Source organism: Gopherus flavomarginatus, chromosome 1 (genome assembly GCF_025201925.1).
Source record: "Gopherus flavomarginatus isolate rGopFla2 chromosome 1, rGopFla2.mat.asm, whole genome shotgun sequence".
Taxonomy (NCBI): domain Eukaryota; kingdom Metazoa; phylum Chordata; order Testudines; family Testudinidae; genus Gopherus; species Gopherus flavomarginatus.
Window position 1 is genome coordinate 320,503,556 of NC_066617.1, and position 243,793 is coordinate 320,747,348.

Sequence of the window (243,793 nt, forward strand, 5' to 3'; positions counted from 1 at the left end):
TTATGGCCAGTAGGCCAAGGTAAAATTTAGGGCTAAATACTCCCCATAATCCACAGCACAGCTCCCAGTGATGTGAATGGGAGATTTGCACAAAGGCAAAGAGAAGAGTATGGTTTGGGACAGGAGTAATTAAACTTTTCATTACCATAATTAACTATTTGTTCTCTACCTTATCACTGTATTTAGCATCACACTGGGAGAAAATTAACTCCTTTTGGGACCATCACTATTTCCCACCCCCTTTGTTTCTCTTTCCCCTTCATCCTCCTGCCTCCCTCTTTCTTGTCTTTGTGTCACTTCTCCTTTCTGCATTTTCTTCCTGCAGCAATGGACAATTCTCCATCCCACCTAAATAACTAATGAGAGTCAATACTGACAGTATCATTAAGTTAACTTTACAACAAGATTAATGGTTGGTGGGGAAGCCTACTCATCTCAGAATCATTGTTTCAGGGTCTCTGCAGGCTCATGCAGACAATACTGCTGCAGTTATGTTTGGTTTAGATTTGGAAGGTTCTCTTTGCAACCATGAACACTAGAAATTTACTCTTCTTATATGAAAGCTTAGATTCTGCAGAATCCGAATATGCCATTTGAGTCACAAATAGATCATGCAGGCCAGATCCAGCACAAGGGCTGTTTGTTTGACACTTCTGGTGTAGAGGGGAAAAAAGGAGGGCACCAAGGATTAAGTCCTAGGGAACATTGATAGAGACAGAGGAAACAGCCGCATTACATATGTTTACATTTTGCTCAGCACATACCTCTAGAAAACTTATTTGTCACATAGTTGCTGCAGGCATCACTGATGATCTATAGTATTGCTCCACTGTTCTGTACTTGCTCTTTATAAAATGTAGCTTCAGTTAATTCCCTTTGCTTTTTATTTCCTCTGAGGGCCACCGTTTGCCACAAATTACCCTTTTCCCTGGTGCTTACAAGGCCAAAAAATCACTTCTGTTTATAGGACTGAACCTGCAATCTCATGACAGTAACAGGGACTACAAATTAGCCACCTAGCTCAAAGATAGTCTTCATAGGAATGTTTTCTTTTATTAAAGTGTCTGAATAAGAAATATAATAGGCCTAGATAACCATGTGCTTTGTCATAATTAACTAATAATAACTGCAAAACTTAAACTTGTTGCATTTGCCTGGAAGCACTGAGTCATTAGATAAGAATTCAACTAAAGGGTAAGCACTGAGTCTAAATTTAATAAAGAGGTGATGCTGTGGGCTTTGCTACTTCACATTTCCTGGGAATACAGATAAGAACATGCCCTTCATCTGTTAAAAAGAAATTAAAATTCAAGATATGTTCCCTGTGAACTTTAACAGAAAACAATCTCATCACTGACTACTGCAGTAAAGGTCGAAGAATTCTAAAGGAGCCTGTTATAGAAATTATTTGCACAATGTCCTCTATCCTGATTGATGGAAGAGGCTTAGGCTAGAGAATGTAGACTTAGTTGTATTATTTTACATAAAAGTCCCAAGACAGTCCTCTCTAATTAACCTCTTTCAAACTTCAAAATGAATAAAAGCAGAAATTAAGATACGAGTCTATATTTTAAAATCTGTAGAGCTTTTGCAGCAAGTTCTGCCTGGATGGGAATTATTGTCCTGTAACTGTCTCCTCAGGAAAACTTCAGAATTTAAAACAAAAGGAGAAGGAAAGGGAAGAAATATTTATCTAGGTGCCTTTTTTTGTCATGGGAGAAATAGAATTTTAGTCCTTCCGATTTGAAAAGGGATGTGATGAAGGCTTTAACGTGCCTTGTGTGGTTGTGGCGCAGGGCTAGGAGAGCTCTCCCAGCATTAAAAAAAAAACAGCCTTCAACAAGGGGCATAGTTCCCAGCACTGGGAGTGCAGCTCTCAGTGCTGGGGCATAGTTTACACTGGCACTTTATAGTGCTGCAACTCGCTACGCTTGGGGGGGGGGGGGTGTTTTTTCCCCATCCTGAGAGAGAGAAAGTTGCAGCGCTGTTAATTGCTAGTGTAGACAAGCCCTAAGTAACACCATTGACCTAGCTCTAAAGCTTTTATATCACCTGATGGTTAAAGCCACAGACTCCAAATCTGTGCACTAAACAAAAAAGACCCACACAAACAAAATAATCCATCCATCACTTCAATTACCAAGAAACTCAACTTGAGAGGCACACAAAGTGCTGTTTTGAGCTTTGCAGCAAGTGTTCACTATCAAGCACCTTTTTCAGAGGTGTGTTGACATCATTAAATTATTCTATTGCAGCAACTGATTTAAAGTGTGTTTAAGAGAAAGTGGAGTTTATTTCAAAGCAAAAAATAAAATTAGTGTTTGACAAAATGGAAAAAGACAAGTCAGGGATGGGGAAAAAATATTTTCTAAGAGGATATTCCACTAAAAGAGACAGTAAGGGGATTTTTAAAACAAGCTTGACTGCATCCTTTCAGAAAAGGTAATGTAGATAGGTAGTGAAATTATATATGGAAGTGAGTTTGTAGCTATCAGAACGTATACTGCTCAGATCAAATTCACTGGCACATTTTTCTCAGCTTCTGCAGCCCTTGATAATAATAGAACTAAGATGTAGCTATTTTGGGATGGAAGAACTTCAAAGTTTTGGAGGTTTACTTCCATAAGGCCCTGAAAAGGTTGTATTCAGAGGCATATTCAGCTCTTGGAGCTTAAGGAGACAACACCCCCTGTGTGGCCTATGTAAGGGCAGTTAATATTGCAGCCTCTGCAGTTTAGAGGGTACCAGGGCTGCTATCAAGAGGCTCCCCTCAGGAGTAAGGAGGAGTAGCAGAGCCAAGTTACCTCCCTAGTTCAGATAGTGGAGCTGTCTGGACACATGGAGGTATATGCTACACCTCTTTAAGGAGGAGCACATTCCAGTGGAGGGAGAGCAATCAGGGAATTCTGGGAGAAATGCTCTGCCTCTGAGGCAGAATGTTTTATAACGTTTGTCCTGGAGCCAGGAAGTCTTGCACTGCCCCTACTATTGGCTGTGGCTAAATGCCACAATCTAGTCTTAGGAGGAAAGTGAGGGAGAGAAACCTCATTTTCTTCCAAATCCATCCTTCTCCCTACACCCGCCATCCTCTTGTATTGTCTGCCAACAGGATCCACTAGCCCTCCATCTCCTGTTTTCTCCCTTACCCACAGAGATGTCCTGGGACTCATAGCATTTGGAAAGAGCAGGCACGCCTGCAGACAGAGACTGAGCTTTGCTGACACTAAAGGGTAAAATATTGAAAGAGGCCTGTTAGAGATGACATTTAGTTTCAGCGCTGAGCTGAAATTTGAGCCTTTTCTTTTTAATGCTCTATCATGGGAGTGATTGAACTACGAATGGTTTATTCAACACATGTAGCCCTTTACCCGTTCACCACTTGTCTAATAGCAGATCATGATTTCAACAGTGTGTCTGTCACTTGTGCCTGACGAATGTCTTTAGGAATATATTGGAGCAACAGCTCATTTGTAGGGTGTTTAGAGGGCATTCAGATGATTTGGTAATAATCTGAATTCACTACCTGAGCCATGTGACTGGCCACCTCAGATCCGCTTTGGTGTTTCTGTTTTCTGATTGAATTTCCTAACCTTTGTGAACTAGTTTGTAGAAATAGGCTAGGAGCAGGGCATTGGCCATCTGGCCTTTGGATAATTCATGGAGCATCCTTCTAGTGATGGCCCTCAGGGCAGCCAGCACTGAGTGTGCGTGTGAACAAGAGACAGCCATAAATTAAGAGAAGTTTTGTGGCCTGTGTTATACATGAGGTCAACATCTAGATTTCATTTGATTTGAATTGAAAAGAAAATACTTCCTTTTGAATGAGTTTGAAACAAAACTCCCCCTTGTATAAAGTTCAGCAGCCATTATTTTCCCTGCGGACTAACAAAGGAGACACGCATGGAGCCCACTTTCAGATTTTACTTGTGCTGCCTTATTATTCTCCTTAAGCTAAATAAAAATCAGCTAGACTCCAAATATATTTGGCCTTTGTGAATAGAAATATAACACTGTTGTCAAAACAAAATCTGCCAGAAAATGAAGACATGCTGACTAATGTTGTCCAAATGCTGAGGATCTGTTTTCAGTGAACAAATTCAATTACTAAACATGATTTACCTGGCTTGGAAATTCTCAGTGCAATAGTGATACAAGACAATTCTTAGGGGTATGCAGGAAAAACATCTTAGAACACTATGAACTACTGCAGAAAATGGACATTGATCCACAGCCAGATTCACAGAGGATTTCCAGATAACTTTACTGATCAAAGGATTGTGTTGTTTTATGCCTCTTTATTTGAATCATGTTTGGTATGTGTATGTTCCCATTTTTATAATCACTCAAATAATTAACATTCATAATGTCAAGGTTTGTAATGAAAATGCCTGTCCCTTCTTTGAAAGAAGAGCTAAATAATAAGCATTCCACTTACATATGCATTAAATTCACCTTTGCATCAAGCATTCATTGAACTCTGACATGGAATTCACTGTAATTTCTATCCATCTCACTAAGAGTGGTTCGTGAGTGGCTTACATGAATAAGTTGGAAGAGAGAATAACTGCTACAGGGCTCAGTCCCATTCATGCTGAAGTGGGGGCCACACAACGTTAGTTGGAAATCATATTTGCTCAAAGCAAGTTGTGTGTGAACAGCTGTGTCTGGCCCTCTAAGCAGAATGCTTGGGGCCCAGAGTTGCTATTTTTCCTCATGTACAGTGGAAGTGTAACCCACATACCTCCTGGGTGTGGTTCTGTCCCACCTAGTGGCACCGAGACCATAGAGAGAGAGGGGTAAAATGAGTCTGCTCTACAGCCTTAGCTAAGAACCAGTTGGCTTTCAGCTCATACCGAAGAAGCTAATACAGTAAAGGCTTATCCACTAAGCTGCGGAGGTCCCCAGTTTGATCCTGCCTGCTGACTACCACAGTCTAGCGGTGTTACAAGTTGAGGCTTGTCCAGGATTTCAACTGGGAAGTCTCTGAAGCTCGGGACGTACTTCCTCAGCTAGGGGAAGTATGTGACCCCCCACACCTCCTGGGTGTGGTGTTCTGTCTTGTCTAGTGGCACCAAGACCATTTAGAGAGAGGAAAAAATGAGGTCAAGTATCAGGGGTAGCTGTGTTAGTCTGGATCTGTAAAAAGCAACAGTTCTGTGGCACCTTATAGACTAACAGACGTGTTAGAGCATAAGCTTTTGTGGGTGAATACTCACTTGTCAAATGAGTGTAGTGGAAATTTCCAGAGGCTGGTATAAATATGCAGGCAAGTATCAGTCTAGAGATAACCAGGTTAGTTCAAGCAGGGAGGATGAGGCCCTCTTCTAGCAGTTGAGGTGAGAACATCACGGGAGGAGAAACTGCTTTTGTAGTTGGTTAGACATTCAGTCTTTGTTCAATCCTGAGCTGCTGGTGTCAAATTTGCAAATGAACTGAAGCTCAGTTTCTCTTTGAAGCATGGTCCTGCAGTTTTTTTGCTGCAGGATGGCCACCTTTAAATCTGCTATTGTGTGTCTAGGGAGATTGAAATGTTTTTGTATACTGCTATTCCTAATATCTGACTTGTGTATTTATTTGTAAGGATAAATGGACACAAGTCAGGTATTAGGAATGGCAATATACAAAAACAAGTCCACATTCCCAGAGGTCCCCAGTTCAATCCTGCCTGCCAATGACCGGGGTCTGTTGTCATTACACGACCATGGAGGAAATAAGTCCCGGCAAGACTCCCAGCCCTGATGGCCCACCGATAGAATTCTATCAAAGTTTCTAAGAAATTCTGGCCCCTGAGCTGTTATACACTTGCAAAAGATGCCTTAAAGAAAGGTACCTTGTCTCCTACTATGAGGGAATTACTATACTACTTAAACCAGGTAAGGATTCACAAGCGTGTAATAACTATACACTCATCTCTTCAGTCAATACTGATATAAAAATGTTGGCCAAGAAGCTTGAAAAAGTAATGAGGTGGGATTTATTTAACAAAGCATGATTCAGAGAACACGTCACGTGATTAGTGTTATGGCATTCCATCAACATTCTAGAAATTCCCATGCAATCACTTCACTCTGTGCAGAGAGCCTTCCACAGAGTAAACTGGCAATATTTGTTTCTTACCCTGGATAAATTTGGGTTGGAGGAATCCTTTATTTCATGGATAAAGCTTATTCTCACCCCAGCCCTTGTATCCTAGAAAATAGCACCATATCCAGAGCCGGCTCTACAGTTTTCACCACCCCAAGCAGTGCACCGAATTGCCGCCGCGGACAGCTAAACATAGAAGCTGCTGCCAAATTGTCGCCCCCGCAGAAACGCGCCTGCTGCCCTAAAGGAGCACGAACTGCTCCCCCCTCTGCCTACGGCGGCAATTCGGCACGCTGCTTGGGGGCAAAACAACAACAGGGACTGCCGCCCCTTGCAAATTGCCGCTCCAGGCACCAGCTTGAAATGCTGGTGCCTGGAGCCGGCCCTGACCATATCCTCCTCCTTTGATCTGTTTCAAGGAATTAGGAATACCCATTCTCCCCACTCCTGTTCAGTCTGGCATTAGAACTACTTGCAGTACTTATTAGGAGCAACCAAGGGATTCATGGGATCAAATCAGGGACCCAAGAAAGAGATTTTTTTTTTCATATGCAAATAGCATCATCCTATTTATTAAAAATCCAGCTCAATCTATTCCAAATATCCTGCAGACAGACAACTTTGGTAAATTCTTTGACTAAATGATAAATTGGGATAAGTCAGAAGCAATGCAGATCTCATTGGATTAAGTTGGAAGTGGCTTTCCTATAGGGACGTTTAGCTGGCAAAAGACAAACCTGAGATATCTTGGCATCCATTTCCCTAAGGAAATTAAAAACATAGTCAAGGTTAACCTAGCCCCATTAATCATGCAGTTAGCAAATGATCTAATGAGATGGCAGGCACTACCTCTCTCCCTTTAGGGAAAAACGAACAATTAAAATGAATGCTCTTCCCAGGATCCTTTTTATTTGAATCCCTTCCTATTCATATTCCTTACTTTTATTTTACCACAATCAACATGTTCAGGTCTTTCTTGTGGAGTGTTGGTAACAAACCCAGAATCTTCCGACAAAGACTACCGCTTCCTATCTAGAAAGGTGCCTTTACATTTCCAAATTTTAAACTTTACCATCAGGCAGTAGTTCTCAACCACAGCTCATTCCCTCATGCTGTAGAGCCTGCAGATTGGCGTCAGCGAGATGCAGATGTGGTTTCTTCTTTACTCCTTTCCAATGCACTGTATTTGGATTACTACCAATTCCCTAAATAATAATTACCAATTATTGTGGCAGCCAGAAGTACTTGGCATACGATGTGTACCTCTTCTGCATATCAAGGCTTCTGTCTGGGGTGACTCAAAACTCTGTATAGCAGGCAACCCCACTATTTGGCCACATTGGATTAGGAAAGGGATTTTGATCACCACTCAATTTACTGAAACCAATAATGTGATGGCTTGGATCACAGAACCCCCCTTGGGACCTGCCACACGATGTGCCAAGACTACTACCCGTGCCAGCTCAGCCAGACACTCCCATCTGCTCCAAAGACCCAGGGTCTGAATTACTTGCCCCAAAAGCTGCAGGTTTACCTGAAAGCAGCTAACAAGTGTTTTTGTCTTTAACACCCAGATGTCCAACTCCCAACGGGGTCTAAACCCAAATAAATCCATTTTATCCTGTATAAAGCTTATGCAGGGTAAACACATTAATTGTTCACCCTCTAACAGTGGTCTCCAAACTTTTTTGATAGCACACCCCATCAGTAAAAATTTTGGCCATGCACCCCCTGCTCCCAGCCAAACTGTTGAAGCAAACAAACAAACAAACAAAGCTGGTCGGACTCCCGGCTGAACTGCCAAGGGAGGAGAAGGAGAAAAAAAAAAGCGGCACTGCTCCAGCAGCACTCCTCCTGCCGCGCACCCTGAAGGATCCTCGCGCACCCCACTTTGGAGACCACTGCTCTGTAACATTGACAGATGTGCACGTCTGTTTGCTCCCCCAGATATTAATACATACTCTGGGTCAATTAATAAGTAAGAAGTGATTTTATTAAATACAGAAAGTAGGATTTAATAGTTCCAAGTAGTAACAGACAGAACAAAGTAAGCTATCAAGCAAAATAAAATAAAATGCACAAATCTATGTCTAATCAATCTGAATACAGATAATCTCACCCTCAGTCGCTTCAGTAAGTTTTTTCCTCAGACTGGACGCCTTCCAGGCCTGGGCACAATTCTTTCCCCGATACAGCTCTTGTTCCAGCTCAGCTGGTAGCTAGGGGATTCTTCATGATAGCTCCTCTCCTTGTTCTATTCCAGGCATTATATATCTTTTGCATAAGGCAGGAATCCTTCGTACCTCTCTGGGTTCCCACCCCCTCCTTTTCAATGGAAAGACACCAGGTTAAAGATGGATTCCAGTTCAGGTGACATGATCACATGTCACTGCAAGACTTCATTTCCCACTTGCCAGCACACAGGTATACACAAGATGATTTACAGGTAAAACACACCCATCTGCAGACAACTGTCCTGGTTAATGGGAGTCATCAAGATTCCAAACCACCATTAATGGCCCACACTTTGCATAATTACAATAGGCCCTCAGAGTTATTTTTATATTTCTAGTTTCAGATACAAGAGTGGTACATTTATACAAATAGGATGATCACACTCAGATTATAAACTTTGTAATGATATCTTACAAGAGACCTTTTGCATAAAGCATATTTCAGTTACATTATATTCACTCATTAGCATTTGTTATAAAACCATATAGACAGCAACATCGCAAATACTTTCCTCCTCCTTACAATATTAAAAGATTGAACCAAGGAAGAATGACAATATAGCCATCTTAAACACGCTATCTCCCATCTGTTTGTCCCCCGTGCCTTTGCTACCTTCGACCCACCTGAACTGCTTTCATTTCTCCAAATATTACTCAGATTGCCAAGATTTATGGCAACACTATTTGAACTACATTTGAAGCAAATATCCTAACAGAGAAATAGGAGAAGGAACTAAGCCAATTATTTTCTGCTAACCAATAGAAACAAATTTTAGCCAGTTCTCTGAACAGCTCATTGGTCCTCTGTTTAAGAAGAATCCAGCAGAAAAATCGTATGAGGGATGCATTGGATCCCTCACCAACTGTTCTGCTAAGTACCACTAAGTCAGACAAATGTTGGTGCTATGATGCATTAAGTGCTAATTTAACCCATATGCTGTGGGAATGCTCCTATACCCATAGGTTTGGGGCAGAACTGAATTGCAAAGTTAATTTTATTCGACTGGAAAAAATTTCAACTGGAATTTTTTATTCCAGTCGAATAAAAGCCAACTATGTAATTTTAATCCTAATGAATGTTAATTGGAAGCTGAATAAATCTGAAAAACTTTGGCTAAGCAGAGTACTAATAATTGCTTAAAGATTAGTACTACAAAACATGGAACTCTAAAAACTGACCAAGAATGGAAGACTGGAGCATAGACATCACAAGTTTGGCCAGCATGGGAAGAATTGTATACCGCAACAGAAATACCCAAGAGAAAAAAAATCTCAGAAGTATGGGACACTTTCCTGGAAGTATCTGAATGATCCTATTAAATACCTGCCTCCTACACCTCTCCCCCTCTTTGATACCCTCTCCTCTGCATTTTGCTTTTTTTTTTTCTTATTTTAAATTTTTCTTTAACTAGTTGGATTTTTATAAGCAAAATTTGAGTCTAAATTATGTTATACAAATAATTGATTTATATTTTAACCATTAATAGGATATACCTTAAACATCTAATTATATAGCTAAAGTTAGGTAGCAATTGGTTACTAGATTATGAGAAGTTTAGCTATATTTTAAAAAGTTAATACAACATTAATAGAAAAAATGGAATTTTCAGAAATGCTCAGTGCAGGCCTAACTCTGCTACTCCTGAGGTCAGTGCTCAAACTCCCATCAGCCTCAACGGAAGCAGAGTAAGGCCCTGTCTACACTACAAAACTATGTTGACCTAAGTTACATTAGCATACAACCGCCAGAGTTATGACATCACTGGTGCATGTCTACACTATGCTCCTGGTGTCAGCAGTGTGCATCCTCACCAGGCGTACTTGTATCGATGCAGAGTGCAGTGTATAGTGAATAGCTATCCCACTGGGAAACTCATCACCATCCACTGCAAGGTGTTTTGGGAAGTTTTTGCAATCCCTTATGGGGCTGAAATGAATCGAGCAGGAATGACTGGGAGCAAGGGTTCAATTTCCCCATCATGCAGCATTCTCCATCCCATAATTTCATCTGCATTCCATAATATTTTCTCTTTTCAAAATCCCTGCAAACGCACATGCCTCTCCTCGCTGTCTACCATCTCTGAAAGAAGCCTGGAACCTTCCCAGCTCTGCAGTATTGTCACAAGCCTTGTGAGCATGGGGCACCTGATCCTTCAGTATTTGCAGAACTGCAAGAGGAGCAGCGAGGAACATTACAATTCCCTGGAGATTAGCTTACTCTGGGACATAGAAACAAATAATTCAAGTTTGTTGGTGGCATTCACAGAGCAGCTGCAGATGGTGGAACCCCAGTTCCAGGACAGAGAAACAAGGACCGACTCATAGTTTTAGGATGATAACCAGTGGTAGCAGAACTTTCAGATGCACAAGTCCACATTCCCAGATTTGTGCAAAGTCATCCCAACCTCCCAGAGCAGGAACACCAAAATAAGAAGTGTGCTGACAGTTGAGAAATGAGTAGTGATTGCACTGTGGAAACTTGCCAGATTGATTCCTGACTGACCGGTAGCAATTTGGAGTCAGGAAATGAACCACAGGGGTAGTTGTCATGCAAGTGTACAGGGCTACCAGAGGCAGCCTTATGAGTGGGTGACGCCAGGGCACTGTGGTCTGGAGAGGGTGCTGTGGTCAAGAGGCAAGGAGGAGGGTAGCCCTGGGGTATGAGGCCACAGAAGGGAGCTTTGGGCAATAGGAGGATGGGGAGCCTTGGGCAGTAGTGGTGGGGCCAGAGGTGATGAGGTGGCATCAGGGGTCAGAGGCAATGGAGTGGGGTGGGGGGTCGGTGGGATGTCCAGGGAGGTAGTGAAGGCCAGGGGAGGAGAAGGCAGTAGAGACTGCAGTGCTAAAATACAAGTTCACCCAGAGCAGCATTTTCCATAAGTTTGGCCCCAAGGGCCACCAATTGCTCCTGCTATGCAGAACTGTGACTCTGGACAACATGCAGGACATAGTGGATGGTTTTGAAGCAATAGGCTTCCCCAACCGCAGTGGGGCAATAGAGGGCATGCATATCCCTATTTTAGCACTTGACCACCTTGCCACAGAGTACATCAACAGACAAGGCTACTTTACTATAGTAATGCAAGTGCTGGTGGATCACTGGGGATGCTTTACTGACATCCGTTTGTGCTAGTCAGAGAAGGCATATGATGTGTGCATCTTTAAGAACACAGGACTGTACAGAAAGCTGCAAGCAGCGTCTTTTGCCAGACTGGCAGATTACTAAATAGGAATGTTGAAATGCCAACAGTGATCTTGGGAGACTCAGCCTATCCCTTGCTCCCATGGTTCATGAAGCCCTCAGCTACAGGCTCAGCAGGTGTAGAAGAACAGTTGAATGTGCCTTTGGTTGTTTGGAGGGTTGCTGGCATTGTCAATTTACTAGATTGAACTGCAGGTGTGTGTGTGGGGAGGGGTTTCCATCAGGGTAGAAAAGGAGCAGCCTTGTATCTAGCTACCAAAGTCACGGCCATAAAAAACACATCACAGACCCTTGAAATTAGGTCCCCTAACCCCATGAAATCTGGTCTTTTGCATGCTTTTACCATATACTATACAGATTTCAAGGGAGAGGCCAGAGTTTGTCAAATAGGGGTCCTGACCCAAAAGGAAGTTGTGAGGGAGGTGGTAGCACTGCCACCCTTACTTCTGCACTGCCTTCAAAGCTGGGTGGCTAGAGTGTGGCAGCAATTGGACAGCCAGCCAGCTCTGAAGAGAGAGCTGCCACCAGCAGCAGCACAGAAGTAAGGGTGGTGATACCATACCATCCTGTGGTGCTGGTGGCAACTCTCCCTTCAGAGCTGAGCTCCCTGCCACCAGCAGCCTCTGCTCTCCAGCCACCCAGCTCTGAAAGTAGTTCTGCCCCCTGCAGCAGTGCAGAAGTAAGGGTAGCAGTACCGCAACCCCCACCTTACACTAACCTTGCGCCCACCCTTCCCCCACAACTCCTTTTTGGATCAGAGCCCCTACAATTACAACACTGAACTTTCAGATTTAACTAGCTGAAATAATGAAAATTTATGATTTTTAAAAGCCTATGACTGAAATGGACCAAAATAGACTGTGAATGTGGGAGCTCTGTGGCTCAACGATGCTTTGAAAGATAATGTTAAAGGCCAGTGTAGTTTGAGTTGCTGCAGTGAACCCTAGCTGGTCTTGCTGTGTTGCCTCTCACAATGAATCTTGTAGTGAGTGCTGTGTGTGTAGGAAAATAATAGCTGCATTGGCAATGTTAATATTGTCTGAGAGGGATGTTATGGGTTGTGATAAAATAAAACAGGAAATTGGTGGTGGTCAGTCCTGCTCAGCACCAGCCAGCATATGCTGTGAACAAATAAAGATGAATTAAGTTCCAAAAAGAAAAAAAAATTGTAACATGAACCAGGCAAACATTTAGAGCTTAATAAAGGGGAAAGAACAGTCATTTCCATTTCATCTACACATACACCACCTATGTCTCTTTCATAGGCCAGTGAATGTGGAACTGAGATTGTTTTTCATGTCCACTAGTGTGGAGTGGTAGGGGTAGCGCTGTGGCCCCTGATGCCATGTGGAATGTTGAGGGGTGGTGTAGGGAGGTCCCAACACTGAGTTGTCTACAGAGGCAGGCGAGCATGGGATTCTTGGAACTGTAGGTCCACCTGCATCCCATGCGTCTGATGAAGTGGGCATTCACCCACGAAACCTTATGCTCCAAGACATCTGTTAGTCTTTAAGGTGCCACAGGACTCTTACTTGCTTTTTAGAGATCCAGACTAACACGGCTACCCCTCCGATACTTAGACCTGCAGGTCTGCCAGCATCTGTTTGCTGCTTGAGAAACCCTGTTATATCCTGATGCATCCTCCTCCTTTTCCTGTTTGGACTCCTGGGCCTCTCCCTTCCACACTTTCTGCAGTGGTCATCCTCCAGGCCCTGGTTTATTCTCTGCAGCACAGGCTTGCAACATCTCCTTGAACACGTCATCTCCAATTCTCTTCTTTCTCCTCCTCATTTGGCTCAGCAGTACGGCTGGAGCCCCTCAAGGCCACAATGGCAGCAGCTGCAGCTACAACTCACAGAAGTACCATCATATTCACGACAGAAATTAAAAACTTAGGATACTGAACTTACTCCCCTTGATCCCCCAAAGTTGTAAGCACTATGTTCTCACTTCTCCTCGGGACCGATACAGCACAGCACCAGTCACAGAACCAGCTGTGGTGAGGTCTCGGGTGGCATGTTGGGGATAGCTCACCGGCATGGAGTATATCTGCCTAGGGTAATGGAACTGAATCCTGGCACTGTTTTCTACAGGCAGCAATTGATCGCACAGCTGCTGCTGGCATCCTGATGCTGCCCAGGCCCATATGCTGCTGGTCTCTGTGCTGCAGTGGCACCTGCTGAAATAATTGCCGAGTTATTTGGGGAGAAGTGTCCTACTGCACAGGAACAAAACAAGGCAGTCCACTCCAGAAACCTTCAGTGGAGGACTGCAGCATACCTCCATGAAAGTTTCATCATAATCTCTATGGAGGATTCAGGGGACATCCTGGTACATACAAACAAACTGCTCTGCGCGTCCCCCACTGCCTAACTCAAGAGGTGAATGAAAAGCAGATAACTACCTCTTGTGGTTGTTTCACTACATCCTATTACACGTGAGGGTGGCGGGGGGGGGGGGAGGGAAGTCAGGTTTTCTGCTACTGGATGCTTACCAGAGATTCCTTCCCCTGCATCTGGCTCATGTATGCTCAACTGTAGGGACAGGCTGCACTGTGGTGGAGTCAAGAACACGTCCTGGCTTGCTGTGTAGCTGAATCCCCCAGTTGTCCCTGCTCTGAACAGTGAGGAGGAGTATGGAGGAGAGGCATGTGACTCAGGTTCCACTGAGTATCCACCATGCTCCTGAGGGGTGGGTGTCTCCACTAAGGAGATTATACAGCTCTTGGTAAAAGTGGCAGGTTTATGGCTCCACGCCTCACCTTTTGGGACACCTGCTGCAGCTCCTTGGCTGTCACATGGCATTACCACCGGTCCATCTTGTAGCCCTTCTCCACACCCCAAGCAATCTGCTCGTAGATGTCAACAGCTATCCCTGCAGACCCTCTTCCCACAGAGGCTGTGTATTCCAGGCAGGAGTGAGTCTTCAGCATGGTCACCTGCCTCCAACAGGATTGCAAGGTATGGTCACTAAGCTGGGCAACCAGAAAAGGAATTTCAAAAATCTGCAGGGCTTTAAAGGGAAGGGGCAGCTTCCTGTCCACCTTGCCTCTGAGCAGTTGAATTCACCACAATGACCAGAGTGGTCAGTGTGGGGCAGTTCCTGGAGATCAGTAGCAATCAATGCAACACCCACCGTTTCTTCGCTGACCTTGTCAACCCAACTACATCAGCCTTGACTATGCCACTTAGGGAGGTAGCCAATGCCAGGTGCCTCAGAGGGCATGAGCAGAACAGGTAACAAGTGATCCATCCCCTATTGTGCAGTCTCAGCTTCTGGCAAGCAGAGGTTAGGAACACTTCAGAGCATGGTTTTGCATCCCAGCCCATCTTGGCTAATAGCCATGGATGGAGCTATTTACCATGAACTTATCTAGTTTTTTATTGAACCCTGTTATACTCTTGGCCTTCAGAACATCCTCTGGCAAAGAGTTCCACAGGCTGACTGGGCATTGTGAGGAGAAATACTTCCTTTTGTTTTAAACCTGCTGCCTATTAGTTTCATTTGGTGACCTCTCATGCTTGTGTTAAGGAAATATTTACACATATTTACTTTCTCTACACAGTCATTTTATAGACCTTCATCATATCCCCCATAGCCCTATGGGCTACTGCTGTCCATGTCCCCCTCTCCCATGTCCCATGCCTCCTCCTGTGGCCCCACAGGTAGGGTGCTGTGAGGAAGACAGCCTCTTCCCCTCCCTCTTTGTGGCTGGCTGTTTTGACCCATGAGCCAGCTGCCCTCTCTTCTGTGGGCACTTCAGCCCCTGGTGGGTAAATGTTGTAATTGCAGTGCTTCCCCAGCAGAATGTGTTTTTTGGGAGGGGGTGGGGGGAGTTGGGGGGCAGGGCAGCAGGACAGGACAAGTTCTGCACCCGCACAGAATTCCCCCAGGAGTAGATGCTGAAGGCAATATATTAATATGCAGACATATGCACCAAGACACAGAAGAATTACTGGGTCCTGGAGTGAAAGGAACAGAGTTCTCGTCAGGACACCACTTCACTGCTAGGAAAAAGCTGATTTCACAAGAACTACATACAGTCCTAAGTAAATGTGTTTATACAATCATTTCAAAACAAGACATTTTAGATTACCACCATAATCAAAATTATTATCATGACATTTAGTGAAGCAGTAGGTGTCCAAGAAAATTACAGTTAGATTTCACCATGGGAAGTGTTACCAATTGATTCCGACACTGCTCTGAAAATCCCATGACCTGCCTTGAAATGTTAGTGACTGATGTGCCACACCTAGGGTGATCAGACAGCAAATGTGAAAAAGTCAGGACAGGGTGTGGGGGGGAAGGGGGGGAGAGGAGGAAGTAATAGGAGCCTATATATGAAAGAGACCCAAATGTCAGGAGTATCCCTATATTAAAAAGCAAACAAACAAAACACAGACACACACAGGACATCTGTTCACCGTAGGCACACCCCAGCTTCCATTAGCAGATCATGTTTTAGTTTAAAAAATCTGAAGTCAAATTTCCCTGAACAGGGAACATTACCAAAAAGGATTTTAAAAAAAAGTAAGGCCCTGATTCAGTACAGCACTGAAGTACATGCTTCAGTCCCAGTGAAATCAATAGGAATTAAACACATTTAATTCTTTGCTGAATAGGGATGGATTTAAGAGTCATTCTATAGACACATTAAGTGTGCACTTAAGTTAAATACTCAAATGTGTATTTAGCTGAATTGGAGTCTAAGTTTAGATTGTGCCAGACCTGAGTAAGAAGCAGGATGTAGCCCGCTTCCCCAAGAACAGTCCACAGAGGCATGCGCAAGAGGATGAGTAAGGAGGAAAATTAGCTACAGCCCTTTTCACAATAAAAACTTATTCCAACCTTGGTGGCTAGCACTAGGAAATACAGAGACATGGCTTGCTCTTCTTCCTTCCCCCTTGCTTCTGGAAGGAAGCACCAAGAGTTAGGATCTGGGTAGCGCTAATGCAGTAACATGAAGTAAGAAGAGGTCGTGACCTGTTCTCTTGCATGGTCACATAAGGACTAGAGCCAACCTCACTATAGCTTAGCTGAATTCCAGACATTACCAATTCTTTGGACTCCTCCCCCTCATGCTTGTGTGCGTACTTTTGTTTTGTAATCTGACTCCATTAAACTTGATTAAGAAATATTTCTTAATCAGTAAATGCTTCACATCAAGATTATGCATAGTGTGTAAAATGTGCAAAGGCACTGTAGACATGTGGACTCACCCCTGTGGTGCCTCCTGCTGGTCTCTCAAGGAATTAGCTCATTCCAGCTCTGGAGTGCCCTCTGCAAGCTGGTGATCCTCCTGTCCTCTGCCCCCCATGTCCCTCCCTTGACCCAGGGCCCTTTTTCCAGGGGTGATGCCCCCAGTAGTAACCCCTCAGTCTTAGGGTCTCCCCTCCTCAGGGAACCCCCACCCACTATTCCCACTTCACCTCAGTATCAGGCTACTGCCAGTCATTGTCCAGCCCCCACACCCTGGGGAAGAGTGCAGTATCAGCCTACTCATCGCTGGCAAGAGTGGGTTTAGAGCTGCTGCCTTAGCCTACCCCTGGTCTGCCCTCTGCAACCCCCAGTACCTTTTGCCTTCTACTAGGCTACAGCCTGGAGCTCCCCAGCTTCTCTACCCTTTCCCAGTCCTGAGCCACCTCAGGTACCCTGTCTCTAGCTTCCTACAGCCAGGGGTATCTCCCTCTACAAACAGTCCCTCTCTGTTGTCTACCCCGACTTCTCTACCTTTATGGTGCCAGCTGAGTCTGTTGGGGCATGGCCCCAGCTGCAGCCACTTCCCTCAATCAGCCCAGCCTTTTAGAGCTGCTTGCTCCAGTCACAGTCCCCTCCCAGGGCTGCTTTAAGCCCTTTAGGGCAGGAGCAGGGTAACCACCCTGCTACAGGCCCCTATGTGATTTAAGAGGAAAATAGGGTAAGTAACCTAGATCACATAGGCACTTTTGATAAATATGCCCTGGAATGGTAAAGGAGTATGACCTGATTGGTAAAATAGAGCCTTGCAATCTGGTTCAACCTTAGCTCAGATTAAGAACTAAAATTTGGTACCTTCTACTAGCTGTTCAGTGTCCTTGTGAAGTGAGTTGATGACTTCAGTTCTATCTCTAATATAGAGGAGTCTTATTACCAAACCACCACCACAGCTGGCACCTTTACTGGCTATCTGGGATGTTACCCAGGGTACAAACTGGACTGATGGATAGCTGTGTCCCCTCAATTTGCCAATGTGGCAAGCCTTTTACCCTGCTTTGCTGTGAGAGCAAGTATGCCTGATCCTGCTCACACACAGCCTCCAGTAGGTAAGTTACTCCCAGCTATATTGTCTGAATGACTGGCCATAGCATTTTTGGATTACACTGCAGAGGACCACCAGCAAGTTCTCCATCCTAGACTTACTCCCCAGATATGAGCATCTTGTACAGCACAGCTCTCTTCTTCCAGACAATACAAGCTCATATAAAGTCATTTTATTAATAGAAAATGTGCACAAATCCTGGGATTGAAATATCTGGAGATAACACCACTCTGGTTTAGATAAATACAGAACAGGTGTAAGCGATGAGGCATAAAGTCAGAATTGGTTACAAGAAAATAAAAGTAAAGTGCAGCTAATACCTAACTTAACAAATGAAGTGGATTCAAAGCAAGAGTCTCTTGTGCCACATATCTTAGCAGTCTAACTGGCTGAACTTTTCAGTCAGTTAATCTCCCTCCCAATGCTGTTTCCTTTGTTCAAGTGTTACTGATGCTGTGAATAGAGAGGAAGGAGAAAGATAGGAGAGAAACACCCCACCCCCAAAAAAAAAACCAAACCCACTTATAGCATTTCTCTTGAGAATCATCTCCAACTGAGTTCAGGAGACAAAGTTGGTGTTGATAGAAATCCCCAGCTGTTCCTTTTGTTGTTCATGACCACCTCCTCTTTCCTCAGGAGGAAAGACCACTTAATCAAGTGATGGTCCATTTCATCTTGTTAACCCTGGCTGAGGCATTGGACTAGCCTTTTGTATCTGGGGATCTGGTCTGAGGCTGCTTTCCCAGACTTGGAACATGTCTTAAACCAACAATGTTGCCATACATTTTATTGTGATAATAACGATCAGTGAATGAGTTTTCAAATGATACTTCACAATGCATACTTTGTACAAAACTTATAATCCTGGAAAGGGATGAACATAGGGGTACGGACTGTCACGTCATCTCAGCAAAACAAAGTGCAGGACTGGAAGGGCATGGAGACAGTTCATGCCATTTCATTCCCTGGCATCACCAGGTCCAAGTTGAGGCCTACTGATGAACTGTGCAATGCCACTGTCTGTGCTGTACCTATCTTAAGAAAGGGGATGTCAATGACCAGACCTTTCAGAGTACACAAAGCTGTGCGCTTTTAAGTAAGCGAGAGAGAAAGGCATGCAGACTAAGTCTCTGAATACTAAAGCCAATGATAATTTTGTCATTGTTCAAAGGGTATTTGCTACTGAACTATGTCTTCTACTTTAGACATTGAAGCACCACATGCCTATGGCCAGAAAGAAAGTTAACATTAACTACAATAGAAGAAAGAGACCCCTATTGTTTCTTAAGCAAAGGGATATTTACATTCTTATCCCTGTGGTAAGTATTTAGTCAAATAAAAACTATTGCTAATGTCTTTGATGGCAAATAAATCAGTATTACACATTTGTCAGATTAGTAGGATGGTTGTGTGTTGACAGCAAAGGGGCAGGACCCAGGAAGTTTGATTGAAAGCTGGAGTGACTCAATACTGCAATGGGTAATGTGCTGCCAAAGAGCACTGGACACTCTTAGCTCCTATGAAAGGATAAGCAACTAAGTTACCCTCATTGTGCCTCCCTCAACTCACCTAGAGACCCAAAAAACCAAGAGCATGCTGGAAATGAGACTTCATTTGAGTCGCTGGGTAAATAACTGTTACAAAATTGACATTTTCAGATATTTAAACAGTGGTAAGAATCTGTGGTTCTCCTGAATGAATCAAGAGGATCCTCTTGTGTGCCACACTCCTGCATGATGCCACCTTCTTCCTTCAATTTAACACTTGATTAAAACAGGATTGAAGTGTAGGGCAAAAGGAAACTGCTAAGATTGAATGCAATGGAAATAGCATATTTTGCAATGTTGCTACTTAAAGAACTGCTTTATCCAAGCAGATGTCACTGAATTATAGGGCTGGAAGGGATCTTGAAAAGTCATTTAGTCCAGCACCCAGGCAGGACCAAGTAAACATAGACCATTCCTGACAGGTGGTGGTTGACTAATCTGTTCTTAAAACCTCCAGTGATATGATTCCACAGCCTCCAGTAGAAGCCCATTCCAGAGTTTAACAACCCTTTTAGTTAGAAACAGTTTGTTTCTTTTTTTAAATATCTAAACCTCAATCTCCCTTTGCTTCAGAATAAGTCTCCTTACCTGAACAATTGGTTATTTGCCTTCACTGGATTTAGAACTAAAAAGAATGCTAAATACATGACAACTGCCACTGAAATCTGAAATTTACAATTTTTTAACTGAATTAGACAGCAGCCTGAAATCAAGCCCCTAATCAATCCTGAAGTGTGAAGAAATGCATTGATGGACATAACATAGGACTTGTTTTAAAACCAGCATTGGACATCAGTACAAATGGTGGTATTTGATGAATTATAGTTACTGTAACATTATTATATTTGATCACTGCTTCTCAGTGGAGAAGCCATCCAGCCAAACTTTGCCAGAATAAGTGCACTGGTCACTTGCCAGAAGACAAGGGAACCATGCTTAACTTGTATACATGCTGATTCAGCTTTCATTAGAAGCCAGTTGGGGCAGGGACCATGTTTTCTGCACTTTTTATACTGTTCCAAAAACAGTGCCAGCATTTAACAAACAATATTTATTACTGCAAGGGTATGTCCCCCAGAGATTGTAGATCCAGCAGTGTAATATCTGTGGCCTAGGCTTTGATATATGGCATCAGTTAAACCATTACTGGAAGACTGCAGCCAGTTTAGGTGTCCACATTTTAACAAGGTTGCTGAAAAGTTGGAGAGGTTGCAAAGAAGTGTTAAATGTGATTTGAGAGCTGGAAAAAGATACCTTACAGCAAGTATGAGACTGAACATATGCAGTATAATCTAATAAAGTCCAGAAAGTAGATTTTTGCAAAACTAATGAAAAAGCACTTGCAACAGGACCATTGAAACATTTAATGATAGAAGACAGAATGAATACAAGTCATACTTCATGAGGTAAGCAAAGGGCTGTGTTTGTGCTCTGAATGAGAGAGACATGTCTGTTTGCTATGTATCCCCATGGGATCAGCCAGGCCACCTGTTCACTCAATTCTAGAGTTTACTGTTGTGCACATAAGAATTACAAGCCATCCACTTGGATCTCCTCTCAGTCATGTAACTTATTTAGCACTGAAAGCAAAAAAAGTTAAGGCGTGTAAGGAACAATACAATGTTAGCTTACAAACCAGCACATCTTTGTTGGACAGCCTTTCAGAAGCTGTGTGGTCCCTGGTCTTAGATACAGAAGCAAATCATAATTGACACCAGCATATCACCTTGTGTGTGTTCCCATATCCTTCTAGCCAAAAGTTGAAAAGTCATAACTCATATGGACACCAGATTAGCAGATTTATAAACATCCAGTGAATTCTTCAGTTACTGGATTAATTTTACTGAACCAAACACATATAACATTTATTGTTTCATGGAAAGCATTTACAATTAGCCTGGCAGCATCCTAACAAGAGCAGTTGGGACCAGGAATCAGAGCAGGATCAAAGTCTGGGAGCAGTGGAGGTGCTCATAGTCAGGTTTCAGACCAGGGTCAATATCAAGGGTCAGAGTCCAACTCAGGTTTCAGGGTCTGGGGCAGGAGGTGAAGTCCAAATCAAGCCAAGGTTGAAGCCAGAAGTTCAAGAGCAGAAATGGTCAGGGCAGCTACAGGAAATCCACACTGTTGCTTGGACACTTCCTGGAATGCCCTTCGGTTTATATAGGGTGGGAAGCCAATCAGGAGCCATGAGGCTGCTGCCTATCAGACCCCTTGAGGTGGGACATCTCATGGTTTGTGTCCCCAGCCCATCATGGGCATTGGAGCACAAGTTGGTTACAGTGCTGCTTGGTGACAACATTGGATGTTGGGTAGCTGGGAGCTCCGCAGACCCAGGTTTAGATCCATGGGGCCATATGTCGTCTTTCCCTTGTTTTCGAGGGGATGAACAAGGGTGGTTTAGTTTTATGGAAGGCGTCTTTCCACCAAAGGAGTGGGTGAAATCCTGGCCCAGTGAAGTAAGTGGGAGTTTTGCCATTAGCCTCAATGGGGTCAGGGTTCCACCTTGCATACACACTTGTCTTTCATTTAAAGGCACTCAAAAGTCAAGCTGCCCACACCACATGTGTAGGTGGTCAGACAGAAAGGTGAAATTAAATAAGCCCGGCAGAATCCTAGAATTTCTCAGCAAAGTCACTTAACATGAGGCTTAGAGGAAAACGATGGTGGTTATGTAGACTTCTTTAACAAGCTAAATAAATGGTCTTAAAATAGCATACTAAGAATTGAATTTTCCAAACTAATGTCACTGACAATTCCCATGCCTGAACCACTGCAGAGAAGAGGACATCTCCCGTATTACCTTTCACGACCTTACAATGGACACTGGCTCATTGGAGCAGACAAAGAACAAACCAGAACATTACAGGCCACTTACAAGCCAGGCCTGGATGCTTTTAGCATGCCAAGCAGCCAGGAAAAATATGTAGCTGCTTTCTGGGTATGCATTCATATATTATACATTAGGCAATTTTTAAGACACTATTGGTGATTCCATCCTCTTTATAATTGGATGAAGCAACTCCAAATTCCTTTCATATGAACTCCAGTTTTCCTTTCTAGGCAACTACCAAAAAGCTCTGGATATTTAATTTGGCAAGAGAAGAGGAATTTCCTAGTTTAAAGTCCACTTGGCATTAGCCATTTAAATCCTTTAAAAAAAGGGAATAAAATAACTGGCTAAACAAACATTGAGCAGGAGATAATTGTCAATTGCCTGCAAAGATTACTGTGTCACACTTTGGTGCAGTTATTTGCATATAATTAACAATACTCCATATTTATTCAAAGTTGGAAATAGCCCACATTGACTGAGGACACAAAAGGGGACATACACTTCACTACCTGTGTGCAGACAGTTCTCTGTTAATACTAATAGTTACATACACATTGAGAGAAGAATCTACTCCCATTAGCTAGCAGACCATACAATTCTGGGAAGAATAGATCAGTTAATACTGCAGAGCTCTGTCATCATGCAGAAATAAAGCTGTCAACAGGACATATTTGCACCCATTCAACCTGCACAGCTCTCCCTTTTGCATTGCAATATAAAATTACTCTCCAAAAAGACAAGACACATTATGACTTTATGAATCAGAGTTGGTACAGTGAAACTATTGAGATGAACAAATCTGTTCTCAGCAATAACATGTCAGTGTTGTATAATATTCTGAAAACCTTATTATGCAGAAGACTTACTGAACACTGGTTATGCTCCTGAGAGCAAACCATGCACTTGCTCTCTGCAGATATAGTCCATGGAGTCCTTCAGTTAGCCTATATCAACAACCCGGGAGTGAGTGGCCAGAGTCAGGAACAGGGATCCAAGCCAAGGGGAAGAGTCTGGAACCAGGGAAAGAGCAGGACAAGAACAAGACTAAGAGAGGCAGCAAGACAAAGCAGATACAGGAACAATAGCAAGTGTAAGGGTCCAGTAGCCAGCAATTAGCAGCTACCACGGCTGCTGAGCTTAAAAGCAAGTCTGCTAACTCCCCTCAGCCAATCAGGTGAGTGGGCCAATCAGGTGGTTCTGCTGTAGCTCAGCTGGGTTCATTAGTCATCCTGAAGACTGACCTAATTAGTCCTAGGCCCAGCTATAGACCCTAATTCCCGACAGCCTGTGTTTTTGCTGCACGTGACAATGTGTTCTCAAGTACTATCCTAATAAAATCTGTCGGTTCAGACATCTGCACATTGTCAAGTGTTTGTTAAAGCTTTCCTTGCCTCCTCCTTACTACAAGCTGTGATGCTGTGTATTAGAAAGATGATCCAATGACCCTTCTCAAATCCCTCTCTCTCACTCTGTGTTTACAGACTGGAGCAGACAGCAAATACATTTTTAAAGTAGTCACACACAGAGAGTGAAATATAGATTTGGGTGAGTGAGCAACTTGAAATATTCAGCAAAACTCAATTCAAGTTAGGAATAGATAAAATGAGGAAGTATGACAAAGGAAAATCACACCAGTAATTATGTGATAGCACTATGTAACCACTGTTCAACTGACTGGTTGTCTTGAAACAAGGCTTATCTCTGAAGTGTTCATTAACAGAGGAGCCATGCTCAGACTTCAGTGCTATCCTTAATGTTCCACTTCTTTCTCCTCCAAAGGAACCAACATCTTTCTAGAGACCCTCCTCCCACCCAAAGATTAACTATACCAGTTCCATAGCACAGCAAAGCACAGGAGTCTTTCCTTCCCCCTTGTAATGTAGCAAATTGCTCCTGCATCATAACAGCTTCAGCAAAACATTTTAACTTGCATATATAATACATTTTTATTAGTGCATTTCACAAGCTGATGAGTAGTGTTAAGATAAGTTCCTGTCTGCATCCTAAAAAAAAGACGGTTACTCACCTTTGTAACTGTTGTTCTTCGAGATGTGTTGCTCACATCCATTCCAGTTAGGTGTGCGCGCCGTGCGTGCACGTTCGTCGGAAACTTTTTACCCTAGCAACTCCAGTGGGCCGGCAGGTCGCCCCCTGGAGTGGCGCCGCCATGGCGCTCAATATATACCCCTGCCGGCCCACCCGCTCCTCAGTTCCTTCTTGCCGGCTACTCCGACAGTGGGGAAGGAGGGCGGGTGTGGAATGGATGTGAGCAACACATCTCGAAGAACAACAGTTACAAAGGTGAGTAACCGTCTTTTCTTCTTCGAGTGATTGCTCACATCCATTCCAGTTAGGTGAATCCCAAGCCATACCTAGGCGGTGGGGTCGGAGTGAGAAGTCGCGGCATGGAGCACTGCAGATCCGAAGGCCGCATCCTCTCTTGACTGCTGGACCAGGGCGTAGTGGGACGCGAAGGTGTGGACCGATGACCAGGTCGCTGCCCGACAGATTTCCTGGATGGGCACACGGGCAAGGAAAGCCAGCGATGACGCCTGCGCCCTGGTAGAATGCGCAGTCACACGGCCCGTAGGAACGTGGGCCAGCTCATAGCAGGTCCTGATACAGGACCTTACCCATGAGGATAATCTCTGCGAGGAGATAGGAAGCCCCTTCATGCGGTCCGCTACTGCCACGAAAAGTTGGGGGGATTTGCGGAACGGTTTGGTCCTCTCCACATAGAACGCGAGGGCCCTACGGACATCAAGCGAGTGGAGCTGTTGCTCCCTGCCTGAAGAGTGAGGCTTCGGGAAAAAAACCGGGAGGAATATCTCTTGGTTGATGTGGAAGGTCGAGACCACCTTGGGGAGAAAGGCAGGGTGTGGCCTCAGCTGCACCTTATCTTTGTGGAAGACTGTATACGGGGGGTCTACCACGAGAGCCCGGAGTTCCGACACCCGCCTAGCTGAGGTGATAGCTACTAGAAAGGCAGTCTTCCAAGAGAGATAGAGTAGGGAGCAAGTAGCTAACGGCTCAAAGGGGGGCCCCATGAGCCGAGACAACACCAGGTTAAGATCCCAGGTTGGAGCAGGGAGTCGGACGTTAGGGTACAAACGTTCCAGCCCTTTTAGGAATCTAGTCACCGTCGGGTGAGAAAAAACGGAGCGGCCATCCCCACCCGGGTGAAAGGTGGAGATAGCTGCCAGGTGGACCCGCAAAGACGATATCGCCAGGCCCTGTTGTTTGAGGGACCAAACATAGTCTAAGATATTGGCCACCGAAACTTCCATAGGGCGGAGACCTTTCTCCACGCACCAACAGGAGAAACGCTTCCACTTGGCCGAGTATGTCGCTCTAGTGGAAGGCTTCCTGCTGCCCAAAAGTACCTCCCGTACCGGGGTGGAGCAGCGCAGTTCAGAACCGGTCAGCCACGCAGGAACCACGCCGCTAGGTGCAGCGACTGCAGGTCCGGGTGACAGAGAGTCCCGTGTTCCTGGGTAATCAGGTCCGGGTGAAGGGGCAGGGGAACTGGGTCGGCTTTGGCCAGGTCCAGCAGCATGGGGTACCAATGTTGCCTGGGCCACGCCGGGGCTACCATGATCACGCGAGCCCTGTCCCTGCGCACCTTCAGAAGGACCCTGTGGACCAGTGGGAACGGGGGAAACGCGTAGTACAAGTGGGTCGTCCACGGAATAAGGAAGGCATCCGCTATAGACCCGGGCTCCCTGCCCTGAAAGGAGCAGAACGCCTGGCACTTCTTGTTCCCCCCGGACGCGAAGAGGTCCACACGGGGATAACCCCACCTCTGGAAGATTGAGAGGGCGACGTCCGGGCGAAGGGACCACTCGTGTGATAGGAAGGATCTGCTCAGGCGATCCGCCAGCGTGTTCCGTACTCCGGGGAGGAAGGAAGCCGTGAGGTGAATGGAGTGGGCTACACAAAAGTCCCAGAGTCGCATCGCCTCGTGACATGGGGAGAGGATCTGGTGCCGCCCTGCTTGTTGATATAGTACATGGTCGTCGTGTTGTCGGTAAACACCGCGACACAACGACCTCGAAGCTGGTGACAGAACGTTTGACAAGCAAGGCGGACCACTTTCAGCTCCCGCATGTTGATGTGCAGCTTCACCTCCTGCGGGGACCACAGGCCCTGTGTTCTCAGGGTTCCCAGGTGGGCCCCCCAGCCGAGATCTGAGGCATCCGTTGTTAGGGACACCGAAGGCTGAGGTGGGTGGAAAGGGAGCCCCGCACACACTATGGACTGGTCTAGCCACCAGCCGAGAGAATCTAACACCCCCTGGGGGATTGTGATCAGCATGTCTAGCGGTTGCCTTGCCGGCCGGTAATGTGCGATGAGCCACAGCTGGAGGGGCCTCATGCAGAGCCGAGCGTAACCGGTCACAAATGTGCATGCTGCCATGTGGCCTAACAGGGTTAGACATGTCCGTATTGATGTCAAGGGGGCTGCCCGCAATCGCTGAACGATCGCCGACAACGCCTGGAACCTTGGCAACGGCAGAAGGGCCCTGGCCACGGTGGAGTCCAGGACGGCCCCAATGAACTCCACCCTCTGCGTGGGGAGCAGGGTGGACTTGTCTATGTTGATCATGAGGCCCAAGGTAGCAAACAGGCCGGTGATCCTGCGGACGTGGCTGCAAACCTGTAGTTCCGACGTGCCCCGAATCAACCAATCGTCTAGGTAAGGGAACACGTGGATACGACTGCGCCGAAGATGTGCCACAACGACTGCCATGCATTTTGTAAATACCCTCGGGGCCGTAGAGAGGCCAAATGGGAGGACTGCAAATTGGTAGTGAAGGCGGCCCACCACGAATCGAAGGAAACGTCTGTGGTGTGGCCAAATGGCAATGTGAAAATAAGCGTCCTGCATGTCGAGGGCGGCGTACCAGTCTCCCGGATCCAGGGATGGGATAATGGTCCCCAGAGATACCATGCGGAACTTCAACTTGACTAGGTATTTGTTGAGCTCTCGCAGGTCGAGGATAGGCCTGAGGCCTCCCTTGGCCTTGGGGATCAGAAAGTAGCGGAAATAAAACCCCTTGCCTTTCTCGTTTTCCGGAACCGCCTCTATAGCTCCTTTGATGAGGAGCGTCTGTACCTCCTGTTGAAGGAATTGCTCGTGAGAGGGGTCCCTGAAGAGGGACGAGGAAGGGGGCGGGAAGGAGGAAATGATATAAACTGCAGGCGGTATCCCGTCTGCACCGTGCGTAAGACCCAGCGGTCCGATGTTATCTGGGCCCACGCCGGGAGGAAAAATGAAAGGCGGTTTGAAAACGGGGGGGAAGGATCCGTGGGGGAAACTGTTACTGCGCCCTCGGGTGCACCTTCAAAACGAAGGCTTGGGTCCAGGCGGGGGCTTAGAGGAGCTTTGATTCTGCCCCCCCTGGTTCCCCGAATGCCTACGCCTTCCATTCCTGCCACGGCGCCTATTGAGGTCCTGCCGTTGGCGGAACTGGGGGTATGGCCTGCGCTGCTGTTGCTGCTGTGGCCGGAAGGGTCTGCGCTGCGTTCCCGGCGTGTGCATCCCGAGGGAGCGCATAATGACCCAATTGTCTTTGAGACTCTTAAGTCTGGGGTCTGTCTTTTCCGAAAACAGGCCCTGGCCTTCGAACGGGAGGTCCTGGATGGTATATTGGAGCTCTGGTGGAAGGCCAGAGACCTGAAGCCAGGAGATACGGCGCATCGTTACCCCCGAGGCGAGGGTGCGGGCAGCCGAGTCTGCAGCGTCCAAAGAAGCTTGCAACGAGGTTCGTGCAACCTTCTTGCCCTCGTCCAGAATGGCTGCAAATTCTTGGCGGGCCTCCTGTGGCAGCAGCTCTTTGAATTTGTCCGCTGCCACCCATGAGTTAAAAGCGTATCTGCTGAGCAGGGCTTGTTGGTTTGAAACCCTGAGCTGAAGGGCCCCAGCTGAGTAGACCTTTCGGCCAAGGAGGTCCATACGTCTGGCCTCCTTGGATTTGGGGGCTGGAGCTTCCTGCCCATGACGCTCCCTCTCGTTCACCGACTGCACCACCAGGGAACACGGTGTCGGGTGGACGTGGAGGTACTCATAGCCCTTGGAGGGGGCCATGTACTTCCTCTTGATGCCCCTCACCGTAGGGGGGATGGAGGCCGGTGACTGCCAGATTGTATTGGCATTGGCCTGGATCGTCCTAATGAAGGGTAGGGCGACCCTGGTGGGAGCATCAGACGAGAGGATGGTGACGATAGGGTCCTCGATCTCAGAGACCTCCTCGGCTTGCAGGCTCAGATTCTGAGCTACTCGCCTAAGGAGGTCTTGGTGCGCCCTGAGATCCAGCGGAGGAGGGCTACTGGAGGAGGTGCCAGCCACCGCTTCATCAGGGGAGGAGGATGAGGAGACCCCCGGCAAGAAAGTGTCCAGTGGGGGGTCTCCCTCAGCCCTCGCCTCTGTCTCAGGAGCAAGAGCGGGGTCTTGCTGCTTGGATCCTTCCTCTCCATCCGGGGAGGGAGGGGGGCGAGACAATGAAGCCTCCGGCACCCTGTGCTCCGTCGTTGCAGGCCTAGCGGGAAGCTGTTGGGGGCCCTGGGCTTGATGGTATGCCCAGGGGGTCCAAAACCCCCACTGCTGCGGACCTTGGTCCTGTTGCGGAGGGTCTTGGAACAATGCCGCTTGCCTGTCGGTGCCCAGCGCATACACGCTGTCTGCTTGAGAAGACACCGACGGCTGCCTAGAAGGCCATGGCGGGGCCGACCCCGGCTGCTAAGGGTCTGCGCGGGTCGGCACCGAAGATCTTTTCGGTGCCGGGGATCGGTACCGGGAGTCATAGCGGCGCCGGGATCAGGACCGGGTTCTGTCTCGGTGCCGGGATCTGGACCGGTACCGGCCGCTGCTTCGGTGCCGGGATCGGGACCGGGACCTGCCACCGACGCGGTGCCGGGAGGTCGACCGGGACCGGGACCTGCCACCAGCTCGGTGCCGGGAGGTCGACCGGCGCGGCGAGTGACGGCGAGACCGGCTCCTCGAGTCACGGTGCCGGTATCGACGGCTGGAGTCAGACCGCGACCGTCTGGAGGTCGATCGGTGCCACGAGTGCGACCGGTACCGCCGAGGGGAGCGGTGCCGGGACTGCGAGCGGTGGCGGGATCTCGAGAGACCGAGGCGTCGGGACCTGGATCGCGAGCGCGAGTCCCGAGACGGTGCTGTCATCATGGGTTTGCCTCTAGATGCGACCCGCACCGGCGGTACCGGGGGTGGCAGCTGAGTAGACTCAGTTAGGGCAATAAGGTCCCGTGCCGAGGCGAAGGTCTCCAGTTTGGATGGGACCAATAGCTCAACCCCAGATCTTATGGAGGAGCTTGGCGGCACCGGACTCGACGGACCCACCGGGCCCGGAGTCGACGGTGCCGGTAGTGCCGCGGCCGATGTCGATGCCGGGCGCTCCATTCGGGTCTGCCTGGCTGGAGTAGCAGACGTTGACGGTCTCACCTCTGCACCCGGTGCCGGGGAAGGTCGGTGCCGGGGAGTCTTCCCGGTGCCGGTGCGATCCGGTGCCGGCGCCGAGATCACGGCCTGTGAAGCTGCAGGGTCAAGTGCCGCCTCCATGTGGAGAGTCCTGAGTCTCTGGTCTCTCTCCTTCTTAGTCCTGGGCTTAAAAGCCTTGCAGATGCGGCACTTGTCCGACCTGTGCGATTCCCCCAGGCACTTCAGACACGCGTCGTGGGGGTCGCTGGTTGGCATAGGCTTTTTACAGGCCGCACACTGCTTAAAGCCCGGCGAACCAGGCATGAGCCCGGTGCCGGGTGCCGGGAAGGGCTACAGCCCAGACCGGCGAACAACTATATACAATACTATTTACACCTAATTAATTAACTAACTATACTTAACGATCTACTAACAACTGTAACAATAACAGTAGTTAACAAGGAGAGCTAGGGACGTGGAGGACAGCTATGCCGCGCTCCACAGTTCCAACGACCGACACGGCGGTAAGAAGGAACTGAGGAGCGGGTGGGCCGGCAGGGGTATATATCGAGCGCCATGGCGGCGCCACTCCAGGGGGCGACCTGCCGGCCCACTGGAGTTGCTAGGGTAAAAAGTTTCCGACGAACGTGCACACGCAGCGCGCACACCTAACTGGAATGGATGTGAGCAATCACTCAAAGAAGAACTTGCCCATACCGGTATTGCTCTGGCCTCTTCTTTTGTCATTCAGTGTTAAACGCATTCTGAACTATATGTATTTCCTCACCTTTTGGGGGCGAAGCCAGACTTTCAGGCACCTGCTCCCCTACTTGGTGTAAACTTTGCTTGTACCAATCAGAAACGAACACACACAGTTTTTGGGCCCCGTCCCCTATGACACTTCTATGATGTCATAGTGGGTATTTTAGGCTGGTCTGCCATGTGCAGGCAGAAGAGGAGAAAGAAAAACAAATCCTGTGTACCTTGTGCACACCCGTAACCGAGCCTGATCACCTTGAAGCCTCTCTCAGCTCACATGTTTTAAGCAGAGTTTCTACGTTTGCCGGTCGTTATGAGTTGGTTTGTATTCGTAAGTATTGGTTATTACTAAATGCTGCATCCGTGTTTATAAATATTGTTTACTGCATCTTTGTTTATAAATATTGTTTGATAGTAAATACTTTAGCCATTGTATGTTTTAAGTTCCATTAACCCTATTAGCTAATCATACGCTGCTCCCCTACCCCTTGTAACTATCGCTAATAAAACTTTAAATTAATTAATTTTAGTTGTGTGCGTGCCTGCAGTTTGCATTGTGACCCATATCCTCCTTGCATCCCTTACCTATACAGTCTATTGCCACGTGCAGCCTGGTAAATAACAGGTCTGCATTTTTCTTTCGCCCCTAAAAGTACGTGGCAATCTACAAGTAGCAGCTTCCATCTTTCTTTCAAACCAATGCATGAGAAATTGAGAATCAACCACAGAGTACCTGGTTTGCACAGCTATGAAAAGTAACAAAGAAAGTTAAAAATATAGGTAAACTAGTGGAGTAATCTGAAAATTATTAAAATAATATAAAAACCCTGAATAGTTTAATTTACTTAAATAGGCCCTGAAGATTTGCCATTTAAAAGATTGGGAGATCCCAGAGGATGGCCTAACATTGTGTCTTAATTATCCCAGTTACAGTTGGAGAAATCTGCAAGAACAGTATCTTGGCTAAGGTATATTAACTGTACGTAGCTATCTGAACATTCAAAAATCATCTACTAATAGGATGGTCTTTGTGAGTTCTGATTCAGTGTCCCTTTGGGAAACTCTTGGATAAGTTTCCTTCCAAGCCCAGCATCTACAACAACAGGGCTGTATCCTGATTGTAGCCTCTAGGCTCTACCAAAATGTAAAGAGATAATAATATAGTTATTCTATTTATTATTATTATTATTACAAGGGACTGTGTTGTTTTGGTTACTGGTACAATGGATTTTAAAGAGTCCACATTTTCATTCTTGACTGACTAAACTTTATAAAGAACACAATTGATTTCTTGTTTATATGCGTCTTAGGTAAATAAAGCTGACAGAATGTAATTGTGTTTGCTGTTGGTTCATTATTTCCTTGGCGCTTGCTATGAAAATGGAATTTGGGGTTAGTCTTGTTTTGCCACATCAGCATCTTAATCTCATTATCAGCTTTCATTATGATATACAAGAGAGAGAATCTGTGCTCGGGTTGCTCATTTGTTTTCTCAGGATGTACATTTTTCTGTTGTGTCATCCATTTTGTTAATTGCAGGTACTTTGTATATCTATTTTCTTTCAAGAAAAGAACGTTGGGTCCGATTCACCAGGGTCTTACTCCAGTTTCCTTTGCTATCAGGCAGAGCGAGATAGGGTTTATTATATTTTATTGTACGTAGTTCATTGATTGGCATTAGGCTGTCAGAAACTGAGTTGCTAATGGCCAGGCCTAGTAAAAAGAGGCAGAATCAGGAGTCCAGAGCAGAGCTGAAACAAGGCTGGAGTGAGAGCAAGGCTGGAGCAGGCTAAGGCTAATGGAATCTGTTACCACTATCAGGCAAGGAAGATTTCCAAGCCATGACGTGACATTCAGCAGACTGAGTTGCAGTTTCTCCTGTGAGGCTTGTATACCTGCCCCGAGAGCCACCGGACCAGCTCCTGGCTTGTGAGTTAACTCAGTACAGGAATGACTCATCAACACGAGGTTTAATCAGGCTCTAGTTCTGTGATGAGTCATCACCTTACCTAGGCATCCAGCTGAGCCACGGATGTTCTATTTCATACAGCATTGAGTTCTGTAGCTCTCTTTCCCATTTCATGTCCATGAAAACAGCAAGAGGAGGTGGTGGAAGGAGAAAGACTCATCTCTTGCCAGAACTTGATATCTGATTTGCCATGGTATTACTCTCCTATTACACAGGTGTGATCCCATTGATTTCACATGAAACAGAACTGGAAAAAGTCTAAAATTCTTTAGAATATTTTTTTCTTCTTTAGAACTCCAAAACAAAGCCCTGAGGACTTATATTCTGCCCAATGACCAGGCATTCAATGCCATCAGCACCAAAGACAATAAAATGCCCTGGTGTGATGTTATTGATATAATCTGGGACCATATAGAACATGGTTGCAACCAAGGTCCGGTAGTGGCACCAAATCTTATGTAAAAGGGGTCATATAAGGTGTCTAAGACCAGGTTATGGGTTGCTGGTTATGATTATGCTGTCGATATGTATGTATCATTTTATAGTTGAAGTTATGAGTATTGGCTCTATACTGTCTGTATTTCAAATTTGTGCTGTGCTTCTGGGAGACATCCCAGACAAGCTGGTGTTAGTTCTGCTTAGCCTGCTTGATGGTCCATTAAGGATCATCAGCTACACAATTGACCCATGGAGAGAAGGCAGATATGCCTTGTAACTCTGCAAAGTATGCCGGGAATTGCCAATGTGACTCCAGACTCCATTTTGCTGTAATTTTCCACAGTAAGAACAAAGAGGTTGTTACACCTGGAAAAGCCTATATAAGGCTGATGCCTCATCTCCATTTTGTCTTCAATCTTGCTTCTTATTTCTGGAGGGACTTTGCTGCAAGCTCTGAACAAGGGACTGATTACCCATCCCAGCTGGGGATGTACTCCAGAGACTTGATTTGAACCTGTGGTTTACTCCATCATTGCTACAAGCCTGAACTAAGAACTTTGCCATTCCTGTATGTAATTGATTCCATTTAACCAATTCTAGCTCTTATCTCTATCTTTTTCCTTTTATTAATAAACCTTTAGATACTAAAGGATTGGCAACAGCATGATTTATGGGTAAGATCTGATTTGTATGTTGACCTGGGTATGGGGCTTGATTCTTTGGGATCGAGAGAACTGTTTTCTTTTATTGGGGTGTTGGTTTTTATAACCATTCATTCCCAGGACAAGTGGCATTGGTGGTGATTCTGGGAAACTGGAGTGTCTAAGGAAATTGTTTGCATGACTTGTGTTTAGCCAGTGGGTAAAACCAGAGTCCTCTTTCTCTGGCTGGTTTGGTTTGCCTTAGAGGTGGAAAAACCCCAGCCTTGGGCTGTAACTGCCTTATTTAAGCAACTAGTCCTGAATTAGCACTCTCAGATGGGTCCTGCCAGAACTGCATTGTCAGAGGGGAGAAGAGGGGGGCTAATGTCAGGGTGTCTCCCCTCTGCTCACTCCATCTTCTATAGAGCAGGGGAGCCACACAAAGGACAGAGGGAGCTTCTAGGCAGTAGCTGTGGGTCTCAGCAAGCTGATTTAATTAACAAGGCAGTATCCTTAAGCCTGGGGTCAGCTACTTAAAGGGGAAATGCACATTTTTTCTCTCACATACAGGGTGTCTGTCTGCCCTCCCTCCTTTCCTGCTGCCTTGTAGAGTATTGTGAGAGTTAACCCTTGAGGGCTCAGTCAATTGCTAGTTCATTTAGCAGTAAGGCAGTCCCTGGGAAATATCCCACCCTCTGACTCCTCCACCTCAACCAAGCTTCACAGTCATCATCACTGGATACCAGTATTTAATTGTTTAAAACTTATACTGCACGTGTGTGTATATATAGTCTCTTTTCTGGTGAAAAAAATTTCCCTGGAACCTAACCCCCTCATTTACATTAATTCTTCTGGGGAAATTGGACTGGCTTAACATCATTTCACTTAGAGTTGCATTTTTCAGGATCATAACTATGCTGTTAAGTGAGGAGTTACTGTCCATTGGAACCAGGGATAAAAGACAGATCTGATCTGTAAGAGAGGTGCCCAGAAACTGTTAAATAAAGGTTCTCTTAAATAACCAAGGTTGGTCTATTTCTGCACCTCACTTTAATATAATGAGTTAAGAAAAAGAAAGTCATACCCTCTCTAGGGAACCGCCGAAGACTGTGTTATGGCCTAGCTAGGGTAGTTCTGCTTTCTTGGCAGCCGGTCACTGTAGGACATGGCACGCCAGTTATAACTTGCTTTTAACTGGTTAGGACCAGTTTGCATGGCCCTTAGCCAGAGGGTGGACAGCTCCTGTGGAAAGTTCCTGGCCTTTGGCCAACTGGTGGACACATCCTGTGGAAAGCCCCTATTTGCTTATGTATGAGTTGTTTGTATTCTGTATATATAGCTGCATGGTCCCAGTCCCGGCCCTTGGATTCCATACCAGGCTGAGCTTTGGTGCGCTGGGTTCCCCACCTCCGTGACAGCAATGCCAGGAGTCCCTGTTGCGGGTGTGTCACTTTACCTTCATTAAAGCCAATAACTCAGTGTTCATGGGCCTTGTTCTTGCAGAGCACCCTGGGTAGGCCTGTAGCCTCCCAAGAACCTTACACCCTCCCATTAGACCATTTACTAGATCTAAATAACCCCATAAACTAGATTTCGTTTTTGCAAGTGCCAGTTTGATTAAGCTAGCACCATACATGTAATGTTTTATTTTAATAGAGTACTTGCTTGAGTGGCTCAATAAATTCTACTCTAAGTTTATCCACTCTGGATTGATACAGACGGAGGGTTCCCCCTGAGTCAACATGCCACTGAGGGCTGAAAACAAGGCCAATAGGTTTAGGTCCTGGGAGAGTGCAGGTCATCAGGGAGGTCTCCCTGCATTGCATTTTAGTCATCTCAAGAAGGGATTAGACAGGATGTTAATGACAACCTATAGCCACTAAATCAGATGCTGTTTTAGACACCATTAAGGACAAACAAGGGATCGAGACAGATGGCAGCAGATAGTGTCAGCTGTTCAAATGCACACTCAAACTTTTCCTTCTAAAGAAGCAGTGTGCAATAGGCATTAGAAGCAAGGGGAAAGTCTCTTAGGGAAGATATGTGAAACATCCTGTGGCAAAAAGAGGCAGAGAGAGACCAAAGCATCTTTTCAGATTAGATAAGGTAGTAGTCTAAGGCCTGATAGGACTGCAGCATTTACATTCAATCTGAGCACATTGTATCTGTTAACATAGTAACAGACTGAAAGGACTTTAGGCCAAGGGCGGGGGAAGTCAGATTTGTTTCAAGCTTTCTTTGAAAAGCCGCAGCTTGGGTAAGGGAAGATGACAAGGGCTCCTTCCCCAATGAGTCTTTTGTGGTGTTATGAACCCTAAGAAGCAGAGTTTAGATTACAAGGGTAAGATGGAAATGTTAAAAGTTGGATGAAATCAACTATGGAAAAATTTAAGGCTGTTTCCCTGACAGCCTAGTCTTAAGTGAAGGGTGGTGTGTGGCATATTGAGAGATCAGAGTACTAGAATGTGTGCAGTATTTAAGAATCCTACACTGGAATATAGAGATCCTCTAATTTCTATAGCATAAAAGTAGCCAAGACCGCAGTATGTAATGTCCTCTAACTTCATCCTGGATTCTTTCTGGTTGGTCTCCTGCAACCTCTGCTCTGCTTTCACCATGGGTTCTACTGCTTTAAGGTCCAATCTCAGGTACCCTGCACTGCCTGCCCCAAATTCATCCTCACTGCTGCTTTAATCTGCTCTCCACTGAAGTCCTATCCTTTAAGGCTGTCCTTGTCTGTTTCTTGAGAAAGACCACAAACCATTTCCCTGTTGTGTGTGCACAAAAGTTAATCCTCTGTCATCAGCTACTCAGATTCAAATATTTTTCCCACCAACCTCTCCACTCCTGACTTGGCTCAGTCTAGTCACACAGGCTGAAATAAACATCTCCACAGCACCTTAAGAGCTTAATATGGCCAAAACATCAACTCTTTTTGCTCAAGTTCTATCACTATTAACAAGCCATTCTTGTCACTCCCTCCCCAGCTGTGCATCTGAATGATGTCTTTGACTTCTCCCTCCCTTGTCATTTCCCCTAACTCCACAGTAGTGTCCAAACCCTGCTGCTCCTCCCAGAGGACAGTTAGACTTTTTCTGCACAGCTAGCACTCCTAGCCCTTATCTTGCATTTTAATGACTGTAGTGTCTACTTCTTTGGCCTCAAACATCTACATGTCCCTTAATTTTAGGGGCATCTAAGGGGCCCATGAATATCACATCTCTTCCTCTTCGATTCTCTGCATTGCCTCTCCTCCCCATGCCATAGCATAAAGTTTCATCTTTGCTTATGAAGTCTCCACAATTCTGCCCCTCACTACTCATCTGCTGTAGACTCAACCTCACCCTTACCCTTTCTTTCCTCTCCAATTAAGTATTCAAGGATTGCATGTTTGCCTCCCCAATATATGCCTATACATTCTACCTGGGAACACCAACCCTGAACTTAGCCATACGGCTTTCTCCAGTTCCCTTAAGACCACTTCTGCTGTGATCTCAACTAAAAAGCTAGCCACCTACTGATGGTTTGATGGTGCAGCACTTGAAAGGAACTATATTCAAGAGGATTTGTGCAATAGCCAACTTTCATAGTTAAGTGATCTCATGTGTTGCCTTTGCTATTCTTCCTGTTTGAAACAAGACTCAAATGACAGATTGAATGCAAGATCTGCAGGGCAGCTATTATATTAATTTATGGTAAGAGTCAATACAGTTTCTCCTCTTGATTCACAACCCATTTTGGGATCTAGATAAGATTTATAGGTTATAAGGCCACAAGGATTATGATCATCATCCAGTCTGACCTCCTGTTGAGGATAAGCCATTGGATTTCTGAGTTTTTCCCCCTAATATGCTCCAGTTCAAACTGGAACTCATCCAATATTGATTCAGAGAGGTGCCAAACATGGAGAATCCACCACAATTCTTAGTAAGTAACTTCACTTGTCTAAGCCTCAAGAGACATTCATAAGGCAAGATATTTATTAAAAGTGCTTGTAGTTTACATTAAAACTAGTCTAGAGTCCTTGTAAAAAAAATCATTTAAAAACATCACCTAAAACAATAAGCATCATGGTTACTGACACATGACCTGCAGTGCCCTATAAAAATGTAAGACCAACTCTGTTGATCAGGAGGCAAGTGCTTCGATTTTGTCAGTGTGTTGGTTCACTGGCATTTATTGCAGAGGAAGAACTGCTGGTAGCTCCATAAAGGATACATGCATGTACCTGCAATAGAAACCAGCAGCTAGTTAGTTACAAGTTATTTAACTGACATCTTGTTAGTAGGAAACCCTACTTGAGGTACAAGAATGATTAGGGTTTCAGCTGCTGAGTGCTTCAGCATCATGCAGGTCTGAAACGGAGTTATTGCTATGCCTAGATTATAAAAGATTGCTCTTATAAGAAGAACAGTTCTTACTATTAAGATCACCTGAACCTTCAAGAGGTGTGTAGTTAGCATCAGCCACTACCTTTTAGGGGAGCTACTAGATAGGACTACCAGTTATGCAGAAACTTTTGATTAAATAGCTTGCACATAGGACCTCCTATAGCATAGCTCCACTGATTAGAACAGCATGATTTGCATCAGTTGAGGAAATCTGGCCAATTTTAAGCCCTGCTGTTGTTTGGAGCCAAAAAACAGAAGGCATTTAGTGTCTTAAGAACTTACTTTGACAGCTTGTATTTCTCTCTAATTGCTTGCTGTGGTCGATGAGAAGCATCAAGGCATGCTTTATGTAGATCACTCAGACAAGGCACTATCTCGCTTAGCGAATACCCAGTGAATGCAGCAAGTGTTTCTGGCTGATCAGTAGAGAAAAGAATTACTGTACATTATTGCATTGGTTAGGTACTGTGTCTTCCAGACTTTGGTAGAGGCCCTCTGTCAAGAAGCAAGTCACATTTCTGCTGAATACTTAGGTGGACAGATGCATCTATTTTGCTGCTGAAATGAGATCCCATAGCAATCACCATAGAGGATGTGAGCCCTTCCAATATCCCAGATGCATCCTAGCATCAGTGTCCACTTTAGGTCTTTACTATAGCAGAGAAGGCTGACAAGAAGCTCCTTCTGATGCAGACAGAATATTTGCTGGTTTCTTTCACCAGTTCTGACCAGTGTCCTCTACCATTGCCACCAAATGAAATTATTCCTACAGCACATAGGCAAATACCAATAAGACTGGTATTTGGATAAAACCATGTGTGCTAAGATTCTTCTCCCCCCATAACACAAAGACAGTTGCATAGAGGCCAGTTTATCAGTTTTTTTTATAGGGTGGGGTCAATACATTGACAAGATGGTTAATTATATGAGTCTCATTAGGACTGTGTACCATAACAGGTTAGTCTCAGCCAGTGACCAAAGTATTGTTCCTGCCTGTGCAGAAGATCTAGATGGAAGAGAGGAGCAAGTCTTCAACTAGGTAGATCAGGCGTGAGCAAACTTTTTGGCCTGAGGGCCACATCAGGATGCGAAACTGTATGGAGGGCCAGATAGCGAAGACTGTGCCTCCCAAACAGCCTGGCCCTCACCCCCTATCCATTCCCTCCCACTTTCCACCCCGACTGCCCCCCTCAGAATACCCCCATCCAACCCCCCACTCCTTGTCCCCTGACCATGCCATCCTGGGACCTCTGCCCCTAGCTGCCCCCCAGGACTTGTCCCCTCACTGCTCCAACCCCTATCCACACCCCTGCTCCCTGACACACACCCCAGGACCCCACTCCCTATCCAATCCCCCCTGTTCCCTGCCCCATCCAACAGCCCCCTGCCCTATATCCAGCCCCTCAATCCCAGCCCCCTTACCATGCTGCTCAGAGCAGCATGTCTGAAGCCACGCCTCCCAGCTGGAGCCAAACACATTGCCAAGCTGCCTAGCATGAGCATGCAGCTCCACCCCCAGAGTGCTGCCCATGTGGTGGCATGGCTGCCGGGGAGGGGAAGGGGGAGCGGGAGGACAGCAGGGGATGGGATGGGGGCTAGCTGCCCAGCCAGGAGCTCAGGGGCCGGGCAGGAGGGTCCCGTGGGCTGGATGTGGCCTGCGAGCCATAGTTTGCCCACCTCTGAGATAGATATTAACTGTGTGCCAGTGGAAAAAAGCCTATTTAGTTGAACTAGAACCCTCCCAAGAGATCTGCTAGTTCATACTATCTGGAGTGGAGATTCTTTCCACTCAAGTCTGAACCTGTAGATGTAAGAAACCCCCTGTTCTACAGCACCTCAGAGAATTAAGAGCTTACCCACAAATGCCTGTTCACTGTGTAATTTGCTAGACAGTAAGCTGCTGCAGCAGTTTGCGAAGGAAGGTACTTCAGAAATGGATCAGCTTCCAGGAGACTCAACTCTGCTACATACTAGGCACAAGACGTTTGCAAAAGTTACTTTCAAATAGACCCCTGCATATACAGTGGGATCAATTCAGTGTGCTCTAAACAAGCATTGGTTATCTTCAACACCACAGTTTTGGAGAACAATGGATCATTATATACTCTGTTCAGAAAGTTAGGGTGATATCCTGCCCTCACTGGAGTCAACAGGAGTTCTACAATGATCTTCAATGGGGCCAGAAGTCACCTTTTAGACACAGATACCAGTTAGTTGAGTGATGGCTGGGCAGTCTTGTAGTCAAGGCACTGGACTGGTACTCAGGAGGCCTGGGTTTGTTTTAAGCTCTATCACAGGCTTCTTATATGGCCCAAGGCAAGTTAGTTTGTGTGCCTCAGCTCCCCATCTGAGCCAGTGGGAGTAAGACTTGCTCTCTTTTACCCTTTGTCCTTTAAACTGATAGCTCTACAGGACAAACTGTCACTATATTATATTGGTACAGTCAGAGGTTAGCATGGCAGGGTCCTGATCTTTGTTGGGGCCTCTGGGCTCTACCACTATGTATGTGGTATCAATACAGAGGGACAGCATAAAGCTGTAGGTTTTGGAAAGCAAGAAGTGCAACAGATTTTGCTATTAGGTTTAAGTTTAATTCCTGTGCTGTGTACTGTTACCAGGCCTGCACTTTATGCAATCTCCAGTTAGGATACTGGTTTAATCAGGGTGTTGGTCATGTTTGATAGGCAAGCACCCTCAGCATGTTCCCTATAGTAGGTGTTTTCCAATCAAGAAGATGTTCCTCAGAGTAAACCGAGTTTGAAAGTTCCCACACCTCCACCCCCTACATGTTCCTGCTTTAGCAATCGCTGCCCTCCCACAGCCCTTAAAGGAGTGTAACACATACCCTTGCAAAGTTCTCTGTCCTGACACAGACTCCGTGTCTCTGTAAATACTGAAGGAGAAACTGGTTGATAGTTGGTACTGTCAAGCCAAAAGCCAGTACTTTCAGGAGCAGGTGTTCCATTCTTAATAGCTGTCTCTTTGTGTAAGTATCATCTGTTATATACACAAACTCCTCTATCTCCGGAGGGTAGATCTCTTCATATTTCCTAAAAAGGAGTGCAAAGTCCATTAAGTCTATAAAGTTGGAAGTTTCAGTCAGAAAGAAAGGCTTGCAGGAGTCAGTGCTGGGATAAGCACTGGGATAAGCACTGAAGGTCCACCTTCATCCAAGGAGATTCACAGACTTCAACCCCCACCTAGGCATATTCTGTAACACACATGGTACCTTTTGACAAGCTTAATACATTCAACTCTTGCCTACAAGTCCTTTTTAGATTGACTATACAACAGGACAGCATTTACAGACATTAGACTGCCTCCTTAAGAACCAGATTATGCAAGATGCCATGTTGTACCATTTTTTAAACAGAATTCACATTGAAGTTAAGAAGCTTGAGCTTTAAGAGCCAAAAGTCCAAGTGATACGATATGCTCCAGACAAAATAAGTTTTGGTTTAGTCTATGTTCAAAGTCAGTAAGAGGAGTTTGTGAATTAAGTAGAATGATAGCATGTTAGTTTGAAAACAAATTCTTACCACAAGGTCTGTGTTCTCAGAACCAGCACAACTCTTCAGAACAGATTTTAGTTTCAACCTCTAAATGTGAAGAAGAGGTCTTTTCCCCACAAGAAGTTTGTCTGTCAAGACTTCTGTAGGCAACATAAAGAACACTTACGCAGCCAGAAGGATTGCTGCTGTTCCCACAAGCTGCAGCTTCCCTCTGAGGACAGACATACAGGAAAGAAACCTGTCCAGAAAGTTGACAGCTAGGTACAGTGTTTCAGTACGAAGTTTGTATTCTTGCCCAACTTCCACCAGCCAGTCCACCAAGATTGCACGCATCCCTGAGGTGATGTCTGGCTGCTTTCGCATATAATATGGTTTTGGCCTGTATCTTACCTGTTTGGAAAAATTGGAGGTTCAGTAATTAGGACATTATAAGAACAACCACCTTTGCCATATCAATGGTGTAAGCAATTATTCTCACTGATGGTCAATACATTAAGACCATTACGGATTCCCACTATCAGTGAGTGGAGAGCTGTACTGAATTCATGATTAACTTTTGTTGCTGAAGTTTGATAACTGTAATTGAGGAAGATCTAGCACAGTGTAAAAGCTAGTGTATAGGAGGCACTTTGGAGGTGAACACTACTCTGGTGTGGGTAGGAGCCATAGGTAACCACCACCTCCTCAGATTGCAAAAAAGGCTGTAGCATATTCTTACTCTCAACCTGATAAATAGGTTCTCAAGAGCTGTTGAAAGTCTCTTCACTCGGGCAAAGCTCAGTTACACATTCCATCTGAGAGAGGAGCGAGAGTCAAAGCAGTCATGCATTTTAGAAGAATCTTCTCTCACTACCTCCTGCTCGGACTTTGGCCAGCAACACAAGGAGCTTACTGAGAAAGCTTTGTTAAAGAGAATGCAGGCAGTAAAGAGATGCTAAATGACAACCTGAGAATCTGAAAGTTGTGTCATGCAGCAATACTTTAAGAGTGGCAATCTACATCTAAGAGGCAAGTGTTGCCAGTACAAGGAAACATTGACATTACAGGCTTGTGAAAGCCACTCACTTCAGCTTCTCTAAGGTACTGATGAATGTCTTCTACATAGTCTCCCACATTCATTACATCCACGATGTTATCCACATAAACTTCATGTTGTGACTGCAATGACGTATCCACCAACATAGGAGAACCTGCACAATCAGGATTCTTATTACATAAGGCATCCAACAAGACATTTAGATGGGACTTTTTTCCTTTCAATTTATCCTGCCAATTTTCTGGCAGTAAAAGATTCAACCACATTTATATGAACAAGTAATCTACAGATAATTTAGGCAAGTTTACTTTTATTAAAAAACCAGCCACTTCATGTATGAGATTAATGTTACAAGCAAGGTTTTGAGCACTGACAATTACCTGTACTCAAATCCAACAGCAGATGAATATTGGGCTTCATTGTGCTAGTATCCACTTCACACAGGCTGGATTCCACCTCTTCTACAACTGTGCAGCTGCATCTGTCTTTCTGCTCTGGTTCATCTACATATATAGCAAACCCTTGCTTGGATGTTATATTGACCATACAACTAGGCAATATATTCTTTCCAGATGGAGGGAAAGCATTTTCAGAGCCAGAGAAGCGTCTGACTATTGTGGTACCCTGAAATAAAGTACAGATTAAACCTGTAGGAAGAGATTTGGGTACAAACAGAAACAGTGCAATTCATATTTTTAAGAGGAAAACCACCCATTTTCCTTAGCACTGCAGACTGCAAGCGCTTGCATCAATAAACTGAACAGTAGTGGAAACAAAGCTTGCCATTATACTGGCATTTAGGAAATTCTGCTTACTGCCATCTTGCTGTAATGATGGACATCTGTACTACACGGAGAATTATCTATCTTCCAGTTTACTAAACCAGATTCAGTCTTGAATAATCTTATATTGTTAGTGTCAAACATTCATCTGCAAGATAGCCAGCCTGAGCAATTCTGTTGAAATGCCAACTGTAATTATAAGCTCTGAGCTACAGTTCAATTTATTCATGCTTAAAACTACCAACATTAAATCCAGCCCAACACTTGTTACCTTGTTTTCTTCAGCAAGTTAAGAAATGCATTAAGAGTTTAAAGCAGTCTTTTATAATTGGATATCAAGGTTGTTAAAATGGTTTATGCATATGTATACTAATGCAAAGCCCCATGTTGCAAGAGGTAATTTTAAGAGTATTGTTTTCAGAAAAAAAAACTGGGTTTTGTATTGAAAAAGCTAATAAAATCCTTTTATAAGGGTCATATCAATCTTCCCAGACCGCCAATAGTCAAGAGCAAGCCTGAGAAGCAGAAGTTTCTTACAGTTCTAGTGAGTATGTTAGTGAAGCGCACAAGTAGATTAGAGTTTAGTCCATGTCTATAGTGAAGGTTTTGAACTGGGCAAGTAGTTTGTCTGTTCATCCCATGAACATGAGGTAAGAGCTTGCAGCCCCCAATGAGCATACGCTGTATTAAGTGCATCATAAGTCATGTCTTTGAGAATACATTCGGCACTGAGGTTTGAAAAAACTTTGGCCAAAGTCAGGCTCTGAAATAAATAGGGCCAATTTTGAGAATGTTGAGCAATCACAAATCCCACCATGTCAACAGAAGCCGCAGTTGCAGTGACTCAAATACAAACTTTTCAGAGATGCTGAGCCCCTACAACCCCCATTTGACTTCAGTGGGATTTGTGGGTAGGCCAAACTTCTGTAGCCAGGTTCCTTTATTTAGGAGCCTGGCTTTATACACTCAGATTTGAAGACAGTAGGGGGAAAGGGGGCGGTGTCTGTTTTTATTGCACAATACCAGATGTACTCTAAGGATTACCACCTTTAAATATATACTTGCCCCTGGAAATTTCCACTACATGCATCTGACGAAGTGGGTATTCACCCACGAAAGCTCATGCTCCAAAACGTCTGTCTATAAGGTCCAAAGGATTCTTTGCTGCTTTTACAGATCAAGACTAACACGACTACCCCTCTGATACTTGACACCTTTAAATGGGAATCTTATTACACTAATCCCACTGGACTGCTTTCCTCAAAAGAGGTTTGCACAGGAGTAGCAACTACTATACTTGCAAGGACCTATTGTGTCAGACTGGAATGAGTACTAGAGAGTCATGCTAACCAGATTAAAATCTGTTTAGTGGCTCCGGTACCTAAATTTATTCTGAAGCATGAGGGAAACTGAGAAAAAAGGCTATCCCAAAAGTAATGCTTGCTCTCTGAATGATTGCCACCATATCAACACACTGCAGGAGCCATGTACCGAGCCACGGAACCTTTGAGCAGTAGTTGGCAGTTAAGGGGCACATACATTTCCACTGAGCCCTAACATTCCATAGGCTAGGGGTATAGAGAAGCCACTTTACAGTCCCTCCCCCTCCTGAAATATTACTTAAAGCTGGGCTCCAAGTTAGAGCAAAGGAGAAATGGTCAGTAGGGCCACACTGTAGAATACTAGCCAGCCATGACCTCCTCAAAAAGCTCTGCTAACTGAACAGGGATTGAAGCACTACCTTTTTAAATCCCATGTGTGAGCTGGATGAAATATTGAGAGAAAAGGAAATCATGTGATTTAGCCAAATTCCATATTGCAAACCTAGTACTGTCAGCCCCAAGCATTCAAAAAAGAATCATGACATAACCTTAAAAAAGTCAAGAGTTAATAAATGCTGGGTTCTTTTTATTTGCCTTCTAGTTTTGAGCCTTTAAGTTGCACTTGGGCCACATTTTCAAGCTTGTTTCTGCAACCCTGTGGGCTAGAAATTTATCTTTAAAAAAAGCAGAACTTAGATTCTCCAGTAATCACAGGATTTCAGGAGGTAGGGCTTCAAAAAAAGACACTAAAAAACATATTTGCAATAAAATTGCCAGAGTTGGTATTGTGTCCCTCCAGTGTAAGCTGAGCATCAGGTCATTTATCAGGCTTTTATCACTTTTGGCAAGGGGGGAATGAAGCCAGGTTAGGTATTTACATACTTAAATAGTCCTGATCAGTCAGACTTCTAGATACTTGTTTTGCACATATGTTTTAACTCAGGTTTATCAACATTCACAGCAATACCTTTGACAGTTTACATATAACAGTTCACAAAAGTAAGGTTTAAAAAAAGATGAACTAGGTTTAGAGAAACATTCAATTTAGGTAAGGAAAAAACTGTCATAGTTCCTCATTGTCTCTAGTTAAGATGCATAACAAGAAAAAACCCAGTGCTGGAATAAAAGGGGCCTTGACAAAATCTGTCTGGAGACAGGAAAAGCTTCCATGGCAACTGCACAAGCTATATCTGACTTAAGTAGTGTCATCCACACATGCACAAAAGGCACCTCAGGCATTTGCCAGCCACTTATCAGTGTAACCCCACAGTAAGCAATGGGGTTCACCCCAAAAAGTTACCTGGCCACATTCCCTCAAGCACTGCCCATTCTCAGTCAGCAGCCCAAGTACGGCCCTCTGTGGGGGATTTTGGTTGGAATAAGCCCCTGCTGCAACCCGGCGGATCTCCCAACTTCCAGCTTGAGAGATCCCACTCTTATCGTTGTGATGCATTGTTTCAAGGTCAGCAGCTGGCAGCTGAGAAGAGAAGAGAATGGCATGTTAGTCATCCCAGGCAAGTTTGCCCCAGTTTCTCTCTAGAAATGACAGTCCAGATTCCCCTTCCCCTGCCTAGAAGGAGTGCAGATCTTGCTCATGACCACTTCTCATTCTAAAGGCAGGATTCTAGGTCTCATCATTAACCACTGGAACAATTTACCAAGAGACATAGGGGATTCTCCATCACTGACAATGTTTAAATCAAGAGTGGATGTTTTTCTAAAAGACAGGCTCTAGGAATTATTTCGTGGAGGTCTCCGGCCTACATTATATTGGTCAGATAAGATGATTATAATGGTCCTTTCTTAGCTTAAAATCTGTGACTCTTAAGCAGTAAGTCTTTTTTCAAACTCACAGTGGACAGATTTGCCATCATTAATGCCCCCCCCCCCAAAATCTGCTTCCCCGTTGGAGCCCTGGAGAGGCAGTTCTAGAAAGACACTAACTCCCTACAAGCGCTGCGGCTCCGGAGAAGCGAGCAAGACACCAGCTCCAGAGGAATACTGCGGGGGCTGTCAGGGATGCAAGGGAAGAGGCTCCTGAAAGGAAGCGCCTACAGTAGCCCAGGCCAGAGGGCTCCCGCCGGGCTCTCCTTGCCTTTGCACACTGCTAGGGCAGAGCACGCCGAGCAGCGCCCAGAGCGGGAGGGTTACAGGCTAGCGAGCTCCCAGGGGATCCTGCACCCACAGCTCCGGCTGCAATGCCCGGGCCAAGCGCCCACTGAGCCCCCGCGGACGCTGGAGTCCGAGCGGGAGGAGCCGCCCCCGCTGCTGGGGTCCTGCGAGGAGCCCCCCGCGCACTAGTGCCCCGGGAGCCCCACCGCGCTCGGCATTACACGCCAGCCCCGCCGCCGGGGAGACCCCGCCGCCTCTGCCGCTGCCCCTTGCCCGACAGGCAGCGAGTGACCAGGGCGCCGAGCCGCGCCGCTGCGCCCGCCCCGCCTATGTAGCCGCGTCCCGGGGGCGGCGGCGGCGCAGCCCCTCCCGCGCGGGCGCTGATTACTTTCAACCCGCCCGCGGCTGTTGGTGCCGGCCCGTTGGAAGCGGAGACCGGCGGCGGCTCCCGTGGCAACCGCAGCGGCCGTGCCGGGGCCCTGGCTGGGGATCTCCATGGAGACCCGGCCCGTCGCGGGGGTCCGCCAGCCCGCCCCGCCCAGGAGTTGGCCCCTGGCGCCAAGGGGGGCAGGATGGGTCCCCTGCCTCGGGGCTGGCGGGAGTCCGGGACCCCCACGCAGGGCCGGGTCCCAGCAGGGCGCCCTGGGCCGGCCCCGAAGGCGGGTCACGCTCCCGCCGCCGAGTAGCCCCTGCTGGGACTCACCAGCAGCGAGAAGCTGCTCCCCCAGGTACCGTCACCCGCTGCCAGCTGGAGCCGTGCGAGCCATGGGACAGTGACCCCACAGTGCCGAAAGGCGCGTGGAAGAGCCGCAGGGACCCGCACACCCTCCGCGCCCTCCCATCAACCGCAGCACACGAGGCCCCACTCATTGCGCACCAGGGATTACAAGTGCTACTCCTTTTGCACAGTGCGTTTAAAAAACTCATCAGTGATGGGCCTTCGTTCATCCGGTGCAGGAGTACTGCAACAGAAACCAGAATCCAGCTGAAATTTGCAACTTTGGTCCTCAAATCCAAATGATACAATCTGAATAGGAAACCAATGTAAACGTCTTCCACATTAGTGATAAAATCTAGACCAGGGTAGTCAACCTTATGGTACCGTGTGCCAAAGGTGGCACGTGAGCGGATTTTCAGTGGCACTCACACTGCCCAGGTGCTGGCCAATGGTCTGGTGGGCTCTGAATTTTAATTTAATTTTAAATGAAGCTTCTTAACGATTTTAAAATAATGTATTTACTTTACATACAACAATAGTTTTAATTATATATTATAGACTTATAGAAAGAGACCACATAAAATGTTAAAATGTATTACTGGCACACGAAACCTTAAATTAGAGTGAATAAATGAACACTTGGGACACCACTTCTGAAAGGTTGCCAACCCCAGATCTAGACCGTGATGCCTATTGACCCAACAGAACTGGAAAACACATATCTGGTACCTGGATCCGGCTCATTTTCAACCTCAGCACCTACTTCCCTGCAAAAATTTAAACAGAATTGTCTAAATAGAAACATGTAGCATCAATAGTGAAATGTAGCAGTATAGTAAGTGTCCTGTGCATTGTACATCTGCATAGCCATAAGAACCCAGATCTGATATCATAAACTTTCTAGATGCATCCAAATGTCATAATATAATATTTAAATTTTGCAACTGGTCTAGTATCTGTATGACCACGTTATATGTGGTTTTAGCTTATCATAGCTTGGTGGAGATGTGCCCAGCTCGTTAAGACTCCTTTGTGTATCTTCCATCAACTTTAAACCACATTGTAATGTTAGATGTAAATCTAAAAATCCCCCAGATTGTTTTGAAAATTCCAATGCGTTGGATACAGATTTACCTGATGGAAAAGGATGGCTGCATGTGCTGTCTATCTAGAAGGTAGAAATTCGGGAATATAGGCGAAAAATGGGCTAAACCTCACTGGATCCAAATCCATATTTGGATTTTTCAACTTTTGTGTGCCAGGATGAATCAGAGATCAAATTTCTGTAGTGACCTTGCAGCAATTATACTTAGTCTCTGTTTCTCCAGTAAAACTAAATGATTTGTGCCCCCCAAAAAATGTTGAATCCAGATGCAAGATATGCATTTTTGCATTGCTTTTGCCCTGGGATGTGTCAGAGCCAGGCTGTTTCAGGTCAAAGAGGAGTAGCAACATGTCTATTTTGACTGTACAGTTTGGGGGTTTGTGGCATAATTCAGCAGTCTCCAGGTGCTGGATATTTGTCGGTGGGACTGCTGAGCAGAGATGAAGCAGGGTCTAGATTTTTGCAGTGGAAATGGAGCAGCTGCCCCTTTTTGTTTACTTGGTAGGATTTTCAGGTTTGGGATGCCAGATACATGTGTTTGTGGTGCTGCTGCATCACTTTGTAACAAGGTCTGGAATTGAGGATTCACTAGGAGCAGCTACATGTTTCTCTCTATTTTGACAGTAGTATGTTGTAGGGGGGGGGGGAGAAGGCAAGGGTTGAGTTTAAAATTTAGCAGGTTCCCTCAGGCTCCAGGTACTAGCTATAGGTGTTTCCAGTGATATTGGACCAGTATTGATAGGAGTCAGATTTTTCCAGTGAAGAAGGAGTTGCTCCACTTATTTTCTATTTGTATTGGACAATTTGAAGTTTGACACCAGAAATTGCCAAGATACAGCAGGATCCAGGCACTACATGTACCAGAATGCATCAAGCATTTATTTATTTATTTGGGGTGCAATCACAATAGCTACACTTATTCTCTGTTAATGTCATAGAATTTGGATAAGGGCCGAAACTTGGATGGATTTTATAGGATCCAACTTCTGCATCTGGATTTTTGGGGCACTCCTGCCCTGGAATGTGTCAAATTCCTGGAATTTTTAGTGCAGTAGGAGCAACTCGACTTTTTCTCTATGGTGGCATTAGAATTTAGGGGAGCGGGACCCAAATTTGGCTTATCCAGCAGGTTCCAGATGCTACACTTGGATTTTTGCAATGCTCATGATCCATAATGTGCTAGGCTCTGAATTTTTATTTTGGTGCAATGTTAGCAGTTAGGCTTTTTCTCTGTATTGATGGTAGAATTTGAAGGCTTGGGGCCAAAGATCCATAGGATTCAGGTAGATTCAGCTTTTACCTTTAAAAATGAATTTAACGTGTAGTGCTCCTGGTTGTCTTGCAAGTAAAAAACATGAAGTCAATATTTGATCCATAGACTGTGTGCAGTTATTTTTCCTTTAGTGAGTATGGATCCTTTGAACCCTATGTCCTTTTGAGAGGCTAGGTGGATACACAGGATGGTATGTGGGAAACATTGTAACAATCAGAGGGAAAGATTAAATACATGTCACTGGTGCTAGAGGAAGAGGGTGGACCACTACGAGTTGCAGGTGAATCCCTTCCTTTTTTCTAATGTGATCTGGAACCTTGAGATAACCAGTTATATGCTGACTTTCATAGCAGGAGAGATTCTATCTTCAGAGGCTTCTTTAAATACCTTTAATGCAAATTTTTAATATCTTTCCTTTGAGAGAAAACAAACTGAGACCCCAATCCTGTAAAGATTAAGCATGTGCTTAACTTTACACTCTGTGAGTAGTTTCATTGACTTTAATTGGATGACATAGATCTGTAAAGTTAAGCATGTGCTTGAGTCTTTGCAGGTTCTGAGCCAAATGTGTCAACACTGGAGCAGTCATTTTGTTACAAATTTTTGATGACAGATTTCATTTTTTTTAATAAATGTTTTTGAAACAAATGGCAAATTATTGAAAATTTCAGGCAATTTAGTTTCATTTCAGTGGGATGGGGGAACATTTTTAACTTTATTTTGCTCCTTTTTTCCTGAGGGGAAAAAAGTAAGAAGTGAGAGAAAGTGTTCCTGCCACCCCCCTCACCCCTCCCTCACCATCACCAGAATGAGGTTTTTGTTTGTTTGTGTTAAAAAAACTTAAGGCATTTTCCATTGGGGAAAAAAGTGGATAGAAAATTTTCAACCCGCTCTAGTCAACACTTTAACAACATTATTACAACTCTAAGGTATCAGGATCATTATGAACACTATTCAGCTTTTAATTATATTTTAAATAGTTGGTACCACTCTCCTGACCTTAAAATATAGTGGTTGATATTTTCAGAATTGATTTTGAAATGAATGGGAGTTGGGTGGCTAAGGGTAAAATGTTAACAATTCAAAAGCACCTACATGATTTAGGATTCTAAGTCCCATTGACTTTCAATGACACTTAGGGCAAATCTACACTACCAAATTCAGTCAACCTAAATTACCTTGACATAAAGCAACAGCAGTAATGAAATCCCTTTTGCATGTCCACACTATGCTCCTTGTGTCAGCAGTTCAGATTCTCACCAGGAGCATTGTACTGATTTAACTGTCAGTGTGGGGCACTGTGGGAGGGCTTCTGAAAGGCAGCAACAGTCAACATAAGCAATGAAGTGTCTACACTGACACTGCAGCAACCTAACTACATTGACTTAAGTGCTACATATCTCGCGGAGGAGTAGTTAAGTCGGTGTAGTGGGCAATTTACATCAGTGGGAGCTACATTTTAGTGTAGGCGCTTACGGAGTTAGGCCAATGCAAGCTGCCTCACAGTGACCTAACTCTATAGAGTTAGTGGGTGTGGTGGGAAGCCATGACCAGCACATCCCACAACCCGCACCACTTCCCATAGCCCCCATTGTCCTGGGACGGTGAACTGCGGCCAGTGGGAGCCACAGTCAGCCAAACCTGCCGACACAACAGGCAAACAAACTGGCCCAGCCCGCCAGTGTGCTTACCCTGGCGAGCTGTGTGCCAGAGGTTGCCGACCACTGTTCTAGGTGTTTGCAAATTGATTGCTTAATTCTTTGCTCCATTATCTTTCCAGGTACAGAAATTAAGCTGACTGGTATGTAATTCCCCAGGTTGTCCTTATTTCCCTTTTTATAGATGGGCACTATATTTGCCCTTTTCCAATCTTCTGGAATCTCTCCAGTCTTCCATGACTTTTCAAAGATAATAACTAATGGCTCAGATATCTCCTCAGTCAGCTCCTTGAGTATTCTAGGATGCATTTCATCAGGCCCTGGTGATTTGAAGACATCCAACTTGTCTGATATCAGAGGGGTAGCTGTGTTAGTCTGGATCTGTAAAAGCAGCAAAGAATCCTGTGGCACCTTATAGACTAACAGATGTTTAGGAGCATGAGCTTTTGTGGGTGAATACCTACTTCATCGGATGCATGTAGTGGACATTTCCAGGGGCAGGTTATATATATGCAAGCAAGCTAGAGATAACGAGATTAGTTCAATCAGGGAGGATGAGGCCCTCTTCTAGCAGTTGAGGTGTGAAAACCAAGGGAGGAGAAACTGGTTTTGTAGTTGGCAAGCCATTCACAGTCTTTGTTTAATCCTGAGCTGATGGTGTCAAATTTGCAGATGAACTGAAGCTCAGCAGTTTCTCTTTGAAGTCCACCTTATACCGAAAACCTACCGACTGCTATGCCTACCTTCCTGCATCCAGCTTCCATCCCAGACTCATCACACGATCCATTGTCTACAGCCAAGCACTGTGATACAACTGCATCTGCTCTAACCCCTCAGACAGAGACCAACACCTACAAAATCTCCACCAAGCATTCTCAAAACTACAATACCCGCATGAGGAAATAAGGAAACAGATCAACAGAGCCAAACGTGTAGCCAGAAGCCTCCTACTGCAAGACAAACCCAAGAAAGAAACTCACAGGACTCCACTGGCCATCACATACAGTCCCCAGCTAAAACCCCTCCAACACATCATCAGGGATCTACAACCCATCCTGGACAATGATCCCACACTTTCACAGGCCTTGGGTGGCAGGCCAGTCCTTGCCCACAGACAACCTGCCAACCTGAAACATATTCTCACTTGTAACTGCACACCGCACCATAGTAACTCTAGCTCAGGAACCAATCCACGCAACGAACCTCGATGCCAACTCTGCCCACATATCTACACTAGCGACACCATCACAGGACCTAACCAGATCAGCCACACCATCACCGGTTTATTCACCTGCACGTCCACCAATGTAATATACGCCATCATATGCCAGCAATGCCCCTCTGCTATGTACATCAGACAAACTGGACAGTCCCTACGGAAAAGGATAAATGGACACAAATCAGATATTAGGAATGGCAGTATACAAAAACCTGTAGGAGAACACTTCAACCTCCCTGGCCACACTATAGCAGACCTTAAGGTGGCCATCCTGCAGCAAAAAAACTTCAGGACCAGACTTCAAAGAGAAACTGCTGAGCTTCAGTTCATCTGCAAATTTGACACCATCAGCTCAGGATTAAACAAAGACTGTGAATGGCTTGCCAACTACAAAACCAGTTTCTCCTCCCTTGGTTTTCACACCTCAACTGCTAGAAGAGGGCCTCATCCTCCCTGATTGAACTAACCTCGTTATCTCTAGCTTGCTTGCATATATATACCGCCCCTTGAAATGTCCGCTACGTGCATCCGACGAAGTGAGTATTCACCCATGAAAACTCATGCTCCTAAACGTCTATTAGTCTATAAGGTGCCACAGGATTCTTTGCTGCTTTAACTTGTCTGAGTAATTTTTGATGTGTTCTTTCCCTATTTTAGACTCTGATCCTACTTCATTTTCACTGGCATTCACTATCTTAGACATCCAATCGCCACCGAGTTTCTTGATGAAAACCAAAACAAAGAAGTCATTAAGCATGTCTGATATTTCCACATTTTCTGTTACTGTCTTCCCCCCTCATTCAGTAACAGACCTACTCTGTCCTTGTTATTCCTCTTGCTTCTGAAGTATTTGTAGAATATTTTCTTGTTTCCTTTTATGCCCCTAGCTAGTTTGATCTCGTTTTGTGCCTTGGCTTTTCTAATTTTGTCCCTACATTCTTGTGTTATTTGTTTATATTCATCCTTTGTAACTTGACAAAGTTTCCACTCTTTGTAGGACTCTTTTTTTGAGTTTTAGATCATTGAAGATCTCCTGGTTAAGCCAGGGTGGTCTCTTGCCATACTTCCTATCTTTTCTATACAGTGGGATAGTTTGCTCTTGGGCCCTTAATAATGTCCCTCAGTATGAATATCCTTTATATAGAAATATCATTCATATTCATATATATGTACATAACTGAAAATATATTAATTTCTCAGTGAGATTTCTTTATATTTTTACATACAATCAATGTATGGATATCATCTCTAGTCAGATAATATATACATGCAGCTGGAACATATTGCATATAGCTAGTAATAAGATTATCTGTCCGTCAGTATCCTAGGAACTGTTTGAAATGATCCAGTATGGATTTGAATCTGAGGGAGATCAGTGAGCTTTACCAGTTACTACGTAATTGCAGCAACAGATCAATCAAGCTTTGGACCTTTAATTATTTCCTTTCTGAGCTTCCTTTTGAATGATTGAAAGGAAACTCAAGAATCCCTGTGTGAACTCTGTGGGGCGTCCCTCTGTAATTACTGCCTTGTGCAACTCTATTGCGATTAAGGACACAGAGTACAGCAGCAGTGATGAACTCAGCTAGACTGCTTCCCCAGTGGGCCAGGAAGAGATAGTCATTACACGGACAGTCAGAAGTAGGCTCTGTTCTTTCGTGCATCCTTCCCACCTTATTAGTTTGTGTGTGTTTTTTGCTGTTTTTGGTTTTTTGCGGTTTCTGTTTTTTTGCTTTAGCTGCTGCCATATTTGTTTTGTCTTTAGAATTCTATGGCCCCCAGTCTCCTCCAGCTGAAGTGAGTGGGATTTTTGCCATTCACTTCCATGGGAGTAAACTGTGACTCCTGCTTCGCTCAGTGAGAACCAGTATGCCTTCTGACCTTTATATAATTAGGCCTAGATAGTGTAGTGAGATCCACACAGACATGACTTCAGGATCAGGTCTATAGAGATTGATCCTGCAAGGTCTCAAGTCCTAAGATGAAAGCCTGACCCAACTGAAGTCAATGGCAAAACACCCACTGACTTAATTGAGGCCAGGATTTCACTTCTATGTCTTCATTGGGAGTGGAATGTTTAGTGCTAACCATGATTACCTCAGCAGGACTGACTGGGTTTAGCCCGAGGCCTGCTCTGCACTATAGGGTTATGTTGACATAGGCTGCCTTGCATTGACTTAGTTTAACACCACCAGACCCTGGTCAACAGTGGGCAGGATTGAACCCTGGACTTCTGGGAGCTTAGCACATGAGCCTCTACCACATGAACTAAAAGCCAACCAGCTGTTAGCTAAGGCTGTAGAGCAGACTCATTATATCTCTCTCTTTAAGTGGTCTCGGTGACTCTGGATGGGACAGAACACCACACTTAGAAGGTGTGTGGGTTACACTAGCTGTGGAAGTGTCTTCACTTAAATTTGGCTTCCGCCAATGTAAGTGCACCTCTATGCCAACTGAGTAATTCCACCGCCCCGAGCAGCGTAGAGTTACAGTTGATGTAATTATGTCGACGCAGTGTCGGTTTAAACGTTCTTACTTACATAGACTGTTACTGGCCTTCAGGAGCCATGCCACAAGGCCTCACACTGACAGTATAATCGATACAAGTGCTCCTGGTGAGGACGTGCACTATCAACACAAGGAGCAAACTGGGCATGCACACAAGCGATTTAATAACTGCAGTAGTTCTATGCCTATGGAAGTTAGATCAAGATAATTTTGTACTGTAGACATGTAGAGACTATTGTCCCTGGGAGCTATGACCAGTGGCTTCCAGTGACCAAACAGCCTTCTTATAGCAAAATATGGTTTATTTAGAGCCAAAGCTTTTCAGAGTAAATATCTTAAAACAATAAACTGTCTTAGGGTGACCAGACAGCAAGTGTGAAAAATCGGGACGGGGTGGGGGGTAATAGGAGTCTATATAAGAAAAAGACCCAAAAATCGGGACTGTCCCTATGAAATTGGGACATCTGGTCACCCTAAACTGTTTATACATGTCTATCTTACCAGCCCCTGGAATCCTGGGAAGGGCCCAACTGTGTCAGACATGTCCCTAGGACCTGTCTCTGTGCGCCGCTCACTGACAACTCTCCCCCCCTACCTGGCCTTCTGAGAGTCTTTTTAACCATTAAGTGTCCCTTTGATTTCTAGGCTCCCAGCATTGGCAAAATAAATAGCTGTATAATCTTGGGAGGGAGCCTGGAAGTGGCATCTTCACCCCTATGAGCTGGGCCATTGTAATTGCCACCAAATGTTTGTCACGAGGCTGCTTATCTAAATCCATTGTCTTCCCATTTGTTTTTCCAACAGCCCACTATCACTAACCCAATACATTCATACAGGAATGCCCAATGACCTTGTATAGCTGTATAGGTCATCTACAGTATTCATAAAATTATTACAGATCAGTATTCCTAGATTATTACATAGCCACTCTATGACTGCCACAGGATCTTCTGATGTTGGCTTATTGCAGAATGACTCTGGAGGAGCACTGGAAAATGTGTGGCAGGTAATAAAGGGAGGTACAGCCCTGGCAAATGGATGAAATATGTGATCTAACGCCTCTCTCATCTCCAAACAACGAAGAGTCCTGTGGCACCTTATAGACTAACAGATGTATTGGAGCATAAGCTTTTGTGGATGAATACCCACTTCGTCAGCCACACGGATCCAGACTAACATGACTACCCCTCTGACACACTTTCATTTCAGATATCTGATTTTTAAGGATGTACAAAACCTCATTGGTTGCAGTTTGCATGGATTGTAGAGAATTTTGTAAATGGAATTAGTTCACTCAGTTTAGGCATCCACAAGTTTCATCTGGACTTTCTGTGTTCTTGTGAACCACAAACCTCAGAATGAAACTAAAAACCAAAAGGAAAATGTACTAATGGTTAAGGCAGTGGGCCAGGCCTTAGGAGAGGGGTGTTCCGGTCCTGCCTCTGTCATAAACTTATTGTGTGACATTGGGGAAATCACTTAAGCTCTCTGTGGTTCAGCTCCCTGTGTGTTTAAAATGGGCATATTAACATTACCTTCCTCATCCCTTTGTCTGTCTTATCTACTTCGATTGTAAGCTGTTCAGAGTAGGGACTTTCTTACTATGTTGGTCCAGGACCTTGTGTAGTGGAGTCCCATTCTCAGATGGGTCTTCTAGGAACTACAATAATGTAAATAATAAATAAGTAAATCTGACTGGGTTTTGTTAGTTTTTAAAACCTTATTGAAGTCCCGCATCTCGTGGATCACCCTTCTTCCAACAGGCTCCAGCTCTTCCCACACTTAACCTGTAACTGTTTTCATATGGGGCACAGAACTTTGCAACTGTTCCCCCGCATCTTTCAGGCAGCTATTGGCTGATTCTTCCCACATGTTGAAAATTGAGTGTGGGAGGAGGAATATATGCTTTCTCCCTCTCCACATCTAATTTTAGATATGTTCTGGAGTATGGACAACCATAAGAAAAACGTGTAACAATGGCAACAGTGGCAACATTGAGATAGAAAGAACATTACCCAGTGTTTCTGCAGAAGGGTGCAGGTTACTGCTCCCAAAACATTCTGGCAGATATGAGGTAGGAGTAGGCCTGCTTTGTTGCTCCCCAAAGACTCAAAAAGGGTCTGAAGACTTTGGTAGGAAGAGAGTTTTAAGGGAAGCCTGTTAGAGAGTGGAAGTTGTGAGGCAGAAAAAGAGAGTCCAAGGCCAACTCAACTCTTCAAGGTTTGCATGAAGCTCTATGAAGAGTTTGTTTCCAGAAGGAAACCAGGGATAATTCATCTGAGTTGAGATATCGTTTTTATAAGTATCACCTAGTCAGGAGCTTTTATAATTATGCATTTTAAATTCCTATCCTTAATACATTGTTCGTTAATAGTACAAAACATACGTTGTTTATGTTCAAAATGACATAGGAAAATATCTGTTACTGTGACAGACCATTGAAAAGGTGTCTTAATTAATTTTAAAATTATACGTTTTTGTATTTCTGAAATGATCTAATTTGGTAGCTGACTACCACTAGTTCCAGTTGTAGGGTCTGATATAGGAAAGTACTTTAGGATATGCTTAAAGTTTAGTACATGTTTAAACATTCTTCCTCCTAAAAAATGATGATTTCATTAATTGGGACCTTATTTTATAGAGCCTTAATTCATACCATCTGTTACTCAACTGTTTTTGACAGCTGTTATTAATCTCCACTCAGAGGCTGACAGTTGAAATCTTTCAGGAGGGAATTCGTGTTTCAACTTGATAATCCTATGGAAACTGATTATTGGGCTCTATTTCTCAGGTTACAAATCACAGACCAGCTTTTCTTTTGGTGATCAGCATCTTGACATCTCAAAGACATTGGAGGATGGATAGCTCAGTGGTTTGAGCATTGGCCTGTTAAATCCAGGGTTGTGAGTTCAGTCCTTGAGGGGGCCACTTAGGGATCTGGGGCAATATCAGTACTTGGTCCTGCTAGTGAAGGAAGGGAGCTGGACTCAATGACTTTTCAGGGTCCCTTCCAGTTCTAGGAGATAGGATATCTCCATTAGCTTATAAAAAACATTTACTGATTATTACTATCATCACCACTTGTTTGTTCTAGCCAGAAATTAGCCTGCTGTTGTTTGTAAGTAAATGATGCAGAACATTTTTGATTTTGCTTTTTATGGGAGTGATATGTGTGTAAACATTGATATAAAATTATGAAAAAATAAATAATCTCAGAAGGAAATTCTTGATCATGGTGGTTTTGAAAATAGAATGTTTGTTGATCTAACATCTCTGATGTTTTGTGGAAGAAGTAAATAAAGGCTGCTCACAAGGGCCCTGATCCAGGAAATCACTGAAACGTGTGAGTTTAAGCATTGGAAGAGTCCTATGAAGTCATGCTGAGTTATGTGCATACTGGAGTGCTTTTGCTAGACTGAAGCAAAAGGACATTACTAGAGCTGGTTAATTTTTTTTAGCTGAAGGGGGGTTTTTTGGAGAAAAAATGACTTTTTGAACAAAGCAAAATTTTCATAGCAGATTGTAGTTTTGCTTTAAATTTTACATTAAAAATACAGAAGAAAACAGAAACAAAACCCCAAAAATATTTTGGGGAAAGTTTTCCATTTTCAGATTCAGACTTTGATTTTCAAACATCTTGAATTTCTGCAAATAAAATTTTCTACAGAAAACAGTTGTCAAAAATCAAAAATGTTTTGGTTGTCTGTCAGTTTTGATTTTTCATCAAAAACAACAGTGTTTCAAAATTTTACAGTAGTTGGTGGGTTTTTTTTTTAACCCACTCTATATGCAGGGTCTTATCACTGTAACCCTGCAGCAGAGTTATGAGTGTGCACAGAGGACTGCACCCCTTAATGCCATGTGGGGGCCTCCTTGCTTCCCTGCATAAGTGGAGGGTGACACTGGTGGTTGGCCAGAGGAGAGGCTGTGAGATCCATGACTGTAGATGTAATGGCTCTAGCACTATGTTCAGATATGGCCTGACCCAGTTCTTACTGAAGTCAATGGAAAGATTCCCATTGAGAGTTGGATCAGCCCCTTTCCATTAACTTCAAGAGCCATTGGATTAGGTCCCAAAAGCAGAGGGGTTATAGTCCATTGACCATGGAGGAGCTGTGCTGCATCCTGGCCTTAGGTTGAGTGCATGAATTTGAACTCCTCCAGCCTCCTATGCTTCCCCAGCAGAAAGTGTCAGATGAAGCCTAACGTGTCTCATGGCACCCTGGAAATGCTAGTTTAAAAAAGAAAAATAATGGAAAATTACAAGCATATTGCTGCTTGTAACAATGTTATAATATGTGCCAAGATTATATAACTTGTGGAGTGTTGGGTGTATTCAAATACTAAATTCAATTAGCCAATCATTTTGTTATTTGAATGACTCCCTAGAACAAATTTCCTGGCTTTTACTTGTGTTTACATACTTTAATTGAAAATATTATGTAGTTTCCATTACCTGACTTGGTCCTTGTTTATCTGAATAAATCAGATAGCCAAACTTGCTCACTGCCAGTTAGTTAGGATCATCCAATTTCTGCTATTTCAAGTGGTCTGCAATAACCTGTGTATGAAATTAAATCACATTGCTGATAAATATTTACTTTAGATATATACCATGACAACACTCCTGCACGTGCACTTCCAGGAGACTCTGCCACTGATCTAGTCATGCTTAGATATTTTTATTGTGTTTCTGAATGCCTTGTTAGTGACAAATGGTATCAATTCATCTCCACTGCATTTCAGAGCTGAGATTAAAACCCCAGGTAATCACAACTGGATCTCAAAGGTCACAGTTTATTTGTCTGCATAACCCTTGTTTATTATAACTTATAACGTTAAAATGTCTTTCATCAAAAATGTTTATGTTCTCTTGATTCATGAAAAACCCATGAATGTTATGACGTATGTGTGATTAATGTGCATAAGTCTTGTCAAGTAGCGTCAGGCTAAGTACTGTTAGGCCTCAGCCTTCCAGAAGTTGTAAGAAGTGGGTACAGTTGAATCCTGCAAACATAAGCATAATCTAGGAAATTTCATAGACTGAAAAGGAAATTCTGTAAAAATAGAAATAGACTTGGGGTTACTATGCTCTGCAACCAAATACCTCTTTAAGCTGACTTGAGCATTTTTGAGTCTAGCAAATTGACCACAATTAGCCGCATAGAGAAGAGATGAGCTGAGCACAGGTGCACAGTTCATAAGATCAAGACAACCGCAAATATCACACTGAAACATTTGGCCACCTTGATTGGTTGACCTGATTTGAAACATGGCCAGCAAATACCATATAAAAAAGGTGCAAAGACGAAAGTGTTTGTGTGTGTGTTGACCTAAAAGAGACCACTCTTTGTCAGGCTCATATACACACCTCCTGAACCAAAGGCACTTGCGCTTCACCAACTGTCTGTGCCTGGCCAGTGCAGGAAACGGTCGACTGAAGGTAATGTATCTTTGGAATAACGCAGGGTAAGGTTTTGGAGTGAAGAGGTCTGATTGTGCTCGAACTAGTTAATCTTAAGTCTGCATTAATAATATAGTTTAATTATATTAGTAAATTGTTTAAGTTGTTAAAAATAGTAGTGGTCAATAGTTAATCAGCATATAATAACTGTGTATGTTTTTTGTGCCTTCCTGGGAACGGGTACAGCGCTGGTGAAACTAGTAGTTTATAAACCATAATAGCTTTACAAGTCACTGTGCCTGTCTTTAGTATAAGTTACCATCAAGTTATCATAAAAGTCAATAAAAGCTTATAAGTTGTTGTATAAGGTTATACGTAGGTTAAGGTTAGTAAAATATAGTTAATCAATATATTAGTATTGCATATGAAATTGTATTTGTTGAGGGTGGTTACAGTACATGTGAAGTTGCTAGGCAATCAGTAATGGTAGCCTTGCATGTGCATGTAACTATTTTCAATATTATTTACCTTTTATATGTGCATTTATAGAAATAGGTAGTTAATGCATAATATTACTTGAACATGTGCTCGTCTCCAGTATAACTTGCCATTTATATTAATCCTCACTCAGTGCTGGCCTTTAATTCTGTTTTTCTTATTCTTACTCTGTCCCTTTATAGGCAACAGAGACAGAATATGCATGGAGTGAAAGTTACAGATGCAGGCATGTGTCATTATATAATGCCTGCGTCTGTAACTTTCACTCCATGCATCTGAAGAAGTGAGGTTTTTTACCCACGAAAGCTTATGCCCAAATAAATCTCTTAGGCTTTAAGGTGCCACCGGACTCCTTGTTGTTTTTGTGGATACAGACTAACACGGCTACCTCCTGATACTTGACACCATGCAAAGGGTAAAAGTATTTTTAAATCAGCAAGTCTGGACAACTTGAACCCAGAAGAGTTGGCTGAGGAGATCTTTGGCCTGCTGATGTTAATTTTTAATTTAATCTTGGCATACTGGGGAAATTACAGGAAACTGGGAAAGTGCTAATTTCATGCCAATATTCAAAAAGAAAACCAAGATGCCCTGGGTAACTATAGGCTGGTTAGGCTGACAACAATCCCAGGCAAAACAATGGAAACACTTGCGGAGGACTTAATTAATAAAGAAGGAAAGGATATGGATATAACTAATGCCAGTCAACAAGATTCTCTAGAAAATAGATTTTGCAAACAAACCTGATTTCATTTTTTTTTATGAGATTACAAGCTTGATAAAGGTAACTGCACGGATGGAATATACTTAAAACATGTTAGTACTGAACAACATCTCCTCATATGGTAGCCGTTCCATACCTCTAACCATTTTCATTGCCCTTTTGTGTACCTTTTGCAATTCTAATATACCTTTTTTGAGATGAGGTGACCAGAACTGCACACAGTATTGAAGGTGCAGGTGTACCATGGAGATATATATATATATAATGGCATTATGGTATTTTCTGTTTTATTTTTTATTCTTTTCCAAATGGTTCCTAACATTCTATTGGCTTTTTTTGACTGCTGCTGTGCATTAAGTGGATGTTTTCAAAGAAATATCCACGATGACTCCAATATATCTTTCCTGAGTGGTAACAACTAAGTTAGACCCCATCATTTTATATATAAAGTTGGGATTATTTTTTTCCAATGTGCATTACTTTGCATTTATTACCATTACATTCCATCTGCCATTTTGTCACCCAGTCACCCAGTTTTGTGAGATACCTTTATAGCTCTTCGCAGTTGTAACTAGATGCCTGTCTGGAAGCTATGTATTACTTAAACAAGTTATTGGGCTCAGTAGTGGAGTAGCTCATGAAATGTAATGGCTTTAATATACAGGTGATCAGACTAGATGATCTTATGGTTCCTTCTGGCCTTAAAATCTTTGACTGTATGAGTTGCTATCTGAGGTTTATATTAAATGCTCAATAAATTCTATCTCACTCAGGATATAGTAGATCTGACAGAGAATCTGACTTCTGAAGCTTCCACCTACTCCTTGATAGTTGCCTACCTTTTTCCTATGTTGTACCATGGTTTCCTCATGCATATCTTATGACAACTGCACTCTGCCTTCCCCTTCCAGTGAGTAGAGAAAGCAGGCAGCCTCCTCCAGTATTCCACTGTACTCCAGGTGCTGCCATCTTTCCATCTTCTTCACTCTCCACTCTCTCCCAGAAGCCACAAGGGTCTTGTTTTCAGACACCCAGAAGCAAGCAAAGGTTGTTTCTAAAGCTAGAGGCAACACTTCCCTGCTTCTGATAACTCATTAAAAAGAGATGCACATACGAGAGAGGAAGGAACTGTCGCTACTTCAGAAGAGTCTCCCTTTGTCAAGCAGCCCAAGCCTTTTTGTATCCATGTGAACTAGACAATCGTTTCTGTTTGTCTCCAGCATTCAAGTCAGCATTGTGACCTTTGTAAGATAATCAGAAACAAACAAAAATCCCTCACAAAATTAAAGGTTTTAAGGATAATACTTCAGAACTTGATTTCACTTGTTGTACTTATACTTTCATTTTCATACTTAGCATGTGTATAGTAAACTTTTTTATTTATTCTTATATTTACTTAGTGCCATGAAAGTGGAGCATGAAGCTTTTCACCTCCAGGTTACTGGCTCAAATCTATCCCCGTCTGTAGCCCACAACAGCCATCATCAGACTGTTTTAATGACCTTTGTGAAGTTCGTTGGTGGTGGCCTCGGTCCAGTGTGTAATGGTAACTATATCACATTTGGCAGTTTTATTAATCTCCCAGGGGGCTCAAGGAATGACTAGGCAAAGGAAACTTCTGCTTGGGTACAGCATGGACAAGGCCAGGACATGCTCCCTACATTGCCCCACCAGTTTGATTCAAACCTGACAAGAGAGATTAGCTTTAGATTGAGGTCATGGCCCTGAAAGATGCTGAGCACCCTGGCCTCTCAGGCACTTCTTTGGGACCAGTGGGCACAGTTATTCGGCTGGTGCTGAAGTTTCCAAAACAGAACAATAATTGACCAAGATTCCTCTTTTTTCCCCCTTTAAGAACTCCCTCACTGTTGTCAATATCATTTCAGTATCAGTTCAGAAAACAGGGTAGATTTAGTTCCACTGAAGAATGACTCAGAGTCTGGGCAGTTAGTGGTTAGTTTATGCCCAGAAACATTACAGTTTTATCCATTATAAACATATATCCTTGTGCATTTTTATTTTATCTAATGCAGTTGTGGAAAGCCTTATTTTCATATGACTCCTACTAAACTCTCAGTCTGTGAGATCTTGTAGCAGTAAGTTCTACTTATCTATGCACTGCATTAAAAAGCAATTCCTTTATCAGTTTTAAATGCGTGAGTAAAAACTAAAGCCATTTGTTTTGGGCCTGTTCCTGCTATTACTGAATTGAATGGGAGCTTTGCAGTTGACTCCAGTGAGAGTGGGCTCAAACCTTTCATGTGCTTAGCCAATTTTGCAGACCAAATTCTACTCTGTCTCCTTGTAAAGACTTAGAAAAAGCAGGGAGGGGGCATTATTTATGCAAATATATGTTCCAGCATATTCTAATCTTTGTGGATTTTAATATTGCCAGAGATGCATAATTTCTCCACTAATGCATGTCTTATTAATGAAGTCAGGTTTCTGTGACAGATACAAAATTGACGACTTATAGGTATTAATTTGTTTGGCCAACCAAGGATTTTGCATTGTGATAAAAAATGCCAGAGTTGTGCTGGGAATAAAGTTAGGGATTTTGTTGTTGTTTATATTACTGCTATAAACACAGTATGCTCAAGATATGTTTAGGAACAGAAAACAATCTGACACGAGAAATTGTTTACAAATGTATTACTAAAAAACAGATGATAGAAATGAAACATTGCCCCAGACATTACCTACCTCTGTCATATATATCAGACCCAGAGGGACGTACTGGCAAAGCTACTAGTTTTCACTCATCTTGGCAGAATGGAGGAGAAGCAGTTCCAGGGACAGGGAGCTCAGTGGCTTTTGACAATGTCGGATCTCCTAATTCACAGTGCAGTTAAAGAAGTGTAGGCAGCTTGTTGCCACAGGGAAAACTGTAACTACTGTAATCGAGTTATTTACTCAGTCAATAAAAACAAGTCTAAACAAAATGACATAATGGAAGTATGCACTTGATAAATAGGATCTGAAATAGAAAATTACTAAGGACAATGTTTGAGGCATTCAAATTGACAGATATTTTGTTTGGCTGTTTCTACATTAGCTTGATCACAATTCACTATCAGTACCTAGGCACTTGGACTGACGTGCATATTGAACTGCATGTGTCTTGTGCTGTATCTGTTGTGATGGGCACTGAACTTTGATCGCTTTGCTGTGAAATAAGAGAAAGGTGAAACAGAAGCTTCCTTCCACAGACTATTAAGGGAACTGCTTGCTTCCACAGATCAAAAGGGAACGGACAGCACAGAAGCTTTCTAAGTATTGATTTTAATCAACTTTTCAGTGTACTGGACTTTGAACTTACTTCTGTATTTTGGATTGTGAAATGAACCTCAGAGGATTTAGGGCCTGATCCAACAATCCACTGTAGTCAATGGGAGGTTTTTTCCATTAACTTCAAGGAGTTTTGAATCAGGCCCTTATTTCTGAACTACTGAACCCTTCTGATAGTTACGCAAGTTTCCAGTGAGCCCCAAAGGGAAGGAAGACCAGCTTTGCAAATAATGATCCAAAATTGATTTTGCACACACCTTTTTTAAAAAACAAAAAGATACTATACATGTCCTGGCTGAAATGTTCTGGGATCCAAGAAAATTGCCCTGATTTACAACAATCCAGATCACTCTGACTTACATACGTTAAATACCTATGAACAGTTAATTCTGAAATCCACTTAAAAACACAAATAGACAAGTCATGGGTACTGCAAATTTTGCACTGTAGTTGTGTCTTTTTCCTTATGTAAGCAGGATCTGAATGAGCTCTCCCTGAGTTAGTGATGAGCTGGGTAGGGGAAAAGACTTCAGGACCAGACTGTATTTACATGAACACACCCACTCTGCCTAGGTACAACCACACAAAGCTGTGTTGTCAAAGGGTATGTCTACACTACAAACCTACTGTGGTGGTGGATGTCCATATTGCCCTCCTTGGGTCGGTGGTGCACATCCTCATCAGGAATGCTTCCACTAACCTAAAAGAGGCAGTATGGAGAGCTGAGACTCCAGTCTCTCAGCTCTGCTGGCAGCTCCCTGCCAGGACCCTGGCTGCCACACAGGCTCCTGGGCCCCTGGCAAGCTCTGTCCCACCTGGGGCTTCTCTTTTCTGTTCCTCATTGGGAGCAGGGAGAAAGCTGCCCAGGGCTTCTCACCCCTGCCAGCCCTGTTCCCCACTGCAAGTGGGAAGAGAGCCTCTGAGGGCTTCTTGCCCCCCTATTTCTTGCTTTAAGTGGGGAGGAAGCCACCTGGGGCTTCTTGCCCCCAATTCTCCATGGGAAGTGGGGCTGGGAAAACCTCCCAGAGCTTATTGCCTCCAAGGAGCAGGATCCAAGTCACCCTGGCTTTTCACCCAGGCTCCCAACTGGGAGCAGGGTCCCAAGCCACCTGGGCTTCAGCACTGAGCTGGGAGTGGGAAGAAACCCCCCGCCCAGCTTCTGATCCCAGCTCAAAGTTAGGAGCAGGGTCCAGCCACCCAGCTCTCTGTTGACCTAACCATGTAGTGTAGACCACCTAAAGTGATCAACTTTGACTGGTGTTGGGTTACAAATCACTTTAATATTGAATGCAGGGGTAATGAAATGTTGTTATCCTTACTGTATGAGTAAAGGGAAGCAGAACTGTACTTAGCTTGTCCTGATTGAGGGGGTCACCCTCAACTGCACTGAACTCTCTAGGCAGGAAGCTCAGATGCCAAACCCTTGTGAAGGGCAAGAGGGGGTTGGAACAGGTATTTCTGCCCAGCCTACTTCAGCAATGAAGTTCCACCATTAAGAGCTGAAAATCACTGAGAGCTGGGTGAAACCTCAAGAGATTGACCTGCAGAGGTCACAGTAGAAAAATAGGTCACAGCATAAGGTTACAGTGTGCATCGGTGACGAGTGGCCACTGGAATGGAATGATGAGTGGTTGGCAGGGCAGTCAGCGGAGCAGACAGCAGGGAAACCAGTGGAGCAGCCGGAGGAGTGGTGAGCAGCTGGCAGAGCAGCCAGCAGGGCAGAACAGCAAGCAGTCGGCAGGGCGGAGCAGCCAATGGAGTGGAGCAGCGAAAGGCCAGTAGGGTGGCCACGCCAGAGCAAGTGCTTGAACAGCAGAGCAAGTAAGGTGCCTTCTTCCTTTCATTCCTCCCCCCCCTACCCCCCAGGTGAGAGGTTAACTCACAGAGATGCACCTCTGAACTATGGGTCTTCACTGACCAAGGAAAACCACTGTGAATGGGGTGTGGTGAGGGAGAAGGGAGGGGCATGTTAAAGGAACTTTTGGTTGTTGGACTCAAGAACCTGAGGCAAAAGACAGTGCCCAATGTACTCTGGGGTGGGTGTTTTGCTCATGGTTTTATATTTATGAATCCTGCTTGTGGCATTTTCCCAAATTAATGTTGGGTGACTTCCCTCGTTTCATTAAAAGTTTCTGTTCTACACTCACTCTGTGCTTGCTCAAGGGGAGCTATTGCCTCTTAGAGGCACCCAAGGATGGTGTGTAATTTTCCCAGGTTACTGGGTGGGAGGCTCAAGCTGGTTCTGTGTTGTATTGTTGAAAAGGAACCCCTCGATATGGAAGCTAGCCCTGGTTGCCGCCAACTCCACCTGACGGAAGGGTCACACTTGTAGCATTAAAACATCTAGAAGTGCAGCTAATCATAGTCTCATTCTGTTACAAACACAGGGTTATGTCTCCTCCATGGGTCAACGATAGGATGGGATTCTAATACAGCTGCATTACCTACTGCATATTTGAGGAGTACTTGATATTTTAGAGTAATGTAATTAAGAGAAAGTGACTGTGTACATTCTTAGTGCATATTCATGAGTTGTTACTTCTGGCAGAGTCAGTTCAGGGGCTCTTCTTTATTGATTTTCAAACTTATGAATTGATTCACTTTTTAGGAGATATTGAGCATGATCCTGCTAACCCTTACTGATACAGGGTATTCCTTACTCACATGAATAGGATTTTGATTTCAAGGGACTGCTTATGGGAGTGAGTCAGACTGCTCATGTGAGTAAGGGTTTCATGACTGGAGCCACATTTCATGGCTTTAGGCTCCAAAACTGCCCTTCACTGGCATTGGTTTCATCTTCTTCAGGAAATCCTCTTAATTCGGAGAGCCGAACTTTCAAAAACTTCATTTTTGTGTCCACATATTGCAGGCACAAATAACTGTGCACAAAATTGCATCTGTGGTTACTTGTAAAAGATGTTTTCATCTCTTGGATATCTAAGTACCTTTCTTGATACAAGAACCAGCTACTTAGCTATTCAAAGCCCCACTCCAGCAATGAACTCTGGTTGGGTGCAGGGACTAACCACACACAGGACACTATCCTGAAAGATGCTAAGGGCCTTCTATACCCATTGACTTTAATAGGAGCCCCATGTGCACATCTGAGGCACCCATTAAATTTTCTCTATTTATGCCTGATGAATAGATCCTAATTCTCCTCTCATTTACACATGTTTGGGATCAGTATAACTAATTACACCAGTGTAAGGGAAATCTGACCAAGCAAAGCTGACTAATCTAATCCTTTTACCTACAGAAGTGTAAAGTAGAAATAATTCTGTTGAAATTAACAGATTTACACTAGTATTAAACAAGTGTAGGTAAGAGGAAAGTCAGCCCTGTCAGCTCATCTGGCTAGCATATTTTAGGGACACTGTAAAAGGACAGCAGGATCTATGACCCTACAGAAGGATGCAGGTGTCAGGACCCCTGTGTTTAAATCCAGGACCACCGGGACCCTAAATGGCATCCCTGATCTCTGCGCCACAATAGTGTGCTGAACCACTGTCCTTGAGCAACAGCCTTAGTGCTAAAACCCTACAGCCCCACAGCAGCCACACTCCAGGCTTCTGATTGGCTGACACACACCATTCTCACTGGTAGCTGGACTCTATAAAGACCCCAACAGGAAACAGAAGCTTTCTGGGCAACAGACCATTGCCTGCTGGTTGCTGCCTGACCCTATCTTGCGTACCTATCCTGCCAACCTTTCCCTTTGGATTGGATCTTCTGGCTACTGATCCCCTGAGAGAACTCTGACCACTGGCGTGGACTGTCTCTAACACCACTTAACCTCCGGCTATCAGACCAGCTCTGCAGCACTTGGCCATGACTCTGAACTGTCCCTAGCCCACTTCAGCCACTGGGCATTACATGGGGCTCTTCTGTTGATCCATTCTATTCGCGAGAGATAGAACCATGCCTACAGCTGCTGAGTAAATTCTTCCAACTCCTTGTGTCAGTACAGTTTTTTAACTCTCCTAGACTATAAGAAGTGGGCATTACCCACAGGTCAGAGGGAACCAGGGGCAGACATGGTGTCTGGATGAAAACCTAGGAATGGCTAGGCTTCAGAAGAAAGGTCAGGCCGAGGTATATGTTCTCTGGCTATTGGGAGCAAAATGGAATTGGCTGCTCCAAGCACCCATCAATGTATTGTCTAGGCACCTCCATAATTTCAGACCACAGTAATGTTCTCCCAAAGTATATTGTTCTGCTGAGTGTTGAATGGCATTGTGAAATGTTGCAGATATTGAGTGCCCTTTACTGCAGAGCTCATTAAACTCCTGACTATTGACAAATCTAGTGTTGACAGCCCTCTTTAATTTTATTTTACTGCCCCACTTTATCTTACCAATTTCTGTCTCTGATTTACTGCTAATAGTAAATGACAGCAGAACTGCATTGTGTTCGAGAATCTGGAAAATAAATATGCAGGGGTTTTTTTTAAGTCCCTTATTTGAGCCATGGGAACATCAGGTACTAGACACTGAAAGTGTTGAAAAGGTGATTAAAGATTAATAAAACTGTCAAGTGAAATAAACTGATCTCTTTACAGAACATTCTGTTTGCCAGGTGCTTGGATTTTAACTGGTAGAAAATTCTCTTGCAACAGTCTGCTTAAATGTGTGACAGCCTGATGTTGTACCTGCCAAATCATACTTTGGTTTTATTTAGAGTTACTAACAGAAAAATGATTTAAAAGGCATGCAGATTCTGCCACAATAAATGCAGTATAAGTTAGAATGGATATGCTATTATCTGTTTTCTAAAAGTTACTCATCTTCGGCATTGGAGCCTGATCCTCCATCACTGTGGTAATACTAATATTAGTGGTAATAATAATCATTGCATTCAAAGATAAAGGAGCCTCTTTTTTTTTTTCAGTTGTGTAGTCAGTTGCAACTGTCCAAGTTATAAACTGCTCTCAGTCTCACTGATGGTGTGTTCTACCTACTTATCATTTGTATTTTCCTGGTGTCTAAATGATTAGACATGGTTCATGGCAATGGAGAATCTGGCTTGTGTGTTGTGTCCAAGTTAAAAATCTGCAAACACTGAAACCACATGAGATTTCTAATCACACTTGGTCCAAGTTTAGCAGAGATGTGTTGGCATTAAACTGTAAAGATTACTATATTAGTGGATTACTCTTTTTTAACTGAGTTGTTGCACGACACATAAAGAAACACTAACATACTATAAATTGCATTTTGATCACTATACATAATTAATTGCAACTCATAACATGTCCTTTTAAGCGCCTCCTGTCAAGCCCTTGCTATAATCACTCAAATAGGTTAGCGGAAAAGATAGGTCAAATAGCAAAGAAAGTGATTTTTTAAAAAAAGCCCTGGTAAGTTCAAGGGATTCATATTTATCATAGTTATATTATCATAGTACTTCTTATCATGTTTTATTAGGGTTGCCAATGCAGAGACTTATGGGCATAGAACCAGGAGCCAACCAGCTTCTAGAGCAAAAGACAATTAAGCCTGAGTTACAAAAGACAGAGACTCCAGAAAACTGTATGAGAAGAAGTACTGTGTCAAACAGTTACTGTAGAAGGATAAAAGCAGCCCTGGAGAGGGCTGCAGCAGAGTAAGAGAGATTACGAACAGCTGGGGAAGCTGAGTGGGTAGCTGACTACAGGTGTGGCTTGCTGAATGAGGGCCTAGCTGGCCCTTATAAGGGGGCTGGGGCTAAAAGCCAAAAGAGCCAATGTTGAGAGGGATGGTTGAAGCTGGCTGCTAGGAGCTAAGCAGGGTACCGAGACTGGAGCAGGGCTGAGGGAAGGCTAAAGGAGCTGGGGAGCTCCAGCCTAGAAACTCCCGCAGGCCTTGTTAAAGGTCAAGAAAAGGGTACTGGGGTTGCAGAGGGCAGCCCAAGGGTAGGCAGAGGCAGCAGGTCCAAACCCCCTTGCTGGTGATGAGTGGCATTTACACTGCAGTCTGCTCCAGTTAATGGGGGCTAGATCCAGACTAGCAGTAGCCATAGCCTGAGGCGTGGTGGGGAGGTGAGAAGAGACCCAGATCTGTGGGGGTACTGCCAGGGGGCAGCACCCTGGACTGAAAGGGGCACTGGGGTCCAGGAGGGACTCAGGGCCAGCGGCAAGCGAGACACAGGCCTGCAGATGGTGCTCTGGAAGATGGCAAGCTAATTCCCTGGATGACCACCAGAAGGTGACGCAGGTTGAGTCATCACATTGCTAGAGTTACCCACAGTATAAGTGGGATATAATATTGGATTCCGAATAGACAGCCTGATTCTCATATACACTAAGGTCCCTTTATGCCACTCTGGCTACATCAAGAGGCCTTGAAGATGGAAGAAATGCCCCCCTGAGAATACCCATATGCAGAGGGCCTCCTCATATGTTGCAGAGCTGGCAGAAGACCATTGTGCCAGCCTGTCTCTGATACATACAGGGGGCAGATGGGGGACATGGCTGAAGCACACTCCCTCACAGCCAGCTATTCTCTGCTTCCCAGGATCCATGGAGCACCATGGCAAGCGGAAAGTAAAGCCATGTCTATACTGGAAAAATGCATCATGTTAGAAAACATGCTTTGTGATTTTAATCAATGTTATCCTCATCCTCCCTCCAGCACTTAGCACAGTGAGGTCCCAATCCTGACAGTACCCTGTGGCTGCTACTGTACTATAAAAAAGGATTCTACCAATAGGTCATCATTAACTTTCCCGAAAAAGTCTGACTGACTTGTATGGAGCAAAAATAATGAGAATATGCAAAATTAAAAAGGTCACATGAATGTCAGCAGGGCTTGCATTTTAGACTTCCACTTAGCTGGTTTGTGCTTGTCATAAGATGTGCAAATTTATACAATGTTTTAATTAGTGCTGCATGAGAATTGGCAAGCTTTAGGCAAACATCCATTTACAGTTTTATCTGGAGGCTCCTAAAGATAATGAGATAAAGCTCACACTTTTTTTTTGTCCTCTGCTTCTGGCTTTTCACTTGCACTGTATAATCCCAATACATGTTGTGCTATCTTCAATATTATCTGCAAATGTAAAAATCAGCCCTTCACATCACAACAAGCACCATAAGGTTAGTTTTCTTTAGGGAAAAAAAGACTCTTTTGCTTCTCTGGGCATTTGATGATGGCTTTGAAAAAGGTGCATTTAAAACGAACAGAGCTTTCTGTATTAATGATAAGAATTAATTGAATAGGGTGTCTATTCAGTAGAAATTTTAAATTCAAGAAAAAACTCAGCTTGGTTGGGCTCTTATGAGCAAAGCCTTCACTAAAAGTCTGTTTACTAAATAACACTTTTTATTCTGAGTAACAGATGATGCTTATTGTGACAAAGTCACACCTGACAGTTCTGGAGGGGAGTGTTGTCACATAACGTACCTTGTTTTTCTCACCACCTATATCCAAATGATTTAGTCTGTTTATTCTATTACAGCACAATGCACAGCTGACAACAATATCTTCCTGTTACATTTTCAGACAGAACATGAAGTGCAAAGGCTTTATAATACTCTAGTGCAGTGATCCTCAACTGCTGGGTCACAGCCTCCCAGGAAGCTCATGAAAGACAATCAGGAGGGTAGTGACAGATTGAAAATTTTATTATCCAAAACAAAGAAAATCTCACTCCCCCAATCTTGGCATAGCTTTATCCTTCAAGGACAGGTATTCTCTCTGAATTGATCAAAGCTCACCAATAAATTATATCAGAGGGGTAGCCGTGTTAGTCTGGATCTGTAAAAGCAGCAAAGAATCCTGTGGCACCTTATAGACTAACAGATGTTTTGGAGCATGAGCTTTTGTGGGTGAATACCCACTGCTTCAGATGCATGTGGTGGAAATATCCAGGGGCAGGTATATATATGCTAGCAAGCAAGCTAGAGATAACGAGGTCAGTTCAATCAGGGAGGATTAGGCCCTGTTCTAGTAGTTGAAGTGTGAAAACCAAGAGAGGAGAAACTGGTTCTGTAGTTGGCAAGCCTCATCCTCCCTGAGGATGGCCTCATCCTCCCTGATTGAACTGACCTCTAGCTTGCTTGCTAGCATATATATACCTGCCCCTGGATATTTCCACCACATGCATCTGAAGAAGTGGGTATTCACCCACGAAAGCTCATGCTCCAAAACGTCTGTTAGTCTATAAGGTGCCACAGGATTCTTTGCTGCTTTCAATAAATTATATCGGCTTATCATTGTTACATTTGTTTTACTCTTTTGAAGTTAATATAAAAGGGATGGGGGTGTCATGAAATATTTTTTTACTTCAAATAAAAGAGTGAGAAACAAAGCCAGTTCTAGGGGGTGGGTGAGCAGGGCAGGTGCTGAACTACTATGCTGCTTGGTGTTTTTGATTGGCTGGCCTTTTTTTAAATCTTGGCCACTTGGAGAGGGGTGGGGGGAACTGGCTAGAGCTGCTCTTGTTGAGAAACAGTGGTCCAGTGGGTAAGATGCTGCAGTGAGAGCAGAACTGCCCTTTTGTGTGACTTTGGTGTGACGAAGTGGGAATGTTCTTAATGTTTTCTCTGAATACTATGTGGTGCCTCAGTTTCCCCTATGCATTTCTTAAGTATCTAGGTGGTGGGATAAGGGTGTGTGATTGTTGCAGAGCCTTAGAAGGCCAGTGTGATGTCTGCACAGAGAATGGCCAGCACCCTGTCTCCTGGCAACTGATGGCCTGGGCCCTCCCCTGCAAAGGTGCCAACTGAAGGTGTTGGAGAACAAAGAGATCAGGTGATCTCCTGGCCCAGGAAAGAGACAAAGGCCAGAGGAGGGGCTGGTGAGTTTTTCAGTTTGGAGCTGACTGGGGAAAGAGAGGGAGTCCCAGACCCGGGGCCTGGCCTCCCTGGCCCCAAGATGGACCTGACTTAGGGGTCTGGTTTCTGTACCTACAAGCTCTGGCTTGGACTGTTGTCTAATAAACCTTCTGTTTTACTGGCTGGCTGAGAGTCACATCTGACTGTGGAGTTGGGGTGCAGGGTCCTCTGGCTTTCCCAGGAGCCCCGCCTGTGCAGACTCACTGGGGGAAGCTCACCGTCTGAGAAGGGGATGCTGAATGCTCCGAGGTCAGACCCAGGAAGGTCGAAGCTGTGTAAGCTTCTTTCCCTGGAGACAGTATGCTCACTGAGAGAAGGCTCCCTCAGAGTCCTGACTGGGCAAGTCACTTCACCTCTCTGTGACTTAATTTCCCCTCCCACCCTCTGTAAAATCTGCAGAGTCAGCACAATGGGGCCCTCATCTCATTTGTGATCCTTAAGGTGCTACTGTAATACAAACAGTAACTAACAGTATGGGCTAAGAATCACAACCTTTGCAAAATAAATATGGCCAATACAACTAGAAGTAATGGGCCCAATCCTGCAGCCCTTACTCTGATGCATAATCCCAGTGAGTGCAGTTGGATTACTAACAATAGGAAGAGCTACAGAATTAATTTCTTAACACACATTTCATTATCGTACGAGGCCTGACCGCAATAGGAGTGAATGATCTGTATTTTAATATAATCAGTTTTTATAGCTGCTTAAATGAGACATTTTAAATGTATTGTGTGCCATTAAATGCCCAGTGAAGCACTGCTCATTAATGGAGGTCAGAATCAGAAGTTCCAGGCATAGAAACCGTTCCAGGGCAATGAAACCTTGTGACAGGTAGTGCCTTGTGGACCCATGGCAGGGATAAGGTGGTATGGCCTCCAACAGCCCAGGTGCCCCATGGTCCATAGCAAACTTCTTTAAGTCACAGGGCAGCTGCTCTAATTCCTAGGCCCTTCGTGCCACAGCAGCATGGCTCCATTTATTATTTGCATCCCAGTAGTATCTAGAGGCATGCTGCCATTGTGTCCCCATGCTCTCCTCCCTCTATGCAGATGGTACAGTGTAGGAGCCACTGGTGACAATCAGTATTCACTCCTGCAGGAATTCTTCAAGCTGTTTGTCAGTGAGTGATCCTCCTTAGAAAGCAGCCTTCCTCAGCTTGCACAGTACCCTTTTCCTACACTAGTTGACCACCCTCATCACCTAACCTCTACAGCATTCCCACAGAAAGACTTGTGCTGACTCAAGGGGGCAATGGCACCTCTCTTTTTGACGGTTTATAGGCCATTAGAACAAGATTTTCAGCCATACATGACACATGCTGAGCCATGGGATTTAAGTGGTTATGGAAGAGTTGAATCACAGACCTAAAGAATAATAAGACATTAAATTGCTGCTGCCAGACACTGCAAATATGTTCATGTATAGGGCATTTGCTGCTGCTGAATGTCCCAGATGTGCCACTGCACAATCTTTCATACCATCCCCTTCAACTGAATACTAATGGGCAGTAGCAAGTAAAGTGGGAGGGTCAGTAATTTTTATATTCAGACTATCTGAAATCCTGATTTGTGCGATTTGGCTGATCTTTTTCTGAAAGACCACAACCTCTGTGTAATTACACTAGTGTAGCTACATCGGCACATTTCTTCAGTTAGATAACTAGTGTATTGCATGGCCTAAATTAGCACTTCAGAGAGCTTCAAGCCAATCTGCAATCACACTAATTGCTTTGCAAGGGACAAATGTACACATCAACTTGTAGAAACCCATACCTAAAGCAAATATGCTGTGTCATTCACTTCCACTGGTAACCGCTTCTCTGTGAGGTCTTTTGTGAAAAGTTGTTTACCAGGAGGTTTTTTCTGCATGCATTTTTTGACATTTGTTTGTTGAACTATGTAGAGTATTTATGTGCAGCTATCAGCTGATAGTGGGTCTCAGAAGTGGCAAACAGATGAGTAATCCAAATTGTTTCTTTACTGGCTGCCTCTAAAGCATAAACAATGTTTGTCCACAGCTTTAATTATGAAAAGGTTTTATGCTAAATACACTCACCAGCATAGAATTACAGCCCTTTGTTTTTCTCACGAGAGATTTCTAACCCTCCCACAAGCCAGCTATATTGCAAGTGAGATAGGATTTATTTTCACTTCCAAAAAAAATCTGTCAGTAACACTGGACTCTGTCATTGTGAAAGAATTTACTTTGTTAACACTTAAGTGGTTTGTAAAGATGATCTACATAAGGTATTACTAACAGCTTTCAGGCTTGCGATTTATCTGAAGGACAAACAAGCTGCCTCAAGGTACAGCTATGAGATTTAAGATGTAATTGCTGTGACAGGTTGAATCACAGAAACCCCCTTGGGGCTGCCAACTGATGTGCCAAGACTACTTCTACCCCTGCTTTCCTGCCCTGGCAGCTTAGGACTTCAGGGCCCTGCCTGGTTCGAGCCAGGCTCACTAGCCTGCCGCAAACTCAGACCCAGGGTCTGAACCACGTCCCCTAACAGCTGTAGGCTTACCTGAAAGCAGCTAACAGAAGTGTTCTTGTCTTAAACACTCAGATGCCCAACTCCCAACAGGGTTGAAACCCAAATAAATCCATTTTAACTGGTATAAAGCTTATACAGGGTAAACTTAAATTGTTTGCCCTCTAAAACATTGATAGAGAGAGATGCACAGCTGAGTTAATTAATAAGTAAAAAGTGATTAAATACAGAAAGTAGAATTTAAGTGGTTCCAAGTAGTAACAGACAGAACAAAGTGAATTACCAATAAAATAGAACACGCAAGTCTATGTCTAAGAAACCTAATGTTGCCGGCACAGAGTGCCCGAGGGTGGCAACGGTTGGGTCCGTTGCCCGGTGTGCTTCGCAACCAATTAAACACACCAGGGTGGAGAAGTAACCAAACTTTATTTGAGCTCAAATAAGACGCCTGGAGCCACACAGGACTCAGATCAAGCGCGCCAAACAAACAGCTTACCTAACTATTTATACTGGAACCAAAACTGATACACATTATAACATGATCTGTCACTCACACTGTCCCCGCCCAAGGCCAAGTCTGCCTAGTAACAGTTCAGTTTCCCGCCCAAAGGTTAAATCTGCCCAGCAACAGAGGGAGTAGGAGTAGCACCTCCCAACAAGGGCAACCTGAGGTCAAACATGGAGGAGTAAAACTCAAAATGGAGGAGCTGGTACACTATGGCTCAGAACAAGAGAACTTCATCGGCTCTCATGGCCTTCCATTCTCCCAAATTACCTGAGGTTATGCCAAGTGTGTCCCCAACAATCCCTCCTTTGAGAATACTCAAAAAGCTCCTGCTTGAGTCTTCTCATAAAATGATGACAGCACTTGGTTTAAATCTGGGTCTAGGGAATGCTGAAGGTGGCCAGCCATCAGCATAAGTGTGATAGAGGTTGTAGAACAAACCTTTCCCCTTGATAACCTTACAACAGGTAAGCAACAATAGCACACGTAAGCATAACACTACCCCTATTACCAAAAAGCGAATTAATTTTGAACCTATTTTACCAAGGTTAGGTAACCAACTAAAGAGAGTCAAAAAGGGAAGGCACCTGTTCCTGAGTTTTCCACTGGTTAAGGGCTTGAGGGCTTGTTTAGAGACATATGTACAACATTTATTACAACTGAGAACACATACCCTACCTTGAGAGGCTAGGATATAGTTTAGTGTCTATTTAATTTGCAGAGCCCTGAGCCAAAGCTGGTAGAGCTAAGAGCTGAGGCTCCTTTTAATGACTAAGGTTTTATTGGCACATTCAGTAAGGAACACCAAGAGCCTACATTGGAGTTAGGTTATCTGTTTTGCCCTATAGAAATGGAGGTGGATTATACTCAGTCTATTTTCCTTACCAATGGGCTCTGAGGTGGCTTGCAGATACCTGCACTGCCTGGGCTCGCCCTGGTGGGAATTGGGCCATGACACAAAGAGAAGGTACAAGGAATATTAGATAGTAGTTTTCATACCATCTGTGGGGCAGCCACTTATAAACAAATTTACCACAGATACAAAAGAAATTTTCAATTGCCACCATTCCATTACCTTCTTTCTAACTCATGAGAGAATTGTTAGCAGAGAAGTACATAAGCCCTTTTCTGTGTTCTGACCTAAGATATTAAAGACAGTGGGGGACACATAGAACTGGCAGGTGCTCTCATTAGCAAACCAGATGTAATTGGCTGTTGCTTTTTGTTGAAGGTAGGTAAAACCAGAAGGACACCGGGAGTTATTATCTATAGCATAACAAGACTTGTTTTCCCTTAATAGCAAATCATCATTGGCAATGATTAGACCAGTTTCAGAGAATTACTCTTCAGGGCAACCTTGCTGTATGATAGGGGATCTGAGAGCATATCCAGCAGTTGAAGAGATTAAATTTGCTGGCAAAAGCAATCTTTAGGACATTATACGTATTAATCATTAAATTGGGAGGATTGGAACCTCAACCAGCATACAGTTGGGCCTTAATTAGGGAAACCATAACTAAGAGCATGAAACGTTTTCTACCAAAAGAAAATGTTAACAAAGCATACTGAGACTCATAATGTTTTCCTGAGGTGAGGAGTAAGGAACAAAACACTGTACATCCAGGGTCCAAAACCACAATAAACAGGGACTTATATAACCCAACACACTCAAGATAAGTAACCTGTTTCCCTTTTAAACCTCAAAGTCTTTTAAACAGTAACTTCAGTCCAAAGTTCTTGTTGTCTTGGTCACCAACAGGCTGGACAGTCCATTGACCTAATAATGGAGGTCTCCTTACTGCCTTAAGTTGGGAGTGGTGTATCCAGTTCTTATGTTCCTTAGCCTTGGCTGCTGCGTGGGATACCGGCAGGACTGTTTGCGATCCCTTCCATCGTTCCTGCAGGGGTTCGTCCTTCCAGGTGCGAACGAGGAGTGGACAGGGGAATCCAGCTGAAGAGACTGCAAGTCTTTAATGTACCTGTGAAAAGAAAAGAGAAAAGAGAACAGCAGACAACGAGCACATATACTGAGACAACAAATTATTTCCAATATCTATTCCCTTGCCAGTACCAGAGTTCCATTCATAAGCCATGGTAATCCCGACAAAATTTCAAAAGGCCTGAACCCTAACCTACCCTAACCTACCCTGGGGAAGAGCACAAAAACAGAGTAGGGAGACTTGCAATACCTAGGGCCATCCTGTACTTTAGACTTTGACCGAGGAGTTCTCTTTTCTTTACTGGCTGATGTCTTGGAGAGTAGCATGCATTTCATCTGTTCAGCTGGTGGATTCCTGGCCTATGTGTCACGAATGCTGATGTATGTTGTTAGTTTCTTGGACTTTTCAGGACTTATTCCAGAACTTTGACCATAGTTACTCTTAAAGAATCGTTTCTTCCATAGCTCCACTTTCTTCTCCTTTTCAGTCTCTTGCCGTATTCTTAGTTGCATTTCTGGAATGAACTCACCTTCTGACAACCTCTCTTTCCAGCCTTGGGCAGCTGAAGTGAAGAACTCATTGTTGAGTGCTGAGCCACTCATCCTCATCAAACCATCTGCCCCGACTTGCCTGTCCACCTCGGGGAGCAGCAGTAGCAGCTGCTGCTGATAATCTGTGGGTAGGACAGAGAACACATGCTTGTTGATCAGCGCCAGCAGATCTGTGTTCACTAAGATTGAGTCAGGTGTTTTTACATCAATTTCAGTGCATTTTTCCCTCTTTAGCTGCCTTGCATGGAATCTGTCAGATTTCTGGAATGATTTCTTCCTCAAATCTGGTGGGGAGTTATCAACCTTAACTGAAGGATAGGAGCTGAAGGTAGAGTTCTCAGGACTGGCTGGTTGTCCATCTGACTGCCTTTCCTCTCGAGCAGGCTTAGCAAATGTGGAGTTACTGGCTGCCTTCACAGTCTTCAATAGGCGATGTGGGTTTGAGGACACAGGCATACTTGTTCTGCATTGCTGCCTCCGTTGCCACTGCTCTGGGGCCAGCTTGAGCGTCTTCTTGCTGTGTTTCTGGGAAGTACATATAGTTGTACTCCAGGCTGTAAACATCGTGACGTGATGACATCAGAACCAATGGTTACCACTAGTTGCTCCTTCCTTTTGAGGGAAACCTACTATAAAAACGATTGTCCTAAATAGTTAGCAATATGCTAAAAGCAAAAGTCATCTCTTCTGAGCCAGGAACTATAAGGTTTAGAAAGACTGCTGACAGGGTTTGGAAAGCCTGAATTCTAAACTGCCAGAGGTCCTGTTGAGAAACTGCTGTGTGCCAGCTGTGTAACTTCTAGAGAAGCAGCAGCAGCAGAACCGGGTCCGTGATTACCAAGAGCTTTCACTGGCTGTTGAAAAACCAGAGGTGATGGTGCCGCGGGGGGGGTTTACTTGGATCACCCCAACATATCCTGCTCTCCTTTGTCTGTTCTTCTGTGCTAGCAGAATGGAGTGTTTCAGGCCTACAGCCCTCCTTTGGCCATTCACAACAGTGCTGCTGCCAACGATGTACCACTCACAGCTTGTCTTCAGAAGAGGTTAATTCTTTAAGTTTTTCAAATTTTTTTTTTCTCTCAGATCCTTGCTTCTTCCTGCATCCTTTTTTAGGGCATCCCGCTTAGAGGAGGATTTCCAGGTCTTTATATGCTTTTGAGGCTTGTTGAATCTCTGTTTCTAGCCTGAAGCATTGCTTGAGGTCTGATCATGAATTTCAATGTGTCTTCACTGATATTTCCAGTTTCTTCTTTTCCTTCTGTATTCTAGCAAAAGCGTGGCTGGGCTAAGGGAAGGACAGGTCTGTAGAGTAACTTCAGGTTCTCCAGGAGCTTGGTTTAAAGGCAAGAAGTTAGGTCCACAGCAGCTTAACCCTCCTTTTGTCCTCTCTCTTAAAGGAAATCTGTTGAATGGAGTGCAGACCGAAATCATGAAGCCATCAGTATATATGGGTTTAGGACAAAAGAGTTCAGAGTCTTAACCCATTCATTACCCTTTCATAGGTACAAGATGGGAGTATTCCAAGCTGACTGACATTTCCCTGATACCATTTGAAGCGTTATTATCCAGGAGTAAAATGCAGGGTGGTACTTTACACTGTACAGTATATTTACAGAGCACTTTCCATTTCTTTTCTTAAACAACATCACATTCTTCGTCCTTCTTAAAACATACAATATACCTTCATGCCTACTTCCAAAACTGTCTTTCCTATTTAAACAACTTTCCTTTTCCATTCTCTATCACTACTCTCTGCTCTTCACTCAAGCCTTCTGCAACATGCTTAAAACCTTCAGCTCTTATTCACACAGTTCTCTTTTCAGTAGTCTAGGACATACACAAGCAATTTGACTTGCTGCATTGCTTTAGAATGTACTACAAAATCCATCTGTGAATTTGTCCACCTGCACTTTTACTTGGGGTTCCAGAGGTGGAACAGTCTGTTTCCCAATCCTCTACTTTCATCACAGAGATGGGCCTCCCATTGCGACACTTGTTTTTCCAGTGTCCCTCCTTTTGGCATAAGGCACACTGATTTTGGCCTAGACGCCTTTCTCGTGGGCCAGGACGATTTCGCCCACGGTTTTCCATTCCCCGGCCTCGGCTGCAGCCCTTCGATAGGCTCCCTCTGCCCGCTTGCACTGTAGCAAACATCATTTCCGCCTGCCTCTTTTTCTTTTCTTTCTCCCTGAGGACATAGGTATAATCCCAGTGGTCCTTGGGGTTCCACTGGGGATCTGCTAAGGGGACCGCTCCTACGGGGTCTGGAACATTAGCTGGGTTCCCCTCATATCTCCGCTATGCCTCCTCCCTTGCCTTGGGACTAGCTTGATTCCGCTCAATCTCAGAGATCAAAGTTTTTAAGAGGACCTGACAATTATGAGTCAGGTGTTTAAGTTTTGCTAGGCATTCTAAGTTTACAGGATCAGACTGTACTTGGGTAGACACTTGCCTGGTGGTAGTTTACTGCACTTCAATTTCTGGCCTAGTAATCGCGGCTTCAGTAACAAGAGGAGATAGGCCTGTATCTAAGATGACTGACCCGTTCTGACTATCCAAGATGGCCGCCCTATCCTGACTATACAACCCCTCACAAGATGGCTGACTATGTGTTGCCTCACAAGGTGGCGGAGCTGTGGCTGAACAAGATGGCTGCATGGTAGTGGCCGAAGGGGACACTGGTTCTGGCATTACAGTTCTTAGGGGAGTTTCAGTCACTACAGAAACACTGACTGGTGCTCCAGTCACAACCAAATTACAAGCAGACAACAAATCAGACCTATTCCTTAACGACATAAACAACAATACATACATACACTCTTCCCATTTACCAGCACGCTGACAAAACAACAGCAGTTGCAGGATTGTGTTGTAATTAAGAGATCCTCCAGGTGGCCACCTCTCCTGTTCCTCAAGTTGATACTGAGGCCAGTCAACTGTACAAAGCTTTGTCAATTGACCTTTCGTGATCACATTTGACTTAAAGATCTTCCACCACCTGAGAATGCATTCTAGCGGAGTACAACACTGTACCTTCCGCCCCACACCATGCCCTTGACCCATTGTATGCCTCTAATCCCGGGGAAGCCAATGGGAATTACAACGACTGGGCGTCCCCAGCCTCGGGCAACCACTCCAGATAACCTAGGACACCAGAAGGTAATTAAGCCAGGAATAAACCAGACTGGTCTTATCTTGTCCAAGGGGGACCGGACCAAGACCGTTGTACAACCCCGTGATCTGGAGGGACCAGTTCTCTACTGACGTCTACCTTCCATAGGGGAACCGATCTACCCTAACTCCCTCTTACTTCTCCACTATAAGATCGCGTTGCACCGTTGTGTCCTCCGAGGTCGGCCTGACGCATCTCTCCCAAGGCCCCCGGTAAACTCACCGGTGCCGGCTGGGTGTCGGCCGTGACCGCCGTCCGTCGGCCATCAGAGGAGTCACAATTTTGCCTCGAGCTCCACGTTGTGCGCCAAAACTGTTGCCGGCACAGAGTGCCCGAGGGTGGCAACGGTTGGGTCTGTTGCCCGGTGTGCCTCGCAACCAATTAAACACACCAGGGTGGAGAAGTAACCAAATTTTATTTGAGCTCAAATAAGACGCCTGGAGTCACACAGGACTCAGATCAAGCGCGCCAAACAAACAGCTTACCTAACTATTTATACTGGAACCAAAACTGATACACATTATAACATGATCTGTCACTCACACTGTCCCCGCCCAAGGCCAAGTCTGCCTAGTAACAGTTCAGTTTCCCGCCCAAAGGTTAAATCTGCCCAGCAACAGAGGGAGTAGGAGTAGCACCTCCCAACAAGGGCAACCTGAGGTCAAACATGGAGGAGTAAAACTCAAAATGGAGGAGCTGGTACACTATGGCTCAGAACAAGAGAACTTCATCGGCTCTCATGGCCTTCCATTCTCCCAAATTACCTGGGGTTATGCCAAGTGCGTCCCCAACACTAATACAAATAACACTTCACCAGCTCCAGTAAGCTTTCTTTTACGGACTAGTGTCCTTCTAGTCTGGGTCCAGCAATCACTCACACCCACTGTAGTTATTGTCCTTTGTTCCAGTTTCTTTCAGGTATCTTTGGGGGTGGAGAGGCTGTCTCTTTAGCCAGCTGAAGACAAAATAGAGGGGTCTCCCATGGGCCTAAACAGACTTTCTCTTGTGGGTGGAGACTTCTTTCTCTCTGCTATGCAAAGTCCTGCTCCAAGATGGAGTTCTGGAGTCACCTGGGCAAGTCACATGTCCATGCATGACTCACAGTTTTTACAGGCAGAAGCCGTTGCCCACATAGTATCTTGAATGTCTCCAGGAAGACTTCTTATGTGGATTGGAGCATTCCAAGATGCATTGTTCCTTAAGTACTTCTTGACTGGGCACTTAACTTTGCAAATTCCTTTCTCCAGGAACTGACCAGGTGCTCTACTAAGGTTATTTAGAAATCAAGCCAGTACACGGCCAATATTCATAACTTTGCATACAAAAATGGTACATGCATACAAATAGGATTAATAGATTCAGTAGATCATAACCTTTACATAGATATGTTGCATGGCATATGTAGCACAGAACATATTCCAGTTATATCATATATATTCATAAGCATATTTCCATAAAGCCTTATGGGGGGCACCATCACAATTGCAATCTACAAGTAAGAGCCAATGAAATGGTGACTACTAGGGAAAGAGAATGCTAACACATCTAGAAAACTGAAGCAATGGAGTGAGATGATATAATACTGCAATATGCACTAAGAATGGATACCCTTTCTAAAATAGCCAAGCTAGGAAAATGAAGATGCAGTCAAACAGGGTTTCAAAATTACCTTCTGTAAGGATAATGACTTACATCTACATAGCACTATTCATCCAGAAGAATCCCAAAGCTCTTTACAAAATGTATAATATACTATATAAAAGTATCACTGAAATGCAGCCACTTCTAGGGTATAAGACAGAAATAGTACACAGCAATACTATATGACACCATATAGGATTAGGCTGTGATGAATAACATATCCAATTGAAGATGTAGATAGGATAGATTTTTGGGCCACATGGAAACAGGATAAAACCAGAACACAAGAGAGCCTTGCTGGCACCAAGCTAGTAAAAGTCTCTGGGGCCAAATGGACAGGTAATTTGTTGTACTAAGAACTAGAGGTGGTAGTAAATGTGAGAGGTGACATACTACTCTTGTCAACGATAAAGTGAGACCTACATATTTTAAAAAACAAAGCATCTTTTTAAAGTTTAGAGTATAAAATAATTGTAAGTTCTTTGGAGTTTAGAAAACATGGCCCCTTTAAATCTTTGTCAGGATGAGGAAGTGCTGTTTCGGGGAGATGGAAAGAGGGAGAGCAACAGGGTGTGTGTGTCTGGCGCTCCGGACAGAAGGGCTGCAGCAATCAGGCCTTCACATAGCAAAGCAGCCAAGAACCTGCCTAAAGCCTCAGAGAGACAGGAGCCAGGAGGAGCCCTGTGCCAAGGAGGAATCACCCAAGAAGGATAAACCAGAGCTGGACCCAGTATCACTGCTACCCAGAGCTGTATGGGGCCTGTAAGTACTGGGACTTGTAACTTTGCAATTGGGAATAAGGAGGGAGGCTGTAGCTATCTAAGTGGGGAGGTTGTCACTCTGTGTGGGTTTGCAGAGTGCGGCAGAAGAGGGCACCAGTGGAGTTTGTTGGGGAAAGTTCACTGGTGCCAAAAACGACTAGGAGCACCCAAGACTCACCACTGGACTGGAACTTTGCCCAGTATTCCTGAACTCTGAGCGTAGATGCATTGATGGGTGTCTGTCCTCTCAGACTGTGGTACCACTGGGCCTGTGGGGCCTTGTATTGAATATAACCCTGTTTTACCACTCCCCTTATCTTTCCCTCTGTTGTTTTTCTCCATTCATCCCTCTGTGAATAAATATTTCCCATTCCTATATTAATTGTACTAGTCCAGTGTGTGTGTGTTCATGCCAGGGCGGGAGGGGGGAGGAGGGGAGAGGGTTGGAACAGGTGCCCCTGGGGCGGAAGGGACTTTCCCTGCTGAATTCCTGCACATGCCTAACCTTGGCTAGAGCTGCCAGCACAGCAGACCCTATCTTGGCCACAAGGGCGCTAAAGTTACATAATATTAAAAACATGATAAAGCCATGCAATGTTGTTGCAAAACATGTTTTCCTTACCCCTATAGGCCAGCAGCTTCAGGATTCTGAAGTGGGTGTTATGTTCTCAGCAGAGTGTATGATGATGAGGCATTGCAAAAAATAGTGAAAGGTGGTAACTTGCTGTTAATCCAGATATAAAAGTAAATTTTCACACAATGTGCTGAATCCTCTTCCTACCAAAGAGCCAGGATATAATCCCCCCCCACACACACACACACACTCCAGTTTTATTGTTATCTGAATCTTTACAACACTGCAAACTGGAATCCTCTAGTCACAAAACAGATATAAGCACAGGCTGCATCAGTGCAAGCTCCTCTACACGGCCTCATGAGTGTTTCTCAAGGCTAGATCACAGGGACCACTTCTGACCTAGGGAGCAAGAGTAGTTCTGCCCCCATTCCCATTCCGGCTTTGGGGTCTCTACTGAGACCAACTACACAGCTAAAAGTAAGCTTAAATTGTAATGGTAGTTTTTGTGATGTGACCTCTGCCAAGTAGAAATTGCAACTGGAAACTCATTCATCATGGTCAGGTCACCAAACAGTCTCTAGATTCTGATCTGGGCAGGACTCAAACCTGGAAGTGGAATTTCTACCCTAATCCTGAACCACACAGTCATCTTCTGCACATAATTCTCAACCTGTTGAATTCAAACAACACATACATTAAATTCTCAACCCATCTAATACATTTCCATAAACCCAGCTACCTAGAGAGGAGAGATTACCAGCACATCACTCTTGAGTGTGTCTTTACCACTCACTTTCCTCAAATACCCCTTCTCCAGGCAGGTTAGTAAGTCTCTAGGAGTCTTTTGAGATGTTTAATCTCCCTCTTTGATCTTAGTCTTTCATTAGAGTCTGAGTTGTTCTCTTGTTCCTTGACAGTTTCTGTATTGTCTGTTGATAAATGATCAGTCAGTTGGGAAATGCCAGAGTCCACATTAACTGTCAGTGTTTTGGAACTTTCTGAGATTACTCTTAGATCTCTTCGATTATACTGAAATGAGTCCCTCTGGTCTGTCTGGACTACATAAGACCTTGGATGCAGCTGTTCTTTAATGGTACCCCTTTGACCAAGTATTAGAGGTGCGATTCTTCAGGCACGCTCTACCACCTGGATTAAGAGATGGGAGATCACAGGCCCTTTTGTTAAAATAATATTTCTGTTTCCACCTCTGATTTTCTTTCATCTTCTGCATGGTTTCATTGTTGTGAGATTTCAGCAAGTTATCAGTAATTAGTAAATTAGATCTGATCCTTCTTCCTATTAACAGCTGAGCTGGAGAAAAGTCATTCTCCAGAGGTGTACATCCATAAACCAGTAAAGCTTTATATAAATCTCCCCCAATGTCAAAATTGTTTTTCATAAGGTTCTTTACTGTCTGTGTAGACCTTTCCACATGGTCCATTTGATTGGGGGCAATTTGGATTTAATGTTTTGTGATGAAAATCCTAATCTATCACAAATTGCCTAAAATCTGCACTGGAAAATTAGGGCCCATTATCACTAAAGACTTCATCTGGAATTCCATGTCTGGAGAAGATTCCCTTCATGCCAGCTATCACTGACTATTAGTACTGTGCAGTGTGCAAATTTCTGGATACAGAGAAGAATAATCTGTGACTATTAAATACAATTGATTGTCAGGTAAATTATTTAGTGCCTACCTTCTCATAAGGTCTTTGGGGAACTGGAAGAGGTCTCAGCAGGTCTGCCTGTTGGCATGGCTTATATTTCAAGCATGAAAAACAGTTTCCTACCACATTAGTGATGTTGTGATTGATCCATGGCCAATACAGCACCTCTTGCGCCTGTTGTTTGCAAATGACTCTTGTGGACCTTCTGTAGCATTTCTTTTCAGAGGCTCATTGGAATTACAACTTTACTGCCCTTCAAAATCACCCCATCTGTCACTGTAAATTCATGTCTAAAGTTCCAATAGTCTCTTATGCTTGGACAGCAACTGATTATTTCTTCAGGCTACTCTTCATTTATCATTTCTTAAGGATCACCTATGATTCATCTTTCTCCATTTCCCTTCTTATTTGTTGCAGTTTCCTGTTAGCTACAGGAATTGACTATACAATCCTATCTCTATAGGCTTACATCTCTATCTCTAAGGTCTTCTCTGGTTTTGTGGTGAGAGTCTCTGCTCTGGCAAGTGCATCTGTAGTGAACACAAATTTACTGGGCAAGTAGATCACAACCAAATCATACTTTTTCAGCTTTATCATCTTTGTCTAAATCCTTAATCTACAGTCATTTAACAGTGTAATTACATGGTACCCAACTCTCATGAGCACCCCTTCTGCTCAGGTCTAACTGCTGTCTTTAAACAGTCCCAGCACTGGTATCAGGCCGTACTCCAAGGGCTTCCTCTCTGAGGGAATGGTTTCACCATCCCTGGTCCCTTCTGGCCCCAGCTCTCCAGCTGGGCCACTAAGTAGTTCAGATTCCCTTCTGGGGTTTATCACTGCCCAATTGTAGGCCTATGGAAGGGACCTAGGCCCACCCACTGCTTTGGGTCCCAGCCCAGGGACTCTAAGAATAGCAGCTACATGCCACCATTTCCTTTTAATGAAACTGCTTTCAGTTCTCTGGGCCACTTCCCCACAACCCCAGCCTTCACCAAAGTTTCACCTTTACCTCAGGGCTCCTTTATGTTCAGGCCCAGCAGCCAGCTGGGAGCTCTTTTTCACTCCCCTGGTCCCTGCCAGCACTGAGCTGTCCACGGTGCTTCAGTTCCCCCTTGGCCAGCCAAGAGCACCTTCTGCACTCCTCTGGCTTTAGCAAGGAACTCTTTGGTCTGCACTGCAGCTCCTTTTATATTAGCCTCCAACCCTCTGATTGGCTAGCCCCTTACAGCCTCTCCCTGATTGGTTGTGTTCCTGCAGAGTCTCTCTAAGCCTCTTGGAGAACTTAGATCCACTGCTCCTTTCCTGGGACAGGTGTGACAGGACCGTGAGGCCTTCAGCAGAGGGCCTCTGGGCCCAGGCCACCCTGTCACAAATGGTTTGTTAACTAATGCTATCAGGGGCTTCTGGTCCATTTCAGCTTCTGCTGTCTGGCCATAAATATACTGATCGAATCTGTCAGAAGCAAACAATATTTCTAAAAGCTCCTTCTCAATGTCTGTGTATCTGGTTCTGCCTCAGTCAGTGATTTGGATGCACATGCCATAGGTTGCCCACAATCATCATGCTTCTGTAAAATCACTGCACCTAACCCAGACTGTGAAGCATCTGCTGAAATTTTAATAGGCCTTACTAGTGCATAGAATGTCAACACTGGTTTTTGTATCAGTTGTTTTAAACCTTTCCATGATTCCTCCTATTCTCCATCCCAACGGAGTTCATTTTTATTCTCTAGGAGCTTTCTCAAAGCTGCTGCTTTGGTAGATAGATTACGTATGAATTGTCAAAGATATTTAATCATTCCCAGGAACCATTGGACATCTTTCTTTGACTGGGGAAATTACATCATTTCAATGGGTGAAATCTTCCTCTTAACAGGTTTTACACCTTCTTTGGAAATAATATCCACAAATAAAGTCAGTTCTGTAACCCCTAAAACACATTTCTCCCTATTTAGTTTGAGGTTTGCAGCTCTAGTTGTATCCAGGACTTCCTGAAGTCTACAATCATGTTCCTCTTTCATTAAGCCTCCGATGATGTGTCATCCACTGAGGTGTTAGCACCATTAATAAGTCCATAGATCATATGAATGGTTCTGTGGTAAACTTCTGGTGCTGAAGCTATGCCGAAGGGTAAGCATAAGAATCTGTATCTTCCAAATGGTGTATTAAATGTGCATAGTTGTGAGCTTCCTTCAGTTGATTTTAGCTGCCAAAACCTGAGGATTCATCCAATTTACTGAAATATTTTATATTTGTAATTTGACCTATTCTCTGGCTGGTAGTTTGAAATGTTCTCTTTTTGTAGCCTTGTTGAGGTCTTTTAGATCTAAGCATATGCATAGCTGGCCATTACTTTTTTCCACAATGACTAGGGAGGTCACCCATTCAATTTTTTTGTATTAGTTGCATTGCTTCCATCCTTGCAAGCTCAGCTTTTGAGTTTCTCACAGAGTGCAAATGACACCTTTCTGCTTGGATGGATAACTGGAGGGACCTGCTTGTTTATCTGGATTGTATGTTCACCTTGCAAGCAATCCAACCCTTGAAACAAATCGTGATATTCCCAAATGAGTGCCTCATAGCAAGGTTCGGTATGATCTTTTAATGAGAGCACCCGATTTACAAGACTGAGTTATTCATATGCAGACTGGCCTAAAATTGGTGCCACCTCCTTTGGCACTACAATGAACAGGACATGGTGTTCTTATGAGAGGTTGATGCTAGCACCTCCTCTTCACTGGTATATTTGTTCCAGAATAACCAGATACTTTTATTTTTGTTGGTCCCAGTTTTGGTCTTATTTTCAGTCTCTCAATCTTGTTCAGACAGAACCTTAACCTGAGCTCCTGTGTCCAGTTTCAGTGGAATAAATGTTCACTATCATAGGCAGTATCCAGTCCCTCTCATGAGGCTTGCTTGATCCCAGGTTATCTTCAACTGGATACACTTGACCTTTCTGCACTTGAGATCTGCAGCATTTTGCAAAATGATTATTTTTCCCACATTTATGACAGTTTCCCAAAGGCAAAACACTGTTTGGGGCCATGCTGTGATCCACACCTTCCAAATAACCATCTGTACCCAATCTTCCCCCTAGCAGTAGTTTTCATACTGAGTGGTTCCACTTTTTGATTTGACCTATTCTGGCTACATTCTTTAGTACTTAGTACATTAAAAACCTCTTCTGGTAAACTGAGCTCTTTGGCTTGTGCTTTCACAGTTTCTGCTTCACTGCATAGGGAGAGCTTTTTGTGAAGTAAAATCTCCTTCATGGAGCAGTTTATCTCAACACACTTTTTTAATGCCACAAATGATTCTCTCTCTGACCAGAGACCCTGTCAACTCACCTAAGTCACAAGTTTTACTGAGTTTCCTTAATTTTGTGACATGTTGCTGTATGGTATCATCAGCTTTTTGCATGCATGTAAAAGAAGTCTCTCAAAGGTCTCATTCCTTTTTGGCATGCAATGTTCCTCAACTTTAGTCAGTATTTTACTTAGCTTCATGCTTTCTTCTTCTTCAGACTTATTGTTATAAATATCCAGTGCTTCCTCCCCCACGAACATGCAAAAAGATTGATGACCAGATGTCCCAATATTTAGGTGTTTGTCCTGCTTCCTGATATTTTGCTCCGCCAGCGCCACCCCCTGGGTGCATGTGTCCCGATATTTTCTTCCTCTCATCTGGTCACCCTACAAACAAGTGAATGAGAAAGGAATAAAACTTTTAATAAAACAAACTAGAGCACTTCTGTGGTTGTCAAGTATAATTCCCAATTCTGGACCTTAGCATCCAAAATATGGGTACTAGCATTAATTCCCCTAAGCTTAATTACCAGCTTAGATCTGATAGGCTGCCATCAATCAGGAATTTTTAGGGCCTGATACCCTCTGGTCCCCCAAAACCTTCCCAGGGGACCCCAAAACCCAGATTCCTTGAGTCTCACAACAAAGGGAAATAAGCCATTCCCTCCCCCCTCCCTTCTTCCTCCCAGCTCCTTCCCGCCCTGGGAACACTAGGAGATCACCTGATTCAACTTTTTGAATCACCACACCGAGAGGAGTGTTACCTTCCCCCTCACCCAGAGGCAATACAAGCTGCGTGAATATAACACAAAGAGAAAATGTATCCTTCCCTTCTCCCCACCAATTCCCTTGAACCTTAACTAGGAGAAAAAAAATTAAACGGGTCTTAAAAGCAAAACTTTTAATAAGAAAGAAAGAAAAAGTAAAAGGTTTATCTCTGCACTTTAGATGGTAAAAAGTTACAGGGTCTTTCAACTATAAACAATAGAAAGAAACTTTCTCCAGCAGAAACACAATTTAAGCTACTTCCAGCAAGTACACATGTGCAAATGAAAAAAAAAAAAAACTTAAAAGACTATGACTGCCTTTTCTTACTCACAATTCTGAATAGATAAGAGACTGTAGCAGGGAGATTGGCAGAAACCTGGTTGCCCCTCTAGTCCCGTCCAGGACCCAGAGAGAACAAAGCCAAACCCAAACCCCACAAACAAAGGCTTCCCTCCCATGAGATCTGAAAGTATCTTGTCTTCTGATTGGTCCTCTGGTCAGGTGTTTGGGGTCCCTGTTTGTTAACCCTTTACAGGTAACAGAGACATTAACCCTTAACTATCTGTTTATGACAGTGGTGAATTGCTGTACACAGCTACACTATCCTTTGAAACTCCAGCTTCCAAGGCACATCTCTGAATTCCTATATTCATAATACTGTCCCTTATGAGGGAGCATCTATAAATTATAATCTTCCACAAACATGTTTCTACAACCAAAACACATAAACAAATGCCTCCTATGTCAAGTTGGCTTACCAGCTGGTGTGCCACCTTGTGACTAGGTATGGAGTTGCAGGGTTTGTTCTCTATAGACCTGCCAAACAGGTCCACTTGTGGTTCCCTTGTGATTTTGCCTTCTAGTCAGGTTACCTTTGGTTTCACCCCTTTCAGGGTAAACCAGGGTTTTTGATCAATAGTCTCAAGACCTTACACCAGGTCAACATCCCTTATCCAGGCCCAAAGATCCTTCTCTCACCTTGTGTCTGGGGTCTTTTCCCACTAGTATTCTTGGTTGGGCTCTAGAGGAATCCAGTCTCTCCCTATACCCCGTATTCCAGTCCAGAGACTCTTGTAGCAAGTTACGGTCTGTCTGGTCAACCTCTTGCTTCTTCCCTTGGCTACTTCCTGCATCAGCACACCTTCTCCCCAGGGGGTTCATATTCTCAGCAGGAGTCTGCCCTGGGGTAAAGCTCCTAGTCACAGTTCTCAAGGTAACAAAAGAAAATAAATTAAATTAACAGAAATAAATAGTAGCACCAGTTTCTCTGTCCTACCATGATTCTTCAGCTGTTCCCTGATCCTGTCTGTCTGTTCTACTGCTCTGCACTCACATGCAACCAATGGTAGCTTCGTTCTCTGCTCTGCTCCTTTCTGGGAGCTGAAGGCAAGAAGTCTGTCCACCTCCTCAGGCTGGGCCCTTCTGAACTGTCAGGGTCCATATATCTTGAACCCTGGTCCACAGGGCTCCTCAGTGCTAGTAAGAATGAACCTGCCACCCAATGTCCTGCTAAGTGTTGTCAGAATAGAAGCTGAACTCCAAGAGGACCCCAGCCCTGGACTCTGACTGGCAGAATTGTGAGGACCCTGATTGGTTCATAGCTTCTATATAAATCCATCACAGGAACAGGAAGTTGTCCATGCAACTGGATTCTCCCTGATTTGCACTGTTTCCTCTGTGATACCTGCTCCTACTGACGATCTCCTGGTAACCTGACCCTGCCTGCCTTCTGACACCTGACCTCCATTTGCCCTCTGGTCCATCTTGGTCTCTGACCTCCTGGTAGTGGACCTGGCCTAACTCCTGCTCTGACCACTAGGCCACACTGCCCACGTCAACAAAGAAAAGGAAACTAAATGAACAGAAACGAACATTGGCATCAGCTTCTTTGTCCTACCAGGATCCTCCAGCCATTTGTCCTACTGCTCTGTGCTCAGGGGCAACCAAATATTGCATGGGTCTCTGATGTGCTCCCTTCTGGGATCTGAGGATAAAACATCTTGAGAACAAGAGGTCTGTCTGCCTCCCCAGGCTGGGCCCTTCTGAACTGAGCTTCTCCCTTTTTAAGGCTCCTCTGTCAAGTTTGGCATGCCTTCTCAGTACAACAGGGCAGGGCAGCCTGAGTCCAAAGCTGCTCTTTAACCCCTTCTTGCCTCGTATGGAGTTTGCACACCCCATCAACCACCCCCTATGGATTCTATGTGGGCCTTTCTTCTTTTCCTATCCTAGAATTTGGGGGTGGTGGGGTAGGGGAGGGACCAGGAGTTCCCCACATCTTTTTTTTAGTGGGCACATGGAAATCTAAGTAGGGGATGTCATTGCATGAAGTAGTATTAATTTATGTGGCAGCCCTTCTGCAGCAACTAGGAAGAATCAGCCAATGCCGAAGGAGCCATGCTGCCATGGGAAGGAGAGAGAAGGGACCAGTGAATCAGTGCAAAAGAGCAACCAACTATGCAGCATGGCTTCAGGCAGCACAAATCTAAGGATTCCCTTCCCTGAAGATTTCCAGGGTCTATGGAGTTGGGAAGTCCCATTCTCTGCTCTTTTGTGCTTAGGGTGACCAGACAGCAAGTGTGAAAAATCAGGATGGAGATGGGAGGGAGGGGGTGGGTAAATGGCACCTATACAAGACAAAACTCCAAATATCTGGACTGTCCTTATAAAATTGGGACATCTGGTCAGCCTATTTGTGCTCCCCCACACAATCCCCTTTCTCTGGAGGGAATTCTTTCTAGGATACTGTGAGGAGACAACCTATTTGCTCTGTCCTCCTCCTGCAGTTTGTAATAAGAGATGCATTTTGGATTTTTACCTCCTTAACCACACACTTGAGCGTTGTGCCTATCTCACGATAACATGACTTGTTGTGGTTGTGGATCAAACACAAGACAATGTGATGGGTACCAAACAGTACCTGTAACAGAATGGCAAACTCTAGGAACTGGCATGGTGACCTCCTGATGGCAGATGCTCAAACTCTGCTTTAAGGGGTAGGGCAATTACTTAGGAGTCATAATGGCACATGAATCTTGTTCATTCCAGCCAGGATAGAAGCGGCTGTTGGGAGTTTCCCTAAGGCAGGGGGATCTAGGGACTGAGATAGAGAATTTGGCCAGTGAAAACCCAGCAGATTTGGTTGTACGAGTTACCAATAAAGCCAAACCCACTTAATGTTGTAATTATGGTTCCTGAAAAATGCAACTTTAAGTGAAATGATGTTAAGCAAATTCAATTTCCCTATAAGAATGAATGTAAATGGAGGAGTTGGGTTCCAGGGAAATTTTTTTTGCCATACTGTAGAGCACTGTACTATAGTTGGGAGGTTCCCCCCTTACTGCACACAGGCACAGCCCACTGGCACTGGAGACAATGAGGCAGGCAAGGAGGCTGAAGGTGCTGTAGGCTAGGAGAAGCACATTATGCAGCAGCAGCAGCAGCAGCTTCCCCTACTCTGTAAGCACCGGGGCAGGGACTCAACCCTCGGCCCACCCATTTCACCCCTTTCCCCAAACCCCCACCCTTAACCCGCCTCTTCTTCCCCCTCCTTTTACTCCGCATGCTACATCCTTGCTCCTCTCCGCCCGCCTCCTGCCCGTGGCAATCAGCTGGCTTGCGACATTCAGGGGGCAGGAAGGAGGGGGAAGGAGCAACTCTGATCTCTCCCTATTACCATTAACACTAAAATACTGCTGCTTCAATTGTGCCTGATAGGTACAGCTGTGTGCTGAGGTCAGGGCAGAGCTGTACTGCCCCAGTGGGATTTCTGGGAGGGATTGAGCCTCAGGGAGTCCCTAGTACATAGGAGAACTTCACCTGCAGAACCAGTCCTGTGTGCTCCTCTCTTTGCACAAGCTACCTCCACTACCAGGACAGGCCGTTGTCCTGCTGCCTATTGGAGGATTAGCAGGGAGCAGTACCCATACTCAGGGATCTGCCATTGTACCTTGCTGCTGCACATGGGTAAAAATGTGAGGAAGTTTCCTTGCATCTTACCTCCTTTTTGTGATCCCCCTGCAGCAGTAAGGCACAAACAAGTCTCAAACCTATTATGGCCAAACCCTACAGTCTTTAATCGGGCAAAATAAATGTCATTGTTTGTTTTGCCTGAATAAGGAAAGCAAGATTTCTCAAATAGCACATTTGATCAAGAAATCCAGCAATGCCAATGAGACTAAAAGAAAAAGATAACACAGTAAAAGGAGAAATGAGGGATGAAATTATAGGGAAATGTGGCTGTGCCTAGTTGCTGCTGCAACGGGCACAGAACGTTCCTTTTACTTTGCCTCTTTTCCCCTGCTTAGAGCCCTGCATGAAAGTGAACCATTTATTACATAACTAACATTTCCAAGACTGTTAAGAACTGGAAATCAGAAACATTATTTTTTGTGATAGGTGCTTTACAAACACGGAAGATGACTCCACACTGACACAAATAGTGTCCAGTTTAAGGGAGTGTTCTTCTCAGCATGGGTAGAGAGACACACACTCACTCTGCTACAAAGAGGGCATTTAAAAATAAGTGTGGCCTCTGCAGCAGGGCCAGTGGCTCGGGCTAGCCAGCCAAGTACAAACCCACCCACCCACCTGAGGCGCTGTCCATGCTGTTGCAGCCTTACTGCTCTGGGAAGTATCTCTAGACAAGTAGTTGGGAGCATACCCTAAAACAGACAGGAGACAGATGAAGGGCAGGGAAAGGTATATAAAAACATACAGGCAAAGATGGCTCATGTCTTGTCTAACATAAATAAGATATGGCTCATATCTTATTTATGTTATAAAATCTATGAGGTGTCATTTGGTGGGACACTCCTTTTTGAGGTTGAAGTAGGGAAGAGGAATGGGGCAATGTGATTGATGGAAGCTGGAATAAAGGCTAGAGCTGGTTTGAAAAAAATCCCAATAAATTTTGATAGAAAATATTTTAAACTATTTTTCTTTAATTTTCCTTTTAAAAAAGATGGTTTTCTGGGGGGAAACCTGAAGTAGCAAAATGAAACATTTCCAGTTTCTAAAAACTGTTTTTGGTAAAATTTTGGGTTTTCAATTAAAACCAATTTTTGGTTTTCCAAAAATTGAGAGCTGAACATTTTTACTGTAAATGTTGTAGTGATATTTTTTCAGTTTTTGATTTCCATTTTTTTTTACTGGAAAATTATGACCACAATGAAAAAAATCTTTGAAAATGCTCATTTTGATCAAAAGGCCATTTTTCATCAAAAGAAAAAAGTGTTTCACTGAATAATTTCCACTAGTAAAAAGCGAGGGAAACTGAGTGGGAAGGAAGGTAGTGTGGGGAAAAGAGAAGGTAGGAGGGCTAGAAGCATAGAAAGCAGTGGAAAGAAACTGGGTAGGTGAAAGGCTGCAGCGGTAAAAGTGGCAGGAGAGGGGTGGGATAAAGAGGAGCCAACAACAGTAGCAAAACAGCAAAGAAGGAAGACATCCAGAATCCAACAGGTCTCTGAAAGGAGGGGTGCATGTGGACAGAACATGTCCCTCCTGCTTCCTGGCATCCTAACAAGGGAGCATTCCCAATGGAAATTCCTGTTTAAGTGAACCACAGACACTGTCCTCGTCTTTCCTGCACCTTCTAGTTTATTCAGGCAAAATTCCACCCCTGCTGTAAATAGCTCCCCTCTCTGTTAAGACTGTGTAATTCTCATCCCAGCAGTAAGAAACTACCTCTTGTTTTAGCCATTCATCCAAAGCTTTCATCAGAAGCATTTCAGACAAACTCTCATACTGCTCCTGGCAAATGAATTGAAATAAATGAGTGTTCTTCCATCACAAATTGTTGTCTCTGATATCTTGACTATCAGGACTTTGTGTGAAGACAGTGTTATTGAATTTTGCACATATACAATACAAAACCAATATCTCTGTAAGCAGGTTTTCTGTGCAGTGCAAGACTGGAGATGCTCCAGGGTACAATAAAAGTGACTTGCATTTTATGACCACTACACCTTGACACAAAATCATTTAAAGCCTCTGCAATAAATGGCTCTGATATTCGGTGCATCAGTGCTTTGATTGTATAATGGTCAGCTAAGTTCACCTTGTAATTTATAGCATAAAAGTAGCTATTGATTTCTTCACATACAACTTCCTGAGAGTTTGAATTCTTATTTGACTCTGGTCTGGAGAGTGATAAAGTTCCCCTTGGTGATCACTTTAGCTTCTAACAAATGTCCTAGAATGTAGTCTAAAATGAACATTTAATCTTCATCTTTTAAGACTGCTTCATAGAAAAATGCCCTACTGGAAATTACTTCTTACAGTCACAATATAATGCAATAATATGGACCAATCTGGGCTCTATCTCAAGACCACAGTTCAGTTCCCAGCTCTGCAAATGACTATGTGACCTTGGGCAAATAACTTATTGTTACACCCTGACACCCCAATATTCACCACTGTCATGTAATTAGGATATGACTTATACAAAGTATGCTTTGTGAGGTGTCATTCTAAAAGTCTTGATCTGCTAGACAGTAATATCTCATTGGCTTGTATGTGATATTATTGTATGTGAAGTTATGAAGTTTCACCATGCATGTGTTGCTGAAACATGTCCTGAGGTAGAAAACTCCCACAAGCAGCCTTTTAGGTATGACAGTAAAAAGACCAAACAATGTTAATGGTTTATTGAGGAAATGCACACAAGCACAAGGATTACCCTAGGAATGGTGTACAATAGAAACCTCTCAGAGATAGCACTACACAATGGGAACTGTTTGACCCAGGTCACAGCAAAAGAGCTTTCAAGCAAGTGGGGAGAAGATATAACAGGGGGGAAATGACACCTTGGGGGCACCTCACTCTCCCTACAAGAACACACCTGAAAACAAACAAAGACTGAATTGTGGGAAGGGGAAGTGATGGTCCCAGGCTAGAAGGATCTTTAGCCTGTGTATGAAAACCTGGAAAAGCAATGGCAATTTGTTCCTTAAGAATCTGTCAGATTGTATTACTCAGGAAGAGAACTAGCTAATTTATATCCTACATATCTAGTGTATTAAGCTCAGTTTGCGGTTTTTGTTTATTTACTAAGATAATCTGCTTTGTTCTGTTTGCTATCCCTTATCACTTAAAAATTACTTTTTGTAGTTAATAAACTTTCTTGTTTATTTCAAAACCCAGTTCGTGCAATTCATATCGGGGAGAGGGGCAAAAAAATTGTGCATTGAGGAAGAGGGAGAATTTTCTTGAGCTTGTGCTGTTCACATCTTTCCATATAGCACAAGACAATATACGGCGGCACACGAGCTAATTTTCAGTGGCACTCACACTGCCTGGGTGGGTCCTGGCCACCGGACTGGGGGGCTCTGCATTTTAATTTAATTTTAAATGAAGCTTCTGAAACATTTTGAAACCTTATTTACTTTACATATAACAATAGTTTAGTTATATATTATAGAGTTATAGAAAGAGACCTTCTAAAAACGTTAAAATGTATTACTGGCACAAGAAACCATAAATTAGAGTGAATAAATGAAGACTCGGCACACCACTTCTGAAAGGTTGCTGACCCCAGCAATATACCTTTGTGTCTGCGTTCCCAGGGAGGTGGACACCTGAGTGACGGGGCAAGTCCCTTAAGCTGAGTCTTCCCAGAGCTGATCTCAATGTCTGTGTCTTTCTGCAGTTGGGTGTGGCCCTGCCTGTGTGTGCGCTAGAGGAGGCTTAAGAGCCCGGCTCAGCAAGGCAGGTTAAAGGGGCCAAGGCTGGAAGAACAGGTGAGCTCAGTGATATCTCAGTACATCAGGTGGCACCTTAAGGGGGGCAACCTGACACAGTGGTGTAGTCGGCAGCACAGTGTGCACAGCTTATTGCTCTGAAACACTGGTAGTGGTTTTAAGTGAGTTTTAAGTGTGTTGGCTAAAGAACAGACAAAGTGGTTGCTAAGGGGCTTATTTCTTCACCCTCTTGCTTCCTTGGTCCTTCTCACATGAACAGAGAGCAACAATACCTGAAGTCCAAAGGTGCAAACAATTTGATGTTTATTGGGGTGAACTTCCAGCAAGCATGATTCCAGTTTCCTTCCTCAGTGAACCCCTTCCCAGCTCTGACACCACAGAGCCTTGCCTTTGTCCCTGTTCCCATTTCCCCCCTTTAGTGAAACATGATTCCAATTCCCCCATTCCCTGTTCCCATTCCCCGCTTACTTCTTGATTGACTGCAGACTATATAGTAAAACTTGAATTCTGCTTAGCTATACCTTAAGCAATCATTTTACTGAAATTTAATTAATCCTAGCATATTGTAACAATTATTTAACCAATTATATCTCACCACTTTAATTGGTTTATACCCAACAAAATTAATTATACAGCAGACAAACAATCACAGAACCAGACAGAGATTATACAGACAAACGATAGGGAAGTGGAGACTACAGTGATAGAACAATACAGAAATGAGGATTTCACATCCCAGCTACTGATAAGTGAGGATGCTATCAAACTAAGTTCCCTTTTACATTTTCTAGGCTCTTCCCTTTCTCAGGAATACAACCCTGTCCTGATATTCCTAACAGACCAATGGCACCTTATTTCAGTGTGACTAGTTTGGAATGCAAGGATGTGACCATACACTTCCCAGCTTATTGCTGGTCTCTGCTGCTTAGCCAAAGGCTTAGCCTAAGAACAGGGCCTCAGACTGTCACAGTAAGAGAAGGCCCTTACATCGGCAGACAGTGATTTTAATTTTTATACCTCTATAACTAGCTTAGTAATAAGAATACACCTAAATTCTTGAAGTATAGGCCTTTGCAAACAGGCCTGAATATCTTTATCCTAACAGTGATGACTGGTTATTTTCTGTTTGCTTATTTCGACCAAGAGAAGGTTGCCAGAAAAAGCAGGAAAATGCTATAGAAAAGCAGAAAAATGCGTGAAAATGAGCGAAAGTGAAGTTACCAAAAAAATTGGAGCTCTACTGGTTGCAAGTAGAGGAAACTGAAAAGATGCATAAAAGACAGATGCAACTGAAACAGATGGAAATTGATGAGCAAAAGGCTGCACATTAGAGGGCCCTGGAACTGCCCTTTTAGCGGCACCCTGGGGTGGTATTTAGTTTTCAGAGATTACTGGGTGGGGCTTGAATAGGTTCTGTTTTATATTGATAAGAGGAAACCCTAGATATTGAACCCAGCCCCTTGCTGCCAACACTCCATGGCAGAAGGTTTAAACATGTTCAACACATAACACAAAATGCAGTTCATCATCTGATACTGACATAGCCCACTCTGTGTTTGCAGTATTTGCAGTAGCCATATTGGTTCCAAGATATTAGAGAGACAAGGGGGGTGAAGTAATATATTTTATTGGAACAACTTCTCTTAGTGAAAAAGACAAGCTTTCAAGCTTACACAGAGTTCTTCTTCAGGTCTGGAAACAATAAACAATTTGTCACAACTAAATACAAGGTGGAACAGATTGTTAAACATAAAGCGTTGACTGCCCACTTCAATTTGAATTGTATCTTGCAACATGATAACACCTCTGCAGACATAAGACAAAGGCTGGTTAGTGAGTTACATGTTGTTATAATGAGCCATAAATCCAGTGTCTTTATTAAGACCAGGGATTTTAGCATCTAGCAACGTTATGAATTTAAGATCACAGCTTCAACTTTTGGAGGGGTTGTGCAGGCTTCCTTTGAGGACAAGAATTGAGAGGTCAGATATAGAGCGATCATTTTGTGAAAAGTGTTTGCACACAGGTGATATGGTGTTTTGGTCTCATTTTTCTGTGAGAGTTCATTTGGGAGCATAGTTGATTGTCCTGTTTCTCCCACATAGTTGTTATTGGGCAATTTAGTGCACTAGATGAGGCACAACACATGTTGTGAGAGGCATGTATGGGACCCCTGGCTCTTGAAAGGTGTTTTGGAGAGGAGGGATTATTGCAGTAGTGGAGTTATGCTGGCAGGTTTTGCGTATGTTGTTATGGCAAGGTCTGGTGCTGTTTTGAGTTGGTGAGTTCTGGTCTGTGTGGAGCTTGCATCTGATGTGCATGGAGAAGCTGGGGGGTTGTTTAAACACCAGAAGAGTGGATTTGAGAAAGATTTCTTTCAGGATGTGGTACCCATCAAGTACAGGTCATTAACTGTTTAATGATATCCCATATGGGTTCCAGTGTGGGGTGATAGGTGACAACTATGGGTGTGTGGTCCATGGGGAATGTTTGGGGGTTTTTATTATTGAAGTAGGTTTCCTTGGGGTATTTAGGTGGCCCGTTCCATGATGCAATCTACTTCTCTGGTGGAGTGTCCTTGTTTGGTGAAGGCAGTTTTAATTGTTTCAGTGTGTATCCTGGACTTTTTCCTCAGAGGATATTCTGTGGTATGGGTGCCTGGCCATAGATAACAGATTTCTTGATGTGTTTGAGTTGGTCACTGGATCTGTGAAGGTAGGTGTGGTGATCATGATTTTTTTTGTATATAGTTGTCTGTACGGTTCCATTGTTGAAGCTGATTGTGGTGTCCAGGAAGTTGATGGTAGTTTTTGTTGGTAATGTAGGCAGCTGCTAAATCTAAAAGAATCTCCATGGATACTCAGTCTTCATCCATTGTTGGAAGAAAATCATTGACTGTTGAGACTAATGTGGTTTCCATGCTATACTGGGCTTAAACCCAGATGGTAGGAGACAAGGAAATCTGAGGACTTTAACTATTGCCAGGTTTTCCTGGCTACAGTCTTCTCCCAGAAAAAAATTAGATACAGAGCAATAATTGACAATATTGGATGATGCACTTCTGGCAAATGCAGCAGGAGCTGGGCCAGAGGAGGTATGAGTGATATCAGCTTTCACCATGAACACGTTACTCTTATATTACACTGTAAAGCAGTCTTGGAGGGATGCGGTCATCACTGGAAGCATTTAAAACTAAATTGGACCAAGGACTGAAAATCACGTAGGGAATAAACCTGCACTGAGAGATGAAATTCGGCTCTGTGATGAGAGCCAGAACAAAGCCCATATACCCGTTAAATCTCGCTGTCAAAGGCATGACTGGACATGGGCAGTTGGGCCTAATGGTCAAAGCCAGAGGGAAAGAGAGGTCTGGAGGTTAGAGCCAAGCCAAGCTGGAGTCAAGGATCAGGGTTAGAGCACACCTGGAGGTAGTAATAGAGAGCACAGCTGAAGATAAGAATCCAGGATCAGAAGCTGAAGCCAGAGCCAGTGGGTGACCTGGAGATTTGGTCAGGAAGTAGAGCCAGGGGTCAGAGCCCAGGGTGTCAAGGATGGAGAAGAGTAGGGGCTGAATCAGGCAGAAGCATGTGGGACAGGGGCAGGGGCAGGGGCAGGGGCCGACACAGGAATCAGGACCAAGCGCAGATGCTGGCAAAAACATATTGAGCAGCCACAGCCAGAGTGATCTGGATGTTGCTGGATTAAACAGTGATTAGCTCTGCCCCTCCACCAATTAGGAAATTCAGTTAATCAGGCAGCCCCTGTTAAGATCAGCTGTGTCCAGTGTGTTGCTAGAAGACTACCCCTGCTGCAGCTGGCTCTTTGGCACTCAGTCCCTGGAAGAGGTGTGAACAATATGACCTACTGTTATAAACTTCCTTGCCTCAAATAATCCAATTTGTATGATTCTATTAATTTAATTAGCAAAAACTCACTGAACTCAACTCTAATGAAGGTTGAGTTCAGCCCATTAATTTCGGTTTAATGGTATTTTTAAAATGCATTATACACTCAATAGTATGTTGTGTCTGCCATATCAAAATGCCTAAATATTATTTATCTAGTAATGTTTCAAAGAACACAAGAAAACAGTATATGCTGTTTGGTGAATTCCTAGCTTTCAAGCCAGGAGAACAACATACTGTTATTAAGAATTTGTATTTTTAAATTAGGCATTTTTAAAAATGCCTATTATTTATTCAATAAACCAGAATAGTGGGAAATGGTTCCAGTTCACTGAGTAAATATCTATTTGATCCAAAACATTTCACAAGTAGACACAGGTGTTTCCTTTGAAAATAGCTACATTAGAAATGGGATAGGCATTTGAATAGCCAAAATGAACATGGCACTTTGTAATTAAGATGAACTTAGTCCCTGCCCTAGGATTCATATTCTCACACATGAGATCTAAACAGGATAGGTGGAAGAGGACTAAGTGTTGTTTTACTTGATCATGTAAGGGCTCAGTCGTGCAATTATGCAAGTGCTTTGTGCATATGAGCATACATCTCAGAAGACCCTCTTTTCAAGGGATGCCACTCATTTCACTCATAGTTAGCTACTTTCCACACAAATTGGATGTCCCCTTATTTTTAGTGTTGGAAATTATTTCCTACACTAAAAATCAGAAATAAAGAATTGTAAAACTTAAGTTACAGAGTGTGATGGGGCGACTGCCCCACCTCTGTGAGAGAGAGGACTAGAGTAGGCCAGAGCAGCTGCACAGGCCAGCAGCCAATTAGAGAAGGGCCTACTGAGAGCCAATCAGGGCTAGGCTAGGCTCTATATAAAGGCCACCTAAGCAAGGAACAGAAAGTCTGTCCCAGACCTTCATGGGGGGAAGGCTTGTCTCTGGAGCAGGAGATAAGCACCTTGAACAGAACAGAACAGAACAGAACAGTACTGGGGAAGGGCAGAAGGAGCTGGGGAGCTCCAGCCAAGGAGACCCTCAGGCTGCAGCCTTGCTACAAAGGGCTGAGCAGGTGCACAGGGCTGAAGCGGAAGTGGCCTAGGGACAAAGTCTGACAAGGGGAGAGGAGGAGGGCAGGAAGGCTTCTGCTAGAGAGTCCCTGGATCCTCCTCTTTCCCCCTTGTACTACACCTGGCTGAGGAGGAGCATGGCCTGACACAGGCCATGGCTGGCCCCTGTGATAAAGGGGCTAGACTTTGAGGCTGCAGCTGGCCACTAGAACAGGTGCAGATGGAGGACTGCTGATAACACCAGACCCCTGGAAGGGAGTGAGACTGGAGCAGTGGGCACTGCCAGAGGGTAGTGTCCTGAAGTGGACGCCCCTGAGCAGGGAGCAACATGGGTCCAGACACTGGACGGGACACCACCAGCAGAGGGTGCCCTGCAGAGGACAGAGCTAATTCCCAGATGTGCCAGTAGGAGGTGCTGTGGTGATGAGTCCCAACCCCATCACGCAGAACCAAAAAATGCAACCAAAAAACCTTCATGCATCTGAAGTGTGTGTGGGTTGTTGTTTTTTTTAACCCATGAAAGCTTATGCCCAAATAAATCTATTAGTCTTTAAGGTGCCACTGGACTCCCAGTTGTTTTTGTTAATACAGACTAACATGGCTACCCCTCTGATATAAGTTACAGAATGTGTTCTTTAAATTCAAAAATGAATCCCCACAGGATTTAACATTTCCTGCAGGAATAAAACTTTTGTGGCCCCTATTTGGACTTTAACAAATTGAGAGTTAGACATGAGTAGTCCCACTGTAGTCAAATTGAGTACACATGTCAGTGTTTGCAGGACCATAGGAGGGCCAACTCTCAAAGGCCCCACACTGACATCCACCTAGATCCAGCCCTTGTCCACCAGCTACCAAAGCCCTCCCTGGCTGTCCTCTATTGATCTACCTCTGAGACAAACTCCCCGCTACATCCCTCTCATGACAACTCCTTCCACCCAAGAATGGGGCAAAATTAAATATTTGTCTTGCAGAGATTTGCTCACTTTCCCCCTGCCCTTTCACTGCTCATGAATCCATGCTACCTAAATATTAGACCATTTGCAATTTTAACAAACTGTTTTTTGCATTGTTTTGCATGTTTTCCCATGTAAAAACCAGATTCACTCAAGAAATGGGGCTAACATGCTTAAAGAGCAGCCCCTTTTTAGTAGAAAATGGGGCTATTTTTTGCAACAACGAAGAGTTAATAAAAATTGCACTATATAATTAGTTGGTAAGCTTTTCTAGGTGGAGCTAGTCTTTCTCTATGTATTTGTACAACCCTTAGCACAATGGAGTCTTGATCCCAATTGGGACTTCTAGTATCTAATACAAATTATAGATAAATTTTCTGTGTGCCCATTTGTGTTCATAATAAAACGTAAAGAAACTAGATTTATAAGTAGTTTTGCATTTTGTTAGGAACATTTCACACACCGCTACTCAGATTCACCCACACCCCCTAATTCTGAAGTAGGGGCTGCCCAGCTGGAGGTCAACAGGCTGAGAAGTTGCAGTTGCCCAAAGCATGCCACCACAGCAAAAAAGCAAGAGTGTCTGCACCTGCTCTTCACCAGCTGGCAAGGAAGATCACTTTGGGGAGGGCAGGCCAAGGTGGTTCTAGGGTGGACCAGGGAAGGGACTGAAGAACAGTATTTTCGCAGAACCAGTGGCCCAGCACCCATCCTGAGAGCACAGAGGCAGTGGTCACTATTTCATGGGCTGGGATAGCACCTGTCAAGGGGAGGGGGGACTGTGTGGTAGTTTCATACCTTAGAAGTGGCCTAGAGAGTAGATTTCAACTCTTCAGCCTTCCTGCACTCTGTGACAGGTAGGGTCACAGAGAGCCCCTTGGGACTGCCACCTGATGTTCTGAGACTACCTCTGAGCCTGTTTTCCCTGCCAGCTTGGGACTTCAGTACCCTGTCTTGTTGAGCCAGACATGCCAGCCTGCTGCAAACACAGACCCAGGTCTGAACCACGTCCCCCAAAAGCTGCAGACTTAATTGAAAACAGCTTAAGAGGTGCTCCTGTCTCTAGCATTTAGATACCCAGTTCCCAATGGGATCCAAACCCCAAATAAATCCATTTTACTCTGTATAAAGAGTATACAGGGTAAACTCATAAACTGTCCTCCCTCTGTAACACTGATAGAGAGAGATGCACTGCTGTTTGCTCCCTCAGAAATTACTTACTTATTCTGGGTTAATTTATAACAAAAGTGATTTTATTAAATATAAAAAGTAGGATTTAAGTGGTTCCAAGTAATAAGACAGAACAAAGTAAGTTACCAAGCAACATAAAACAAACACACACAAGTCTAAAACTAATACATTAAGAAAAGGATTACAGATAAATCTCACCCTCAGAGATGTTCCAATAAGCTTCTTAGACAGACCAGACTCCTTTCTAGTCTGGGCCCAATCCTTCCCCTGGGTTCAGTCCTTGTTCCAGCTCAGGTGGCAGGTAGGGGATTTCTCATGACTGCAGCCTCCTTTATTCTGTTCTGCCCCCTCATATAGCTTTGCAAAAGGCAGGAATCTTGTGTGTCTCTGGGTCCCCACCCCTCCTTCTAAATGGAAAAGCACCAGATTTAAGATGGATTCCAGTACCAGGTGACATGGTCAAATGTCCTGTGAGACCCCAAGCCTTCATTCTTCCTGGCCTGATTCACAGGAAGGCTTGCAAGTACAAAGAGCCATTTACAACCAATTGTCCTGGTTAATGGGAGGCATCAAGATTCCAAACCACCATTAATGGCCCACACTTTGCATAATTACAATAGGACCTCAGTTATATTTCATATTTCTAGTTTCAGATACATTCATGCAAATAGGATGAACACCCTCAGTAGATAAGCTTTATAATGATACCTTACAAGAGATCTTTTGCATGAAGCATATTCCAGTTACATTATGTTCACACTCATTAGCATATTTTATAAAATCATATGGAGTGCAATGTCACACACTCCTCTGGCATTAAACCTGAGTATCTGGACTCTGTGCATGAAGCTAATTTCAACCTTGAATAAGAATTTCTTCAGAGGGGCTGCACTGGTGCAAATGAAAGGTGAATTTGAGCCTAGAGCTGCAGTTTTCAAACAAAGGGCATTTGCTAGCACATGCCAAGACATTTATGAGAAAAACTGAATTCAGTTATACTGCACAGGATTTTTTTTCATATTTTAATATATACAGGCCACTAGGGGAGGATAAAAACAGATGTGTCAGAATGTAATAATGAATAAGGCCCTGGGAGAACAAAAGATCTAAAGAATTTCTCATAAATATATAACCCTCAGGGTTTAAACTTGCCGCTTAATTTTTCAATATAATACAGACAGTTTAGCCACTAAGCTAAAGGAGTTTTTCAGTACTAGCTATTGGGCTTAATGTGTGTTAAATTAGCTTCAGGAGGGTTTCCCTATTAATCCCTGAACACAATATAAACCTATTAAGTATTACAACTAAAAATAATTCAACAATCTAATATAAGGGCTAGAGTTCAAAAAAACCTCTAGTTCAGGCCTGCACAACTCGTAAAGCGGCGAGGGCCACATTACTCCAAAGAAAACAGCTGAGGGCCGAAACCCCCCAGCCCCGCAGAAACACCCTCCCCCAGGACCTCCCGGCCCGTGGAAACACCCCGCCCCAGCACCGCCCAGCCCTGCAGAAACAAACCCTCCTTCCCTAGCGTCGCCCCACCAAAACAGCTATGGGCCAAAAAGGAAGGTTGGGGGTGGGGAGGTGATATTTGATTTTAAATCAACCAGGGGCTTCCAGCTGAAGAGGTGGCTGGGAGCTGTCAGGGGCAAATTAAAGGGCCCGGGGCTCCGGCAGCTGGGGGAACCCAGAGCTTTGCAGGGCTGGGGCAGGGATTTAAAGGGCCCAGAGTTCCTGCCGCTGAGGGGAGCCCGAGCCCTTTAAATCCCAGTCCCAGCCCATCCGCTGGAGCCGTGGCTGGGATTCAAAGGGCTCTGGGCTGCCTGCAACTGTGGGGAGCCCTGAGCCCTTTAAATCTCAGCTGCGGTCGGAATTCATAGGGCTCTGGGCTGCCCGTGGCAGCTGGGAGCCCTGAGCCCTTTAAATCTCAGCCACAGCCGGGAATCTCTGTGGGCAACCCAGAGCGCTGTGAATCCCGGCCGTGGCTGAGATTTAAAGGGCTCAGGGCTCCCTGCCGCTGCCGGCGGCCCAGAGCCCTATGAATCCCGACCACAGCTGAGATTTAAAGGGCTCTGGGCTCCCCGCGGCTGCCAGCAGCCCAGAGCCCTTTGATTCTTTGCCAGGCCGCACAGTGAGCCTCCACGGGCCGTATGTTGTGCAGGCCTGCTCTAGTTCATATGAAGAGCTCCATGCTCAGAAAGTAATGCAAATTACTCTTTCCTCCAAGATGTGAGATGAAGCATAAGAACAAGAATTGTACTATATTTTAGCTATACACTGCTCCAAAAATAGGGCACATAGTTAACTGTATGTAATGTTAGAGTAAATAGAGTTATACATGTAACCCTTCTGCCAGGTTGTGCCAGCAGCAACAAGGGCAAAGTTCAGCTAGGGGTTCCTTTTCCACAGTACAACACAAAATTGTCTCGAGTCCCCACCCAATGACCTGGGCCAATTACACACTACCCCCTGGATGCCTCTAAGAGGCAATACTTCCTCTCTCGCAAGCACAGAATCTGAGTGTAGCAAAAACTTTTATTAAAAGGAGGGAAGTAACTCAGCATTAATTTGGGAAAACACTACAACTAGGGTTCATAAACACAAACCATGAGCAAAAGACCCACCCCCAAGTAAATTGGGCAGTATCCTTTCCCCCTCAGGTTCTTACGTCCAGCAACCAAAAAGTCCATTTAACCTGCCTGTCCCTTCTCTGCACCCCACTCATAGTTGCTGTCTTTGGCCAGGGCAATCCCAGAATTCAGAGGTTCATCTGCACAGTTCACCTCCCACCCTGGGTGGAAGGAGGGGTAAGGAGGCACCTTACATGCTCCTCTGCTAGGGCACTTGCTCATTTCCCCACTGGCCAATTGCCACCCCTCTCTGCAGGGCTCTGCTCTGGCTCTCTCCACCAGCCACCTTGCTGGCCGTGCCTCTCCACCAGCCTCCCTCTTGCCACTTGCTGCACCACACCCTCCACCACCCTGCTGGCCACAACTCTCCACCAGCCACTCATTTGCCAAGATGTCTTCAGGGCCCCTACTTAACACAGCTCTCAGAGATTTCACAGCTGTTAGTGGGGCAACCTCACTGCTGGTGCACACTGGGAAGTCACTTGCAATAGAGACACTGTCCCAAAGTAGGTCTAATACTTAGACCTAGATATCAGTGATTTCAGCTCTGCAGCATGTAACTAGATACTTAATTCAGTCTAAATAAACTCTATTATTCCATAGAGAAAGGCATGGTCAAATGGTGTCTAGAACCCTTAAATATGGCCCACACTACCAAATACAAGCACCTGTCTCCACTCTCTCTCAGCTCATTAGGCTTTTGAACCCATGTCCCCTGCCTAGCGAGTGTCGTTCAGTTGAGGGTCAGTCCCTCCATCGGGGTATGCCAGGTACAGTTCTGCTGCCCTCGGTTCACACAATAAGGATAACAACGCTTTATTATTCCTGCTCCTATAACAAGGAGACTGGGGATCCAACACCAGCCACAAGGGATCACTTGGGCAAGCAATCGCATCATGCTGAGCACCTTGGCAGGGTGGGTGTGTCCATGCAAACGAGATCAGCTCCTGAAGTCCTTTTCCACAGCTCACCACTAGATGTCAGGGGAGAGCTCATTCAGATCCTGCTTACATCCTCCCCCAGCCAAGAATTTGTTGTCCCAACAAATCACACTCCATATTATACCAAATTCATTAGTTCCCCCGCAGAGGACCTCAGGAAACACACTATGGCTTCCACAAGTCTGTGAACTAAAGTGTATTGGTTCTTTACTAGCCCTCACAGGTGCATCATAAGTTAACCGGCTTACTGGCCTTATAACCCTGTCCTGCTTATTGAGAGTGGGCATTGCAGGGGCAGAGGAGGATATTTTCTTGGGTAAGGGATGAGGAGGGTTCATTTGAGGATCCCTCAGCTATGGGCATAGGCCCCTGCATCTCTGATTCTAATAGTGGAAGGTCCAAGGCCTCCAGGACACCTTCCACCTGAATGTCTCCACTGTCCAATAACCTAAACGTGTCATCACAGGGAGGTCTCATTGGCGGTATGGGTGTGCCAGCAATGGCCTAAATACTTCTGTCATGGGGTTTAGGGCTGAAGAAGTGGTGCTCTCCCTTGGTTCAGCTGATTGAGATTGAAATCTCGTCTCTATTCTAGGATACATTGTGGTAGTGCCTTCCTCCTCAGACTCACTCTCAGATGTGCTGAGTGGGGGTAGGTTAGCTGCAGGGGGCCCACTGTCCATGTTGGATGATGGTTGGTCTAGCACGTTTGTTCTGCCCAGTTGCCATGTTGCGGTCCACTTCATAAGGGGCATCTAACAACTCCCAGGAAGTAAAATATTTCTATTGTTACCAGAAGCTCTCTTTTGCCTTTTTTTTTAAACTTGCTTAATTTCTGTGTAGTTGCAACACCCTGAAGAAAAATACTGAAAGCCCAGGGAGTGGGAGGGTAGGAGTGAGAAACATTGTAAAAATTCACCTCTCCCAATTTGCATTTCAAAAGGTAGTGTTAGTATCAGAGTGCTTTAGTTTGCAAGAAACAGTGGTTAGTTTTAAACTAGATGCTTTAGGGAAACGATAACACTGGTCTACATTTTTGAGAAGTCGTCTGCTTCAGAGATAAAATGTGATATTTATTTTGTATTTTGATGTGCTGAATTCAAATATGACAATTAAAACAACTGATTGGCTACTGTTTCTAAGATATTTAAGTTTTTACATTTTATGTCTATGTATATTGTGTAGATAGTAGAGTTTTAATCATAAATTGTAAAGCTAGGTCTTTTCATGTGTTTGTGGTTGCTTTACATGATAATATTTCACCTGTCCTGTTTATGTAACACTTTAAAAATCAGCAAAAGGGTTATACAAATAAAATTTATTATGAAACAAAAGGCAAAAACCTATTATGTACATAGCTTAGTCCTATTCAGTGTCTACCCGGTGCTTCTTGGCTTGTCTCTTGTATTCATTAAAGGGAGCATCTCTTGTCACTGTCCAGCAATAGTCTGCAAGCATTGATGGGCTCCATTTGCCCTGATAACCTGCTAGGAGATTCCACTGCTGTAGTCTGGAGCCCAACAGCTCTGCCTTACTCTTGAGTAGTTCCAAATCCCTGACAAGGTCATTCAGTTCACCTGGTGTTATGAGGTGTGGTTCAGAGGAGGAGGAGGGGAGAAAATGTGAGTCCTGTGACATTGATGGTTCAGGACCAGAAGTTTCATCCTCTTCCTCTTCCTCGTCTGATTCAAGTGAGAATGATTCTGGTGCATCAGGAACCGGCAGTCCTTCTTCTCCGTGGGGTACTGGGCGTATAGCTGATGGAATGTTTGGATAATGCACAGTCCACTTGTTCTTCTTTGACACACCTTTCCCAACTGGAGGCACCATGCAGAAGTAACAATTGCTGCTATGATCTGTTGGCTCTCTCCAAACCATTGGCACTGCAAAAGGCATAGATTTCCTTTTCCTGTTCAACCACTGGCCAAGATTTGTTGCACAAGTGTTGCAGCATATGTGTGGGGCCCACCTCTTGTCCTGATCTCCAATTTTGCAGCCAAAATAAAGGTGATAGGCTTTGTTAACCATAGTGGTTAGACTGCGCTTTTGTGATGCAAAAGTCACTTCACCACAAACATAGCAGAAGTTATCTGCACTCTTCACACAAGTACGACGCATCTCTGCTCACTTTGGCTAAACAGAAATGTGTCCCTTTGCAAAATCAAACACTGACAAATAAGAGAGCAGGACACTATGATTTCTAGAGCTGATATAGGGCAATTTGTTCAGCAGAGTGATGTAAGCTTCGTTATGATTGCACCATCCATGACTTCTACGAATAACATGATGCAATTCATATCATGTATGATGCAATACCAGCTTCAGATTGCATCATTCATTGTTTTGCCTAAAAAGCAAGTACAGTCCAAACCCAGTCATAGATTTATTCATAGATCCAGTCAAAGATGTATTTTAGTCATTTCTGGTTTAAACTGAGATCCCTTCCCTTTATAACTCACTTATCCTCCGCCATTCCCAAGTCAAGGGTCGCATATACTGACCCAATAGCATATCTTGAAAACTAGAGCCAATCAACAATTTTAAGCATCATTTTCATTCTCAGTGACCCAGAATTAGTAAAGTTGGACTACATTTATTTCAGAAGCATTTTGGCTGTAGAGCAGTGTAATTAATGATAGTTTGTAGTAAAAATCCAACATGGCTGCTGCTATTATTTTCTACTAGGAATTCGCAAGATGGAGGACACAGACTATGGCCAGGTCCACACTACAGCGTTAAATCAATTTAAACAGCGTTAAATCGATTTAACGCTGTACCCGTCCACACTACAAGGCACTTAAAATCGATTTTAAGGGGTCTTAAAATCGATTTCTGTACTCCAGCTAAACGAAAGGAGTAACCCTAAAATCGATTTTACAAAATCGATTTAGGGCTAGTGTGGACGGAAATCGAAGTTAATGGCCTCCGGGAGGTATCCCACAGTGCACCAGTGGCCGCTCTGGACAGGTAAAGGAACTCTACTGCACTGGCCAGGTACACAGGAAAAGCCCCGGGAACTTTTGAATTGCATTTCCTGTTTGGCCAGCGTGGAGCTCTCAGCAGCACAGGTAACAATGCAGTCTCCTGAGAATAGGAAAAGAGCTCCATCGTGGAACACACACAGGAGTTATTGGATCTGATCGCTGTATGGGGAGAAGATTCTGTGCTATTAGAACTGTGTTCCAGTAGACGAAATGAGAAAACTTTTGAAAAAATTTCTAATGCCATGAGGCAGAGAGGCCATAGCAGGGACTCGGTGCAGTGCAGAGTTAAAGTGAAGGAGCTCAGACAAGCGTACCAGAAAACCAAAGCAGCAAATGGCAGATCCGGATCTGGGCCAAAAACATGCCACTTCTATGCGGAGCTGCATGCAATTTTAGGTGGCTGCGCCACGACAAGCCCCCCCTTGTCTGTGGATTCAGAGGTGGGGGTAGTAATCTCAGCCATTGCTGATGATTCTGCGGACGGCGAAGATGTGGAGGAGGAAGAGGAGGACGAGATGGCAGAGACCACACAGCACTCCATTCTCCCCAACAGCCAGGAGCTTTTCCTCAGCCAGACAGAATTACCCTCGTAGCCCTCCCAAGCCACTAGCCCAGACAATGAAGCCATGGAAGCAACCTCTGGTGAGTGTACTTTTTTAAATAAAAAACATAGTTTAAAAGCAAACTTTTTTAATGATTGATTTGCCTTGAGGGCTTGCATGCATTAGCTGGCATTAAAGTTACTGGAAAAGTCTGTTAACATGTCTGGGGATGGAGCGGAAATCCTCCAAGGACATCTCTATGAAGCACTCCTGTAGGTACCCCAAAAGCCTTTTCAGAAGGTTTCTGGGCAGGGCAGCCTTATTCCGTCCACCATGGTACGAAACTTTACCACGCCATGCCTGGAGCACGTAATCGGGTATCATTGCATGACAAAGCCTAGCTGCGTATGGTCCCGGGGATTGCTGGCATTCAAGAAGCATAATTTCTTTTTCTCTGTCTGTAATCCTCAGGAGAGTGATATCATTCATGGTCACCTGGTAAAAAGTAATGTAGTTTATTAAGGGGACAGAGATGACCATTCCTTCGTTGCTGCTTTCCTGCGCCTTTAAAAAAATCCTTCCCTAGCAGTTAGCCATGTGGGGGGGGAGGTAAAAAACAGCCCATTCCTACGGGGAGGTGTCTCTAATGGCACTGACCTTTTTAGCATTTGGGCAGCAGGAATTTTCGCTGCTAATTGCCAAGGCATAGAGGGGGGAAGGGGGAGGTGGTAAGGTTTCAGTGACCTGCCATTACAGCAGACATGCAGAGTGGGGGGGGAAACCATTCACAATTTTCCTCTAGTGCTTAACCTTTCTGATGGCATAAGAAAAGAAGCAAAAGATGTGCTTTTTAGCAGTTTGGCTGCCCAGCATGAATGTTACCTGGTAATAGCCAGTGGTACGGGGGAAAGGAAGAGGTTGTATGGTTAACTGCCATTAGATGTATGCCTTACCATGTCCGCCTGCAAACTGATTTGTAATCCCCGAACCTGCGTCTCTGTTGCTCTCTGACACCACAGCCACAAGCACTAAATACTAAAAGAATCCAAAGGTGACCTTGTAGTGAAGTGACATGTGCTACGTACGGTGAATAGTGTAGTTCACTGTGAAAGAGTATAACCATTGTTCTGTGAAATGTATCTCTTATGACCCTTCTATTACTCCTTTCCCCCACTCATGCAGCTGCACATTTTTCAAGCCTCCCTACCTCAGTCCCACGGATAGGTCAGATAAGGAGAATAAGGAAGAAGAGGACACGGGAGGAGATGTTCACAGAAATAATGGCAGTAACCCGCAGTGAAAGAGCTCATCTGGGGGAGTGGAAAGACGTGGTTGCAAAGTACAGGAATGCTGCCAGTGAACGTGAGGACAGGAGGGACGCTCGAGATGAGATGTGGCGGCAGGAAGATCAGCGGTGGCAGAATGGAACGCTGGAGCTGCTGCGCGACCAAACTGACATCCTCCGAAGTCTGCTGGAAGAGCTGCGGGGTCACAGAGTGCCACTTCAGCCCATGTTTAATCTCCCTCAGTACTCACCATGTCCCACATCTTCCACACCCAGACGTGTAAGAACGCGTGGGGGAAGGCTTTCTGCACCTGCCCACTCCACCCCCATGGATAGTCCAACCAAAAGGCTGTCATTACATTGAAATGCCCTTAATGGCCTTTTTCTTCCCTCCTATACTCCTCCCAAACCACTCCCGGGGTACCTTCTTATTTCTCTTACTCTTCTTATAATGACATGCTATTCAAAGCAAGTGGGAGGGTGGGTTGGTTACAGGGAATGACTTTATTTCCATAAGCAAGCTGTTATGGAAGGGTGGAGGGTAGCTTGCTTGCAGCAGGAGTCAATACATGGGGGGGGGGGAGGTTCAGGAAGGGGAAAGAAACACAGCAGTCACACCATACCCTGGCCCATGATGAAACTCGTTTTCAATGCTTCCTTAATTTCCTTTTTCTTCCCTCCCTCCCATCCTCCTCCAAAACCCCTACTTGTGTATTTTTAATTACATGCTTTTTAAAGCAAGAGGGAGGGTGGGTTGCTTACAGGGACTGACTTTTAATAAAGAATACAAGGTTTTTAAAAGATAGTAACTTTATTTCCATAAGCAAGCTGTTAGGGAAGGGTGCAGGGTACGTTGCTTGCAGCAGGAGTCAATACGGGGGGAGGGGAGGTTCAGGAAGGGGAAAGAAACACAGCAGTCACCCCATACCCTGGCCCATGATGAAACTCGTTTTCAAGGCTTCTCTGATGCGCACCGCTTCCTGGTGTGATCTTCTAATTGCCCTGGTGTCTGGCTGCGCGTAATCAGCAGCCAGGTGATTTGCCTCAGCCTCCCACCCCGCCATAAAGGTCTCCCCCTTACTCTCACAGAGATTGTGGAGCACACAGCAAGCAGCAATAACAAAGGGGACACTGGTTTGGCTGAGGTCTGAGTGAGTAAGTAAGCTTCTCCAGCGACCTTTGAGACGCCCAAATGCACATTCTACCACCATTCTGCACTTGCTCAGCCTGTAGTTAAACAACTCCTGACCACTGTCCAGGCTGCCTGTGTATGGCTTCATGAGCCATGGCATCAAGGGGTAGGCTGGGTCCCCCAGGATAACTACAGGCATTTCAACATCCCCAACTGTAATTTTCTGGTCTGGGAAGTAAGTCCCTTGCTGCAGCCGTTTAAACAGAGTAGTGCTTCTGAAGACACGAGCATCATGAACCCTTCCTGGCCATCCCACATGGATGTTGGTGAAACGCCCCTTGTGATCCACCAGTGCTTGCAGCACCATTGAAAAGTACCCCTTGCGGTTTATGTACTGGGTGCCCTGGTGCTCCGGTGCCAAGATAGGGATATGGGTTCCATCTATGGCCCCCCCACAGTTAGGGAATCCCATTGCAGCAAAGCCATCCACTATGACCTGCACATTTCCCAGAGTCACAACCTTTCGTAGCAGCAGCTTAATGATTGCTTTGGCTACTTCCAGCACAGCAGCCCCCACAGTAGATTTGCCCACTCCAAATTGATTCCCGACTGACCGGTAGCTGTCTGGCGTTGCAAGCTTCCAGAGGGCTATTGCCACTCGCTTCTCCACTGTGAGGGCTGCTCTCATCCTGGTATTATGGCATTTCAGGACAGGGGAAAGCAAGTCACAAAGTTCAAAGAAAGTGCTCTTACGCATGCGAAAGTTCCGCAGCCACTGCGAATCATCCCACACCTGCAAAACTATGCGGTCCCACCAGTCTGTGCTTGTTTCCCAGGCCCAAAATCGGCGAGCAATGGGTAGAACCTCCCCCTTTACCATCAGGAGCTCCAAAGCACAGGGGCCCGCGATTTCGGAGAACTCAGTCTCCAGGTCCTCATCACTCTCGTTGCCGCGCCGCTGTCGCTGCAGCCTCCTCTCCTGCATTTGCTGTTCATGGTTCAGCATAGACAGCACAAGAATGCGTGAACTGTTTACAACGTCCATGATCAAGGTACTGATCAGACCAGGGTCCATGCTTGCTGTAAAATGGCGTTTGCTCACTTCACCCAGTAAAAAACGCGCAAAATGGCTGTCTGCTGGTTTCAGGAAGGGAGGGGGTGAGGCTGTACCCAGAACCACCCACGACAGTGATTTTTGCCCCATCAGGCACTGGGGTAGTAACCCATAATTCCAAGGATCAGGAAACACTGCAGGAACTATGGGATAGGTACCCACAGTGCAACGCTCCTGAAATCGATGGACGCCTGGGACCATGGACGCACACCACCGACGTAATGCGCCCTAGTGTGGACGTGTAAAATCGATTTTTTAAACCCTGTTTTATAAAATCGATTTTACTAATATCGTTTTTAAGCTGTAGTGTGGACGTACCCTAAATTGACCAATAGCAAATCAGAAACAAGAGTCAAACAAAGTTCAGGAGGGTGTCTCAAAATACATGCAGGAAGGGGGCAGAAAGAGGAGTAGCTATGATGATAAGGGTAAAGCTGATTGGCTGAATGAGTTGCCACCCACGCAGGCGGCAGGCAGCTTGAAAGGTCAACCAATCAGAAAAGGTCAGAGAACTGAATATAAGGAGACAACTGGCAAGCTAGAAGGTGTGTGGTAGGAGAAGATGATCAAGAAGCAGTAGCAGACGATGACTAGAGAGATGGGAGAAAGAAGGAAAAGATCAGAAATTGGAGAGTGCAAAAGAGTGACAGAGCAGAAGGACCTAAAAATGAGTCAGAGGGATTGAGAAAATGAGTGTACATCTGATTTTTGCTTATTTTAAGAAGACTGCTTGTGTGTATACCTGTCAATAAAGCTGGATACCTGTTGCGGAGTGAGAACTGCCTCCCGCATTCTGTAAGCAGCCAGTCACTGCTTGCAAAATGGTAATTGTTACATGTTTGTTTAATGCTATATTGTAACACTCTTTTATGCATATGCACTGGGTACTTATATGCTACATTGTAACTCATCTAAGGTTATCGTATTATAGGCCTTATGCATATGTATGAAACGTTCAGTGTACCAATCCAGCAACATTGTATTTGTCTTAAGTCTGTGTAGTCTCTTAAATGCATGCTTTTTAAGTAATCCAGATGTGCCTTATTGCCTACCATACAATGACTTTTCTTTTCCGCTTTATTAGATAATTAACTGGTTACAATGTTTCTTTTAATAAATAAGACTGTGTTTTTTAAAGCACTGCTGCTTCTATGCCTATTCTTGATCGGAAGGCTGTATCCGTGTCCTTTCAAGGGTTAGCAGGATTAGTCTGCTCTGGAGAGTCCTCTGCGGGTCAGAGACAAACTTTGTGTAATATCCTGTCATTTTCCTTAGGGCGAGTCACTACCTTTCTCCCTATTTGGACAGAATAAATTAACAAATCAATTTAGAATTATAGGCAGACCACTACTGAAGTGCCTTGGGTCCAAAATTTGGGGTAACATATTAGCATCTGGGCATTGTGCTCAAAGTGCTAAGTGCCCCCACGCTGAGCTCGATGATGTTATTAAAACCCTAAGGCTTGAAAGCATTATTTCAAGACCTAAAGAGAGAGTATAGCACTCCCTATTGGATAAAAGGACAATAGACAACAAATAGTATTTTTTTCATCCTCTTTCCTTCTCTTCTCTTGTTTATTTTAATTTTTTTCTTCTATTCTTTCTTTCTACTGATTTTTTCTCTGAGTTCAAGAAAAGGTAAGTTACAGCAAAGGTAAGAACTTAAAAGGTAGGTAACTAAGGTAAATAAAAGATTTCATTAATAAGATCTCAAAAGTAATTGCTGTACAGTAGATAACACGGAAACTATGGTGAAACTAATTGCTTTCCTGTTCGGAGGGACAGGAAGGCAGAATTTGTCAGTGCTTTCCTGTTCTGAGGGATAGGAAGGTAAAGTTTCTCCATACTTACCTTTTACTGCCCAATCCCTCAGAACAGGGAAGTATAGATCACAGTAAACGTTGTCTATTGGGATTGGATATTTGTAATGGCGTATCAGTATTTTTTATTACAAAGTGATTGTAGCTAGTAAGAAGGGCAACAACTAGGAGCAGTAATTTAAAATGACCACAAGAGGAAAATTGAGGTATGATAATTCAGAAATGATGTTGGAAAACAGCTTGGAGAATTTTGTCAAGAAAACTGGATGGGGTTTTTGGAAAGATGTTTTTATTGGGCCTGGTGCCTATCAACAATTATGCAAGCAATGGGAACAGTGGATCCAACCAAAGAAGAAAGGCTTGCTCTCAAGGGACCCAAGCAAAAGGAAAGGAAATGAGTTGCCTTGTAAGGACTCTTGTTTACAGTCACAACTCCTAGATATAGAAACGAATAAAGCATTTAAGGAACTAAGAAAAGATAAAGCTAATCTAACAGCAGAAGCTGACCCACTGAGAGCCACTATTCTCATTCAATCACTTCAGATGGTTGAGTCACAAAAGGAACTTCGAGGAGAGGGAGAAGCTAACAGTAGAATCTGAAGAATGGAAACAGAAGGCAAATCAATAGAGAAGCTGCAATGAAATTGATAGTCTTAGATGCAAACAAGGAGAGAAAATTAAATCACGAAGCATGTAGAAGGAAGATTCACACATTAGAGGAAGAATTGAAAACCAACAAGGGAGCCATAGCAGCAATAAAATCCCTACGTGATGAAGAGGAGGAATCAGATGCAGAAGACATGGGTCCTCCAAATTGTTTGGAGCAAAGAATCTGTTCCAGAATTTTACAGATCATCAAGAGAAGAGCTGGAAGAATAACGAAGCCCACCTCCCATAGCTCCAATTACCTCCACGGTAACCAAAACTACTGCACAAGGAAACAGAAGCAGTACAGAAGAGAGGGTAGAGGAAAGACCCTGTACCCTTGAGCAAATTAGAGCACTAGGAAAATCCATGGGTCCTTTGAACTAGAACACAGTGATTGGATGGTTAACACACACAACAGGGATACCTGGATTAACAGGAGGTGATCTCTCTGCAGTAATAAAGGAGTGCATGAATGCAGATGAATTTGCTGGACTTCCTTATGAAATCCAGGGAGGAGGAAAAATCAGTATCCCTTTCAGTAAGAGAAGAAATTTTGAAGTTTTTCTTCCCTGGGGAAGATCCAGTGGTATGGTTTCATCAGGAGAAGCAAAAACCAAAGGAAAGACCTGAACCATATATGGTCAGGCAGAAATTATTGTATAAACATGTGGGAATCATTCCATTGGGATATCAACTAATATATGATTCCCCAGTTTTAAAGAGCATTAATGCTAGGCTTTGATCCAACCATCAGAACGGCAACGGTCTCTGATGATCCTGCACAAACCGCTCTGTATATTATAGAAGATAAAGTGAAAGACTGTATGAGATACAGAGGGAGAACATGCAACCTACATAACCACCTCAAAGAAAATCTTGAAAAAGCATCAGTAATAACTTTCTCTAATAATGGTCCCAAAGGACAAGGAAATCAGCAGAACCAGTGAAACAAAGAAGGGTTAAAGCAATAAGAGGATAGGAACAAAAAGTTTGTTCCTTGTGAAAGGAAAGGTGATTCCGGAAGAAACTGGCTATGGAGAAAATTGCTGCAGTATGAACCTTACAAATTGATGGGCTACCTACATAAGAACTACTTTGGAGATTGGCGGACCATGAGAATAGTGTCTCTACGGCTCCATCACACCCTAGAAATCAGGTATAGGGAGGCTGAGCACTCTCTCTCCCCAATATTGATAAAGGGAAGATCAAGTTATTTTAGTGGCACATTTACAAACAGATGCCTGGGGGAGACCCACTATATATGTGGAATTTAAAAGTGGAGCATTCGGACAAACCATTGGTAGACACGGGTGCCACATTTTTCTTTAGTTAGTACAAAGAATAAGGATTTATCTGGACTTCTTGCAACAGTCAGAAAGTTGCAGGAATTTAATGAAGCAAGAAGTAGAGCACCAGTTAGTGCTCCAGTTCATTTTCAATTAGGGAGAAAACAAGGTAAAGAACAGTTTGGTTTGATGAATTTAGATAGTGATGGAATAGTTGGTATTGATGTATTAGGTAAACTTGAAGTGTCAGTGGATTTGGTAATAAGGTATTATGGGAAATACCTTCTAATAGGATCAGAACAGAAGATCAACCAATTGTTATCGAGATAGGATATAGGTTAGTTGCTATCAAGGCTGCTGAAGAGCTAAAATGGCCTGATTGGTTGACAGAGGCTCTGGAAATAGCACAAAAATAAGAAAATCTGGACAACTAATGTGGAAAAATAGCAGAAGTTTTGATCACTGGTCATATCCCCCACATCAAAGGCAGTATAAAAACCTGAAGGAAGCAGAACCTAGTTTAATGAGAACTATCCAAGGGCTTTTGGATCAAGGAGTAATTGTGGAGCAAAAAAGTACAAATAATGCTACTATTTGGCCAATTTTAAAGGCAGATGGTTAATCTCCAAGTTTTACCATCGACTTGAGGCCATTGGAAAAAAAGTAACTCAAATGACTGCTCCAGTGGTAGCAAAGTATCCTGAGGTAATTGCTTCTATTATGGGAGGAGCATAATAGTTCCCTTTTCTGGATTTAGCTAATGCCTTCTTTGCAATTCCTTTGCACCTAGACTCTTGGTACAAATTTGCCTTTGCTTTCCAGGGAAGACAGTTCTGTGTCACCAGAACCCCACAAGGTTTCCACTACAGTCCTGCTATCTGCCACCTGCATGTGAACAAAATGTGGGACAGCATGCCTAATAAGGATAGCATCATACCATATGCAGATGATATCCTTATAAGCACAAAAACTAAGGAAGAAAATTTAGAAATATTTGATCAAGTGTTACAGAAAATAAAAGAAACAGAGTTTAAGGTAAGCCCAGAAAAGGCTCAAATATGCCAATAGCAAGTAAACTACCTAGGAGTAACGTTGGGACAAGGACGATCACCAGGTAAACAAAGGATAGAATCATTGCAAAGATTACCAGCTCCTACAGATGTATCTACTTTAAGGTCATTTTTGGGTATGACTAATTTTTCCAGATAATTTATAGAGAATTATGCAGAGAAAGCTAGTCCACTGTATTAAGTTATTTTTAAAAGGGGGTAATAATTGGGCATGGGGAAAAGAACAGTAGGAAGCTTTTATGCAGCTTAAGCAAGCATTAGCACAAGCCCAGCTTTAGCATACCCAAAAATAGGACAACCTTATATGCTTCAATTGACTACTACTAGTACTGGAATGAGTGCTGTATTGAGTCAAGACCATGGTACAGATCTTTGACCAGTGGCATATGCCTCTAAGGTTCTGAATGGAGTAGAATAAGGATTTACTCCTTGTGAAAAAGAGGTATTAGCTTTGGTTTGGGCTCTGCAATACTGGGAGTAGAACTATCCCCAGTGCTTCTTAAAACAGCCCATTCTCCCATAAAATATGTCTTAGCCAGAAAAATTGATGATGGACATGTATCTAGTCCTAGATTAGCAATATGGACATTAGCCTTGCTGAATAAAAATGTAACAATGGAAAAGGTTCCAAGTCTATCACCAGTTCCTTATGGCCTCATAACTGAATGGGAACAACATGAATGTCCCTTATCAGAGATTCCTCCTCAAGGGGCTATATTAGTCCAAGATAGAGCAATTCTAAATGAGATCGCAGATAAAGTAGATGTAATTTGGTTCGTGGACGGTTCAAGCTTTTATGAGGAAGGTAAGGTGTAAACGGGATAGACAGCTGTAAAGATATCTAATGAAGAAATGGCTAAGGGAGCATGTTAACCTCATTTGGCACAGGCTGCTGAAATTGTAGCTGTAACAGTAGCACTGGAAAATATGCCAACAGATGAAACTGTTGCTATTTTCACAGATCCTGAATGAGTCTTGAGGGCTGTTGCAGCTTGGATGCCTCAATGGCAAAAGAGGGGCACGAAATCAGCAGATGGTAAATACATTGCTCATGCTGAAAAGTTGATATACTTGTGGGAATTGGCACAGCAAAGGACACAACCAGTATTAATGGGAAAAGTAAAAGCCCATAAGAAAAATGTTGAAGGGGCTCAGTGGAATAAGAAGGCAGATAAACATGCTCAAGAAGCTCAGGAGGGGATAGTGTGGCAACTGCAATTCCAATCCCAGTAACTAACATAGAAGGAGAGAGAATAGAACAGACTGATTTACTAGCTTTACAAAAAAGAGACCCTGAGGTACAAAAATCAGTGTCAAAAGAAAGACACCAAGGATGAAAAATCTAGCAACATGAAGCAGGATTAGAATTGGCAACCAAAACAGAAGAGGATATGTCTGTATGGATAGTTCCAAAATAAATTAGAACTGCAGTGATTTCACTGGTACATGATAATGGACATTTAGGACTAGATACAACCCTTGATAGACTGCAAATTGTAGGCTGGTGGCCAAATATGAGGGCAGATGTAGAACAATATGTAAATAATAGTTTACCCTGTACAGCAAATAACACAGACATTAAAATAACAAAAGGACCATTAGGACAGCGGAGAATAGAGGGTCCATGGGCTAAGTTGCAAACTGATTTTATCTGTCCATTGGCAAAAACTGAAAAAGGAAACCAGTGTTTGGTAATAGTGGAGCCTTTTACTAACTGGGTGGAAGCAATCCCCACAAGAAATAATACAGGGTTAACTACAACTAGAGTTCTGGTGGATCAAGTTGTTACAAGATGGGGTATCCCTAAAGAAATAGATTCAGAGCAGAGACCTCACTTTATAGGAGAAATTACAAAAGGATCGTGCCAGGCTTTTGGCATTAAACAAAGGTTGCATACAGCTGAGCATCCTCAGAGCTCAGGACAGGTAGAAAGGACCAATAGAACAATAAAAACTGCTCTAAGGGGTAAATTAACAGGGTAAAGATTGGGATCAGAAACTACCGCTAATTATCTATGGCTATTAGGGGAACTATAGCATCACATAGTGTAACTCCATTTAAACTATGACAGGAAGAGATATGATGTTGCCTGAACAATGGTGGGTAATTGGTAGACCCTGAGATGGATTACAGCCTAGGGTGTTAACAGACCAATGGATGCAGAAATTACTAGAATCTATTGCTGAAATGCATAAACATGTAGCAATAGCACTTAAAGCAAAGGTTCAGCAATGGATAGGAAAATGGGACCAATCTTGCATGCTTAGGAATGGCAGATCGGTGATATGGTTATGTAGAAACACATAAAAGAAAAAGGCCATGTCCAAAGCTCTATTTTGTAAGGACCAGTCAGAATAGTCAATAAAGCAAGCCCTACAGTGTATCAATTGGATATTCGACAAGGAAAGAGAAAGGTGTCAAAATGGTTTCACTAATCAAAGCTGAAAAAGTGGAAGGGAGATGTGATAAATGAAAGGGGAGGTAGCTCCCTTTTATGGACACCCAGCCAGCCAGCCAGCTATAAAATCCCTGTTAGTAGCTGTTCTCTACTTGCTTTACCTGTACAGGGTTAAAAAGTCCATAGGTAAACGGAAGGGAGTGAGCACCTGACCAAAAGATCCAATTAGAAGGCTAGAACTTTTTAAAATTGGAGGAAAAAAACCTTTCCCTTTGTCTGAGGCAAGACAGGGCTGAAACTATGCTGTAAAAAGCTTTGGGCCAGGTAAGAAAATCATCAGATCATACCTAGAAACTACACATTTGAAACCCCAGATATGTAAGTAGACCAGGAAATGTCTAGGGAGACACAGTTAGGTTTATCTCTTTTTATTTCTTTATGGATTGTAGACTCCTCTGTACTAACCCCAAATGCTTTGGTTTTGCTTGTAACCATTAAGCTGGACCTCAAGAAAACCATCCTCAATGCTTAATTATTATATTTGCTTTTTTTAAATCTAGCAATAGCCTAAGTTCCAGATGTATTTTGTTTTTTGTTTGTATTTAATAAAATTTGCCTTTTTTAAGAACAGGATTGGGTTTTGATGTCCTAAGAGGTTTGTGCATATGTTGTTTAATTAGCTAGTGGCAACAGCTGATTTTCTTTGTTTTCTTTTTCAGCTCTTCCCCAGAGCGGGGTTGAAGAGGCTTTAGGGTACCCCACTGGGAGGAATTCCCAATTGCACCTTCCTGGGTTCTCAAAGGGGTTTTTAGCACTTGGGTGGTGGCAGCATCTACCCATCCAAGGTCAGAGAGAAGCTGTAACCTTTGGAGTTTAACACAAGCTTGGAGTGGCCAGTATTAATTTTTAGAATCCCTGCAGGCTCCCACCTTCTGCACTCAGAGTGGGGAATCACTCTTGACATGGTGGCAGACTGGTGGGATCGTTCTGAACCAGAAGCACAGACCTCGGGATTTTAAAAGAACACATTTTTCCTTCTGACAGCCTGCAAAGTCAAGGAGGTTTTTTTTTTCCCCTTTGCTGCCTAAGGGAGAACAGGCATGAAAAGGGTTCAGCCTGCCAAGCCAGGAAGTCCAACAAGCAGTTTATTTTTTTTTCTAGCTCTGTGGCAATGCAATAGCTAAGCTAGAGTAGGGCAGCTCTGAGGTTGAAGTCAGGCACTGAAACCCTAGAGCAGGGATTCCCAACCTTGGTTTGCAGCTTGTTCAGGGTAAGGGTGGGCCACGAGATGCTTTGTTTACCTGAGCGTCTGCAGAGATGGGCCACAAGGAGCATGGGAGTAGGAGCCCTGTGTCATTTGGACTCTGGATCATCTATGACAATATTAAACATTGCAAATGTCAACCTAATGGCATACACCTCAGGGGAGTTTTTTGCCATAAATATAGGATTTGGGAAACCAAAGCCTGATACCTGTAAGTCAACCAACCAGCATCGACACTGGGCGCAGAAGAATAACTTATCTCAGAGTTAGATTAATGGATGGGGGGGTTAACAGGTATGACATTGTTGGAATAGATGTAATACACCTTTTTAATTGCTTGATTGATGTAGAAGCACTGGTATTATGGTCTCACAATGTTATTAAAATAAGTGATGAAAGACGTTTTGGAAACAGTTGTGTTAAAGATTTTATATATAATCGTTAGTAAAATATTATTTATTATTTTTAAGATTAAATTTTTACAATTTGATAAAATAAATTCAAATGAATTTTGTTTTACGGTTAAAAGTTTTCACCAAAAGTTATATATTGTTCAAATAAAAATCAAGCTTCTTTTGAAAAGGAAAGAGACTTTCATTTTCTTTATATCTTTCAGAAAGGGAAGCCAAATGGTAGAAGATGCGGTTCTATTCATTTTGGCTCTTATGGGTATGTGTGTCTATGGGATTCTACTATGGTGGTGTGAATTTGGACAAAACACCCATGATTCAATGGGCCATATCCCATCCCAGGGATAAGGTCTTGGCTAATAACAGAGGAATGTGTTTTCACAATTCCTAAATTAAGGAATACAGTAATAAAAGTAGTAATGGGACCTGTTTGAATGATAGAGTTTATGGCAGAAAATTATATGGGTAAGGTACTCATCACAGATGATGGCCACAAATTAAGTATTTTATTCAGAAATCAAGAAAAGAGTATTGATGTGGCAAAGGTCTGATGAGAAATCACCAAGACCTCCAAATTGTACGTGGAAATTGGAGGAAGGAATAGGAACCATACGTGGTAAAGTAGTTAGGTTTGGACCATAGCAATGTGCGCTACTAGAAAGATTAAAAATAATTGCACGCTCACCAAATGTATTAATAAGTACAGAAGAGAGGGTGGATTCAGGTATAGAACCCACAGTTAAACCCCAGACGATAGTTATGAAAAGAACGATGAAGGCAAACACAGAAACAGCAGTACAGTGGATCAAATCCAATACTGCAACTATTTAAGGGTGCAAGTTCACAATTTGAAAGAATGATAGGGCAAAAGCAATAGCCATTATCATGGATCCTATAAAAGCCATAGAACAAAGCATGGAAGACAGGAGATGGAAGTTGTTACAACTGTCATAGTATAATTCCCAACTCTGGACTTTAGCGTCCAGGTTATGGGTACTAGCCTAAAGGCCTCTAAGCTTAATTACCAGCTTAGATTCTGTAGCGCTGCCACCAATCAGGAATTCCAGGGCCTGATACCCTCTGGTCCCCCCAAACCCTTCCCTGGGGACCCACAAGACCCAGATTCCTTGAGTCTCACCACAAAGGGGAATAAACCATTTCCCTTCCCCCTCCTTTCTTCCTCCCAGCTCTTTCCCGCCCTGGGTACACTAAGAGACCCACCCCGAGAGAAATGTTACCTTCCCCCTCCCTTCTTCCCCGAGAGAGATACAGAGATAAATGCAGAGAGCAGGTTTTCCTTCCCTCCTCCCTTTCCTTTCTCCCACCAATTCCCTGGTGAGTGCAGACTCCCTTCCCTGGAGTCTTACAAAAGATAACCAAAAAATCAATTAGATTCTAAAAAAAAAAAAAAAAGAGGAAAACTTTAATAAAGAAAGAAAAACATAAAAATTGTCTCTGTAATCAAGATCGTAAATATACAGGGTTTTTTAGCTTATAGACAATAGAAAGAAGCTTTCTCCAGCAGAAACACAATTTAAGCTACTTCCAGCAAGTACACATCTGCAAATAAAGAAAAACAAGTTAAAAAGACTGTAACTGCCTTTGTACTTACTCACTATTCTGAATAGATAAGAGACTGTAGCAGGGAGTTTGGCAGAAACCTGGTTGCACCTCTAGTCCCGTCCAGGACCCAGAGAGAACAACCCACAAACCCCAAACCCACAAACAAAGGCTTCCCTCCACCTAGATTTGAAAGTATCTTGTTTCCTGATTGGTCCTCTGGTCAGGTGTTTGGGTCCCTGTTTGTTAACCCTTTACAGGTAAAAGAGACATTAACCCTTAACTATCTGTTTATGACAACAATCTATTACGATGCTCAGAAGTGTTCTATTGTGTATGCCTCTCAAGGACAGAGACACTTAATGACCCATCCAGATTATTATACCTCACCAAAGCCATCAAATTGTGATTGGGATGCTACTGATAATATAGGTAAAATATATGGGAAAGTAGTAAGAGTGAGACAATGGCAATGTGCCATAATAGAGGGACCAAATGTATTGGCAGGATCAGATAATTTATCATATATCCGAATAAGAATTATTTCTGTGCCGTAATGGCATGGAGTAAGGAGAGTTCAAAAACAATACTCATACAGTGGTATAATAAATTTGTTAATTTGACAGAAACTCTATTTCAAATTATAGACCAGCAAGGAAGCTCAGTAGAATAGATGTTCAGTGTGAATTACAAGTTGAAATTATATATAAAAATCAGATGAAATTACAGATACCATGGTATGCACATGTGATAGAAGGTGATAAGTGTGAATGAGGAAATTCGGGTCAAGTTTTATTTCATTATTGGTGTGAAGGTACTGTAAATATAACTAGAAGATGAGGAACTGGGAGAATTAATGGTCCTCACTTAAGTTATTTTTTCTCTGTTACATGGATATCTAAACCAGAGTCAACAAGCATTGGTCCCTATGTTGTGAAAGAGGATATCAAGACAGTTGATGATAGAGCCCCCTATTGTCTAAACAAAATAATAATAGATGTACACCATATGAATATTTCCCATCAAAATCCAGAGGTGCAAAAAGTACACTAACCCATTAGTTGAGGGCTGGAAAAAGTGGATGGAAACTCAACTTCAACTGAGAACTCAAACCAATAGAATGAGAAGAGATTTGATGGGTACAATATCAGGAGGAATGGGTACAGACTTGGGTGTGTTAAACAGCATAGTATCAGAGGGGTAGCCGTGTTAGTCTGGATCTGTAAAAGCAGCAAAGAATCCTGTGGCACCTTATGGACTAACAGACGTTTTGGAGCATGAGCTTTCGTGGGTGAATACCCACTTAGTCGGATGCATCCGACGAAGTGGGTATTCACCCACGAAAGCTCATGCTCCAAAACGTCTGTTAGTCCATAAGGTGCCACAGGATTCTTTGCTGCTTTTACAGATCCAGACTAACACGGCTACCCCTCTGATACTTGAAGTTTAGTCAGGTAATTAATGACTCATCCTGAATTGCAAAGTTAATTACAAAAGGCTCAGGAGAATGCACAGAACGTTATGATCACTGTCCACCATTCCACTAGAAAATCGAACAAGTAATTGAGCGTATAAGAAGTGATACTAAACATAGATAGTGGGAAGTGTTTTTAGGATGGTCCCCCACAGAAATGGGATTTTTTAATGTAGTTTTACATCCCACTGTGATGCTTTTAGCATTCCAAATTCTAATGATAATTATGGTTATTATCCTGGTATTCTGGATCAAGTGAAAATTCATACAGCCAAAGTACATGCAGATCCCCTACCTGAAAAGGAATTATTATGACACCCCAAGGAGTGTAACCAAAATGAGAATTGAAGGTGATGAGGGATTGTGCCAATGTGAAGATATGATGGCTCAGTTTCTGGCAAAGGAAAGCCTTCAGTCTTCTCTGGATAAGACCCCATGTTCATTGAACTCACTGGATTATGAAAATGCTGGATAGATAGAATCACAGAATATCAGGGTTGGAAGGGACCTCAGGAGGTCATCTAGTCCAACCCCTTGCTCAAAACAGGATAAATCCCCAACTAAATCATCCAGCCAGGGCTGTGTCAAGCCTGACCTTAAAAACCTCTAAAGAAGGAGATTCCACCCCCACGGTAACCCTTTCCAGTGCTTCACTGCCCTCCCAGTGAAAAAGATTTTCCTAATATCCAACTTAAACCTTCCCTACTGCAACCTGAGACCATTACTCCTTGTTCTGTCATCTGCTACCACTGAGAACAGTCTAGAGCCATCCTCTCTGGAACCCCCTTTCAGGTAGTCGAAAGCAGCTATCAAATCTCCCCCCATTCTTCTCTTCTGCAGACTAAACAATCCCAGTTCCCTCAGCCTCTCCTCATAGTCATGTGCTCTAGTCCCCTAATCATTTTTGTTGCCCTCTGCTGGACTCTTTCCAATTTTTCCACATCCTTCTTGTAGTGTGGGGCCCAAAACTGGACACAGTATTCCAGGTGAGGCCTCACCAATGTCGAATAGAGGAGAAATGATCACGTCCCTCGATCTGCTGGCAATGCCCCTACTTATACAGCCCAAAATGCCATTAGCCTTCTTGGCAATAAGTGCACACTGTTGACTCATACCCAGCTTCTCATCCACTGCAACCCCTAGGTCCTTTTCTGCAGAACTGCTTCCTAGCCATTTGGTCCCTAGTCTGTAGTAGTGCATGGAGTTCTTCCATCCTAAGTGCAGGACTCTGAATTTGTCCTTGTTGAACCTCATCAGATTTCTTTTGGCCCAATCCTCTAATTTGTCTAGGTCCCTCTGTATGCTATCCCTACCCTCTAGCTTATCTATCACTCCTCCCAGTTTAGCGTCATCTGCAAACTTGCTGAGGGTACAATCCACGCCATCCTCCAGATCATTAATGAAGATATTGAACAAAACTGGCCCCAGGACCGACCCTTGGGGCACTCCGCTTGATACCGGCTGCTAACTAGACATAGAGCTATTGATCACTACCCATTGAGCCCAATGATCTAGCCAGCTTTCTATCCACCTTATAGTCCATTCATCCAGCCCATACTACTTTAACTTGCTGACAAGAATACTGTGGGATAAATGAGCAGGCAGTTTGAAAGGTCAACCAATCATAAAAGGTCAGAGAACTGACTAAGGAGATGACTGGCAAGCTAGAAGGAGAAGATCGAGAAGCAGCAGCAGCAGAAGACTAGAGAGATCAGAGAAAGAAAGAAAAGATCAGAGATTGGAGAGTGTGAAAGAGTGACAGAGCAGAAGGACCTAAAGATAAGTCAGAGGGATTGAGAAAAGGGAGTATGTGACATTCCCCTCTGGACCAGTGATCTGCTAGGTCACTCCAATCCTTGACCCTGGGAGCCAGCTTTACTCTGCTCTGCTGTGAGAGCTTACCCTCTGGCATGTAAGCACTCCTTGGATTGTGCAACCAAATGGCACTTGCCAATATCTCTAGTTGCAGACACAACCCTAGGAACCTCCATCTAGAGGTGTCTAGACACTGCAAGCTTATATGAGTTCATCAATTTAAACAAAGAAATTGATATGCACCAGCATTGTTATCCCAAGGGGAGTCTCTGACATGCTTTAAACCAAACACACTGCTTCAGGTAGAACAAACATACTGATTTATTAACTACAAAGATAGATTTTATGTGATTATAAGTCAAAGCCTTACAAGTTGGATTTGGTCAACTGAAATAAGAGCAAAAACACATTCTAAGCTGATCTTAACACTTTCAATGCCCTTACAAACTTAGATGCTTCTCACCACAGGCTGGCTGGCTGCTCTTCAGCCAAGCTCTCCCCTTTGATTAGCACACTTCAGTAACTTGGTGTGGTGTCTGTAGATGTAGGCAGGAGAAAGAGAGGAAGGGCATGGCAAAGGTCTCTCCCTTTTATGATGTTCTTTCTTCCCTCTTGGCTTTGCTACTCCCCTCTTCAGAGTCAGGTGAGCATTACCTCATTGCAGTCTCAAACTTATCAAAGGAAAGGGGGTAACTCACTGGAGAGTCCAACAGATCCTTTGTTGTTGCCTAGACCAGTGTCCTTTGTTCCTGTGAGTCTGGGCTGGGTTTGTCCCATACATGCCCTGATTAGGTGTGAACTTCCCCTCTGCTCTTGAAGAGTTTTTGCTTGGGCCTGTTTTAAGCCATGAGGACACATTTTCATAACTATATACATGAAAATTACAACCTATAACATCACTATAACAACAATGCTCCATGCATCATGAGCCTTCTGAAGACACCTGACATGACAAACTTTGCATTGGATACCACACAACCATATTATAAGGATGAACATGGGAGTACAGGGATACCCCTGAGGTACAGATTGTCACAGAGTGTAAGTCTGATTTTTGCTTATATTAAGAAGACCGCTTGTGTGTATGCTTGTCAATAAAGCTGGATGCCTGCTTCTGAGTGAGAACTGCCTCACTCCATCCTGTAAACAGCCAGCCACTGCTTGCAGAATTGTAATTGTTTCATGTTTGTTTAATGCTATATTGTAACACTTTTCTGCATATGCATAGAGTACTTGTACACTACATTGTAACACATCTAAGGTTACTGTATTATAGGCCTTATATATTATTATAGGCCTCTCTCTCTGTGGTCTCAGTACCACTAGATGGGACAGAACACCACACCCAGGAAGTCTGTGGGTTACGTACACATACAAAAAAAGAGGCTGCCATATAATGTCAAGCTTTGCAGATCCTCCAGTTACTCAGATATGGTGACTGCAAAGAAGGAGCAGTGACTGGGCATCTCTGAGGAAAGGAAACAGATTTCTGACCACAACACAGGTTGACTCCCGAGTGAGGTAATGTTATGGTCACTTTGTTGAGGATCAAAGGATTTGTGATCACTGAACACTGCTGCAAGAAAAGTGGCACAGGCCACTGCAGATGTATGGAGAGCCAACCAGACTGAGGAATGTCAGGTTTGGTTACAATCACTCAGGCACTGATCCTGCAGAAGGTTGCACACACATTTAATTTATATATGTGAGTAGTTCCATTGACTTTAGGCAATGCATAAGATTTATGTGTCTGCATGATGATGATGGCCTAATATTGTTTTATATAACAGTGTGTAGAGAAGTGGACTCACCCCTGCAGTGCCTCCTGCTGGTGACTTCCAATAACACTGGTCTACAATTTTTGAGAAGTTGTCTGCTTCAGAGATAAAATGTGATATTTATTATGTATTTTGATGTCCTGAATTCAAATATGACAATTAAAACAACTGATTGGCTACTGTTTCTAAGATATTTAAGTTTTTACATTTTACTTCTATGTATATCGTGTAGATAGAGTTTTAATCATAAATTGTAAACCTAGTCTTTTCATGTGTTTATGGTTGCTTTACATGATAATATTTCACCTGTCCTGTTTATGTAACACTTTAAAAATCAGCAAAAGGTTTATATAAATAAAGTTTATTATGAAACAAAAGGCAAATATCTATTATGTACATAATTTAGTCCTATTCAGTGTCTACTCGGTGCTTCTTGGCTTGTATTCATTAAATGGAGCATCTCTTGTCACTGTCCAGCAATAGTCTGCAAGCACTGAAGGGCTCCATTTGCCCTGATAGCTTGCTAGGAGATTCCACTGCTGTAGTCTGGAGCCCAACAGCTCTGCCTTACTCTTGAGTAGTTCCAAATCCCTGACAAGGTCATTCAGTTCACCTTGTGTTATGAGATGTGGTTCAGAGGAGGAGGATGGGAGAAAATGTGGGTCCTGTGACATTGGTGGTTCAGGACCAGAAGTTTCATCCTCTTCCTCGTCTGACTCAAGTGAGAATGATTCTGGTGCATCAGGAACCGGCAGTCCTTCTCCGTGGGGTACTGGGCGTATAGCTGATGGAATGTTTGGATAATGCACAGTCCACTTGTTCTTCTTTGACACACCTTTCCCAACTGGAGGCACCATGCAGAAGTAACAATTGCTGCTATGATCTGTTGGCTTCTCCAAATCATTGGCACTGCAAAAGGCATAGATTTCCTTTTCCTGTTCAACCACTGGTGAAGATTTGTTGCATAAGTGTTGCAGCATATGTGTGGGGCCCACCTCTTGTCTTGATCTTCAATTTTGCAGCCAAAATAAAGGTGATAGGCTTTCTTAACCATAGTGGTTAGACTGCGCTTTTGTGATGCAAAAGTCACTTCCCCACAAACATAGCAGAAGTTATCTGCACTCTTCACACAAGTACAAGGCATTTCTGCTCACTTTGGCTAAACAGAAATGTGTCCCTTTGCAAAATCAAACACTGACAAATAAGAGAGCAGGACACTGTATGATTGCTAGAGCTGATATAGGGCAATTTGTTCAGCAGAGTGATGTAAGTTTCATTATGATTGCACCATCCATGACTTCTAGGAATAACATGATGTAATTCATATCATGTATGATGCAATACCAGCTTCAGATTGCATCATTCATTGTTTTGCCTAAAAAGCAAGTACTGTCCAAACCCAGTCATACATTTATTCATAGATCCAGTCAAAGATGCATTTTAGTCATTTCTGGTTTAAATTGAGATCCCTTCCCTTTATAACTCACTTATCCTCCGCCATTCCAAAGTCAAGGGTCGTATATACTGACCCAATAACTTATCTTGAAAACTAGAGCCAATCAACAATTTTAAGCATCATTTTCTTTCTCAGTGACCCAGAATTAGTAAAGTTGGACTAAATTTATTTCAGAAGCATTTTGGCTGTAGAGCAGTGTAATTAGCTCATTCCAGCTCTGGTACACTCTCTGCAGCCCAGTGATCCACCTGTCCTCTAGCCCCCCTGTCCCTCCCTGGACCCCAGTGCCCCTTTAACTGGGGTGCTGCCACCTAGCAGTACCTCACTAATCTGGGTCCACCCTCCCTGGGGAACCCCCAACCCTCTATCCCCACCTCAGTATACAGCTACTGCCAGTCATTGTCTAGCCCCACACCCTGGGGCAGACTGCAGTATCAGCCTAATCATCACTGGCAAGATTGAGTTTGGACCTGCTGCCTTGGCCTACCCCTAGGCTGTCCTCTGCAACCCTCAGTACCTGTTGGCCTTATGGTAGGCCACAGCCTGGGGCTTTCCAGGCTGGAGCTCCCCAGCTTCTCTGCCTTTCCCCAGCCCTGCTCCACTCAGGTATCCTGTCTCTAGCTCCCTACAGCCAAGCCCTTCTCCCTCTACAGCCAGAGGGAGACTGTTTGGGCTCCTGGCTCACAGCCTTTTTATACAGGCCAGCTGTGGCCTGATTGGGGAGTGGCCCAGCTGTGGCTGCTTCCCCAATCAGCCCAGCTTTTAGAGCTGAAGCCCTCTCCAGGGCCGCTTTTTAAACCCCTCAGGGCAAAAGCTGGTAACCACCCCGGTACACCATGAGATTAAAAATCAAGCAGCCCTAGAGGTAATTGTATTTCAGAGTGTGTAATTCTGAATATTCAAGGCTGAGCCATTTTTTAAAGCATGTTGGAGGTATATAGCGTGACCAGACAGTAAGTATGAAAAAATCAGGACAGGGGATGCAATTTACTAAATGAAGATATCTTGAGGATAACACGGCTGTAAGGAATAGCTAACATGGATTTGTCAAAACAAATCATGCCAAACCAACCTAATTACTTCCCCTGACAGGGTTATTGGCCTAGGGTATGAGGGAAAGTAGTAGGTGTGATATATCTTGATTTTCAGTCAGGCTTTTGACACAGCTCCACTTAACATTCTCACAAGCAAATGACAGAAATATGGTCTACGTGAAATTATAACAAGCAGAGTCAGCCCTAGACCAAATGATGCCCCAGGCAAGGAACATCTTCAGTCCCCCCCAACCCATTTGTTAAACTTTTGAATCCCTTATTTTTTATTGGATCTGTAGCCCATTTCATGACTTAGATGCATGATTTGCATACATGATTTATCCCTGTCATATCAGACCAATGGGAGACACCCCACCTCTTATATACCTGCAAGGGCATGGCTGACAACATTCTAGGAGGTTTGAGGTAATGTAGTTCTCAGAAAATCTAGAAGGTTCCATGAAATTCTACAAAGGTCCAGAACATTCTAGGAGGACAGTGAAAAATGAATTTACATATGGAATATCTGAAACATTTTACTTCAAACATTCTATTTTTCCTTTTGTTGCTAACAAAAACAGCACCCCAAACCCAGCACTGCCCCCCAGCCCTGCCTCTGCCCCTAAATCCAGCAACAATGTGGGTGCCCAACTGATTTAAAAAGGGTACTCAAAGAATAGTTATCAATGGTTCATTATCAGGCTGGGAGGACATATCTAGTGAAATCCTGCAGGGGTCTAATCTGGGTCTGGTACTAATCAATATTTTCATAATGACTTAGATAATAGAGTGGAGAATATGCTTATAAAATGTGTGGATGACAGGGAACTGGTAAGAGTTCCAAATACTTTGGAGGACAGGATTAGAATTTAAAATTACCATGATTAATTGGAGAATTGGTCTGAAATCAACAAAATGAAATTCAGTAAAGACAAGTGCAAACTATAACACTTAGGAAAGAAAAATTAAATGCACAAATACAACATGGGGAATAACTGGCTAGGCGGTAGTACAGCAGAAAATATATCTAGGGGTTATAATAGATTACAAATGTAATGCATCAACAACGTGATACAGTTGCAAAAAAGGTAATATTCTTCTGTGAGGTATTAACCAAAGTGTTATATATAAAACGTTGGAGGTAATTTTTCTGTTTCACCCAGAACTGGTGAAGCTTCAGCTGGAGTATTGTGTCTAGTTTTGCGCAACACACTTTAAGAAAGATGTGGACAAACTGGAGAGTCCAGAGGACAGCTGCAACAATAATAAAAGCTTTAGAAAAGCTAACCTATGAAGAAAGGTTAAAAAACCAGGCATGTTTAGTCTTGAGAAAAGAAGGCTGAGGAGGGACCTGATGAGGGCTTGTTATAAAGAGGATGTTGATCAATTGTTCTCCACATCCACCCAAGGTACGACAAGAAGTAATGGGCTAAATCTGCAGCAAGGGAGATTTAAGTTAGGTATTAGGAAAAACTTTCCAACTGTAAGAATAGTTAAATAGATTACCCAGGGAGTTGTGGAGTCCCTGTTATTGGAGATTTTTAAGAGCAGGTTAGACAAACACCTGTCAGGGATGGTCCTGCCTCAGCGCAGTGTGCTGGACTAGACGATCTCTTGAGATCCCTGCCAGCCCTACATTTCTATGGTTCAATGACTTACAGTCCAGAACTACTTGTATAGAAAACTGCCTGCCTGCAGCTAATACAGGTCTTAATCCTGCTTTCTGCTATGTTGATGCATAAAGTGGAGGGAAGAAAGTGTAGTGTGCAGCACAGAAGTATCCTCAGTGCCAAAGTATGATGGTACCAAAGCCAGTCAATAATCCAGCTCTAATAAGAGCCTGAAGCAGGGGCTGACTGGGAAGGCAATGTGCCTCCCTGATCTTGGAGCTGCTGATATCTAGTTTGGCCCCCCAGGGCAGGTTAGATGCCCTGACTTGTGTCACAGCCACAATGGCCCCCAGGGGCAGTTCTATGTATTTTGCCAGTCAGGCGGCTTTCAGTGGCATGCCTGCAGGAGGTCCACTGGTAACACGGATTTGGCGACATGCCTGTGGGAGGTCCGCTGGTAACGCGGATTCAGCGGCACGCCTGCGGGAGGTCCGCTGGTCCCGCGCCTTCAGCATACCCGATGCCAAATTGCCGCCGACGCTGTGGGACCAGCGGACTTCCGGCAGGCATGCCGCCGAAGGCAGCCTGACTGCCGCCCTCATGGCGACTTGCAGGCCGCCCCCCCGGCTTAACGCCCTAGGCACGCACTTGTGCACTGGTGCCTGGAGCCACCCCGATGGCCTCTGTGGTTGTTCTAGCAGCTGGGGATAGCCAGGGTGTAGAAAGGCCTTGGCTTGCCTCTTCCCTCCCCAGCCCGGCCTGCCTCACAACATGCCCCTGACATGCTTTATACACTGGGCTCCTGTAGGGCTTGTGTAGAGCTGACTATACCAACCTTTTGATTTCAGGGGAGTTTTATGCTGCTTAAGATACTGCACAATAGCTGAATCCGGTACAAGTAGTCTCACTGCTTCCTTGTACTCCCCATTGGTCTGTCTGTATCCATTTGTTGTCTAGTCTTATACTGATGCAATATACATGACAGAGCCTATGTCTGCATAGCTTTGCTGGCCTAGCTGCCTAGTGTAGACGCTGAGTATGCTGGCAGAAGCTCAGCTCCTGCTTAGGCAGATTGAAGGGTGCAGCATCCAGCAATTCTCACTTTTCAAATCTGGCGATATCATTTAGATGCCTAAATAGGAACCAAATTCCTCTGAAAATATGGCCAGTAATTCTGGTGTTGCTCAAAAATAATGAGAACACTGCCATCTAGCTCTGCAGCAATATTATATCTCCAGTCAAACTCTGCTACGTGCAGAATTAAGGCCTGGTTTGCAAAAAATCACTATACAAACTCCAACTATATTTGTGTTAATTAAAAAATGGTCAAATACCAAATGTGGAAGATGATTTTGACAGATGACTCAAAAGGTCAGAACCATAATGCTAGAGCTGGTTAAGCTATTCTTTATGAAAAATTTATTCTACAAATTTAGGGCCTTATCCTGCCAAGATTTATATTTGTGCCTTCAATTTAAAGGCACTAGTCATGTGTGTAAAGTTACAGGCACGTGTGTTTGCAAGTTGGAGCCATAGCCCTTTTTTCTGTTCAAGAAGCAGATTAGTATTTTTGCAAAGGGGCTTGTTTGAAATTGTTTAATAATTTTACTAATATATATTGCATTGTGGATAGTTCAGAAACTGATTGTAGTGTAATATTCAATTGATTATTCAATATTCAGAATTCACTCTTTGAGCTTTATCATTGGCCACCTAAGTCATGTGGTATTGTGCTGGTTACCTTATTGGATGACCTTTAAAACTGGATGTCCACTTCCACCCAAAACAAAGTTCATCTAGTCACAAAACAAATTTTGTTTCTTAATTAAATGAATCTCTCCTGCAAGTCTGAAAATCTTTTCCTGTGATCACTGTTTCAAAGTTAACAAAACTTTGATTATCTGAACATTCACAAACAACTAATCATGAAGAATGAACAAGCTGATTCAAACCCCAGAGTCTAAATCAACCAACTATTCCTGAATCATCCAGCCAGTTCTGCATAATACCTCAGTTTCCAGGAAGAGGTATCACTTCAAAAAGAATAGCTCCCTCCATGCAAAAAGTCTACTGTAGTCAGGGTTTAATGTTTCCTGCAATTCTTGCCACTATAGAAGTAACTGGGAAATTACCCCATGCCACACAGTCAGTTCAGAATCCACCACAGAATGGAGCTCAAGAAAGAAAGGAATCTAAATTCTAAGCTATAGTTGAGGCGTGCTCAGGTGTGTGTGTGTGTGTGTGCACAAAGGAGGTTTTAATTCTCATCTATCCAGGAGCCAGTCCAGCACTCCGAGTAAATTACAGTAGTTTTAGGGCCATTTATGGAACCAGTTCCAAGGAACACAATTCAATATGAACAGAGGCATTGTCATGCTTGCTACAAAAAGTCCCAGCAGGTGTAAATGTCCCTGCAAACATGTTCATTTCATTGAAGCGTTGCCACAGTTTTATGCAACTGGTTTTTCTACTTTTAAATATGGCTGGGAGGTAGAGGGAAGAATTGTTCTCTTCTACCTTGCTATTTAAAAGCAGGCTTCACTCAACACTTTACAGTCCTTGGTGTATTTTTAATTAAGGAACTTGATTATGCTATGCACGGATTCTTTCTTGTTTACCATTTAGCTCAGCCAAGGTGACATAACCCTAATTCCACAAGGAAATTCTTGCTCAGAAATGTTTCTTTTTAAATTAGTTTATAAAAGTTTCCCCGTGCTAAGGCTTCATCTGAGTATCATGGCACTGTGGGTTAGAGCACTGAGCACAGGACAACACGTAAGGAATCCCTGCATTCTAATCTTGTCTCTATTGATGTCCGACTATGTGGCCTAGATCAAGTCACTTATCTTTTCTGTCTTAGTTTCACCATGTGTAGATAGTACAAACTCATTTAGGTCAAAGAGTCGCTGTGAGAATTAGTTAATGCTGTACAGCAAGTAACCATATTAAATATTTTGTTTAGACTTGGCTTTTGATTCACAAATTTAATACTAACAAATATTCACAAGGTACCTTTTCTAAGAAACTGTCATTGAAATGGAACTAAAAGTGTGGTCTGGTCAATATAATACTTGGGATTGCCAAGGCACCTTTTTTGGGCTCTCAAAATGCTTTAGAAAAAATAAATCAAGCTTCACAGCATCCTTTGAGGTTGGTAGTTACTGTTGCCTCATTTTACAGATGGGAAAGTAGACACACACACACACTGCTCTGATGGGGATGGTATCAACACCTACAGAGAGATTCACACACAGAGAAAGATGAAACCTTGTTAAGTGCTCTTGGCTCTTACTGTCATGTGAGTGGTCCCCTTTTCATCAGTGGTTTTGAACTCTTTCCTCCCCATCAGCTTTGGGATGGAGACCCCTCCTATTTCTTTTGGGGAGGCAGGCAATCCCCCAGAAATCACTCCAATGTACAGCTGGTCAGGAATTTTCCAACAAAACAGTTTTTGATCAGAAAATATTGATTAATCTAAACCAGAAACATATTGGTTTCAACAAACTTTCGACAAAACGTAGGCACGGTTCTGTTAGAAACCTGCCTGGTTTCCTGCCAGCTCACCTGGCAGGCTGCAGGAAAGTCCAGGTTTCCAGGGTCTGCAGCTCTAGGGCAGCCCCATCAGGTGACTACCTCCAAGTCAGGGCCCCAGAGCTTCAAGGCTGTAGAGCCTGGAGTTTGGAAGCACTGGCTTTAGCCATGGCTCTACTCCGAGCTCTGCAGCCGGGAGCCTGGAAACCCTGAGAACCCTGGCTCAATCCAAGGCTTCCAGGAGCACAGCTGGCAGCCTGGGAGAACCAGCTCTAGCTGGGGTTCCCAGGGCCTAGGCTGTCAGCTCCTCTGATTGTTGTCAAGCTGCTTCTGTGCCCCAAGTGTTGATGTTGTGAATCCCCATGTTGGCTAGAGGGTTCTAATCACACCCTAGTCTGGCCCAAAATGTTGAGCATCGGTAATCAAAGCAGAGTATGTGAGTAGCACCCTTGGACTCCATCAGTCTTTTGTGACTCAATCACCTGAATAGCCTTCTCTTTAAAGATTCTTCTCAATATGTGGGTATTAGGCGGGAAGGGAGTACAATTTCTGAAAACCAAAAGGGCCACAGGCAATTGCCCAGCCAACTGCTGTTCCAGGCCAGCGGGAAATTCGCCCACCCAGTGCTTGGAGGTCAGTTGGAAGCTGGGGGCAAACTCATTTAGCATGTTGGTGGCTTTTTGAGTCATATAATAAAACTCTTTAATTTGTTCATGGGGAGTCTGAGGCCCAACAGTTTCCCTCAGATGCTTAAAAATCTTGAAGATGTGTCCTTTTGGTCCCCTGTTCTTTGCAAACAATTCTCATCTCAAACCTGACAAACTCACTACATCAAATACATTGCTTACAGGATAGTTGTCCATAAAGTGTAACAAGTAAGGTCTCTATTGAAAGCTTGAGACTTATCAATACTCCTAATTATGGTGTGATGTGTGTATGGGTAATATTTAAGGAATAATGTAACTCTGTTGAAGTTTATGCCTGTAGCTGAGGTCTGACTTGAGATGAGTAATTAACACATGGAGGAGGCATCATTCTTTGTAAGGGTATGGCTACATTTGGAATTTCAAAGCGCTGCCGCGGCAGCGCTTTGAAGTGTGAGTGTAGTCAGAGCGGCAGCGCTGGGAGAGAGCTCTCCCAGTGCTGCATGTAAACCACATCCCTTACGGGTGTAGCGTGCAGCGCTGGGAGCCGTGCTCCCAGCGCTGCTGCCCTGATTACACTAACGCTTTACAGCGCTGTATCTTGCAGTGCTCAGGGGGGTGTTTTTTCACATCCCAGTTGCAGCGCTGTAAAGTGTGAGTGTAGCCAAGGCCTCTGAAAGGATTAGGGAGGAAAATGAATCATCGGGCTGAAAACAGGACATCCGTGCTAAATCAGATAAGTAAATAAGTAGGCTAAAAGGACAGAATGTCTGAGTCAGCTAAGATACGAGGGAGAACACCCAGGGAACTATTGACTGCGAACTAGATAACAAGGGACAAAATAAGTTAGAAATACAGAGATGAGATAAAGAGGTCAAAACGTGGACAGCATGTGGACAAAGCATGTAGTACAGGGATTGGTTCCTGATAAGTAAGCTAGCCAATCCTAAAATGTATGATACAATGTACAGTGAATGCAATGAGTTGTGTAAATGTATATAAAGAGAGTTTCTGTAAAATTTTGGAGCTATGTTGTACCTGCATCCACTCCACCTCTCTGCATCTGAGTCTGATCAACTCAGTGTAGCATTGCTATATCCCAAATAAAGACACCTGAGTGACGAAGTCAGGAATTGAACTCAGCTATAGGAAGCTGAGTAGAAAGAGGTCTCAGAGGGAATCCCAACAATGACCATATAGTCTTAAAGGTTAAAAGCAGTCACCAGAGAGTGATACGACTCAGTGACAACCTGTTCATGCAGGAGGGAGCTGCCACTCTCTCTGTTTAGCCAGGGAGATAATACAAGGCTCAGTTGTTTACCATTGCTCCAACACAAAACAGTCAATGGAAAATCATCAAAGACAAATGCAAACAAACAAACCACTTGGAGGTATTAAAAAAAAAAAAAGGACCATTACAACAGACAGGGGATGGCCCTATCTATGAACAGAGACAAAAGACTATTTCGGTATAACAGAGTGGGGAGAGGCACTCTGGATTCAATCACCGAGAAGACATCTTGTAGAGCAGATATTTTTCATGCATAATTGGATCCTGGTTCCTATGAAGTCAGCCAGCTCTGCAAAGGATTGAACTTTGGAGGAAAACATACTTTATTAGATAGGAAAGGTAACTATTGAGAAATATAGGCCTTAGTCTGCATTTTATAATTTTGTTTTGTATTGTAACCATTTGTTTCTATCACTTTCTGTTGTTTCTAGCAGAATCGCTATTCTTTCTTAAATAAACCTTCATTTGTATCATTGTATCACAAGTGCTCTGTGTTATATAGGAGACGTGGTTTAGGGTAAAACTGCTAAATTGGAATACACTGTTCCTTTGGGAAGAGGATCTGGGATTTCTGGGATTAGCCAGTGTCAGGGGCTGGATATCACAGGGAAGTGCTTGAATGGCTGAGAGGCTGGTGGTTTTAGGGAGCTAACACCCAGTTACCACAGGCAAGACTCCCCACAAAGTAATTCACAGTCCTGGGTACCCCAAAAACCATCGCATCTGCCCACAGGGAAAGTTTCATCCTAACCTGCGCAGCTAGTGGTTGGCTTATTCTCTGAATAATGAGAGTTTTAGAATATCTACTACTCACAAAAAGGGCTTTGCTTCAGACAAAAAACTCTAAACGGAACTCCCACACTCAGGGCTCCAGCCTGCTTCCTACAAACAATAAGAAAAATAAAAATCCCATCATTCCCTCTTCACTACACCGCTAAAAAACACCCAAGAGTGTTCACGGTTAGTTCTTATTTATGGTATTTCAGGGGACACTAAGCCTGTGCCAACACCACTTCTGTAACAGTGTAGCGAGGACGTTGTGAATGTCAGAGTGAGCTTGTGTGTGCCTGCACGCACGCACCCACAGTTGAATCAATGTTAGTAAGAGCATTGCTGTTGGCACAGACAATAGAAACCAATATGCCTAACTCAATTTATCACAAATGCTGAAGCTTTTTAAGTCAGCCAGAAACAATAGAAATAAAATAACAATACCTAATGTCATGGGGACTTTGCATACTGTTCAGTGTTATTTTCTAGTGGCTGACTGATGGGGGCATGAATCAGCTAGAATAAGCCAGAAGACAAAGTGCTGATATTTCATGTTCTCAACAAAGGCAGTTTATGGTGAAATGAAGTCAGCATGCAGACTCATTTCTCCCAACAATTAAGAGTGTGAAATAAGCAGTTTTTAATTATAGCTATTGTGTGAGACACTGCTTTCCAGGGGTCTGATCCTGCACCTTTCACTCATCTGCATAGTCCCACTGAAGTTAATAGGACAACATGCATAATTAAGGATTGCTCACATGACTAAGGATTGTGCGATTTGCCTCCAGGCATGTAAATTGTAAAGAACTTTCCCCTGGAAGTTCTCTCTTTTCTGACACATTAGTCTGACACATTGTTAGAACAAAAAGAAATAAACTTCAATACCTTAGCTTGTTTGTTGCACTTTTCTTCAATCTAATTGCCCCTCAAGTCAGCTCTTCAGATTACTGAAAATATAATTTTTCAGTAGGGTCTATTGGTTAATACCGGAGAAGGGAAAACAAAACTCAGTTCTGTATACTGGCTTGCTGCATCACCTAAAGCAAGTAATTTCACCTCTGGGCCTCTGTGAGTATGTCTACACTGCAATTAGACACCTGCAGCTGGCCTGTGCCAGCTGACTTGGGATCACGGAGCTCTAGCTAAGGGGCTATTTAATGAGGTGTAGACATTCAGGCTTGGGCTGGCGGACAGGTTCAAGGACCCTGTGAGATGGGAGCTTGGGCTGCAGCCTAAGCTGGATCATTTACAGTGCAATTGAACAGCCTCGAGCCCTGCAAGCCCGAGTCAGCTGGCACCGGCCAGCCACAGGTGTCTAATAGAAGTGTAGACATACCCTGTTCCCCCTGCCCATACAATGGGAAAGAATGTTGTGAGGCTTTAATTACAGTTTGTAAAGGGCTTTGAGATCCTTGGATGAAAGGCATACTGTATTATATGTGCAAAATATTATTACTATAATCTACAATATCTTTCTAACACAGGGCCAGAATCTGATCTCATTTCAGAGGTGTCAGTCTGGAATAATTCTATTGAATTTGATGGAATTAATTTGAATTTACACCAGTGGAACCAAGCATAGAATATGAAGCATTCTTGGACTGCTGCTTCCCTCTTCTGTTTTTCTCCATTCAGAAACATACTATTGTTTTTATGAGTCAACCATTATTTGGCCAGTAAGCAAGGGAAGACATAATCTCCACAATGGGCCTCCACAACTGAGTAGGGGTCAAAGTCTTGAGATTGCTTTGGCTTTTTCTGCTACAGCCCAATTTTCTGACTAGAAAATGCTTGGTTAGTTTTTAATAAAGTAGCCTTCCAGTTGTTAAAGAGGCCAGCATTTTTCTGTCAGAATGCCATTTGCAACAGAGCTGTGCAAATAACTGATTTTTTTGGTTCACTGGCAGTGCCAAAAATAGAAAAAAATCTGAATTTTTGACTAATTGAAAATTCTGAAAAAAAAATCCATTTCAGATTGACAGAAATATTTCATTTGACTCATAACAAAATGTTTCATTTTGATATCACAATTTTTAACCCTTTTTTTATTCAAAAGCAGGAAATCTGGAAACAAGGGGCTAGATTCAAAAGGGGCCTTAGGTGCCATTCACAAAACTGTGGACTCAGTGAGCCAAAGGGCGAGAGAGTTAGAATTACTATACAGCCTGCTGGTTAGGGCACCCACTTGGAGGGGGGCATGCCCAGTTTCCAGTTCTTACTTCAATTAATTATTCATACAAACTAGAACAGCTACTACATGGAAAATAGAGAAATACCTACCCCAAGATAGCCAATAGCCAGGTGGTTAAGACACTCATCTAGGGAAGAGGGAAAACTTACTTTCAAGTCCCATCATTAGGCTGGGGATTCCGACCTGATTTTCCCACATCCAAGGTAAGCACCTAACCACTGGACTATTGAGTATTGTGGGGGGAAGCACAACCTCCTCAGTTTTGTGAATGGCATCTAAATCCTGTTATGAATCTAGCCAGAACAATCAAAATATTTCATTTAAAAATGTTACAATGCATCATTTTGATATTCCTGATTTTATTTCTTTATTTACTGAAACAGTTCCCCAAAATTGCCAGGAATTCTCAAAATGTTTTGGTTGACCTGAATCTGTTTTTCAGTGAAAAAAATGTTTCAGATGAAAAACGTTGTCCAGCTCTAGTTCTGGACACTGTTGTTAAGGGAGCTGACGACTTCTGTTACATACAACTGAGTTATCATGTTGAACTTCCAGCCAGTCTAATCTAATTGATCAGCTATCTGAATCTGGTATATCTCAGGCCTCTATCTCTGTGACAGCAAGACTCCTATAACATATTGAATAGCTCCAATTACTCAGTGCTTAATTTGTGTCAGAGCTTGCAGTTCATAGCCCCAGAACCTCTGAACTTCCTGAATCAGTTATGAAAGTAAAAAAAATTGCTTGAGACCCAGCACCTAATTGCTTTAGCCCTGGCACCTCTTTCATTACAAATTAAACACCGCAATTACTGTGTCCACACTTACAATGTGCCTCTCAATTGTCACTCAATTTTGTACTGGTCCTGTGGTATCTCACTTTCACTGCTCTGAATTATTGACAACAGGAATGTTGAAAATGGGCCCAATTCTCTCCTGCCTTTCCCCTTGTGTAATCATTTACACTTGTCCAAAGTGAATGTAAACTTACCCATCTCAGAAAGCCAGCATTTAACATTCGTTTTGCTCATGGGTGATTGATTTAGTTGGGGATTGGTCCTGCTTTGAGCAGGGGGTTGGACTAGATACCTCTGAGGTCCCTTCCAACCCTGATATTCTATGATTATTCAAAGTGCAAAGCAGTGGAGAATCAGGCCCAAAATGGCTGCAGCCTGACAACCAGCCATATGCAATTCACAACTAGTATACATAGGGAGATCCTAGACAAGGAACAGCCACTTCTCAGAGGTCTGATAACGTACCTTTAAATGCAAGTTGCAGGAGCGCAGTCTGATAAAAGAGATGTCCTTCTGGTAGCCAGCTACCAGTTTCCAAATGTCATGCTCTGTCCAACTTTCTAAAATGTTTGATAAGTTATCCATACTTGTAGTCTGAGCCTAACAACCGGGACCATATAAACTTCAGATGTTTTTTGCACATTTAGCAAACTGACTCTTCATTCTAAGTTCAACAAGAATAAGGCTGAGAAAAATTGCTAGGCAGAGATTCTTGCAATTTCCTCCTTGCTTTAGGACAGATCTGTATTTACTCATCTATAACATACAAGGTCTAACTACATATACACACTGCCGCATTGGCAGGGTTTTGATGGCTTATGAAACACAGAAGACAGCATGGGCCATTAACGGACTCATAAACTACTTAAAGGGTTACTACCCAATTCCTGTACACTAAAGAAATAGCATGATTAATGTGGTGATGTAAAATTAATTTATGTGGTAGTGCACACTAAAGTCACCTGGAAATCCAGTTTGGAAACCAAGACATATTTTATTCTATGAATGACATTTCAGTGAATTTGGACACATTTTAGTCTACAGTTCATTCAAGAAAGTATAAATTGGTTTAACAAAAACATAACTAAAAACTCATGAGAGAGTTGGGGGAAAACAACTTTCTTAGTAAAACACAGGTAAAAATGGATTGAAATAATTAAAATTGAAGATCATGGTAAATTGTGTAACTGTAAGTGGTGGTGGTGATGATGATTGATAAAACAGATTACTTAGGGAATGTTTTTACAGGGTGGTGAGCTCTCCTGGAAAGTGTTGAGGACTCTCAATTAGTCAGCCCTAGTTCCTCCATTATCAGACTTTCTTGGAAACTCTCCACAGGCAGCCTCTTAGCACTGATCAGACATCAAGGAGAAAAGTGGGCCAGTACCAAACCACTTAAACATGATAAGGCTTGGCCTATCTTTTCAGGGTCTGGCTCAGATTATATACTTATTCTTATCTGCCACTAGATGGCAAAGGAGAAGAGGGTGATAGTGTCCACGAGAGCAGAGGGAGGAGGCCAGTGCCCATGAGGTGGAGAGGCAGTGGAAGTGGGGAGATCGGTGCCCACCCCATAGAGACAGGGGAAGGTGTCAAGGCCCTAGATGACAGGGGAAAGGGAGGACAAGTCTCATTAGTACAGTGGGGAATTCAGGGAGGATACAGGGCAATGGTTATCAGTGCAAGGACCAGAGTATAGAGAGAAGATCAGGAAACAGGGTCCAGGGGAGAAGCAAAAAACAGTGCTCGGGGTTAGCAGTTAATATTGCTGGGTTGAAAGCTGAGGAGGAGCTTGACAGTGCATGGAAGGATGTTGGGGAGACTGCGGCTCTTCCATCTGCCATAAAAGAGGAGCACTGAAAACCCCCATTCCTCTGTGTGCATTTTGTGTACAGTTGAGGTAGAATTTTTTGTCCCGAAAAGAGCTGAACACATTTCTAGATGGACTAAAAAAGAATTGAGACATTTTAAAAATATCATGATTTTAAGACAATCTCATAATTTTTGTGTAGTCTATAGATTAATTTGTGAACTCCCAAGATCAGCAATACTTTATTTATAGTGAAACTGTTCAATGCAAAATATTGACTTCACTTTACAGAGTTTTAGGGTTGGGGTTGCCACATAGCCTGGTAGCTCCAAGACTGTCTAATTTTTAACAGCTTCACAAATGGGATATGTGAAATGTTCATGGGTCCTGAGATAATTTTTTGGGGCATGGTGCATACTGCAAAATATCTTTGCCACAGTCTGATCCAGTCCTGCTCCCTGGATGGACACCTGTCTGTTGTGACAGGATCCAACTGCTGAATCCCACGTGCTTCTTAGCTCTCTGTGTCTTGATAATGACTGACCACTGTTCCTCGCTCTGTGCCTTTCAGGCGCTCTCCTGTGTCTGACACTTGTATTGGGCAGTAGGACCCCACAGTCCTGCCACCTAGACCTCAGAACCAATGCCCTTGCCCTTCCGAGACACCATTTGGTTAGATATGTTCATCTGGAGTACACCTGGCTGTGTGAGCTTTGGGCTTCTACTTTAACCCATTCAGGGACAAGATGGCAGTAAAACAAGGAACCACAGGCTTAGCATAGGAATTTTTTAAATACACACACTTTACTCTTAAAAACCACAAGAGAGCTACAGATCTTAGGAAAACAACTCCTGAATGCAATTCCCTCTGTTTCCACTACCTCTGTGAGTCTTGGGTTGGTCCTGTTCCTGTAGGCCATACAACCCTTCTGGCCTTCTTGGCCTACCCATCCTGCTTCTGGAAATTAAAAAGCTTCTGTGCAGAGAGTTGTTCAAAATCAATGGCCTTATGGTAGAAAACCTATTACCCCACAGGGGTAGAACCATTTAGTGCTGAAGGCTCTTGATTGGTCTGACACAGCTTCCCAGACAGAATCTGTCCACTAGCTATAAAGTTCCTGTTATAGAATGAATGCACAAAGCCACATTAAAGATTACATTCAAAATGGAAGTTGAAATTCAACACAACATTCACAAACCTAAACATAATTCATAAGTTGACAGAGACAAATTGTAATGATCAGCGTAGACAGCCCCTCCACCAATAGATGGTGTAGTATTTTTATTTTAGTGTTAAATTGTTACCTGATTGGGGAAAGTCTTGCCTGTGGTGTGGAATTATTCCAATAAATCCCTGTGATTTCTATAAGGAAGTATTATAACATTCCCCTGTCATAAACAGATGGTTAAGGGTTAACCATCTGTTTATGACACTCCCATAGTGTCACAATCACCACATTGTGTTGTAGTGCCATGAAGATTTGTTGTATGGCACTATGACCTTGTGTTGTGCTGAGATTGATGTTTGACACAGCAGGATGATCTCTGTGAATGTTCTGTGTCAACTACCCTGATCTGAAGAGACAATGGCTGAATTTGTCCCTTTGAACGAAACTCACCGAAGTTGATAACTGCTTAGTTACCTAGCACAGAAAATTTCATGGGAAGTTTCACAATCACAAAACACAAATGGGGACGCATTAAGTATCAGACATAATCACAAACAAGGATACGCTCTTGCACAGATTCAACATGTGAACCCCAACAATCCCTCCCAGCCTTTCCACAAACCTGCAATAACATAAGAACGGTCGTACCGGGTCAGACCAAAGGTCCATCTAGCCCAGTATCTGTCTATCGACAGTGGCCAATGCCAGGTGCCCCAGAGGGAGTGACGCTAACAGGCAATGATCAAGTGATCTCTCTCCTGCCATCCATCTCCATCCTCTGATGAACAGAGGCTAGGGACACCACTCTTTATCCTTCCTGGCTAATAGCCATTTATGGACTTAGCCACTATGAATTTATCCAATTCCCTTTTAAATATTGTTATAGTCCCAGCCTTCACAACCTCCTCAGGTAAGGAATTCCACAAGTTGACTGTGTGCTGTGTGAAGAAGAACTTCCTTTTATTTGTTTTAAACCTGCTACCTATTAATTTCATTTGGTGACCCCTAGTTCTTGTATTATGGGAAAAAGTAAATAACTTTTCCTTATCCACTTTCTCAACATCACTCATGATTTTATATACCTCTATCGTATCCCCCCTTAGTCTCCTCTTTTCCAAGCTGAAGAGACCTAGCCTCTTTAATCTTTCCTCATATGGGACCCTCTCCAAACCCCTAATCATTTTAGTTGCCCTTTTCCGAACCTTTTTAGTGCTAGAATATCTTTTTTGAGGTGAGGAGATCACATCTGTACACAGTACTCGAGATGTGGGCATACCATGGATTTATATAAGGGCAATAAGATAGCCTCTGTCTTATTCTCTAGCCCCTTTTTAATGATTCCTAACATCCTATTTGCTTTTCTGACCACCTCTGCGCATTGCGTGGACATCTTCAGAGAGCTGTTCACGATGACGCCAAGATCTTTTTCCTGACTCGTTGTACCTAAATTAGCCCCCATCATATTGTATGTATAGTTGGGGTTATTTTTTCCAATGTGCATCACTTTACATTTAGCCACATTAAATTTCATTTGCCATTTTGTTGCCCAATCACTTAGTTTTATGAGATCTTTTTGAAGTTCTTCACAGTCTGCTTTGGTCTTAACTATCTTGAGCAGTTTAGTATCATCTGCAAACTTTGCCACCTCACTGTTTACCCCTTTCTCCAGATCATTTAGGAACAAATTGAATAGGATTGGTCCTAAGATTGACCCCTGAGGAACACCTCTCCATTCTGAGAATTTACCATTAATTCTTACCCTTTGTTCCCTGTCTTTTAACCAGTTCGCAATTCATGAAAGGACCTTCTCATTTATCCCATGACAGCTTACCTTCCCTTTTATCCCATAACGTTTCAGTACTACATGGCTCTGTCACCACACAATGCTGTTGCCTCCTGTTGTGACGACATCCGATTGTCTTGTGATGTCACTGCAGCGGCAACACCATGCCCTGCGGTTGTGTTGCAGTGACGTCACAAAGCATTGTGATGTCATGTCAGATGATAACATATGCACGCGGCAGCCCGGGCTTGCCCGCCACACCCGGATAGCGACCACACCCGTGACAGCCCAGGCCCGCAGTGCGGCGCGGCGGCGCAGCCTCGCTCCGGGCTAGGCGGGCGCAGGGCGTGTAAAGGGCCCTGCCCAGCGCCCAAAAGCCTCCGCATGAGGGATGGGAACAGCTGACAGGCGGTCACGTGATTCTCAGGGCAGCTGGGATCTCTGCGATAGTGGCGCAGAGGGAGCAGGTTGCTGGCGGGCCGCTCCAGTTCCGTGTGAGTGCCGGGTTCGGGCGGGGCTGGGCAAGGGGCGAGCCCGCCTGCGGGTGGGGAGCGGGGTGAAGGGTCCTCTGTGCCTGGCTGGGGTGGGGGGACTCCCTGGTGCTGTGGGGCTGGTGCGGCGTCAGTTTCTTCTGCTCCTGTGTCGTTCTCTGTCAGTTGTGGGGTCTCCTCCCTGGGCAGACCCTGCATTTGTTTATGGGGGGCGGTTTCTAGCTGAGACCCAGTGGAGCTGGGGGTTACTTCCCCCACATTTGTGAGGAGGGAGTTGGGAGCCCCTAGGTGCCATTGTGGTCACGGACCAGCTCCCTCCTGCTGACTTGTCACCCCTCCACTGCCAGCCCCAGTACACACGGATTAACATTGGAAGTGGTAGGCACACCCACCCAGAGACTTGTGGTGGTGGTCACTTATTTTATAAACATTAGGACAACAAACTGGTAACTGACCTCACGCATCACAAAACAAATCTGCAAGTCACTTTATTAACTGACATTGCCAACATTTTTATTGACTTGAAACACAGAACAAAAAGTTAATAAAGCCAATTATATATTTAAAAAAAAAAGCCCCAGAGTACAGGAAAATTAAACGTAACTTTGAAGTTGCACAGTTTCTGTTTGTTAACACAGGTTCATTTTTTAGCTTTTTCACCCATTCCCAAAAGGTCTGCAGATACAACTGACATGTTTAAAAGTACCTGTATGATTTGAAAACTTATACCAGAATAATGAAACAATCATTTAAAAAAATAATCTTGCAGTTTTACTTATGTAAGCAGAGTCAGGATGAGAAGGGTTACACTTACACAGCATAGGTCTTAAATTCCTGTCTAATACTGATCCCTTGTTTTGGCTTAAGTAACTTTGCCAGACTTTTCTCCTAAGCGTTCCCATGGGAGTTGTGATGCCTCAGCACTGCAGAAAGCCAAGTTATCTAAAGCTGAGTACTCAAAAATTAGTGAACACTTCTGAAAACTTTAGTAATAATGGGAATAGTAAAATTGATTTACCTCATGTAGGTGTTGGGAGTATATTAGTACTGAATTGCATTGAACCATAGAGATGTTTGAAAATCTAGGGTCCGTACCAGCTGTGTTAAATATGTTTGTTTGGTGCTCTCAAACTGACACTGAATGGATAGAGTATTTCACTGAAACACAATAAGTTAACTAAAATGAGCTACAGCTTCATAGGTAATCTAGAATGAAAGCTCTTCTCAGAATGGTTTGAGTTTTGAAATTTTTTTTTTTTTTAGAACTATGCTGTGCAGTTTGGAGTGGGAGTGGTTCATATCTATCTGTCAGACTTGCTGCTAATAAAAGAGAGAAGATTAGTGATGTTTCTTCTGTAACTTCTTTCCATGATGACAGCCAAATCTGATGGCCATTTTTTATATCAGGCTCAGTTTACTTTGTAATTACCCAACCTATAGGTAATAGGAGTGTTAGTCCTACTAAAGGCAGTGCAGATGAAGTCAAGTGAGTCATGTCTTTATTGTTTCTGTGGTTTTAATCTCAAATGGTGATGGAAAGTGGGAGATGGACTGCGATTTAAAAGCCTCCTAGAAATAGTGGACAAGGGGGATCCAGTGGACATAGTGTACTTAGATTTCCAGAAAGCCTTTGACAAGGTCCCTCACCAAAGGCTCTTATGTAAATTAAGCTGTCATGGGATAAAAGGGAAGGTCCTTTCATGGATTGAGAACTGGCTAAAAGACAGGGAACAAAGGGTAGGAATTAATGGTAAATTCTCAGAATGGAGAGGGTAACTAGTGGTGTTCCCAAGGGGTCAATCCTAGGACCAATCCTATTCAATTTATTCCTAAAGATCTGGAGAAAGGGGTAAACAGTGAGGTGGCAAAGTTTGCAGATGATACTAAACTACTCAAGTATCAGAGGGGTAGCCGTGTTAGTCTGGATCTGTAAAAGCAGCAAAGAATCCTGTGGCACCTTATAGACTAACAGACATTTTGGAGCATGAGCTTTCGTGAGTGAATGCCTACTTCGTCAGACATGATAGAGGTATATAAAATCATGAGTGATGTTGAGAGAGTGGATAAGGAAAAGTTATTTACTTATTCCCATAATATAAGAACTAGGGGTCACCAAATGAAATTAATAGGTAGCAGGTTTAAAATTAATAAAAGGAAGTTCTTCACACAGCGCACAGTCAACTTGTGGAACTCCTTACCTGAGGAGGTTGTGAAGGCTGGAACTATAACATTGTTTAAAAGGGAACTGGATAAATTCGTGGTGGCTAAGTCCATAAATGGCTATTAGCCAGGAAGGGTAAAGAATGGTGTCCCTAGCCTCTGCTCATCAGAGGATGGAGATGGATGGCAGGAGAGAGATCACTTGATCATTGCCTGTTAGCTTCACTCCCTCTGGGGCACCTGGCATTGGCCACTGTCGGTAGACAGATACTGGGCTAGATGGACCTTTGGTCTGACCTGGTACGGCCGTTCTTATGTTCTTAGTATGTTTTGAGGAGGAATTGGGAGGAAAGGCTGGTGCTATGGCCCCCTGGGTCAGGAGAGAATTCCAGTTTATGGTACAGTATGGGAAAAGCCTGGAGAACAGGAGTAGTAGGACCCAAGGGGGTGTATTAGTCATCATGCTACTTGGGTGGAATGTGGGGGTTGGGAGAGAAGTAGTGTGAAGAAATTATTTAGGCATGAGCCAGCTTGTAAACTGTCAGATGTCAATTGTATTGGAAGCCTTAAAGTTTTCTATTTACATGATCATAAGAATTACCATACCCAATCAGTCCAGTGGTCCATCTTGTCCAGTCCCTGACAGTGTCTAGTATTAGAAGCTTCAGAGGAAGCTGAAAGAAATCCTGCAATGGACAGTTAAAGTTTAACCTGCTCATAGGAAAAGTTTCTTTCTTGTTCCTGTCAGTTAGTGATTGGTTTATACCTTGGAACATGAGCGTTTAAATCTCTAACTGTCTGCCTAATGTAATTGAGTCTAATGGCCTGTCTAATGTAAAACTGGATATTCTCAGTCACAGAATGGACTAAAACTTTTTTGAATCTTACTAACCTCTTGGCTTCAAGGTAACATAAAGAATGACTCTACTGTGTCAGACCAAAGTGCCAGATGCTTCAGCAGGATGAACAGAACAGGGAAATTATCAAGTAATCCATCTCTTATTGTCCAGACCCAGCTTCTGGTAGTCAGAAGTGTAAGGGGACCCACAGTATGGGTTTATGTCCCTGACCATCTTGGCTAATAGCCATTAATGAATTTACCTAACTCTTTTTTTGAATTCAGTTATTCTTTTGGCCTTCATAACCTCCACTAGCAATGAATTCCACAGGTTAACTGTGCACTGTTTGAAGAAGTGCTTCCGTATGTTTTAAACCTGCTTTCTAATTCTAATATTTTTTGAGGTAGGGCAGCCAGAATTACGTGCTGTATTCAAGGTATGGGTGTACTGTGGATTTACTATAGTGGCATTATGATATTTTTCTGTCTTATCTGTCCCTTTCCTAATGTTTTCTAACATTGTGTTAGTTTTTTTTGACTACCATTGCACTCTGACCAAATGTTTTCAGAGAACTATCCACAGTGACTCCAGGATCTCTTTCTTGAGTGGTAATAGCTAATTTAGACCCCATCATTTTGTGTGTGTGTATATATATATTTGGGATTATGTTTAACAGGGATATTGTCTGATAATGAATTCCATACGTTAATTGTGCACTGCTTAAAATATTTTCTTTTATTATCAGTTTTAAGTTTGATGCCCCAGGGAGGTTGTATAACAGTTGTTGGGTACTAGGTTAGGATCTGGGGAGACATGAGTTCAATTCCATGCTTCATCACAGACTTCCTATGTGACCTTGGTCAAATCACTTAGTCTCCTTGTGTTTCATTTCCCCTTCTGTAAAATGAAGATAATAGCATTTCCCTACATAACAAAGGTGTTGTGAGAATAAATGTATTAAAGATCGTGAGTTGCTCAGATACTGTGGTGATAAGTATGTGTGATAGACAGACCTGGCCTCATACGAGCAGGTTATTCCTTAAGTTTGCTGCCTTCCAATTTCATTGAATGTTTCTTATATGAGAGAGTAAACAGAAGCACCTGATTTTCACCTTCTCTATAATACTAATTTTAAATATCTCTATCATATCCCCATTTACTCATTTCCTCTTTAAACAGGCCCAATCTTTTCAGTATTTCCTTGCATGGAAGCTTTTCCATATATCTTCATGAATAAATCTCTGGCCCAAATTAACCATCTTCTTACAAAAACTTGTTAACTCCCTTGTCAGCAAAGGGAAAATGAAATAGTCATCCTAAGGAAATTAGATCCCATTCCTCAAAATGATTTTTAGTTCATGCTTAGTTTAAAGTTTTAAATCCAAACTGTTTACTAGACCCACCTACTAGATTGAGGTATCATATATTGGGGATGTTTTAAAATGATTTTAAGCACACAGTAAAATGCAGACGTTCTGAGATAGGCAGACAGTGTATATGTATACATCTGGAAGTACAGGCACTAAATTGTATCCTTTGGACTTATCATGACATTTCTAGCAAGTCTTTGTTTGCCTAATCTCTGAATTTCTCCCTCCTCAAACTACCTAAGATGGCTTCAGAAGGTGTCCAGTAGAATGGCTTTCCACTGAGCCTCTGGTGCTCCCAGTTCCATATTGTGTGGCTGCACACCAGAGAATGCACTGCTGCCAACAATAGATTCAAAATATAAAATCAATTGACTATTCATATTAACACCATGAATAAAACATTTCTAACTAGTATCACAGTGTGTGGCACTGGTTGGAATCACAGAGCCTGCTGTTGCAGCCCTATTGCTGCACAAGTGTGTGCATCAGCTGCTGTGTAAACAGTGCTTGTGCTGACATTGTAGTTTTTCCTGCAGATCTATTTGCAGTAAAGGGGCAGCAGTAGCAGTAGTGTTGTGGTGCTAGTGCTGTACTCCTATAGACAAGTTAGGGAGCTGATAAAAAAATATTGGATTATATTATTCATTATTTCAGTTTAACTACTGCTTTGGGATTATATTTTATGCCTTTTCTCAGTTAAAAATCATTAGCATAAGAGAAAAGTGAAAACTGAAAGATACACAAAAAATCTCATAACAGGCTGTGGCCTTGTATGTGAATCCACTCAATCATTCTCACATGGAACCCCACTGACCTCAGAATGGGTCTCATTGTAAAATCAGAAGCACAGTCACTACAAATTTAAAACAAATTTTTAAATTTTGACCTAAAGAAAATGAACCATCCTCATGTGCAATTTCTCTCCCTCCAGTCCATCCTCACATTCATTTACTTTGTTGTCCCCCTTCTACCAGTCTCCTAATCTGTTCCCTCTCCCTTCACTCTCAGTGGATTTAAATCAGCAAACAGAAAACATTTATTTAAATGACTATAATTATTTCTAGGGTGATCAGATGTTAAGGGGAAAATATTGGGACCACCACGGGGAGACCGTGTGTGGGTTTTATTTTTTTAAAACCACTCACCCATCCAAGAGTTCGGTGGCAATTCAGTGGAGAGCCCTTTAGTTGCGGACAGTCTTTGGCAGTATTTGGCGGCGGGTGCTTCTGTCTTTGGCGGCAAGGTTTATTACACACCGTCGAAATACCACCGAAGACCGTCCGTGACTGAAGGGATCTCTGCTGAATTGCCGCCAAAGACCAGGAAACAAAATATCAGGACAAATAGCATCCCAACCATGCTCTGGTCGGGACACGGGACAAACTCCTCAAAATTGGGATAGTCGACGTCTGGTCACCTTAATTGTTTCCCATTTGTTCTTTAAATTATTTTTCCAAAGAAAAGTTCATTGTCACTGGTTGATAAACCATTAAAACATATTGATTTGATTATTCAAACTAACTGTAGCCTGGATGCTCGATGTGGTACTTTTTTGCTAACCAGGAGAATTAACTACAACTATATATATTTATTTAGGCAATTACATAGCTTAATTTAGATTCTTATTTCTGTTGTTTTTTCCATTATATTAAAATAGTGCATCTTGTATTTCTTATTTACTAGATAATGAACTATTTATTCGTGGTTTGTGTCCAGCTGAATTTGGATGGAAAATGGAATTAAATTTAAAAAGCAAAAAGAGCATTTTGAAGTATTTTTATTGGTTGGGAAAAATGTGGTATTTTCATTTAATCTCTAATTGTTGAAATTTACAGGAGAGGCTATACTCTGAAGAATGCTAGATGACTGAATAGTCTGCAAAACTAAAAACAAAAGTAATTAACCCAAAAGCACAACAGAAACTGAAAGACTGCCATTTGGAAAAAGGTAAAGACCAATTTTTCCTCCATTATAAAGAATGAAAATGAAATAAATGACTTTTAGTGTCATATTTATAAAGCTTGACCTCAAAAGTTAAATGTTCTTCCTCATAACATTTAAAAATAGTCTTTAACTCATTAAACGTTATGAGGAGGACTCATTAATTCAGCTCATCATTTTTTATGTCTTTGAAATATTTGATAAAGTAGAGTGAGTGTAGGCTTTCACGTAAGTTGCTGTCAATTCAAATTTAATTTTAAATACATTTTGTTTTTAAAATAAATACTTAACATAAAATGGATTTTTAATTAAAAAAAAATCCAAATATTTAATTAAAAAACTTATCCTGCTTGTTGCTGCTGTTAAGGATTTTTAAGACATCCAAATGTAGTATCAGGAGTCTGTGCTCTCTTCTGGTGCTTAATTTTTGGACCAGTAATAATTGACATAGACAATTTACAATTGCAGGAACTGAAACCCAGCAGGACCGTCCAAATCTTTGAGTTCCCTGGATGATGAGGGTGCACAGCACCTTGCAAGGTCACACATTAGCTAACTTAAACAGTTGATTAGTGTAAAAACTGAGGGTCTAGTTACAGTATAAGCAAAGACATTGTAATGTGAAGTACAAAGTGAACAAATTGATCTTGTTCAGAATGTTATATCCGAATTGGACATGTAAAAACTTCTTATAAAATAGTATTTGTCAGTATACTAAACCTATCAGCAAGAGAAATGAAACTAGTTTTAGAAAACATACATTGCGGCTATTGTTCAAAATATAGTGTTGCCTTCTGTTTTGAGTTGCACTTCTTTGTTTTTGTATCTTTCTGCACTTACCAAGAAGTGCTGAGTTGACATAAATGAAGATAGGGAACCATCATAAATTTTTAGTAATGGAGGGTCTGTGTATATATATCCATTGGAAATACACTTCTGTCATTATAAAATATTCTGGAACATAAACCCTTTCCACAGTTTTTCTCCATTTTAATAAGTAAACACCTCTGTGGTATAAACTCCTCATTTAGGATTAGTCAGACCTGATTAATACAGGATGAGAGTCCTCAATGAGCTGGAATCTTATTTGCTAATCCAAAGGCTAACCAGAAATGTTAATAGAACAGATCAGACCATGCAGATAGATACTTTGGAGCTAAGACGATTTCGAGTGCTCTGTAAAATTTTATTATACTGGTTTGAACAAACAAGTTTTATTTTATAAGAAGTGTCTTTTAATTGACTGCAAACAGTTCTTAGTGGATGCCTATAAGGATCAGGAAGGTATGCCTACACTTAGTCATGTTAACACTGTGTTCCAACTTGCAGTCATGGAACAAGAACAGGATCCTGCTATTCTAGAAGATGCAAACATTAAAGCTATTAAAGAAGAGTTCAAGAAAGCCTTTATCTTTGTCAATAAAGGACTGAATACAGATGAATTGGGTCAAAAGGAAGAAGCAAGGAACTACTATAAGCAGGGACTTGACCACTTGCTTAGAGGAGTTAGCATTCCATCACAAGGTCCTGAATGTACAGGATCCCAGTGGGACTCTGCTAGACAAATGCAGCAAAAGATGCAAGAGACTTTACAAAATGTTAGAACTCGAATGAATATTCTAGAACAAAATACCCCTGCAATGCAAACTAATGCCATCACAATGGATGTGCCTCTAGAGGAGCCCAAGTTATACCCAGTGATTCCCACTAATGAAAAGCCAGAAAGGCCCCCTGCACCTTATTCTCTCATTCCACTATCTGCGCCGCCTGCAGAAAATGAAAATGTTGCAACTACAAGCAAAGGGCAACTTCCAGCTATGAGTCCTTCATCTCCAAAAGCTCACTCTCTACCACATGAAGCTCCTCCTGTGTATACCCCTCAAGCTACTGATGGACACTATACTGTATCTTACGGTACAGACTCTGGGGAGTTTTCATCAGTTGGAGAGGACTACTACACAAAATGTACTCAGCCACCTGCCCTTGAAAGTCTAGGAGTAGATGCAGATGAATTGATCCTGATTCCCCAAGGAGTACAGATATTCTTTGTGAGTCCTGATGGGCAGGTTAGTGCTCCTTCGTATCCTGGATACCTGCGCATTGTGAAGTTCTTGGACACTGATGGTGCAATGGCCCAGAATCGTCCCCCTGCGTTTCTTCAGGTAACAGTTGGTGTGGTGTTTAACTTTAGAATACATTGTGTCTGTTATCAATTTTTGCATATGTGTTAGAACTTCGTAATCTGAGCCATTTGGGCTCCTGCACTTCTAAGCCAAAACCTTCTCTTGTCTTTACTTTGAAAGAACCTGTAGCTAGTGAAGGAGTAGTTCTCTGTACATTTATTGTACGCATAGATGCCACTAAAACATGCTGTTGTGTCTGTGAAGAAATAGCTCTTTTGTCTGAGAGTTCTAGAACACCAAACGTTTCAACGGATTGCTCATTTGGAATGGGTTGGCTTTTAACACTTTTTTTGATCTTATAGAACTCGTTTTCCCTTTCCTCAGATAAATTTGACCTATTGAATGATATATTGGCATTAACTGAATCTGTGTATAAAGGGTCAGCTTAAAATGGACTTAAATACTTAACTTTCTAACAGCAAAGAGTCCTGTGACACCTTATAGAGTAACAGACGTTTTGGAGCATGAGCTTTTGTGGGTGAATACACACTTCATCGGATGCATGTCCCACGAAAGCTCATGCTCCAATACATCTGTTAGTCTATAAGGTGCCACAGGATTCTTTGCTGCTTTTACAGATCCAGACTAACACGGCTACCCCTCTGATACTTAACTTTCTAGCTGACCATGCCAGTGTGGTTTACTTGGATAACCACAGTTCTGAATTTGTGGTGTATGTCCAACCTACTTATGTAAACTAGGGATGGAACAGACTTTTTAGGTTATCTAGTCCATTTTCTTGCCAGTGCAGCATTGTTTCCTTGTATACGTTTAGTACTGTTTTTCCAGCTTGGTTTCCAACGTCAGTCTCTTCTTTTGAGAGCTTGTTTGTTTGGATCTCCTTATCCTTGTCTACAAGAGGGATGTATTCCCACCACTGGTTCAGCTCCACAAGTGTTAGCAGCACTAGAAGCTCTAGATAGCTCATGGGCATCCATGCCCATTCTTTACACTGTGTCATGTAAACCTGTTCTGATTGGAGCAGAATGCCATATGGACTGTAAATCTAGCACCTGTTTGGCATAAGGCTCCCTCTACTGCTGATGCTGTGTTTCCTGAGGCTCACTAAAAGGCTGCTATGCTGTGTGATAGCCTTGTGGAAGTGAATTTTATTTGTTCCTTATTTAACTTTGGTGGCAGTCTGTTGAGACTGTGTCCCAACAATACACTTTTCAGGGTCATTTGAGACTTTTTTAATAAAACAACATGGGAACCTTGGAGTCTGTGATGCTAATCTGTACAGATCCTTTACCCTTCAACTGACATTACTTTTGGTGTATCAGAAAAAGCCTGATTCTTCAATTTATACAAACAAATGTATTTGTCATTTTCAGGTTTGTGATTGGCTGTATCCTCTTATGTGCAACCAGTCTCCTGTTCTGTGCTGTAATACTGGAGTCTACATGTTCCCAGATTTGATGTCGCAGGTGCCAGGATCCCACGTGGGAGTAGTGCTATCTTCAGAACTCCCAGCAGCTGACAGAGAGCTTTTTGAAGATCTGTTAAAACAGATGTCTGACCTCAGAGTCCAGGTAAATTCCAGGGCAATAGTTTTAAACCAAGGATAAAAGAGGCAACAAATTGTAACTGCATAACAAGCATAACTTTGAGGTCTTACATAAGAGTAATCTGGATCACTCGGTAAGCTGGGCAGAGTAATATGCATTTTAGTACAGCCACATGCAAACGTAATACATTTAGAAAAACACTATTGGAGGCAGTATTTAAGGATGAGGGGGACTATATCATGGAAAGCAGTGAGTTCCCAAAAAAGGCTAATATGATTCTCCAGGAAAATATTGAGTAGAAGGGCACTGTTATCTAGCAGTGGTGAGACCATTGCTTGACTACTGTGTCCAGTTCGAATAGAACTTTAAAAATGATTAGAGAGCTGGAAAGCAAGCTTGAACAGAAGCGTTCTAAAGAGCTGAATCTACTTAGCTTACTGCAGAGAAGGTTAAGAGGTCACTTGACCAGTCCATAAGCACCTACACAGGGAAAAGATATCTGATATTAGAGGACTTTTTTTAATTTAGCAGACAAAGAAATAACAAGATCCAGTGGCAGGAAGTTGAAGTTAGAAGAATTCTAATTTGAAATAAGATGATTTTTAGCAGTGAGGGTAATGAAGCATTGGTAAATCCATCATCACTTAGAGGCTGTAAATCAGCACTGGTTGCCTTTCTAAAAGATATGCTCTTCTTCTTTTACCGCCAAAACTCAAACTCAATAGTGTTCATCAAGGACCCAGTCCTGCAGTGTTATGTCCAGGGAGTCCCCTTTGGCCAATGTAAAATCCTTTTAACCTCAGTGCAGCACTATGTTGGCACAGGATCCTGTATGCAAGGCATTGCACGATTGAGGCATTACTTAGCAGGGAAAAATAACTTCCTCCAGTACAGGAATTACTTGGTGAATTTCTCTGGTCTGTGTTATGCAGCCGTTCAGACTAGATGTTCATAATGGTCCTTTAATGGCCTTAAAATTCCATGAATCTATTAATTTGCCCTGATATGATGATGCAGGTGCCAAGATCCCATGAGGGAGTAGGATTATCTTCAGAACTTGCAGCAGCTGACAGAGAACATTATGAGGATATGTTAAAACAGATGTCTGACCTCAGAGTCCAGGTAAATTCTAGGGCAGTGATTTTAAACCAATGATAAAAGATGCAAATTGTCATTGAGTAACAAGTGTAACTTTTTTTTATAGTGTTTAAAACTCTCACATGGGCTTCTGTGGTAGCCGGTGGTGGTGGAGTGCTCTGCAACAAAGGTGAATTCTGGTTCTGGTCTTGCCCCTTAATCTAAAAGGGCTTTGAAATGCTGCAGAGTTTACCCCTTGGGAGGGAGTTCCTTCTGGTTAAGAAAACATCCCAACTCCATTCTGTAATCAGTATGCTTGTGATTACATGATAGCATTGAGCACCTCCTCAACAATATTTGCTAGAAGGATGCTGGCAACAATGAGTGGGGGAAATTCCCAAGGTTCTGCTGTGGGTTATTACTTGTTTAGTGCTGACAGTGAGTCAGCCTGCTTGGATGCAAAGGACCTCTGGAGAAGAGGATGAGTGGGGAAATATTTTAGGAATTTTAAAGAAATATGACATAACTTATTAAAAATAACACAATTAAGAAAGAGGAAATAGATTCCCTCAATTATAATGTGTTCTCTGTAGAACCCCATTTACGGGAGTTTAATTTTTCTCAAAATTGTCAGCCTTCTAACAAGTATTTCTATAAAGGTTCTAATTTTGGTAGAACTGGCTGCCAGATGTCTGTAAACTCAAAATATGTTACCAAATTGTTGTGTTTACTCTGGAGAGTAATGTATATTTAGTGCCTACAACAGGGGTTGGCAACCTTTCAGCAGTGGTGTGCCGAGTCTTCATTTAGTCACTCTGATTTAAGGTTTCACGTGCCAGTCATACATTTTAACATTTTTAGCAGATCTTTCTATAAGTCTTTACATACAACAATAGTTTAGTTATATAGTAAAGTGAATAAGGTTTTTAAAATGTTTAGGAAGCTTAATTTTAAAATTAAATTAAAATGCAGAGGCCCCCGGACCGGTAGCCAGGACCTGGGCAGTGTGAGTGCCATTGTAAATCAGCTCGCGTGCCGCCTTTGGCACGCGTACCATAGGTTGCTTACCCCTGGCCTACAATATGCTTAGCACTGTGCAATACATACAAATAGCTAGTCCCTGTTCTGAAGAACTTGTCTAACAGAATGACATGCAAAACATGGGAGAATGACTTAAAAGGTAAATTGCAACAAAACACTGACTTCATCTTTTTAATTAGAAAGTCACTACTTCTGTGACACGAAAGTAGTAGGTGTGGTGGCTTGGCAAATTGTGAGGGCATTCCTTCCTTAGGGATCAACGTAGAGAAATGCATGGGAAAGGGTTTGGAAGGAGACAAATGGGACATGAAGCCTTATGTAAATCCAAAAGCGAAACACAGCAAGAGACAGATCTGAGATGTAGGCAGATGCATGAAGGGATATTTCCTCTTGGAATAACATGTATATTTGGATTCAGTATTTACTAGGAAAGTAAAACTTCTTTTCTTTTTCTTTTTTTAAGTACTTCATAAACTGGTGGTCTTGATTTAATACTAAAAATATATAGTATTCACTATATATTGTTGTGTATTTGCCAGGGGTGGTATTTATCATCAGTGTCCATGATCAGTAAATCCCACTCCCTGACCTTGCAAAATATTGTCTCCCTTCCTCCTTTCTACTAACCAAGTGGCCTAATGTTTGTTGTTGAGAGAATCCACTTGAGACTCTTATAATATCATGGAAGAGTTGAGTATTTCTTGGCTTTCTGTAATGACTGGCTGATCGTACTTATGAGCTATCATAAAGTTCTAAGTTATTTCTTTCATTGAGGAGACAGTGCTTTTCAATTTCAAGAATTCTGAGCAATATGCTGAAATAGGATTTGACTGTGAAGCTTTTCTTAGAAGAGCATTTATCTTTAAAGTTGCTGTGTTGGCAACCAACTTTTTAAGACCATTTTAAAGTGTTTTATCAAATCCAAAATAAATGTTAATACTGCCTTGTCTAATTTTAAAAGATTCTAGAAATCATCATCTAAACTTTAGTGGCATTTATAAAGTGTGCGCGCGCAGGGGGAAGCATTACAGAGTCTTGTTTGTTGGCTTCTGAATGTTTAGTTAAATTATTCCCCCCTCCCTTTTAATACAGTACTGATGAGGACATAATTAGCAACTATATGTCATGTCTTAACAAAATAACATGAGTTTTACTCTACATTGCAAAACAATCTATTTTTGCTTTATAATGACTCACTTAAGGAGCTTACAGTGTAGAGGATTAGTCAACGATACAGCTGCACCCAGATAAGTTACTTTATAGTTTGTATGTGTTTTTTTTCTAACAGGTATTTTAATTGTTTACATACAAGACAGTGTGCACATTCAAAAATGGGATGTATAATCCTATACTGTTATCAAACAATAATTGGTCATTTTCTTGGAGTTGTGACTAATATACTAAAGTCACTGACATGAGAATAGTAGGGCAATACTGAAGGTGAATCTCCGCATGCAAATCATACAGATTATGTTGCAATGTTCATCTTCCAGTAGCGTGTTATTTAGTATCTCTGGCTGTTCAACAAAAAACTAAGAGCTCATCTATTTTTGGACTTCTTCTCTGTTCACCTTACTCCTACTGTAATAGTCCTGTTCCATGCCCCCATTTTACTTTATTTTGAAATACACTCCTCAGATTCTCCTGTCTAGTATTATTTTGTTTTGTATTTTTGTGCCTTATTTGATATCTGTTCCTGGATGGTGGTAATGACCATTCTTTTTTCCATTGGTCCTAGACAAATCTTTTTTTCTTTCAGAACTTTAACCAATCCTCTCTTCACCTCTATAGATTACTTCTAGCTAAAGAAGGCAGAGAAAATTAAGGCGAGTTTTTAACTCAACTTAATTTTAACAGTAAATAATACTAGTAAAGTTAAATACCAGGAGGGTCAAAGTAAAGTCCATTACACAGTAAAATCATATTAATGGGGACAGCTCAGTGGTTTGAGCATTGGCCTGGCAAACCCAGGGTTGTGAGTTCAATCCTTGAGGAGGCCATTTAGGTATCTGGGACAAAAATCTGTCTGGGGATTCTTCCTGCCCAAAGAAGGGGGTTGGACTAGATGACCTCCTGAGGTCTCTTCCAACCCTGATATTCTATGATTCTAATCCTATTAATTGCAACAAAATTGCTTTATGAAAAGTAGTAGCCAGTCCGGTCTTTGCCACTGCTACCTCTGAGTGACTGACAAACTTTGCAGTCTAATCCAAAGGCTTTAGAATGTTAGAGATAAAGGCAGGTAAAGCAGCCCCCCTTGGCCTGAAGAGAAGGCAGCATCATACACCACTCTGCAGTGTTCCTGGCTGTGCCAGTCTGTAAATGGTCCAGCAGCTCAGGGCTTGAATAAATTTCCTTTTTATTTATAAATTTGGGAGGGAAAGAGAAGAGGGAGCAAATTCCCAGCAAAGCTGTGTTTTGTTGTTGCAGCTGGACTGTCTGGGCAAAGAGAGAACAGATGGGGCTGCAGCTCCCATACCTAACAGCAGCAAAGCATTGTCTTCCCTCTTAAAAAAAATAAAATGGAAAGATGTAAGAAAAAATAGAAACATGTCCATTAAACCCCCAAAATAGAGTTCTCGGTTCTGTTAATTGGCCAAGCACTCTTGTTAGTAAGTTTCCACTTTAAAACAAAAATTGTAGACTTTTTGGTCTAATTAAAATGCTTACTAGAAAAGTTTCTAAAAATAATATTGCTGTGAAAGTCACTGAATCTCTTCCTTGTCCCATAGCAACACGCAGGCTTTCATCCATTCTCTGCTAATTTATCTCAGAAATAAGTAACTTAATCCCAGGTTTTTAAAGATATTAGGCATTGCAACATGCAGAGCAATGTCTAAAGTCTCCTTAAAAGGTCACCAGGATGTAGGAGCTTGTCACTTTTGAAAATGAGGCTTTGGCTCCTAAGTCACTTCAGCTTTATAACACTGAGTGGAGTAACACCTAAATACCTTTTTAAAAATCTTGATCTCAGCTGCTGTGATTAATGGAGACCATCTAAGTACCTAAATAAGATAACTTGGTAGCTTGCTAAATACTTTATTTTCATGAATGTGAATTTCATTCCTTAGGCTTTGGAAGCTTCAAGTGATGTGATTAACCTGGCCCAGACTGTACGCATCCAACCAGAGCCTGAAGGAGGAGAGAGAGAAAGAGAGTTACCTGAGTGGAGTGAGAAAGTAGCCCATGGAATCTTGTCAGGTACTACCAGAATCAGGGATTTATGTTTAATATAATTGTCCTGCTAGTAGTGTTTAAACACTATATTTTGATTTAAAGGCATTGTTGCTGATGAACATTTTGTGGGGCAGGGGAGCTAGATCCACAAAGATTACTTAAGCTCTGTTGCAGTGCCTGACTTTAGGCACCCAGCCATGTAGTTGAATCCATAGCTTTGAGTAAGGCACCTAGATTTCCTGTACAATGCATGGGGAGAGTTAGACGCCTAAAAATTGGGATTCACTATAGATAGCTAGTTTAGGTGGCTCCCCAACTCTGTGCTAATAGGAAATTGGAGGAAGGGGTATGACCTCAATCAAGCTCATTAAAGGGAGTTGGGCACTTAAGTCTGAGTCAGAGGGAGGCGCCTCCCGTCACTCAGGATTCACAGCCTTGAATTCTCTCTTGGACATAGGCTTGACCTTGCCTAGGCACCCTTCTCACAAAGACAGAGGAGAAGATGATGCCCTCTCCCTCCTTACACCCAATAGCCAGGTGGTTAGAGCATTCACCAGGTTCAGTGCCCGCTCTCTCTAACTGGAGCAGAGACTTGAACCCTGGTCTTCCACCTCCCCAGGTGAGTGCCCTAAGCACTGGGCTGTAGAGTCTATCTCTCTCTGACCCAACGAATATTTATTTTATACAAAGTGGAACAACTGCAGAAGCTGAGAGCACCCCACTCCAGACTACTGCATAGCCAAGTGGTTAGGGCACACACCTGAGAGCAGGGTGACCTGGGTTACAGTCCCTGCTCCTCTCTCGCAGAGTGAGGATTTTAACCTGGGTCTCCCATATTCTGAGTGAATGCTCTAACCACTCAGATATACAGTATGAGGGGCACCACCATCTCCACTGTTTTGTGTGGGGCCTGATCCAGTAAGCATGCCCTAAGACTGTCCCTCTCTGAGGTGAGATTGGTGGGGAACACCTAATCTGAGATCCCACCATGAGTTAGGCACCTGGTATCAGGATTTAGACAGCTGTGTGCATGCCAACCACCAGCAGAAACTTAGACCCCTACAGGGTTAGATGGTATCTGAGTGGAGGTTCTGAGAATCTAATGTTGGACGTAAGTGCCTAAATCCCTTTGTGGATCTAGCCCTGAATGATTCAAGCCACTGAAATGAAACTGTTTTAGTTCTTTTATGATTATATTAGAGAAAACAGGCATCTGATTCTTAAAGAAAAGATAAGCATTCTGTAATGGTTCTGTACTCCAGGTATACGGTGACAGAAGAATAAATTTGTCTGTTTATCGAATCATGTTTCCAGTACATTAGGCCTGCATTTCTTTGTGCTGTGCTTGCTTGTGGGCTAATGGGGGCAAACTGAGCTGCCCTTGAATGACTCAGTACTGCTTTTTCTAAGAGTGCAGAGTAGTTGTGGGTAACTGTTCCTATGCTCCCAGAGTTCTTTCCTGCTGATCACACCTCCTGTTCAGTGTGTGACTCTGGTGGGAGGGTTAATGAATGCTAATAACACTCAGCTCTCTCCGTCTCTTACTTAACCATGCTGGAGCAGGGTCTATATTGAGGCTTGGATGAGGGTTAGCTAGGTGTGACTGAAATCAGACAAGTTGGAGGTAATGTGGTGGTTGGGGAGGCAGCAGAAAGAAGAGTTGTGGAAATTCATTTGTGCTAGCACCTCTGACTGAGGAAGTACATCTGCCATTTGCAATACTGGTGTGTAATTTAGGTATGTTAGGAGGAAGGAGAAAATACTACCAGAAGTCCAGTCTGTAAATACTACACATAATAAGATAATTTGTTTTGAAGGAGCATCCTGGTTGAGTTGGGGTTTGGTCAAGGGAGCAGAATACACTGGCAAAGCAATCCACAAAGGAGCTTCCAAATTGCGAGAACACATTCAGCCAGAAGAAGAACCTTTGGAAGTAAATCCAACTGTAGCAAAGGGGCTGCATGTAGCAAAACAAGCAACTGGAGGAGCTGTAAAAGTCAGCCGGTTTTTGGGTAAGATGTACTGCATCTGAATTCTGCAAAAAGATGTTGTGTTGTCGGGGTAGGCAACCTATGGCACGTGTGCCAGAGGTGGCATGCAAGCTGATTTTCAGTGGCACTCACTCTGCTCGGGTCCTGGCCACTGGCCCCGGGGGTTCTGCATTTTAATTTTAAATGAAGCTTCTTAAACATTTTTAAAAACTTACTTTCTCTCTCTAGAAAGAGACCTTCTAAAAACGTTAAAATGTATGACCGGCACGCAAAACCTTAAATTAGAGTGAATAAATAAAGACTCGGCACAGCACTTCTGAAAGGTTGCTGACCCCTGTAAAATGTACTGAATGTGCAGACTGTAAACACACCCTGTTTGCTCGGGTTTCTGAAGCGCAGTAGCTAGATGAGTTAATGAACTGACCTCCATTTACGGATCACTTGGCTAGTCCTGGTTATCGTTAGTGTGAGATCAGAATTAGCCCCAAAGTATCATACCATATTTGGCCTTTTAGAAAGCAAGTAGGGGGGTGTGTGTGTGTGTGTGGTTTTTGTCCTGTTCTCCCCTCCCCACCCCCATCCAAAGATCAAGCATATTGCTCTGATATATTTCATGGATTTCTGCAATTTTACATTTATTTTAAAATGTTAGATTGGACTCTCCATGTTGAATTAAATGGCTAAAATTGACTGTTACCTTTGGTGTCAAAAGGAGCTGGTTTTATTTATTTGTTTAGATGTTAATGTCAGTTTTTAAAGCTTATAGCTGAACTCCTCTTCAACCTCTACAACTATCAAAACACAGAGGTACCAGTGTAGAGTGGTGGGGTTTTTGTGTGTTGTGTGTGGTTTTTTTGTGTTTTTGTTGTTTTTTCAAAATCTGGGGGCTTAGACATTTCAATAGAGGCCTAATTTTAAGTATGAAGTTAGAAGTGGCCTAGTGTTCAGAAGTGTTGAGCAACCCCAGTGCCTATTGATTTCATTCTCTTATTATTTGCATTATTATGGTAGTGCGTATAGGCCCCAACCACAACTAGGACCCAGTGAGTTGGGTATTAGTCACCTGGAGGAGCTCATGAAAGTAAGAGACAGTATGTGCCCTCCTGACCAGCTTACATCTATTTAAACAAGGCAGAAAAAAAGGCCAGGAGGTATTATCCCCAATTTACAGATGGGAAATTGAGTCCACAGAGAGTTGCCCCAGATTAAGTTTATGGACTAGTCTACACTAGAAGTGCTACACTGGCACAGCTGCACTGTGTCTGGTGAAGATGCTCTATGCTGAAGGAGACAGCTCTCCTGTCAGCGTAACTACTACACCTCCACAAGAGGTGTAGCTATGGGTACGTCCAGACTACCCGCCGTATCAGCCGGTAGCAATCGATTTTTTTTTTTTTTTTCAGGGATCGATATATCACGTCTCATCTAGATGCGATATATCGATCCCCGAAAGCGCTCCCGTCAACTCAGGAACTCCACCGGAGCGAGCAGCAGCAGCAGAGTCGACACGAGGAGCCGCAGACGTCAATCCTGCGCAGTGAAGATGGGAGTTAAGTCAGAATAAAATACTTCGACTTCAGCTACGGTATTCCCGTAGCTGAAGTTGCGTATCTTACATCAACACCCCTCCTCCCCCACCCAGTGTAGACCAGGCCTATGTCGACAGGAGAGCATCTCCTGCCAACATAGCACTGTCCACACTGGTGCTTCGATCGGAATAACTTGCCTCACTTGGAAAAAGTGGCTTTTTCACACCCCTGAGCAACGTAAGTTATATCAACGTAAGTGGTAAGTGTAGACCTGCCCTATGACAGAACTAAGAGATTAACTTAGATGTTGATTTCAAGTCCAGTTCCTTAACCACAAGATCATCCTTCCTCTTTTAATGGGAGCTGGGGCTGCTCAGCATCTCTGAAAATCAGGCCATTTCTATTTAGGTGCCTAAATATGAATTTAGAAGCCTCTTTCTCATGAACAGAATAAAATTGTAACAACTTTAGACTTTAATAGAACTTTGAATTCAACCAAACATATTTTTTTCTCCATTTAACAAGAACTTTGAGACTCAATCTGAATACTTTTTTTTGTGTTAGTTGAAGGGGTGTGTTCAATAGCAAGCAGTATTGGAAAAGAGTTAGCCCCACATGTGAAGAAGCATGGGAGTAAATTGGTTCCTGAGTCGCTTAAGAAAGACAAAGATGGAAAGTCCACTTTTGATGGTGCCATGGTTGTAGCAGCAAGTGGAATTCAAGGTAACAAAAATTCTAAATGCATGCTGCAAGCTACATAACTCTCATTTTGCAATGTGTTGGCTTAAAATAAACCATTTGAATATATTTATAGGGTTTTCAACAGTATGGCAAGGTTTGGAAAGTGCAGCAAAATGCATTGCTAATAGTGTTTCAACCGAGACTGTTCACACTGTCCAGCACAAGTAAGTTACATTTTTATCAGCTTAGTAACCGGTTTGTCTCCTGCTATAAACTAGGATCATGTATGAACAATGGCCAGCATATATGCCTGTTCGTTAAACTTTTAGACTTTACAAAATTATAGCAAATCTTACTATACAGAATAAAATCTCTTTGCACTAGGTATACAGTAAATGATTTTGTTGTAAGTGAATAGTGACAGGCTTGCCTTCTACCTAAATCTGATTACTGTATATACTCGTTCATAAATGGAATATTTTTGGTAAAGTGATGCATCAAAGAGCAGGGGTTGGCTTATAAATGGGTCCACACCAAAATGTGGTGATTTTTAAACTCTATGGAATCATTGAACTGAATATCTAATACATTGTCGTTTGTTTACCTGGAGCATTCACGGGCACGGAGCCCCTCAGCTCCCTGTGGCTGCGGTTTGCCATTCCCAGCTGCAGGAAGTGATGCACCCTTATTGGCTGGGAACGGCAAACTGCGACCACTGGGAGCTGAGGGGCTCTGTGCCTATGAATGCTCCAGGTAAACAAAACTTCCCGACCCTCCAGCAGCCTACCCTGAGGGGCTAGGAGCAAAAGTTTTCCTCCAACCCCAGAAACATAGGGTCAGCTTATGAAAGGGTCATACAAGTTTTTTTGCTATTTTTACTTGTGGGGTCGGCTTATAAACGAACAGGCTAATGAATGAGTATATACAGTTGTAACTGAGTAAATGTCCCTAAGGCAGTGGGTTTTCAAACTTTTCTAGGGACTCAGTTGAAGAAACTGTGGTGCTTGCGACCCAGCGGAGCTGGAGATGAGGGGTTCAGGGCTGGGGCAAAGAGTTGGGGTGCAGGAGTGAGGGCTGTGGGGTGGGGCTGGGAATGAGGAGGGGTTCAGGGTGTGGCGGGGGCTCTGAGCTGCAGCGGAGGTTGGGGTGTGGGAGGGGGTCAGGGCCCTGGCTGGCGATGCATGCTCTGGGGTGGGGCCGGGGATGAGGGGTTTGGGGTGCAGGAGGGGTTCCATGTTTGGGGGGGGTGTCGGGGCAGGAGATTAGGGCACAGAGTTGGGGTTCAGTCTTACCTTGAGCAGCTCCCGGTCAGCAGTGCAGCTGGGGTGCAGAGCCAGGCTTCCTGTCTGTCCTGGCGCTGTGGACTGCGCTGCGCCATGGAAGCAGCTAGCAGAAGGTCCCGCTTCTAGGCGGAGGCACACAAGTGGCTTTGCCCAACTCTTGCAGACACGCACCACCCCCTGCCCCCCACAGTTCTCATTGGCCAGTTGCTGGCCAATGGGAGTGCAGACCCGGTTCTGAGGGTGGAGGGCAGTGCATGGAGCCTCATGGCCCCACTGCCTAGAAGCTGGACCTGCTACTGGCCGCTTCCAGGGTACAGTTTGGAGCCTTAGTTTGGCAGCACCACCAACAGGACTTTTAACGTCCCAGTTGGTGGTGTTGACCAGAGCAACCGTGTGCCTATCATGCCACAACCCATTTGAAAAACACTGCCCTAATGGATTTTTTTTTTTTTTAACTCTGTGGTCTAAATTAGTACAACTTTGAGAGATGTAGGGAGAAATCCTATTCAGATTTTAATGTGTGTATTTCAACATTATTTAAAAAACAAACAACCCTGTCTAGCTAAAATACTTCAAACTTTGAGTCACTTCTAACTCTAGTTGAGTCTTCACTGTTTTGGTTTACCAAAGTTTACCAAAAATTCAGATGAAGATGAGATAATCTGGTGTACAAGGAAGGAGTTTCAGCTACAAGTAGGTGCAAAGGAGGACATAGGGGAGTTAAGGAAACTTAAAACATAGGCCTCAGCAGTAGAGAGATTAAATGCTCTGTTCAAAGTTAGGGTGGACATAAATACAGATCTTGCCAGAGACAAGTAAGAGGGGGCAGAAAGGATAGGAGGATTTAGGAGCATGTGGTACTACCGTGATGGGAAGAAAGATGATAGTAGAGAACATCTGAAGAGATGAGAAAATTACAAACTGGGAGATATGAAAAGGAATGTTGGAAAGATGATGACCTAAGGTGAAAGGGTGCAAGTGTTGATCTGGAAAACAATACAGTAGGCATGATCAGAACTGGGAGCTTCAGTAAAGGCACCTAGGTAACAATGGAGTCAGTGACAGATGATCTAGCAGCAGCCAGGTCAAAGAGGTACATGTAAATGCAAACAGATCAGAAGAGCACAAAGAAGCAGATAAGACAATGAGTAGACAAACAATATAGAATAGAGGTCACTGGTGAAAAGTTAAAGTTCTCTGCATTTCAGACTAGAGGCTGTGGATGTACTCCTGGAATGCATTTTGGGGAGATGGCAAGCAGGTTGGTGATGGGTCTTTTATAGGCAGCTGCAAGAAATGCATTAAGGCTTATGGTAGGCTGGGCATAATGCCTGCAGGGGGCATGGAAAGATCATTAGTCTTACACCCTGGATACAATGACATTTCATTTTTTTAACAAGTTTTACTTTATTCTACAGAGTGGGGAGTACAGAAATGTGTTTATAAATATCTGCAAGAGCTTTGGAAATATTAGTAGATATTGCTATTACAGATCTATAGATTAAGCATGTTTCTCAGACATGCCCAAAGGTGTAGGAGTAATCATCACTCTCATTGGGGCTTGTATTGTGTGTATGTTCCATATGTCACTTTAGTGATGCAGTTTTGATTAGTCAGACTGTTCTGCTACCTGGCTGTCTAACAGTATCTTATGCCTAATGAACTGTCATACTTATTTCTAACAGGAAGTGGCTGGAGGAGCTGTATTAGTACTCTGCTGCCATTTAAAATAATTTTAATGTTTGTTTTTATTTTAGATATAAAAATAGGAAACATGGAGATCAGCTATCAACAGCCACTAAGAGTGACAAGCAATAAGTAGCTAAATTTTGCAGTTAACTAAAACTTACAGTATTTGATAATTGAAGATTCCCCCTCATCTCTTGCATTTGGCTCTATCCAAACATGTTTTAAAATCCTACAAGAGATCTTTTTAAGCTGGTTTCAGTTTAGGTGGCAGAACTGTCTTTTCTATAAGACAACTGTAAAAATCAGCATAATGGACGTTAAAGGAACACTGTCAGGTTTCCACCAAGCTACAAGTGTTCTGGACTTGAATGTAGCTGCAGAACTACTAGCTCTGTTTGGGTACAAGTTAAGTAAGTGGCCTCTAACTACTTAGGTTCTTATATCGGTGTCCTTCATTCTAGTATCTGAGTGCATCTTGACACATTTAAAAACAAAAACTCTCTCAGTTGAGGCACTCAGATTTTGAGCTGGGGTGAAGAATCAATTTATCAAATCTTGTATATAGGGCTTAGGAAGAAAGCTAAATTGACTACACTTTGGCATTGGATGTACTATAATCAGTACAGCTACCTGTTGCAGTGATGCTGCGGCAAATTTATTTAGTGTATCAATGGAGGAAATAACTAATCAAACTGGCAAATATTTACTCCTTGCTGTCAACTAATTCTGTGATCTGCAAATTAGACCATAATCATGACTAAGGCTGCTACTCTATTAACAGAGAATATTAAATACAAATATGAGGTTTTTTTCTCACTTAGTTTCAGTGCTTGGTCCAGCCCTCAGTAGACAGGGCTGCTCTTCTCATATTTGATAGGAGAACCAAAGTCTGGGTCCTTAACATAATACATTGCCTCCACACTAAAAAAAAACAAACGAAAAAAAACAAACAAAAATCTCTCTCTGAGCTGGGTCTTGCAGGAGGCTCAGCCCAGATGGTGAAGCAAAGTTGGTTTAGCACTGCTGGGATTCTGGGAAAACGAAGACTATTTCTGGCCTGCTCTTTTTTATGCATGGCGACAATGCATCCGAAGGGGCTGTGTGGCAACTTGGAACAGCTGGATTGCTGAGTGCTCTGGCCATTCCCCTGTGCTGGTCCAATACAGGGATGTGTTATGCTGGCCCTACCTTGCTGGAGAAATTCCTAAATGGGGAGATCTGGTTGCTTACCTGCCTCTTTCGGCTATAGGAGCAGTGTAAAGAGGCTGAAACACAGCCCAGGACTGAGACCTATCTTTGAGTATGCTGGACTAATACCGCCCCTTGCCAGGATCTTCTGATACCAGGACACTACTGACTGACGCTTTCCAACTAGTAGAACTACTCTCTCTTCCCATTGTTCTGTCTCCAATTCATCTCACTTCCTTTTATTCACACCTGTAGGGGAACAGTTAGATTTTTTTCGTCGCCCAATACCATTTACACCAGTGGTTCTCAACTATTGTACTGGTTGACTCCCTTTCACATAGCAACCCTCTGAGCGTGACCGTCTCTTATAAATTAAAAACATTTGTTTGTTTTTTATATTTAACACCATTATAAATGCTGGAGGCAACGCAGGGTTTGGGGTGGAGGCTGACAGCTTGCGACCCTCCCCCCCTCCATGTAATAACCTCATGACCCCGTTTGAGAACCCCTGGTTTACACCTAACTCCTGGAGAAAAGAACAGGGTCGTAGTTGGTATTCTGACACTTGAAAAGAAAGTTATGGAATTAATAAGCCTTGTGATAGATTAGCAGCCATAATGGATAAGAATTTTCAAAATTTTTAATTTTGATGTTTAAATATTTAAGCAAAGTCTGGTCAAACTTGATCTGGATTCTTTCATTTTCTTTGTGCTATGCATAAGCTATTGCTTTGGGAGTGAAGATTTCAAGAGGAGTGAATTGCTACTATCCATAGCTGTATTGTTGTGAAGACCCCATACTGAAACAGATTTACAACCATGTGGGCATGGGTACCAAGGGTTCGCACATAAGGAAAACTGAATGAACAGATGACTTCACTTGTATTAAATTTTAAAATGTATTTTCATATCTACAAATATGATGTTTCTTAAGGTATGGGGATGATGCAGGCCATGCTACAGACAACGCTATGAATTCTGCAATCAATGTTGGTGTGACAGCATTTAACATTGACAACATTGGTATCAAAGCTATAGTGAAGAAAACTGCAAAAGAGACTAGTTATGCTGTGCTGGATGAATATAAAGTACTAGAAAAGGAGAAAAAGGATGGAAGATAAAACATTTCATTTCCCAAAGCCTTACAGTACGGATGTAACTTACTATTTTAAAGTAATGGGATAATGCTAACCTATAATAAGTATTTATTTTTATAACTGTCTTTACGAAAACTAATTCTTTACATACTTGAGAAAACTGAAGGCATAAAACTAGTGATTTTCTCTGAGTTGAAAGTACCCTTCATTCAGCACTTCTGCATCATGTATCAGTCTGACCACTGGAAGGATATGGATTTGGAATTACATGTAGTACGTTCAGGATAAAATCTCCATAATCTATATTTTCAAAAAAGAGTTTAATTAAAATGGAACAGTACCATGAATGGAAATATGAACTTGTCTTGAGTATTTTTGTAACACTGTTTGTAAAGAAAAAGGGTTGGTACTCTGAATAAATCTAATAGGATTCATGGTTTATTAATTCCAATTTTAATTGAGTTTACAAAGGCAGAATTGTCATCTCCTAATTATATGCACTAATATTAGGTTTGGGTTCCATTCTTTAGTTTCTAAAGATTAGAGAAATTCCTTTAGGACAGCTAACATTTAAATAGCAGCTGAGCTAATAACCAAAGTCATATTAAAAGAAATGAGAGAGAACCTCAGGTAGCCTCCCTCCTTTTAAAGTTAAATGCTTTTCAAAACAAATATTTATGTAAACCAAAGACTTAAACCACACTGTTTATTAGGGTGACAAGTACTCTCTGTACAAGAGAACCAACTCAAAAATAATGAGAATACTTACATGTTGGCAGTAAAAAGAGAATTCAATAATTCTGTGCAATTTTTTTTCCCGTGGGGGGTGGGAGGGAGAGGAGAACTAATTCTGTAGTACAAAAAAAAAATCAGGGTGAGACTCTATCCATGAAAAAATTGTTCTATAGAAAGGCTTTCACTGACCTTTTACACTGCATGTGTTTCACAATCTATCTACTGTAACTGCAGTGTCTTTAGAAAGATTTCTAATGTATCGTAACATTGGGTATTACTGCCCTCTAATGGAATATCAGGGTATTTGAAATGTTAAGTTTTTGTTTCTGTCCTACTTCAGAATCTAGTATTAAATGCCAACAATTATTAAAATGAGCTTTCGGTCTTGGTAAGGGCATGACTTCATGGGCATGAACACAATGAAAAATTAAATTCTGAAAATCATCCCCATGAATGTAATATACATGCTGCTTTTGTAAGTAGTTACTTTTTGCCTACTTTCTACTCAGACATGAACTGTCCTGATGTTTCTCGTACACTTTTGTTCTATAACAGCTTTGTGTAGTATACAGGAGTGTGGTACATATGAAAAACTCAAGTCATTCTCTGTTACTGACTCAAAACATCATTACTGGGCTTCACAGCTGCTATCCGTTCCAGTCTTGATTGAACCTGTAGTGGAAACAAAATGACATTTACAAACTGCCCTTCACATTAATTGCAGAAAATGACTTAACTGTGTGACTGGGTCAGACTCATGAATAAATGCAAAGTCTATACTAATGGATTAATAGAAGGTAGTGCAGTTGCACAGCTATTACGTGCCTGTAACTGGGGATGGTGAGAAGCATGAGGCCAAGAGCGTAACAACTTGATGCAATTCTTGGAGTGTCTTGTGGAATTTAGATTATAAATAAAATGAATTGACGTGTGTGCTTAGCATTATTATGGATACAGAGCTACTGTGTGCATTTTCTGTTGTGAGAAGTAAAAATTGGATTTTTCCTAATGTGACAGTCCAGATCATAACCTTCATCCAGCTCTACACTAGCAACTTTTACTGGCATAGAAGTGTCTGTTAGGGATATAGGGGTGTTTTTAGCAAGATTTCTGTACTGCCAAATACCCTGCTCTAAATGCAGTTATATGGGCATAAATCATTTTTGGGGCTAGATCATTTTGCTCACTGGACCAGTAAAAGGTATGTCTCCACTAAAAGGGCTTGCTTACTGGTATAGCTTTCTAGTGTAGACTAGACCTTAGTCTTGTGTGCTGCTTCAGGAGCAGGCAAAATGTTATTTAAGTTGCCAATCCTGTAACGCTCAGAAAGGAGAACAGCATATCCCTTTGAGTTTATACCATAACCCAAAATGTTCTCAAGCAGCACTATTAAGAACAGCCATACTGCATCTGACCAATGGTCCATTTAGCCCAGTAACCTGTCTTGTCAGTGGTCGGTGCCACATGCTTCAGAGGGAATGAACAGAATAAGGCAATTTCACGTGATCCACCCCTTTCATTCAGTCGCAGCTTTGGGCAGTTGGAGGTTTAGGGACACCAGGAACAGGGTTGTACCCTAATTTTTAAACTCAGTTCTCTGTACCACATACCATGTAAGCTGGAAGCATAATTTACAAGTTTTATTCTCCTTCAGAGCCAGCCTTGTATAATTAAGATTCATATCTTTAATACTAATGGGTACAAGTAGGGCCCTACCCAATTCAGTCCATTTTGGTCAATTTCACAATCATAGGATTTTTAAAATTGTAAATTTCAATTTTAGATATTGAAATCTGAAATTTCACAGTAGTGTAACCATAGGGGTTCTCAGCCCAAAAGAGGTGGGTGCGGGTTGCAGTAATGCCACTCTTCTGTGCTGCTGCCTTCAGTGGTGAGCAGGCAGCCAGCTCTGAAGACAGCATCACCACCAGCAGCAGTGCAGAAGTAAGCATGGCAATATCATGCTATGCCATACCATGCCATACTCACTTCTGCATGCAGCAGTGTTGCCTTCAGAGCTGGACTCCCAGCCAGCAGCCATGGGACTTCCTGCAGCCAGGGGAGGTTCCCAGAGATGTCTGACCTAGCCTCAGGAGTAGCATGTACAAAGAAAGTCCTGTCCCTCCCCAGGACTAGCAGCTGGAGCCTGGTTCTTGGGAGTTAAAGGAGCCTCCCCAGTCCCGCAGATTTGGCGGCACGCCTGCGGGAGGTCCACCGAAGCCACAGGACCAGCGGACCCTCCGCAGGCATGCCACCGAAGGCAACCTGCCTGCCGCCCTAGCAGCGACCAGCAGAGTGCCCCCCGCGGCTTGCTGCCCCAAGCATGCACTTGGCGTGCTGGTGCCTGGAGCCGCCCCTGGCCTTGGTCTGGCTGTACTGGGGGCACGGGGGTGACCACAGGGCCCTAGGCAGTTGCCCACTTGCTCACCTGTAAGACCAGCCCTGCCCCATACCAGGCCACCTCACTTCTGCGCTGCTGCTGGCAGTGCCGCTGCCTTCAGTAATGGTCTCCCAACCAACAGCTGCCATCCAACTCTGTGCAATCTGGTCTCCCCTACACTAGCCAGATTTCACAGAGGAGATCAGATTTCACAATCTGATGCACTTTTCATAGCCATGAACTTAGTAGAGCCCTAGGTATGTTAGAAGATGTAGTCCACATTCAAAATAATAATACAAGTACTATAGCTAGCTATAGCTATCACATGTATCCGACGAAGTGGGTATTCACCCACGAAAGCTCATGCTCCAATACATCTGTTAGTCTATAAGGTGCCACAGGACTCTTTGCTGCTTTTACAGATCCAGACTAACACAGCTACCCCTCTGATAGCTAGCTTAGTAGTTCTATAGTTATAGTGCCATATTTCTCATATTAGCTGGTTTGAGTCTAATAGGAAGAGACAGACTACTGCCCTATTTAAGGTATCTGCTATAGTGAATCCTGACACAGTTAATTAGAGCTGAGTCATTACTAGTCATAGTTAAAATTATTGATTTTTGTCCACTGTTCTCTCCAATTTAAAAATCTAGTGTTCAATGAATTCTCAATGTATGATAGCAGGAGCAACTGTTTTTAAAAGCAGTTACCATACAATTTGTCACTGACTGAGGATTTTAGACAGTTGTGCAATTCATTTGCATCTCAGATAATTCACTGAGGAGAATAGCAGCATCAGTTATAACTTACTAACACTGTCAAAACCATCTCCTGCCCAGATGTTTTCACCAAATTGACTGACTTTCAACTCCAAAACCCAAGCTAACAGTGATTTGGGTACAAGACCAGTTTGTATTCATTGAAAACGTTGCTTTTATTTTTCTCTCTTGTCACTTTTAGATTGTTAGTTGTTTAGGAGCAATCTGTGCCACACTGACAGCCCTTCACTCCTTACAGGAACTACTACAATACACATAAAAGAGAATCTATTTCCTCACTCTTCTTGTGCAGCATAAGAGGGAATTATGCCCACAGCTGCCTGTAAAAGAGAACCAAGAGCCAATGCAAAAGTGCTTGTGTGATCTAAAGCTGTCAGATGTTACTGAATCCAGTTCAATTTAAAAAAAAAAAATACAACCCAATACATATCAGATTAGACTAGTGGCTGTTATTGTTAGGTGTTTTGCACTCTTCAGTCCTCATTGGTTTAACAAATTAGGGCTTGTCTATACTTACTGTGGAATCGATGAGTGGTGATCGATACATTGGCAGTCAATTTAGCGAGTCTAGTGAAGACTCCCTAAATCGACCCCAGATCACTGTCCCGTCGACTCTTGTACTCCACTGGATAGAGAAGAGTAAGGGGAGTTGACATAGCGTAGTGTGGACCCCGCCGTATGTAGATTTAAGCTATGTCGATTTGAATTATGCTATTCACTAAACTCAAATTACATAGCTTAGATTGACTTTTTGCATAGCTTAGATTGATTTAGGCCTTGTCTATGCTACAGGGGAAGATCAAGCTACCTTACACAACTTCAGCTACATGAATAACGTAGCTGAAGTAGACATACTTAGATCTACTTACTACTCTTCTCGATACAGTGGAGTACAGCAGTCAACAGGAGAGTGATCTGCGGTTGATTTAAGTAGGTCTTCATTAGACCCGCTAAATCGACTGCCAATGCATCGTTTGTTAATCCCCGGATAAGTGTAGAGAAGCCTTCAGACTATCTAGTGCTATTTTATACAGTGCTGATTACTAATATTGGTATTGCAGTAGTGTTTACAGGCCTCAACTAAGCATCAAGGCCCACTATGCAACATAGCAACAGTCCCTGCCCTAAGCAGTAGACAATCTAAGTGTTAATTGTTTCTGTAAGGCTAAATAATTAAAAGGCTAAAAATTAATTGCATATCTACTACAACACTTCACAGGTCAAGGTGGTTTAGACAACAGTTAGCTTATCCTACCTGATCAAAACTCTTGTTTAACTCGGTCAAAGCTGCATCATGCTTTTTCATTAGTTTCTGGTATTCTGCCAAACATTCGGCTTCCTTTGTGAGTTTCTCTAGACAAAGCAAAGTAGGCGAGGCATCAGATGTGCCATTAAAGCAATAGCTGAGCAAACTCTGTAATACTTTACATTTATTTGCAAAATAAGTTCCAGTCAAGTTTTCATAATGTAAACAAGTCTGCAGAGTAAAATGCAGTGCTTCATTCTGTTTCGTGCCTTCAAATCTGACCTTACATTGTACTCTTATAAAACCCTCCCATCTCTGTGGCAACAGTACTGAAGAGAACGGTTACGGAGGAACTACTAGAGCACGTGTGGCTGGCAGCGGAGCACACCTCCCTTCTATTACTCCCTTTATCTCTCTCCTAGTCTATAACTGTAGGAGAGGAAGGGTCAATTTCTGCCATGGAAAAAGTACTGTCTAGCCTGTGCCAGCACATGGGAACTTTAAACTTCAATGGGAAGTTTAAAGTTCCCATATGCTGCAGGACACTCTGTACTGTCACACTCTGCTGACTCCCACAGAGGCAAGAACTGGCTGCAAAGCTTCCCTCAGTGTTTTTCTTAAACTATTGCAGGCCCTTAGGCTGAGACACATCCATCTAGCTGGCTGGAGCCAGGAAGTTACCCCTGTGGTAGCTGATGCAGCTCAGTTGGTCAATCTGTGCGGCTGCTTTGCCCCAGCCTGAACCCAACATGTAAGGTGACCAGATGTCCCAATTCTATAGGGACCGTCCCAATTTGGGGGTCTTTTTCTTACATAGGCTCCTATTACCTCCAACCCCCTGTCCCAATTTTTCACATATGCTGTCTGGTCACCCTACTAACACGGTGCTAGCGACGTTTAACTCCGTGGGTGGCCGCTGTGGCGGGACTGGGCTGGGCTCCCCGCGCGTCCCCTCGGCGAGCGGCTCCGCGGCCCGGGTGCAGGGGCCAGGCGCGACAGGCCTGGCAGACGGGCGCTGCCCCACGCGCGGGGCTCGCCGAGTGACCAGAGCGGGGCGCGGCGGCTCCGGCGCTGAGCGTAGGGCTCACCGGGAGGCCGCCCCTCGCCGGGCGCGTGAGCCTGTGCAGAGCGGCTGCCCCGCCCGTTACCTAGCGCAGCCGCCATCCGCCCGTACGCCGCGTCGGAGCCGAGACACTGGGGCGCGCGCGCAGCCATCCTCAGCCAGCCGGCGCCGCGTCCAACCCAACACTCAGGGGCTTGAGTCGCGCGCGTCTTCCCGCCAGCGCCCTCGAGACTCGTTCCCTAGCCTGCTGTCACGTGATCCAGCGCGACTCATGTGACCTGCCCCCTCCTGGCGTGGCTGTCACGTGTCGGGGATGGGCCGTTTCATCTGTGGCTCGTGTGGCTGCTCCCCTCTCCCCCCCCCCCCCTTATCCTGCCTCCTCTCCAGGGAGACGAGCGCGCGCACACACGCCCCGCGGCAGGCAGGGTCTCAGGGCTGCTGCGGGCAGTGATGGGAGAAGGCGGGGACGGGGACTCCAGCGCCCTGGGCTCTGAGCAGCTGCGGCTGGAGCTGGGGCAGGAGAAGCAGATGAAGTGAGTTCCCGTCCCAGAGCGGTGGGGAAAGGGGCCGCGCTCGGTGCCTGCAGCAGTGCCTGGGAGTCAGCGTGGGCCGTGCTGCGGGGTACGCCAGGGAAAGGCTCCTAGCTAGGAGAGCAGGGCCTGCCTGGTACAGGGTTGCCTAGTGCTCTCCATTATAACACCCCGCTGTCAGGGGCTTCTAGCGTTGCCATCCCTCGAGCGCTGGGGCTGAACTTCTCCAGGCTGGTGTCTGCCTGGGGCTGAGTTGTCTTGGGAAAAGGTCAGCCAAGTAGCTCCAGCTGTTTTAGAGAATGAGGCTGAGGAAATGTTTTCTCTCTGCTGCAATGTTCTCACAACCTTTGCTTTGAAGTGCTCTAGCGCCTGCCTGCTTTGAAGCAGGAGCTTGACATTTGGCCAGGGGTGGCCTTTGTGCGAGGGATGTGCCTCTTGCCAGCCCCATGAAGTTCACACAGATTTGACCAAGTTCTAAGCCTTTGAAAAATATGCACATGCTCGTAGATTTTAGCAGCTAAATTTCCCAAAGATTCCATCTGCACTGGGCATGCTCCAGCACTTACAGCTCTGGGCTGCTGCAGACTGTACTGGGTCTAGGTACTTGAATTGAGAGCAGGAAGCCTTGTTTTTGTTGTGCTTCGAGTGACCTACTGGTAGCCTGGAGAAGGAAGCTTCCTGATGCATGCAGAGAGGGCAAAAGCTACAGATGGTCTGGGGGAAGTAGATGGGACACAGAGCCTGGGACGAAGAAGCCGGGATTGGAGGCTGTTGTGCTGGAGGGAGTTGAGGTGGGAGTAGAGTGGAACTGGCTGACCAATGAAACTGGGAGCTCGGAAGGGAAATGGAGGACTTGGGAGTCACAAGGTTGGAGGAGACTGAGACTGAATGAGGCTTTAGGAGGCAGACTGGGACTCTGGGCAAAGAGAGTGGGAGGAGTGAAATTGGGAATAGTGGGCGAGAAGACTGGGACTGGGATGGGAAGTCTGGAGAGGTGAAATTAAGATTTGCTGGGCAAGGAGACTAAAAGGGGGATGAGAAGCCTGAGGAGTGGAGCTGGACTGCCTAGGTGAGGCAAGTGGGACATGAAGTCAGGGGTGAAGAAGAGACAGGACTAGGACACATTGAAGAGCCTGGGGCAGAAAGGGTCAAGCTTGAGGAAAATGGGCAGACAACTCTATGCCTACTAGAACACACTCCCCTCCAGAGTCTGGAATGGAACCCCAGATTCCTGAGTCTCACCATCTTTCTGCTGTCAGCAAATATTATTCCTGGGCGAATTGTGTGCCACTGCACACGTGCAGACTTCTTGTTGGATGCAGAATTATTTTTTCTGCAGAAAATACGTTCTGTGGAAGAAGTGTGGCAGTTCTGCCTTGCACCCACCAGAGGCTGCTGACCGGCATTAACAGGTAGCAGCAGGCTGCCAATGAAGCCAGGTTAGGAGGCACCATGGGGCACACAGGACTGCGGGGATGGGAGAGGTCACAGACTGGGGTTCAGAAGGGCTAGTGTGGGGGACAGACTGGGGCGTGGGCACAGGAGTTAGTGGGGTGACAGTGTTGAGCCAGTGTCTGAATGGGAGGGGAGCTCTGGGTCACATGAGGATGAAGGAGTTAGGGGGACTACAGAGACACATAGGGATGGGGGCAGATGTGCCCAATGAAATGATAGAGGTTAGGCGTCAGTCAGGGTCTGTAGAGAAGAAGGTCACCAACTCCCTAACAATCCCTTCCCCTCCAAAAGAAACTATTCCATACTTCTCCCACCCACACCAACAACCCTCCAGGTTCACTCCCAGGTTCCTTCCCTCTGCCTCAGCTCCTCTGTTACCCTTAACTCCCTTAAGCCTTTGTACCACTTCAAAGGGATGTGGGAAATACGTTTCTGAGTTGTAGTTTAAATGAATTACTCAAAGTTCTATATTAATATGCCTAGAAGGGAATCCATTTGCCAAAAAAAACAAAGACTCAGGATTTTTTTTAATTGTTATGGACATACTTGCTGACAATATTTTGAAATAAATGACCAAAATAATTGAAACTGGCATGATCATATTGTGTTATGTTGACAAATAAAATATGCAAAATTTTGCAGAATTTTTAAATATTGTGTGCATAACTTTTAATTTTTTTGGTGCAGAATACTCCCAGGAGTAAAATATCTCTGAAACCCTCTGGCTCCTTCTTTTGAGGTGGAAGCAGCAGTCGTTAGATACCCTCATGATCTTCTTGCCTCTAACCCTGCCCTCTCATGCATTTATCTCAACTCTCTCCAGCCTCCTCATGCTTTCCTTGCAATATGCCAACTCTCTGACTTTCTCCCTTCCTGTTGGTGTCTTCTGTTCAAACCAACAACTGTTTTGTTACCCTCCTGCCCCTTGCCCCTCCTCCCAAATCTGAAGTGAATGGGAACAAAGCATGACTGGAGCAAGGAGTAAATTAGGACTTCCCTCCACTCTCCCCTTCCCCCTGGAGACTTCTAGCCTCCCTGGGTTATCTGGCCCAACCTCCTCTTGGACTGGAGGCTTCTTTTGAAACCCTTGACATTTGCAGGCCCCAGCTTCCCCACAACTGGTTCCTTCCCTGTCTCTTTCCTGATATGTCAATTCTTCAGCTTCCCGTCCCATATCTGCTTTCCTGCTCCTCTGATCATTGATTTGGCTGTTTAGATGCTGTAATTTTACTGAAAACTGATGTCATTTCTGGTACCAGCAGTATGGTAGTCCTGGAGATGCTGCTTGAATCATCTTTTTCTCCCACTCTGGGCTTCACGTATTCTGCCATGTTGCATCCTATACGTGGAACAGTTGCCATTTTCTTGTTCACCCACATCACTCATTCTCTTCCTCTCCTTAAACCTCACTTTTCCAGTCGCCCTTTCTATCTTTTTCTCATCTGTAATCCTTTTTCCTTACCTTACTTTCCTGTTAGTCCAGTGTTTTTGTTCACTTTAGGCTCCAGTCCTGCAATCATGTCTGCACAAACTGGTGGTGTCTTTGCAAATTTAAGAGTCCACCTGCATGGCTCAGTCCATTTGTTTGGGGGACTGTTTAATGATCCTAATGGCCTGCTAGGCAAGGCTGAGAGCTTCTTAATGAGGCTTTGATCCCTAAGCCCATTAGCACCCATCAACCGTTAACTAGGGGACAGAGCTACTCTTGAAGACCAGGGCTTTAAAAAGCGAGCTCCTAAGCAACCGTAGCAGGTAGTGAACAGGAGCAGCTAACATTGGAATTTTGAGGGGGAGTTTGAGGTGGGGCTAGATAGACTCAACATTCTTTAAATTTAAAGCCAGAAACACCCCCTGATAAAAACAAAACAACAACAAAGGAACGTGCTGCAGGAGTAAAAAGAGAATGCAGGCAGAAGTCCAGCAACAGAATGGGGGCTATCCAGTTTATTACACCCAATGCAGCATGTATGATTACCTGCCCTATGGGCAGGTGGCGTATATATGCATTCAGTGCAAGGAGTTCCTGTCCCTCAGAAACCGTGTATGGGCTTTGGAGACCAGAGTGGCTGAACTGGAGGAGCTAAGGGTGGTAGAGAGGTACATAGATGAGACTTTCTGGAACACAGTAGAACGGTCCCACCCCCGGTCTAACAGCCTCTGTGCTATTGAGGAGGATGAAAGTCTCAGGGAAGGAGAATATCTAACTGGAGCAGAGGGAAACGATACCATAGTTGGGGCCTTCCTTCTAGAAAATGTTGTGGTATCCTCTCACACTGAGGATACTTCTCCGTTTTTTAGGAAGAGACAGGTAATAGTCATGAGGAATTCGATCATTAGAAACATACATAGTTGGGTTTACGATGACCGGGAGAACCGCATGGTGACTTGCCTGCATGGTGCGAAGGTTGCGGATCTCTCAAGATATCTAGATAGACTTATGTGTAGTGCCAGGGAGGAGCTGGTGGTCGTGGTACATGTACAATGACATAGGGAAGGATAGGAGAAAGGTCCTAGAGGCCAAATTTAGGCTGCTAGGTAAGAGACTGAAGTCCAGGACCTCCATGGTAGCATTCTCTGAAATGCTTCCAGTTTCACATGCAGGGCCAGTTAGACAGGCAGAACTGCAAGATCTCAATGTGTGGATTAGACGATGGTGTAGGGTAGGGAGGAGGGGCTTAGATTTATTAGGAACTGGAGAAACTTTTGGGAAAGGGGGAGTCTATACAAGAAGGATGGGCTCCACCTAAACCAAAATGGAACCAGATTGCTGGCACTTACAATTAAAAAGGTCATAGAGCAGTTTTTAAACTAAGGGCTGGGGGAAAGCCAACAGGTATGGAGGAGTACGTGTTTTGGACAGAGACATCTCTTAGGGGAGGATTTATTAATGGGAATTCTCTATGTCCTAATAAGGAGGAGAGGATGGAAAATGATAAAATACAGGTAGGATCTGATGAGAAACAGTCAAATAAAAAAGAGTCCTATTCAGTTACGTCATTTAATGGCAGACAGCTAAGTAGTGACAAGTTTTTAAAGTGCTTATACACAAATACTGCATAATAAGATGCGTGAACTAGAGTGCCTCGTATTAAATGAGGATATTGATGTAATAAGCATTGCAGAAACTTGGTGGAATGAAGGATAATCAATGGGACACAGTACTACCAGGGTACAAAATATATCAGCAGGACAGAACAGGTTGTGCTGGTGGGGTAGCAGTGGCACTAAATATGAAAGAAATCATAGAATCAAATGAAGTAAGAATCTTAAATGAACCAAACTGTATCATAGAATCTCTATGGATAGTAATTCCATGCTCTAATAATAAGAATATAGCATTAGGGAGGGATAGCTCAGTGGTTTGAGCATTGGCCTGCTAAACCCAGGGTTATGAGCCCAATCCTTGAGGGGGCCATTTAGGGATTTAGGGCAAAAATCTATCTGGGGATTGGTCCTGCTTTGAGCAGGGGGGGTGGAGTAGATGACCTCCCGAGGTCCCTTGCAACCCTGATATTCTATGATTAGGGATATATTACTCACCACCTGACCAGTATGGTGATAGTGACTGTGAATTGCTCAGAGCAATTAGAATGGCTATAAAAAACTCAATAATAATGGGGGATTTCAACTATCCCCATATTGACTTAAGTACATGTCACTTCTGGATGGGATGCAGAGATAAAGTTTCTTGACACCTTAAATGACTGCTTCTTGGAGCAGCTAGTCCTGGAACCCACAAGAGAAGTAATTCTTGATTTAGTCCTAAATGAAACACAGGATTTGGTCCAAGAGGTGAATATAGTTGGACCATTTGGTAACAGTGACCATAATATAATTAAATTTAACATCCCTGTGGTGAGGAGAACACCACAGCAGCTCAACACTGTAACATTTAATTTCATAAAGGAGAACTACACAAAAATGAGGAAGTTAGTTAAACAGAAATTAAAAGGTACGGTGCCAAAAGTGAAATCCCTGCAAGATGCATGGAAACTTTTTAAAGACACCACAAGAGAGGCTCAACTTAAATGTATACCCCAAATTAAAAAACATAGTAAGAGAACCAAAAAAGTGCCACCGTGGCTAAACAGCAAAGTAAAAGAAGCAGTGAGAGCCAAAAAGGCATCCTTTAAAAAGTGGAAGTTAAATCCTAGTGAGGAAAATAGAAAGAACCATAAACTCTGACAAATGAAGTGTGAAAATATAATTAGGAAGGCCAAAAAAAGAATTTGAAGAACAGCTAGCCAAAAACTCAAAAAGTAATAGCAATTTTTTTGAAGTACATCAGAAGCAGGAAGCCTGCTAAACAACTACTGGGGACCACTTGACAATCAAGATGCTAAAGGAGCACTCAAGGACGATAAGGCCATTGCAGAGAAGCTAAATTAATTCTTTGCTTTGGTCTTCCTGGCTGAAGATGTGAGGGAAATTCCTAAATCTGAGCTATTCTTATTAGGTGACAAATCTGAGGAACAGTTGCAGACTGAAGTGTCATTAGAGGAGGTTTTTGGACCAAATCGATAAACTAAACAGTAGTAAGTCACCAGGACTGGATGGTATTCGCCCAAGAGTTCTGAAGGAACTCAAATGTGAAATTGCAGAACTACTGACTGGTTTGTAATCTATCATTTAAATCAGTTTCTGTACCAAAGGACTGTAGGATAGCTAATGTGACACCAATTTTTAAAAAGGGCTCCAGAGGTGACCTTGGCAAATATAGGCCAGTAAGCCTGACTTCAGTACCGAGCAAATTGGTAAGGAACAGAATTGTCAGACTTATAGATGAACATAATCTGTTGGGGATGAGTCCACATAGTTTTGGTAAAAGGAAATAATGCCTCACCAATCTAATAGAATTCTTTGAGGGGGTCAACAAGCAATTGGACAAGAGGGATCCATTTGATATTGATATTTTCAGAAAGCCTTTGACAAGTTCCCTCACCAAAGGCTCTTAAGCAAAGTAGCTGCTGTGGAATAAGAGGGAAGGCCCTCTCATGGATTGGTAACTGGTTCAAAGATAGGAAACAAAGGGTAGGAGTAATCGGTCAGTTTTCAGAAGGGAGAGAGGTAAATTGTGGTGTCCCCCGGGGTCTGTTCTGGGACCACTCCTATTCAACATATTCATAAATGATCTGGAAAAAGGGGTAAACAGTGAATTGTCAAAATTTGCAGGTGATACAAAACTACTCAAGCTAGTTAAGTCCCAAGCAGACGGTGAAGAACTACAAAAAGGATCTCACTAAACTGGGTGATTGGGTAACAAAATGGCAGATGAAATTCAATTGACAAATGCAAAGTAATGCACATTGGAAAACATAGTCCCAACTGTACATATAAAATGATGGGGTCTAAATTAGCTATTACCACTCAATAAAGAGATCTTGGAGTCATTATGGATAGTTCTCTGAAACTAACCACTCAATATGCTGTGGCAGTTAAAATGCGAACAGAATGTTGGGAATCATTAAGAAAGGGATTGCTAATAAGACAAAATATCATATTGCCTCCATGTAAATCCATGTTACACCCGCATCTTGAATACTGCATGCAGATGTGATCATCATATCTCAAAAAAGATAGATTGGAATTGGAAAAGGTTCATAAAGGGGCAACAAAAATTGTTAGGGGTATGGAATGGCTTCAATTTGAGGAGAGATTAATAAGACTTGGCTTTTCAGCTTGGAAAAGAGATGACTAAGAGCGGATATGATAGAGGTCTATAAAATCATGACTGGTGTGGAGAAAGTAAATAAGGAAGTATTATCTACTCCTTTTCAGAACACAAGAACTACGGTCACCAAATGAAATGAATAGGCAGCAGGTTTAAAACAAAAGGAAATATTTTTTCACATAATGTACAGTCAACCTGGAGAACTACTTGCTAGAGGATGTTGCAAAGGCCAAGACTATAACAAGGTTCAAAAAAGAACTAGATAAGTCCATGGAGGCAGGGCCGGCTTTAGCAAGTGCGGGGCCCAATTTGTAGGGCTTGTACTCACCGGGTGGCACTCCGAGTCTTCAGTGGCACTTCAGATTGCCGCGCTCCGGCCAGGGGAGGGAGGCCGTGGGGCTTGTCGCGCTCTGGTCTGGGGAGCGGGGCTGCGTGCTTAGAGCTGTCTGCCCACTCTGCGGCCGTGGGAAAGGGGCGGCAGGGCTTGCCACTCTCCAGATGAGGGAGTGGGGCCGCAGGACTTGCCGCGCTCCGGCCAGCGCTCTGACTGGGGGAGCGGGGCTGCGGGACTTGCCGCACTCCGCAGGGGAAGTGGGTCGCGGGGTTGCTGGGCTCTGTCCAGGGTAGTGGGGCCGCAGGGTTGCTGGGATCCAGCCGGGGTAGCAGGGCCGCGGGGTTGCTGGGCTCCAGCCGGGACAGCAGGGCCACAGGCTTGCAGTGCTCCGCCCGGCGCTCTGGCTGGGGGAGCGAGGCTGCAGGACTTGCTGCGTGCCTGCTGGCGCTGGGTTGGGGGACTTGCTGCGCTCTGGCCAGTGCTCTGATCAGGGGAGTGGGGCTGCGGGGCTTGCCACGCTCCGCTGGGGAAGCGGGTCACAGGGTTGCTGGGCTCCGGCCAGGGTAGCGGGGCCATGGGGATTGCCGCATTCTGGCTAGGGTAGTGGGGCCACAGAGATTGCTGCGCTCTGGCGGGAGGAGCGGGGCCACGGGTTTGCAGCGCTCCGGCCGGCGCTCTGGCCCGCGGATCAGGGCTGCGGGCTTGTCGCGCTCTGGCCGATGCTCTGACTGGGGGAGCGGGGCCATGCTGCGCTCCACTGGGGAAGTGGGTCACAGGGTTGCTGGACTCCGGCCGGGGTAGTGGGGCCACAGGCTTGCCATGCTCTGGCTGGGCGCGGGGCCCTCTTAAGTGCAGGGCCTGATTCGGGGGAATCGGCCTAAAGCCGGCCCTGCATGGAGGTTAGGTCCATCAATGGCTATTAGCCAGGATGGGCGGGATGGTGTCCTTAGTCTCTGTTTGTCAGAAGCTGGGATTGGGTGACAGTGAATGGATCACTTGATGGTTACCTGTTCTGTTCATTCCCTCTTGGAACACCTGGCATTGGCTACTGTCGGAAGACAGGATACTGGGCTAGATGGACCTTTGTTCTGACCCACTGTGGCCGTTTTTATGTTAAGGATCAGGACCTTAGATTGTAAACTGAATGGGGAATGTGTTTGTAAAGTGCCAAGATTTATATAGAGGAATATATGATTTAAATAATAAATAATTATGAGAAAGATAATTGTGGTGTTTCATATTTAGGCTTTCTGCTGAAATATTAACCATTTTGTCCATTTAAACTGGTATTAAAGCATCATGGAAAGCATGTCTCACTAACACTGACTGGATACCTGAATGGGTGGAAATGCAAAAATCATGTCACTTCTCAGTGACTACTCCCACTGTCAAATGGCTCATAAATGCTTGATTCAATCAAAGCTTAAATTTCCAATACAATTGACAGTTTGTCTATTTTGAAGATATTTCACACTCTAAAGCGCTAAACTTTTCTTTTTTTTTCAAATTAAAACTTAAGTAATAAAAATAATAGTGGCTTAGCTCCTATATATCTAGGGGAAAATTTCTATTTGTTGTATACAGGGCCCTACCAAATTCACCGGCCATGAAAAATGCCTCACAGACCATGAAATCTGGTTCTTTGTGTGCTTTTATCCTATACTATACAGATCTCATGGGGGACAGCAGCATTTCTCAAACTGGGGGTCCTGCCCAAAAGGTAGTTGCAGGGGGGTCACCAAGTTATTTTAGAGGGGTCGCGGTATTGCCACCCTTACTTCTGTGCTGCCTTCAGAGCTCAGTGGCTGGAGAGTAGCGACTACTGGCCGGGCACCCAGCTCTGAAGTCAGCACCCTGCCAGCAGCAGTGAAGAAGTAAGGGTGGCAGTGCCATATTATTCCACCCTTACTTCTGTGCTGCGGTCTTCAGAGCTGGGTGGCTGGAGAGCGGCAGCTGCTGACTAAGGGCCCATCTCTGCAAGCAGCAGCACAGAAGTAAGGGTGGCAATACCATACCATGCCATCCTTACTTCTGTGCTGCTGCTGCTGGCAGCGGCCCTGCCTTCAGAGCTGGGCTCCCGGCCAGCAGCTGCTGCTCTCCAGCTGCCCACCTCTGAAGGCAGCACCACCACTAGCAGCAGTGCAAAAGTAAAGGTAGTAGTACCATACCCCCTACAATACAACCCCCTCTACAATAACCTTGTGACACCCCCCCAACTCCTTTTTGGGTCAGGACCCCCTACAATTACAACACCGTGAAATTTCACATTTAAAAAGCTGAAATCATCAAATTTACTATTTTTAAAATCCTATGACCATTAAATTGACTAAAATGGACTGTGAATTTACTAGTTATAAACTATTTCAAACCCTGGGTTTAGCTGCTAGTTATTATATACTTTGACAATTAGTTCTGAATGAAATCTAAGTCATTGTCATAATATGTGGCCAAAAAGTATCTAGAAGAATGATTATTAGTCTCTAAGCACTGAGTTCTGAGTTAAACTAAGATCAAAATTTCCAATAGCACTTTTCTCAGGTGTACTCCTATATATCAAGAACTAAGATAATCATTAGTTCATTAGCTTAACACATGATGTTTTGCCAGACAAGTATTGATATCTAGAGATAGTATGTTATCTCCTTATGAAAATGTCTCCAATCACAAAATTTCAGAAATGCCTCTATATTTCTAAAGCATTGTAGCAACCCTAGAGAAAAATATTGTAATGATGGGACATTGGACAGAGTGGACTGGTGCGTGTGGAGGCGGTACAGAGAATTCTCTTTGAGATGCATGGCTAGCGGATCTTGCGTACATGGTCAAAGTCATACTGATCACCATTTTGGGGATTGGGAAGGAATTTCCCCCCCAAGTTAGATTGCCAGGAACCTCGGGATTTTTGGTTTGGTTTGGGAGGGGGGTTGTTTTTGTTTTTCACCTTTCTCTGCAGCATGAGTCTAGCTCACTTGCTAGGATCATCTAGGTATGTCTCACCAAATCCTTTCCCTGCCATTGCACGTGCCTCAGGCATTTGTGCACCTCAATCCCTCCAGTTCCCTGCCTAAGGCACACAGTAGTTTAGTCTTCTGAGGTCTGTAACATTTTAATCTAATCCAGTTTACTGGATTTACTACCAGGGCAACTGAGTAGGGTTTAGTAGCCTATGTGCAGGAGGTAAAGCTAGACGATCCGGTGGTCCCTTCTGGCCTCAAACTCTCTAATGTACATAGTAGAATATAAGCACAAGGACACTTCAACTGTACATAAAATTCAAGTTAGATTTTGTTGTTAGTAAGAAGATTAATTATATAACCATTTATTTAACTTCTCTATCACAGGGAAATGCTTGAACTTTCAATATTTGAATTGAGAAACACGATAGCAGAACTTGAAAAAAGATTTAGCAGTGTTGAGGATGAAGGTAAGTGAATAATAATTAATCTCGGCAGGATTCAATTTTAATTGAAAACTGTCAGTAAATGTTGATTTTAGCTGACACACTGACTGGAGTGAATGAGCAGGTCCCTGACAGCACAACTGCAGAGAGCTCCCTGTGCTGCCTCAGTGCAGTGACACCTGGTCTCTGCATGCTGGGGGAGAAGAGGGGGCAGGGGCTGTGGTCCTGACAGGGGAGAGCAGAGACTCCTGCTAGGACTGCATAGAGGAGGAAGAGGACAAGTTCCACACTGCAAGGGTAGCTACTGTTTGCTGAATGTCTCTGCAGTCACTAGCTGGGAGTGCCGGGGATCTCTGCTTTGCCCTGCCAGGACTGCAGCCTTCCCACATCTTGTACCTGCAGGGATCCGTGTCACTGGCCCAGCGGTTATGCAGGGAGCTCTCTGCAGCTCTGCTGTAATGGGGGTGGGGCTGTGACAGCAGAGGGATCCCTGCATGCCATGGGACCAGTGACACCCTATTCCTGCAGGCACAAGCTGTCAGGGAGACTCTGGTTCTGGTCCAGCAGAGCAGAGATCCCTGGCCAAGACTGCAAGGAGGAGGAGAGGAAACGTTGTCGTCCCTGGCCTCAGAGGAGGTCACCCTGCTGCTGAATGGCTCCGTTTCTGGGCAGGAACCATTCAGCAGCATGGTGTCCTTTCCTGCACCCAGGGACTTGTCATCCTCACGACCCTGGCCGGGGCGCTCTGCTCTTCCTTTCCAGGACCACAGCCTTCTCTGCACCTTTTGCCTGCAGGAATCTAGTGTCACTGGCCATGCAAGGGAGTTCTCTGCAGCTCTGCAGTCATGTTCCAACTCGCTTGCTCTCCAGGCCTCCCCAGCCAGGAACTGTTTTTATAGTATGTACACACGTACATTTTAACAATGAGAGTAATTAACCACTGGAACAATTTACCAATGGTCATGGTGGTTCACTATTGCAGATAATTTTGAAATCAAGACTAGAATTTTTTTCTAAAAGATGTTCTAGGAATTATTTTGGGGAAATTCTATGGCCTGTGATATACAGGAGGTCAGACTAGATCAGTGTTTCTCAAACTGGGGTCCGTGGAGCCCTGGGGGATCCCGAGGGTACTTGGGGTCCATGGACCCCGCTGATCAACTCCTCCTCCATCCTCCCTCAACTCCTCCCCCTTCCTCTATCTCCAGAAGGCTACTGAAGCCAAATCGGGAGATTTTAGGTGCTAAAAGTCCAGCAGGGGCTAAGGTAGGCTCCCTACCTGCCCTTGCTCTGCACTGTTCCCAAAAGCAGCTGGCATGTTCCTGTGGCCCCTGGGGGAGGCAAGGGGCGTTCCGCACACTGCCCCCACCCTGAGCGCTGACTCCGCAGCTCCCATTGGTGAGGAACTGTGGCCATTGGGGGCAGTGTCTACGGGCAGGGGCAGTGCCCAGAGACTCCCTGGCCCTCCCTATCCAAAAGCCACTGCCAGAGAAATGTGGCAGTTGCTTTTGGGAGCCGCCAGAGGTAAGCGCCACCTGGCCGGAGTCTGCACCCCTCATCCCATCCTGTACCCCAACACCCTGCCCCAGCCCAGAGCCCGCAACCTGCACCCAAACTCCCTCCCAGAGCCTGCAGCCCTCACCCTCTCCTGCACCCAAACTCCCTCCCCCATGCCGAACTTCTCACCCCCTTCTGCACCCCAACCTCCTGCCTCAGCCTGGTGAAAGTGAGTGAGGGTAGGAGAGAGAGAGCAATGGATGGAGAGGGGATGGAGTGAGTGGGGGAAGGGAAAAGGTGGGGAGGGGGTGGATTGGGGGCAGGGCCTTGGGCTGAGCAGGAGGGTTTGTGTGTCCCCAAAAGCTTTTAAATCAAAACGGGGATCCTCGGGTTGCTAAAGTTTGAGAACCACTGGACTAGATGATCACAATGGTCCCTTTTGGCCTTGGAATTTATGAGTCTTGAAGATGTACAATAAAGTCATAATAAAGACTACAAAAGTACATTAGCCATGTATTTTGTATTATTTCACATATCATGAATGAAAAATATAAAAATACATAAGTTTCAGTTACTGGATGAAATCCTGACCTCACTGGATATGTCTACATTGCTATGTGAGACCGTGCTTGACCCCACCCCTTTGAGTCTACACTGCAATTGCACAAACCAAGAGTGTAGACCCAAGGTTCTAGGATCCTGCAGGGCTATCAGGTCCAAGCTGAAGTCAAGCTGGGACCCAGGGTCTGAGCCTTATTGTTTTGCAGTGTAGCCACAGCCCCATTTGACTCAGGTCTCCAGAGTCATCTGGAAGTATATCCCACAATTGGACAACTTCCTTAGTTCTCTCTATCCCAACAATCTGCAATCTACTCTATTGAAAACAGAAACACCCCTCCCCCTGGGAAAGGGCAGCAGCTCAGGTCAATGTTAACCTATTCTGTTCTGATTGCTGATCTGCAAACATACTATCAGAGAGCTTCCCCTGGGTTTGTAATGGAGAGCAAACCAATCAAGCCTTTTGCAGAGTGAGCTACTTCCTGGTAATGTGCAGAGCAGGCTATAAAGTTTTCCCACAGTGCACCACGTTTCTAGAGCTAGAGCGGGTCTCATTTCAGAGGGCAGGGGGCAAGCTAGGGGTTCTGGATATGGTTACTTTGACTCGGGTCTGCACACTGACTGCAGTGTGGGTGCCAGAGCCGTATGTTCCAGCACAGGTCATGAAATTCTTAATTTAGGTTTAAAATACAATGTAGATGCTCAAGCCCAGGGTTTCCTGGACACGGGTCAGCTGACTCAAGTCCCACTAATCCTGGGTTTACATTGCGGACGCACCCACAGAAGTAAATTGCAAAACTCCCATTGACTTCCAGGAAGCCAGTATTTTACCTAGTATCTTTTTCAAGTTCCCTTGTCTGTAAATGGACACTTTCTTGGTTACACAAATGTGGGGTGCCAGGCTCCAAAAGGAGGTGAAAAAGGCAATTTCTAATTCTGGTGTTATGAATTAAATTTTGGAAATAAATGTAACTTTGTGTTTCTTTTGAGGTAATGAATGGAAAACCAGATATGAGACACAAGTAGAATTGAACAGACAACTAGAAAGGCAAACTGGTCTTCTTCAAGAAAAGATGGAACATATTCGTGGAAATCCAACAGGTAGAAATGTGCCTTCATAGATATATTAATATATAATTTTATGAATACGAGAGAAAAATATCAAGGTATCACATATTTGCTTATTTACAAATAGATTGTCTTCTATTACAGATAGATTGTCTTCTATTCGCTCCTTTGATCAAATGCCTGTGGTAAGTAGATTGGTGTTTAATTGCATAAGCATCTAACAATTCATTGTAGCTAAGGATATTATTAAATAAATTCAGCCATTTGCAGCCCAGAAAAAAATCAGTGGCCCTATCTGGAAGCCACAAAAATCAACCCATTTACTTTTTTATTGTTTCACCTCTGCAATTGTTTATAAACTTGTAAGACCTATAGTAAAACAAGGAAATAGAGGATACATAAGACAAGAATCCTGAGATATATAATCTTATGTATTACAGTGGGAGTTTTTACTGAGTAAAGACTGCATGATTGGGTGCTAAATCATGAGTCAAACCTGGACAGTTTCAATTTATAATTTATATAATGTATATTCTCGATGCATTTAGTACTATTACAAATACATTGTACACAACATATTTATGGGGAAATCCTCACTGTAGAATAAATGTTATATTTGTACAATACAAAATGGCTTAAGCATTTTAATTTCTTTAACTTCACTTCCTCCAAAGCCGTGCAGACTTCACGTTCACCCAACGCCCGAAAAATTGACCAATATGAATGAGGCTGGTTAGGGAATGGCACTTGGGAACCACAGATACCTTCACCCATAATGTGGGTGCACAAGGGGGCAGAATGAAAACAAAACTGAATTCTGGATTTTTCTTTTGTTTTTTAACCTCTCAAGCTCCAGATACTCTTACTTTAAGGCCCTTTGCTCCTCCCATTCTGTTGTCCATTGAGAAACAAAGAAATACAGAATCCATGTAATATAGGCAGAAGTAGTATAAGGTAGGGCAATAGGTCTCTGTGAAATGTTCCTTCCAGCTTGGGAGCTCACGGAAAAACTCTGAGTTGTTCAGGTTCTCCAGATTGGATGGAAGGAGGTTGAGCCAGGATGTAGCTGCATTGTATATTAATCTCTCTTCCCAACCCAGTGCGTTTCCATATGGAAGTGTGTGTTTTGGAATTAATACTGCTCCAAGCACAATTAAATTCCCTCTATAGCTCTGACTCCCTCAGATGGAGGTTTGGGCACATCTGTGATGAAGGAAACCAATAACAGCACAATTTCTAAGGGATCTGTTCTGCCAGAAGGCAGAGGAGGAATCAAAAAAGGAGCACAGAGGGGCCTGCACTTTTTCATTGGTATCTAGGAAACTTCTGGTTCCCAGGGCATGCCCCTGCCCTGTCCATGAGGCCTCCCTCACTCTTATTCCTCAGGAACTGCAGGTGTTCAGGCTTGCAGATTTTTCCAAAACTTTTTTTGCTCCTGTAAGTTTGTCTGTGAGAAAATGGAAATATTTAGCCCTTTAAGGATTAGAATGAGAAACTGACATTTCTTGATGGACAGGAGCAGGGAGATCAGCAGCTAGCCATCTCCCTACTTATGTTCAGTATTTTTAATGTTATTTATTAAAACTTCAAAGTCCCAAACTTGCCATTACATATGAGATCCTATGAAGACATCCATATAATGTTTTTTTTCTAAAGGATATGCTCTAGTTCAAACAGAAATTAATTCAGGGAAGTCTTATGGCCTGTGTTAATACAAGGTCAGAGTAGATGATCACAGTGGTCTCTTCTGGCCTTGTGAGCTAAATAACGCTTCCGGTAGATATCATGTCATTTCTACATTGTCCCAATACTGGATAATGGATTCCTTTCTGGAACGTTGTAGAAAGGTAAAGTCTATTAGTTCTTGTCATCTTTATGTTATTTTTAAAACACTTTCAGGAGTTTAAGAATTTATGGGATTGAAAGACTGTGGTAAATCTAAAAAATTAGGTACTTGTATGAGAACTCTTTTGACTAGAGAAGATGGAACGACTACAAACAAATTACCTTTGTTTCATATTATTTTTTATTTATTTGTATGAAGTAGCACTTATGAACCCCATTGAGCTAGTCCTGTACAGACACAAACCAAGAAGACCTAAAGAGCAAATTGATGCCACTAATTATAAGCAAATATCGTGTATATGTTTGCCAGACACCCATAACACATTGTCTGGCAAAAGTCTACTTTTTCCACATTCCACTCTCTGCTTTTAAAAGCTACAGGTCTTGTTTTTGAGCACCAACAGGGTTATGACAAAAATAGGCACTCAGGTACCACGGCAATGAGCAAGTTATAAGAATCTAAATAGAAAGGAATAGTTTACACCAAGGCAAACTCTTGGATGGTGGATAAGGAAACACATTGGATTTTCCATACCCAGAAATTGAAATAATTGCTTTCAAAGGTCAATACCATTGGCTGGAATATTGGCTGAAATATTGCTGAGGAGTTTTTCCTTGCTTTGGAAAATGTGTAGTTCAGTCATGTTTAAACACACAGGTATCATTTTGATGATCTCATTTTGACTTGAAATTTCCTGTTTGTTTGTTCATTTGTTTCCAAAAGCGATGGTGTTGTCATCCCCTTCAAATAGCACAATAATATGTAACCAATAATACAAACCTTTACTTCTTTATAAGTGGAGATTAGAAAATCATTTCTGTATGTTGAGGTTGGATACTGAAAAGCTCTGAAATAGAACTTCTACAGTGAAGACTGTTAGTCATAACTTCCTTTGTGCCCTAGTGACTAATATACAGACTGTACTGTAATTCAGTAATAATTATGAAGAAATTGAAAAGCAGTTCCTTTGAAACCTAGCCCAATGCAAATTTTACTTCCTCGTTAGATAAACCAGTTAGCATTTGTTCACTTCTTTTTCGTTAAGCAATATTATGTGAAAGATACGTAGGCTGTCTCCTAAATATCATTTCCCATGCTAAGAGACAAAAATCTTCATATTTTTTCCTCTCCTTATAGTTACTGCAAGAAAGCCTCCCTAGACAGAGGCTTTATTATGCAAATAGAGGAAGGCATACTGCAGAATCAATTCAGAAGAACACACTTCAGATAGCATTGCCTTAGCAACGGTCTAGTTATGATTAGCTGCGGAACCAGAGTTTCTATTATAAATCACTGTGTTCAGCATTGTCCAGCATCATGACTGAGGAAATTCAGAAATTATTGTTCAGGCATTTGCTTTGCAAAACTGCATTGTAGTGAAAACACTGGATACATTCTAGCCACACACAGGCCATCCCTGTGCCATACTGGGGTTCTGCAATTGATGTTACACCACTAGCAAAGTGTGTGCGATGGTGTCAAATTGGAGAAAGAGCTGAAAACACAACACAGACTGGGTATCTGGATCCTAAGAAGACGTATGTGGGAATTGTTCTCTGAGCCTTTGTGTGGGGGACATCAGCACTGTGCCAAGGTGGAGGAAATTTTGACAATTCCCTTAGCAGGTCACCTTTCACTGAACTTCACTGACCTTGCTTGCTTAAGTCTCAAATAGGGATGTATGAAAAGTGTGTCTGAGTTTCTTTTTCTTTGCAAACTTCAGTACCAGCTTGGAAAAGGGTCTGCATCAGTCCCTGAGATGTCCCTGATACAGTTTAGGAAGGCAGCAAGCTGGTCGCTGGTATCAAAAACATTGAGAAATACTGTTCTAGACCTCTACAACACACCTTATGTGTCCAGGAGACCCCTGTTGACATGGCTTCCCCTGCCTCATTGCCATCCTGGTATGAGATGTTCTTTCTTTGATATCTTCGGTCACACCAGGTAGTTACTTTCCTTGTCTTCAGTGGGCAGGAAACACCTGCTTTTTCTCAGCAAGGCAATATGAGCAGAGGAAAATCCTGCTACCAGCCCTTCTTATAGCTATACAACTGAGGATTATAGTTCTTCTGTTCCCTAGCTTGTGGCTGGTTAGAAACCCTGGTGGTTCCCTAGCACCTCCTGGATTGGCTTGGGAAAGAGGGTGCTCCTTGGAACTTGATGTTCATGTAGAACCTGAACCAATCTCTTCCCACCCCCGAGCCAAACAAACTGACCCCAGCAGAGTTCATGCAGCCTGTCATAATCTTCATATTATTTTTTAATATAGCTTTAATGTGAATTATTATATTAGCCACAAGGGGGCACTTGGTATTTAAATATGCATATCCCTCCTGGGTTCAGCTGTATTGAAGCCTTTAGTGTTCAGTGCACAAAATCTCACGTGTACAGTATACACAGAAACATGCTTTGCTAAAGAACTTTAATATTTCATTTTGTCACAGTAATTATTACAGTAGGAAATTAGTGACAGTTTATCAATAGAGCTAAAATGGAGTTCAATTTCAGTACCATGAAAGATGCAGCATCACTTTTTGCACTAGGTTTTAGATTTAATTACTTCAGCTGATAGACATACCTCCTGGTGTTGGAAGAAAAAGAGTTTATTTTCCAAGTGAAACTACATGTGATTTCAAATGTCAAGTAAAATAGATTGTAGAGGCTTCATTGTTTTCTTTACATGCCAAACAAATGTATTGCTTATGTGGCTCCCTGGTAGAGGAAAATTGAAGAGGATTATGGCTGGAGTGAATTGCAGCTAGACCATTAGACAGCTCAAGTCAGTCTCTGGTGAAAGTAAGTTTTCTACGTTGACGATGTGACCTGTTTGTCACCGTGGATATGGAGGAGTGATTGATGGAAATTGTCATTTGCATTCCTAGTGGTAGCAATACACTGAAAAATCCACTGTGAAAACAGCTTATGTGGGTGGTTTTAAAATCCAACTGTAATATAAATCTGCATAATTTCATTTGCTGGCAGGTGTTAAATCAACAGCATACTTGGGAGGAAATAAAAAAAGAAAAAGCGTGGGGACAAATGCAGAAAAGATTAATTGGGGGGGGGGGGTTCCCTTTACTGGGAAGCTTTGGATATTGGTCACTGCTGGAAACTAGACTTGATGGATCATTGGGCTAATAACGTATTTGCTAGTGAAGAATTCAGTTATGTAAAGAAGTGTCTCAAGGTATTATTTTAAAATTGCAGCATGTCTTTTAGCCCATCAGCTCACTCAGAGTGACTTGACAGGCAGTTTAATGAAAACTAAGAATTTTCAATCCCTTAGTCAGCTTATGTCTCCTTTCCAGAAATACATTGTCCAGCTATTCAGGGTTTAGCAGAAGCTATTAATAAACCTTAACTTACAAGAATGACAATATTTAATTAAACCAATTTCAGCGATAAAGTTATCCTGACTTTTTCAGGGTTTAGATCAGAATTTATCCCACCCACTCAGTCTTGAGGCTTGGTGGCAGCATATTCTCATAGGTCAGTGCTGGATAAAGGAGGGAGGAAGGGAGATAATGGTGTGGAGATCAGTCTGGTGCACCCGCTGCAGTCAGTCACGACACCACAGATGAGTCCCTGCCTCAGTTTCCTTTTTTGAGCTATCAATTAGTTCAGTAAGGCCCACATATAGTAAACATTGCCCTTTCAGGAGTCCAGTTTATTTAACCAAGTCTGAACATAGTGTGCAAATTAACATAAGAATAGCCACACTAGGCTGGACCAATGGTTCATCTAGCCGAGTATCCTATCTTCTGACAGTGGTCTATGCCAGATGCTTCAGAGGGAATAAACAGAACATGCAATTATCAAGTGATCTACCCCCTATTGTCCAGTCCCAGCTTCTGACAGTCCGAGGCTTAGGTATACCTACAGCATGGGATTGCTTACCTTACTATCTTGGCTAATGGCCAGTGATGGACCTATCCTCCATGAACTTATCTAATTCTTTTTTGAACCCAGTTATAGTTTTGGCCTTCACAGCATCCCCGGCAATGAGTTCCACAGGTTGACTGTACGTTGTGTGAAGAAGTCCTTCTTTGTTTTGTTTTAAACCTGCTGCCTATTAATTTCATTGGGTGATAGATGGTTCCTGTGTTATGTGAAGGGGTAAATAACACTTCCTTGTTCACTTTCTCCACACCATCATGATTGTATAGCTCTCTCTCATATCCCCCCCTTAGTCATGTCTTTTCTAAGCTAAACAGTCCCAGTCTTTTCAATCTCTCCTCATATGGAAGCTGTTCTACATCCTTAATCATGGTTTTTCCCTTCTCTGTACCTCTTCCATTTAAAATATATCTTTTTTTTTTTTTACATAGGACAACCAGAAATGCACGGAGTATTCAAGATGTGGGCATACCATGGATTTATATAGTAGCATAATGATATTTTCTGTCTTATTATCTATACCTTTCCTAATGGTTCGTAACATTGTTAGTTTTTTTTGACTGTTACTGCAAATTGAGCGGATGTTTTCAGAGAACTATCCACAATGACCCCAAGATCTGTTTCTTGAGTGGTAACAGCTAATTGGACCCCATCATTTTGTATATATAGTTGGGATTATGTTTTCCAATGTGCTGTATTTTGCATTCATTAATATTGAACTTCATCTGCCATTTTGTCATCCAGTCAACCAGTTTTGTGAGATCCCTTTGTAACTCTTCACAGTCTGCTGTAGATTTAACTATCTTGAGTAGTTTTGTATCATCTGCAAATTTTGGCACCTCACTATTTACCCCTTTTTCATTTCTGAATATGTTGAATGGCACTGCTCCCAGCAGGGCTGGTCTTAGACCAAATAGCACCTCAGGCAAGCAGTGTATTCGTTGCCCCGCCTCCATTTGTTAAACTTTTGAATACTTTATTTTTATTGCATTTGTAGTCCATTTCATGACTTTGATGCACAATTTGCATGCATGATTTATCCCTGTCATATAAGACGATAAATTTGATCGGTAAGATCTGTAAATCTATATTTATTCATGCCATATATAAGCAAATAAAATAGTTTCATCTAAGCGTATAGAAACTTAATTTTAAGAATAACTGAAATGTACTAACATCAAGAAATTGAACAGTGCACCCACATTGGGTGGACAAACATTAAATAGTGTTACAGTTGGTGACAGCCTTAGAATATCAACCCCTAGTCCTTTAATTCAGAAGGTCGTTTTTCTTGCCTTTGCCCTCACAAAATGAAGCACAGCATCGGAGAGGTCCAAAGACTAGCCAATGGCCTTTTCAAGCGATAAGATAGAAAACTCTCGTTAGCCATAGTTGGTCAATAGAAGATGTATATTAATGAGCCTGGACTTCGAAAAGCTGCACTCACCACTCGCAACTGTGACTGGCAGTGTGAACAGAATCCTCAAAGCTATCCATACATTAGACAAAATGTCCTTTAGCTCTGCATCATGAATCAATTGGAGAACTTGAAGTGGAGAGTGCTTCCCATGTGGCAAAATGTGACAAATATTTTGTCCAATTCAACATAGAAGTCTTAATCATTGACATCTGAACATTCCCCGTGTCTCTGTCCAGTGAAGGTCCATACAACTGTTCAAGACTGTTTTCCTGTCCACTGGCAGCTTACTAAGGTCATACAAAACCCCCCAGGTCTTTTTGTGGTGTTTCATTTGTCTGAACCTTTCTTTAATGGACATTCAAGCAGTGTCAACAAGAGAGCAAAAAGCCCTCCCTCTTGAATTTTTCTTCTAAGCTTCCCATCACCTCATCTCTGCCCTCATAACCTAAATGTATCTTCTTCCAATGAATACAAGTTTCCTTGAAGACAGAATCAACTCCTAAGTTTTCCGCCATTTCTTTGGCAGCAGAGATGGTATCTTCAAATCCATTCTCGCTGTAGGCCACAACAAAGTCAAGGCAGCTTCTCATCAAAGTAGTAGCAGTCGTGATGTCCATCGATTGAGTTTTTAATGCCTTGTTTACAACATTTACTTGGAACAGGATATCATGCCAAACCACAACTGGTTTGCCAGACTTTACTCCTCATATCAGATTTCAGCCTCAGCTTTACTCGACTGCACCAGTTCCATCAGGGCATCATAAGCCTGCAGTAATGGAGCTTCTTTACAAACTACTCAGTGTAGGTGCTCACGCATGACGTCATCATATTTTCCAAGGAGCTCTACCAAACTAAGGAAATTACTGTTATGTTCAGTGAACAACTTATCCAACAAGCCCCCGGAAAGCCAGATTACTCTCTGCAAGGAAGAGAATAATTGAGATCAGATGCTCAAGCCCATTCCTTGAATGTACTGTTTTTATGTGTCTATGCATTTATTCTGCTTGAGCCTGAAGTCGACTCCATCCATTTGGAGTAGGCTGTAAAATGGCTAGGTGACTTTTCATGTTGGTTTAGAGCATCAGCTAAGTTATGCCAGTAATTGTACCTGGAAAGTGCAAGCAACAATTTGGCATTCTTGTCAAATATTTTGCTACAAAAACAGAACACCTTGTCAATTGATTTTGAGCACACTAGCCAGTACCAATTCAGTTTCTCACATTCTCAAGCACTCTTTCACAGTGTGACTATGAGAACGGGCACTTTTGCTTATTTACTGGAAACGCCATATCCTCGATTTTGCCTGGCCTGTTCAAAATTGTATTATCAATATCGGCACAGTTTATCGGCCATAAAGCAGGATCTGATATATCAATTTGTGGTGTGCAATTTTTCTCACTGCTGTTTCTGTCATCATGCAAGGCTGATTCTTCTTTATCGTTTCTCTCTTTTTCATGTAAACCAGATTTTTCTTTGTTATTACTCTCTTTTTCATGTGAGTCACATTCTTCTTTATCGTCACTCTCCTTTATGGCACAAGGAAAACTGGACGATTCTCCGTTACTTTCCTCACATCTCCATTCCTTATCTTCAGATAAATCTGCTAATTCTTTAGTATTAAGACTTCCATAATTTACGCTTCGCTCCTCAATTTCTTCTGCGCTGAGATGATTGCTACTGCCTAATGCCCGGTCTATATTATTCTGTTTCAGATATTTTCCCATCATATTTTCCCTTTGCTGCAAACTAGATTGCAATTGAGCTTTTTGCTTCCTATACTGAGCTCCTGAAGGCTTCTTTGGGGGCATCTTTTATTTTCTATGGGGGAAAATAGACAGTATCATGGAGAGCAAAAGGCTATGTTCTGCAATCTTAGAAACTCATCAAACATTACATATTAAGCATGGCAAAAGAAGTAACAGTATTTTTTTTATATTGTTGCTTAGGTAGGGGTTCAATAAATATCTATGTCCTTTATTAGTCACTACTTACACTCTTCAAATCTTAAAACACAAGTACATTTTCACAATTACACAATAAAACAAGGCTCACAATATTGCAACTGCGCTCTCACTTCACTTTGTTCTCACTGACTGACTGGCGATGCCCCAGCCCGTCTATACCCACAAGAGCATGGCTGACAACATTATAGAAAATTCAAGGAAAATGTTCTCAGAAAGTCTGGAAGTTTCCGCAAGATTCCACAGAGGTCCAGAACATCCTAGGAGTTTAGTGAAAAACGAATCCACATATGGAATACCTGAAACATGTTACTCCAAACATTCTGTTTTCCTTTTTTTCGCTAAAAATAAAAACAGCACACCTGGGTCGCCTGCCCCTAAATCCAACCCTGGGTCCCAGTACAGATCCTGGGGGACACCACTATTTACCTTTCTCCATTCTGAAAACTGACCATTTATTCTTAACCCTTTGTTTCCTATTTTTTAACCAGTTACCAGTCCATGAGAGGACCTTCCCCTTTATCCCATGACTGCTTACTTTGCTTTAAAACCTTTGGTGAGGCACCTTGCCAAAGGTTTCTGAAGGTGCAAGTACACTATATCCACTGGATCTAGGGTTGACAACTTTCTAATTGCACAAAACCAAACAACCTGCCCTGCCTCAAGGTCCTGCCCCTGCCCCACCCCTTCTCTGAGGCCTCACCCTCGCTTACTCCATCCCCCCTCTCTTGGTTGCTTGCTCTCCCCCACCCTCACTCACTTTCACTGGGATGGGGCAGGGGATTAGGGTGTGGGAGGGGGTGAAGGCTCTGGCTGGGGGCTCTGGGGTGGGGCCAGAAATGAGGGGTTCAGAGTGCAGGAGGGGGCTCCAGACTGGGGAAGGGGGTTGGGGTGCAGGAGAGGGTGTGGGGTGCAAGCTCCGGGAGGGAGTTTGGGTGCAGGATGGGGCTCAGGACTAGGGCTGGGAATTGGGGTGTGGGAGAGGATTCAGGGTGCGGGCTCCAGCTGGGCAGCGCTTACCTAAAGCAGCTCCCAGAAATGGCCAGCATATCCAGCTCCTAGGCACAGGGGCAGCCAGGCAGTTCTGCGCGCTGTCCCCACCTGCAGGCACTGCCCCTACAACTCTCATTGGCCATGGTTCCCAGCCAATGATGGGTGGTGCTTGAGCCCGGAGCAGCATGTGGAGCCTTCCCAGCCACCCCTGCACCTAGGGGCCACAGGGACATGCTGTCCACTTGTGGGAGCCACATGGAGCCAGGGCAGGCAGGGATCCTGCCTTAGCCCTGCTGCACCACCAACTGGACTTTTAGCAACCTGGTCAGTGGTGCTGACTGGAGCCACCAGGATCCCTTGTCGACTGTTCCAGTCAAAAACCAGACACGGGGCAACCCTAACTGGATCACCCTTCTCCGTATGTTTTTGACCCCTCAAAGAATTCTAACAGATTGGTGAGGCATGATTTCCCTTTACAATAGCCATGCTCACTCTTCCCCACCTATGTGTCTGAAAATTTTATGTTTTACTATAGTTTCAACCAGTTTGCCTGATACTGAAGTTAGGCTTACGTTCGTTATTGCCAGGATCGCCTCTGAAGCCTTTTTTAAAAACTTGTCACATTAGCTATCCTCTAGCCATCTGATACAGAAGATGATTTATGTGATAGGTTACATACCACAGATAGTAGTTCTGAAGGAACTAAAATATGAAACTGCAGAACTCTTGAGTAAATACCTTCAGGTCCTGGTAGCTTAATACTAGGGCTGTCGATTAATCTCAGTTAACTCACGCAATTAACTAAAAAAAATTAATCATGATAAAAAAGTTATTCGCATTTAATCGCAGTTTTAATCACACTGTTTAACAATTGAAATGTATTAAATAATTTGGATGTTTTTCTACATTTTCATATATATTGTATTCTGTGTTGCAATTGAAATCAAAGTGTATATTATTTTTATTACAAATATTTGCACTGTAAAAATTATTAAAAAAATAAATTGTATTTCTCAGTTTATCTCATACAAGTACTGTAATGACATCTCTTTATTGTGAAAGTGAAGCTTACAAATGTAGTTTTTTTTGTTACATAACTGCACATAAAAACAAAACAATGTAAAACTTCAGAGTCTACAAGGCCACTCAGTCCTACTTCTTGTTCAGCCAGTGGCTAAAACAAAGAAGTTTGTCTACATTTACAGAAGATAATGCTGCCCTCTTCTTATTTACAATGTCACCAGAACATGAGAACAAGCATATGCATGGCACTTTTGTAGTGGCATTGAAAGATATTTACGTTCCATATATGCTAAACATTCGTATGCCCCTTCATGCTTCAGCCACCATTCCAGAGAACATGCTTCCATGCAGATGATGCTTGTTAAAAAAATAATGCATTAATTAAATTTGTGACTGAACTCCTTGGGGGAGAATTGTATGACCCCGCCCTGCTCTGTTTTATTCACATTCTGTCATATATTTCATGTTATACCAGTCTTGGATGATGACCCAACATGTTCATTTTTAGAACACTTTCACTTCAAATTTGACAATATACAAAGAAGATACCAATGTGAGATTTCTAAAGATAGCTACAGCACTCGACCCAAGTTTTAAGAATCTGAAATGCTTTCCAAAATCTGACAAGGACAAGGTGCAGAGCATGCTTTCAGAAGTCTTAAAAGAGCAACACTCCAGGGCGGAAACTACAGAACCCGAACCACCAAAGAAGAAAATCAACCTTCTACTGGTGGCATCTGACTCAGATAATGAAATAAACATGCGTCCATCCGTACTGGTTTGGATTGTTATCAAGCAGAACCTGTCATCAGCATGGACGCATGTCCCCTGGAATGATGGTTGAAGCATGAAGGGACATATGAATCTTTAGCACATCTGGCATGTAAATATCTTGTGACACCGGCTACAACAGTGCCATGCAAATACCTATTCACTGACACTGACACTGTAAATAAGAAGAGGGCAGAATCATGTCCTGTAAATGCAAACAAACTTGTTTGTCTGAGTGATGGCTGACCAAGAAGTAGGAGTGAGTAGACTTGCAGGCTCTAAAATTTTACATTGTTTTATTTTTAATGTGTTTTTTTAACATAATTCTGCATTTGTAAGTTCAACTTTCATGATAAAGATATTGCACTACAGTACTTATATTAGGTGAGTTGAAAAATACTATTTTTTTTATAGTGCAAATACTAGTAATCAAAAATAAATATAAAGTGAGCACTGAACACTTTGTATTCTGTGTTGTAATTGAAATCAATATATATGAAAATGTAGAAAACAACTGAAAATACTTAAATAAATGGTATTCTATTATTGTTTAATAGTGCGATTAATTTTTTTAATCGCTTGACAGCCTTACTTAATACTATTTAATTTATCTGTTTGTTCCAAAACCTCCTGTATTGACACCTCAGTGTGGGGCAGTTCCTCAGATTTGGACCTAAAAAGAATGGCTCGGGTGTGGGAATCTCCCTCAGATCCTTTGCAGTGAAGATTAATACAAAGAATTAATTTAGCTTCTCTACAATGCCCCTTGTCTTCCTTAAGTGCTCCTTTGATTTAGCACCTTGATCGTCCAGTGACCCCACTGATTGCAGACTTCCTGCTTCTGATGTATTTAAATTATTTCTATTAGTTTGAATCTTTTGCTAGTTGCTCATCAAATTCTTTTTTGGTCTGCCTAATTATACTTTTACGCTTGACAGTTTATGCTCCTTTCTATTTTCCCCAGTAGGATTTAACTTCCAGTTTTTAAAGGATGCTTTTTTACCTCTAACCGCTTCTTTTATTCTGTTTAGCCATGATGGCTTTTTTTTTTGGTTCTCTTACTATTATTTTAATCTGGGGTATACATTTAATTTGAACCAGTATTATGGTGTTTTTAAAAGTTTCCATGCAGCTTGCGGGCATTTCACTTTTGTGACTTCATTTTAATTTGAGTCTAACTAGCTTTTTCATTTTTCATGTAGTTCCCTTATCTGAAGTAAAATACTACTGTGGTGGTATCTTCCCCCTCCCCTGTACAAGGATATTAAATTGAATTACATTATAGTTGCTATTACCAAGCAGTTCAGTCATATTGACCTCTTGGACTAGATCCTGTGCTCCATTTAAGACTAAATCAAGAAATGCCTCTCCCCTTGTGGGTTCCAGGCCTACCTACTCCAAGAAGCAGTCATTAATGGTCAAATTAGCCTTCACTGCAGTGTTCTAGCAAGCTAATCTTAGGCCCTCCATCCAGCCTCTTCACCAGTAAGGCCCTCTTAGGGCCAGGAAACTCTTCAGGACTCAGCCCTCTAGGCATCACCTGCTGAAGGGTTGTTTCTTCTGGACTCACAGCCCCTGCATAGGTTCATAGAATATCAGGGTTGGAAGGGACCTCAGGAGGTCATCTAGTCAAACCCCTTCCTCAAAGCAGGACTAATCCTCAGACGGATTTCTACCTCAGTTCTCTAAATGGCCCCTTCAAGGCTTGAACGCACAACCGTGGGCTTAGTAGGCTAATGCTCAAACCACTGAACTAGCGCTCCCCAGCTCATCACTAGAACACTGGACTTAGCCCTTTGACCGCTGTCTGGTAAGATCCTTTTGCTGGAATCAAGCCTCTCTATGGCTTTGCTCCTTGGGGAACCTTATTCCTCCAGAAACACCTTTCCTAATTCTCCTTGTCTGGCAAGTTCTCTAATCAGCTCCCCTGAGAAATACTCCTACTCTGGCACCTAGTAAATGAGTCCTCATAAGTCTTTATTTAGGCCCAGATGCTCCTTACCTAATTAGCTGCCACCCAGCTACTTAGGCAATTTACTATCCACAGGTGGATCTGGGTTATTTTATTCTCCTTAGTGGAGTCTGTCACAGGTAGACTGGGTTTCTGTTCCCTTCAGAGGGTTTGTTCTCCTGTGGGCTCTTGCTAGTCCTTGTTTTTTTTTTGCTGAGACTTGTCTGTGCTGTGTGTTTGTGTTCTTTGAGCTGTTTGCTTCTCATTTTGTGCTGTTTCACTTCTTTGTACAGAGAGCGGCTCACATTGCTATAAGCCTCTTGAGTTGCATCTGTTTCAATGAGTTTTTATCTTCTCCTTTCTCAGAGAGTTAATTGAAGGTGAACACACCCCTTAGGAGTTTGGCTGGACTCTTTTTTTGTGCAGCTACACTTGTGTCTATATGCACCATAGATAAGGTCTCAGTTGCTTCTTCAGTTACTCCTTATGTGATAGGAGTTGAAGGTAAATTATGATCTGCTCTAGCAGAGTTAGCGCTTAGAATATCTTTGAAGTTTTACTGGTTTAAATTTTCTTCAGTCCATTTTCTGAAACATTGTTTCATCTCTTTCAGTGTTTGAATATCTAGAGAGGTTTTTCACATAAGTAAACACATGTAGTCTATCTTGGTTCCCTGCCTCATCTAATACCCAAAGTGTGTGCTCAAGAAGGAAGAGCTCTGCAGCAAGAGCTTGCCTTATTCAGTGTTCATTGTGTGCAGTACATAAGTATTTTGTCTAGCAAATAGTTCTCTATTATGGAAGAAGGATGATCCCATTGTTAGAGTGTTAGCTTAGGACTTGGGTTCAAGTCTCTGCTCCTCCACAGGCTCCATGTGTGACCTTGGGCAAATCACTTAGCCCCTCTGGTTCATTTCTTCATCTGCAAAATGAGGCTAGTAGTACCTCTCTACCTCACTGAAGAATTGTGAAGATAAATACGTCAACGATTGTGAGATACTACAGTGATGAGGGTCACATAAATACGTTAGATATATTATAGAATTTTTTTCTAGACTTTTTTTGGGTAGAAAACATAAGAATTAGGGTACTACCAGAAGTATGAGCTAGAGTTATAGTAGGAAACTGAACCATTTTGGAAAATTATTTTCAGCAAATTACTTTGAGTTGGTGTTGAAAAATTATTTAAGACATGTAGATGAGTTAAATCCCTTCAGAAAGCATGTTACACGAATGCAGAGTGGAGTGCCCGAAAGTAAGGAAATACTAAAATAAAATTTGCTTGGGAAACCTTAACTCTGCCTTGTTTACACTCGGGAACTGAAGTGTTGCAACTTAACAGTGCTGTGCATCAACACTAACCCTTCTGGTTTGGGTGCAGTTCTCCCCTGCACTAAATGCACTGCTATCTGTGAGCTACCTATTCCTCAGGCCCTGGAAGTGATACTTTGTGGGAAACTGTGCAAGCATTCGGATTGTCTAAAGGAATTATGGGAGATGGGGTCAAATCCTATAACTCACTGACAACTGCAGTCTGGTTTGGCATCTTATCCCAAAACAGAAAGTGCCCTGGAGGTTCAGAGCATTTTCTGTTTGTTCAGAGAGCCAGATTTGTTCTTGAAGAGCCGAAAATGCAGAGCTAGCTGTCTGTAGAAGTTTGAAGGTGGTGATCGTTCGTATTTCAGTAGAGCACCAAGGTCACCAGAACAGAAATCATGGACTTTATTTTGCTGCTCCTGGGGAGATGCTCCAGCAGAATCTACCTCCTGTGATGGTAACTGACGCTGGGTGGGCCCCTGTACTGAGCTTGAGGGATCGGATTACTGCTGGTGGGGGCTTGGCAGAGGGCAAGCCATTTGATTTGTTGTTTTTTTTTGGTCTGTCATGTCAGGGGATGTGAGGAAGGGTCCTGCAGTGTCTGTCCAAGTGACTGAGTTGAAGTAAGAGAGGGATTTCTGCCCTCACTTGTGACTGTCTGCTTGTTCTTTAATAGCAGTGGTAGTGTTCATGTAGGCCTAGCCCTTGGCCATGAAGAAAAGTACAAATAATACATAGCATAATATGTATCTTGTGTAGATGACTTCTCCATCTCCCAACAGTCCAGCAAATGTCTCTGATACCTCCTGTGACATAGGTGCCCTCTCCTTCCTCTTTGGGCTTTACTGTTGTCAAGGATCATTTCAGTCTCCATAGACACCCAGGAACTAGCATCTGTTCAAACACATGTGAAGATGCAGCTACCAGCCTTGTTTTGATGCACCTTCAAGCCTTTAGTTTTCTCTTTGCACTGCTGGGCCAGATATGCATTCACCTGTCAAAAGCAATGGGGTGCTGAATAGTCTGGGTTACCTGGGATTGGATCTAACTATTTTTCAATGAGTGTCCTGGCATCTGCCTTGGGTCAGCTGCTAGCTCAACTGTAGTTTAACTTCTGAGAAGAAATTATCTCAGATCCAAAAGCAAACTGAGTACTGGAACACAGTGATCTTTAAGAAGATTCTGGCTTGGGACTAGAAGTGCCTGCTATGGGACTAGAAGTATGTACATGTCATTGTGTTCAGTGAGGGGCTTCAAGAAGACTTGATCCCTAGGGTCAAGTGGCCACATAGTTCAGAAGTTTGACCAGAAGAGACACTCAGTTGCTCTGCTGCAGCTATAGCTGCAACACCAGCACTATAGAATGATCCAGTGCAGGGGCATGTGGTGATGCTTGGACTTGCTCAGAACAATTAAAACAGTAGCAAGAACTCCCATCTACTGTTGGGAGGAGTTTTGTGTGGGACACAAACAAAGCGTGTTACAAGTATGTCAGGTGGTTACACACCCCAAAATGCTGTCAGGTAGAGATGGCTATTAAAACTTTCTTCCAACCAAAATTCAGTCTCCTAGAGTTGACAGAGTAAAGGTTTGTTCTTTCTCTTCCTTCTTTGATTCTATAGGAGCACAGATGTAATAATGAAATAGAATATGGCACTAGTTGGAGTTAGTCAAATTTCCTCCTCATTCTTTCCTATTCTTTTTCTCTTCAAATGGGTTGAATGTAAACACTCTGTAGGCTCCTAGATCCTATAATGGGGAGAGGTTTGTAATATGCAACAGAGTTTCAGCTGCAACTAGGTTGTTTTGACTTCCAATTTCAATTTTAAAACAATGGTTTTTCATGTCTTCTCCAATGTATCTGTCATAATAGAAAACTAAAGTTAATAGCAGCTCAGCCACGGGTGAAGCATTCTTGAAAGCCATGGATCTGCTGTCAATTTCTGTTTTTTAAAATCAGCAGGAGGGGTTATTTCAGCGTGCTGGCAGCTTTTAACAGCACTTCACCTTCCGCCAAACCATTATAAATTCTTGACTTTAATGAAAATCATTCACAGGGAAAGCTTAATAGCATCCAGGAACGTTTTTGTGGAAAAGAAGGGACGCAGCTTTATTAACATTACTGTACCCAATAGAGGGTCCTTGTCAATCTAAACTTCTTTGCCTGTTGTGACACCATAACTCAAGGATAGGACAGACCAAATATGGAGGAATTACTTCCATATGTTGTCTATAACACTGCATCCTACAGAGGCCCCATCCATGGACTCTCTACTGTCACATACTGGGAGCCAGCTTTCTGCTAATCAGTCAACCAAACTCCCTTGTAGCTCAGTCTTATGTGAAACTGAGCCATTATCACATCGATTTGGAAGTAGTGGGGCTTTACCTTACAGACACTACCACTTTCTATTCCCCACACTACATGCGCCTCTGAGTATTAGGTAGTGACCAACCCTAATGATCCTCTGAAATCCTCAGCATACACTCTTTGCATCAGTTAGCTCTATCACAATGGCAGAGAAGATTTGCAGCATATGCTGTGCAGCGTGAGAAAAATGATTAGTATTATGGTAGTGAGTAGAGGCCCCAATGGAGATTGGGGTCCCACAGGCTAGGCAGGAGACAGTCCCTGCCCTGAAGTGCTTACAGATTAAATAGGCCAGACAGTCAAAGGATGCAAGGGGAAATAGAGACATGGAGCAGTGAGATAAAGTAACTTGCCCAAGGTTTCACAGCAGGTGGGTGGTAAAGCTGGGAATAGGACCCAAGTCTTCTGACTCCTAATCCAGAGCACTGCCCACTAGACCACAAAATTGTATCAGAATCATACCAGGTGAGTACAGCATAGAGTGAAAAGATAACATGTGAATACCAGATAATCCAAGTAATTCTCCCCCCGAGCCCTTTCCCCTGAACTTGATACTAGATATAAGTACACAAAAGATACAGACCTTCTCTGTGGTTATTGGTTTAGAGCTGGATTGTTGTGAGTTATCTCAAATTAGAACATGTAGTTCCCCAAGCAAAGCCAATTGCTGCCTTGGCAAGTAGTTTCCGAGTGTAGGTTCACTTGTGAGCTGGAACCTCCAACCCGATGAATTGCAGCCCAGAGGCCAGTCCTTGGTTACAGGTAAGGGGCAACTCTGTGTGGCCCCATGCAGTTGAGCAGAGTGGAACTGCTGAGAGTAACAAAGCCAAAACCAAATGTGTCTCATTTAAAGATGGTGAAATTGATGGTGATCTGTAATGTCTGTCTCGGCATAAATCAGCAGGAGCCATATTAACAACAAGAGAGTCATAAGCATAATTAAGGCTAAGATTTTTGTCATGGATATTTTTTGTAAAAGTCAGGGACAGGTCACGGGCAATAAAGAAAAATTAACAGAAGCCTGTGACCTGTCCCTGACTTTTACTAAATTTATCCATGATAAAATGGGAAAGGACTGGGCAGTTGCGGGGAGGCTGGGATTTCTGGGCCCCCCACCACCTGTGGGCACTCAGAGCTCCCGAGTCCCCCTGCCCCCAGCAGCGGAGGGGAGCTGCAGAGTCCCTCTGCCCCCTCCCCAGCAGCAGGGAGCGCTGTGGGAATCCCCCTGCCACCACCGCAGTGGGGAGATGTGGGGGTCTCCCTAGCCCCCATGGTGGCCAGGGACTGCGGGGGTCCCTCTGCACCACCCCCCACCTGCGGTGGCCAGGGAGCTGCCAGGATTCCCCTGCCACCGCAGGTGGTGGGGATCTCTGTGGGTTCCCACATCCCCCACAGCGGCGGGGAGCTGCCCATGGTGGCTGAGAGTCTGGGGGCGCACTGCCTCTGGCAGCAGGGGTACCTTACAGCTCCCTGCTGCTGCAGGAGGCAACGGGACCTTGCAGCTCCCAGTCGCCAGGGCTGAAGTCACGGAGGTCTTTGGAAGTCACGGATTCCATGATTTCCACCATCTCCGTGACAAAACCGTAGCCTTAAGCATAAGCACACAGATCTTGAAGACTGCAACTCAGAATCTAGATTGTGATAACAACCTCTGTCATTGTTCAGAACAGGAATATTTGTAACCTATTGATTTTATTTTCTATGCAATTGCAGGGTTCCTTAAACCAGCTTCTTAAACAACTAGAAGAGGAAAAGAGAAGTCTCCAGAACCAACTAAAGGATTATGAGCTTAGACTGGAACAAGAAGCAAAGGTCTGTTACTTCCATATCGCTCTAACCAGCCCTTTCTAGAAGCTGTTATGCTGTCTGAAATGTCTAAAGCATTGGTGTAGAGAATGTAATGACTCCATGAAACCTAGAATGAAAAAGTCCTGGGGTGGTACATATGTTTGTTCCTTCCCTTTTGATTAACCATGCTAATTGTTTTGTTTGATTGTAACCATTTACCCATTATTTTAAAATGTAGGCTTACCATAGGGCTAATGATGAACGGCGCATGTATCTAGCAGAGATCTCACAGGTAAGTAACAAAAACTTTGCAACCTAATCATCTTTTTCGTCCCAAGCTGGTACTTGAAGGATCATTACTGTTTAACTCTTTATTTTTCTTTCTTTTTTCTCCTTCATACAAATCTGAGTTTTATTCCAGCCAAGGAAAGCCAGGCATAGTTCCCATCAGAGCCAGGCCTCAGTTAGCTGGAGCGATTGCTAGAAAGTGATGGAAGTCTGTCTGTCTGTCATCTCTCTCTCTGACATTGTTTACACCAGACTTCTTGACTTAAAATTTCCCACCCATTATATTGCTGGTGGGAGCACTATAGTAGACAAGGCATGATGGCTACTGGAGCTTTAACCATTGTACCATCTAGCCCTGCTCTGAGCAGAGTTGGATGGCACAGAGGTTTAAATGTCCGTGGACAGTCTATACCTGTACATCCACTGGGTGGAATTGAGCTGATGGCAACAGTGGTGGAAAGTCTTAAGAATAAACGTCCAGTGTATATATCCTGTCAAAGGACTGACTACATTGCCCCTATATAGCATCTAGTCCCTGCTGGCACAGGTGTAAAGAACTATGCTCAGGTCTTATATACTCAGATTCCTGTATTGTAGCATGCTGTGCAGTTCTTAAGATGGTTCTCAGTCTAACTTCAACTTTTTTTTTTAAATGTAATAATACGTGTTCAGCCAAAGCATTGTTTTGGCTAAATATAAGAACAGCCATCCTGGGTCAGACCAAAGGTCCATGTAGCCCAGTAACCTGTCTTCTGACAAGGGCCAATGCCAGGTGCCCCAGAGGGAATGAATAGAACAGATAATCATCAAGTGATCCATCCCTTTGCCCAGTCCCAGCTTCTGGCTAACAAAGGCTAGGGAAACAATCCTGACAAGAGTGACAATGACAAGGGTCACCATGTATGGCAGGGGTCGGCAACCTATTGCACGTGTGCCAATTTTTAATGGCATGCTGTGGCCGCCGCTGGCCCCGCTCAGCCCACTGCTGAACCCCGGCAGCGGGCTGAGCAGGGCTGACAGCCCGGACCCCGGCAGGCAGCAGCGTGCCATTAAAAATCCTGTCTGGCCCAGCCCACTCTTCTCCACCCCCTGCCTACCGCTCTCTCTGGCGGGGGCAAGGGGCAGAAGCAAGCCTGGTCCTGCCGGCTGCTGCTGTAGGGCAGGCTCCACTGACAGCCAAGCTTCCCCCTCCCCCACCTCTTCCCCCAGCGTGCTGCGTCATGCCCCGCCTCCTCTCTCTCCCTGCCATAGATGGCCCTTGTGAGAGAGGGGAGAAGAGGAGCCCCAGCACCCTCGCTGCTCAGACCGAGGAGGCAGAGAAGAGGCAGGAGCGGAGTCTTGGGGAAGGGGGTGGAATCAGGGCGTATCCCTCCAGCCCCCTGCTGTGATCGCTCAGGGCAAGGGACTGGAAGCACCCCAGCCCACCGCCCTGACCCCTGCACCCTCCTCAGACCCCAGCCTCCTGCACTCACCCCCCACGAAACCCAGCCCTGACTCTGGCACCTCCCCCCCCACCCCATGCCCTGACTCCTGCACCCCTCTCACATGCCCCCAGCCCTTTGCTCTGATTCCTGCACCCTCCACACGTACCCAGCCCTCCCACACCCCATGCCCTGACTCCTGCACCCTCTTCACACACACCCTGCCCTGACTCCTGCACTCCCCACACATACCCAGCCCCCCCATGCCCTGACTCCTGCACTCCCCACACATGCCCCTCAGTCCTCTGCCCTGACTCCTGCACCCTCCACACATACCTAGCCCCCCAATGCCCTGACTCTGCCCTGACTCTTGCACCCCCCACGCTAGGCACCAAACAGGAGCTTCGGCACCCCACACCACCCTACGTTCCCACCTGCACGCCTCGCACCAACTGGGAGCTGCCCAGGTAAGCGCTCCACACCCAAACCTCCTACCCCAATCCTGAGCCCCCTCTCTCATTCTAGCTCCTGGCCAGACCCTGCACTCCAACCCCCAGCCTGCTCCTTCACCCCCAGCCCTGTGCTTAGTGCACCCCCACCCTCAGCTCAGTGCAGAGAGAGAGGAAGAGAATGGGCCAGAACCAGGAAGAAGGAGGTACCTACTCTATGTAGGCAGGACTGGGACCCCGGGCCAGCAGCGGGGACCCTGGCTGACAGGAACCAGTGGACGGAACCACTGCTCAGCCCACTGCTGGTCTGGGGTCCCGGCCCCCCTCAACCCGCTGCCGGTCTGGGGTTCTGACTGCCAGACCCTTGCCAGCTGGGGTCCCAGCCGCTGGTCCCGCTCAGCCCGCAGTCAGCCTGGGGTTCTGGCTGTCAGCCCCTTGCCAGCTGGGGTCGCTGCCAGCCTAGGTGAACTAAACCCCAGGCTGGCAGCGGGCTGAGCAGGTAGGCAGCATAAGATCAGCATTTAAATTTAATTTTAAATGAAGCTTCTTAAACATTTCGAAAACCTTGTTTACTTTACAGACAACAGTAGTTTAGTTATATAATATATAGACTTATAGAGAGAGACCTTCTACAAAATGTTAAAATGTATTACCAGCACGCGAAACCTTAAATTAAAATGAATAAATTAATACTCGGCACACTACTTTTGAAAGGTTGCTGACCCCTGATGTATGGTATAAGAGATCACCATTACCAGGTGACCTGTCTTGAAACCACATGAAAGTTTCCCTAAATGGCTGAATACAGGTTCTTCCAACCTTTATTAGAAGACAAGCTCCACTGAGCCACTCGTTGATAATGTCATTTTCACTGGTCATAGTCCCCACTAGGGGACCACTGTTCCATCTAATTCTGTTCAGAGCATTGGATTGATTTGTCTAGGGTTGACCATGAACACAGTCACCGAACACTTTTACACACCACTGTCTTTATCTACACTAGGGATCACCTCAGCAGTGCGAAGGCAAAATAACTTCCCAAATGCACACAGGGTATGGCTACACTTGCAGCTGTACAGCGCTGCCACGGGAGTGCTCCTGCGGCAGCGGTTTGAAGTGTGAGTGTGGTCGTGGCGCCAGTGCTGGGAGAGAGCTCTCCCAGCACTGCAGGTACTCCACCTCCCCAAGGGAATTAGCTTACAGCGCTGGGAGCCATGCTCCCAGCGCTGGGGCACTGTTTACACTGGTGCTTTACAGCGCTGTAACTTGCTGCACTCAGAGGGGTGTTTTTTCACACCCCTGAGCAAGAAAGTTGCAGCGCTGTAAAGCGCCAGTGTAGCCAAAGGCAAGTCTGTGACAGCTGGATGTGCTGATCTGTTGATTTACATAAAAGCATATTAGCTCACTGTTAAGGTTTTGCATTAGTATGCAAGTTTGAAGTTGGAGTACATATTACTTCCATCTCCATTAGATACCCAAAAGCAAGAGCCTTATTACTCCTGGGGGAATTCTGCATGCTTGCCGAAAATGCCCCACTCCTGCAGAATTCCTGTGCTTCCCTGCAGAAAACGGCAGGGAAGCTGTATGGGCGGGGGGGTGGGGGGCGCATGGGGAAGACCATGGGCACAGGTTTTAGGGGGGTGATTCTCCTGCAAACAGAGGCAAGGCATGGGAGGGTGCACAGGTTTACATGCCACTTCCCCCCTCCCCCCATTTCTGCAAGCGCATGCATAGCTGCCAAGCTGAAAGAGGCTGTGTCTCGGCTCCACTGACTCTGCAGGCCACCTCCTGAGTCCTAGTGCCAGTCGTGCTCTCCTTCTATCTGCTGGGAGCCTTCCTGTTTTCTGTGCAACAGTGAGTGCTCGCAGTGGGGCTGGGTAAGAGGGGGTGAGGGAAATGGGGGGAGGGGTGGAGGGAAGAGGCAGTGAGGAAGGAAAGGGGTTGAATAGGGCAGGGGTAGGGCAATATGGGAGTGAGAGGAGGGAGATGAGGCAGTGGGGGAGAGGGATGAGATGGGGAAGAGAAGGGGATAGGGAAATTGCAGGTGGAAGCAGGACCCTAGCCTACAGTGTCCCCTCGGCAGCAGCTGGAGCTCCCCTGGTAAGCAGGCCCATTGAACCCTCATCTTGATAAGCCCTACCCCCCTACACCTGGACCCCCCCGACAAGCCCCCTACATCCAGACTCCCACCCTACTGAACCCCAGCCATCTGCACCTGGACTCCCATCTCATCAAGCCCCACTCCCCCAGCAACTGGACCCTCACACTGAGCCCCCCAGACCCAGAACCCCACCACAGAGTCCCATCTCCCTACACCCAGACTCCACCTGCTGAGCCCCTGTGCATCCAGATCTTCCACTGAGTGATCCGTGTCCAGATTGCCCCACACAGAAACCTCTCACCCCACACCTAGATCTCCCCCCCACTAAGCCCCTCCACACTTGGATCCTGCTTGGCTGAGCCTGACCACTCACACCTGGTGCAAAGGGGCAGGGCCCCGGGGTGTTTCTGGGACAGGCCCAGCCCTTGCACTGTGTCAGGGTTGGGTGCAGCCTTACTGCCGAATCCCTGTACTAAGGGAGATGGGGGCTTCAGGGTGATCTCCCACCTCATTGCAGCCAGTGGCCTGTGCTCTTCACTGCCATGCTGGACCCACATTTATTTACTGACAAAATTTGCAGAATTTTGCAGAATTTTAAAATACTGTGCGCATAATTTTTATTTTTTTGGCACAGAATTCCCTCAGGAGTACCTTATGGAGCACTGGAGCATGTTGTTGACATTATTGCAGACAACGTGAAGGTGGAAAAGAATGGCAGGATACTTTCCTTTAACTTCTTATTTCCATACTTATAGAATATCAGGGTTGGAAGGGACCTCAGGAAATCATCTAGTCTAACCCCCTGCTTAAAGCAAGGCAAATTCCCATTTTTTTTTGTTTTGTTTTTGAACCCCAGTTCCCTAAATGGCCCCCTCAAGGATTGAACTCACAACCCTGGGTTGAGCAGACCAATGTAAAATTTGGGTGAATAGGGAAACAGTTAACATCATCAAATGAAATACTATATTTATCTAATCTTCGGTTTTTTGTTTTCTACTGATTTTATGCCTTGGTAGATGTATGCAGTGTAGTAGCTGTGTCAGTCCCAGGATATTAGAGAGACAAAGTGGTGAGGGAATATCTTTTATTGGAGCAACTTCTATTAGTGATAAAGATATTCCCTCATCCACCTTGTCTCTTGGTAGATGTAACAAATTGTAAAATTTGTCATGGGAAGGTTATGACAGTAAGGTAGTGAAAAGTTGAGACATTTGATACCTGAGAAGCAATGGAAGATGGTTTGGGGTATTGGCACCTTATGAGGATAGCTGAAGCACTAAACACGAAGGAAAAAGTGAAACACTGCATTTCTTCACCACTCCGTCATGCCAAGGACAGCACTGACTTGACATTTTGAGGGGACAGGAGAAGCTTGAACTCCTAGGTCAAGATTTTAAAACCTGGATGTCTAAATTTAGGCTTCTCAAGCCATATTTAAACACCTCAGTGAAAATGTCCTGATTCTGATTTTCGGAAGTACTGAGTGCCCAGAAATACGATTAAAGTTAATGGGAACTGCAGATGCTCAGCACCTCTATAGTGAGGCCACTTTTACTTTGTTGACTAATTATAGATTTAAGAGCTTAACTTTGGGCAACAGATATAGCATATTCACTGTAGATCTAACTCTAACAACCCTTGACAGAAACCAGAATTCACCCTATTAGAGCTGGCCAGGAATTTTTCGATTCAATCCTCTTTTTGTTGAAAAATGCTGATTAATCAAAACAGAAACTGTTTGCAAAACCAGGTCAGGTTTGACAAATTTCCCAACTCAAACAAAGCAGAAGAACAATATTTCAAAATTGTTGAAATGTTTAGTTTTAACTTTTTTTTTTTAATGAAAAATTCTGGTTCTGGTTTGAAATGATTTTTTGTTATTAAATGTAAATCATTAGACTGAAAAAAGGTTAAGAAAAAAGGTTGAAATTGAAACCAAACATTTTAATTGATTCGGGGGGGAATTGTTTGGATGGCGGAGGGGGTTGGTTTGTGAATATTTTCAAGATTTCTGCTCTTCATCTTGATTCAAGGTGGGGAAAATATTTCAGATTCTTTAAAAATCTTTGTGGGACAGGGAAACAGTTTCCTACCCAGGTCTACCCATTATCCCTGCTTTAGTATTCGTTATTGCATCCAACACGGACGAGATCACCATGCAGTTGATTGTTTCTGCTGAAATGAACAGAGCAAAATAGTGAACAGTATCGACCATAGGCTTCAGCATTAACTTCGCTTTGAGATGAATTGGCCATTTCACACCTTTCAGAGTTACTGTTGCCATCTGTCTGCAAGCTCAGGATGACAATACAATTCACATTTCAAAGAGATTCACAGTAGTAAGGGCTAGGTCTTATTGTTTTATAAAATGAAAGATTAGATTTTATAGCATAGTTGGATTTATTCTGCCACAAATTATTTTGCTGTGGAATACACAGGAGCTTTTCATACAAATTGGAAGTTACCTTGAAAGCTTTACATTATAGCACCTCTTATTCTGAAAGAGATCTTATTTTTTAGATAGTGTAAAAGTAGTAGGTTAACATGATACTCCAGAACTCTGCACAATGAAGTGACTGTCATTGAATTGCCAGTATAGCTAACTGGGGTGAGAGGTTGTAATTAGCAATGTTTCCATGTGTTTGCACAGCAGGCAGGTGGTTCACTGTGTGTAGTCATTGCTGCCTTAGGGAATGGAGGAAAATTGCTGAAAACAAATATGCGATGTTAGACCAGTAAATGCTGATGAATCTGGGGCTGGTAACATGAAGACACTCTGGGAGGAAGACAGTCATAAGTTAGGAAATAGTGTTATTATGTCTAAACATAGCTAATGAGTGTGGCGTGTTCTTTTGTACTTAAATAATTTAGGCCACTGTTCAGCTAGGCACTTAAACACATGCCTAAGTTTAAGCACATGGTAATTCCATTGCTTCAAGTTAAGCATGTGCTTAAATACTTTGCTGAATCGAGACACTGGAAATAGATTCTGCCACCTGTGTTGTGCTTACTTCTTGAGTAATTCCATTGGTGTCAAAATCAGTCACGGGCAGAAGAATCTGGCACGTGTGTGTTGTTTTTTTTCCCCAATTTTATTAAACAACCCACTGTCTTAGATCTGTCTTATGGAATTGGCAGAGGCTAAAGTCAAGGGGGAATTACCACTCATGGATGACCAAGCAATAATTCCATATGTATTGGGGCAAATGTAGCAGCAGGAGAACCATTGTTCTCTGACAACAATCAATTCCATAGATATTCTCTCTTAACTATATAGCTATAGATTATTCCATTTTGTTATTTTTCCTATAAGGTTAGCCTTCTTCTGTATGCTTAGTAAATCAAATACAATAGAACCTTTTTTCTTATTAATAGTTATTTAAAATATCAGCATAATGAATGCATTTCCTGAGAATTTTTTTATACCTGTTTGAGATCACCCTTGTAGCTGTTAGTGGGAATGGAGGCGGGAAGGAAAAGCTGTTGTTCAGAAAAATAGTTTCTTTTAAATACACCTCAACCTCGATATAATGCTGTCCTCGGGAGCCAAAAAATCTTACCGCGTTATAGGTGAAACTGCGTTATATTGAACTTGATTTGATCCACCGGAGCGCACAGCCCCGCTCCCCCCCCCAAGCACTGCTTTACCACGTTATATCTCAATTTGTCTTATATCAGGTGGCGTTATATCGGGGTAGAGGTGTATCTTTTTCTTGTTACCTTGTTTTTTTTTCCAAAGTATATTCATCTTCTAAGTGTGTTTATGTGTTTATGTTGTCCGTTCCATAAGGTGCTAATCTTTTTTTAAGTGATACAGTTAAAATAAATGTAAAGGTTTCACAAGATTTAATATTCATCCAAAAGGCATTACTTTTTTTTTTTCCCCATCGTAAAAGACTGGTTCTCAGACCACACACTATGGAACATTGATGGCCAGTGGAACTTTCCTTGTGGCTTGCAGAATGCAATATTTTGAGAACCAAGCAGTGGGGAAATGCGATAGGTCTTTAAGAGAACCTTTTTCTTAAAGTGGTACACAGAATTAAAAAAAAAAACTTCAAAAATTATTTCTCATAAGTCAGTGTCTTTAGTAGAACTCCCTGAAAGCAGACAATTTAACAGTGCTTTCCATAAATGAAATCCAGGCAGCTCTTACTCTGTCTTTACATGTATATTCTTTGAAAGTGTCTTCGTTTGAATTATAGTAGGCTTTGCCAGTACATTGTTAGTGAGAGTAGTTGTCTAATGCAGTACATACATGGAAGCACATTAGAAACCAGTGTATTATAACCAGTCACAGATGTGGTTCCTTGCTGTGCTAGGTTCTTTCCCCTCTCATGAAGAATGCATTCACATACATTTTAAAGTATAACATTAAGATTTAAAAATAATCCAAACCGTATGCTTTGTTTAAATGGCATCAAAGAGATCCATGGCTCCGCGCTTTTAGAAAAAGTCATCTACGGCTCCCTAGTGTGGCCAGCTGTCTTGCTTTGCCTTATGCTCCCACAAAGCCCCTCTATGGGGGCTCTGTGGATCTGGGAAGTTGGCAGGATTGTGTCAGTTTTCAACAAGCACACCCCAACCCACCAGCCACGGAAGCACTAAATTACTGCAAAGTAAGCCTGAAGCATTTTTCGTTGCTTCCCCCTCCATTCTATGGAAATTCATACAAGAGGATATTTCTGGGGAGACAGTTGGACATGAGCCTGGAGGAGCTCAGCATCAAGGGGATCTGTGAGCCAAGGGACAAGAGAGAGAGTTTAAGTTCTCCCCACATTTTTGCTTTTTATTACCAAAGTTTTATAACTGCTTCTTGGATTTTATATATCCCAGTATTGTAGTAATGCTCTCTATGGACAGCAGGGATGATGTAAATGCTGCACTCTTCTCACTTAATAATTTCATAATTCCAACAGCACAACAAAATCACTATAACTGTCATTATTCTATCTTTCCCATACAGGACAATACATAGGGGAAAATTGCTTGCAGATGGAAAATACGGGATTCCTGTCCTAATTAGTAATACATGGATTCAAGTAATATAGTTTTTGATTCAGCAGAGAACTTAAACATATGATTATGTCTTGTTGATTTCAGTGGGACATAACCTTAAGCATGTGCTGTGCTTAAGCATGGGCTTAAATTCTTTGCTGAATCAAGGTCATAGTGCTTGTCTTTTCTAAATCAACGTGAGGAGAATTTTTGCTTTCCTAACAACATATATACTTGGAGGATAACTTGTTTTATAAAAATTTGACCATTACAGACATCAGCTACACTTAAAATTGCTGAGAGGCAGAAGACAGATGCAGTACGGATCAAGAAGGAAAACCAGATACTGAGGTAAATCTTTCATATTCGCTCCATTTTCTGATTTAATACATTTATCTAAATACTCTCCCTTGACTATCATAGCCCTCTATCCGAGATAAAGATTGCTGCAGATAATCTTACTGACAAAATATTGATGTCCGTATCACTCTTGGTACTGATTTTAAATCAGTTTATTACCTAACATAGACTATTACAGAATGATAGTACAGTACTCATACAATGTAAGTGGCCTTTGTGGAACCTAACAGAAGGTTTTGGCATCCTTACATATAAATCTCAGTCAAAAATAGGCCTTTTTGCTAAGTCTGATCTTACATTCTCCAGTCCATTAACAGTAATGTAATTAAATGCTCAGCCTGGTTCTTCTCAGTCAATAGAGATTGTACAGCTGTCCAGCGGATGAGAAGGTGAGTAATTTTAGATGACCTCATATTAACACCTAATTGCTTAATAAATCAAAGCCAGTTTTTAGTTACACAGGTGCAAAAGAGTTTCCCCAAACTTTTTAAATGTGAAGAGCACCAACCTGTTTGAGGGAATTTAGAACATAAAAACGTGTGTCTGGGCTTAGCTCTGATAAAACAACTTTTAAACTGAAGCTGATTCTTTACTGGAAATGGAAGCACTAACAAATCCTTAACTATATCATTGCAATTGAGCCATGATACAAATTGAGAACAGCTGTCCCATCATTAGATTATAAAAGCTAATTGATATGAAATAGTTTTCCCACCTGTTTTCTATTTTAACCTCTCACTCAGGACATGAATAAGATACATTCTGCAATGTTAACTATATTCACCCGATTCCCTCTCTTTGGTCTCATGGTGAGAGTTCAGTAGATTACTGTTATTAGAGTAAGGTTTAATGTCTGCTACTAAGGATTCTTAAGATCAGACAAGTATTGTGTGGCTCTTAAGTACTTAATATGCAGCCCATAGGCAGTTTCTGCTCTGGCTGTGTTTTTATATAGCTCCTGTGGAGGAGGCCAGAGAGGGCAGAGCCAGCATGTTTCTCCCTTACTCCCTCTGGAGGGACTAAGGAAACCAGCAACAGCCAGATATTGAATGCTGGCTGAATAGTAGTGCTGTTCCGTGGGTTTTAGACCAGTATTTATTTGGGAGTATTATGATAGTTGCTGTCTTTAATTCTTCTTATATTAGACAAAAAATAATTTCCTGTTGTGGTTCTGGAAAGATATATGTTGTGACAGATTACTACTGCATCACCGCCTCTTCTCAAAGCTGATGGTTTTGTAACCTCAGTCAGCACTTTTCAAATTACTTTATGCACATGATTGGATTTCTTCACCTTTTGCTTAGAATAATAGAATACCAGGACTGGAAGGGACTTCAGGAGGTCATCTAGTCCAACCCCTTGCTCAAAGCAGGACCAGTCCCCAGACAGACTTTTGCCCCAGATCCCTAAATTGTCCCCTGAAAGATGGAACTCACAACCCTAGGTTTAGTAGGCCAATGCTCAAACCACTGAACTGTCCCTGCCCCTGAAAAGAACTGACAGTTAGAGCCATGAGAGAGCTCTTAGGTTGCACTGCATTGGCTTCTGTGGCCAACTGCTTAGAACTTTGAGCCTGGTGAGTTCCCCACCTTGGTCTCACCTGGCAGCTTTTACCAAAGCGTGGTAATATGTCACAGTGTGTATCATCAGGAAGAAGCAAGCACAGGTGAGGAACCCCTTCAGTGTATGGAGAATTTAACAGAGAGCCATTGTCATTATTCCTCCATAAATACTACTGTAATGACTTTAAGACTGTGGGCCTGAATCTGCTCTCACTCACACTGATGCAAATTAGAAGTAATTCCATTTAAATTCTAGAGTAAAACTATGCAATAAATCTAGGCCTTGAGAATAACCTCATAATTTCCTCCAGCAGCTTCTCATTTAATTTCAGCTGATATTTCAAAGCTTTGTCTTCACTGGGTTTCAAATCAGGTTAATAAACAATATCTAAACTTTGTTTAATCATGGTTGCTGGTACATTTTGGCTGAATTAGAAGCCAGATTAAATAGAGGTTCTTACCATGGTTCCTGGGTCAGGTCAGATGGGGCTTTAGACACTTGCACAACGGTAGAAAAACATGGGAACTGGAGGATGGGGAGAGATTGATCTGTCTGTCTGTACTCAGTTCTGCAACAATTCCTCATTGATTACTGAGTCAGATTCAAGACTTTGGCCCTGATCTTCAAAGCTTTAAATGGAAGCAGGCCCCATATACTGCTCATGATAGTTAGAACAATGGAACTTGGCAACCTCAAAAGTGAAACTAGAGAGCACTGGAGATGGTGCTTTCTTGGCAGCTTGTCCAGAAACCTGCAACTCATTCCCAGAACATATGAAATGACTGCAACTTTCACCATTGAACAATATGCAGAATATTTCTCCAATCATCAGCGCATACACACATATGTATGCAATTGATATATATTCCCTTCCTCCTTTCTCAGATGGGTGAGAGAGAAACTGAAACCTTTTATGTTAGACTATATAAAATGCTCAGATACTGCAAGGATGAATAGCGAGATACTTAGCTGTTTTGCATAATAGAGAGATGCTGCCTGCATCCTCCTGAGAATGGCTTTGTGGATTTACTTAGTCATTTTTCTTCCCTTGGAAATTCTGTTCTGTAGTCCTATAAATTACACTTTATGATCCAGAAGTAGATAAAGAACGCTTTATAAAGCTTAGGGGAGTTATTCCCATGAAGTGAATGTAAACTTGTTAGTCAGCTACCAAAGTTTTATAGGTAAGGGCATGGTACTTAAGACCAGGCTCTCTCGAGGATACTGCCTGCAGAGAGCTCTAATTACAGGTGCAGACAGTAATTTCCATGTCTTGATCAGGAGCATATAATTGGTGAAAATGTCTCCCCAGCCTGCTGCCTTCCTGTTTATACAAATGTTTAATATTCTCTTCATGTTCCTTTAAAATTTCATCATTTAAATAATATAAAGTTATTCAGGAATGATGAGATGAGGATTGGGATTTGAACACAGAATAATTAAATGCTCTATTAACCTCACACCCAGAAAGAAACTGTTTATTCATTAACCATAATAATCAGTTATTTTAAAATAAAAAGCATGCCAATTCCCAACAGTTCAAGTTTCCGGAGCATCATCGTGTAAGTGACATATAATGACTAACCTTTCTGACTTTATTTCAGAAGAAGACATAATGTTCCAGAAAATCAAAGGATTCTGGATCCAAAAAAAGGACCAATTAAAAAGACTGCAGGAGTGAAACAACTTCCAAAATTAAAACACTGACTTAATATTCTTAACAAGAACTTCCAATCACTTTTATTCTTGTTTCTGTATATTTAGCTAAATGTTTCTGAAGAAAAATGTGTGTACCACATTGATTTAGGACACATTCCAATAACAATAGCTACTAATGAAGATCTGTGTGACTCCTGGCAGCTTCAGAGGCTCCCTGTTCTGAGGGAAAAGTAGCCCTCTGTAATCCCGTGAAATAGTTGATTGGGCAGTTCCTGGGTGCCCTCTTAATGCTGGCGAAGTCTGACCCTTCCCGGCCTGATTGTCAGATGTAAAAACTGAATCAAGGAATCAAGTTGGGTCATTCAGGGAATCACTTAAATGCCTTATGCTAGGCAGGTTCTTCCCCACTTTGACTCCACAGCCAGTCATTGAAAAAAATTTAAAGGGTCTGTGTTTAGAGCTCAGTGAGGGAGGAGAAGAAGAGAGGAGTGATGTGACCTGAAGAGTAACCCTACTACCTATACCAGAAGAAAAGAGGAATACCCCATTAGGAATAGACACTTAGCACACAAGCTACTGGGGAAGCTCCCTTGATTACTAGAGGACGGGAAAACGGTTCTTTCTAGAAAGACAACCACAATTTTCAGATTCCAAGGCTAGAAGGGACCACTGTGATCATCTAGTTTGACCTGTATACCACAGGCCCGAGAACTTCCTCAGAATAATTCCTACAGCAAAGCATCCAATCTTGATTTAAAAATTGCTGGCGAGGGAGAATCCTCGATAACGCTTGGTAACTAGTTCCAATAGCTAATTACTCTGTGTTAAAAATGTATGCCTTATTTCCTGTCTGAGATACTGCCTCCCCTTTGACTGATTGGCTCTCAGCTTGCAAACAATCAGGTTCTGGTCAGGTTCCCAGCAGTGGGCTGGGGACAGGGCACACCTATGGCATTCGGGAAGCAGAGCTGGGTGGCGTAACAGTGGAGTCTCTTCCCTGCTGGCATGACAGAGAGGCAGCCAAGCCAAACTTGACTGATTCTGTGACCTGGCACATGGGGTTGCAAGACCACTCAAATTTTGCCTGCCCACTCCTTTGTCACACCAGCAGGGAAGGGGCTCCACTGTTACGCCACCTACCTCTGATCAAGGGCTAAGCCGGGGGCCTGGGGCTTTGTTGCACCCCTGGTTTCTTAACTCTCAGGTATCCCTTTAAAAAAAGCTCTGCCTGCTAGAAGCCAAACTTGGAGTCAGTCTCATCCTCCCAGGGCTATGCAGCACAGTTCCTTCTACCCTTAGGGCTGTCTATGTTCCATGAACTGCCTGGCTTTGGCAGGGAAGACAGAGCAATTCTAGGACTGGCCTGTAAATGGCCATGCTAAAAGGGATGGCTTCTGCACAGCTGGTATCCACAGCCTTCAGTAGTTTGCATGGCTTGGAATTCCACTGCTGTTTTCAGCTGGGTAGGGCCCACTGTGTAAACCAAAGTTTGAATGTTTTGCGAATGTCCCCAAACAAATATGGTTATGTAAAGATTCTTCAGAGTGTACCTATTGTGAATGAAGTGTTCTATCTTAAAATCCTATGTATATTTCTTGTTTGCTGGTGTATGTGTTTTAGTATATGAAATCTAAACTTACAAACTTATGTTTCCCTCTAAGGCCCCGATCCTGCAAAGACTTCCAGTGTGCTTCAGTAGGACTGCTCCCATGTATCATTGCAGATTTGGGGCCTGAGTAGTACCATCCTTTTAAAGTCTGCCCTGTAAATCACCACTGAGGGATTATTTGAAGTATTTTGAATTATATCTTCAATCTTAAGCATGCGATTGTTACAGTTTCTTTGCCAACAATATTTCAGTAATTGAACTTTGGCAGGCCCTTTTTCTTTCTTTCTTTCTTTTTTTTAACTGCAGAACAGCAAAGAGAATGTTTTGGTATTTAAAAGTCAACCTTCTAGGTTAGATTTAAAAAGCACTCTTCAGAATACATCTGATTGATGGACTCTTTTTATTTTAAGAGCTTCTGTAGCTCTTCACGGTATTCATTAAAGCTTTTTGTCTCTTTAAGAGCAGTGCTAATAGCATCGTTTCTTATCACTGGCAGCATTAAAGTGAGGCTACAATTAAACTCATAGAGAGAGAACATGATGTCATTACAGTTCTTGTTTTCTTGCATTTTAGCAATGATATACAGCATATTCATTATGGAAACACCATTTCCTCATCTAGATGAAGATTTATAAGATATTTATGCTGTTTCTATGATACAGCTGGTATGGTTCTTTAACAAGCAGACTGCTCTGTCTGACCCTTTTAGCCCCAACAACAGTCAAAAGCCTAGCACCGATGATTAGGTTAACATCATTCTGTTCTAGTTTTCCCATATGGAAAGTTTTCAGATTCTGATTGTTCTGGCATTTGTCATTAGTGAGAGGTTGGGTGGGGAGGAGAGGGAGAGTAACATAATGCTCTCATTAGCATAAAAGTTAAAGAACATCTGCTAATAGTGGAGGTGATCCCATTTTTGGATACAGAGGGGCATACTCTTTTGTCTGTATCAGGTGGGTGTCAGCATAGTCAGCTGTGATCATTTTAATAGACTTGAAGGAACTAGAACCTTGCACACTGATACAGGCAGAACAGCTGCTAGTGATGACTCAGACTTTCATAGCACAGATTTTTTCCACAGGTACCATGTGACTGGTCCTTACTGAGGACATACATTTGAAGTTTTAAATGTTAACCATTTATTTAGTTTTCTGCTTGTTCTGATGATGTGGAAGAGCAGCAGAGTAGAACACTGTGTCAACCAGCCAGGGGAGGCAAAGGCTAAAAACAGAAACAAAATCTAACATTTAAATCTAACATAGCAGTTTTCAAGTATAAAAGGTTGTTACAAGGAGGAGGGAGAAAAATTGTTCTCCTTAACCTCTGAGAATAGGACAGGAAGCAATGGGCTTAAATTGCAACAAGGGCAGTTTAGGTTGGACATTAGGAAAAACTTCGTAACTGTCAGGGTGGTTAAGCAGTGGAATAAATTGCCTAGGGAGGTGGTGGAATCTCCATCACTGGAGATTTTTAAGAGCAGGTTAGACGAACACCTGTCAGGGATGGTCTAGATCAGTGGTCTCCAAATTTTTTTGATCGCGCACCCCTATCAGTAAAACATTTTTGAGCACGCACCCCCAATATATGTATATTTATGTATAAATTATATACATGTACTACTACACTAATATGTACATTGTAAAACATACACAAAAAGTAGAAATTTAAAAGGATGAGATAAAGATGAAATAAACAATATTTTTTAATTATTTTATTTATTAAAGGTACAAAACCTTTTTGCTCTCACAAAAAATTATTAATATTTTTAGTGAGAACAGTGTCATTGAATATGCTTATTTCTGAAAATCTTGGTTTAATACTTTGTGATACAGCCTTTCAAAGGTCTGGATTAGGGTAGGGTGTAGGAGGGGGCTCAGGGTGGGGTGCAGGGTCTGGGAGGGAGTTAGGGGTGGGAGAGCACTCAGGGTGGAGGTGTGGGAGGAGGCTCAGGGCTAGGAGGAGCAGGAGGCGCAGGGCAGTTATCTGGGGCAGCTCCTGTTTGGTGCAGGAGGCTCTGCATGGTGCAGCACCACTCCCATGGCTGCGATTCTGGGAGCTGCCCCACACCGGCCCCTGCAAGCAGGACCGCCCGGAATGCAGGGGCTTTAGGGGCTGCAGGGCCCTGGGCTAAGGGGACCCAGGGGCCCTTGCCTGCAGCTCTAAAGCCACTTTCAGAATGCAGCCCTGCAAGTACGGGTCGGAGGACTTGGGAGACGCAGGGGCAGCCGCACAGCCAGCAGCTGGAGAAAAGCGGCGCTTTCCCCTTCAAAGCACCGCTTCTCTCCAGCCGGCTTTGAAGAGAAAGCACCGCTTCTCTCTGGCCGCTGGCTGCACGGCTGCCCCTGCTCCTCCACGAGCCAGGAAGGGGCTTTAGAGCTGCAGACCAGGGCCCTGGGACCCTCTTAGCCCAGGGCCCTGCAGCCCCTAAAGCCCTGCATTCCGGGTGGCCCTGCCTGTGGGGGGACAGCTTCCCTGCTCCCTCCCTCCTCTGGCCTCCCCCGGCCTCCCCCCCTCTTTTTCCCTCCGGCGGCGCTCCTCCTGTCGCACCTCCCAGTGGATCATCTTATGCACCCCCTGTGGTGCGTGCACCCCACTTTGGAGACCACTTGTCTAGATAATACTTAGTTCTTCCATGAGTGCAGGGGAGTGGACTAGATGACCTCTTGAGGTCCCTTGCAATCCTATGATTCTATGATTAAGCTGCTTATTTAAGCCTTAAAACATTGGGGTTTTAGCAGATTCTTTCTTTATCTATAAACTGTGGTTTGAGAAATTGATATATATAAACACACAATTTACTCTCAGCAGAGATGCGTTTTGAGTTTCCATTTCTTCTCCAAGCCCTTTCAGACCTAAGAGCAATGTGAGGGCCTAGAAAAGAAAATATCGTTTCTGTGTAAAAAGAGGGGTCCTTTTATTTCTGGCTGCAAATGTGTTGGGTTTTTTCTTTTTACTTGAATTTAACTCTTGTACTGTTATATTTTTTTTTAGCAGCTTTCCTGTGCTATGGTATTTTGTTTTTTGGCAGAGGGGAGGAGGGGCATTATTTGGGGTTTTAAATTGTCTTGGTTTATTTTGTATGATTTATTCTTCCCGTACTGTCCAACTCTTCTGTGTGGCTTTCCTTTCTAATATTTTTCTCTGGATTAAAATGGTTTTGCTCATATTTGCATTAATGAGTAGTATTTGTACTTGTATTGCATCTTTCATATGAGGATTTCAAGGCATTTAAACATTAATTAATTCTTGCAATATACTCCATACTTCTCAGTTATCCCCATTTTACATATGGAAAACTGAAGCAGTGATTCGGGGCCTGTTTACTAAGGATAAAATAAAAATACAGTCTGGTTTACAATACTGTTGTGCACTGACCCAATTATGGTTCTATTTTGTGGTGTAACAAGCCTAAGGAAAGTTCTATCACTGTGGAATTTAAGCTTAGAGGTTAGCTAAAGCTTTGGACACTCCAAAGATGCAAAAGAGGCCACTGGATTCTGAATCTGATGCTATGATGAGAGAATGAGTTGAGCTGAGGGTACAGAGAAAGTCAGGATCAGAGGCCAAGCCTTGAATGTAGTTAAAGTTTTGTCTGCACTACACAGTGGAATTGGGTCCCCAAACATGATTATTCTGATCCACTAACACAGGGGTAGGCAACCTATGGCATGGGTGCCGAAGGCAGCACACAAGCTGATTTTCAGTGGCACTCATAGTGCCCAGGTCCTGGCCAATGATCCAGGGGGCTCTGCATTTTAATTTAATTTTAAATTAAGCTTCTTAAACATTTTGAAAACTTTATTTACTTTACATATAACAATAGTTTAGTTATATTATAGACTTATAGAAAGAGAGCTTCTAAAAACATTAAAATGTATTACTGGCACATGAAACCTTAAATCAGAGTGAATAAATGAAGACTCGGCACACCACTTCTGAAAGGTTGCCGACCCCTTCACTAACAGAAGGTAACCCAGGTAATACCAAGCATCAAGTAACAAGTTAGATTTCCTGATGCCCTTAGCCCAGTATTACATAGAAGTAACTCCACTGGCTTCAGTGGAATTACTGTGATTAACACTAGTGTACTGAGCACAGTCTCAGGCCCCCGGTCTTCCTCTTTTTAGCTCTATAAAGCTGTCATTGTCACTTCTGATTTCTGGAGGGGGTAGACAAAGGGGGTTTTTGGTAACACCTGCCCCAGGTTTTTAATTTGGGGTTTTTCTTAAAGCTGCAGCTCTTGGAATCAGAACCATAGGGTTAGAAGGGACTGCAGGGATCATCTAGTCTAACTCTGTGCCAAGATTCAGGATTTGTTGTGCCTAAATGATCCAAGATAGATGGCTCTCCAGCCTCCTTTTGAAAACCTCTAGTGATGGAGATTCCATGACTTCCCTAGGTAGTCTGTTCCATTGTCCTGCTGTTTTTACAGTTTGGAAGTTTTTCCTGAGATTTAATCTAAATCTGCTCTGCTGTTGCCTCTTGCCCTGCCCTCTGTGGCAAGAGAAGACTTTTTTTTCAGTACAAAAGTCTTTTTTTTTCTCCTACTGATAAGAGCTCATCTTAATTAATTAGCCTCTTAAAGTTGGTATGGCAACTTCCACCTTTTCATGTTCTCTGTATGTATATATATCTTCTTACTATATGTTCCATTCTATACATCTAATGAACTGGGCTGTAGCCCACGAAAGCTTATGCTCATATAAATTTGTTAGTCTCTAAGGTGCCACAAGTACTCCTGTTCTTTTTGCGGATACAGACTATCACGCTGCTACTCTGAGACTTTTTCTCCATCTTTCTTATGGCAGCCTTTCAAGTATTTGAAGACCATTATCATGTCCCCCCTTAATTGCCTCTTTTCCAAACTAAACATACTCCGTTCCTTCAGCCTTTGCTCGTATGGCTTGCATTCCAACTCTTTGATCATTTTTGTCACTCTCCTCTGGATCCTTTCCAGGTTCTTTACATCCTTTCTGTACAGCGGTGATGAAAATTGAAGTCTTGAGTGTGAGAATCAAAGCTTTTAAAGTAGATAGCCTCGTGGTTGCAGAGAAAAGCTTTATAACATGAACAAAAGGCTCAAACACCAGAAGGCAAATAAACTAAGTTTATTAATTTTCAAATTATGATTTGTATGAGGCCTGACTGATTTTTAGTGCTTTCTTGGCAACACTGTATTCGTCTTCTATAACATAAAAAAATATGAACATCATGGTACATGAAAAGGGTTAGCTAGTGACTGGGGAACTGATTATGTAATAAATTAACATTGCCTCAGAATGCAGAATCCAGAGACCCTAATTCTAACTATATGCATACTGAGGCTATTCTTAACAACAGACAAGATATTTAATTGTTGGTGGACTTAGTTTGAAGATGGGCTCACTATACAAATCAGTAAAGAGGTGCATGTGTCATTCCCCTCCTACTTCCCCAATTTCTCCGAGATCGTATCTACATTAGGAAAAATGAGATGTATAATTCATCCTGATGCAGCTCCATTGGCAGCAGCAATAGTGGAAGGTGCCATGTAGGTATGACAACAGTGATGACAAGGCAGTAAAAATAAATAAATAAATCTATGCCTTGCCTACACTATAACTTCTATCAACATTACCCCGAGCAGAGAGCTATAGCTAAGGTTATGTGCACACTGAAGTTTTCTGAACGTCTCCCCGTGTTGCAGTCTCATCAGTGCAGTTCTGCTATAGCAAGAAACAATGGGAATACCAGAGTTTACTGGTATCTTTACCAGTGCTGTCTAAACATGCGCAGAATAGGCCTGGATAATATGGTGGTAAAAATGCTTGTGGCTAGCCTCTGATAGCACTAGTGTTGTGATAGAGGTGGAAGATTTTCAGAAAGACCTCGGTGTAGACAAGACCTCACTGTGCAGCATGTATCATCTGGGACATTCTCTGTTCCGTGTCAACTTTGACAGTGCACAGTCAAGACTGAGGCCTGCTCTTCACTAGGGACTCACCCAGTTTCAGCCATCATTGCTCAACTGACTAGCCAAGGGCACCAGAACCTCTGCAGAAATTGGGGGACCGAGGCCAAAGTGCCCTCTCTTTCTCCACGCTGCCTGCTCCAGCAGTGAACCAGCTGCCCTCTCTTTCTTCTGGTGCCATAGCAGACCATGGCTGGCAAAAAGTGTAATTGCAGCACCACCCTGGCAAACTATTTTTCTGCTGGGGGAAAAAAATCTGCAGGGGACATGAAATCTGCACTTACGTTCCTTTTGTTGAAAGCAGGAACGGGGTGGGAGGACATGGTTCCATGGTTCCAGCACCAGTGTCACCAGCATAATTACAGGGGTGCAATTTGCAGCTCTCTAGGGCAAGGCACAAATCTGCCATTTGAACTGGTACAAAACTTCTCCAATTGGTAAACTACACTGGAGCAAATGGAGTGTTTTGCTTTGGTCCACTAGGGCTTTGCATTGATGGCTGAAATCTCCAGCACAGACCAGGCTGGAGAATCAAGTTACCCGAGGGTGGAAGGCACTAGGTGAAAGGAGACCACTCAGTCCCCTCTCCCAGTGGGACAAAAATCTGAGCTGAGCCTCCTGCTTCCCTGCTCTGTCTCACAGTCTGAGCCCAGACAGCAGCTGCTCAAGAAACATGAACATCTCAAGTTGTTATTTTTCTCAGGCCCCTCCACCAGGGCAGCCCCCAATGTGAAGAGACCCAGCGAGCCCCATCCTGGCCTCAGTGCAGGAACACCGAGTCCCTTAAGGCAGAGAGCTGGACTGAGCCCTGGCCCGCCCTCAGTGCGGGGAGACTTGAGGTGAGCCAGCAAGACCCATCCTGCCCTCAGTGCAGGGACACCGAGTCTCTCAGCACGTGGAGATTCAGCACACCCTGCCCTGCCTTCTGTGATGTATATGGTGCTTGGAAAGATGAGGTCCCCAAACTGAAAAGCTTATGCTCTGTTAGACAGATAGAAACTAATAAGCTTCAGATGGGAGAAAACAACAGTACGGAAACTGGAAGCCTAAATTGGAACATCTGAGCAGAAGCAATAAATTCTAAGTACGGATTAGATCTTCCAGTACAAGATCATCCGTATAGTATATTTCTAAAGCTGTGTCCAATCTTCCTTTGTTTTTAAATGTCCCATGCAACATGGCATCCTTGGTTATACTGAGGATTAGTTTGCAGGTTCTTGCAGGAAGCTTATCCTTTCAGCCTAAATAAAAATGTTTGTGTCTGGTTTGGTGATGGTGGTGGTTGTTTTTACTCCTGCGTCTCCAGTTATAACTCCCATACCACAATACATTCCTCTGTATCCATGTGTTCATAATCTTTCAAATAATTTGAGTGGGATCTTGTGTGGAACTTCTAAACCTGTTGCCACACTAACAAAATTGTGTGTGTGGGAAGGGTTAATGTTTCTACAACCATCCCTGCCCTTAACATCTGCATTTGGAGATGTGTAAAATTCACTACAGCCTTCTCTGACACTAAATGTCTAACTTTTATGGGATTTGGCAAACCAGAGTATAAAAATTGCTCTGAAACAGAGGTCATCAGCTGTCACCAATCCTGTCAGATCTGTTCTGGGTGGATAACACTGACATGAATAACAACTCACTAAAATGCAGAAGTGATTTACTTTAAGCACTTTAGCATCTGCTGTTACTAATTATGGGATTACCAGGCTCCAGGTTGTAGCATGGGGAGTACTGTCTACACGCAATCTTTCAGTGGTGGGTTCCTTAGCTATTCTCTCTCCTTTCTGACCTGTCAATCCCTTAATTTTTAAGATTTTACTTTTGAGTTGAAGCTACTAACTTTGGTTATGGGATAGGAAATGGAATAATTAGTAGAAAGGTAGAAATTATAGCAATCTACATGTTTAACATCCACATTGACTGCAGATTTAGATTTCAAATAGTTAATGCAATTGATAAAAGTCTTTTTTCAGACACTGATTTTTTTTATTATGAAGAGTCATAATTAGCATTGTGATGGGTTCCCCCCTGGGTGCTACCTGGAACTGGGGTACCACTGAGCCCTCCTGACTCACCAGCCTGGGCTACCTTTTTCTTGTACTGCTGTGACAAGCTGCCAAGCCCTCTGCAGGCTTTAGCCTGCACTTTTGCTAGCACACATACAGGTAGGGACACACCCAGCTGCAGTTACATGCGGACACTGTGACCAGCCCCTGCATGGGAAGGCTAGGTAACTTCCCAGCTAAGGAACTTCCCAGCTACTCAGGCATCCTCCCCTTCTGGAGTGTAAACCCAAGATGATACCATCTTGTGCTGCCCCCTCCCACAATGTGGAGAGGAATACACAACAGCTTTCTGTCCAAAGTTATGACTCCCACACAAAGCAAAAACAAGTTTATTAACTACAAAAGATAGATTTTAAAGTGATTATAAGGGATAGCAAAGAGATCAAAGCAGATTACCTAGCAAATAAACCAAAATGCAAATCAAGCTTAATATACTAAAGAGATAGGGTGAGGATCTGCTATTCATATCCAAAGTGATGATACAAGCAGGCTGCAGATTCTTAAGGGGAAAGGTTCACCGTTTACAGCCTAGAATCCCCAGGTATTCCATTCACAGGCTAAAAATTCCTTTAGCCTGGGTCCAGCACTTCCCCTAGTTCAGTCCTTGTTTCTCCGGTGTTTCTAGGAGTCTCTGTGGGTGAAGAGTCAGTGAAGAACCTTGATGTCATTCCCCTGCCTCATACAGCTTTTGCATATGGCAGGAACCCTCTGCTTCAAAGCTTGGTTCCCATGCCAGTCAGTGGAAAAATACTGATATCCCAAGATGGAGTCCAGAACCAGGTGACCTGGTAATATGTCCCTGTAGGGCCATAGAAGCCATTACTCGAGGCTGTGTGTAGCATCCTTAGGAAAGCTCCCCAGGTGACAGATAAGCTTCTCCTAAGGCTATTGTTCTCTCTAATGGCTCATTAACTTGAACGGGCACTTCCCAGACAACCATCTAGACTGAGACCCTTTTGCCTAGTGGATGTTGCCAAGGAATAGCTACATGTGAAATAGATACATAGCCAATATTCATAAGTTCAGATACAAAAATGATCCATGCATACAAATAGGATAAGCATATTCAGCAAATCATAACCTTTCCAATGACATCTCACATGACTTATCTTGCTTAAAAGACATCATAATTGTCATAATCATATCATAATATCACTTTGAAGATTATGGGGTGCAGTATAACAAGCATGTCCTGAAAAAGTTGTAAAAAGAAGGTAGAGATGGAAAAGATGTTATGTCCTTTAGCACGTGGCCTTGCTAATGAAGAATTATTTCCTGTATTCCATTCCACAATGCTTCGATTGCAAAAATGGGGGTCCACCACTTCTCTTAGGAGGCTCTTCCACGTCTTGCTATAAAATTGGTTTTGTGCTGATCAAGACAATCTTTTTTTCCCTAGTTTCATTCCATTACTGCTATACCCCTTTGTGCCCTAACCAGCCCATCTCTCTTTAATATTTTACAGTTTTATGGTACTTAAACCATTTTATTTAAACTCTTTTTGCTTCTGATGTTACTTAAAGTCTGAGCCTTAGGAAGATTAAATGGCATGCCTCTGAGTTTGAGCACTGGCCTTGTGACTCATCAGTACCTCGTGGCCAAATATGTACAGGAGCCTGTAGCACCTCTTTTTTTTTTTCTTTCAAGAGCTCTGTGCTCATCCAAACATTGTTTATGCTGATGCCCACTGTGTCCTAAGTGCTTATTAGATAGAAAAGAAGGAAAGGCAGCTGCCCCAAAGAGCTTGCTTTGGAATTGCTGCCGAGGAAAGAAAGCTGGGAAATGGAAAGGAAAACCTCCTAAGAAGTAAAAGGACAGAAAGAACCCCAATTTCTTTCCAACCAAGGTTGTTTGACAGAAAATCCTTCTGTGGAAAGTGGAAACAAAAGCTGAAAATAGATTTATTTGTTTTTTTGACTGTGTCTACATTAAAGCTATAAATGGTTTACTCCAACCCAATTACAACATGGTCAAAATGTGGCTGGGATTCATCTATGTCCCACCCATGCTAAACTCTTTGATCATGTTATAACAAAGTCACTCAATTATTCCTGTTGAAACCTATTTGAGATAAGGGTTTGCACGTAAGTATTTGGGGCAAGATCTGGCCTACAGAATCTTTGCCTTGAAGTTTTGGGGGAAGAGTAATGCATTTCACAGGAACACTTTTGTTTGTCCTAGAGAAATTAAGACAGTTTCCAATAAGTTATCCTATAGAACAGTATCTGCAAAGGTTTCCTTAAACAATACATTTTTCAGGACTATTTTGAGTCAAAAACTGTTGGAGGCAAAGAGTACATATCTGCTTTTGACTTGTTTAGGGAGAATTTATTGTAATGGGATCCCTAGGGTACAACCTGTACTGGGATACCACTGTGCCCTCTTAACTCTCCAGCCCGGGCTGTCTCTCACAATGCTTTGCTAGTTTCAAGCAGCAAACCCCTCTGGGCACTGTTATCACTCAGCAGAACAGCATGTGGAGCCCCACACCCAGCTAGATTGAATGAATGCTCCCAGAGCCCCTCATGAATCTCACAGAGGCACCAGCCAGTTCTCCAAAGCCCCCAGCCTTGTATCTGCCTGACCAGTTAAGTTTATTACCCAGTCCACCCCTCCCTGAATGTGAAGAGGACACAAGTCTTTGTAACCTGAGCTGAGATTTCCCAAGCATTTCAACGAAACCGCACAGTTTTAGGAAAAATATAAAAGAGATTTATTAACTCCAGAAAGCTAGATTTTCAGTTATGATAAGCAGGAGGCACAAAAAGGTCAGAGATAGTTACCAAAGAAAATAAAAGGTAAGTGCAATCTTAAACCTTATTACACTAGGCCAGGGGTGGGCAAACTTTTTGAGCTGAGGGCCTCATCTGGGTGGGGAAATTGTATGCAGGGCCGGGGCAGGGGGTTGGGGTGCGGGAGGGAGTGTGGGGTGTGGGAAGGGGTGCAGTGTGCAGGAAGGGGCTCAGGGCAAGGGATTAGGTCAGAGGAGGAGTGCAGGGTATATGAGGGGGCTCAGGGAAGGGGGTTGGTGCAGGAGGGGGCTCAGGGCAGGGGATTGGGGTGCATAAGGGTACAGGGTGCAGCAGGGAGCTCAAGGTAGGGGGTTGGGGTGCAGGAGTGGTCCAGGGTATGGCAGGGGTTTCAGGGCAGGGGGTTGGGGTGTACAAGGGTGCAGAGTGCAGAAGGAAGCTCAGGGCAGGGGGTTGGGTGCAGAAGGGGTGTGGAGTGTACAAGGGTGCTCAGGGCAGGGAGTTGGAGTGCAATAGGGGTGCAGGGTGCGGCAGGAGGCTCAGGAAGGGGGTTGGGGTGCACAGTGGTGCAGGGTGCATGAGGGGGCTCAGGGCAGGGAGTTGGGGTGCAGGAGAGGTACGAGGTGCAGGCAGGGGGCTCAAGGCAGGGAGTTGCGGGGTGGGGTACAGGAGGGGTTCGGGCTTCAGCCTGGCGCCACTTACCTCAAGCAGCTCTGGGATGGCAGCGGCACACACCAGGGCAAGAGCAGGCTCCCTGAATGCCTGCCCTGTCCCCGGCCCTGCACCGCTCCAGGAAGCGCTGCGGTTCCCTGTTCCCAGCCAATGGGAGCTGCAGGGGGCACTGCCTGGAAGCAAGAGCAACGCATGGAGCCCTATGCGCCCCCGCCCAGGGGCCACAGGGATGTGGTGCAGTCAGCACCGTGGGCCGGATCCAAAGCCCTGAGGGGCTGGATCCGGCCCGCGGGCCATAGTTTGCCACCCCAGCAGTAGGCAGCATATGGATTAAGCAGTTTTCTCACCCCACTGTCACCCTACATGTGTCTGAGAAGAAAATCACAGTTTCCATTTGGAAATGTTTGTTGTGTCTTTTGTGGTTTTATAGCCATGAGACATTAAGACTGAACTACTGCCCAATCAGTAAAAGGGAAGTTCCATAATCCTCTGCTACCCTGGAGTATTTCAATGATCTATAGCCTTTCTTGCTGTCTGAAGCCTTGTAAATGCGGAGCTCTATATGAAGTAGAAATGAACCATTAGTGTTATGGAGACATAGTGCAGTAATATTAATGGTTTGTTTCTGTTTCATTGTTTTGGTGTTTGACAATAGAAGAATCTTGTCCTAACACTTGTATAAAATAGGTTTCCCCTGATACCTCTTTATATTAACATTGAAATAGAAAAACACTGAAGGAGAGAGAAAGCATTCAGAATTAAGTGAGATCCAAAAGCCTTTTCACTGAGAAATGGCAGGTATAGAAGAAGGGGCCTGAATAACCTGTTAGCTATTTGCAATTTGGAGAAAATAACTATTCCAATATGTATGCCTCCATGAATAGTCCTGTTTGCATGTTATTTCTGCCTTTCTATTTATTATTACGTGTATAGAGAACTTAAAGTGTTCAGCACACTTTAGGAACACGTAAAGGAGTATAAAGACAAAATGTACAAAGTGCTTTGACTCTGGCTTTGTCTGTAGAGTGTGCGTGTGTGCGTGTGTGTGTATGTGTGTGTGTGTGTGTTCATGCCCAGCAGAAAATTCACTTTTTTCCTTTTAAATTATAAAATTATGTAAGCTGGTCTTAAATAGACTGGGTCTGTAACCTCTAATACAAAAAAATATTAAAGGACCTCAGGCGGCCATTTACACAATGGTGATCAATGGAAACATTCTGCACTAAAGTCAATTAGAAAAGCCGGCAATTCTTGAAGGTTTTTATGCAGCAAGACTCAATGTGTACAGAAATAATGCTACTTTTTTCCTAAGTTTGGTATTGTTTTAATGTGAGCCATTTCCTTTTCTACAGATGCTTTTTCTACAGTGCAGTGATCTGATGCTAAAGCTACTGCAGGTGTGTGGTTCTTAATCAGGTGGCAGAAACGCATTAATAGAAAGCATAGAGGTCATCCCTTGAAAGCTGACTGCTTTACTTATTTACTCACTTTCTACGCTCAGAGCAAAATTAGAGGAAACTTGCAATACAAAGAAAATCAGCTTCTATGATGTAAAGTCAGAGCTGGTGGCTAAAGGAATATTGGAAATGCAACAGGTATCTGGCACAAAATGATTGCTATTTGGGGATTATAAATAAATATTTTAAAAGAGAATACTAGTCAGGATTTGTTAACTCTTAGAATCTGTGTGAAAGACTTTCTAACTAAATCTTTTGATATAAAGTCTTTTAATGACTATAACTTTTAGTGGTCATTACCATAACAGTTTCCCTGTTTGGCTTTTTTTGTTGTTTTGTTTTTCAGGAGAAAATAGCCATGTTATTAGTTGGAGGAGATGCTGCTGTTGAAAGTACAGTAGAGATTATAGAGGAATTATTTCTGTTGCCATCGCGTTTCTTGGATGAGTACACATTCAGTGTGATCTTTTTAAAGATGAATTCTTTACCAACTACAGAGGAATATAAAGCTATCAAGCTAATTAAGTAAAAACAAAACCTTCTAAAATTCTTGCAACTTTATTCTAACGGTGTAATAACTGTAACTAACTGAAAGCTTTTACATAGGTTTTTATTTTCTTCTGGCCTTAGTTATTCAGGCTGCTATCTACAAAATTGAACCAACTTTCTTTTGCTTTATGTGCGTCTTGCACTCTCCCTGCACTCTGCACTATATTTTTTTGAACAGGGATGTTGGAAAACGTTTTGTTATTTTTTTAAAAAAGGTTTTAGGTATAGTGATTCAGCTGAAAAATTCTCTCTTTAAAATACACTCAATTAGTCATATTAAGTCCTTAACTTGCCAAGTAGATTTATTTGAGCTCGCCATCCTGTGTGACTGAT

At 43.4% G+C, this 243,793-nt stretch overlaps 4 protein-coding genes and 1 long non-coding RNA gene across 13 annotated transcripts; 3 read left to right on the forward strand and 2 right to left on the reverse strand.

Annotated features, from left to right (window-relative positions):
• Positions 1-37,434: 37,434 nt before the first annotated feature.
• CCNA1 (cyclin A1) lies at positions 37,435-47,401 on the reverse strand. Of its 4 annotated transcripts, none has more exons than XM_050937285.1 (9): positions 47,310-47,401; positions 45,795-45,971; positions 42,771-43,014; positions 42,420-42,544; positions 41,521-41,744; positions 40,688-40,892; positions 39,699-39,812; positions 38,125-38,258; positions 37,435-37,679 (listed from the first exon to the last, which is right to left on the reverse strand). In XM_050937285.1, the coding sequence occupies exons 2-9, from the start codon at positions 45,945-45,947 to the stop codon at positions 37,628-37,630; spliced, it is 1,251 nt and encodes a 416-aa protein (XP_050793242.1). In that variant the 5' UTR covers positions 45,948-45,971; positions 47,310-47,401; the 3' UTR covers positions 37,435-37,627. The 4 variants fall into 4 exon arrangements, with proteins under 4 accessions (XP_050793242.1, XP_050793240.1, XP_050793241.1 ...); XM_050937283.1 differs by lacking the exon at positions 47,310-47,401 and adding an exon at positions 46,995-47,046; XM_050937284.1 differs by lacking the exon at positions 47,310-47,401 and adding an exon at positions 46,828-46,892.
• Positions 47,402-113,210: 65,809 nt separating this feature from the next.
• On the forward strand, positions 113,211-122,452 carry LOC127043782 (uncharacterized). The gene is made up of 4 exons (XM_050937872.1): positions 113,211-113,226; positions 114,309-114,665; positions 121,201-121,445; positions 122,369-122,452. The coding sequence occupies exons 1-4, from the start codon at positions 113,211-113,213 to the stop codon at positions 122,450-122,452; spliced, it is 702 nt and encodes a 233-aa protein (XP_050793829.1).
• Positions 122,453-127,013: 4,561 nt separating this feature from the next.
• LOC127043352 (uncharacterized) lies at positions 127,014-150,459 on the reverse strand. The gene is made up of 3 exons (XR_007772215.1): positions 150,314-150,459; positions 128,882-129,053; positions 127,014-127,112 (listed from the first exon to the last, which is right to left on the reverse strand). It is a non-coding gene; the product is annotated as an uncharacterized LOC127043352 (long non-coding RNA).
• Positions 150,460-150,607: 148 nt separating this feature from the next.
• On the forward strand, positions 150,608-175,862 carry SPART (spartin). Of its 4 annotated transcripts, XR_007772191.1 has the most exons (11): positions 150,615-150,759; positions 156,961-157,072; positions 158,396-159,228; positions 160,584-160,781; positions 161,775-161,879; positions 165,947-166,076; positions 167,870-168,064; positions 170,137-170,295; positions 170,387-170,477; positions 173,294-173,635; positions 175,347-175,428. XR_007772191.1 is itself a non-coding variant. In XM_050937241.1 (10 exons), exons 3-10 carry the CDS (start codon positions 158,398-158,400, stop codon positions 173,352-173,354), a joined length of 1,770 nt encoding a protein of 589 aa, XP_050793198.1. In that variant the 5' UTR covers positions 150,615-150,759; positions 156,961-157,072; positions 158,396-158,397; the 3' UTR covers positions 173,355-175,438. The 4 variants fall into 4 exon arrangements, 3 of the variants coding, with proteins under 3 accessions (XP_050793199.1, XP_050793198.1, XP_050793197.1); XM_050937241.1 differs by having other exon boundaries at positions 173,294-175,438; XM_050937242.1 differs by lacking the exons at positions 170,137-170,295; positions 170,387-170,477; positions 173,294-173,635; positions 175,347-175,428 and adding an exon at positions 169,473-170,075 and having other exon boundaries at positions 150,608-150,759.
• Positions 175,863-182,029: 6,167 nt separating this feature from the next.
• CCDC169 (coiled-coil domain containing 169) lies at positions 182,030-243,272 on the forward strand. Of its 3 annotated transcripts, XM_050937340.1 has the most exons (9): positions 182,030-182,245; positions 193,044-193,126; positions 196,148-196,258; positions 196,370-196,410; positions 215,488-215,586; positions 215,801-215,854; positions 225,094-225,170; positions 242,807-242,851; positions 243,258-243,272. In XM_050937340.1, exons 1-8 carry the CDS (start codon positions 182,163-182,165, stop codon positions 242,832-242,834), a joined length of 576 nt encoding a protein of 191 aa, XP_050793297.1. In that variant the 5' UTR covers positions 182,030-182,162; the 3' UTR covers positions 242,835-242,851; positions 243,258-243,272. The 3 variants fall into 3 exon arrangements, with proteins under 3 accessions (XP_050793297.1, XP_050793298.1, XP_050793296.1); XM_050937341.1 differs by lacking the exon at positions 243,258-243,272 and having other exon boundaries at positions 242,807-242,873; XM_050937339.1 differs by lacking the exons at positions 242,807-242,851; positions 243,258-243,272 and adding an exon at positions 228,347-231,870.
• Positions 243,273-243,793: the final 521 nt, after the last annotated feature.

Coding starts and splice junctions, on each gene's coding strand:
- CCNA1 (XM_050937285.1), bottom strand. CDS start 45,947: ATGCATCACAACGATAAGAGTGGGATCTCTCAAGCTGGAAGTTGGGAG. Junction 43,015..45,794: donor GCTTGAGGGAATGTGGCCAG/GTAACTTTTTGG, acceptor ACTTTATTTCAG/GGTACCACAATAGTCAGACG. Junction 37,680..38,124: donor GAGAAATACAAGCTGTCAAA/GTAAGTTCTTAA, acceptor TTTCTATTGCAG/GTACATGCATGTATCCTTTA.
- LOC127043782 (XM_050937872.1), top strand. Junction 114,666..121,200: donor TCTCCCTCAGTACTCACCAT/GTCCCACATCTT, acceptor CTTTGCACCTAG/ACTCTTGGTACAAATTTGCC. Junction 121,446..122,368: donor TAAAAGAAACAGAGTTTAAG/GTAAGCCCAGAA, acceptor CATTTGGCACAG/GCTGCTGAAATTGTAGCTGT.
- CCDC169 (XM_050937339.1), top strand. CDS start 182,163: ATGGGAGAAGGCGGGGACGGGGACTCCAGCGCCCTGGGCTCTGAGCAG. Junction 182,246..193,043: donor GGGCAGGAGAAGCAGATGAA/GTGAGTTCCCGT, acceptor TCTCTATCACAG/GGAAATGCTTGAACTTTCAA. Junction 196,259..196,369: donor TATTCGTGGAAATCCAACAG/GTAGAAATGTGC, acceptor CTTCTATTACAG/ATAGATTGTCTTCTATTCGC.
- SPART (XM_050937240.1), top strand. CDS start 158,353: ATGCCTACACTTAGTCATGTTAACACTGTGTTCCAACTTGCAGTCATG. Junction 159,229..160,583: donor GTCCCCCTGCGTTTCTTCAG/GTAACAGTTGGT, acceptor TGTCATTTTCAG/GTTTGTGATTGGCTGTATCC. Junction 168,065..170,136: donor AAAAGTCAGCCGGTTTTTGG/GTAAGATGTACT, acceptor TTTTTGTGTTAG/TTGAAGGGGTGTGTTCAATA.